The sequence below is a fragment of the Procambarus clarkii genome, chromosome 3 (assembly GCF_040958095.1).
Source record: "Procambarus clarkii isolate CNS0578487 chromosome 3, FALCON_Pclarkii_2.0, whole genome shotgun sequence".
Classification (NCBI taxonomy): domain Eukaryota; kingdom Metazoa; phylum Arthropoda; class Malacostraca; order Decapoda; family Cambaridae; genus Procambarus; species Procambarus clarkii.
The window spans coordinates 15,732,487-16,020,844 of record NC_091152.1 but is presented as its reverse complement, the minus strand read 5'-3'; the positions used below and the strand labels follow the sequence as shown (position 1 = coordinate 16,020,844).

General features: G+C 43.4%; 6 protein-coding genes and 1 non-coding gene across 15 annotated transcripts in view; 2 read left to right on the top strand and 5 right to left on the bottom strand.

Moving 5' to 3' along the window:
• The window catches only part of LOC123760898 (dipeptidase 1), a 181,091-nt gene extending 112,843 nt beyond the window's left edge, over positions 1-68,248 (bottom strand). For 4 of the 6 annotated variants that reach the window (XR_011229383.1, XM_045746714.2, XM_069329387.1 and 1 more), the window contains exon 1: positions 27,497-27,876. The gene's annotated coding sequence lies outside the window, so the exon portion shown is untranslated. Of the gene's footprint in view, positions 1-27,496; positions 27,877-40,075; positions 40,492-60,906; positions 61,079-68,057 lie in introns of those variants that run through there. The other 2 variants (XM_045746715.2, XM_045746716.2) reach the window with 2 other exon arrangements.
• LOC123760951 (uncharacterized) lies at positions 20,828-22,144 on the bottom strand. The gene has a single exon (XM_045746775.1). The coding sequence runs from the start codon at positions 22,142-22,144 to the stop codon at positions 20,828-20,830; it is 1,317 nt and encodes a 438-aa protein (XP_045602731.1).
• Positions 68,249-78,001: 9,753 nt separating the features above from the next.
• l(3)80Fj (lethal (3) 80Fj) lies at positions 78,002-128,895 on the bottom strand. Its single transcript, XM_045746717.2, has 44 exons — positions 128,787-128,895; positions 128,576-128,678; positions 127,580-127,775; positions 126,233-126,467; positions 125,564-125,719; positions 123,609-123,810; positions 122,475-122,653; positions 121,950-122,147; positions 121,475-121,630; positions 120,562-120,727; positions 119,528-119,766; positions 118,551-118,716; positions 116,465-116,601; positions 115,354-115,520; positions 113,843-114,040; positions 111,321-111,529; positions 109,038-109,173; positions 107,464-107,708; positions 106,681-106,847; positions 105,938-106,090; positions 105,415-105,579; positions 104,612-104,845; positions 104,039-104,233; positions 103,185-103,403; positions 102,033-102,297; positions 101,343-101,522; positions 98,526-98,689; positions 98,093-98,218; positions 97,078-97,227; positions 94,296-94,481; positions 93,252-93,400; positions 92,956-93,067; positions 91,206-91,421; positions 89,922-90,124; positions 87,758-87,977; positions 86,238-86,470; positions 85,725-85,905; positions 85,017-85,131; positions 84,320-84,549; positions 83,891-84,084; positions 82,869-83,080; positions 81,729-81,982; positions 81,140-81,370; positions 78,002-80,002 (listed from the first exon to the last, which is right to left on the bottom strand). Exons 1-44 carry the CDS (start codon positions 128,799-128,801, stop codon positions 79,877-79,879), a joined length of 7,983 nt encoding a protein of 2,660 aa, XP_045602673.1. The 5' UTR covers positions 128,802-128,895; the 3' UTR covers positions 78,002-79,876.
• Positions 108,745-108,816, bottom strand: TRNAT-UGU (transfer RNA threonine (anticodon UGU)). The gene has a single exon. It is a non-coding gene; the product is annotated as a tRNA-Thr (tRNA).
• Positions 128,896-129,429: 534 nt separating the features above from the next.
• Rpn11 (regulatory particle non-ATPase 11) lies at positions 129,430-140,616 on the top strand. 2 transcript variants are annotated; one of them, XM_045746722.2, is made up of 8 exons: positions 129,430-129,568; positions 130,602-130,712; positions 130,876-131,025; positions 133,358-133,574; positions 135,172-135,284; positions 137,470-137,534; positions 138,603-138,738; positions 140,321-140,616. In XM_045746722.2, the coding sequence occupies exons 2-8, from the start codon at positions 130,620-130,622 to the stop codon at positions 140,480-140,482; spliced, it is 936 nt and encodes a 311-aa protein (XP_045602678.1). In that variant the 5' UTR covers positions 129,430-129,568; positions 130,602-130,619; the 3' UTR covers positions 140,483-140,616. The 2 variants fall into 2 exon arrangements, with proteins under 2 accessions (XP_045602678.1, XP_045602680.1); XM_045746724.2 differs by having other exon boundaries at positions 129,454-129,568; positions 130,614-130,712.
• A 185-nt stretch (positions 140,617-140,801) lies between these two features.
• Positions 140,802-284,355, bottom strand: LOC123760900 (uncharacterized). 3 transcript variants are annotated; one of them, XM_045746719.2, is made up of 13 exons: positions 283,570-284,355; positions 242,806-242,882; positions 165,325-165,401; positions 164,789-164,864; positions 163,885-163,997; positions 160,896-162,031; positions 159,736-160,347; positions 156,830-156,925; positions 153,861-153,989; positions 152,201-152,282; positions 150,003-151,107; positions 148,818-148,997; positions 140,802-147,324 (listed from the first exon to the last, which is right to left on the bottom strand). In XM_045746719.2, exons 4-13 carry the CDS (start codon positions 164,831-164,833, stop codon positions 145,654-145,656), a joined length of 5,169 nt encoding a protein of 1,722 aa, XP_045602675.1. In that variant the 5' UTR covers positions 164,834-164,864; positions 165,325-165,401; positions 242,806-242,882; positions 283,570-284,355; the 3' UTR covers positions 140,802-145,653. The 3 variants fall into 3 exon arrangements, with proteins under 3 accessions (XP_045602675.1, XP_045602676.1, XP_045602674.1); XM_045746720.2 differs by lacking the exon at positions 242,806-242,882; XM_045746718.2 differs by lacking the exons at positions 242,806-242,882; positions 283,570-284,355 and adding an exon at positions 168,199-168,330.
• On the top strand, positions 211,447-262,123 carry LOC123760903 (uncharacterized). Its single transcript, XM_045746721.2, has 6 exons — positions 211,447-211,685; positions 253,995-254,122; positions 254,366-254,461; positions 255,051-255,131; positions 255,305-255,407; positions 261,093-262,123. The coding sequence occupies exons 1-6, from the start codon at positions 211,616-211,618 to the stop codon at positions 262,121-262,123; spliced, it is 1,509 nt and encodes a 502-aa protein (XP_045602677.1). The 5' UTR covers positions 211,447-211,615.
• Positions 284,356-288,358: the final 4,003 nt, after the last annotated feature.

The following is a 288,358-nucleotide window of genomic DNA, read 5'->3' as shown; positions in this document are numbered from 1 at the left end:
GAGGCTACAGCAGTCTTCGAGGGGTGTGGTGGAGGCTACAGCAGTCAGTCTTCGAGGGGTGTGGTGGAGGCTACAGCAGTCAGTCTTCGAGAGGTGTGGTGGAGGCTACAGCAGTCAGTCTTCGAGGGGTGTGGTGGGGGCTACAGCAGTCAGTCTTCGAGGGGTGTGGTGGAGGCTACAGCAGTCAGTCTTCGAGGGGTGTGGTGGAGGCTACAGCAGTCAGTCTTCGAGGGGTGTGGTGGAGGCTACAGCAGTCAGTCTTCGAGGGGTGTGGTGGAGGCTACAGCAGTCAGTCTTCGAGGGGTGTGGTCGAGGCTACAGCAGTCAGTCTTCGAGGGGTGTGGTGGAGGCTACAGCAGTCAGTCTTCGAGGGGTGTGGTGGAGGCTACAGCAGTCAGTCTTCGAGGGGTGTGGTGGAGGCTACAGCAGTCAGTCTTCGAGGGGTGTGGTGGAGGCTACAGCAGTCAGTCTTCGAGGGGTGTGGTGGAGGCTACAGCAGTCAGTCTTCGAGGGGTGTGGTGGAGGCTACAGCAGTCAGTCTTCGAGGGGTGTGGTGGAGGCTACAGCAGTCAGTCTTCGAGGGGTGTGGTGTATAGGCTACAGCAGCCTTCGAGGGGTGTGGTGTATAGGCTACAGCAGTCTTCGAGGGGTGTGGTGTATAGGCTACAGCAGTCTTCGAGGGGTGTGGTGTATAGGCTACAGCAGTCTTCGAGGGGTGTGGTGTATAGGCTACAGCAGTCTTCGAGGGGTGTGGTGTATAGGCTACAGCAGTCTTCGAGGGGTGTGGTGGAGGCTACAGCAGCCTTCGAGGGGTGTGGTGTATAGGCTACAGCAGCCTTCGAGGGGTGTGGTGTAGGCTACAGCAGCCTTCGAGGGGTGTGGTGTAGGCTACAGCAGCCTTCGAGGGGTGTGGTGTATAGGCTACAGCAGTCTTCGAAGATGAACTGCGTGCACGACAGTCTTACACGTCCTTCAACACGATAACTAGTTATCACTCAACCTTTTTAAAAGAGTTTTCGGGTCTCTGAAGACAACACACCAATTACACTACAACAATGTCTGGCATCCTTGATAATTTTTAGTGGTAAAATAATGAATAATTCACTTTATAAATATTTGAAGCCAGTTGGAACTGTCATATTTTCCTAACCCAAAAAAAGATATAAAACATTATCTACATTTTTATGTATAATATTCAGATTTATCAGGATGGCATCATAATAGAGCAGGGGAAAAATAATGTTGGAAATACTCAAGAGGTGTTGTGTAGAGCAGTGCTGAGTGCATCAGTCTGAACACTGATGAAAATACCACCACTACTGTTGTGGTGTTGCGCCTAAGGCCTACCAACCAAAGGAGGATTACAAAGGCAGCAATAGCTTGCAGTCCAACTAGCAAGTACACTTCATCCCTGAATATAATCCAGGCCTACACTAAGGTCTTATATGTGTACATTGTGAAGCTGACGACTCTGACTCTCTCTATCTCTCTCTGACTCACTCACTCTCTCTCTGACTCTCTCTCTGAATCACTCTCTCTCTCTCTCTCTGAATCACTCTCTCTCTCTCTCTGAATCACTCTCTCTCTCTCTCTCTCTGACTCACTCTCTCTCTCTCTGACTCACTCACTCTCTCTGACTCTCTCTCTCTCTCTGACTCTCTCTCTCTCTCTCTCTGGGGAAAGGGGTTTATGGAACAGGATGGGGGGGGGGGAGTGCAGAAAGAGAGGCTATTAAATGTGCAGGACCTGTGGTGTAATGTGAGGCAGCGAGGCGTGTGTGCCGTGTGAGGACGCGGGTGGGGGTGTGGTGACGAGTCTTCTAGTGGTGCCCACAGAGAGGGTGTTGAACACGTTTGGCACATTCTACCGTGTCACTCTTTTCTTTGATGCCAATCCAGACCCGCCCATGTTGGGCACGTACCAAACAGTAATTACTGGGGAAAATTGGGTACAGCAAGCCTCACGAGTTTGGCCTCCAGCCTCAGACATCTAGACTGCATTACCTGGCCGTCTCTGCCTGTCTCTGCCTGTCGCTGCCTGTCGCTGCCTGTCGCTGCCTGTCGCTGCCTGTCAACTCACTATCCTTTGTTTTCCTCATTCTTTTCTTCACTCGTTCCCTCTCTCTTCCCTACAGTATCAATAATAACAATAAAACATCTCACCCGGGGTCTACTTACAAACCACACTAATCAGTGAATAAAACGCAGGTTCGAATCCTCGTCACGGCCCTTGTGGATTTGTTCATTTGATGCATCACGTTAGTGTGATCTCTGTGTGTGTGTGTCACACTCACCAGTCATTATCACACAGTTTGTTCAAAGACAAAAACTAAATCAAGATAGTTTGTTTACAGTTTAAAAGGAAAGCATTATGACTGGTCTATATTTTGCTATGATTAGCACAAAAAGTTTACAATATAGCATAAAAATAATGATGATAATGGTACAGAGATATTTGTGACTGTGGTGACTGGCAGAGGGTCACGTGACACTCACATCTTTGATGATAGTGCCTGGCACCCACCCACGGTGGGGCTGGAACACGTACCAATTATTGTGATGGTCCCGAGCGTGCACCACAATCTCACCACACCCAGAGCACACACACCAGCAGCCCACCACACCCCCCTAGCACACACACCAGCAGCCCACCACACCCCCTAGCACACACACCAGCAGCCCACCACACCCTCCTAGCACACACACCAGCAGCCACCACACCCCCCCCTAGCACACACACCAGCAGCCCACCACACCCCCTAGCACACACACACCAGCAGCCCACCACACCCCCTAGCACACACACCAGCAGCCCACCACACCCCCTAGCACACACACCAGCAGCCCACCACACCCCCTAGCACACACACCAGCAGCCCACCACCCCCCCCTAGCACACACACCAGCAGCCCACCACACCCCCTAGCACACACCAGCAGCCCACCACACCCAGAGCACACACACCAGCAGCCCACCACACCCCCTAGCACACACACCATCAGCCCACCACACCCCCTAGCACACACACCAGCAGCCCACCACACCCCCTAGCACACACACCAGCAGCCCACCACACCCCCCTAGCACACACACCAGCAGCCCACCACACCCCCTAGCACACACCAGCAGCCCACCACACCCAGAGCACACACACCAGCAGCCCACCACACCCTCCTAGCACACACACCAGCAGCCCACCACACCCAGAGCACACACACCAGCAGCCCACCACACCCCCTAGCACACACACCAGCAGCCCACCACACCCCCTAGCACACACCAGCAGCCCACCACACCCAGAGCACACACACCAGCAGCCCACCACACCCCCTAGCACACACACCAGCAGCCCACCACACCCCCTAGCACACACCAGCAGCCCACCACACCCAGAGCACACACACCAGCAGCCCACCACACCCAGAGCACACACACCAGCAGCCCACCACACCCTCCTAGCACACACACCAGCAGCCCACCACACCCAGAGCACACACACCAGCAGCCCACCACACCCTCCTAGCACACACACCAGCACCCCTTGTTACCATTCACTCACTGTAAGGCTCGTGGACCTCCTGAGCCGCTCTCCAACCAACATGGTGAGGCGCCTCTACACAATGTCGCCTACTTATCGTATGCTAAGAGCAACATAGTCCTCAATAAACTATGACAAGCAGTCAAAACACGTTTCAAATGAGTACTAAATTCATTAAATATTAATAGAAACCATATGCTTATATAATAACACGTCCTACCGAAAGCGTTATAAGTTAATTCAATATATTTAAGAACATAAGTGTATTACTTGAATAGTTAAGAATCAGGTTAATTCCTGGGTTATAACAGCCCACCACGCCCCGAGTGAACATCAAGAGCTAATCACGCCCCAAGCGTAAAACACAAGCCAACCACTCCAAGACTCCTTGATTGCAAACCAGAAGCCCGCCACGCCCCGAGCAGACACTACAATCCCTCCATTCCACCACGCCCACTGGAAGCTCAACACGCCCACTGGAAGCCCCCCACGCCCACTGGAAGCTCGACACGCCCACTGGAAGCTCAACACGCCCACTGGAAGCCCACAACGCCCACTGGAAGCTCGACACGCCCACTGGAAGCTCGACACGCCCACTGGAAGCTCGACACGCCCACTGGAAGCCCACCACGCCCATTGGAAGCTCAACACGCCCACTGGAAGCTCAACACGCCCACTGGAAGCCCACCACGCCCACTGGAAGCCCACCAGGAACCCAACACACCCCGACCACACCACAAGTCCTCAACACTTCGTTCAAAAACCGAACACAATACCGGACATGTATACATCAACAAGTCTCGCGGGTCTAGGCAATCAGTACGCGAGGCGTCGTATCATCCTGGGGGCCAGATTCATGAAAGCACTTACGCAAGCACTTACGAACGTGTACACCTTTCCTCAATCTTTGACGGCTTTGGTTACATTTATTAAATAGTTTACAAGCATGAAAACTTGCCAATCAACTGTTGTTATTGTTATAAACAGCCTCCTGGTGCTTCGGAGCTCATTAACTGTTTAATAATTGTAAACAAAGCCGCCAAAGATTGAGAAAAAATGTGCAGGTTCGTAAGTGCTTTCGTGAATCTGGCCCCTGGGCCATGAATGAGGAATGGTCAAAATAGTGTTACGTTGTCCGTCGGTCTCCAGATGGAGCTATAGACGTTAAGGCAGTCAGGAAACGCCTCTACCTGCAACTGGCGCATGCGTATCAGTTAACTATTTAAGGAACACGAGTGACGCAAATCCGTTATTCAAATATCTTTTAACGCCATGTCAGCTGACTTTTTTCCCCGTTTTCTGTTTCTTTTAAGTTGTTCTTTGATTGGTCTGTCATGTGCTGTCATAAGCAGCTCTGAGATCAATAAAAGCCGTACAAAAGCTCACTTTCTTCGTGATGAAATACTCAGCACAGTATTAATACACTCTAAAGTACTGGGGCCACATTCACGAAAGCACTTACGCAAGCACTTACGAACCTGTGCATCTTTTCTCAATCTTTGGCGGCTTTGTTTCCAATTATTAAACAGTTAATGAGCTCCGAAGCACCAGGAGGCTGTCTATAACAATAACAACAGCTGAATGGAAAGTTTTCATGCTCGTAAACTGTTTAATAAATGTAACCAAAGCCGTCAAAGATTGAGGAAAGATGTACACGTTCGTAAGTGCTTGCGTAACTGCTTTTGTGAATCTGGCCGCTGATTTCTTCCACTATGGCAGAGATGACAGATAATGTAAAAATGAAAACTATTTATCAACTCTTGCATTCATTTGCTGGGATTCCTCAGAGGGAAATACGTCGCCAAAGAACTTCCACCTGAAGATGAAACTTAATATTCAGGAGGAGTGAATAGAACCGTCTGCTCCAAGTCCTTGGAGGTAAATTTATATTTCCTTCAACTTTTTGCCTGTCAAGCACAATCCTCTCAGCCTCGCGTGCTGCCTTCTCCTTCTGCCACTCACTGCAAATGTTTCACTTCTTTGAACCAACTGTGGCAGAGTTGAGTCCCGATAGTTAGGTGTAGGGTGGGTGGGTGGGTGTAGGGTGTGTGTGTGTGTGTGTGTGTGTGTGTGTGTGTGTGTGTGTGTGTGTGTGTGTGTGTGTGTGTGTGTGTGTGTGTGTGTGTGTGTGTGTGTGTTACTCACCTAGTTGTGTTTGCGGGGGTTGAGCTCTGGCTCTTTGGTCCCGCCTCTCAACCGTCAATCAACTGGTGTACAGATTCCTGAGCCTATTGGGCTCTATCATATCTACACTTGAAACTGTGTATGGAGTCAGCCTCCACCACATCACTTCCTAGTGCATTCCATTTGTCAACCAATGTGTGTGTGTGTGTGTGTGTGTGTGTGTGTGTGTGTACTCACCTAATTGTACTCACCTAATTGTACTCACCTAATTGTACTAACCTAATTGTACTAACCTAATTGTACTAACCTAATTGTACTCGCCTAATTGTACTCACCTAATTGTACTCACCTAATTGTACTCACCTAATTGTACTCACCTAATTGTACTAACCTAATTGTACTCGCCTAATTGTACTCACCTAATTGTGCTTGCGGGGGTTGAGCTCTGGCTCTTTGGTCCCGCCTCTCAACCGTCAATCAACTGGTGTACAGATTCCTGAGCCTATTGGGCTCTATCATATCTACATTTGAAACTGTGTATGGAGTCAGCCTCCACCACATCACTTCCTAATGCATTCCATTTACTAACTACTCTGTCACTGAAAAAGTTCTTTCTAACGTCTCTGTGGCTCATTTGGGTACTCAGCTTCCACCTGTGTCCCCTTGTTCGCGTCCCACCGCGTGTGTGCGCGTGTGTGCGCGTGTGTGTGCGCGTGTGTGTGCGCGTGTGTGTGCGCGTGTGTGTGCGCGTGTGTGTGCGCGTGTGTGTGCGCGTGTGTGTGCGCGCGTGCGCGCGTGTGCGCGTGTGCGTGCGCGTGCGTGTGCACATTACTAGTACAGGTTAAAGATGTGGCGGGACCACCATTGGAGTAAACAAACTTAAACACCTTAATATCGGTCCACAATAAGACAGTACACACCCTACTGCTTTACTGACAGGATAAAGGACAGCACTAGTCAGCCAGTCAACAGCACCCCCTTTACTGTCGCTGACTGACATTCTGGTGGCGATGTAATAAGTGACGTGAGGAACTATACGATAGCACTTGTGCTAATGGGGGTACAGTGAGACTGCCGATTCACTCGACTGTTCCTAACACACCATTCTTTCCCACTGCCACATCCTAATTTCACCTCTTCCACAATGTTATTTTTCCATTTCACCTCTTCCACAATGTTATTTTTCCCGCTCCCACACTGCGTTTTCTCTCGCATTTACAAGCATCGTTCCCTCACCCACATTGCCGTTTTCTCTAACCCACAAAACCTTCAAAATAACCTTTTTCCTTATCCGATATCGTCTTCCCTCCTCTCTTCCATATCCCTTATCTTCCCCCCTCTTACCTTCCCCCTGTCGCATCTGTTCTCCCGTCTGCAACATTCATCCTTGCTCGCCATGAATGTGTGCGGGATTACGGATATCGTCTTTTCAATTGAACAATCCATTCTCACTTTCAGTAAAGGACAGCGTGGATTTCCCGCGATAATTCTGCCATTTCTTAGTTTTCTTTCTCAATCCGAGTCGTATAACCAGCCGACCATGTGCCGGTGCAACCCGTCCTCTTAAAAATAACGTCACTTTTGGCTGGTATGCGCACTATGGCCAAATTTGGACGTAATTTGAAATGAAATCGACTCACAAAAGTGACGTTCTGTTCCGTTTTCTATTTGAGTCGTCCGGCGTACGCGCAGAGGTTATAAGAGTACACTTTAAATTAACGTTTTTCATAACGTTTTGAAACTTTATGAGAATTTCCTGCCCACCTAACCTATCAGAGGACCCTTAACTTACTGTTGAAAAAAAAAATCCCAAATTTATTTTCATTTTTTTTTCATTTTCAAATTACGTCCAAATTCGGCCATACGTGCAAACGGCCAAAAGCAACGTTCTTTTTAAGAGGACATGTTGCGCGGGTGTACGAGATCAGGCTCCAAGATGCACCTGTCGTCAGTTTTGCGGTTAGGCTTCCCTCTCCCCCTCCCTTGGAAATTTGTAATATGGAACTTTTGCGTCGTCCGACGCGATGTCCGCCGTCCATATATTGTGCAGCAATACCATTAGCAAGGATTGTTATCGTGATTTACGGCGAAGACTCGTCGTGGCGGTGGGAATTATTCGTCTCTCCAGCACGACTTAGGCAGCAGACACGGAAAATGGGGCCAGGAGATTGTGTGAGGCAGTAGATTGCGTCGCTGACTGGCACCCAGAGACCGTGGGCCAGATTCACGAAAGCATTTACGCAAACACTTACGAACCTGTACATCTTTTCTCAATCTTTGACGCCTGTGGTTACATTTATTAAACAGTTTACAAGCATGAAAACTTGCCAATCAACTGTTGTTATTGTTATAAACAGCCTCCTGGTGCTTCGGAGCTCATTAGCTGTTTAATAATTATAAACAAAGCCGCCAAACAGCTAATGAGCTCCGAAGCACCAGGCGGCTGTTTATATCAATAACAGTTGATTGGCAAGTTTTCATGCTTGTAAACTGTTTAATAAATGTAACCAAAGGCGTCAAAGATTGAGAAAAGATGTACAGGTTCGTAAGTGCTTGGGTAACTGCTTTCGTGAATCTGGCCCCGTGCTGGCTGGTGTCACAGCCATCAGTTAGCACCAATGACGGAACCTGGAGCCACAGAGACGTTCCTGCTCCACATTACCTTAAAGAATGGAATCAGGAGTGTGATACTACTCCTGTGCCCAAAAGGCTCTCAACTCTACTGCCATATTCAGTAGCCGCCCGTGTCTGATGCTCGTCTAGTTCCCTTTGTCTATATAACACCGACGTGATTGTACTGTTGCTAATTACCATTACAAAGGCCCCCCTCAATCACATGGTTGAGTGCTCAATAACCCACTGCTATCTGAAGGAGAATAGATCTCTAATCCCGTCAACCTAAGACAAACGAGAATGTAAGGTGATTACCATCGTCAAACTACCACAATCATCTGCTGTTAAGCGCTCACTACACTACATGTTGTTGACCAGACCACACACTAGAAGTTGAAGGGACGACGACGTTTCGGTCCGTCCTGGACCATTCTCAAGTCGATTGAGAATGGTCAAATCGATTTCGGAAAATCAAGTCGATTTACCGAAACGTCGTCGTCCCATCAACTTCTAGTGTGTGGTCTGGTCAACATACTTCAGCCACGTTATTGTGACTCATCGCCTGCACACTATATGTTCTCTAACAGATCTCTAACTCTGTCCAGTAAAGAGAGAACAAAAATGTATATATGCTGGTTACCATTATATAAATGTATGGCCACGTCTGTGGTTGGCCAAAAAAAAAAAAGCCTTGCTCGCCCGACACCATTTGGGCGTGAGGAGGAGGACGTTATCGCGGACTTACTGCAGAGTGGCCCATAACATGTTGGGCAATTGTCGCTCCGTCTGTTGATATTTTACCTCCTCCACATTCTCTTTCCCTTAAAACTAAGACTAGGGTTCATAAGGCCTGTCAAATGGCGTACATTGTGAAACTGCAAGCAAGAGCTGTTATCTGACTTCAGCTCATCTGAAGCCTGCTCCAAGAAACTCATTTCATGAGAATGTACTTTGAAATGATCACATAGTTCCCTATCATAAAAGGAACTTGGTGAAAGTGCAAGAAAGAGCTGTAATCCTTCCTCAGCTTAGTTGAAAGCTGCTCCTAGAGGCCCATTTATTTCCTGAGCCTGTTATATGCATCAGTTGGAGTAGCCTTTATTCATTAACAACATTAGGTAGCAATCATATAAGGAACAGGAAGAGCTCTGAGTGCCAGAGCCTTCATGTGATCAGATGACCTGATCTCCCGTGTGTCAACCTGTTGAGTGAACAAGTTCCAGATGCGAGTGAATGACCGCTGATGGAGTGATGTCCTTGAGAAAGACAAGAACATATAGTTCTTGCCTTTATATATACTTCATATCCTATAGTTGATATGAACATATCCTATATATAGGTTCATGTTCTATATCATATAGTTCACTCGTTTTCTTTACCTTGGTCTTTCCTAGTAACTTCGTAACTCTGGCACACTTCGGTACGTCTTCCACTCTGAAATATGTCTTCTTAGCGTCCTCAACTTACAAGTAGCATCTCATTAGTATCAAGAGCCTCGCTTCCCTACCTTTTCAACTCGTCTCCACTCCTGATTGTGTAGTGTAGTCTCTTGCTTCTAGCCTCGCTTCTCATTCTTTCTTCTCTACACTGCCTCTTTCTCTCTCTCACTCTGTGTCGGGGTTTACAAGGGCTTCATCTCTCTCCGTGTTGCGTGTCTCTGCTTCACGGGCCATTAGCATCATTACTGGGTCTCAGCTTCTCCGGTGTTTTCCTGTTTCTTTTGTCGCTCAGTTTTACAGTGTCCCTTTGTTGGTGAGTATGTGTGTACTGGCACCTCCCTGGTGTATGGTGTCTGGCACCCTCCCTGGTGTATGGTGTCTGGCACCCTCCCTGGTGTATGGTGTCTGGCACCCTCCCTGGTGTATGGTGTCTGGCACCCTCCCTGGTGTATGGTGTCTGGCACCCTCCCTGGTGTATGGTGTCTGGCACCCTCCCTGGTGTATGGTGTCTGGCACCCTCCCTGGTGTATGGTGTGCAGCTGGCACCCTCCCTGGTGTATGGTGTGCAGCTGGCACCCTCCCTGGTGTATGGTGTGCAGCTGGCACCCTCCCTGGTGTATGGTGTCTGGCACCCTCCCTGGTGTATGGTGTCTAGCACCCTCCCTGGTGTATGGTGTCTGGCACCCTCCCTGGTGTATGGTGTCTGGCACCCTCCCTGGTGTATGGTGTGCGGCTGGCACCCTCCCTGGTGTATGGTGTGCGGCTGGCACCCTCCCTGGTGTATGGTGGGTGTCTAGCACCCTCCCTGGTGTATGGTGTCTAGCACCCTCCCTGGTGTATGGTGTCTAGCACCCTCCCTGGTGTATGGTGTCTAGCACCCTCCCTGGTGTATGGTGTCTAGCACCCTCCCTGGTGTATGGTGTCTAGCACCCTCCCTGGTGTATGGTGTGCGGCTGGCACCCCCTCCCCCCTCCACAGTAGGGCTATTTTGCACTTCCTTCCATGTCTCCTGCTCTCATGAGGAGTTATTTCCTCATTTTCTAACCCTGGTAAAGTACATTTCTGGCTAAAAATGCGTAATGTTCGGTGTTGAAGCGCATCAGAACTTAGCGTGACAGCTCAGAGTTTCACCCGTATTAACGGGTGAAATAAAAGTCAATACAAGCGTCATTGTACTGTCAACAAATCATCATATAATTAAAGTCTGAGTCGTGACAATAATTGTAATTTATAATTTATCTCGGGAATAACACATATTTAGGTACACTTGATGAAAAGCGACAAATAACGATGCTTGGTGGGAGCTTCCTAAACCAAAATGCCAAATTTGGTTACTAGTGGTTACCGGGGATCGAACCCGGAACCTCAGGACTACGAATCCGAAGCGCTGTCAGGCCCCCTATGTTTCCACCAAAAGCCTAAACATTTTCAGTATATGGGGAACAAATAGCCTAATTTAAAATGATTAAAAATTGATTTAATATGTAAAATCATTGATATCTGTAGCGAAATCAAATCATTCTATCTGTAATTGTAAAGTGATATAATAATTAGCGTTTTATCAGGATAAGGTGGTAGTTTTTTGTTGGGAGTTAAGTCCTGTTATCTTCTCTGAAGGGATACATTCACTTAGTACCAGCGCTCAGCGCAAGCCTTTGTGTCTCAGCGCTCAGCACAGACTCATGTCTCACAAGACTGAGGACAAAGTCTTCGCCTAAAGTCTCCAATACAATTTTCCTCTTGATTTCACAACTTTTCCTCTACAATGAATATCTGAGAAGCAATAGTCAGCCAATAACCAACGAGACTCTAGATCAATATAGCGCTTGAAGCCTCTATATTAAAGTCTAACTGCGACAAATACTAACTCCCAATTGTATACAACATTCATTAAATCACGTCTAACTTGTGACAAAAATGCATAACTAGTAAGGAGAAGCTAGCATCTCAGAAGCTAGAAAATCATCTCGAGATAGCATCTCGAGAGCAGTAAATAGGTACCTGGGAGTTAGTCAGCTGTCACGGGCTGCTTCCTGGGGGTGGAGGCCTGGTCGAGGACCGGGCCGCGGGGACACAGCCCCGAAATCATATCAAGATAACCTCAAGATAACCTCAAGATAGCACCTTGTAGAGAATTAATAAATACTATTGGAAACCATTCAAGCAATGTATTGGATGTGTGGAGTGTATCTGGTGCTGTGGGAAGTGCCTCAGAGGACCAGAGTGTATCTGGTGCTGTGGGAAGTGCCTCAGAGGACCAGAGTGTATCTGGTGCTGTGGGAAGTGCCTCAGAGGACCAGAGTGTATCTGGTGCTGTGGGAAGTGCCTCAGAGGACCAGAGTGTATCTGGTGCTGTGGGAAGTGCCTCAGAGGACCAGAGTGTATCTGGTGCTGTGGGAAGTGCCTCAGAGGACCAGAGTGTATCTGGTGCTGTGGGAAGTGCCTCAGAGGACCAGAGTGTATCTGGTACAAGTCTGCCTGGTGTTCTCCATGCCAATGGTATTGGTAAATATTATTTTATGTGGCGAATCTCACTGCTGTGGGATTAATTGTGTGTCTCACTGCTGAGGGATTAATTGTGTGTCTCACTGCTGTGGGATTAATTGTGTGTCTCACTGCTGTGGGATTAATTTTGTGTCTCACTGCTGTGGGATTAATTGTGTGTCTCACTGTTGTCCATTCACTCAAGGCTTCCAGAAGCAACTCGTTGCTTCTGGAAGCTTTTCTTATTAAGACTACTCATAGCCCCGTCGATAACCGGGGTCCGCGGTTCGAGTCGCCTAGAGTCAAGGTGAATGGAGGGAGGGTAGTATATCAGGGGTAAGTGCCAAGCCACTACAACTATATAGCACTTGGAAGGGGTCAGGATAAGGCTTTGGGATGGGACGGGGGGGAAGGAATGGTGCCCAACTACTTGGATAGTCGGGGATTGAACGCCGACCTGCATGAAGCGGGTGTGGATGACAATTTAGGTGATGGATGTTAGCTTGCGACCAGCCTGTCATTGTTCTGCCCTTGTCAGAGTCTTTCACAAGACCTTCCTTCTTGATGTTATCTTGAGATGATTTCGGGGCTTTAGTGTCCCCGCGGCCCGGTCCTCGACCAGGCCTCCACCCCCAGGAAGCAGCCTGCGACAGCTGACTAACACCCAGGTACCTATTTTACTGCTAGGTAACAGGGGCATAGGGTGAAAGAAACTCTGCCCATTGTTTCTCGCCGGCGCCCAGGATCGAACCCGGAACCACAGGATCACAAATCCAGTGTGCTGTCCGCTCGGCCGACCGGCTCCGTTTTCGGCTCGACCTTTTCCTAAGGAGTAATTTTTAGAGCGTATTTACTTGAAGTAATTAGTGCTAGAGGGAACAGAAGAGGCACTCAGCGGCTCTCTTGCGTCACTTCCGTCATTATGAGAAAAGGAGTTATGCCGAGTTATGTCGTTAGGCCAATAAAAAGGAGGCCTGGTCGAGGACCGGGCCGCGGGACGCTAAGTCCCGAAATCTTATCAAGATTTCCAGCCCCCCCCCCCCCCCCATGTGACATCCCAAGACGATGTCACCTCCCTGGAAACACAAACCGTAACAGTCCCTATTTTCCGCTTGTTATAACTTGTAATAAAGTTGTTACATCTTGGTTTAACGTGTTTATGACGTATTAGAACGTTGTTACAACTTGCTATATTGGTTGTTATAACTGGTTAGGTGGTGTTAACCACCTAAACACACACTGAAACTACGACGTTGGTACAACGTTCGAACAAGTTTTAACACCACCTAACCAGTTATAACAATCAATATAGCAAGTTGTAACAACGTTCTAATACGTCATAAACACGTTAAACCAAGATGTAACAACTTTATTACAAGTTATAACAAGCGGAAAATAGGGACTGTTACGGTTTGTGTTTCCAGGGAAAACTTGTTCCAACGTTGTACCAACGTCGTAGTTTCGGTGTGTGTTTGGCGGGATGGGGGCGTTGTATATATGATTTGAGAACTAAATCATTTATGGTAAACTATTTGACGTAAAGAACTTAATAAGGTTGAGTGAAATACGTCTGAGTTTCAGGGACGTAAAGAACTTAAGGTAGAGTGAAATACGTCTGAGTTTCAGGGACGTAAAGAACTTAAGGTAGAGTGAAATACGTCTGAGTTTCAGGGACGTAAAGAACTTAAGGTAGAGTGTAATACGTCTGAGTTTCAGGGACGTAAAGAACTTAATAAGGTTGAGTGAAATACGTCTGAGTTTCAGGGACGTAAAGAACTTAAGGTAGAGTGAAATACGTCTGAGTTTCAGGAACGTATAGAACTTAAGGTAGAGTGAAATACGTCTGAGTTTCAGGGACGTAAAGAACTTAATAAGGTAGAGTGAAATACGTCTGAGTTTCAGGGACGTAAAGAACTTAAGGTAGAGTGAAATACGTCTGAGTTTCAGGACTACAAATATTTTGTATGTAAAAAAGAAGTGATTTCTGAAAATGTGATTTAAATATAATATTTGTGTTGGAATAACTATTCCCATTTGGCGCAAGTGTGTTTTTGATGTGTGTGTGTTGATGACCAGAGGGTCACAATATTGATGTGTATACCCCCATCAATAACCACTAGTGTCCCAGATTTAACAGTCACCCACTGATATACTCTTTATCCAGTGACATATTAGCTGTGTCTGAGAGTAGTGTACTGGTCTTACACACACATCAATGTTTACATAATCACTGCTTTCAATGTGTCCACTCACTGGACATTTAATGAAATCTCTCCTGATCTTTACGTGAAAACATTGCTAAATGTCTTCATCATATTATTTCACTGGATGGGGGGGGAGGCGGTGTAACCTATCCACCGCTGCCCACTGGATGGGGGGCGGTGTAACCTATCCACCGCTGCCCACTGGATGGGGGGCGGTGTAACCTATCCACCGCTGCCCACTGGATGGGGGGCGGTGTAACCTATCCACCGCTGCCCACTGGATGGGGGACGGTGTAACCTATCCACCGCTGCCCACTGGATGGGGGGCGGTGTAACCTATCCACCGCTGCCCACTGGATGGGGGAGGCGGTGTAACCTATCCACCGCTGCCCACTGGATGGGGGAGGCGGTGTAACCTATCCACCGCTGCCCACTGGATGGGGGGAGGTGTAACCTATCCACCGCCGCCCACGGGATGGGGGGTCGGTGTAACCTATCCACCGCTGCCCACTGGATGGGGGGAGGTGTAACCTTTCCACCGCTGCCCACTGGATGGGGGGCGGTGTGCAGGACAAACATATCAATTGTGACACTAGCTCTCCACATATGTCAGTTGCTTAATTTAGAAACTGTACTTGTGGTCGATCTCGAACCCATTGTTGATGTGACGACTTACATTGAATTTTGTAACTAGCTCATCAAGACTGTAACTTGCTTAGCTAAATTGTGTGGTTCAGTCCCTGAGCCCATTATGTGCCTCTGTAACCCTCCCACTACCGCCCACAGGGTGGGTATGGGGTGCATAATAAATGAACTAAACTATTTTGTTCTATTTTCCCAGTAGTCAGCCAGCTGCGCTTCCTTGTTTCTTGCTCAAGACGTGTACCTGTTTCCCAACAATTTTCCTCCCATGAATAAATATGGAGTGTGTGCGACGGAACTATCCTTCACCCCCGATCACGGCCGCCACAGGCACTAGATCCATCACCTTGTTGTGGTTTTCACTCTGCCTTCTCTCTATACTTTCATTTGCTTTCTGTTCAATCAATCTCACTCTCACACACACACACACACACACACACACACACACACACACACACACACACACACACACACACACACGGAATGCACTTAAGGAGCAGGTTGTGGAAGCAAACTCTATTCATACTTTTAAAGTTAGGTATGATTGGGAAATGGGACAGGAGTCATTGCTGTAAACAATCGATGGCTGGAAAGGCGGGATCCAAGAGCCAATGCTCGATCCTGCAAGCACAAATAGGCGAGTACCACACACACACACACGAGCTACGAGGAGAGACTACGGGATTTAAACCTCACGTCACTGGGAGACAGAAGAGTTAGAGGGGGACATGATCACCACATAAGATTCTCAGAGGAATTGATAGGGTAGATAAAGACAGTCTATTTAATACAAGGGGAACACGCACAAGGGGACACAGGTAGAAACTGAGTGCCCAAATGAGCCAGAGACGTTAGAATGAAAAATTCTTTTTGTATCAGAGTAGTAGACAAATGGAATGCATTAGGAAGTGATGTGGTGGAGGCTGACTCCATACACAGCTTTAAGTGTAGATATGATAGAGCCCAATAGGCTCAGGAATCTGTACACCTGTTGATTGTCATTTGAGAGGCGGAACCAAAGAGCCAGAGCTCAATCCTCGCAAGCACAACTAGGTAAGAACACACACACACACCAGTTGAGAGGCGGGACCAAAGAGCCAGAGCTCAACCCCCGCAAGCACAACTAGGTAAGAACACACACACACACCAGTTGAGAGGCGGGACCAAAGAGCAGAGCTCAACCCCCGCAAGCACGACTAGGTGAGTACACACGTACCATACCATAGATACAACCTCAAATATTATTGATAATTTATCTAGTAAGATAAGGGAATAAAGCAGACGATCAAATAATGTATCCCCCGAGACTCGCACAAGATATATCGTCTTCCGCGATACTTCAGACCAGGTCGAAGACGCTCCCCAGACAATGCTTTTATAACTTGAAAGGTTTCCAATAACATTTATTAAACTCTGCAAGATTCAATCGTCTCCCCTGGGAAAGAAAATGGAAATTTCATCCGCGCGATATTTTCTTTCATATGTAATTCTTATTCAATACAGTAACAGCTTTGCCTTAGAAGTTAAGACAAACGTATATGAGTGGAGTTAAGAGGTCCAGGAAGCACTCAGCACTACGTTAGAGACAAGACAAGACACGTCGACTGTCTTTGAACAACCTGTCCTCTTACAAAGAACGTCGCTTTTCACTCGTATGCGTTACATTAGGCCTAAAACTGTCGTACTAGAAAATGGAAGCGGCTGGCGAAAGTGACGTACTGTCTGTCCCGTTTTCTGTTTTGGGTCCTCTGGTAGGTTAGGGGAGACCACTTTAAATTGCCCGCTTTCTTAACGTTGGTAAAGCTTAGCAGGACGGGCTGCTTTGAGGGCTATAGTGAACCTACTTCCATCAAGGGCTGTAAGGCCAGTAGTCACTGTTGGTAAGGCCAGTAGTCACTGTTGGTAAGGCCAGCAGTCACTGCTGGTAAGTACTGGTAGGAGAGTACTCTCAAGGACTCGCCAGTACCGCGCTCATTTCCTTACACACTCCGGATATGTACACGAGCCATCCACCCACACATGGGCGAGCTGATGTACAGTAAAACTCTTTAAAACCTTCCAAGTATGTTGCCCGCAGATAAATTTGATCGCGAATTCTCCGAATAACAGAAAATCTTTTTAGTCTCTGGATAAGTCCGCAAAGCTTTTACAGTCTGTAAAAGATTCACTTGGTGCTGCTTACTAAATAACTAAGTAATGCTGCAAAGTTTCCATTTACTGACCTTTAGATTTCAGTTCTTTATTCCAACTTTTCCTTCTGTGTTCGTACACACACACACACACACACACGTACTGCGTGACGTACGTGTGTGTGTGTGTGTGTGTGTGTGTGTGTGTGTGTGTGTGTGTGTGTGTGTGTGTGTGTGTGTGTGTGTGTGTGTGTGAACGTGTGTAAACGTACACTGCTGCGGGAAATGCACCTTACGACACTGGAAGACAGAAGAGTAAGGGGAGACATGATCACTACCTACAAAATCCTAAGGGTACTCGACCGGGTAGACAACGATACACTATTCAACACTGGTGGTACGCGAACAAGGGGACACAGGTGGAGACCGAGTACCCACATGAGCCACAGAGACGTTAGAAAGCACTTTTTCAGTGTCAGAGTAGTTAACAGATTTAATGCATTAGGCAGTGATGTGGTGAAGGCTGACTCCATACACGGTTTCAAATGTAGATATGATAGAGCCCAGTAGGCTCAGGAATCTTTACACCAGTTGACAGTTGAGAGGCGGGACCAAAGAGCCAGAGCTCAACCCCCACAAGTACAAATAGGTGAGTACACACACACACACACACACACAGTGGAAATAACCCAGGCAGCCTTGGAAGGATTCGAAATTACCAGAGATAAGAGGTATCTGTTGGCTGTGTACACGAGATACCTCTTCAGTGTTACTGAGTACAGGGTGTAGCAAGACTGACCTGGAGTCTACAGTTTACCTACAGTACATGGACCAACAATGACAAGATCTGGCACCTTGTTTACAGAGAGTGTATCATCATAACGTTAAAGGGAAGCAAATATCCTAACCCACACACATGGAATTATATACAAGGGACGACTTTTGGTCCGTCCTGGTTGGTCCCGGTCCGTCCCGGTCCGTCCCGGTCCGTCCCGGTCCGTCCCGGTCACTCCCGGTCACTCCCGGTCACTCCCGGTCACTCCCGGTCCGTCCTGGTCACTCCCGGTCCGTCCAGGTCAGTCCTGGTCCATCCCGGTCCGTCCTGGTCCCTTATCAAGTCGTTAGTGTCCACGCCGGACTAAGCATCGCAGTTTATGAAGGTGTGAGCCATGACAGTTACAAAGGGAGAACTGATGCTATACTCGACACAAGTTTAACAACAGGCAGGTGAAGCCGAGCATGTATTCCTCCACTCTATTTTGTCAGCTGTAATTGAAAGCATTTCGTTATGTCTCACAGGTGTTTTTGATTAGTTAGTTTGTAGCAATTATTGTGCAGAGACATTTCAGATATATTTGAAGATATGAGATTGAGTGAAGCGTGCTGTGAGGACTTGTTAAGAACTGCAAGTGTCTTAAATGTTATGACTAATGTTAATTGTAAATTTATCGTGGTGATAAATGAATAGTGCAACAGCCTGGTGGACCAAACTCTCAAGTCGAGCCTGGCTTCGGGCCGGGCTTGGGGAGTAGAAGAACTCCCAGAACCCCATCAACCAGGTATATGTGGGCCTGCGGGCCGCTCCAAGCAACAGCCTGGTGGACCAAACTCTCACAAGTCGAGCCTGGCTTCGGGCCGGGCTTGGGGAGTAGAAGAACTCCCAGAACCCCATCAACCAGGTATATGTGGGCCTGCGGGCCGCTCCAAGCAACAGCCTGGTGGACCAAACTCTCACAGGTCGAGCCTGGCTTCGGGCCGGGCTTGGGGAGTAGAAGAACTCCCAGAACCCCATCAACCAGGTATATGTGGGCCTGCGGGCCGCTCCAAGCAACAGCCTGGTGGACCAAACTCTCACAAGTCGAGCCTGGCTTCGGGCCGGGCTTGGGGAGTAGAAGAACTCCCAGAACCCCATCAACCAGGTATATGTGGGCCGGCGGGCCGCTCCAAGCAACAGCCTGGTGGACCAAACTCTCACAAGTCGAGCCTGGCTTCGGGCCGGGCTTGGGGAGTAGAAGAACTCCCAGAACCCCATCAACCAGGTATATGTGGGCCTGCGGGCCGCTCCAAGCAACAGCCTGGTGGACCAAACTCTCACAAGTCGAGCCTGGCTTCGGGCTGGGCTTGGGCAGTAGAAGAACTCCCAGAACCCCATCAACCAGGTATCAACCAGGTACCTGACGCCACAACACGGGTCGAGATGTGTGATGACGTCCCGCTAGCCTCAGCTACACCACAGGTGGATAGGCTGAGACCGATGTCTCGGCTACACCACAAGTGGATAGACCGAGACCGATGTCTCCGCTACACCACAGGTGGATAGACTGAGATCCATGTCTCAGCTACACCACAGGTGGATAGACTGAGACCCATGTCTCAGCTACACCACAGGTGGATAGGCTGAGACCCATGTCTCAGCTACACCACAGGTGGATAGGCTGAGACCCATGTCTCAGCTACACCACAGGTGGATAGACCGAGACCCATGTCTCAGCTACACCACAGGTGGATAGACCGAGACCCATGTCTCGGCTACACCACAGGTGGATAGGCTGAGACCCATGTCTCAGCTACACCACAGGTGGATAGACTGAGACAGATGTCTCAGCTACACCACAGGTGGATAGGCTGAGACAGATGTCTCAGCTACACCACAGGTGGATAGGCTGAGACCCATGTCTCAGCTACACCACAGGTGGATAGACCGAGACCGATGTCTCGGCTACACCACCGGCGGATAGACTGAAACAGTTGCATAAATTATACTGTCATTAAGATTGTCTATAATATCATTTATCGTATAGGTTTTATGTTCACAATACATATGAGAACACCATTAATCAACACCTGGTACAGTCTCTTGAGACGTCCTGTCTGCCTCCTGACACATATAGCAAGGACATGTCTAACTATATATCCTTCATTAAATACATAATCAACACTATAGTCTATATCAGGACTATAGTGTTGGTGATGGTACAAGCACCAAGTTCATCGCGAGAGAGGTCGAAACCCCAAGTCTATTGGGTGACATAACCGGTCTATCGAAAAAAGGGGTCTCTTAGCTTAAAAAAAAAGCCTCTTATCCACTGTATAATGTTCATAGTGTCCATTCAAGAAAAGATTTTCAAAAAATTGTCAATAACAGGCAAACTGTGCTGAGCGCTGAAGTGGTTCAGGCAACCTCATTTTTTTTATATAGAGAGAAACCCTTTTTCATTTTTTAAAACGATTCAGATTGTGTTTAAAAGTTGAAAAGATAAAATTGAAATCATTGTATTTTTAAGGTAATGCTGATCATGGTTTTCAAAATATTTTGAAGTACCATGAAGGTACTTTTGAAGGTCGAAGTACAAACTCTATCGTGTGTAGGTGTGGGAGACACAGCGAGGCTGTGTATAGTGTGCTGGCTGACTAAAGCATTGAATCTATCGCGTGTGAGAGTGGTAAGACTCCATCCGGTCAGTCGTATAGACAGACGCTCGCAAAAACATAAAAGTCTATATTGAGACGTGAGACAAATTCATCCAGTCTTTCATGTGGGGTTCGGTAAGAGAATCGTGGCTATCGTGTAAGATGGCAGAATCCCTGAATCTATCGTTTGGGACTGCCAGAATCATAGGAGTCTATCGTTTGAGGGGATACTAGAGCACTGAATCTATCGTGTGGGCTGTGTAAAGATCATCCAGTCTGTCTTTAAGGTGGCAGAAGCATCTTGAAAGAGATCAATCTTGTGTTGGGAAGAAGGATCATACACTCCATGTGGGAGGTGACACGTGTAGGAGGTGACACGTGTGGGAGGTGACACGTGTGGGAGGTGACACGTGTAGGTGACACGTGTAGGAGGCGACACGTGTAGGAGGCGACACGTGTAGGAGGCGACACGTGTAGGAGGCGACACGTGTAGGAGGCGACACGTGTAGGAGGCGACACGTGTAGGAGGCGACACGTGTAGGAGGCGACACGTGTAGGAGGCGACACGTGTAGGAGGCGACACGTGTAGGAGGCGACACGTGTAGGAGGCGACGCGTGTAGGAGGCGACGCGTGTAGGAGGCGACGCGTGTAGGAGGCGACGCGTGTAGGAGGCGACGCGTGTAGGAGGCGACGCGTGTAGGAGGCGACGCGTGTAGGAGGCGACACGTGTAGGAGGCGACACGTGTAGGAGGCGACACGTGTAGGAGGCGACACGTGTAGGAGGCGACACGTGTAGGAGGCGACACGTGTAGGAGGCGACACATGTAGGAGGCGACACATGTAGGAGGCGACACATGTAGGAGGCGACACGTGTAGGAGGCGACACGTGTAGGAGGCGACACGTGTAGGAGGCGACACGTGTAGGAGGCGACACGTGTAGGAGGCGACACGTGTAGGAGGCGACACGTGTAGGAGGCGACACGTGTAGGAGGCGACACGTGTAGGAGGCGACACGTGTAGGAGGCGACACGTGTAGGAGGCGACACATGTAGGAGGCGACACATGTAGGAGGCGACACATGTAGGAGGCGACACATGTAGGAGGCGACACATGTAGGAGGCGACACATGTAGGAGGCGACACGTGTAGGAGGCGACACGTGTAGGAGGCGACACGTGTAGGAGGCGACACGTGTAGGAGGCGACACGTGTAGGAGGCGACACGTGTAGGAGGCGACACGTGTAGGAGGCGACACATGTAGGAGGCGACACATGTAGGAGGCGACACATATAGGAGGCGACACATGTAGGAGGCGACACATGTAGGAGGCGACACATGTAGGAGGCGACACATGTAGGAGGCGACACATGTAGGAGGCGACACATGTAGGAGGCGACACATGTAGGAGGCGACACATGTAGGAGGCGACACATGTAGGAGGCGACACATGTAGGAGGCGACACATGTAGGAGGCGACACATGTAGGAGGCGACACATGTAGGAGGCGACACATGTAGGAGGCGACACATGTAGGAGGCGACACATGTAGGAGGCGACACATGTAGGAGGCGACACATGTAGGGGGACAAGAGCCGGAACTTCATGTGATGCTGAAAACTGTTATTATTATTTTTATTATATTGTTCGTGTCATTAAAGTTCGTGTGATATTACTGTTTACTTGTCGGGATCGAGGAGCGACCAGCCACCAGCCAGTTACTTGGTCCTCGCGACTTTAACACTGTTTACCGGGACTTATTTTGTGTTTGTGTAAACAGCATGGCGGCTGATACTTGCTCGTCCCTTGTGTTGACTCGCTGGCCTTGTTCAGACACCGCTGGAAACAACACTCGTGGGTCGTGTTATCATCACTTTGATTTGTATATAAAAAAAATACATTTTTCATACAGATTTCCCCTCCTTCACGTTTCTATGTACATTTCGCTAATATTGTTCTTATATATATTTTTTATTCCCTCCTTCCTATCCCACATAGATTGCCTCTCCTTCTCCTTCCTATCCCACATAGATTGCCTCTCCTCCTCCTTCCTATCCCACATAGATTGCCTCCCCTTCTCTTTCCTATCCCACATAGATTGCCTCTCCTTCTCCTTCCTATCCCACACTGATTGCCTCTCCATCTCTCTCCCACAGATTCCTTCCCCCTTCTTGCAAGCAAAATTCTCCCTCCCTCACACCTTACTGCTTCCCTCCCCCCAGATATCACTTCCCTCACTCCCCCTCCCCCCCAGGTATCACCTCCCTCCCCCTCCCCCCAGGTGTCACCTCCCTCACTCCCCCCTCCCCCCAGGTGTCACCTCCCTCACTCCCCCCTCCCCCCAGGTATCACCTCCCTCACTCCCCCTCCCCCCAGGTATCACCTCCCTCACTCCCCCTCCCCCCAGGTATCACCTCCCTCACTCCCCCTCCCCCCAGATATCACCTCCTTCACTGCTTCCCTCCCCCCCAGATATCACCTCCTTCACTGCTTCCCTCCCCCCAGATATCACCTCCCTCACTCCCCCTCCCCCCAGGTATCACCTCCCTCACTCCCCCTCCCCCCAGATATCACCTCCCTCACTCCCCCTCCCCCCAGGTATCACTTCCCTCACTCCCCCCTCCCCCCAGGTATCACTTCCCTCACTCCCCCCTCCCCCCAGGTATCACTTCCCTCACTCCCCCCTCCCCCCAGGTATCACCTCCCTCACTCCCCCTCCCCCCAGATATCACCTCCCTCACTCCCCCCTCCCCCCAGATATCACCTCCCTCACTCCCCCTCCCCCCAGGTATCACCTCCCTCACTCCCCCTCCCCCCAGATATCACCTCCCTCACTCCCCCTCCCCCCAGGTATCACCTCCCTCACTCCCCCTCCCCCCAGGTATCACCTCCCTCACTCCCCCTCCCCCCAGGTATCACCTCCCTCACTCCCCCTCCCCCCAGGTATCACCTCCCTCACTCCCCCTCCCCCCCAGATATCACCTCCCCCCCCCATACTTAACGTGCAGCACAACAGGGCCTCGCAACACACTGTATTCTCAGCAAATATCCAGTTCCCAGTCAAATGTTCCAATGGTTCAGCTTCATGGCCTGATGGCCTGCGAACTTTTAGCATTAAGAGACGGCTCTTCCTGCCCGTTGCTTTTCCCCGTGATCCATATTATATATATATATATATATATATATATATATATATATATATGTGTGTGTGTGTGTGTGTGTGTGTGTGTGTGTGTGTGTGTGTGTGTGTGTGTGTGTGTGTGTGTACTCACCTAGTTGTGTTTACGGGGGTTGAGCTCTGGCTCTTTTCAGGTGTACAGATTCCTGAGCCTATTGGGCTCTATCATATCTACACTTGAAACTGTGTATGGAGTCAGCCTCCACCACATCACTTCCTAATGCATTCCATTTGTCAACCACTCTGACACTAAAAAAGTGTGTGTGTGTGTGTGTGTGTGTGTGTGTGTGTGTGTGTGTGTGTGTGTGTGTGTGTGTGTGTGTGTGTGTGTGTGTGTGTGTGTGTGTGTGAAAGGCTACATGAAAGCGCAGGCCATAGATCACTAAGAACTCGAAATGACCCGACCAGGATTCGAACCCATGACGTTCAGGCTCACCCCCTAAACGTACACCGTACCGTGACCACTGCACCATTGATTTTCTATGAAGATCAATGGTATGAAAGATGTGCTAACAGGCAGAACGATTTCCGTTCTTTTCAAATATTTCTAAATTCGATCTTTTCTAACAATAATAATATATTAGGAACATGATATTAATATATTAGGAACATGATATAATATTAGGCTATGTAGGTTAGGATAGATTAAGATTGATTAGGTTTGGTCAAATTTCTATGTTATTTTTATCTCAAATTACAATTTCAATCATATATAATACAATGAAAACATTTCATTGTATTATATATTTATATTATATATTTATATCATTTCATAATTTTTTTTTAAATTAAATATTTTACGAAAATTCGGCTTGTTAGGCATCTTTCGCTGTCAGGCACTGTATGTGCAACATTGATGATATATTGCCGGTAGTATGCAGAATATCCTCAGTGAAAAATGAAAGGTAAAAAAAACTTAGCGCTTTCAACTCATTCGAGCCTTGCTGGCCTGCAGGGGATAGTAAGCAGAGCACTGTAGCAGAGCACTGTAGCAGAGCACTGTAGCAGAGCACTGTAGCAGAGCACTGTAGCAGAGCACTGTAAGCTTGGCAGTGTAGGATTGGAACCTTCCACCACCAAACATCACAATCACTCCAAACATCTAGCATTTACGATTCATTACGGTACATATTCCCGACTGTCCAAGTGGTTGGGCACCATTCATCCCTTCCCCCCCCCGGTTCCATCCCAAATCCTTATCCTGACCCCTTCCAAGTGCTACAAGTCGTAATGGCTTGGCGCTTTCCCGCTGACAATTAAAATTACGGGCTATTCATGCCCGTGCCACATCTTGGGTGGCTTAATCTTCATCAGCCACCAATCAGGTGGAAGCTGCGAGGTACCCGGCCTTCAAAAAGAGACCGCCGGCGTCACATCTTACACGGGGAGACATCTCCCGTCACGCAGGGGGCAGTCACACCTCCACAGATCTCCAGTATCAGCTCTTGATACTGGTAATGGCTCAAATGGGCCACCACTTACGGGCTATTCATGCCCGTGCCACCTTTTGGGTGGCTTAATCTTCATCAATCAATCACATATTTTTGGCTCAACCCGATCCACATATGTAGGGATATTATCATGGGTAAAGTGCCAAGCCGTTACGACTATATAGCCCTTGGAAGGGGATAAGGATATGGGATGGGACGGGCGGAAGGAATGGTACCCAACCACTTGGACGGTCAGGGACTGAACGCCGACCTGCATGAAGTGATCTGGCACCACTCCCTCCCAACGCCCTATCCAAAAATCCGTATCCTAGCCTCTCCCAAGTACTATTTATAGTCGTTATGGCTTGGCGATTTCTCCTCATAATTCCTTTCCCTTCCGTACTCTGAAGGACTTGCCAAACTTTCACCGCTTTAGAAGACTTACTATTAATTTGGCGTTCAAAAACAACAATGGGATTAAGTCCATTATTTTCAAGAACTCGCTTGAGTCTGCTACAGGTTGTGTGCTTTAAATAGTTTTGATAGAATACTTTGGTAGGACTACTTTTGATAGAATTTACCTACTTAAAATTATCTGTTAGATTAAGGACCTGCCCGAAACGCTGCGCGTACTAGTGGCTTTACAAGAGTGCAATTACTGTACCATGCTATGTATTCTCACAAACCCAATGTACCTTCTTGTATATAAATAAATAAATAAATAAATGTGTGTACTCGATCCCATGAAAAGACAGTTCAAACACATCGGCCAGAATGGTAAATTATTGGAATCGCGTTTATCCAAACACCGTTTCTCAGTTCGAACTACACAACAGTCCACTGCATTATATTTACATGTCAGGCTTTGTGACCATACCATTAACTGGGACTCAAAATGTGTTGCTAGTTCGAGGGTCGTGGTTGAACGAAATGTGATTGAATCGGCCGTAATTAATCACTGTCTCAATACCATTAACGTTAGCCCTGGCCTATATAAACTTGATTCATTTTTCGTCCTCAATATTGCACAAATCCTAACAAAAAATAACTGGAGTTGCACCCCTCGAACACATGGTGTCTTAGTTTATTGTTGATGAACATTAATCATTTAATCCCCGTGGTGCAGTGGTAAGACACTCGCCTGGCGTTCCGCGAGCGCTTTGTCATGGGTTCGTATCCAGGCCGGGGAGGATTTACTGGGCGCAAATCCTTAACTGTAGCCTCTGTTTAACTCAACAGTAAAATGTGTACTTGGTTGTAACAACGATTCTTCGCGGCGGGGATCGTATTCCAGGGACCTGCCCGAAACGCTACGCGTACAAATTATGGATAGCTTCGTCTAGATCCCTATACAAGCCGAACTGCCATTCAGATACCTGTACCCAAGTCTTATTCGAGCTGTGACAACGTCTGTTAGTCGTGGTTCAATGTCTTGACGATTGTGATGGTGCTGTGGTACAGAGTGCGGGGGTAGAGCTCTGGCTCTTTGGTCCCGCCTCTCAACTGTCAATCAACTGATGTACAGGTTCCTGAGCCTATTGGGCTCTATCATATCTACACTTGAAACTGTGTATGGAGTCAGCCTCCACCACCTCACTTCCTAATGCATTCCATTTGTCAACTACTCTGACGCTAAAGAAGTTGTTTCTAATATCTCTGTGGCTCATTTGGGCACTCAGTTTCCACCTGTGTCCCCTGTGCGTGTGCCCCTTGTGTTAAATTTTTAGCCTGTCTTTATCTACCCTATCAATTCCCTTCAGAATCTTGAATGTGGTGATCATGTCCCCCCTAACTCTTCTGTCTTCCAACGAAGTGAGGTTTAATTCCCGTAGTCTCTCCTCGTAGCTCATACCTCTCAGCTCGGGTACTAGTCTGGTGGCAAACCTTTGAACCTTTTCCAGTTTAGTCTTATGCTTGACTAGATATGGACTCCATGCTGGAGCCGCATACTCCAGGATTGGTCTGACATATGTGGTATATAATGTTCTGAAAGATTCTCCAGTGTGTGTGTGTGTGTGTGTAATTACCTAAGTGTAGTTACAGGATGAGAGCTACGCTCGTGGTGTCCCGTCTTCCCAGCACTGTCATATAACGCTTTGAAACTACTGACGGTCTTGGCCTCCACCACCTTCTCACCTAACTTGTTCCAACCGTCTACCACTCTGTTTGCGAAAGCAAATTTTCTTACATTTCTTCGGCATCTGTGTTTAGCTAGTTTAAATCTATGACCTCTTGTTCTTAAAGTTCCAGGTCTCAGGAAATCTTCCTGTCTGTGTGTGTGTGTACGCACCTGCATGACAGCACTCACCTGTGTATGGTGTGATGGACAATCCATAAACATCAATAACTGTGACAATAACGGTGAGGTTCAACAAGTGTCACCGGTCATCGTGGCTGGCAGCTGGCTGGACACATCAGTCTCGCTTCCTCCACTAATCACAGGCAAAAACAAATCCTCAATTAAATTTAGGCCAGCTAAGGACTTTGCTATTTCTCTTTTGTTCAAGTGTTTTCTAGCATATAGATAAGTCAACAGCGCCGGGTAACGTGATAAGAGTGTTCCATATAGACAACGCAGGGGGGTTTAAGGGGGGCTTCAGGCACTTTATGAAGGCGGGCATGGCCAGGGTAGGGAAGCCGCGATGCTTGGCGTCCTCCTCCCACAACAGCTGAAGCGCTACTGAACGTTCTCGCCTACCACCACCCTCCACCTGCTGCTTGGACAAAGGGTGTCACTGTTCCTATCCCCAAAACTACACTTGGATAATTATAGGCCCATATCTCTATCATCGTGTGTTTGTAAAGTGCTTGAACGCATTGTCCTATATTAACCGACTCATGTATCGTATACAAGGGCACCTCTCTGGAAACACAAACCGAAACTGTCTCTATTTTCCGCTTATTACAACTTATAATAAAGTTGTTACATCTTGGCTTAACGTGTTTATGACGTATTAGAACGTTGTTACAACTTGCTATATTGGTTGTTATAACTGGTTAGGTGGTGTTAAAACTTGTTCGAATGTTGTACCAACGTCGTAGTTTCGGTGTGTGTTTGGCGGGCTGTTACTCATCTGTTTGGTTCTATGCCCGGGTACAGTACACAACACTGTTTTGCTGGATACTTCGATCATATTAAAGCTATCCCCTCAAACAGTCTTCATCGACCTAGCATCAGCTTTTTATACAACAAACAGGGAAATCATACTACAGCAACTTGCTGAGCTGGGAATACAATGAAAATTACTGAAATTTACAGTCTCCGTGGTGTAGTGGTAAGACACTCGCCTGGCGTTCCGCGAGCACTATGTCATGGGTTCGTATCCTGGCCGGGGAGGATTTACTGGGCGCAATTCCTTAACTGTAGCCTCTGTTTAACGCAACAGTAAAATGTGTACTTGGATGAAAAAACGATTCTTCGCGGCAGGGGATCGTATTCCAGGGACCTGCCCGAAACGCTACGCGTACTAGTGGCTGTACAAGAATGTAACAACTCTTGTATAAAAAAAAATGGATAAAGGGTTATTTGTCTAATCGAACAGCATATGTTTTGTTTAATGGTGTTAAAAGCACAGAGAGCAAACACTTTGAACTGGGAGCTCCACAAGGAGGGGTCCTCAGCCCCTTGTTGTTCAACGTTCTGATGCATAAACTTATAAAAGATCTTCAAACAAATAATAAAAACACTTATTTGTTATGCTGATATATGTTTACAGGTTGTTTCAGAGCCTAGAATGCAAGTTCAAGTTCAAGTATGTTTATTGAGACAAGAAAGAAATACATCTCAAAGGGATAGAGTAGCTTAGGCTATTTCTACCCCCCCCCCCCCCACCCCGAATGCAAGTTCTGTTCGATGCTTTTGCTACTATAACTGAGGAATGTGGCCTCCTTATCTCTGTACAGAAAACTCGAGCCCTCATTCCGTGCGGTATTCCACCACCCAATTATCATATAGATGGGCGAACACTTGAAAATTGCGAGTCTTACAGATACCTTGGTGTTCCCATTAACGACCCTGGGTACCTTTCATCTCTCAAGAGGAGACTGTGGGAGAGATTAAATCCTTGTGGGTCCTTGTTGGTGTCAATCATGGAATTAACGTGAGACTTGCTAGAATGTTTTATGTATCATTTATACGCTCTGTGATTGACTACAATGCTCTACGTCTCACACTGTATACAAAAAGCTAAAATTTCTTGAAACCTTGCAAAATTAAGCTGTGTGTCTCATCCTTGGGGCTCCAAAGTCCACGAGAATAGTTAATATGAGAGCAGAGTTAAAATTACCTATTATAAGCGAGTGAATTTTGTCTATTGGCACAGTTTTCGACGTGAAGGCATTGAATAGATCTCGGCAATACATGAAATGTCAAGCTGAACTTTCTAATATGCTACACTCACCTGATGTCTGTAAATCTGATTCAAAGAGCAAAATCTGATTATGCATTTTGGTTTTACGAGGTAGCCTACTCCATCAAAATATTAAGTATGTACCCAACTCAACTGCTGATTAATCAATTAATCCATGGGATAACTGGAATCTATCAGTTGATTTTATAATTGCACCCAAGAAAGGTAGTGTACACGCTACATTAAGTCCACTACGGGCTCACCATAGCCCGTGCTGCTTGGAACTTTTTGGTCCGAGTAGCGAATCTTAAACAACACCACCACCAATATTAAAACAATTAACACTGAAAAGCATCACTGAAAGTATCCAGGGTATTAGGGAGCCGGTCGGCCGAGCGGACAGCACCCAGGACTTGTGATCCTGTGGTCCCGGGTTCGATCCCGGGCGCCGGCGAGAAACAATGGGCAGAGTTTCTTTCACCCTATGCCCCTGTTACCTAGCAGTAAAATAGGTACCTGGGTGTTAGTCAGCTGTCACGGGCTGCTTCCTGGGGGTGGAGGCCTGGTCGAGGACCGGGCCGCGGGGACACTAAAAAGCACTGAAATCATCTCAAGATAACCTCAAGATATGGGTAACGATGTTGCCACTGAATTTTTAAAAGATAAAAGCAGACTCGCAGAGTGCACTCCTGGCATTGAACGCACATAATAGTAACACCCAGAAAATAGTCATTGATAAACGAATGAATGTTTTAGCTGCTAAAGAAAACATATTTGAAAATAAATTCCTTTGGATACCATCACATGTTGGTATCTCAAGGCATGACTCTCTAGATATGCTTGCAAAGACAGCCTGTAGAAAACCAGTAGTAGAAATTGATGTGGGTGTTTCATTAGCAGTGACAAAGAGAATACTTAAATATCTAATAAAAATCTTACCGACCTAACAAATTCACAAAGGCCTAAAATTTGTAGCATTAAACATTATAAATATCATGGAGATATTTATATATGGAACTAATATAGCAAGAACTCGGCAATGTGATGTTATAGTGGCCAGAATACGCCTGGGATATAGACGTATCTGGCAGCGTTCTCAAAACCCAAATGTCGAATACTCCTTGTGTCAACTTTGTGAAAGAGAAATCATGCACTCCCTTGAACATTATATAGTAGAATGTCCCATATTAACTGACTTACGCCCTCCTGGGCTGAGGTATGCTGAACTCTGTACATACTATATGAATACTGTAACACTTGATATATTGAATTTGTACCCAGATTGACTATGTAATGCATGTCATACAATGTATTACATCTATACAGTATGTAATACATCTGTTATACAATGTCTAACTATATCCTGAGCTTGTAAAAGCATCTTAATTGCCTTCAGTGTTTAAGTGTTTGATATCACACTAGTTTTTATAGAAACTATCTTATCCTGTCAAAGTAGGAGACACATAGGTGTATGTGTATATATGTGGAAGTGTGTAGATATATGTGTATTTGTATATATGTGGAAGTGTGTAGATATATGTGTATTTATATACATGTGGAAGTGTGTAGATATATGTGTATTTGTATACATGTGGAAGTGTGTAGATATATGTGTATTTGTATACAGGGTATGTGGAAGCTGTAAACACACATTAATGACGCTATGTAAAAAAAAAGACCTCAAACATTGTTTATGTAGGACAGACGTAAATCGGTGCATTTATGTTTGGAGGTTAGATTAGCATTTTAAAAGCATACAATCACCATCTGTGATCGATTGTTCAATAAATCACTGAACTATATGTTTAACAGATCTCTAACCCTGTCCATGGAGGGACAGAAGAAAACGGTCAGCACTGTAAATGCTATGCCGGTTAGCACTGTAAATGTGTGGCCACGTTTGTGGTAGAAAAAAAAAACACGGTCTAGCGTACTCCATTGCTCTAGTCCCTCCGCTGCTTGCATGTAATGCTGCTGCACTTCAGAATAATATTTTTTAAATGCTCGTCAGAATTAATGTTTTTAAATGCTCGTCAGAATTAATGTTTTTAAATGGTCTTCCGGCAGTTGTTCATTTTGATGCTTTTTGGTGATATAAATTTTGCTGCTGCAGGTTCATTTGTAGCTTTTGTTTCATTCGTGACGTTGTAGCACCTATTGTAGACTGACCTGCACCTGTTGATACTTTTCTTGTTGTAGTGCTACTATGCTTTTGCCAGCTTTTGTTGTCAATCTTACTACTTTTGTCATTATTGTTTTGCTATTACTTATAATGTCTTATCTCATGACAACCACTATTGTTACTAGTACGAAGTTTGGGTAAGTCGTCTCACCAGTCAATACCAATAAAACAGAATGCCTATGCAGGCGATGAGTCACAATAACGTGGCTAAAGTATGATGACCAGACCACACACTAGAATGTGGAGGGACGACGACGTTTCGATCCGTCCAGGACCATTCTCAAGTCGATTGTGAGAATCGACTTGAGAATGGTCCAAGACGGACCGAAACGTCGTCGTCCCTTCACCTTCTAGTGTGTGGTCTGGTCATCAGAATGCCTATCTGCCTGTTATTCTGCTTGTTGAGGTTTGATGGTTAACCACTTCAGGCTTCAATGAGCCAACTTTTCACTGTGATTGTTGAGGTGTAAGTGCTTAACATGGGCGGGATTTAAATGAACAAATCCACAAGGGCCGTGACGAGGATTCGAACTCGACGAGGATTCGGGATTTGTGTCAGCCTCATTGATCCATAAAGCAGGAGATCGAGTTCCACTGCCATACCCCCTTCTAAATCAGAGGAAGGTGGCTAGCTGAGTATTAGAATTTCTTAAATAGTGATCAGTTAGTTGGTGTTGTCCTCCGTGTACGGCTCTTGAGTACTAGGGTGACATGGGCATTTGGTCGACAAGGACACCGAGCCGACATGGGCCACAGGCCGAACAGGAGCAGTTTCTGTCACTGGAGGAATTCCGGGTACCTCATCCAGAGTATCCATTATTAAATACAGTACAATTACTATTGAATGTTTCTATGCTTTGAACCAGTTATACAGTCTCTAGCTTGCTCTCTCGGGCTGTCGCAAGTCTCATTTTTATCCTACAGCCTCATCACATAACGAGGACTAGAGAGAGGTTCTACAAATAGTCAGTAGTAGTAAACACAAGTCCGGGAAAGAAGCCAAGAGGTCATTTCATTGTGTGGCAGAAGCTAAAGACAGCTATATACAGTTATAAAACAATGTTACGAAGCTGTATTAGGAGAACGGCAGTAAAATACCGCTTTGTCAACCTTAGGATACGGGTTATTTACTTAGAAAACAGCAAGACGGTTTTTGTGAAACCCAGCGAGACATTTCATGAGTTCATCACAAAGAAATGATGCAAGTGTTGCGGGAAAAAAACGTTGTCAAAAATAATACTGGACGAGTCGCAGTAAACGCGGCGACTATATAGCCTAGCAGAACTATTCGCCAAACTGTCAATAGGATATTAGATTTCATACAAATGTGGCGCACAGAATACTTCAAAGGTACTTTGTATTTAACTAATACATCTACTTTGTATTTTGTTAACTAATAAGGGTTTCTTTAGAGACAAGTAAGTAATTATCAAAAGAAGGCACCAAACCGGGAAGGCTATGTAGCACCATCAAAGTGCGGAATAATCAGAGGGCGCTAAATATCACCAAGGATGCCAATACGAGAACAAAAACGCATAAGGGGAACGATATCAAAAGTATCCGAGCCACCAAGAATTCCATTGAGGGACAGGTGACCGCGAGGGGCAGTCGGAAAGGAAGACGTACGCTCGTCCTGGAAGTCAGGGGCCAGATTCACGAAAGCACTTACACAAGCACTTACGAACGTGTACATCTTTCCTCAATCTTTGCCGGCTTTGGTTACATTAAGTACACAGTTTACAAGCATGAAAACTTCCCAATCAATTGTTGTTATTGTAATAAACAGCCTCCTGGTGCTACGGAGCTCATTAACTGTTTAAAAGTTGTAAACAAAGCCGCCAAAGATTGAGAAAAGATGTAAAGGTTCGTAAGTGCTGGCGTAACTGCTTCGTGAATCTGGCCCCTGGACATTCAAGAAGGACATGCAGGACCGTAAGAGGGACAATGCAACTAGGACAATAAGGAGCAGGGCGGCGTCTTTAGAGACAAGAGATCCCTAATTTCACAATACTCTGGAAAACGGCCAATGTAGTTCCAACATTCTAAATCAAGAGACAGACAGACGGCACAAAATATTCGCCAAGTGTGTGACAAGTATTCTTTGTACAGCCCATCCTCCTGTTTAGTTAATACTTATAGTAACGATCAGGACCTTCGTACACATATGACGTAATCGACAATTAGAAAGTAGAAATAGTTACTATTGAATTTGGACAAAATGGAAAAGGTTTCGTACTTATGTTGCAAAAACAACCTAAACTAACCTAACCTTCCTAGGCCTAATACATGCTATCTGAGGCCTAATATAGTACATATATGTGCTATACCCGGCCTAGGAATAACTTTTTTTAGTTTTTTGTCGGACACTCTAACATGAATAGTATCAAATTCTTCTATCTATCCATTATGTCTACATATGTACTATATGTACATAGTTACAAAATGTACTATCTGAACACAAGGATGGATTGTCTGTAAAGGCTTGGAAAGTGATCAGATTCAGAATAAGGACACAGCTGAAGATCATAATCTTTTAATATCAAATTCGATTTCTAAACTTTATTAATTACGAGGGAGGAGAAGAACCTGCCGACGCCCGGGCCTCTCTTCTCCCTTCCTCTCTCTCCCAGTCTCCTTATCTCTTTACCTCACTACCCATCTTCCGCGTCTCTCTCTCTCTCTCCCCCTCTTCTCTCCCTTTCTCGTTAGTCTCGTCTCTCAACCCTCTCCTTCCCTATCCACCCTTGTTAAAGAATTTTAATAAGATGTTTGTTATGTCAATGATTCTCCTATGTATTATGAAACTAAGATTCCCGAAGGGTATATATATATATATATATATATATATATATATATATATATATATATATATATATATATATATATATATATATATATATATATATATATATATATGGTTCGGTTACAATAGACTATTATAATAATAAGTATGGTCATTTAAAAGAAACAAAAATCAAATTAATAACATATGATTGATAATGGTAAGAGGTGAATTTAAAACGGGTTCATTTAAAGCTGAATATAAACCAGATTAACTAATACAATTTTGTCAACATTCATGAATTCATTAAAAGAGTCAGGATACATAGCTGACAGCTTAATATAAACTCATCTCTTACTCTGGAGAATATACAGTTAATTCTGGAGTTTTGCTTAGGACATAAATTAAATCATATTGGAACAGTTAGGGAGGTTACTGAGATTAGAGAAGTATATTGACAAAGAAAAACAATCTACATATAATTTCAAATATAACCCCAATAAACAATATATAACATGAATTTCAAGCAATTTCCTTGAAGGTGAAAAAGTTATGCTAGACCAACTTCACTTAATGAGTTGTCAAAATACGAATGAAAAAAATTGGCTGGAAATTGTCTTCCTAAATTATCAGAATGCATTTGATATTGTTGTTCATTAAGACTGGTGTACAAGATAGAGAAGCAAGCTTGGATCAGAGGGACAACACTGAACTGTTCATAGATGATGTCAGGATAAAACAGATAGTGTCAAGGAATATAGAACTTGCACAGCCTTCTCCGTTTTGTCTTATATTTGTGGTCATGTCAAAAAGTTTAGTGGGGTTTGCAGAGCAAGAATTGACATCCCTGATCCCATCCTAGAGATAGTTTATACTCCTCTCTCCGTTATACATAATACGTAGAACTATTATGTTCTACAGGTCTTGTAGCCTACGTAAGCAGCAGACTGGACTGTAGCCTAGTGACTTTATGTGTGCCCAATTAAGTATACTAGCACAATAGTGTGTGTTGAGGTGGTGTGTCTTTAGAAATGTTCGAGTGTATGAAACTGTGGGCTTTTATCTAACAGTGTTTATGTTATCTATTTCAGCTCCGTGACCAGGGTTGCCTATAGATGCTATGTAATAAGAAAGATAAAATAGGAAGTAAAAAACAAAGGACATTGCTGAGGGCCATCCCTATTCTGAAACATATATCCAACTAACTTTTCAATCTAAATCACAACTAGGTCAAACAAGGTGCTGTTTTTAGTACAATTCTGTTTCCTATAGTCTTGATCCATTGTTAAAAGGGGTCAAGATCCTATGGAGCTGGCATCATCATACATAGACGTAATGGACAATTAGATAGTAGAATTTTGTACTACTAGAATTTTTAGACACTTTATAGTCCGATAAAAAATAAAGCTGAAAACCAAACTTAAATATTCTAGGCTTAGTATAGCACATATATGTATTATGTTAGTTATAGCGTATATTAGGCCTAAGAAGGTTAGATTACGGTTAGGTTAAGTTTTCTTTGCAACACCAATACCAAAATTATTCCGGTTTGCCCAAATTCAAGTGTCGATTTTTACTTTCCAATTGCCTTTTACATCATTATGTGCGATGGTCGTCATCGTTACTAGTATTACCGAAACAGGAGGATGGGCCGAGTATTGATGGCACCTTCACCTCATCTTCGGCTGTCTATCCTGCAGCACAAAATCTTTTAACCGTTTCGTAAGGGCTATTCTTGCCCGTGCCACCGCTTGGGTAGGCTAGTCATCAATCAATCATCGTGATACTTGTTTCTGTTTTACTTGGCCGGAGTACGAGTATTTATGATTCGGATGGTCGCTTTAGTAAGATTTTGCCATGTGTTTAACAACTTCTTCTACTCTGTTGAATCTAAGTTGAAATCTTAATGGTGTTGTAACTGTGCACTGTGTTAGATAATGTTCCAGTGGTCTGTCAGGCATTTCTCCAGAGTGCTGATATTTCCTCTCATCTTCCGGAACCTGTAAGCCTATTTCCCATGCACATGGGTATCCAAGCCTGATGCGATGTAAGTGTACGTCTGTTTCTCTACTGCTCCCTTTCATCAAACTAGGTGGTTCGTAGTTGGTTGAATTCTTGTACCAACCCGCAGATTCTGATGTTGCAACTGCTGCGTTGTGGTCACTGTTCATCTTTTACATTGCTCTGTTTCTAATTACTTTCTTAATCTGTGATTGACTCTGTGGTATGTAAATGTCTACATTTCTTCTCTTAGTTGCAAGTTTTGCAGCTTCGTTTGCAACGTCATTTCCTATTATTCCCACATGACTTGGCACCCAGTTGATAGGTACGCATCGGTCTTGTCGTTTGAGTGTTTGCATTAATGATATGACATTTGTGATCAGATCCACCATCCCCTTTTTCTTCCCACTATGCCCCACTCCCCTTTCCCTTTGTCCTCCCCACCATTCTCCATTCCGCCATCCCCTCGTCCCCACCATCCCAAACTCCTCCGTCCCCTCGTCCTTCCCTACCATTACTCTTCCCTTGTCCCCTCGTCATCACTACCATTCCCCACTCCCTCGTCCGATGCCATCCCAAATGGTCTGATGTTCCCATCAGAAAATTGGGAACATCAAGTGATCTGATGTTCCCCATTAATGATATATAAGAAAAAGTTAAAAAATTACAAGAAATATGAAAAAAAATAAAAAAAATATACTCACGAAATGAACGGTATGTTAAACAACACAGCTCAATTCCAACAATTCACACAAAATAATTAAATCAAAATGAACATAAATAAAAATCAATGAAAATTCAATTTATCAATGCAATCAAACTCTGAAATGGAATTGTAATGTATTTAGTATAGCATGTGTGTTGCTCTTACATGCAACAGATGGCGCTGTTTGTCAAGAAAAGCATAGTTTTATCTGTCACAGGTGTGGCCTCTATACTTATATTTACGAAATGAACGGTATGGGAAACAACACAGCTCAGTTATAACAATGTCACACAAAATAATTCAATAAAAAATAAAATAAATCAAAATCTATGAAAATAAAATTTATCAATGCAATAGAAACATTGAAATGAAATTCGTGACATTTAGTATAGCGTGAATATTGCTATTATAGGGGCCTCGTAGCCTGGTGGATAGCGCGCAGGACTCGTAATTGTGTGGCGCGGGTTCGATTCCCGCATGAGGCAGAAACAAATGGGCAGAGTTTCTTTCACCCTGAATGCCCCTGTTACCTAGCAGTAAATAGGTACCTGGGAGTTAGTCAGCTGTCACGGGCTGCTTCCTGGGGGTGGAGGCCTGGTCGAGGACCGGGCCGCGGGGACACTAAAGCCCGGAAATCATCTCAAGATAACCTCAAGATGTGCAACAGATGGCGGTGTTTTTCAAAAACACATGTTTTTACCTGTCACAGGGGGTGACATCTATATAGTGGGTATATTAAAAGAAGCGCCTATTCGAATGCAACGCTGTGTCAAAATTTCAAAGTAATCGGTAAAGAGGTTTCGAAGATTTCCCTCACATGAAAAACACAGTTTTTCAGAAAAAGCATGTTTTTACCGTCACAGACGTGACATCTATATATGTACATAAAAACCTGGCCGGATGCGAATGGAACGTTGTGTGAAAATTTCAACGCAATCGGTGAAGAACTTTCGGAGATTAGCGGTTTTGAACAAACGAACATTTCCATTTTTATTTATATAGATTAAAAAAAAATTAACTATACACACGAAATGAACGGTATGGTAAACAACACAGCTCAATTCCAACACAATGTCACAAAATATTTCAATAATAAAATAAAATAAATCGAAATCTATGAAAATAAAATTTATCAAGGCAATCGGAAACATTGAAATGGAATTCATGACATATTTAGTATAGCGAGCATGTTGCCATTATGTGCAACAGATGGCGCTGTTTTTCAAAACCGCATGTTTTTACCTGTCACAGGTGAGGCATATATATATATATATATATGCCTCACCTGTGACAGGTAAAAACATGCGGTTTTGAAAAACAGCGCCATCTGTTGCACATAATGGCAACATGCTCGCTATACTAAATATGTCATGAATTCCATTTCAATGTTTCCGATTGCCTTGATAAATTTTATTTTCATAGATTTCGATTTATTTTATTTTATTATTGAAATATTTTGTGACATTGTGTTGGAATTGAGCTGTGTTGTTTACCATACCGTTCATTTCGTGTGTATAGTTAATTTTTTTTTAATCTATATAAATAAAAATGGAAATGTTCGTTTGTTCAAAACCGCTAATCTCCGAAAGTTCTTCACCGATTGCGTTGAAATTTTCACACAACGTTCCATTCGCATCCGGCCAGGTTTTTATGTACATATATAGATGTCACGTCTGTGACGGTAAAAACATGCTTTTTCTGAAAAACTGTGTTTTTCATGTGAGGGAAATCTTCGAAACCTCTTTACCGATTGCTTTGAAATTTTGGCACCACGTAGCATTCTAATAGGCGCGTATTGTTATATATCTACTATATATATATATATATATATATATATATATATATATATATATATATATATATATATATATATATATATATATATATAATATATATATATAATATATATATATATATATATATAATATATATAATATATATAATATATATATATATATATATTATATATATATATATATAATATATATAATATATATAATATATATAATATATATAATATATATAATATAATATATATAATATAATATATATATATATATATATATATATATATATATATATATATATATATATATTATATTATATATATTATATATTATATATATTATATATATTATATATATATATATATAATATATATATATATATATATATATATATATATATATAATATATATTATATATATTATATATATTATATATATTATATATATTATATATATTATATATATATATATATATATATATATATATATATATATATATATATATATATATATATATATATATATATAGTAGATATATAACAATACGCGCCTATTAGAATGCTACGTGGTGCCAAAATTTCAAAGCAATCGGTAAAGAGGTTTCGAAGATTTCCCTCACATGAAAAACACAGTTTTTCAGAAAAAGCATGTTTTTACAGTCACAGACGTGACATCTATATAATATGTATATAAAAACCTGGCCGGATGCGAATGGAACGTTGTGTGAAAATTTCAAAGCAATCGGTGAAGAACTTTCGGAGATTAGCGGTTTTGAACAAACGAACATTTCCATTTTTATTTATATAGATTGAATAATTATATATTGAATAATTATATTATATATATTGAAAACTATATATAGTGTGAATTTGTGAGAATATGGAATTTTGTGAGTATGTATGTATGCAGTTTTGTGTGGGTGTGGGTATGTACTTACGCGACAGCACTAATTTAATTTTAATTATCAGGGGAAAGCTCCAAGCCATTAGGACTTTATAGCACTGGGAAAGGGGTCAGGATAAGGCTTTAGGGTGGGACGGGGGAAAGGAATGGTGCCCCAACCACTTGGACGGCACTAACCTGTGAATGGAGTGTGTTGATCAAAGTCAATCCATAAACCTCAACAGATGTTATAATGTGGATCAACTAGTGTCACTGGTCATGGCCATTGATATCCGGGGAATGATAACCGAGCACCATTGCAAGTTTAACACGTTCTCGCCTTGTCCACCAATCCCATTACACACAAATTAATTGGCGATTTCATTCAGGTCAGCTAGGGACTCCGTGGCTATTTCCTTTCACATGACTAATCGTTTATTCATTTGCTTATTCACTCTAAATAACATCACATAACACAGCCGGGAAACTTAATCAGAGATATACACAACATTGAGCTTCGTGCACCTAGGGAAAGCGAGAAAGTCAAGAGTCTGGGGAGCGGCGACGCCTAACACCCTCCTCCTATAACAGCTGCACCGCTACTGAGTCTTCTCACCTCTCTCCACCGTCAATAAACCTCCACCAGCCCGCAGCACCCTGCCTCCGCCCCCCCTCTATATTGCTGCTCTTCACAATCATGTTATTAAATGCTCCTACGACACATGTTCACTATAATGAGTTGTGGTAATATATTTTGCCGCTGCAGGCTAATTATTATAAATGGCGTTGTTGTTGTGTTGATTTAGGGGCGACGACGATCGTGGGATCGGATGCGCCCCGGCTGCCCGATACCGGGAAATAGCGAAGGGATGGGGCCCCTATAGTCTCTTCAGGCCATAGACCCTACAATCTCCTCAGGCGACAAATTTTACAGTCTCTTCAGGCCGCGGACATGACGGATGAAGCGGAAGGTATGGCGAAGGATGTCATGACGGACGTCTTCGTCTCTCGCACCTGCCCCGTCAAGGAGAACGGGAACTGTGAGGCGGGGAATATTCAGTCTACGAACGGAACTCTGTAGTCTGACGCGAGCGCTATGAAATCGAGGGCAGTGAAGTAGAAGGTGCTCCACTGTATCCTCCTGGGTCGGACACCACTGGCAATATGGGGAATCTACCAGCCGTAGACGATGGAGATGTGCGGCCAGGCAAGTGTGCCCAATCCGGAGACGAGTGATGGCAGTGTCGAGGAGTCGAGAATGATGACGAGTCCATGGACGCGGGGAGGAATCCTCCCGTAGACCCGCCAAAGAGGAGGACCTGAGTGCTGGCTCCATCATTGCCTCCCAACTCACGAGGCAAGCCGCCCGGAGTTGCGGGAGAATTTCGGAAAGGTCTAGAGGCACATTTGTAGAGTCATGGAGAGCATGCGCCATCCCTGCTGCTGCGTCGGCTACCTCATTGCCTTTAATACCGACATGTGACGGAACCCATTGGAGATAGATGGACCAACCTGGAGTAACAGAGTATGACAGCAGTTCTCCACGGATCTGTGACACAGTATGACGATGGACTCGTGGACGCCGAGATGATATCAGATGTAGGGCTGTGATTGAGTCCACGTAGAAAACCACTGCAGAGGGCCCTGAAACTTGTCGAAGGAGTCGTAAGGCTAGTAAGATTGCAAACAATTCCCCGGCCAGGCACGAATGAGCAGGGGAGAGTTTCCACGTCTGACAGAAAGAAAAAGGAGCAAAGTATGCTGCCGCAGATGTAGATGGTGGCTGATCTTTGCGGGACCCATCCGTGTAAACCTCTAAGTATCCAGAGTATAAGGAGGCTCGTAGGTCTGCAAAAATTAAAGGGGCCAAACCCTCTAAATCTCTCTTCCGACGAGGAGGCTTGGAAAAGTCGACAGAAACTCGAATGATCTCTTCTGCCCACGGAGGCACCGGTGAGATGATCGGGCCGGGGGTGAGTATAGGGACGGGAAGGGAAAACTGTGAATATGCATCCAAGGCCCGGACGACGAAAGGCAATTGACGGCGTCTGGAGTGTCCAGCCGGCACATTCCACCAGTTAGCCTCGAGCTGGAGGCGAGTAAGTGGATGGGTAGCAGGGAGACGCACTATCCGTTGAAGTTGGCGGCAGTGGGCGAGAAGACGTTGAAAGCTCAGGGGCCATAGCCCCGACTCAGCATGAAGAGAAAGAACTGGCGAGGAGGGCATAGCTCCTAACGCTGAGCGAAGGGCACCATTTTGAATGGGATCCAGCCTTGCCAAGACAGATGCTGCTGCTGAGCCATAGACTTCACTCGCATACATGATCTTGCTACGAATGAAGGCCTTGTAGAGAGCTAGGAGCGACTCCCGTGAAGCCCCCCAAGCCGCACCAGAGACCCGTTTCATGATGTTCACGCGACGAAGGCATGAGGCCCGAAGGTAGTCGACATGGTGCCTCCACGTCAGCCGAGGGCCATCTAGAACGACCCCCAGCCACCTGTGTTCGGTAGCGATCGGGAGACGACAGCCCCCGAGGGTCACCACTGGCTGGTCTGGTAGGCGGGTCCAGGTGAAGCTCATGACGCAACTTTTCACAGGGTTAATGGAGAGCCCCTTCCCCAGCACAATTGCTGAGAACACAGTCACGGCATTTTGCAGGGAGCCTTGTGCCTCTAGGAGAGTGTCACCATCCGCTACGAGGGTTACGTCATCGGCATAGGCTAAAACCTGGACCCCCCGGAATACAGGGAGATCAGACAGAAGAATAGAGAATAGTAGTGGGCTCAGAATCGCTCCCTGAGGGACACCACGCGAGACAGGGCGGGACGTAGAGACGACTCCACCAACCGCCACTTTGAATGAGCGGCCCTGTAGATAGTTTTGGAACCACCTTAACGCCGGACCCGAGAGACCTAGTCGAGCCAGACTCTGAAGGACAGCAGAATGAGAAGCAGAGTCAAATGCACTCTTGATATCGAAGAATGCTGCAAGGAGCACTCTTCTCCGTCGATAAGTGTCCATTATTCGATGTTCCAAGGAGAGGAGGCAGTCCATCGTGCTTCTTCCCGGCCGAAATCCACTGATACCCTCAGGTAGGAGACCTGAGGTTTCCACCACCCATTGTAGCCGGGTGTGAACAAGACGTTCCATCAGTTTCCCGAGACATGGAAGCAAACTTATGGGCCGATATGAAGTCGGGACAGACGGATCCTTCCCTGACTTGGCCAATGGTAGAAGAATGGCGTGTTTCCAAGGGGCAGGGAAGACACCAGAGGACCAGCAGGCGTTGTAGAAGTAAAGGAGGTGGGACTGAAAGCTCTTGGGTGCCCTCCGAACAAATTCATATGGGACGTTGTCTATCCCTGGCATAGTGCCCGACTTAGAGAGTGACAGAGCGTCCTTCAGCTCAACAGATGTAAATGGGCGATCCAGGTCCTGAGCTAGTCCTATACCCTGTCGGGAGCCCCAACCTATGGAACTCACAGAGAGGAGCGGGGAACGGTAAACATCTTCAAAGTGGTCAGCCAAGAGTTCGGCTATTTGTACTTCCCCTAGGCCCCCATTACCACTGGGGTCTCTGAGTGGGATGGTAGGCCGGGAGTACCTACCTGTCATCTTACGAACAAAGGCCCAGGCTCCCGCAGAGGAGGAGTCGAATCGGAGAGAGGCACAGTAATTAGCCCAGGCCTTGCGTTTGGCAAGGAGGACTGTTTGTCTACACCTGGCGTCCGCCCTGCGGAAGGTCTGCCGCTGCAGTGGAGTAGGGTGGCGCCGCCACGAATTCCACGCACGTCGCCGGTCCAGTACTGCCTGCCGACATTCAGGAGTCCACCACGGTGCCCCACGGCGGGAAGGATTGGTTGTCTGGCCACTAGTCCTCCTGAAATGCCGAGAGCCTACACTGAAGAGGGACTCGGAGAGAGCATCTGCTGACCCATGGAGATCTGCAGTAACTGGGGGAAGGGTCAACCAGTCATCCGCCTCATAGCCATGCCACCCCTCTTCCGAGAAGATCCATTTGGATCTACGGGAGGTCAGAGCAGGACGAACAGTGCCCCCGAAGGAGATGACGATGGGCAGGTGATCACTACTCAGGTACGGCCCGGTCCATATCTGCGCCATCGTGAAGGGGCCTCTTCCAATGCAAAGATCGAGTGTTGAAGTATGGCCATTTAGCGGGTCTATCCGAGTTCCCAAACCTGGCGGCGTCAGTAAGGAGAGGTCTGGGGAGTCAAGGAGAAACTGAAATAGGGCTCGGCCAGCCATGTTGTGGTGGCGACCCGATAGCATGGGTTGCCATGATGAGTGCCGAGCGTTAAAGTCACCCATGACGAGGCAGGTGTCTGTGATCTGACCAAAATAGTGTTCTAGTTCCTTCTTCGTTACCGGTAGACAGGGGTTATACAGAACTCCAAAGGTGCCCCACCCATGGGAGAGGGCGACCTTCACTGCCAAGAATTCTAAATGTCCACCCGGGAAGGAGTGAATCCGGAGCAAGGAGCTGGGAACTGAGTCCCTGACCAAGAGGGCAAGTCCCCCTCCACCCCGTACTGGCCGATCTTGTCTATAGACAGAATACCCCGGCACTGTGAAGGAAAGATCGTCTGTAAGCCAAGTCTCACAGAGTCCCACGATCAACGGTGGTGCGCTGGCGATAAAATTGCGTAAAAATTGCGTCTTCTTAAAAAGGGAGCGGGCATTCCAAAACACCACAGTATTCTCAGGATGGGGCGCCATTATCCCTGAAATACAACAGCTAACTTTTTGACCACCAGTGCACAGACGTCTCCAAAGGGGGAACCACTAGAAAAAGCCATAAAACCTTCATACAAAGTAAGTAAAATATGTGGTATCAATGACTTCCAGTCAAGAGGATGTTGATCTATGTTTCTCTCTGCCTGACGGAAGCGGTGGTCGGCTCGCGAACTCTCTTGACGGCGTCTGCGACTGGTGGGAGCCTCACTCTGGGCCTCATGTTCCCCCGGTGTCACAATCCCTTCGGAAAGTGCCTGGGGGACCAGAGGATCATCAGGGCTGTCTGTTGGAGCAGTACCTCCTGATCGATGGGTGTGTCGACGACGCCGGTGTTGGCTTCTTTGAGGAAAGGCAGGAGGGTGACGAGTGCTAGGCTCCGGCCGAGACTGAGCGTCCATGTCTGTATCCGTGGATGAGTTTCCGTCAGTGTCAAGGCTACCCAGGAGGGAAAATCGATTAGCAACCTGGGCGTATGTGGCATGTGACTGGGACAGGCAAGAGCGTCTGCTAGTTCCTACTTGTGAAGAGGCCCGACCAGGGGGAACCTGGAGGCGAGAAGAAGCGATAGGCTGATTGAGGGTACGCAACTTCTGGAACAGCTCATGTCGAGGTGTCCCCGCTGTTTTGTGATCGATGTCCAACTGGAGGGCCTCAAGATATACAGGGCAACTCTTAGACGTAACCTTATGATGGCCATGGCATAAAAAGCAGCGGGGTGCAGCAGAGCACCCACCGTCATCTCTGTCTGAATGGCCAGTTTTGCCGCAGTTTGCACACCGTGCTGTATTACGGCAGGTCAGGCGACTGTGGCCCAATAGATGACAAGCGTAACATCGTAAAACAGGGAAATTGTAGGGCTGAACCTGATACGAGGTCCTGTGTAGTGCCACTCGGTCAGGGAGGTGCCCATCGAACTTTACACGGACCATGGATGTCGGCCCTGCTGCTCCGCGAATCCTGGTAACTTCCAATAATCTCACTGATGCACCCCCTAATACCTGCAGAGCGGCCTGGATGTCATCCACATCTACACTCTGGTCAATTGGGCCAATCTTCCCATACCGGGCCCGAGACTCCTCCTCCTGCGACAATACCTGTCGGCACCTGACAGGCCAGTCCCCCAACTTATTAATGTCGGATACACAGATGTGTGATAGAGCCTCCTTTCTGATATGTAGCTTGAGTGCTGCACCCCTACCCAGGGTACGTATGGTCTCAGGCAGGCAATGTGGCCACAATACGGAAGCCTCGATTGCTGCACCTAAGGTACGAGGATTTGCAAAGACGCACTGACCTGATTCTGACTGGATTAGGACTACCACAAACGAGGAACGGGGTACCACAAGACTAAGGTCTTCTGAAGGGGAGGATATCCTCTTAGCATCTCGCTCTGGGGCAGCATCAGCCGACTCATCTTCTAGCAGACGTTTTCCTCTCTGGGACTTGCTGTCAACATCCATGGCGCCCCCGCTCGGGGAGGCGTCCATTTGGGAGGCTCCGGCCTCCCCCGGTCCTGTGAGCCCCTGGGTAGCTGCAGTGAGCACACACTGGCCCAAAGAAGCCAGCTGAATTAAAGATGAGTTCCAGGTAAGGTGTGGAAAGAAAGTCCAGCCAGGAGCGTTCAATCCGCGCGCCAAGATGGCCGACCTTCCCGCCCAACCCCTCTAAATGGCGTTGCTGTCGTGTCGTCTGTGATGTTGCTGGTCGCGTTGTTCTTGTTGACAATTGTCTTGCTGTTGAGCTCATTAGCCCTTTAACCTTATGGTCCTAATGGTCTTACTATAATTTATAATTACAGCTTGACCTTTTTCGTGAGTTGATGGTGTTCACCTTCCACGAGATTATAGGGCCATGTTGCTGTCAAACTAATCAACACATTTTAAGTATTACCAGAGAATAATGAGAGGCTACTAAATTTAAATTGATTTGTTTATATTCCCAATTTAGGGAAGTGTTTAACTGTTCAATTATAAAATTAAACAAAAATAATTGTACTGCACAAATTATCTGCCAAGTCTGCACAAATTATCATTTATCAAAATAGTAGTTAGTGTCAACCCATAAGGATGAGATTATATACGACTGACTTAGGCTTCTACAACCTAGCCATCCATTTATAACATTTGAGCAGACCCGTAAAGGGCGGGACTCCTATATGAACACATTTACAGTTGAACATTTCTAGTATATTAACTGAATATATTAAATTCAACTTTATATTACTATTATTTATACACATATGTTACACTTTGAGTGATAAACGCTGAAACCTGCCCGAAACGCTGCGCGTACTAGTGGCTTTACAAGAATGTAATTACTATGCTATGTATCCTCACAATCCCAATGTACCTTCTTGTATATATATAAATAAAGGGTGCTGCTGTTCCTACTGAAGACGATTAAGAAGAGGAAGCTAGACATGATCCACCACCAGTAACTGATTATCACTCAAAATAAAACACACACATAATTAAACACCTTGAAAAACAGTTGACCTTAGTACGACAGACAAAATGTCTGCACCAAGTATATTGTACTCAGCCCGTCCTCCTAAGGTTTCTGAACGTCAAGAAAATGGTCATTTTAATATGTCCTGTCCTAACCTACCAGAGGACCCAAAACAGAAAACGGGACAGTACGTCACTTTCGCGAGCCGCTTTCATTTTTTAGTACGATAATTTTTGACCTTATGTAATGCATACGATGGAAATGCGACGCTCTTTGTAAGAGGACAGGTTATCGTACTACAGGGGCCAGATTCACATAAGAACATAAGAACATAAGAACAAAGGTAACTGCAGAAGGCCTATTGGCCCACACGAGGCAGCTCCTATTCTATAACCACCCAATCCCACTCATATACTTGTCCAACCCGTGCTTGAAACAATCGAGGGACCCCACCTCCACAATGTTACGCGGCAATTGGTTCCACAAATCAACAACCCTGTTACTGAACCAGTATTTACCCAAGTCTTTCCTAAATCTAAACTTATCCAATTTATATCCATTGTTTCGTGTTCTGTCCTGTGTTGATACTTTTAATACCCTATTAATATCCCCCCGGTTATGTCCATTCATCCACTTGTAAACCTCTATCATGTCACCCCTAACTCTTCGCCTTTCCAGTGAATGCAACTTAAGCTTTGTTAATCTTTCTTCATATGAAAGATTTCTAATTTGGGGAATTAACTTAGTCATCCTACGCTGGACACGTTCAAGTGAATTTATATCCATTCTATAATATGGCGACCAAAACTGAACTGCATAATCTAAATGGGGCCTAACTAGAGCAAGATATAGCTTGAGAACCACACCAGGTGTCTTGTTACTAACGCTGCGATTAATAAATCCAAGTGTCCGATTTGCCTTATTACGAACATTTATGCATTGATCCTTTTGTTTTAAATTCTTACTAATCATAACTCCCAGATCCCTTTCGCAATCCGACTTCGCAATCACAACACCATCTAGCTCGTATCTTGTAACTATCATCATTACCTAACCTCAGAACTTTACATTTATCAGCATTAAACTGCATCTGCCAATCCTTTGACCATTTCAAAACCCTATCTAGATCAACTTGAAGTGATAGTGAGTCCTCCTCCGAATTAATTTCCCTACCGATTTTCGTATCATCGGCAAATTTGCAAATGTTGCTACTCAAACCTGAATCTAAATCATTTATATATATTATAAACAACAGAGGTCCCAGGACAGAGCCTTGAGGCACTCCACTTACAACATTTTCCCACTCTGACTTGATTCCATTTATACTAACTCTCTGTTTCCTTTGGTATAGCCATGCCCTAATCCAGCTTAATATAGCACCCCCAATACCATGAGACTCTATTTTTTTAATCAGTCTTTCATGTGGCACTGTATCAAAAGCTTTGCTAAAGTCAAGGTATACAACATCGCAATCCTTACCACTATCAACTGCCTCAACAATGCTAGAATAAAAAGATAACAAATTTGTTAAACATGAACGGCCATTTATAAAACCATGTTGCGACTCAATTATTAATTTATGTTTTTCAAGATGAAGACGAATTTTATTTGCTATTATAGATTCGAGTAACTTTCCCACAATAGACGTTAGGCTAATTGGTCATCTCTTCATCACTATCTGTTATTTGACCTGTCTCAGTTTTTAATGGACCTATCCTTTCCCTAGTCTTAGTACGATATAATTGAAAAAACCCTTTAGGATTTGTCTTTGCTTGCCCTGCTATGCGAACTTCATAGTTTCTTTTTGCTTTCCTTATCTCTTTTTTAACATTTCTAACCAGTTGTACGAATTCCTGTTCTAAAGTGACCTCCCCATTTTTAATCCTTTTGTACCAAGCTCTCTTTTTACCTATAAGGTTCTTCAAATTCTTTGTTATCCACTTTGGGTCATTAGTATACGATCTATTCAATTTGTATGGTATACTACGTTCCTGTGCTTTGTTTAGAATATTCTTAAATAAGTTATATATTGAATCCACATCGAAATCCCCATTTAAGTCACCTATCGCTGGGTTCATGTCTCGCTCCAAGACCGGCCCACACCCCATACCCAAGCCTTTCCAATCAATTTGACCCAAAAAATTTCTTAGGCTATTAAAATCAGCTTTTCGAAAATCTGGCACTTTAACAGAATTTTCTCCTACTGGTCTATTCCATTCTATGCTAAATCTGATTTCTTTGTGATCACTGCTCCCTAGCTCACTCCCTATTTCGATGTCATTAATTTGCGTTTCCCTGTTAGTTAACACTAAATCTAAAATATTATTTTCCCGTGTTGGTTCCTTAATGTGTTGCGTAAGAAAGCAATCGTCAATTAATTCTAGAAAATCTTCTGCTTCACTATTCCCTGTTTTGTTCAACCAGTTTATTCCACTAAAATTAAAGTCACCCATGACATAAATACTGTTAGATCTAGATGCTCTAGATATTTCATCCCATAGATGCTTTGCTTCCATTCTGTCTAAATTTGGTGGCCTATATATTACTCCTATTATAATATTATTAGCTTTTTCGTTTAATTCAATCCAAATAGTTTCTGTGTGTGGCTCTGTTTTGATTCCCTCTTTGAGACTACATTTCAAATTATCCCTAACATATATGGCTACTCCACCTCCTCGTCTAATATATCTATCTGTGTGAAATAGTTTAAATCCATATATTTGATATTCAGCTAATAGTTCTCTATTTTCTACATTCATCCACGTTTCGGTAAGTGCAATAATATCTATTTTTTCTGTGCAGACAAGAGCATTTAATTCGTTAATTTTATTTCTTAGACTTCTACTGTTAGTGTAATATACCCTAAGTGAATTGTTATTTTGCGGACCTTCTCTTTCCCTGATCGTTTTGCCAATTCCTTTCTCCCACAAACACATACTTTTATTACCTCCTTCCTCCAAATCAATTCCCATACCTCTATCTACTAACAGTTTAAACCCAAACAAACACCTCTAACCACTTCTTCTAGCGAGTTCGCAACAGCAACAACCCCAGCTCTCGATAGATGCACCCCATCACGAGCATACATTTCATTTCTTCCATAGAAAGCACTTACGTATGCACTTACGAACCTGTACATCTTTTCTCAATCTTTGGCGGTTTTGTTTACAATTATCAAACAGTTAATGAGCTCCGAAGCACCAGGAGGCTGTTTATAACAATAACAACAGTTAAATAGGAAGTTTTCATGCTTGTAAACTGTTTAATAAATGTAACCAAAGCCGTCAAAGATTGAGGAAAGATGTACACGTTCGTAAGTGCTGGCGTAAGTGCTTTCGTGAATCTGGCAACATGTCTGTAGTGAGTCACAAAAGTCGTGCGACCAGACAACAGAACAAATGTGAACAGTTAGCACGATCAATAACTGAGACTCCTAAACTACTTGATAACTCAACATCTACGGGCTCACCATAGCCCGTGCTACTTGGGACTTTTTGTTCCAGGTAGCGAATCTTTAACAACAACTTGATAACTACATAGAAGGGCCAAAACCAAGACTACAAAGTTAATGAAGCAGGAGAAACGCAGAAGGCCTCTAAGAGGAGGAAATACACGGACCAGACAACTTCCTAGCCAAACCGGCAAAATATGAATGAGAGAGATATTTATTTAGATATATACAAGTATATATACAATATATATACAAGGGAGCCGATCGGCCGAGCTGACAGCACACTGGACTTGTGATCCTGGGTTCGATCCCAGGCGCCGGCGAGAAACAATGGGCAGAGTTTCTTTCACCCTATGCTCCTGTTACCTAGCAGTAAAATAGGTACCTGGGTGTTAGTAAGCTGTCACGGGCTGCTTCCTAGGGGTAGAGGCCTGGTCGAGGACCGGGCCGCGGGGACACTAAAGCCCCGAAATCATCTCAAGATAACCTCAAGAAGTTGTTACATTCTTGTAGAGCCACTAGTACGCGTAGGGTTTCGGGCAGGTCCCTGGAATACGATCCCCGCCGCGAAGAATCGTTGTTACAACCAAGTACACATTTTACTGTTGAGTTAAACAGAGGCTACAGTTAAGGATTTGCGCCCAGTAAATCCTCCCCGGCCAGGATACGAACCCATGACAAAGCGCTCGCGGAACGCCAGGCTTACCACTACACCACGGAGACTGGTATATATGATTGTCCAGATTTTGGAGCTTAAAATGATGTTTGGGAATAATCGAATGGACAAGTAATTGGCAAGTGTTGTAAATACCTTCACACAAACATGTGCGCGGTCAAGAACGGCAATCTTGGGCATATCTTATTGTGCTGAATAGTTGCACCAGCGTCAACAACATCCACCAGGCTCACTGGCCTGTCTTCACAACCAAGAAAATGTGAGTTTCAATTAATGTATACAATGACTGGAATACTTAACATCCACACCAGACATTGATACGCGCGCTTCGTCTTAGCCGTCGATGAATGGGAGTCGTTTCTCTCAGAATGTGTCTAAAGTTAATGTAGCTTAGGGAGTGATGGGACTCAGGAGCTCTGGGTTGAGATCCATGTCTTAAGGCTTTAGTTGCTATACTAGGAATGACGAGATGGAGCTCAAAGTGAGATGGCTGAACTCATGCCTCGAATCTCGTTATGGCGAGGCTTTCCACACAGCACACCAATCAGAATGCAGTTTCTACTATACACACATCTCATTGGGTGAGCTATCGGTTCCTCTGATATCACTGGGAGTGGTGGAGGAAGGGTTATCAAAATTATTGGCGAAGTCAGGACAGCCAATTCAATTTCAATTCAATTTCTTGTTTTATTATGCATCCCATACCCATCCCATGGGCGGTGGTGGGAAGGGATACAGAAGCATATAATGGGTTCAGCAACTGAACCCCATAGTTCGCTTAGCTAAGCAAGTGACAATCTTTTAAACCTAGTTACACAATTGTTAATGTTATATGTGCAAACTAACATTAATAACGGTAATAGGCCCAAGAGAAACAAGCGAGAAGGGTTATTAAATAAATTCAATTTTAATAATAAAAGGATAGACAGAGAATATAAACAGGGTACTTACAAACATTCAATAGGAAAATGTTCTAAGAAATAAAAATCCTACACAAGGAATAGAAAAACTGACTTCTGAAGCATATGAAGTCTGTCTGAAACATGTTCCTTTGAGGAAAGCCAGAAAGAGGTCCAATGTAGAAAGAGAACGCAGTCGACATTACAAAAGAAGGAAGAAATTAACGGAAATGCTTAAGCAGACACGACTCTCCATACAAAGAAGAAATAATTTAAACAGGGAGATTGAAGAAATCGAACAGAGACTGAAGCATTCCTATCAGACTGAAGAAAGGCAACTAGAACAGAAAGCAATTTAAGAAATAAAGAAAAACCCAAAATATTTCTTCACATATGCTAAATCAAAAGCGAAAACCACTGCCAGTATTGGGCCTATTTGTACTAGTGAAGGTTCATACACCGAGGCTGACAAAGAAATTAGTGAAATCCTAAAAAAACAGTATGAGGACATGTTTAGCACTCCGATACACAGCATGAAAGTGGAAGATTTGGACAATTTCTTTATGACTGTTATCCAAACCCCTGTAAATATAACTAATATCAAACGTGGCAGATTTTGAAAGAGAAATTGATAATATGCCCATGCACTCAGCCCCGGGTCCAGACTCATGGAACTCAATATTTATAAAGAAATGCAAAGTGCCAGTAGCACAGGCACTCAGTATAGTGTGGAGGAAGAGCTTGGACACGGGGGAGATACCAGATGCGCTTAAAGCAGCAGACATTGCCCCTCTACACAAGGGAGGTAGCAAAGCATTGGCAAAGAATTAGAGACCAGTTGCACTAACGTCACACATTATAAAAGTATTTGAGAGAGTAATCTGGAGTCAGGTCACTAGATTCATGGAGACCAATGACCTCCACAATCCGTGCCAACATGGATTTAGAGCGGGAAGATCATGCCTCTCACAGCTACTTGACCACTATGACAAAATCACTGAGGCATTAGAGGAAAAACGTAATGCAGATGTCGTATACACAGATTTTGCAAAGGCATTCGACAAATGTGACCATGGGGTGATAGCTCTCAAAATGAGGTCAATGGGAATAACTGGTAAAGTAGGACGCTGGATACTCAATTTCCTGTCGAACAGAACACAAAGAGTAACAGTCAATCAAGTAAAATCGAGCCCGAGCGCAGTTAAAAGCTCTGTACCTCAAGGTACAGTCCTTGCACCACTACTGTTCCTTATTCTCATATCAGATATAGACAAAAATACAAGTCACAGCTTCGTGTCATCCTTTGCAGATGATACAAAAATCACCATGAAAATTACCTCTGCTGAAGACATTGTTAAACTACAAACAGATATTAACAAAGTTTTCGATTGAGCAGCAGAAAATAACATGATGTTTAACGGTGATAAATTCTAGATACTCAGATACGGCAAAAATGAGGATCTGAAACATAATACAGGGTACAAAACACAATTGAATCTGCCCATAGTAGGAAAACAGCATGTCAAGGATTTGGGAATAATGATGTCTGACGACCTAACGTTTTGGGAACATAACCAAGTATTGCGTCAGCCAGAAAAATGATAGGATAGATTACGAGAACCTTCAAGTCCAGAGATCCCATCACAATGGTTATACTCTTCAAATCACTTGTGTTGTCCCGTCTTGAGTACTGCTCGGTACTCACTTCCTCCTTCAGAGCAGGAGAGATTGCTGAAATAGAGGGAATACAGAGAACATATACGGCACGCATAGACGAGATAAAGCACCTAAATTATTGGGATCGTCTCAAAGCTCTCCAAATGTACTCACTTGAAAGGAGACGAGAGAGATACCAAATAATATACACATGGAAAATACTGGAGGGACAGGTCCCAAATCTGCACAGTAAAATAACAACGTACTGGAGTGAACTATATGGAAGAAAATGCAGAATAGAACCTGTGAAGAGAAGAGGTGCCATGGGCACAATCAGAAAACACTGTAGGAACATCAGAGGTCCACGGTTGTTCAACGTCCTACCAGGGAGCATCAGAAATATTGCCGGAATAACCGTGGACAAGAGAAAACTAGATTTTCTTCAAGGAGTGCCGGACCAACCGGGCTGTGGTGGGTGTGTGGGCCTGAGGGCCGCTCCAAGCAACAGCCTGGTGGACCAAACTCTCACAAGTCAAGTCTGGCCTCGGGCCGGGCTTGGGGAGTAGAAGAACTCCCAGAACCCCATCAACCAGGTATATATATACATGTGTGTGTATATATATATACCTGGTATATATATATACCTGGTATATATATACAAAAGATCGATAATCTTTTGTATCACAAGTAATTCAACAAGAGGCTCACAACAGTCACTATACAAGTCACTACATCTATGTTGAGTCTCACAGTTACAAGTCTAGCTCCACGACCACCCAACTGGGCGGCAGCTTAACAGTCATGTGCTGGCTGCACCTACAGTAAGCAAATTTTGGATTTGCTTACGGCTCAGGACAGCCGTGACCTTTCCAGCAACATGGTACTCTCTTGCTGCGTCTAAAATGGCAACAGGACCCACCCATGATTATATAGACGAGACTTATAAACTGTCATCTGCTAGTACAACCAGACACCGCATGTCACCATACACCCGACATCTAATCTGCCAATGTGATCATTGATCCGTAGTAGGCATCCATCAGTCTCAGGAGACTATGGAGTTGCGCTCTGGTGTCGGCCTGGTCTGGAGTGGCCTCACCAGGGCGCAAAGCCAGGGTAGGATGATTCGTGGGAGATGCCAAGAAGCTGATCCGTACACGCCGCACAAGGTAATTATGTCGTAGAGTAAGAGGGCCAACCAATGCTCAGTGCATATCACTGCAGCCAATGGGGACAAGTCCGAGAGATCACCATTCTCTCACACCAGCCCACTGACAACTTAGAGTTTACTAAGAACATCCCCAGTACACTGATAGAGGTTTATTAAGAACATCCCCTAAACCACCTTTATTTAACCATCCCCTTCTTGAGGTTATCTTGAGATGATTTCGGGGCTTTAGTGTCCCCGCGGCCCGGTCCTCGACCAGGCCTCCACCCCCAGGAAGCAGCCCGTGACAGCTACTAACACCTAGGTACCTATTTTACTGCTAGGTAACAGGGGCATAGGGTGAAAGAAACTCTGCCCATTGTTTCTCGCCGGCGCCTGGGATAGAACCCAGGACCACAAGATCACAAGTCCAGCGGGCTGTCCGACCGACCGACCCACCGGCTCCCTGATGGTTAAATAAACTCGTCTCCAACACACAGACAATTGAGGATTTGCAATTAACATCGCCAATACATTTTCAAATGAGAATTTGTTGAGACCAAAGCCAACACTGACAACTGAGGGTTTATCGTGGTCATTGTCAACACACTGACAAGTGAGAGCTTTTTTAAGACCAATGCCAACACCCTCAATGACAAGGAACATGATTGGGGGAAGTTATAACAAAGGAGTTGCGTGTTGCGGACCTCGACTTGGTGTCAGATGATGTCTTATTTTTCACAGTCTCGCGAAACTTTGCTGTTTTTACACTCTCCAAAAACATAAACAAGAGACAATAGTGTTATCAGCTGGATGGTGAGGATGATCACTCACAGCCTGCGTGGTGAGGACCATGAGTCACTCGCTGCGTGGTGAGGACCATGAGTCACTCGCTGCGTGGTGAGGACCATGAGTCAATCGCTGCGTGGTGAGGGCCATGAGTCACTCGCTGCGTGGTGAGGACCATGAGTCACTCGCTGCGTGGTGAGGGCCATGAGTCACTCGCTGTGTGGTGAGGGCCATGAGTCACTCGCTGCGTGGTGAGGGCCATGAGTCACTCGCTGCGTGGTGAGGGCCATGAGTCACTCGCTGCGTGGTGAGGGCCATGAGTCACTCGCTGCGTGGTGAGGGCCATGAGTCACTCGCTGCGTGGTGAGGGCCATGAGTCACTCGCTGCGTGGTGAGGGCCATGAGTCACTCGCTGCGTGGTGAGGGCCATGAGTCACTCGCTGCGTGGTGAGGGCCATGAGTCACTCGCTGCGTGGTGAGGGCCATGAGTCACTCGCTGCGTGGTGAGGACCATGAGTTACTCGCTGCGTGGTGAGGGCCACGAGTCACTAGCTGCCTGGTGAGGGCCATGAGTCACTCACTGCGTGGTGAGGGCCACGAGTCACTCGCTGCCTGGTGAGGGCCACGAGTCACTCGCTGCCTGGTGAGGACCATGAGTCACTCGCTGCGTGGTGAGGACCATGAGTCACTCGCTGCGTGGTGAGGACCATGAGTTACTCGCTGCGTGGTGAGGGCCATGAATCACAAGCCTCAAGTTCGGCTTCAAGGTTTAAGAGAGTAGTTTGATTAATGGTAACCAGCGAGAGGTATTTTGTTCTGATCAAGACTTCAGAGTTTAAAATGAATTACGAACGTAATTTAGGTAATTGATGTTGAGATAATTTAATGTGGCTTGGTTTATCTAAATATTATGAAATTCTCATGCCGTTAATATTAATGGTTTGTGGTCGTGTCCAGAAATGTTTAAAAAAATTTCATGAATGTGTATTGAATAAACTATATTCTGGAAGAACATCACAGAAGTTATACTTTATTACGCGAATATTTCGTGTGTTAATCTTACGAATGTCAAATTGGGATCTGTGTTCTTATTTATTCTTTGTAGTGTATTTTGGTTAAATTTTTATAAAATACTAGCAGAACCCGGCCACACGTTGCTGTGGCTCAGCAACCTTCCCTGTCCCCCAGTCCTCCCCACCATTCCCCCCTCACCCGTCTCCTCGGCCTCCCAACCATTCCCCACTCCACTGTCCTCTCTTCCTTCCCAGCATGCCCCCTCTCCTGCCCCTATGTCCTCCCCACCATTCTCTATTCCGCCATCCCCTCGTCCCCACCATCCCAAACTCCCTACGTCCCTTCGTCCTTCCCCACCATTACCCCCTCCAGCTGTCCCCTCGTCCTCCCCACCATTCCTCACTCCCTCGTCCGATGCCTTCCCAAATGGTCTGATGTTCCTATCAGAAAATTGGGAATATCAAGTGATCCGATGTTCCCATCACTGAAATATAAGAAAAACAGTTAAAAAACTGAAATGAAAATATGAAAAAAAAAAAAACTATTCTCACGAAACGAACGGTCTGGTAAACAACACAGCTCAATTCCAACGCAATTCACTCAAAATAATTAAATCAAAATTAAAATAAATCAAAATCTATGAAAATTCAACTTATCAATGCAATCAGAAACATTGAAATGGAATTTTAACATATTTAGTATAGCATGTGTGTTGCTTTTACACACAACAGATGGCGCTGTTTTTCAAGTAAAGCATAGTTTTACCTGTCACAGGTGTGGCATCTATACTCACAAAATGAACGGTATGGTAAACAACACAGCTCAATTCCAACACAATGTCACAAAATAATTCACTAAAAAATAAAATATATCGAAATCTATGAAAATATAATTTATCAATACAATCGGAAAGTTTGAAATGGAATTCGTGACATATTTAGTATAGCGCGCATGTTGCTATTATGTGCAACAGATGGCACTGTTTTTCAAAACCGCATGTTTTTTTCCTGTCACAGGTGAGGCATGTATATTGTAGATATATATAAAAAGACGCGCCTATTCGAATGCAACGTTGTGTCAAAATTTCAAAGCAATCGGTAAAGAGGTTTCGAAGATTTCCCTCACATGAAAAACTCATTAAAAACACAGTTTTCAGAAAAAATGTTTTTTTACCGTCACAGACGTGACATCTATATAGTATGTATATAAAAACTTGCTCGGATGTGAATGGAACGTTGTGTGAAATTTTCAAAGCAATCGGTGAAGTACTTTCAGAAATTAGCGATTTTGAACAAACGAACATTTCCATTTTTATTTATATAAATGGCAGTTATGTTTTTAGTGAAGACCTAGTTTGATAGGACTAATGATGATAGCCCCCAGAACATAACTGTTTACCAATAGCAGACAGATCCGCAAGGAATAAGGGACACTGTCTTCCAAGTGTTCCTTCTAAGGTGTCGAAAGTTGTAGAATTTTCGGTGGGAAGCATCAAGAAATCAGGACAAATGAGTGCCAAGCGGACTTGCCACTCCGCTTGTAATAGTAATTACAAGCGGCAGATGGCAATTCATCTCCGCTTGTGAGTGCCAATCACACGACCTTTGCGGTGGCAGACGCTAATGTCTCAGGGATTTGCCAGAGCACTTCAACCCAACTTCGTGAAGTCTGAAGTCTCAGTCCTCTTGCTGGAACACCTTAGAAGTTGAATAGGTTCATCAAACTATGCGTGTGTGGAGGGCGCAGACACCAGTTATTGATTGCTCGTCCTTCCAGGCCCGTGTTTGTGGTGTTCAGCAACTATCGCAACACCACTCGACACCACTCGACAAAAATTATTTACAAGTTGGAGAGTAATTTGCATTTTGGACTGTAATTTAGGCCATAAAGATTGCTCGGCTTTATTTACATGGAGAACGAAAAGACTAACGGGTCGGAGTAATGTCACATTTGCAAAAATAAAGAGGATTTAATCGTCTCAACATATAGCGATTCAGAAAAAAATATTGATTTTTTAAAACAATATTTTTGTTAAATAAATAGTTAAATAATTCTTAAATAACGAGAAAGAATTTTGAGCAATAATTTCAATGTAAATATTTGCTTTGAGCGTTAGAAAATTAGATTAAAGTGTTTTGAACGAGAGCAAAAAAATTAAAACTGTAAAGAAGTCCTCACTTCTGGTGTTGGGAGACTGGGTAATGTTGAGTCCTTATATGATGTACTCCCCTAATTATGCTTGCGGGGGTTGAGCTTTGGCTCTTTGGTCCCGCCTCTCGACTGTCAATCAACTGGTATGTGTGACCTCACAGGACACACCTCACACACATTATTTATATATATAATATATATATTAACACCTTGTACTGAACGGGGTGAGAATAGCTTGAACTACCTCATCCCTCTGTGTGTATTTATGACTCAATAAACTTACTCCAATTTCAACACGCATGCACTCACACGCAGCTTCAAGAACAATTACAATAGAGCAGGCCTACTGGAACCATGGAATAATAAGTACAAATCAGATACACTAACTATGAAGCAACAGGGCTCTAGAACCGTATCTCGATCCTAGTAGCGATAGTACGACATGCGGAGCCAGATAAGCACACACGCACATCTACAAGATACAAACACAATCATCTACATTTTCAGTCCTGAATAATGGCGTCCAGATAAGCTAAAACAACAGGTTGGCTCCACCATAGGCTGCCCAACCACTTGGAGTGGACGGTAGAGCGACAGTCTCGCTTCCTGCAGGTCGGTGTTCAATCCCCGACCGTCTAAGTGATTCAAGTTCAAATATGTTTATTGAAATAAGCAATAAATACATCTCAAAGGTATAGAGTAGCTTAGGCTATTTCTACCCCCCTTCTAAGTGGTTGGGCACCATTCCTTTCCACCCGTCCTATCCCAAATCCTTATCCTGACCCCTTCCCAGTGCTCTATAGTCGTAATGGCTGGTGCTTTCCCCCTGATAATTCCTTCCCTCCCTCCACCACAGCCTAGCCAGCGCGTCGGGTAGTGACTGAGAACAGAGGAAGGCGCGCTATAAGCTTTTGTTTAATTAACAGAGTAAGTTATGGTGGTGTCGTCAGGTCTGACACGACCACAAGTTGTAACTGGCTCCATACTGCCCTCGGCACTCAACCTGGGCGGGTAGATTTATCGTCTGTAATGCTGCTAGTCTTTCTACTACTGCTCTGGGGCCAGATTCACGAAAGCACTTACGCAAGCACTTACGAACGTGTACATCTTTCCTCAATCTTTGACGGTTTTGGTTACATTTATTAAACAGTTTACAACCATGAAAACTTGCCAATCAACTGTTGTTATTGTTATAAACAGCCTCCTGGTGCTTCGGAGCTCATTAACTGTTTAAGAATTGGAAACAAAGCCGCCAAAGACTGAGAAAAGATGTACACGTTCGTAAGTGTTTGCGTAAGGGCTTTCGTGAATCTGGCCCCTGCTTTCTTATTGCATGCATGCTTATCTCGGCTGCTTCTCTTATCCCCCCCGAAGCCTAATAGGTTAGGTTAGATAAAGGGTTTTCAGGATGTGGTACAGAGTAGGTTATCAGGCACACTACACTACACTCAGTCGATTAAAGCAGCGTCTGGGATGCTCTCGGACGCAGGTTCGAATCCTCGTCACGGCCCTTGTGGATTTGTTCATAGGTTATCAGCGTTTGATACTGGGATTATCAGGGATACTGACATTAGCGTATCCGGGTGTGTTATTTGGTAGTAGGTCACCAGGATGTAGTTTAGGGTAAAAAATAAGGTTTGGCAAAGTGGCTTCGAGTTGTGTCGCATCCCCACGTCTACTCTTCACAAACGCCGTCTTGATAAGTCGGCTTGAGTCGGCTACGATACCCAACATGAACCTTAGTCCTGGCTAAGTTGCTGTTGACTTTTCCCTTTCACTGTACATACTCAAAAGTTGCAATATTCTTAAACGTGATCTGACCTAAGCTTTGCCCGTCTCTTATTCCTGCCCTTTTCTTATACTTATCTTTCATCTTATTTTTACCTGCCTCTTATTCTTACATTCATCCTATTCTAAACCTTATTCTTACATTCATCCTATTCTAACCTTATTCTTACATTCATCCTATTCTAACATTCTTACATTCATCCTATTATTACCTCTTTCCTACGTGGTCCTCACTACTGGTCTCACACTCTTACCTTACATATATGCCTGTAGCTTCCTCTTGAAGGTAAAGGCAAACACCTTCAGGACTCTTCTGTTACAGGACTTGATAATGGTCCAGGAAGGACCGAAACGTCGTGGTTTCTTCACTATCTGACGCGTGGTGTGATCGTCATGTCTTCAGGCCATGTTACTGTGACTCGTCGTCTGAAATGTAACGATTTGGAATTAAGTTGTGTTTTGGAGGTTCATGTTTTATCTTATATTTCATGTTATAAGAGATGAAAGTACCCAGTTGTGACTTGGGGGGGGGTCTCTCTCTCACTTCTCTCTCTCACTTCTCTCTCTCACCTCTCTCTCTCTCTCTCTCTCTCTCTCTCTCTCTCTCTCTCTCTCTCTCTCTCTCTCTCTCTCTCTCTCTCTCTCTCTCTCTCTCTCCTATCACCTATATTCTCTCTCTTATCTCTCTCCCTGACTATTCGTCCCCTTCTCTCTCTCCACCTTTCCCACCCTCTCTCCTAACCAGGATAAGTCTACGTTCATTGTTTTCGACTAATGATAGTTTTATCATGGTTTAGTCGAATGATAAACTTTTTCTCTTTTTAAAAGAAAAAAGTTTATTTTCTTATTAACACATTAGGTATATATCTGCATTTGTGCAGCTGTCCTAGACTATATGAAGGGAGTACAGTGTGTCAAAAAGCTAGCTACGTGATGCTAAAAAAATCCCCATCACATAGGATGGTTAGTTATACAGAGGCATGTGATAAGTAGTCTGCACTGGCAGACTCCGGGTGCATTATGAGGATATCATCAACACAAGAGTGAATAAGGTACCAGGGATACTGAAAGTCGTGATAAGTAATCTAAAGGAGCATTCAAAGTCTACGGACAACACGTGGCTGATTTCATTTTAACCGTACCAATGGCCTGGGGCATGGCACTTGGGCCGAGCCCAACTGGCCTGCGACCCCTCGCATGCCCCACATGTTGCACGTGTAAACGTTTGAGTGGGGAAGAGTTGCACGCATCTGGCCTACTTCGTCCAGATAGACTGACAGAGACAGGCATCCTATTTAAAAGATATAGATAGCTAACATGTTTCCCCTCTGCGAGACCTCGCTCTCGCCTGTGGCCTCGCCCTCGCCCGTGGCCTTTGCTCTCGCCCGTGGCCTCGCCCGTGGCCTTTGCTCTCGCCCGTGGCCTCGCCCGTGGCCTTTGCTCTCGCCCGTCGCCTCGCCCGTGGCCTTTGCTCTCGCCCGTCGCCTCGCCCGTGGCCTTTGCTCTCGCCCGTCGCCTCGCCCGTGGCCTTTGCTCTCGCCCGTCGCCTCGCCCGTGGCCTTTGCTCTCACCCGTGGCCTCGCCCGTGGCCTTTGCCTTGAAGGGTTCACCCGGGGAGCAAGACGCACCACACCAGAATATGCAACATGGCCCACCAATTAATCAACATGAAGGGCAGACCTGCGTGACCCAGGCTGAGAGTGGCCCCCTGTAAGGAGGGTTCCCACACCTCGTCAACTACACACCCAGTCCTCTCTCCGGTTATTTAACCCCCCTTTCCACCCCCCACACCCCCACACACACCGGTTAATGGATCTCTTTAAGACCACCACCGTCCTCCTGACTTTAGTGGGTTCACTCTGTCATGGTCTTGTTTATTCCTGTAAGTTACTGATCCTTGCATATGATCTCTTGCGTCGTCGACTTACACTGTACATCACTTTCTTAGATGAGGGACTCTGGTTACTGATTAATGGCAACCCCTTATTCATAAGTTAATGTTATTAATGGCCTCCTTCAGGCCACTAACTCTCTTGTTGATAGATCCTTGCAGCAGGTAATTTATTATCTCAAATTGGTCGTGTGCTATAGATCATCCACTTGCAATGCGACCTCTTAATTAATGTTGTTGTCTGGGAACTGTGGCCGTTGTTGTAACATATGACCGGCTTGATCTCTGGGGAGACTGAGTTACGGCTTCCACGGTGACAGGCAACACCAGCTGTTGGTGGCCTTAAGGCCAATCACCCACTGAAGCCTTATTAAGGCCAACACAATACCTTCATAGCCATCCATACGTCTGGAACTATACTCAGTGTATGTATGTATAGTCTCAGAGGAAAAGGATATATAGTTGGGTGTATATATCCCATGGTCTGGTGAATGAGCTATGGTGATCAGGCAAAGTTGTTCACTGAACACTTTGAACACTAATCATGAGGAGTTTATTGTTAGGATGCTGATATTGGCCGGCTGGGGGCAGGTCGCTGGAGTATTTAATTGAAGACCATTAGGAGCCAGGTAATAGAAGTGAGGTACTGATGAATGGTTGGAGCCAGGTAGGAGAAGTGAGGTACTGATGAATGGTTGGAGCCAGGTAGGAGAAGTGAGGTACTGATGAATGGTTGGAGCCAGGTAGGAGAAGTGAGGTACTGATGAATGGTTGGAGCCAAGTAGCTGGTGTCCATCCTCCCTCTCATTGCAATCTCTGATGTCCACGCCTTCACTTGAAGAAATAACTCACAAAAGTCTGAAAGGAGTCACCCCCATCCAACAAAATCAATTCTTTTCCCAGGCCCTCACGTGTGCCTGTAATAAGACTGCCACTCCAACTTTTCCAGAAAAGTGAACTTAATTATCAGGAAAAACAACTTAAGATTGAGTGATGAATATAGTTTTAGTGTATATGCAAAGATTACTTAAACATAAGCATTAAGGAAACCATAGAAGTCCCATTCACAGTAACAACTCTTACATATATTCTCCTAAACTCAAATTTATAAGAAAGTCCTGCACATAAGAACATAAATAAACAGCAGGAAGCCTAGTGGTCCATAGATGCTTGTAACTATTTATTAATCTAATGCCTTCAAATGTATAGAAATATATATCCATCTTATATTTTAATTATGATACTTGTATAACTTAAATACAAATGCAGACGGCCATTTTGCCCATAAAGAATATCTTATTTATTACCATCATATATAAATTAAAGAAAACTGTAAAAGGCCTTTTGGCCCATAAAACATCTCCAATTAATTTCCATCCTATGTGAATTAAGGACCCTAAGTGCGCACGCAGACCTTTTGGCATCTGCTATTCATATCTGCTCTAATCTCATTCATTTGTGCCATTCAGTAAAAGCAGATAACAGAGATTGGCCCAGCAAGTACATTAGTCACATGGCATTAAAATCTTCAAGCTAGCAGATTGGTCCATCAAGAACTTAACTCATGCAGCATTGAAATCTCCAAGCTAACGGTAAATATACATTTTATTTATACCTATATCTGTATAGCTATATATATATATATATATATATATATGTCGTACCTAGTAGCCAGAACGCACTTCTCAGCCTACTATGCAAGGCCTGATTTGCCTAATAAACCAAGTTTTCCTGAATTAATATATTTTCTCTAATTTTTTTCTTATGAAATGATAAAGCTACCCATTTCAATATGTATGAGGTCAATCTTTTGTTATTGGAATTAAAATTAACGTAGATATATGACCGAACCTAACCAACCCTACCTAACCTAACCTAACCTATCTCTATAGGTTAGGTTCGGTTAGGTAGCCGAAAAAGTTAGGTTAGGTTAGGTTAGGTAGGTTAGGTAGTCGAAAAACAATTATTTCATGAAAACTTGGCTTATTAGGCAAATCGGGCCTTGCATAGTAGGCTGAGAAGTGTGTTCTGGCTACTAGGTACGACATATATATATATATATATATATATATATATATATATCTATCTATCTCAAGATATAGTTGAAGAATAACACCAGATATTGTATTGCTAACGGTTGCAGAAATAAATCTATAGGACTTATTTGTCTTTGTTCGAACATTTATGGATTGATTTTTTTTGCTTTAAATTCATACTAATTATGACACCTGCTATTGTATACGTATATGTATATGTATATGTGTGTATATATATATATATATATATATATATATATATATATATATATATGTCGTACCTAGTAGCCAGAACGCACTTCTCGGCCTACTATGCAAGGCCCGATTTGCCTAATAAGCCACGTTTTCCTGAAATAATTGTTTTTCGACTACCTAACCTACCTAACCTAACCTAACCTAACCTAACTTTTTCGGCTACCTAACCTAACCTAACCTATAAAGATAGGTTAGGTAGGGTTGGTTAGGTTCGGTCATATATCTACGTTAATTTTAACTCCAATAACAAAAAATTGACCTCATACATAATGAAATGGGTAGCTTTATCATTTCATAAGAAAAAAAATTGAGAAAATATATTAATTCAGGAAAACTTGGCTTATTAGGCAAATCGGGCCTTGAATAGTAGGCAGAGAAGTGAGTTCTGGCTACTAGGTACGACATATATATATATATATATATATATATATATATATATATATATATATATATATATATTATATATATATATATATATATATTATATATATATATATATATTATATATATATATATATATATATATATATATATATATATATATATATATATATATATATAATCCTTCCCAATAGACATTGTTAATGTATAATTCTGTGTAAATAATATTACGAAATTTGCGGTTGATAGCAAGCATTACTTATATTTCACTTATAATTAGCTTGAGTTTTATATTATAATAATCGTTCGGGTAAATATTTAATGTATATTAGACAAAAAGCAAAGTTCTTACAATTTGTAAGAAATTGTCATTAATTCAATATATGATCGAACTCTCTTATAGGGGATAACTATATAGGCTATAATAGATGCTTTTGATAAAGAAAATAAACACTCTTTGCGGAGATTTTTTTTTCCTGTCAAGAGGCAAAGTATAGCCTCCGAGCTCAACCCGTCCTCTTAAAAATAACGTCACTTTTGGCTGGTATGCTCACTATGGCCAAATTTGCACGTAATTTGAAATGAAATCAACTCACAAAAGTGACGTACTGTTCCGTTTTCTGTTTGAGTCGTCCGGCTTACGCGGACAGGTTTGGAGAGGAAACTTTCAATTAACGTTTTTCATAACGTTTTGAAACTTTATGAGAATTTTCTGCCCACCTAACCTATCAGAGGACCCTTAACTTACTGTTGTTGAAAAAAAAAATCCCAAATTTATTTTCATTTTTTTTGTCATTTTCAAATTACGTCCACTTTCGGTCATACGGGCAAACGGTCAAAAGCAATATTTTTAAGAGGACAGGTTGTGCTATGATTTCCCCGACAGACGGGAGGGAAATACGGCCCCTTTGCTGTACTTGCCCTCAACCCATCCATCACATCTGGGTCGGCATGCATGATACTTCCTCGAACGTTTTCATTAATTCAACAACTTTAGGCTATTTTTTTTTTACAGCGTTGGGTGATTTAGTCCAGGAATATGCTAAGAAGTTCGTCAGTATTCTGGTGGCCTTATAATCAGCCCCGAGGGCGATACAGGCGAGCGTCATTGTGCTCCACAGATTGGGTGGCAAGTGTACTTAGCTAACGGCCCGAGTACCTCTGTGGTGGCTGGCTAGTTTATCACTCAGCCAGAGCAGCCACTCCGCCCATCGTAACCCAACATTACACCACTCTGCTCCAAACACCGCCACTACACACCACCACTACTCTACACCATAGGGCAAAAGCAACTACCGGATTCGGAAAGAGATGTGGCAGGGTATATACAGCTCCAACACCGGAGGTACACACACAAACAGGATAATAATGACAGCGTATAGAATGGTGGCAAATATAAGAACATCACTTAAAACCCCGAATCAGGATTCCTTCAAGGCAATCTACACATTTATTATCCTAATACTGGAATATGCAGCACTGGCATGAATACTGCACTTTGTGAAATAGAGCCAAAATTTTGAAAACAAATGTTCAACTGTTTGCACCTATACTGGTGGTAGGAGAGTAGAGCTACGAGAATAGGCTAGCGGAAGCAGCTCTCATAACCCTAGGAACAGATGGCATATGGCCACAACATTCCCTATAATTAGAATATTACAACATGAAGACAAGGACAGCCTCCTGAAATGGAAAATGGGACAAAAGAACAGAGTTGGTAACTGGAAACGCAAATGGAATTTTGAATATTTCCGAAGGAATGTAAGGAAATACTCGTATGCTGTACAGGTGGTCAACAACTGAAATGCTCTGAAAGAAGATGTAGAAGCCATCTCCATCTGCAACTTTAGGGATTTGACAAATAAATTTAATTTCGAAAGAGTTCAAGTGTAATGCAAGGTGGACAAGAAGGGTTAGTAGGGCGGGGCATAAAGTGCTAGAGCTCACTCCCTGGTAGACACTGAGAGGTGAGCTCTATAAGGTAAACCCCACCATTATAGCCACTAGCGCCAGGCACCGTCACGTTGCCAGCTTCCGAGTGCTCATAAGTGTATCATTAATCTCTAACATTGTTGTGGTAGCATGTGTGTGCACCGTGTGTGGATTGTGTGGTGGCCTATGTTTGTACTAACCTAGCTGTGCTGGCGGGGGTTGAGCTCTGGCTCTTTGGTCCCTGTCATGACCTCATGCTCCATAGTATCACTAGAATCCATAGCCTGGTCAAAATCAATAATTGTCTAGGGTTTAGTAAAAGGCTAGCAAAAATACTCCAGTTTACCGGGGCATATAACATAGGTCACCGTAAAATAAGAAAACTACAGTTCTCTCCAACTCTCACTCACATTATCCAGCTTCTTAAAGCACTTCGAAATCAACAACAAGCCTAAGCCTTAAACTGCGCACCCTCGGAACTAGCTGACACCAGGCTCGATCCTGGCGCAGTGGTACACTATCTTCTTGAGGTTATCTTGAGATGATTTCGGGGCTTTAGTGTCCCCGCGGCCCGGTCCTCGACCAGGCCTCCACCCCCAGGAAGCAGCCCGTGACAGCTGACTAACACCAAGGTACCTATTTTACTGCTAGGTAACAGGGGTATAGAGTGAAAGAAACTCTGCCCATTGTTTCTCGCCGGCGCCTGGGATCGATCCCGGGACCACAGGATCATAAGTCCAGCGTGCTATCCGCTCGGTCGACCGGCTCTCTAGCACCCAGTATGCTAATAACACAATTACAGGATGGTGGTGTCACACTCGGAATCAATATCATAAGTACAAGATCCTCCACACCACTTAAGATCCCCAGGTACCCCACCTCAATATGTATACATAAAAGCACTTCCCACCTGGCATAAATGATGTACTTCGGTAGAAATGATCCAAGACAAATACGACAGCATAATCTTATATATACTAGTAGTCAATACACACACAAAAGGCCACTTATTATATATATACTAGTAGTCAATACACACACAAAAGGCCACTTAAGCAAGAGCTTGTCGTCAACACGTCCGCGCGTCTGAGAAATCAAAGATCAAAAGACCACTCAAGACTGACGAGCCAATTGACACAATATTTCCAACTCAGCAAGTCAGCCGACGCTTATCCTTCAAATCTCACAAGCTTATATCAAACCAATTTATCAATCAACAGCTCCTAAATCATAACAGTACTGAATAAACAACCTTACATGAGAACACAATCACTGAATCAATACATAAGAGATACGAAAGAGACTACAACATGATGTATAAAATTAATCAACAGAGAATTCATATCTGCAGGACATGGTAACATTGGCGGAGACGGTAAGCCATTGGGGGGAGGGGGTTAATTAAGGGAGAATTTCAAAGACGTTACCAATCAACCGTTAATACATAAGTATACATGAATAAAAGTAATGCATCATATACCAACATAAGTACCAAAGACTGTGGTATTAATCTCACACTACCAGAATATAAATTACTAACATGACAAGAGCTAATGCATTGAACAGTAATTTTTATTTTATTTTATTTATTTTTTTTTAAACAGAGCAAGTACAGCGTATAGTAACCATATAAACAGGAAAGCACAGAATAACGAAGAACATAGAATAACAACAACACAGATAACAAGTAACACTGACCAACACAGATCAACACAAAAGTGTAAACAAAAAATAACAGAAAACACATAAGAACACACACACACACACACACAAAAGCAGCACCACCCAGATGGGGCGTGCCAAAAGCGTCAGTAATTACAAAAGCGCACAAGGAGCACAATAAACCAAGGGTAAAGTATAAACAGGAATACACATACAAAGAAACACATACAAAAATAACACAAACACAAAACACACGCACCATGCGCCACACCACACAACAGCAGACAACACACGCACCATGCGCCACACCACACAACAGCAGACAACACACGCACCATGCGCCACACCACACAACAGCAGACAACACACGCACCATGCGCCACACCACACAACAGCAGACAACACACCATAACAAACATGTCAATAAACACAATAACAAACATGTCAATATAACACTGTAAATACAACACAGTAAGTAAATTCAGGAAAATAACAATGGAATACAACAAAGCAAAACACAGCACAGTACATAAAATAAAGGAAACAGAACACATTAGCATTACATAGTAAAATAACATAGCAAAAAATAAAGGAATCGTTATAGTACAAACCGACATTGGAACATATAACACAGTAAAACGACACAGAGAACAGAACAAAGTGTAAAAAAAAACATAAACACACAAACAACCACACATGCCACCCATACGGGGCGTGCCAACAGGAACCATAATGAAAAGCACATAACACATGGCAGCAAGACAAAATGACAATAAACACAAGCATACAAAAAACACACAACAATGGAACACATACGAAACAAACACAGCCACCCAGCACACAACCCCGACCCCCGCAGACAGAGGACGGCCAGCCACCAAGCAGAAAGAAAACACACCCACGCACCAGACACATCAGGAGAGAGACAGACACGCCACACAACACCACAACACACCCATACCCACCCACACACAAACAAATTCCTGCCACACAAGGTAACCAAGCAAACCCCAGTACACACAAAACCCCAAAGACAAACAAACATAGACCCCCCAAACCCCCACCCACCAGAGGGAACCGAACCAAAGGAACACGCACAGACACACACAACCACACCCACAGGAACCCACCACCTACACCAACGCAGCACCCCGGACATACTCGACCGTGAACCAAGCATCAAAAACCCTAGGAAAGGAGCGACGCAACCACCACATAGTGTAAGACAGACGGCCTTTCAAAAAGCCCAAAATCCTCCCCACCCCATACCCCTCCATCCTACCAACCCATAAACAAAAAATATAGTCCGCTAACAACACCCCGAGCGTGTTACGCACCCGCCTGGAGCCCCGAGGGAACGAAAAAAACAAAAACCGCAATAGGTCGACCTGCACCCCTGGACCACAAAAGGCTGCAATGACATCCCGCAACCACCCAACCAAACCCTGAACCCGCGCACAAAAATAAAAGACGTGCAACTGAGTCTCACGTCTCCCACAATGAACACAACCATCAGAGGCGACCAAACCCAACATAAAGAGCCTTGCATTCGTAGCCAAAGACTCATGCAAATATCGAAAAACCAACTCACGCGTCCGTGGCGCAATACACGGCCCACTCAACGCCTCCCACACATTCCCCCAGTCGAAACAAGGGTACAAACTTTCGACCCTGGGAGGCACCTGAGAGGCAAGTGCCCCATACACCTCCCGACAACCAAAAGAGACAAACCCAGGAAATCGACAAAGCGCCCGAAGGATCAAAACCGCCCACGAATACACTGGAGGCGTATACATGGCCACCTCCTGGCAACGATCCAGATCAAGCAAAAAACTAAACCTCATAGAGCAGTAAAACAACCCCAAGGAGTTTAACCCACCCCCTAACACCAAACTCCTCCGAACCGACCCCCAAAACAAAGCCAACTTGAACAGTAATGGAATTGATACATCACAGTATACATGCTAGTCATACATTTGGTATCTTATTTGTTTATTTATGTATATATATACAAGAAGATACATTGGGATTGTGAGGATACATAGCATAGTAATTACATTCTTGTAAAGCCACTAGTACGCGCAGCGTTTCGGGCAGATCTTTAATCTAAGAAAATTTTAAGTAGGTAAATACTAGCAAAATTTATAAAAATGATAACATATTACATAGCAAGAAAAAAAATGATGAGAGAAAATTGTAGGTATATTAAAGCACATAGGTATCTCAGATTGATTGCAATGACAGCTTGAATGGTAGTTTAACAAAAATTAGTAGGCACAATACAGCATATGGCTAGCACATAGAAGACAGCAATGAACACAATGATAAAGTTGTTTGGATTAAGTACATATTGATTGGTTAAGTACATATATATATCTAAATGTATATATTCTACATCGTAATACACATAGCATGTCATGTACAACACTACATAGAATTTCATACTAGAAACATAATGGTATTTTGCCAGATACAGAATATTAGGCTTCTGCTATTTACTCATACTTCCAATATCTCCACAAATACATGGTACATACTTTTGGTAATGATACATAATATGTATAGGTATATTAAACATACAATGTCAATACGTAATATATGCTAAAGTATTGTCAAAAAGAGATTATATAGATATAAAAAAATTTATGATACTAGGCTAATCGGCCGGGAAATCATTATACAGTATGAACTCATCATACACCAGCCACAGTATGATCATATTGGTGTATGTGTGGTCATAACATCCCCGCCTCTCAACTGGTGTACAAATTCCTGAGCCTATTGGGCTCTATCATATCTACACTGGAAACTGTGTATGGAGTCAGCCTCCACCACATCACTGCCTAATGCATTCCATCTGTTAACTTACTCTGACACTGAAAAAAGTTATTTTTAACGTGGAAAGTGGAAAGCAGTTCTTACTGGACGAAGGGGAATAGCAGCTCTTGCAAGATGAAAGGGGACATCAAATCTTACAGGATGAAGTGAACACTAACTCTTACGGTGTGTAGTGAACAGCAGCGATCATAAAAAAATAAAGTGGGGAACCTCACCTTCAGAATGAAGTGAGCAGCAACAGTTTTATAATGCAGTGGGCACTAGTTCTTTCAGAATGAAGTGGACATCAGGTCTTACATAATTAAATGGACCTTACCTCATACGCAATAATATTACAGCATTTGATTTTTTTGAGAACAAAATGGAAAGCGATCTGTAAGCTGCACCAGGCCTCCACCCGGCGATAATTCCACGACACGGGGCTCTATATTTTTAGTTCCAGAAGTTACAAGCGGTGTTATTCCAGCTCTGGTGTCATTGTCCCAGATTACCCCCATAAACATCAGGGGAAATACGAGCTTGTCTTAACGATATCACCACCTAAGACAGTGTTTTATTTCGCCCCGAGGGAGTTGAAGCCTGATTCCCCAGCCTATTCCTAGCGAGGTTATATATATACAATATATATATTATATATATATTTTACGGTGCGTTACATCTTACTAATGGTTGCAATTTTTTTACTGATTAGTTTGAAATCGTTAAAATGTTGTCTAGTAGATACTAGATAACATCTAGTTATCGAGTCGCAGGTATCCACCGTCTGTATGGCTACGTGTCAGTGGTGATCTCCACGACTTAAAGTGCGGGTAACAGGGTACTAGGGGGGAGTAGTTGATCAGGTGTATCAAATTATTGGTAGAGTACTTCCTCGCGTGAACCAGAGAACCAGGAGTGTACTTGTTCAGTTGTGCCCGATAACCGGAGAAGTACTTGCTTCGGAGTACCAGAGCATTTTCATATGTGTATCAAGAGTACCTGAGGCGATCTAGATCAAGTGTAGCACAGTGCTGGTAAACTACTTGTTCAGATGTACCAGAATAGTACTCTTCAGGTATATACCTGAAGAGTACTTTCTCAGGTACACATAAGTTTTCTCTGCCTGGACCAGAAGGGTCACACCTGGCCAAGCTTCTAACACGGATTTACTTCAACATGGGTACAGTCAGTCAGGTGTAAGAGGTGATCTTAACACTTCACCAGCGGTTAATTCAAGTTCAAGTATGTTTATTGAGATAAGAAAGAAATGCATCTCAAAGGGATAGAGTAGCTTAGGCTATTTCTACCCCCCTCCAGCGGTTAATAGGCCCAAAGGCCAACACCGGCCAAAGTGTCTTAAGCCGGTCACTCTACGACGAAAAACTATATATTTCCCTGTGATCTATGGCGATAGGTTTGAAAGTCGTCGTATGAATGAGAGTCGTTGAAGAGGTATGTTTGACGGCATTATCGCGACCCAATGGCCGCCATTGAGGTAGATCAAAGGAACGGCTCGTTCTTGAGTAGGTATTGATTAGTAATTTACGCAACAGAACGAGGAAAAGTGTGGGGCTAAACACTGTACCATTCACTTCTTTGAAGAGGACCAAAGCAGATCTATTTCTCGTGTATTCTCTTTTCCATGTTATCAGTCTCCTCTTGATTCCAAAATATATTAGTTTTTTATAAGACAGGTTCCCTATTAGCTTTGTAAAAGTGCAAGTAAATGAAAGCTACTCGAGTGACTTTTCTCTGCCTGGTAAAGTTTTCAACATGGGTATATTAAAATGAAAATGCAGTTTTTTAGTCAAAAACAGCGTCGTCAGAGACTGAATAATATTCACAAAAATTGACACAATTTCTCTGCTCTTGTATTTATTTGATGTGATTCCTGAAACGGGGAATAGTCGCCAGAGAATTGCCACTTGCAAATGCAACTTAGTATTCAACAGCTGTGAATAGAGCCGACCGCTCAGTGTTAAATTTGAATTTCCTTCAAATTTGTACTTGTCGAGCACAATCCTCTCAGTCTCGTAAGCCTGGTTCTTGTCCCTACTCCAACTGTCACTCACCGGAAAGTTATATTTCTCTAAACCGAGCACCGGCGGTTCTGGGTGTGTATTTACTATTTGTGTTCGTGTGTGTAGTCGCCTAGTTGTGATTGCGGGGGGGGGGTTGAGCTCTGGCTCATTGGTCCCGCCTCTCAACTATCAATCAACTGATTGTGTATGTGTGTGAGAGAGAGAGAGAGAAGGTACGTCTGTTAAGTGACAAGGACTCTCCCAGGGTGTGAGAGAGTAACGAGCACACTCCCAGGGTGTGTAAGAGTAACGAGCACACTCCCAGGCTGTGGGAGGGGGACGAGCACACTCCCAGGGTGTGTAAGAGTAACGAGCACACTCCCAGGGTGTGTAAGAGTAACGAGCACACTCCCAGGGTGTGGGAGAGTAACGAGCACACTCCCAGGGTGTGTAAGAGTATCGAGCACACTCCCAGGGTGTGTAAGAGTAACGAGCACACTCCCAGGGTGTGTAAGAGTAACGAGCACACTCCCAGGGTGTGTAAGAGTATCGAGCACACTCCCAGGGTGTGTAAGAGTAACGAGCACACTCCCAGGGTGTGTAAGAGTATCGAGCACACTCCCAGGGTGTGTAAGAGTAACGAGCACACTCCCAGGGTGTGTAAGAGTAACGAGCACACTCCCAGGGTGTGTAAGAGTAACGAGCACACTCCCAGGGTGTGGGAGAGGGACGAGCACACTCCCAGGGTGTGTAAGAGTGACGAGCACACCCCCAGGGTGGGGGGTTCCCTACTAGCTGATAATAACAAAGGCGTTATAACTTTTCATGAGAGCAGTTTCGTCTTGTAAATTTCTCGCTTGATTAAAAAGGAATTTAAAATTTAGCAGTTTTTCCTGTTAAATGAAGAAGACTAACTCGAATCTACAGACAATTTCAGCTGAGAGAGTTTGCTCAAGGGTCCTCGCTTCCATATTGACTTTACACAAAAACTCTGAAATCGGCGAACTTTAGCATCAACTCTTACGCTTGGAACTCGAAACTTTGGAGAAAGGGACTTAAGGAACGAGTATCCTTACTGCTGGTGAGTGTTCAGTGCCTGGTGGCGCAGGGGTAATGTCACTTGTTGAACCAGTCAGGGCAAGTTGGCATGGTCTTACGCCTGACTTGGCCCCATAGACAGCGAGGACCACTTACTGTCTTTATTCGTCATTTATTTATAAGCGAACTGTTCGTCAGTTTGCACACGACTGGTACTGACAGATATACGGGTGAACAGTACTACTGACGAGTCATTTGACAGGCAATCCAACCCCCGTCTGGTACAGTGATAATGACGGTGGAGCAACAAAACAGACAGAAGCCGTAATATTAGTGAATCATTTCACAGTCCCCACAAGGTATTGTTTACAAACTCTACTCACATAGTGGTACAAGTTATACAGTTCAGGCGGTCTACATCAACTCATCCTCCTGTTTAAATACTCAGTTATCACCTCTGTCACAGCATTAACCTTTCCTCAGAAATGCAATTTTTTATTTCTATCACACTGCATCTTTCCCTAACCCACACTAACTCTTCCCTCAGCATAAAGGGAGCCGGTCGGCCGAGCGGACAGCACACTGGACTTATGATCCTGTGGCCCCGGGTTCGATCCAAGGCGCCGGCGAGAAACAATGGGCAGAGTTTCTTTCCCCTATGCCCCTGTTACCTAGCAGTAAAATAGGTATCTGGGTGTTAGTCAGCTGTCACGGACTGCTTCCTTGGGGTGGAGGCCTGGTCGAGGACCGGGCCGCGGGGACACTAAAAAAAAAGTCCCGAAATCATCTCAAGATAACCTCAAGATATACCTTTCCTCACCTACATCACATAAGTCCCTTCTCCCACACCTTTTCCTCCATCCCAGCTAACGTTTTCCATTTCAAAATTTCATTTTCTTCATTCGATATGAACTTCCTGTCTTCTATATCAGTTATTCCCATGACCGTCCATCTGTCCCGTCGCTTCTCCTGTCTCCAACATTTATCCTTGGACGCTATGAATTTATGAGAGATTATCGATATCGTCTTTTCAATTGAACAATCCATTTCCACTCGCAGTAAGAGACGCCACGAATTTCCCTCGATAAGTCCGCCATTTCTTACCTCTTCCTCAAGCTCAGTCGAATAACTTGGCGGTCAAGTGGTATATACGAGACCGGGGGCTGGAGGACGACCTCTCGTAAACCTTCACGGCGCCTTCTCTCTCCGTGCCACCTGTCTACCGACCCCCTGCTGTTCTGTATTGTGCTGTACAGTACTGTAGTGTTGTACTGTACTGGTCAGTGCTGTATTGTAGTGTTGTACTGTACTGATCAGTGCTGTATTGTAGTGTTGTACTGTACTGGTCAGTGCTGTATTGTAGTGTTGTACTGTACAATGCCGAACTGTACTGTACAGTGCTGAACAGGACTGTACAATGCTGTAGTGTTGTATAGTGCTGTGCTGTACTGTACAGTGCTGTATTGTACAGTTCTGTCCTGTAGTGCTGTATTGTACATTTCTCTACAGTGCTGTACTGTACAGTGATGTACTGAACAATACTTGTAATATCTCGACCGCGCACCCCGCTACTACCACTGAAATAACCGTGCAATCTCTGCTCCTTCTATGGTAATAACGGATGCTCTACCGATCATGTAAGATGTTAACACTCGGGCCGTCATACGAGGACGTAAACCAGTAAACAAAGGAAAGGAGGGGGAGAGGGGGAGGGGGGAGGGGGGAGGGGGGAGGGGGGGGGGGAGGGGGAGGGAGGTAGGGAGGGAGAGAGTGAGAGTGTGTACTCACCTAGTTGTGTTTGCGGGGGTTGAGCTCTGGCTCTTTGTGTGGGAGAGAGTGTGAGTGTGTGAGAACGAGGGAGTGAGATAGAAAGATAGAAATATTCGTAGTCACAGCCTTCGTATGAGTTACCAAGTAACGCTGCCACCACCGTGAGTTACCAGACAGGGGACCGGAGTGAGATTCGTAGGCCTTGCAGATGATATAAACCTACCAGGACAGGTGTAGGGTACAATTGAATGGTACAGGATCCTGACCACTTGGGAACTATAAAGTACACAAGAATAAGGCAGGACACCCAATACTATAACACCTCAACAAGGGACGGACGGGAGAGGAGTACTGGATAATTACGGACACTAGGGCAAAGGGAACGGTAGGCCCAATATCACCAAGACAAGGAACCATTAATACACATTTAATAACACTTGACAATATATGACTATTTGAAATAATTAGACACTTCCCTATTTTCCCTACCAGAGGCAAAGAGCACTGAATGAGGCGCTTTAGTTCAAGAGAGCCGTACTTACTCGTATGGTGTTCCAAAGTTCTCTTAGAGATGATGGTCCCTCCTAGAGTCCACTCACACCATCCGACTGGGCTTCACCCACTATACTGTTCCTCTTCCATGATCTCCTGCTCCCCAGCTGAACATGAGGGTTTGCACTTGATGTGGAGTAGTTAATCCCTGTAGAATATCATGACGGCATCAACTCTGACCTCGTGACTGTGACCGTTGACCTGCCCCCCCCCCCCATGGTTAACTTGTACAGAGGTGTAACTTTTCCAGTCTGCCGCCGCGCCTGTGGGTTGTTCATGTTGTACTACTCTCTTGTTACATACTGTACAGTGATTTACAGTACTGTATTGTACAGTTCTGTACTGAAGTGCTATACTGCACAGTACTATACTGTAGTGCTGTTTTGTAGTTCTGTACATTGTACTGAACAATACTGTACAGCTCTGTATTGTCCCGTCACCCATTGTATAATGAGTGCCGATCTACCCTCTGCTGTGTGGCCATCTTGTCATTATGTGTGTAAGCCTGTTGTCTGCCGGGTAAGGTGGGCAAGATCTTGGTGCCACATCCCCAGTCCCTGGGTGGGCGGGCAATCTTGAGATGATTTCGGGGCTTTAGTGTCCCCGCGGCCCGGTCCTCGACCAGGCCTTCACACCCAGGAAGCAGCCCGTGACAGCTGACTAAACCCAGGTACCTATTTTACTCCTAGGTAACATGGGCATAGGGTGAAAAACTCTGCCCATTGTTTCTCGCCGGTGCCTGGGATCGAACCCAGGACCACAGGATCACAAGTCCAGCGTGCTGTCCGCTCGGCCCCCGGCAAGACCATAGTCTCGTTTATTCATCATTATTTACCAGCTTCAACTTCTCCAGTTTGTTGTCTTTCATTCCGTTGCATCTCAAGATCTAGCTGGTACCTCTCAAAGCTTCTGATCCTCCCCCTTAGTAATTAGCAAATGCTGTAGTTAATGGTTTAAACACATATTGCATTATGTAGGACAGTAAAAAAAAGTGTAAATAGATAATTTTATTTATCTAAGAAACCTCTTTTGTCTTGTTATAAAAAAAGGAAATGTTTTTTTTATCTTCACCTTGCTAGTAAGAGATCCTTGCTATTTGATTGTATTATACCTAAAATATTACAATGTGGTATAAGCAAAAATATGTTGAAATTTGGCAGTTTAAATAAAAGCCCTTACATATATTTAGGAAAACAAAAAGAAACAAAAGTGTTTCCCAGAGAAAAAAATTACTTTCAATACTGCCATCGTGATAATTGTTTTCCCTTGAACATGTCATTTGCTGTGGAAAAAAAACTATTTATCAATGTGAATAAATATGTATGTCGAATAAAAACTGTGTGAACAAATGAAGAAGTGAGCAGGCATGCATGCACTTTACACACACATCTCAATGCCAGTTGGCTAACTCAAAACTTTTTCAAGTTATCAAAAGATTTTGTAAATAATATTACAATTTAGTGAAAGATGCAAATATCCTATAAGAAGTAAAACAAAATTGTTAACTTGATCAAACCTATCTATACCAATCAATCTTGACTACCTAACATAGCAAAGCTATGCAAAGTTAATAAATAATTTTTTCAATGTACAGTACTAAGCAAATAAAATAAGAGACACCTTAACAGTATTTAAAAATAGGTAGAGCAAATTTTTTATGTTAGGCTCGTCGTTGCTTATTAGCCCCTTGGAGGGGCTAATAGTTTGGAGGTTTGGCTATTATGTGCATTATGCGTACAAGGTTACATAACATACAAGCCAGAACTGCACTATTTGGGCTAGTAAGCAAGGCCCAGTTTGGTTAACAGGCAGTGATTTTGCATCAGTTTCTTGCAAAGTTATTTTACCCCCTAACATAAGTACTGTAATAGATATTATAAATGTGAAAGATTTAATTACAGAAGTATAGGTTAGAATAGAATGTGTTGGTGTGTGCATATGAGAATGTGTGCAAGTACACACAAACAATAAACATTATTTTGGTTTAAGTAGCCCTCACAATACTAAAGATGAGTGAACAGGTGTTTATCTCGAGTGATGCCTTCATTAATTATTATGTTCAGTGTTGTCACAGCAAAATAAACACTAATGGCAAGTATAAGGACTATCATGTAGTACAAAAATTACTCTGGCAATATATCGTAATACTTTAAACAATATTTTAATTATTATTATTTGATGGTTGATGTATGCATTCTCAAAATTGTAATGTGTGTGCAAACATGAATTGAATAGTAATAGAACCGGTTTATAAATACTCCTGGGAAATACATACCCACATACACAGACAAATAAAGAAGGGGTAACAAATCAAGGCAATGCATGTGGGATGTCAACACCATAATGACCGAAATGAGGGCAGAATGAACATATTACTAGAGTGGACAGCATAATATGGCTGCAACTACAGTTGTCATCATACTTTATGTGCATGCACACAAAAAATTTATACCAGATCACATTTCCGGTAGTGTCCTTCAAAGGTAACGAAAATATTCTTTTTCAATATTAATAAACGTATGTAAATAGAATAAAAAATCCTAATTTAGAAAGTTGGTCAAAACACAACAGAACTGATGATCACAAAAAATTGTGACAAATATAAAATAATCAAATGCCTAGTGATAAATTAATGTATTTATTTATATAACTGGGTTACACCCTTTTAGAAAGTAACACTGAAAATGGACGAAGGGAACAAGTGTGGTGTGGAACACACAAATCCAAAACCAATGTTGAGAGCACCAATAAGAATAAGTGCATTCAGAGTTGACGAGCATGAATGCCTCTTCTAATTACAAGTGTTTTTCTTCAATGAACATGTAATAATCACTAGCAGAAGCTTCTCTTTTATTACAAAACTGACGAATCAGGTGAGAAGAGTCAAGTCAATTTCAGCAGGCGTCACAGGTATGTATGTTGAGCGGCGCAGAGATTTGTTGATAACTTCATTAAGAGAATCTCTCCCACCACCTTCCAATGCAGCCACCATTACCTACAAATCAATAAATTGAAAAATAATGAAGTACATAATCTGAAAATTGCAAAATATATTAAACCCATACTTGGCCACCTGCACGTAGAGCTAATTTAGCTCCAACATCTTACTATACATCACGAGAGAACGGTACACTAGTAACCCTCGCATATCATATTCCAGTCATCCATACATTGTCGTGTGTTGTATATGATGGCAAGTTCATTGTATGAATACGAGGCTAAATTCAACACAACCGATGATATTTATAAGATGCGAAACTGCCAGCCCCATTTCAACCTACACAACACTATATCTAAAAGGATAATTTATATTAAAAATATTTGTTAAATTTCTAAAGCTGAAGAAAATATTTAAACTGCAATAAATAATATAAATTCATCATATAAAGTAGAGAAAGTACAAATATTATGCTCCCCTTTGTTACCACTGCTTAATTGTATGCTTTACCATTGAAATGTGTTTGACTTGCATAATTTTAATATAAACATTAGTCTTGTGCTTACCTATCAGTGAACAAGGGAGGTGAAATCTAACTAGCTCTTTATGTCTTGATTATCTTGAGGTTATCTTGAGATGATTTCGGGGCTTAGCGTCCCCGCGGCCCGGTCCTCGACCAGGCCTCCTTTTTGTTACACACCCCATAGAAGCTGTCTAACTCCCTAGGTACCAATTTACTGCTAGGTGAACAGGGCCATCAGGGTGACAAACATTTTGCCGATTTGTCTCCGCCTCCACTGGGAATTGAACCTGGAACCTCAGGACTACGAATCCGAAGCACTGTCCACTCGCCTGTCAGGCGCCCTTAGCCCACACACTAGCTGTTTATACATGGCACACTAATTGTCTCTTTCAATATCAATGTTTTCATCATGTGGATGGAACTGACTTGAACAATCTCGTCCTTTAATGCATTCCACTTGCTGACCACTTGTGCAGTGAACAAGAACTACCTAGCATCTCTACATCTCAACTACATGCACAGGTTCCACTCATGCCTAAGGCATACCTGGAGGGGGTTTTGGGAGGTCTTCTACTCCCCGAGCCCTTGAATTGGTTGGAATAGGGAACTCATGTTTCCTTGTCATCAATTATACAAACACTTATCAAGTAGCCTAAACAATATTACTATACCTGCATTCCTTGGTCCCCTTCCTTTAGCTGAAGCAACGCAATCAGAGCCATTTCTGCATTTGACCGCACCACTTGATTCTTTTCCTTAGTTCCATTCACCAACATCGGTATAAGAGGGCGAGCTATTTCAATGGGCAAAAGTGAGCCATTTGAAATTGCTAATGACTCTGCAGCATACTGACAAGCTCGGCACATGCTTTGTTTCACTTCATTACTACTGTGGTTGATAAGCTGTTGAAATAAGTGAAAGGTGCATTATGTTTTTATGCTAGAGTAAGAGCATACATATAGTATTTAATATAGTTTACCTTTATTTTGTCTTTCCTAGTTTCTTATTGATGGATGATTAAGAATATAAAATAAACAGTATGAGGTTTGCACGCAAAACCGCATGTTTAATAACATTTTTACCAACAGACAAAAACCTCAATTGTACTAAAAATGATACATAATTTTCGATAACTTCAAGCAATTACACAAAGGCAATTTCTAGATATTGCACAGGCACTGAAATATGAATCCAATGAAAACCATAAGATATCCCTACCAACAATATTTAATTGTTATATGAAAAAGTGTATCAACTCACCTTAGCAAAGGTTTGAATAAGAGGTATAGGCACAGAACCACCATTGAGAAGTTGATAACTAATGAAGAAAGAAACACCAGACATGGCATTCTCCACCAAGGCCAAACGATCAGAGGACAGGTAAGACAGAAGTGTTGAAGATATCTGATCTGGTGTAGCCACCTCTAGAACCTTGGAAGGTGCAGATTTCAAAGCCGAGAACAATGCTGCCGATCTTCCGTGGCGAAGAGTCCAATCTGAATTAGAATTATCCTCTGAAAAATAAATATTTTACATTAATATTAAAATAAAGATTTTATTAATATTAACCTCAATGAAAAGTTCATGAATAAGCCACAACTAATCAATCACATGAAGGAATCGCCAACCCCTCTAACAGTACAGAATCGTCTATCATTGATCTATGAAAGGCGGGAATTTTGCTCAGTATGAGTTTACTCTGTGGTTTACCAGAAATGCAACGTCAAGCAGGTAGTAAAAATCAATTATGTTTGAGAAAAAAAATTCACCTTTTCACACTTAAATAAAATACCTGTTCTCCATGTATAATAAATTACTGTTCATATTTTAAATAAAGTTCAGGATGCTTCCGAGATAAAATGATGCAGGAATACAATCGAAAAGTGAACAAAATACTACAAAATATTCGTGAGGAATGAATGGGCCGAGAGGCTGCAATAATAATTCTCTTAATGTGATCCCTCGAACAAGCGTGTTTGAAAAAGCACAAGAATGAAAAAAGCTGCAGATCTTTTGGCCTAAAGAAAGTAGCTCGTACAGGGTGCAAATAATATTCCACCATTTCACCAGGAAAGCATCCAGAAAGTTCCATGAACCCAAGAGGCCTAGGGTTCCTGGAACTAAATGAAGAGCAGTGTTGGGGCCTAGTGGTGGTTGAAGCAGCTGGCCAGGCAACAAACTGATAGTTCCCAATAGAACTGATAGTTCCTTGACTGAAATGAGTATTCCACAGATTCCCAACCACCTATAAAGACCCTGCAGGACCACTTGAAAGAATGTCATTTAGAATGAATAATGTTAGAATGTCATTTTCCCTTACTGTGCATATTTTTCTTCACCCCTAGCACATCTTCTCACAGAAAGCAGTCAAATATGATAGTTTAAAAAGCTCTTTCTCACCTAAAACATGTTGAGTGAGAACTGAGCGCAACTCATCTGCAGGTAACCATGGCAATAGCACTCCCAAGGCTCCGGCGGCACAGAGGCGGGTAGAATCATCATCGTGTGTGAGAAGACCCACAAGTGTCGTAACCAAACCGCGTCGAACACTGTCACTCATCTTATTTCCAGCTGGTTCTACTACACATCTCAAGGCTTGGATCATTGTGTCCCTAGGGAAGAGAGAGATTTAATATAGAAAACTAAGTATCAGTATCTTTTACATGTAGTATGCCTACAATGAAGTTTAGCAAAAAGCTATCTTAAAACTCCTTAACAACAGATAAAAAAGGGCCAGTGTTGAATGTAATGAAATGACCTTTTCTGGGGAGGGGGGTAGCCCCGGAGGCTTCCTGAAGCTGATGAACTGATGTGTGCTTTATTAGTTTGGGATCACTGGAGTTCTGAGCCTACCGGGGACCACAAGCCAGAACCTGGTCCCCTCAATTCTGATAAACCTGTGAGGCACAATTTACCATCCATGAACCCATACTGGTGGTGTTACAAAGCTTCTCAGTAGATGTTCTACGAGCTTCATCCTCATGATCACAAAGTTGTGTGGCTCCAGGGAGGTAGCACACACCATAATGTCATGTACCTGGCACATACTTCTCTCCACAATCTTACACCCGTAAGACTATAATTTTTGTTTATCATAAGTACGGAATGGAATGGAATTATCAGGAGAAAGCGCCAAGCCATTATGACTATATAGCACTTGGAAGGGGATCAGAATAAGGATTTGGGATTTTGGGCGGGGAAGGGAAGGTGCCCAACCACTTGGACGGTCGGGGATTGAACGCCGACCTGCATGAAGCGAGACCGTCGCTCTACCGTCCAGCCCAAGTGGTTGGATCATAAGTACGGACCACCTCGAACAGAGGGGATGCATACTTATGAGTACTGTACATGTCCAGAGAATCGAGATAACATACTGTACATTAAACAACAGATAGTAGACACAATTTATACTAAGAAATTACCTGATGGATGTATCATCTGCAACCTTCACAGCATTATGAAGTTCAGTAAAAAGTGGATCTGGTTTAGTGTGAATTGTGATGAGATGAGCCAAAGCTGCGCCGGCTCTCAACCTTACGCCTCGGTGAGGGTCGTGCACGGCTTTCACAAAGGTTGTCTGCAGTTGTGGCAGGAATGGTTTCAGCATAACACCAGTCTAATAGAGATGGGAAGAAAGGAGAAAAATTCTTCACTAAAAACAATTGTAATGTTACAAAAGATGGGGAAACTCAAGGGGAAATAACACGAACTTTCTGCATGTCTAGCCTAATGTGTGATAATGTTTTGTACCTTTTGCTGTCTCAGGCAGCATTAAGGGGGAACATGATTTATAAATCTTTCTCTCCCATTATATTTTTTAAATCTACAAGATATTAACTCCACTCACTCACCTTGGCTAACAGGAGTGCCAAAGTATCGAGAACAGCCACTTTGACATTCCAAGCAAATCTATCACCCAAGATACGAATAAGTGGTCCCGTGACATGTACAACGGAAGGTTTAAGAGCTTCAGAACTGGTGAGACGGATAACTTCAGTAAGGCCATTGGAAGCAGCCTCCTTTAACTCGGGTTCGCCATTCAATACAGCTTCACGGAAAATGGGTAAAATGGGCTGGATACCTGTAAATTAAATTCAAACTATAATACTGTACAGCAGAATTAATCAAATTCAAACAGTGTTAAAAAAAAAGTCATACTATATAATAGTGTTATTAATCACCACCACCTTCATTTATAATATAAAGAGAGATTATAAATTCTTTTAATTACTAGGAAAGCACGTTGCTCACTATGACCTCAGTGCAAGTGCTGGATCTGCTTTTCGAGTCAGCCTATTTAAGGGCATGGGTTCATCACAACACACTACAATAGAAAAGTATAATTCCCTCATATGAGTTGACTTTAGGAGGACAAGCCAGTAGAAGCTGAACTTTAGCTAAACTCCTGAAGCTACCATCAACCAAATTTGAAATGACACTGCCTCTGCTGGAACTGAATTAGAAGTCTTGGGATTATTAGGTTAATACAATAACCACTATGACATAAGCTAAGAGTAATTAACAAATAGAGAAAGCGTAATTTATTACCTTTTGGAAGACAGAAGCCAGGCATCAAATCATCTCCTTTTAAGTCAGACGCAGCAAACTTTACTGCTTGGCGAACATCAGCCACTAGTGATCGTTGATCTGCAGCATCTAAGCTCTGTAAAACATTCAAAGCTAAATTTAAGCACAATTCAAAATATTCAAAACTGGTACTGTATTTCCATAACTTGTAATTGCAATTTAGCAAAGGAAAGTGAGAAAGGTGGAGAGAGTGAGGGAGGTGAAAGGTGAAGCGATGGGAGAGGAAAGATATTGGGAGAGCAAGGAAGAGTAGAGAAGAGGGAGAAAGGAGGGATGTTGGAGGAGAAAGATATGAGAGGGGAAGACAGAGAGAGGGGAGGAGAGGGGGAAGAATACAGCTTAGTACTCCTTCCTCTCCAGTAAGCTTTAAAAGTACAAACATCATGTAATGTTCTTGCCGAGAGATGACAATGCCCTGAAATATATGTCTTACATTTGTGCAAGCAAGGTATTTATCAGTGTCTTCCTAGCACCAGTATGACATCAACAATAACAAGTTAGACAAATTCCTTGCTGCAGAATACCAAGCAGCCCTTACTGCAGTAGATCTTCTCCTAAACAGAGTAGGAGCTTGCCTAAATGGCTTAAGGAGTGACTGAGTGGGAGACCCCAGAAAAATATATATATAAAACCCTAAAATTGAGTACATGTACTATATTTTTAACATACCTTAGTAACAGCATTTAATGCAAGCCACGAGGTCTTGAGTATTTCTTCATCCTTGTGAGTGAAAAGGTGGATCAGGCCCCGTAACAACTGGGGTACATAGTCACTGTAGTCAGCCCGGGTGTTAGAGCAAAAGGCTAACAACAAAGCTACAGCTGCTTGAGCTACTCCTAGATTACTGCCCCTAAAATGTAAACAGAAACCATACTTTTAAACATAAAACATTGCATAGTCATGGGAAACCGTAATATCTACATGAAGAATGTTTACATACAAACCATTGAAAAGCAAATAGAACATTCCTTAAATCTGGCAACATCTATTAAGAAAAAATACAGTAACAGGATCAAACATAGTAAGTAATATAGTGTGAAATATTTCAATGAAAATTAAAGGATTTTTCACACCACACAACAAGTACCTGACATGCTTTCATTTGTTCTTTAAAAAAACAAAAAAAAAAACAGGCTTTATCTAAAGTGTATACTTTACAGAATTGCTAAGAAGAAAACCTACTTGGAATGCTGAAGGAGTTCATCAACGATTGTTGTTACTCCGGCCTCGTCGGTAACAGCAAGAACAACACCCTGGCAATGGCTGAGAGCTTCATCGTGTTCTGGAGTGCCGGCTGTATCACTCAAGGCTCCCAGCAAGGCAACTAGAATTTTGCTGAGGTGTCGCGTTAGGGTGTCACCAGCCACTGATGCAAGGATGCACAGGGCTTGGGTGTTTACTGGTGGCGTGGTCAACTGTCAAGTACCACACATTTTATATAAATTATTAGGCACAATAATAACTACCTATATATACTATAGCCTGTTTTGCCATGAAGTGCTTAACAAATGTTGGCTTAATCAAACAAAAATGCCACTTGAATACTTCTGTAAGTTACTAACAAACACATTTTTCTAATACACAAAGCAGATCAAATTGATTTTCATGCTTGTCAGCTATTTTTGTTTGTCACAGATACAGTAAGTGCATATTTGTGCAACCCCTGGTGAAAGCATTATGGCACTTTAAAACCTAAACCTACCACAATCTCTTGCATGGTAGTTTTAGCAGTGGGACTTTTAAAGTTTAAACGGCACTCCTAATATTGAAGGGTCTCGGTCACCTTCTCACTTTCCTAGATGTTGCAAGTTTGTTTTGTAATGTTCATCGAGCACCACGTCATTAAACATAATTATTACGAGAGTCTTTACATGCTCTTTCCATTTTATAAGAGCCGATTGTTTTGTATCCTGCATGCATTTTACGTTCTTAATTTTCTCTGTATTTAAGCAAAGTTCTGTAGCTAGAATGTTACTTTTGATATTGTGTTATTAGCTTCCAACTATGGCTTTGTTGGCATCCGTTTACAGTTACACAGCGTTCATTGCCAAAACAATTTTTAATGCCGATTTTGCAGTCACCTGGAGTGTGTTTCTGGAGTTCTTCTACTCCCAGAGCCCGGCCTGAGGTCAGGCTTGACTTGCCTGCAAAAGGGGACACAAAGCTGTGGTTTGCTCTTGGCTGTGTCTGATGTGAAGATGAAAAACAGCATGAAGGCGTGAACAGTGCACTGCAGTACCAAGTACGTAACTATGTTTGGATGATTTTGTGTGCATTGTTTATTACTGTTACTCTTTGTGATCAGTTTGTAAGGAATTGTAATATCCTTCAGACTACTGTGCATTATGAGAAAATCAGTGAAGCCATGAGGAGGATTCGAATCTGCTCACTTGGTACTCACAAGCAAGCACCATAGATTTGTACTGTTCTTTCAAGACTTCATTTTTTTCCAATCTCTATGAATGAACCATGTCTTGTATGAAATCTAATAAACTGGATAGAAAGGTAGAGAGAATGAATATTGATGTTATAAATGTGATGAAAAAGCTTGGAGAGAAAACCTCCAAAAATAATAATGTTAAAAAATTATGATAAAAAATGACATTTCAAGCAAATTGCAAGAGAAATATATTTGTGCATAATAATAAAAAAGAAATAACCTAGTGCAATGCTGTATATTATAAAGATGTAAGCTATGGTACCTGAGGAACAAGGTAGGGTAAGACAACTCTACTTTTGATGGCCATGACTTGCTTCAGTCCATCCAAAGCAAATTCTCGTGTTTCATCTTCATTTTCTAGCTCAGCCAAAAGGGGTGGCAAGATATCCTCCAGGGCTCGAAATCCAACAGTGCCATGTAAGGAATCAAAAGTCTGAGCAGCAGCTTGGCGAACAGATGACAGAGGATCACAGAGAGCCCGTCTGTATGGGGAAAAATATAAATCTTTATAAAAATCTTTACTTCAAGCCTTTTACACACAAACTTCAAAACTTACACCTTTACACACTTGCACACATTTGTACAAAAACGCGGGCACTTGCAGTACATATATAAAATTTTACACACACACACACACACATAAATGAACAAAATCCACAAGGTCCGTGACGAGGATTCGAACCTGCGTCTAGAGTTAGTGTGATCTCTGTGTGTAATAGTGTGTAATCATACATAAATGTTTCTCCATATACGTTCACACCCCCTTTACATAAACATGACATTACTCAAAATTTCTAACATGCACTTTTATGTACTCACTAATGCATTACTAATACATTTATTTATTGATACGTTGTTTCAGTATTTTGCATACAAAGTAGTTGTAAAGCCTTGATAAATAACTTGCTCATTAAGCTCGGTAATCTAAAGTCCAAAATCATGACAGTTATAAAAGGACATTATAACTGTCGTGATGTTGGTCAAATTACCCGGAGAACCAAGGTAGTGAGGAGAAAATTTATGATCAATCAGTGTATTAAGATCTAATCCACTAGCCAATTCATTGTGCTCTACCAAGTGTTCAATTCAAGTGGTATCTGTACTTCAAGAACAAATAAACTGAAGTAGATGGATTTGCAACAATGCCTGAAATAAGGTCTAGGTCATAAGAAGGCAGATTAAAGGAATTAAAGCTAATAACACAAGAGAAAGTTCAGTATGAATATTCTCATTACATATAAAATATTGAGGGGGAAAAATACACAAGGTGCACAGCCACTTTCAACAGAGAATTGGGACAAGACAACGTAAGTGGAAAATAGAAACATAAATAACCCTGAAATTGAAGCAATTACTGTACTTGTACACTGTACGAGAGGTAGAGAAGCAGAGTGCATCGAAAAAATTGAAACAAGATACCCCTAGAGCGGCGCGTTTTCTACAGCCTCTGCTCCACTAGTATTCCCACTCTTCCTGGATGGCTGGTAGGCTTTCAAATGAATGAAATAAGTCATGGTATCCAGTCATAAGTCATGGTATCTAGGAGTTATTTGAATATAATCAATGCTGGCAAATCACTGTTGCACACCCAGAGTAAATGTTCATCTCTCAGGATCCTGGTACTACTCACCTCTGTGCAAGACAAGTGGAATCTACTCTTACATGTATAACACACGACTCTGTTGTCTTGGATTTAAGTATTTATTGATGAATGCAAGTTTGTTTGTTTACAGTCGCATTGTTTACTGTTGTTTGTCTCGTATGTTTGTGGGAAAGGTAATGAACACTATAGTGCCCCCCCCCCCCCCCAAGGACTAGGAGGGTTGAGGGATGTATGGAGCTGTGTGGCTCTGGGGCTTCCCTGGTGATGGTATTTGATACAAGCAAGCTTCAGGAAGCCACAAGCAACTCTCCCGGACAATCATAATTTGTACACATCATACAAAATTTGGGTAACTGATGGTGGTTGGTCAACCCCATATGATTCAAACTAGTGAGCAAAATCTGTACTTAGTATTTAAATTATTTCTACACCTAACATTCAGCAATAATCTTGTGTAATGAAAATGTATTATAATATTCTTATATCTTATCCTACTGTCTATTATACAAAAACTAAAGGGGGCACCATCCACAAATATAATAAGTGACATTTATATCCACTATGCATTTCAGAATTCAGCTATCAGTATAAGTTCCCAGTTTATCATTACATCAAATTTAAGAAAAGATTTGTTGTTGTCTAAGGATAGTATTGTTGAAATATGAATTCCATACAAATACCGAGGAAAGATTCCTAAATTTTCACTGCATACCTCTCCACTTAATTTTCCAACTATTCTATAACATTATCCCCCACTACGGCATTCACATCATTTATATCACCATTCATCACAATGAAAACAAAATATTATTCTACAACTTACCTTACAGTAGGAACAAGGTTGTCAGCAAAGCAAAGAACCATATCCTTGCTAGTAGATGCCATAATCTCTGAAAGACCAATACATACACCCTGGCGTTGGTCAGCCTCGGGTGATCCTAAACCAGCTTCTAAGATCGGAATAATTTCGGGTAATACGCGTTCGCCCAGCTTACGGACCAGGTCTCCAAGCGTACGTGCTGCCACCTTAAAGATAAAGTGTACAACAATGGTTAAAATACATAAAAGAATGAATAAACTATGGTATGTATGTGGCCAGTTTTACAAGCTACTGTGCTCTTGCAGCCTAGAATAATGCCAGACTTATCCAGGCGACTGACTAATTGGCCAAACAACTGCTATTTGCAATCTGCATCCCCACATAAACATGTGTTATAAGTAAAGCATGATTAAGAAATGAATGGGATGATTCATAATAATAGTTAAGTCAAAGAGCACCAAATAATTGTTTGATTGAGAGAACTCCATGGGACTTGAACTCTACATACATTTGCCTCTCACATAATTACAGATTTAGAGGTTATAAAATTAATAACCTGCCAGTTACTAGAGAGCAAAGAAGTGGGTCTGGATAACTACCAAATTATTTAATGATTTGCCAAATTTGTATTTTTTGCTTGGAACAGGTGGAAAAATGCTACACAAGTTTTCAACTAGCTAATAACTTGTTATAACCAACATAGGCAACATGCTCAAAATCATAACAATTGTGATCCCTTGAGAACAATTTGAAAACAAGTTATAGTTGTGTTCTACACCCAGACTTAAGTAAGGTCTAGGCTACAAAGATAGGGTAGTAAAACTAAATCTCTCAACCCTACACAACAGAAGGAACAGAGGGGATATGATTTTAACTTCCAAGATGCTGAAGGGAATAGATAAAGTAAATACTGAAGACTGACTTTTCAGAATAAAATTTTGATTGTTACACATTAAATACTTTATTTATGCATTAAATAATCCTTTTAATATTTTGACTTGCATTTTGTAAGAACTGTCAAAATACAAATCATTAATTTTTGGACGAGTTATAATGAAAAAAATATATACACTAAAACTGCCATTAGCAGCCATCGTTTATAAAAACTAATCAATATTATTTATAAGTAACTAACACATAGCCTCAATACAGAATATGAGAACTTTCTGATGTTTAATTACCTAGAGGATGGAGTGTCTTGGTTAAATGCTGGCTAGCATTAGTAATGAAATAAAAATGAGATTATTAAAAATTTAACTTACAATATTGTGTGGACATTCACTGTACCTGTCTCTTGTCATAACTGGTAGATGCCAAGTGGCCCAGAAGGAGAGAGAAGAGTGTTGGCAGGATCTCTCTCAATGTCTTGGGAGTGTTGGTGACCACAACCTTCCATACATGTAGTGCAGCTTGTCTCACCAACACTGCAACATCTGAACGTCCCATATAAAGTCCGGCCAACACACGGTTACGCCGTTCTTCACCCAGGATGTCAATAATAGCCTGAGGATTATCAAGAATTTTTGTATTATTATTAATTCCAAACCTGTATTAGGAAACACATTCATTTCACATTTAAAATAGTTTGTTTCATAGTTACAATGTAATAAAATTACATTGTAATCTGCAGTTCCTACTACTAGCCCCTCTACTACACCTTACTTTGCTCCTCATCTCTTGTGCCTATTTATTGCCTGTCTCTACTTCCTCATCACAATCGACTTGAGAATGGTCCAGGACGGACCGGAACGTCGTCGTCCCTTCACATTCTAGTGTGTGGTCTGGTCATCATAATAAAATTAATTTCCTGAACTGTATGGAAATTTACATTTTTTATTCTACACATACAGGAATGAGAGAACATAATGGAAAGAGTATTCGAGTATGATTTCTAAGTACAGTATGCTCTTGCTTTAAACAGTGTTCACATACTGCTGAACAACTATCAAGAGGTATCAGAAGGCAGCTAACAGTGCCTGCCAAACACACACACCGAAACTACAATGTTAGTACAACGTTCGAACAAGTTTTAACACCTAACCAGTTATAACAACCAATATAGCAAGTTGTACCAACGTTCTAATTCATTATAAACACGTTAAGCCAAGATATAACAGCTTTATTACAAGTTGTAACAAGCGGAAAATAAAGAAAGTTTCGGTTTGTGTTTCCAGGGTATAAAGCCAGATTACCATACTCGCTAAGACGGGAATAATCTCTCACAAAATGACAAGGTTTGTGATGAGCTTAACCAGAAATATTTAATAGTTTACAGAAAGGTGCTGGTAGAAATATCAAACAGAGGAGCTGAGAACAAGGCATGGTGGTAGCAGAGGAGAAAAAGAAACGCCTGAAAACCTAGATGTAGAAACGATGATTGCAAAGATACCGAGTACACCACAGACAAATAAGTAATTGCAATTTAGAGACAGGTGAACTAGCTCACTCTCAACAAAAATGTTGAGAGGATTGTAATGCTGCTTTCTGACAGACACCTCAGATGCACAGTCTATCCAGACAGTCCTCACATGCTGAGACCTTTCCAATTTTGAGCCCAATCATGACTAGGAACTTTGCAAATGGTCTTGCTCTGTACTTTACTGGCAAGAAGGCATTGGAGAGTAAACCTCAACTTGGCACCAAGACACCGCTAAATACAACACTAGAGCTGAGCAAGCTTCTCAACATATCCATTAAGTAATAATTGGAAAAATAGTGAGATCTTACTTGAACAAACCTTGCCTATCAAAATACTTCATCTGACATTTTTCACGTTCAATTTAAATTATAAATGTAAATTGTCATCCACACTTCCGTGGAAATAAACAATCCATTCACCTGGACTGTATGGGTTTCTAACCGTGGACCCCACACGTGCGATGCGAGGCCATAGGTCTATTAACTCGAGGAAACCGAATTCTACCATGAGATCTAGTAATAATTAAATTTTTTTAAATAACCGCATACAAAATACAGATTTTTATAAAGCATCCTGTACATAATTGTGATGTGATGAGGAATAGTAAATGGTGCTTACCCTTTGGGAATGTTCTGTGCCAAAGTTGTCATCCTCATGAGCGGTATCAGTAGTCATCTTACCAGACACACCCGACACCTTAAACAGCAGATCCCCTAGTAGCTGTACAGAACTGCAAAAGCATCAATGCAAATTAGGATTGCAATACCATAAATTTCACAGAAGTGTGTGTTTATATTGTCCAATATTTCACCACAACAGGATACAGATAAAAAGTACATACTGTGTTATGATGATGTCACACCAACTTGAACACAATGTTACGAGATACTTCTCCAATTATATCATTTTCTTACCTGTATCTAATTCTCCAGTTATCATGGAACAGACCAGCTTCCAATTCTGGTAAGAGTAAAGTAATGGCTGACTCCGCATATGTATTCACTATTCTCTGGCCAGCTTTCAGTGCAGTCTCTCTCACAAATTCATTTTCATCAGCAAGAGCCTGAAAACAAATTATGTACATAGACGAGCTTTGTCATATATGAACCTCTTCAAAACTGACAGTGAATATTGTACTGGTAATCATTAAAAATGTGAGTATGTCATGACTTGAGTAATCAGGATGCTTTCCACTTTGTACCAAGATTTTATCAAAGCACTTCATTTATCACTAGTAATGTCATCATTTAAGTGGAATATGGCAATAGTACAGTAGCTATTTAGAAAAGTAAAGGAATGTCATTGTAATTGATTCATAAAAGGTGGTTACATTGCACAATTAAACAAAATTTGCAGTTTTACAATACTGTGTGAAAGTGATTAAATTTGATTCAACATTTTTTTTTTTTTTACAAAATATAAAGAAACAATTGGTTATCAATTATTATAATATGCATGTGATCGGGGATGGGAAATGTTGCTGCACGTTATACATGGCAACTTTTACCAATTACACCAAGGTACTATATTTCAAAATGAAAGCACCCTCGAGTCTTCTAGTAAATACAAAGTATAGTATAAAACTAATTGAATATTTGCCTCTCCTTTGTTTTACATCATGAAACACAATGCTTAACATACACATTAAAGTAACTTATGATTTACCTAACAATTTGATGTCTTGGTTAGAGTTATGAATGTATCTATTACCCCATATTTCAACCCATCAGAGCATACCCAACTATTAAGATTTTGGGTTATAACTATAAATTTGGTGTCAAAATTTTCACCAATAAATTTGCTCGAGTACTGTAGTAATTGAACCAAAGCCCAAAATAAAGGTGATGGACCCAAGAGCTAACCTTTCCTAACTTAAAAGGAAAATAGAAATAAAAATACGGTACATATTTAATCCTCTATTACATTAAACAGCAGAATTATTGGAAATATTGACTGACCTTAAGTATGGGAGGTATAATTTGTCCAATATAAGGTGTGAATTCATCTTGAAATACTGTGGGAAGGAAGATGAACATCATGATGTAGCCATCCTTCACATGGGGTGCGATGTCTGAGCGCTCTGCTGTAGCGATGATATCTGGCATGAGACGGTGAAGCTTCTCGGGACCGAGACCACCTACAACCTGCAAAGAAATGGTCATCTTAGCACTAGAGAATATAACAAATCTTTATGCCTAAATTAACAACTATGTGAGCACTAGTACACTGCCTCCTCTACACTACCACCACTAGTACACTACTGCCTCATCACTACCACTAGTACACTGCCTCCTCTACACTACCACCACTAGTACACTACTGCCTCATCACTACCACTAGTACACTGCCTCCTCCACACAGTTTATGATGTACCTGGTTGATGGGGTTCTGGGAGTTCTTCTACTTCCCAAGCCCGGCCTCAGGCCAGGCTTGACTTGTGAGAGTTTGGTCCACCAGGCTGTTGCTTGGAGTGGCCCGCAGGCCCACATACCCACCACAGCCCGGCTGATCCGGAACGTCTCTTGGACAACCGTCCAGTTTTCTCTTGAAGATGTGTGTTAGAATATATATGAACCCCCATAAATTTCCTTCTGGTACTTTACCAGGTGCAGTTTTGGTGTTAGCTGCATTGATGTATTGTGGTCATCATAGAAGTAGTTATGGGTTGAGGTAGAGGGTGTCTTAGAAATATCTTTGGTACCTGGATGAGATTCTGAGAGTTTTTACTCCACAGGCTTAACTTGTGAGAGCTTGGTCCAACAGGCTGTTGCTTGGAGCAGCCTGCAGGCCCACATATCCACTACAGCCCAGTTGGGCTGGCACTTCTGCAAGAAAAACTATACAGTTTTCTGCAAGACTTCTACTTTTGTTCTGGTTGATACCTGATTGATGGGGTTCTGGGAGTTCTTCTACTCCCCAAGCCCGGCCCGAGGCCAGGCTCGACTTGTGAGAGTCTGGTCCACCAGGCTGTTGCTTGGAGCGGCCCGCAGGCCCACATACCCACCACAGCCCGGCTGGTCCGGCACTCCTTGGAGGAATAAATCTAGTTTCCTCTTGAAAATGTCCACGGTTGTTCCGGCAATATTTCTTATGCTTGCTGGGAGGACGTTGAACAACCGCGGACCTCTGATGTTCTGTCAATACTTCTTATACTTTCTGGGAGGATACTGAACAACCATGGACCTCTGATGTTCATACAGTGTTCTCTGATTGTGCCAGAGAACAAACACTCTTCACTGGCTCTATTCTGCATTTCCTTTCATGTCGTTCACTTCAGTATGTTGTTAATTTACACACACAACATATATGGGCGAGTGCTACTGTAGAGGTGGAGGTTGCTCTAGCTTTGCACGCATTTCATTTCCTCTGGGCTTCTGCAGTCCATCTATTCTCTGCCACACGAGCCCCTGTGGTGACTGCTTTTTCAAGTTGGATGGTCCTGCGCAACTCCCAAGTATTGGGGTTGATGTCAAGGTCTTCGAGAGTCACCTTGAGGCAGTCCTTGAATCGTTTCTTCTATCCCCTAACAGAACGCGTGCCCTGGCATAATTCTCCATATAGCAGCTGTTTAGGCAGTCAGCCATCAGGCATTCTGACAAAGTGTCCTGCCCATCTGGCCCGAGTTTTCTGTAGGAGGATGTAGATGCTGGGAATAACGGCCCCTTCCAGGACCTCCATGTCCAGGATTTTGTCCTGCCACTTGATGTGGAGGAGTCTACAGAGACAGTTCAAGTGAAAGTGTTTTAGCTGTCTGGTGTGTCTGCTGTAGACAGTCCAACTCTCACTGGTGTAGAGAAGGGTGGCGAGTACCATTGTACAGTAGACCTTCAGTTTGGTGGTAAAGCTGAGGCTCCTTCACTCCCAATCACACTTGTGGAATCTTCCAAAGGCAGTGCCGGCCTTGGTGATCCTGTTGTTGACATCTGCATCTACGTTCACCGCTCTTGAGACTATTGTGCCAAAGATAGGTGAAGTTGTCAACTGCCCGCAGGTTCTCCCCCTCCCTTGACAGCGATGTACGGTTCCTGGTAGGGTATTCCGGGTGCGGGTTGATACCTTCAGTCCTCGGTGGTGGTGACGAGACCGAAGTTGTCGCAGACTTGTGAGAAGCAGTCCGTTTCCTGCTGCATCATTTGCTCTGTGCTGGTGTTGAGGGTGCAGTACCTTCCATGTATATATAATTTGATACCACTCATTTCATTTCCAGAGTATATTTCAAGAACTTTTAGATTATCCCAATAATTTAGGTGCTTTATCATGATGTATGTTCTATGTATTAATGGTGTTGGCAGTACAGTACTGCGATAGTGGCCATCACTGCAGTGGTGGTTATGGTAGGCGGCTTAAATATGGTCTTTGGTGGTGGCTGCTGTTGTGTTTAAGTTTGTAGTGACTTATTAATAGCAGTTGTAGTTGTAGGTCATAGTGGTGGTTGTACTCAATTATCTAATTATGCTTGCAGGGGTTGAGCTTCGGCTCTTTGGCCCCAATGTTCAACAGTCAATCAACTGATATACTGATTCCTGAGACAATTGGGTGCTATCATATCTACATTTGAAACTGTGAATGGAGTTTGCCTCCACCACATCACTGCCTAGTTGTATTATGGTAACAGTGTTTGATCCTTTTAAAGTTTAGAACCAATACATAAAGGCATTCTCTAGATAATGCCGACAACAAAATTAATTGCAAATATCTTAAGTAATATCATCCAATAATGGGATGACAAACCAAACTGACCTCGGCAAGACCCTGAGCCGCACCAGAGCGATCAACACTAGACGACTCTGAGGTTAGTGTCTGCATGAGCCATGGCAGCAGATCATCGAAGCTGGACTCTCCCATGCCCTTTACCATGGCCCCCAAAGCTCTCGATGATACAGAGCGAACCTGAAAATGATCAAATATAAATATGTAAAGTTTCATAAAATAATTTGTGCACCTGGATGAGAACACCTTAAATAATTAAAATTTAAATAAATTTGTATACATCAGGTACTTCACGGACAATTAAAACAAATTTCCATTTTGTGTAAACATCCTGCTGAAGCTTCAAAAGGTTATATAACAAGAGATTATAAGGAAGATGGGACACAAGTCCCAATTAGTTTGCTTGAGCAAGGTGCCACTTTACTATGCAGCACTTTATGTTCACTATAAAGCACTATTAGTTGAACTACACCACACGTCGTAGTAAATAAATATATTCCACGCCACTAGTGTAATGAACAATGTAACTGTTGTAGGGCGTATCCAGCCACAAAGATGCACTTTGAATCTGAAAATATTAATGCAAAGCCTATGATCTTGAGCATTCTGACTAAGTGGTATCTAACTGTATTCTATTTTATTCTGTATTTTTCATCAATGTACCTCCTACCTATCTTAAGAAGTTCTATTTTATAAATGTTATAACATTTCCAAAAGGTACTGAAATGATAAAATGTTTGTCTTGAATCTCCAAATATTAACATTTAAAGAACAGGACTTGTAGCAAATATTGGTACAGTATTCAATACCCGATACTGTGGGTACACGACTACATAACCTCTTCTCCAAGCTCCCTTCACTTACATTTATACAGTGTGGCTGGAAAGTATCTAAAAATACATGTACCTGTACTGAACATTAATTCAGTGCATGCTATAAAATCTTGAAAAACCAGTCTAGAGATCAGAGACTGCAACATGGTTCAAGACAACATTAGCAGCATTATAAATATAAATGTTCAAACCGCATATATGTTTGCACATACCTTTGGTACAGGATCCAGTAGAGAAGCCTTAAGACCCGGGATGATACCTGGCAGGTAGGGTTGGAGATCTTTCTGATCCGTCAACGAGTACATGTTGCCAATGATCTGTGCTGCCATTTTTCGTACCTACAAGACATACAACCTATGTTATATCTCCGAACTGTAAGTATTTACTACAGGCACAATTTTCCTGCAATATTTAACAGTATTTAACAAATATATATATACACAATTTTGCTAGCTTACCTCTGTTGACCAGACCACACACTAACAGTTGAAGGGACGACGACGTTTCGGTCCATCCTGGACCATTCTCAAGTCGATTGCGAGAATGGTCCAGGACGGACTGAAACGTCGTCGTCCCTTCAACTTCTAGTGTGTGGTCTGGTCAACATACTTCAGCCACGTTATTGTGACTCATCGCTTAGCTTACCTCTGTTGAACGATCCTGGAATGCTCTTTGTACTACAGGCATAATAAGGGCCAGGGATGGGGCATCAATAAAATGCACAAATTTGGTCTCCAATAATGTTTGCAAGCACATTGATGTGTTTTTGGTTGGGTCCTGAAGAGCTGCTAACAATACTGGTACAATTGCTGAAATCAGAGAAAGATGCAACAAATTATTAATGATTGTCTTGTCAAACTTCAATATATGAGAAGTTTGATACTGTACATTACTGACTAGTGGATGGTTATAATAAATCCCTTATATATATATATAAAAAAAAAAAAAAGTGTTGAATGTAATGAAATGCCAATTTCTGGGTGAACCTTGAAGTTCTTATGCCTACCAGGGACCACAAGCCAGAACCTGGTCCCATCAGAGAAGTGCAGGGAGCAATGCCCTACGAGCACTTTACATTTAAATTACAGCTTGTCATAACACTTTCGCGCTTAGGATTATCCATGAGTCGTCACCGTATTTTATGCGTCACCGCATAACAGACGACGCCTGTAGTCCATCGAAAAAATATTTGTATAAAATCCATTTATTATCCGATCCACTTGGGAATAGTATACAAATGTTTGCCATGAAATTTACGTTTTCTCTAATAGCCGAACAGCTTATAAAAGAAAACGGTGTGGCAGTGAATCATCGTGGTAAAACAATTGTATTATTGACACGACGAGTGTAATCGACGTAGTTTTTATATATGTTGCCGGTCGAACGCATCCTTATGTGACCTTTAATACTTATGTTCTTATAGAACATTCTATTGCGAGCACATTGGTACAAAAATGAAATACATACATCAACAAATAATGTCAGGACAGTGAATTGAATATACACTTTTCAAAGCGAGTTTCGCCGATATGCTGCCGCGGGTAACACTTCGGCCACTTCCCACATTGTTTTGGGTAGGCTACGACATTAAATCTACATTTATATGCATATGTCCGTGTAGAGAATTTTATTGCGATTCCAATGATACCACAATTAGCGATGTAGGACAACTGTAGGCTTCGCAACCATTAAGAGAGTGGAAACATTTTGTTGCTGTTTGGCGCTCTCGGCGAGTGATCTGAATAGTTTTTTATTTGGTGTTGATAGTCCTTATGCTTGGGCGGCATTTTATAGGTATGCTCTTATAGACAATTTCATTGCGAACACAGTGATACCAAATTTAAATACGTGCGCCTTCAATTATTGTCAGGACAGTAAAAAGAGTGTACACTTTTTCGGTCTTACCGCATAGGCGCGCGGAGCGCCGAAAGCATCTAGGGTATTTTTTTTTGAGCGCCGAGAGTGCGAAAGTGATAATTGCCACTGACTGGGGAAAGGACCCAGAAAGGCAGGTGAATCAAAACAGACCATTGTCTGGTTAACCTGTGTTAACTAGCTGCAACTAGCACTCCCACTCATTAGTAACCCCCCAACCTATGGGGGAAGGAAGGGGGGTTATCTTGAGATGATTTCGGGGCTTTTTTTAGTGTCCCCGCGGCCCGGTCCTCGACCAGGCCTCCACCCCAGGGAAGCAGCCCGTGACAGCTGACTAACATCCAGGTACCTATTTTACTGCTAGGTAACAGGGGCATAGGGTGAAAGAAACTCTGCCCATTGTTGTTTCTCGCCAGCAGCCCACCACTACAGTTCTTTAACGGTGAAAACGGTCGACCAGAGGAAGGGAGGGTGTCAAGGAGCCTCCGGGGCCCCACCCAGAAAACGGAGTTTCATTACATTCAATGCATGTTTTCTGTGGGGAGCCCTGTCGGCTCACTGAAGCTAACTGTAGATTACCAAAGATAAGTAAAAGGAGGGAATTACCCGCGAGACATCAGTATTGCAGGTCTAAAGACGAGGAAGAGGCAGATGGCCGCAACAGGTGCCCCAAAGCCACACACACCCTGGAAGGAACCGAAATGTTCACTAGATACCTGGCGGCCAGGACCCTGTTCGATCTCCAAAACTCCCGCGCTTGAATGTCTACCCAAGACATGTTGCTATATAAGCAATAAGACATGAATATCACCTTTCCCCTGTAAGACTCCAACAGTGCCAGAACCCAAAGCAAAACCCAGACCAGGAAAAAAAAAAAAAAAAAAAAGTAAATTCACCCTTACCAGTCCAGCCAAAAGGCAACTACCTTGAGATCTCAGAGTCTTGGAATGTCCCTACACAAGAAGGCAGATGCCGAGACCACACCAAAGCGTAGAGATCGATGTCCAGATGCCCGGCAAAGCCACAGGAAGCAGTGAAAATAGTCCATTCCGCGAAATGGGAAGGAACCGGAACAGACGGCTAGCCTGGATGTTAAACACTCCCTGAATGTGAACAGCACCAGTATGACTCGGCAATGTACAGTATTAAAAGCTCCATACTACACAGCTGTGCTGACTGCATGAGAGCATAACCAGGAGACAGTAGGATCAGATAATTTTAGAAAATATGAATATAGTGTTCATGAATGACCCGGAAAGTTCATAAATTTGTACTAGATCAAGTATACTTAGCAATTCAGACTGAAAGCAATGTGAGCAGGAGAGATCTGAATTACATGTAACTGGATGTCTCATAACCGAGTAATGTGGGATAAAGTGAGCAGTTACGGATAGGCTTTTACTTGGGAGGAATAATATGTAATTGTGATAAAGGAGATAAATGAGTGGATGGAGAAGGCTGTATTTATGATTTTAATTGTACTGAAACATACAATGATGGAATATCCAACTAGAGGCTGAGAAAGCACATGAAATCTCTAAATAATTTATATATTTTTTGGAGACAATATGATACGAGTATAATTACCTTGAATCTCAGGATTTCTGATAACAGAGCCAATCAATCTGAGTGCTTGACCACCTGCTCTCTGCACTTTCATGTGAGAATCACTTAGAACTTCAATCAACCGAGGCACAATGGAAGGAAGGCACGACGAGAGCTGCTTAGGGGCGCAGAACGCCATATTCCCCAACAACTCCACTGATCCTGAAACATAATAAAAAGACCATAAAAATACAGTGCTTAAAGATTATTAAAATATCATCTCTCAACTCCCAAAAGACATAATTATTCATAACATTTTTAATGCTGCATTTAATGTGTTTCAGTCTCTGACAAGATTCCTGAAGTGAAAAGTTGCCTACTTAAATGATTAGTAACCAAATTAAAAATAAATCATAGTTATTTTATATAGGTGTTCAGTCTTGGAGTTTTGGGGCAAGATGCCTTACATTCTCACCATGCTGAGGGAAGGGAGGGAATTATCAGGGCAAATTGCCAAGCCACATGACTATATAGCACATGGAAACTGTAGATCTGAAAGCAACAAAACATTTTCTTTATGATTAATATTTCTGTTAAGTTTATCTGAATTAAGGGGTTTGTTTACCCAAGAAGCTACATATTATAAATGATACAAATATCATAATTAGTAGTATCAAAACATTTTCTACCTTAGTACAAGATAAATAGTGAGTTTCATACAGAAACAATTACCTGTCTTAGTTCTCCATGAATCCTCTTCAAGAGCAGCCAGTAGAGAGGGAAGAACCAGCTTAACACCGTGAGCAGAGAGCTTGCTCATTACCGCCTTCGCTGTGTCATCAGTGGCCTCGCGCACATACTGGTTTGTATCACCAAAACACAGAAGCAGGTGTGGCAGAATATGCACAATGTACGGTTCAAACAATTTCCCCAGCATGTTGCACAGTTGTTCCAAGGCAAACAGTGCCCCTTCACGGTATCTGTAGTTCTTCTTGTCCTGCAAGTGAAAACCAAATACGATGTAGTAGAGTAATACATTTTGAAACTATCAGTTAAACATATGATATTTCTCTAATCTTGTAACATATCCTATTCTAAAAAATTATCAACTTTAGTGGAAAATTAGTACTGTACAACAAAATTAATGTTTCGATAAAAACCAAATCAGGTTACACTATCAATTATTCCAAAATTTCTTTTAACCCTTAGGCAGCAGTCGTCGTCAATTGTTGATTCATGGGGAAATGCCGATATCATCATATGACAATTTAAACATTTATTGTCTGGGTTTTACATGTATGATGCAAATATGGATATAATAGTTCTATGTGGATGTAATGGAAAGTACCACGTACCATCCACTTTCCCTTTCTCTGTTTGCTGTGGGCATACCACCCACAGCAAACAGAGAAAGTGACAGCGCATTACCCACGTGAGCGCTCATCCAGAGCAATAAAGTGTGTATACTCTTTTTAACTTTGTTACCTCAATTCTCGACCTAGATCTTTCAATTTGGTATCAATGTATTCGCAAGGAAATTCCCTACAGGAGTACATGCATATAATGTCCAAAACTGCGGTGGGCCCCTCCTGCAGCCAAGTGCAAAAGCAGGACAATTTTTTTAATTTTTGAAGCCACACTGCGTCGTTAACAAGCATTCGTCTACTACATTTTTGATGCCATACTGCGTTGTTAACGCGCATTCGTCTACTAAATTTTCGACGCCATATTGCATCATTAACGGGTGAAAGTGTTAATTAGGGGTAATAGCTTCAGGAAGCCTCTGGGACTTCCAACAGAAAACATTAAATATGTATAATAAAACACATCTTTCTGATAAAGCATTGGTGATTTTTTGTTACTTTTATCCATTATGCTTCTTACCTGTATAGCATTTGTTAGCTGATTCATAATATCCAGTTGCTTCAGAGCCAGGATACCCATACCCTTGACTAAAGAGGCCAAGCCGTAAGCTGCACCCTTGCGTTCTCCATAGTTCTCAGACTCTAGCAGCACAGTCATGAGCTTTGAGACGAGCTTTGGGCACTCGTCACGAATTGCTGGCACCAGGGGATGGAGGCAGTTGGCCACTGCTTCTTGAACCTAGTAATGGTGGTGTCATTTTGTGTTAATAATTATTACATTTCTGAGGTATAATTAATCTTCTTGATACCAACAGAATATATTTATAATTAAACTTATGGTATTATCCTGACTACATAAACATAATATACATTATCAACCATCAAAGCAGTGAAAATTTCATTTTTTTTATATATACAGGCCTCGATGAAATTTTGTTTAAAATAATTGACTTTTAAAAGTAAAAGTAGTAATAGAAATGAACTAATGAAATATATTGATTATAAAGAGTCTCCTTAAAAGGAAGTGGACAAACTAACAAGAAAAATCAAGAAACTCTTACAAAAATATATATGTTTGGACTTGTTTAAGATGCATGTTGTGTTCATGCAGGTGTGAGCATACAGAGCACACAATCTAGTAACTGACAATCACCATATAACTTGTCTCAAATAATACATGAAACTTTTGTAAGAAAAACATTGATAAGTGCCAACAATAATTCTGCATGCTTAACTGTTCACTGAATTAAACCAATACAAATTTAGAAATTTATCGACAATGGATGTCACAAATGTTTACGCTTTGAATCATTTGACAATGACAAATGAAAAAGATATATACTGCTTGGAACAAGAAGGAATACTGCAAGATACCTGTTGTGAGGGTGTATGAAGGGCTTCAACCAGTTTGGCAACAATGGGTTTAATTTTGGGGTCACTATGCTCCAGATGCTTTGCCAAAGAACCCATGAGAATGATGACACTTTGCCTAACAGCATCGTAGCTTGCATGATTTGGTGCCGTGTTAAGGAACTTTTCAAAAACTGGTAGAAGGCTGTTCACCGTTTCCTACAAATAAAGTCAATATTAATTATTAAATATTTTTAAGAGTACAGTACTGTATTTAAAGACTCCAGAACATTTGTACGATTTGTTATGAAACTTTACAAACCTTTCTCCCACTTATTATTATGATCTCCCTCACCAAGGAAACATCCAGAAAGTAATACAGTATAAGCAAAACAGAAGACTGAAAGGTTCACAGAGAAATGAAACAAAACAGCAAATGACCCTACCCAATAGTTGATTTGAATGCCCCAAATTACAGCTGACCATGTGACTAATGTTGCAACCCATTTTGTATCATAAAATATTAAATAAAATAAAACAAATATTATATATAATATATATAGTATATATATAGAAATGCAGTTTCTTCACTCTCACCTTTCCGTGTGAATTAACAACAGCCATGGCAGCTTCAAGCATCTTGTTTCGGACTTCAGTATTGCGATCACCAAGGGCATCGGGCACAAAGAAGTTAGCTAGTGTGACAACAGTGTCGGCTTGTAATAGTGGTGCTAGTTGTTTTAAAGCCATTGCCACCCCAGCACGACCTTCCCACAGGTCAATGGCATCTACCACAATGCGGTCATACTTGTCTCGCACGGCTGCAGTCATCTACATATATAGTACAAAATTCACGAGGACCTCTTTAGTATTTTCTTAAAAACACAATTTTATAAAATGTTATGAATTAAAATTAAATTATATGACAATTTTATGCAATCCAACAAACAAAATATATTTATATATATGTAGTTAAATTTCTTGAGATTTGTGTTATAACAATTACTATGTTAGGCATTGTTATTCTCTTCTCTCCATCTTGCAAAATATGCCCTATTAAGTCAAAGTTTAAAAAAATACTTTATCATAAAGTTGTCCTCATCTAACAAAAGTATAATAAAAAAAATTAAAGTTTTACAAACATCTGAGTGATCCAAGAGTGTTTCCCCATAGTTTAATTACCTTGTCTTGGTAATGATACTATACACTGCACAATATGCAAAAATACTTAGCTCACTGTACTGAATAGAAAAAAAAAAAAAGGACATAGGGTTCATGATCATGATGTACAAAATACTTGGAAATCTACTAGGTAGAAACGCATAACATCTACAAACATCTAACTTGAATCTCAAAGCTAGACAACAGTCAGACACTCATTAACCTGAATAATGCTTTACCTCAGTCTTGTCCTTAAAAATTTCAATGAGCTGGAGAGTGATAGGAGCCACAAGGTCTAGGTTATCCTCTGCCAAAGCAGCAAGAGCAGCTGCACCAGCGGCTCGTACAGCACCGACTGGGTGTACCACGTCCCCTAATACACCTTCACTCAAAGCTCCATCTGCCTGAAATATTAACGTTATTTTCAACAACGAATTACTTATTTTAGCTTAAATTACAAATGAACAAAATTTAAATTCACTAATCAAATATTAACTTGGTTTTCTCTGCAAATGTCACTAAATCCATTATTAAATTATTATCCATGAACACCTTTCTCTACAGTGCACTAAACTCATTAACAACTCATCCTTATACAGTATACAAAATAAAATAAAGAAAACTGTGCCATTTAATTAAATTTTTTATCATTATCCACTGGAAAAGATATCAATGAGAATTTATAACAGTATGAATTTATTTGTAATTGATAAGACAATAGCTCAAACTACTGAACGAGTCGATACTGATTAACTACAGTACCTCCATATTGGCTGTGGTCCACAGCTCTGATGCTAGACTGGCAACATCTTCAGCAACGTCATATTTGGCCACCCAAAGTCTATGGGCCACAAGTAACCAGCTGTCTATGTCAGTCTCAATCTTGGGAAGTGATTTCACCAGAACAGACAATCCCTGTTGATACAAGATTGATGACTAATATATACAAAGAATATAAACATTTTTCTAATTATGTCAAGTTTTGATATGATTGTATCCAATACAGTATTTTCCATTCCCTAACACTAACTTCTTAACATCCGTTCCACATGCTAAGGCCAACTTTGGGTTATTCCATGGATAGTGGAGAAAGGTAGTGAAAGAGGGAGGGAGGGATGGAGAGAGGCAGTGAGGGAGGGAGGGATGGAGAGAGGCAGTGAGGGAGGGATAGAGGGAGGCAGTGAGGGAAGAAGGGAGAGGGAGAGGTAGTGAGGAAGGGAGAGTGGTACTGAAGGAGGGAAAAGAGGCAGAGAAGGGGGAAAGGGAGATTTCAACGAGGAAAATTTTAAAGTCCATTCATATAACAGAATGAAACAAACACTTTATCCTATGATATGATGGAAAATCTTTCCACATGGGAAAAGGGACAGGGTTCTTTCCACATGTTGGGACAGGGGTTCACAGTCTGTGAACCCGTCCCAACATCCTCAGTAAATCCGCACATCCCCTGTTTCAGCGAATCAGAGTTCGTCGAATTGGGTGAATAAATGTGCATTCAATCTTACCCTTAAAGCAGCATCCCTAACAGACTGTGCTGGAGCCTGAAGTGTGTCCAGCAGGACAGATATTTCTTCTTGTGTGGCAGTATCGCAGCCAATATCACCAGACCCACAGCGACAAACTTCCTGAAGCACAGCACATGCATTCTGTTGTGTACGCCCAGAGCTATTGCCTAAAGAAAATTTGAGGCTCAGTTAAACAAAAAGCTTGTGAGTAGTGTAGTTTCAGATACATTGAAAAAGCTACACTTTTACATTATATTATTTACCAATTTTCAAAAATATATAAACGGGCTGCCTTTCAATTTTCACTGGTAAAAAATAGTGATTTTTTTTTTTTTTAAAGAACCATACTTATGAACTATTGCAGTGTACCTCACAAAGAATCAATGACATTGGAAAATCGATAATGTTTATATCTGCGGAGTTCTATATTTTCCACTATCAAATATCAATATACTGAACCTCGTATCCTATTAAATTATTGATCGACTTAATAATCACTTGTTACCGATATTCAACCATTAATAAAATATGGGAGACCTCAATGAAAATTTAGTATTGTCTACATGACTAATTGAAAGCAGTTTCCATAAGGCATTTTAATAAATTTGTATATCAAGTGTGCGCTGCTAAAAATCATTTTTCAAACTCAATTGAGTTTAGAAATGATCAGGCAGCTGGGAATTTTGATGGGCAACAGGTCACGTTGCTATTAATTCACACAAAATACAATAAAGAACATTTACATACTTCGCACATGCACATTACAGCATAACAATAACTTACTAATAACATCTATGATAAGAGAAAGAAGTCTTTTGCGAGGCAAGAACCGTGGATGGTAGAGATCATTTTCATCTGCTCCTCTCATGGCCATATGCTCACTTATCACCTGCAGTGCCTGGTTAGCCACAGTATCAAACTTCTCTTCACCTCCCGGCCTCTTTGTCAACACCCACTCCAAGAACGGGAAGCAGTAAACAAAGCCTGGCGCACAGTAGTATTTTTCCTCGTCGTCATCTTGAGTCGATCTAAAATTGGGTACAACAAGAATCAATGTATTTGTAATTTCTCGGAGCAGCAACTACAAAAGTCAGAGAAAATTTTTTTTGTTACTATGACTTCTTACCTAGTATTCAGATATCATAATCTTAAAATGAGTATCTGTGGTAATTTGTCTACTGGACATTAAATAATATAGCTATACAATCTGGCACCTAACCCATATCATGGCAATAGGTTACCCGCTTGATGGGGGGTTCTAGGAGTTGTTCTACTCCCCAAGCCTGGCCTGAGGCCAAGCTTGACTGAGTCAAGCAAGCCTCAAGCATAATTGCATGGGCCCATGCAATTATGACTAAATTATGCCTAAACAATTCAGTGCAAAAGGCAAGAATACTCTTGCAATTATGTTAATTTTGTTAACTGTGGTTCCATTAAGATAGTAAGCTATGAATGGTGTTTATCTTGAGATGATTTCTTCAGTTTAATTCTAGCCGAGTTGAGTTTAATTCTACTCGAGTTTAATTTTACTACTTGTGCCTCAAGTTTGCTAACTACACAATAGCATCTTTTCCAACTTCCACCTGTTCAACTTCCTTCCACTTTTCCCCGATTATTTTATAATTTATAACAATACCACATCTGTCCCTTCTCTTTTCCTTTGTTAAATTGCACTCTCCTAGATCATCTCTTGTATCTCTGATACTTAGCTTGTTACCCAACTTTGGACTAACATTACTTGTGTGTTTTGCAAAGTGTGGGTTCCATACTTTAATGTTGCATATTCTACAACTGATCTATTTATGCCGTCTTGAGGTTATCTTGAGATGATTTCGGGGCTTTAGTGTCCCCGCGGCCCGGTCCTCGACAAAGCCTCCACCCCCAGGAAGCAGCCCGTGACAGCTGACTAACACCCAGGTACCTATTTTACTGCTAGGTAACAGGGGCATAGGGTGAAAGAAACTCTGCCCATTGTTTCTCGCCGGCGCCCGGGATCAAACCCGGGACCACAGGATCACAAGTCCAGTGTGCTGTCTGCTCGGCCGACCGGCTCCCAAACAACTCTACCCCCTGAGAGATTTGAACTCTCGACCCCTGGTTTACAAGACCAGTGCTCTGCCCCTGAGCTAAGGAGGTGGCTGTGTATGTTTGGCAATTATTCACATGCTGCTGAGTATAGTCAGTTTATAACTAGTACAGACCTCAGGTTTTAAGGCTGGGTGTAATATCCAGGCCATTTTCCCTTTCTGATTCTCGCAATAAGGAGTTATCAAGATATCTGACAAAGAAAATGTTAACAAATTATTTAAGAAATCTATATAGCATCACAACTGAAATACTTGACAAACAATACCCACTTCTTGGGAACAGTAGCAACATGAATCATCTTTAATGTCCTCAGAGCGGCATCATCTAGTGGTTCTCCGAGCCAATCTTCAGGTAGTTTCATCACGGGTTCACATACTCGCACTGTAGTTCGGGCCAGTGTGTGCGCTGCAATAATAATAATAAACCCTTATACAAATTCTCAGAAGTTAATAAAAAAAAAACAATATATCCACTCATTATGTATAATTACAAAACACCGAGTAATTAAATACCAGTAATTAACAAGATAAAGAGCTAATTGAGTACAGAAGGACTATATAGCACTTTAGCAGACAGACATCATTATTGATGATGATATCCCTATGATAGCAAAATGATGTCTTCATTAAAACCTCACAATATTCTGTTTCTCTACATCACTATTGGTATGTTGCAATTCATTCAATTTTTTACTATAAAAACTCAAGTGCTGAATGTAATGAAATGTTTCTTTTTTTTGGTATGTGCCTCTGTAACCTTTTCCACCATTGCCCACGGGATGGGTATAGGGGCGATGAATAAAGAATCAATGAATCAATTTGGATGAGGCCCAGTAACACCCTGAAGTGACACATAAAATACTATCTATATCAATTACTGTATATCTACTATACACACACACACACATATATAATCAATAAATAAAACCACAGACTTAAGAATTCGCTAGTTTTCTGCTGGAGACATTGTCTTTGGACCACCAAACTAAAGTTTCTTGTCGTTCAAGTTCCCAGGTGCTGCCCACCACCTGCACCACAGTAACAGTTGGCTTTGTAATTCCAAGTTCTCTAGTGATAGCGGCGATTGACATGCCCCTCTCTCTCTCTCATAGCAACTATTGACCCTCGTTGACAGCCTGTCGTCCTTGGAGTTCATCCTTGATAAAGAGTTTGCGATCTGGAGTTGACTCGTGGATAGGTCTGGGAAGAGTGAACGGCCCACATTCTTTCACCCAAATGATGACACTTTCTGCTACAGTTTGATTAAGCAACCATTGTAGGGAACTGGCTTGTTTTATGAAGCACTACTTTGTAGAATAACATACATCACGTAGTCCACGTTGAGTACAAGATATTCATCACATGACAACGAATTAGACACATGATTGGACATTTCACATGTTTGCCATATTTGTAACTTAAGACTGTGCATGTGTACCAGTACTCACATAGTTGTGCTTGAAGGGGTTGAACTTTGGCTAGCCAGCCAGCCTTGCATCAGGGGACAGGTCTGGCATGATATCAACCTCCAGATCTTTCTTCTCGATTTCTGAAAGGATTTCATCTCCCAACTGATACCTTGTGTTTGGCTTCCTGCTTCCTACACCTATCTTCTTCACTTTACACTTGCTTCAATTAAACTCTAGTAATCATTGGTTGGACCATCCCTTCATTCTGTCCCGGTCATCTTGTAGTCTCTAGCTGTCCTCCTCCACCTTAACCTCTCTCAATTTTAGCATCAACAGCAAACATTAAAAGGAATGAGTCTATATCCTATATAAGATCATTTATATACAGTATGTAAGAAACAGGAGCGGTTCAAGTACAGAACCCAGTGGGACTCCGCTGGTGACATCACGCCATTCTGATGTCTCACCCCCCCCCCTCCCCTCACGGTAACTCTCTGCTTCCAGTTGTTTGGGTACTCACTTATCCATTGGAGCACCTTACCAGTTACCCCAGCTTGTTTCTCCAACTTGGGCAACAGCCTCTTATGGGGACTGTATCAAAAACTTTGTCATTCCAAGAAAATGCAGTCTTCGCACCCTTCTCTTTCTCTTGCTTAATGCTTGGTCACAGAATTCATTAACCCTGTGAGGCATGATTTGCCATCCCTGAACCCATGCTGGTGGCATTTCACAAAGTCTTTTCTCTCCAGATGTAATACAAGCTTTTTTCTCACTATCTTTTCCATCACCTTGCGATCGAGTACTGCCATTGCTCCCTGTCTCTCGGCGAGAGGACCAGGTTCTGGCTCTTGGTCCCGATAGGTCATATAGAACTACGGGACTGATGTGAAATAGCAGTCAACACACTATCAGTGATAGTTGCTTCAGGGAGCCATCGAGGCTCACCCAGAAATTGGCGTTTCATTACATTCAAAGCTTTTTTGTTTTATGCTTTTTATTTTTATTTATTTTGTTTATAGAAAATATGCCAAACATGGTTCTAAAAACCAAGATAAAACCTATTATGTGACTAATACTTTCAACACAGACCACAAGATTTGGTATGAGGTCTATAACAAACAAATGAAACTATGGACAATTTTACCGTAAACATCATCTTCCGTTTCAAAGACTGCAGAACGCAGGCTAATAAATATATTGCACATCTGAGTGGATATGAGGGTAGAGCGAAGTGCCCAGGTAAGAAGTGGAACCAGGGTAGTGAAGTGTGGCGACAGGTCCTCAACATTGCCAACTACAGCTGCCTCAAGGAGTGAAACTGAACTTGATACACTCTCCAACAAATCTTTCACTCTGAAATTGAAAGATTGATTTAACATTAAAATCTGAGGATCATTTCCACGCCAAAACTAACTTTTCATTAAATATAGTTTTCTAGACCATTTTCCAAGATAAGAGAAAATTTCATTAAACAGCAAGTAGGGTTTATTGAAGATGATTCACTTTCATGGATTTTGGACGTGTGAGTGTGTGGTCAAAACTAGAAATGACCAACAAGAAGCTGACACTAGACAGTTGGGAAAGAACTGGTTACTAACAGTTAATTAATACAAAAACTGCAGGCAGAAGTCTATAATAATTTTTGGGTGTGTAGAAAAGAAAATATCATCTAGGATAGAAAGAGCAGCAGAAGAGGAAAAAATCATTGAGAAAATAAAAGGTTTAGAAGGCCTCACAGCAAAGGAAAAAAATCAGTGATTTTAGGATAGGCAAAAATGAAAATGACAAGAATCACCCCTTAGGGGTGACATTTAATGGAGTGATCAAATGACAAAATTGTAGAATGATGAGGATGGGAAACTTTGGTCATTAAGACAAGACCTCTCTAAGGAAGACAGGGAAAAGCTAAAACGAAACCTCAATGAAGTGAAACATCCAAATGGAAATAGAAAAGAAGAAAAAAAATTTGTTTGTCTACAAGTTGATAGGGACTGGAAAGCTATGAAATGGTACATTAAAACAAATCTAAAAATCTAAGCTCATTAGAGGGTCATGTGCAGCTGCATCCTCAAGTTTCCCGTCTGTAAGTTGCCTTGGTTGCGGAAGACCTTCATACCTCGTTGCACTTTGCTTCCATCGTGCATTTCCCGAGCCTCTTTGGGCTTTATTCCGTTTTCTATTCGGAGGATGTGGGGGCGCTCGACAAGGTTCATCTTGCAGGGATTTGGTGTCTGCCACTTCAGCTGCATGCTCCTCCCCCCTCCAGGAGGCAGTCTCTGTTTTTCCCACTTCCTGTCTCGTGTGTCAGCAGGCTGTGCCGATTCTTTTTTTTTTATTTGGCCCATGCCAAATTCAAAGAATGAACCAGCCTGAGCATCAAGGAGCCAAAATAATGACTTTTCCCTGCAAGACTCCAGCCACGCCAACACCTAGATTAACAGCCGGACTGGGGGAAAGAGGAAGTGCACCCCCATCTTGACCAGTTCAGCCGAAAGGCATCTACTGCAAGGGCCTCGCAGTAGAGTTCTCGAGAGTTCTACTCCATGAGCCCGGCTGGAGGCCAGGCTCAACTTGTGATAACTTGGTCCAACTGGCTGTTGCTTGGAGCAGCCCACAGACCCACATAGGGCCTCGTAGGGCCTCGTAGCCTGGTGGATAGCGCGCAGGACTCGTAATTCTGTGGCGCGGGTTCGATTCCCGCACGAGGCAGAAACAAATGGGCAAAGTTTCTTTCACCCTAAATGCCCCTGTTACCTAGCAGTAAATAGGTACCTGGGAGTTAGTCAGCTGTCACAGGCTGCTTCCTGGGGGTGGAGGCCTGGTCGAGGACCGGGCCGCGGGGACACTAAAGCCCCGAAATCATCTCAAGATAATCTCAAGATAACATATCTACTACAGCCTGCTTGGTCTGGCACCTCTTAAGAACTTGTTTAAGAGCCTCTTACATACATGCACCTTTTTTCCAGCACCACAGAGGACCCACCTCGACTAAATGCAGGCGAAGCCCTGGCCCTACCCCTCCAGGAAAGCCGAGACTGACCCCCTGGACACACAAACAGAACGGCAATTCACCAAGGCAGCCGACAAGAACTAATCAATAATCACCCTAGACAGACACAAACAAGGTCAGATTGACAGCTGTCAAGGAGGAAATGAAAGAAAAACATTGAAGATAGGGGAAACCTTCCAATCCATGCCTGAGAATAAGAATAGAAAGTCTTCTCCAAACAAATCAAAGGAGTGTGTGCTAGCCAAAAGAAAAGTCATGACAATACTTCTTCCTGGTTTTTGTATTAAGTCAAAACTCAAGCAATGTCTATTTCAGATGCAAGGTAAGACTCAAAGCAGGAACATCAGGAATTCCTGTTGAGGGAACACCAAGAAATTGTTATTCTTGAATTGGGATGGTAGATACAAACTTTTCTGCACCCACAGAGAGAGGCCCTCTGCCCAGGAGATATTCAAGAAACCTCAGCTCAGGAAATGCAATTTGGGTTTAAAATGCTAGGGCTGAAAAGTTTAAACAAACTTTATGCCGACTAATTACTACCCTGCTGCTATAATATCAAGACTCAAACCATATGAAATACATGAAAACACAAAACTTATAATGATTAAACATGTAGACTTGCAATTAATGGTAAAATATACTTTAAATATTCTTACCTATTTCTTACAGCATTTTCCTTTTCTGTCTGAGCTTTCAACACTTCTTTCTGCTTGGGTGTCAACTCTAATTTACCTTCCTTACGTTTTCTCTCTAGTTCCTTCTTCCGTTCCTCAAGCATCATTATCTGCTCTTTATGACTGTACACTTTATTTGATTTCTTGACATTTTTAATATTCAAATGATCTTCAAATGCTCTGGAACAACAGAAAATTATAAATTTATATGGTGAACAGCTATGATAAAGGTAACATTTGAAGTCCTCATCTTTCCATTTTCATAAAGTGGGGGGAAGCAATGAACACAAAGACAGACAATTAAAATGAAAAACATCACTTGTCTGTCGTTATATAATTCACCCTAAAAAATATATCAGTAGTGCTATAATACACTAGGGTCCATACTTTAAAATCGATTACAAAAATTATGGATATACCGACTATACAGTCAAGCATATATCTGGTATTAACATAACTGACAGAAAACTGTAATTGACAAAAATAAACAAAACTACAGGTGCTTAGTGTGATTTTTTACCTGGGCACAATAGATACAAGACTGCAAAGATGTGAATGCATTTTCCAAGATTTAAATAGGTTTGTTTAGAAGTTATGTCAAGATTTCTTAATTTTTTCATTAGCTTTTGAACAGCAATATAGATGCTTATTTGTATACTAATTGCCATTAAGGATGCAAAATGGAAGATTACAACTATATATGCATGTGATTTACTAGACTCAAAAGCCAAACACTGCACAAAACAGTTTATAATCAAGTGATTACACCTACTGATATACTCACAGTAGGTGTAATACTATAAATTACACTGTAAATTAAGACTACAAATGGGTGATAAAGTGAAGTCAGCGAGCAGCGACTCCACTCGGGTAAACGCCACCACACCAAAACTTCTCACTTCACAACATACAATGCATAAAATATGTCAAGTTCACGTCATTAGTGATCCCAGAGCCTTATGGCTCTGGGATCACTCATGATCTGAGACTAGGCACCGTCCTTCAAACCATCCAAGGGAAAGAATTATTGAGGCAACTTTGTATTTTCACTGGATCCATTCTTTACTGATTGTACCATTAATTATTCCTGTTTTTCAATGAAGATCACTATGAAATAAACTTTAAAGCCCAAAATCCATTAATATCTTTTTTAATATAGTTTGATTATCATAGTACTGTACTTAAGATTCTGGCCCGAATATTAAATAACAGAATTAAACAGTCTTCACTGAATTTTTTTTAAGTCTTAGCAATAGTTATCAAGATTTCATAAGTTAACATCTTATTACAGTTATTACTGAATAACATTAACCTAAGAATAGGTTAATTTAATAACCAACTAATAATATCATATAATTAACCCTGTCAGTATAAGATTGTACCCCTTACTACAAGAATAAAAACACAATGGAGACTCCCCCAAAAGGATCAAGTCATCCAAGATGAAAACAGAAAACCTTTAATTCACAAAAATGAATACATATTTTACTCACTTTTCAACAACTGATTGGTTGTATAATGTTCCTTCTGGAGTTAAGTATATGGCATAATCTTCATCCGTCACCTGCACCAGCTTTGGATTATTTAATCGACTATAAATAAAGTCCATAACAGGGGGCAATACGACTCGACCAGCAATACGACAGAGGCCCGAAAATATCTGCAAGAGTAAATGGCTAAAGTATTATCAAGGTTACCGACTCTTCATCCTCATCCTCCAAGATTTTCAACCCTCAATCCTTCTTCCTCCCTGGGCTCTTATGACAGAATTCCTAATTCTGAAATTTCTCTGATGGTCATTTCTATGCCGAATTCATTTCTATTACAGCAACTATTTCAGTACAGTATTAATCAGTAGGGATACCTAAGATTTCCCAATAATGACATGCTATATGACAACCTGGATGAGTGCTCAATTTATATGCAACGACTATTTAATCTTATTCGAGAAAACCAAGTATAAAAGCTAAAAAAATTACAGGACAAAGTGGTTCACAAATTATTACAGATAATGCAAATTAATGCTTCTCACAGTCTATCAATTATAAAATAGGTGATTATGTCCTGGGTTAATACTTACATTATATCAAGCACTATCTTTAGTACAGCAAGAATCAAAATTTCTTTCAAGACTTCATTTATACACAACAATTTTTATAATTTAATCCAGTCAATTGGTGTTGTATATTTCATGTCAACAGAACTAGCTTTTCTAATATTGTACAAAAATTAAAAACGAATATTTGTTATTGATTATATTACACAATTTTAACCAAAGTCATGTTCTTGGGATTAAGTTTTGGAATTTTATGTTTCATATCAATACAATGAGACATTCTCTAAATACTGACTAGTGACTTTAAGAAAAGAATCATAACAAAACCCATAAGGAATCCCAACAAGGTAAACCTAATTAGCAAGTAAAAACTGTGACACTGCTAGGGACACTTAATATGTATATTCAGGCTATGCCACTATCAACTACTCATTATCACAGCATCATACAAGACAATAAATTATGCTTCTCACCAAATTATTGCATTAGATAAAAATCATCACTGCTTAATTACTTCAAAGCAAAAAATATACTTAGATTATAAATACCTGCTCATTAACCGGTGATGGAGTATATTCAGTGGTAAATTGTTGAACAACCTTATCTTTTTGGCTGGATACTACATCATATGCTTTTAAGCCCTGTGAACGACACACTTGCTCCCACACATCTGGGTTCTCACGGACTGTTTGGGGAGGAAGAAATGTAAAGTTATACAGGGAAGATAAATAAAGTTACAAGTCAGTTGACTAGTGCTTTGAAATTTACCTCTTGCCACCACGTCTGGACACTTGAGAAGATACTGCAACTCTACTAACAAGATCATTTTCAAGCAAAAGATTCTCTCTCCAAAATGCAGGCGATGAGTCACAATAACGTGGCTGAAGTATGTTGACCAGACCACACACTAGAAGTTGAAGGGACGACCCTTGTCGTCCCTTCAACTTCTAGTGTGTGGTCTGGTCAACTCTCTCCAAAATATTTAGGTCTTGGCTGTTACCCCCTTAGACAGCAGTTATTGTCAATTGTTGATTCACAGGGTAATGTGGTTATCATTATATTAAGATTTACAAAATATTGTCTGGGTTTTACATGCATGATGCAAATATGGATACATTAGGTCTATGTGGATGTGAAGGAGTTTACCTCAACCCATGAAAAAAAGTCCTACCAATTCACTGTACAAATGTTATCGACATTAATGTTTCTAGGGAATGAGGTTATCGTCATATGATAATTTAAACAATTATTGTCTGGGTTGTACATGTATGATGCAAATATGGATATACAAGCTCTATGTGGATGTAAATAAAGAAAAACAAGTAATAAAACAATCATTGAAACATCGGAGGATTAAACAGGAAGTGTCAGTGTCGAAAGAGCACCAGGTGTTGACAAGTGCCAGATGCAGCCTTGGAGAGCACCTCCACCCAGTGAAACAATAAATATTCACTTAGTTTCACGTTTTTCTTACATTCTGCATACAAATTAATAATTCTATAATGAAAAATTATGTTGGATTTTTTTTTATTTTTATACATAACATGAATGATTGTATCTCCATAGTCTCTCTCTAATTGTTAAATAATCAAGCTAACTCCATTACTGTCAAAATCACATCACTTTCGCATTAGATGATGCTAAAATACACTACCTGTACTCCAACAGAAGATGTTTCGGTGATGCCGAAACCTACCATCTGATTATTATTCACAAACATTAGTACTGTACTGTATTTTCATCACTGGCACCCATAATCTACTACAAACACACTTTTGCATCTGTTCTGTAAATACATTTGTGAACATTTTAACACCAAATTTATAGTTACTGTACTGTATAAGCCAACAAATAATTCAGAAAACAAAATGATTGTAAACATTTTAAGCATCACTGACCAGGGGCCAGATTCACAAAAGCACTTATGAACCTGAACATCTTTTCTCAATCTTTGGCGGCTTTGTTTACAATTATTAAACAGTTAATGAGCTCCGAAGCACCAGGAGGCTGTTTATAACAATAACAACAGTTGATTGGCAAGTTTTCATGCTTGTAATCTGTTTACTAAATGTAACCAAAGCCGTCAAAGATTGAGGAAAGATGTACACGTTTGTAAGTGTTTGCGTAAGTGCTTTAGTGAATCTGGCCCCAGGACTTTATGAGCCTGCTATAATTATGATCGCAAATGAGTGCAGAGAAGCAAAATCTGTTATAAATACACTTTTGTATCTATTCTATAAAGAATTCATTTGCCAACATTTTGACACCGAATTTATAGCCAACACTCCCAAACCTGAGGCAAGACAAAGCCCAAGCCCACAGGCTTAACCCCAAGGTGCGAGAACCACCCCTAGCGGCAGTGTTTCCCCAATCGCCCCAGGGTAAGCAGACCCTGATCGCACAAGAGTAGAACTGTACTTACCGAGTTCACAGGGAAGATAACCCTAAGCACACGCGAAAAAACTTATTTTCCCTGTAGGTATTAATAACTTAAAACATTAACTAATAATAATTTTAGCATTGATCTATCACAGTGGTTTAATTTGGAAACCAAGACTTAGAAATGATATGGCAGCTTACCAAGAGATGGGTGGAAGGCTGTTGGTAGAGCTTAGAAATGATATGGCAGCTTACCAAGAGATGGGTGGAAGGCTGTTGGTAGAGCTAATAGGGCCAAGTGTTCTTTCTGGGCTTTGTCATGACTGCTGGGAGAACAAATGGTAGTGAGAGCTTGAGCCACCCCAGCTGGGCTCAGCTCTCCTCCTCCACTTCCACCCCCAGAATCTTGCTCTTCTGCTTTCTGTCACAAACATAATTCAAAGTTAAAAGGGAAAAGCACAAAGTTGATAAAATACTTATTCATAAGTAAATGTAAAAAATAGGCCATAAATAAGTTAACCTATTTTGTTTTCAGTCACAATGTAGAATGATAGCAATAATTACATGCAATTTTTCCCAGTTTGTTTAAATAAAATCAATAAAATAGAATAAACCAACTAATTTATTTAAATTTTTTAACATATGTTCAGTATAATATACAGAAAATATACGAACGCAAAGAATGCTGAAAATATAAAGTGTAAGTTAGGAAATGAACTAAGAAAGCTACTTGACACAGGAAGCGATATGAATGGGTGATACAAAATCTAAGCTCAAGAAGCCAGAGAACAAAAATGAAATATTCTGCAAATGTAAAGTAAAGGTATAACACATGGGGGAAGATCTGGGGAGGGCATAAATACAATAGAAAGAAAATATATAATTTTTTTTTTAATATATTAAATATGAATACCGGTATGTTTAATGGTCTGGTCTGGTAGTTTTTGGCTGTTTGTGGTACCAGAGGTACGACCAGTACCACCAGAGAACAACCGAGGGCTAGCCTAGAGGGCAATGTTTCGGAAATCTGGATTTCATGCAAACCCAGATTGCTTCCGGACCAGTACATCTGATTATTTTAAATATAAATTGTCAAGTTCTTTCATTTTATCTTTTCTCTCCGTTCCAGTACACAATTATCAATCAACAATAACATTTTTCCTAGCCATGCTTTAGAAGCATTACACTAAAATCAGAAGATAAGCCTAACATCTATTAGTTACAACAAATACCTGAATTTTGGAGTTAACAGTCATGGCTGAAAGAGTCTCGAGAAGATCTGCGGCCAATACTGCTCCTCCTAAAGAAGATACTAGCTTTTTAGTAGTGGCCTGAGCTGATATTCGAACTTTGGAGTGATGGCACACCAGACACCACACAAGTGCCTGATGAATGGCATGACTTTCATTACCAAGCCGTCCAGCGTGTTGTGATAAAAGCAACTCGCACCATGCTACCAACTGTAGTAAACCTGTGAAATAAAAAATTATGTAATGTATTGATTAACCAATGATATGAGAAAAAAACAGTTATATTTGCAAAAATTAAGTCAGATAAAATAGCCAACAACTATGACACAAACTGAGAAACTCTTACAAAAATACATAAACAGCTCACATACTGTATTTCAGTAAGCTTATGTTCTTGGCAAGTGCCTCCCCAAAGTTTAACAAGCACAAGCAGCTATTCATGTGGAAACAAATAATTTTGTCTGGCAATTTGTTGCACAAATGATTTTTGTTTATATCAAAATACTTGCAAATGATAGTCGTTTCATAGTGTATCATACTGAATTGGATAAAAGCTAACTAATACTTCTGCAATGTATAACAATGATACTAATGTAGGAAAAGTAAGACATATTTATTCTGATCAGTAGTCAGAAAATTGTTGTGGATTGCATCCTGGGAAAGGTGGATAGTTGGCCAAGAGGAACCTGGATTTTCCAAGTACAGGTTTTCTGTACCTGACAATAGTAAACCAAATCGTAAATAACACTAATACAAATATATTAGTAATCTAACAACCATGTACAGGCGATGAGTCACAATAACGTGGCTGAAGTATATTGACCAATCCACAGTAGAAAAGGAAGGGACAACGACGTTTCGATCTGTCCTGGACCATTCTCAAGTCGATTGTGAGAATGGTCGACTTTCTCACAATCTACTTGAGAAATGGTCCAGGACAGACCGAAACGTCGTCGTCCCTTCATTTTCTAGTGTGTGGATTGGTCAACAACAACCATGTACATATTGTTACTAACCATCTTCTGAAGACTGGGTGAAGAACTTTTCTCCAGTAAAGTAACCCTTTTGAAGATCAAGGGACGAGTTCCACACTGGAGCAACCCTCTCCTCTAAGGTAATATCAGCAGCACTCAACCTCAGCAGCAGTACTGATGAAGTTAACGCCTCAACAAGCATAGGAACCTGATGGGTAAATCAGATAATTTAAAACAAATTTATAAATATCTGTATTACTATTTAATATATTGTACAGTAGCTGTTTCTCTGACAAGCATGTAACATATTTCATTCCAGCAACTTAATGTAAGTAAATTTTATATTAGGTTTTGACTAGTTCATCATAATTTGAAGCTGGAGCCCTGACAGTAGTTGACTATTTGGATTATAAACTTGTAGGTACCTAGAACATTATAAAAATTTCACACAATGCTGAAGGAAGTTTGGTGCATTTTATGGATTGCTATAAACATATTTACAGTGGAGAAACTTCAGGACAGAAAACTGATCAAGAAAAAGAGGTAAGAAGTCAGGGCAGAGGAGACTCGGGTACAACAATTTAGATTGGAGGAACTTAAACGTCAATCATCCATAGGGTTAGGACTGAAAACAATTGTCGTAGCCAATGGATTAAAATGTATCTCTGCTTTTCTCCTTAATTTGGCTCTGCTTAGAGCCTTTCTTTTGACTTCTTTATTTGATAAATTTGGTTGTGATTATCCTTAAATGTTATTTTAGTGAATAATATATTGACAATGGTTGTTTGTCATTCTGATGTTTATCCACATCTGCAATGTTCACTTTTTTTACCAGACAAATGCCTCTACACCATATTTAATTGGGAAATGGGGTACCCGGGTACCTGGCCCAGAGCCAGGCTTGACTAGAGTAATGATAATGAAGAAAAATTTATTAAAACAATGCATATATTACCTGGGTACTTTGGCTAAGTGCTTTATCAATGCTGGCCAATAAATGGGGAATGATGCAAGCAGCTTTGCAGGCATTTGATGGTGTTACACAACTCAACATACACCGCACGTAGGCAGCTCGCACACTAGTTGTAGAAGTTTTCAGTGTCATCCCTTTCTGTTGGAAAAGAAGTCATTAAATACTTAACATTAAATATAAAACTTAAATTTTGTTGGTGAACGTATGGATCTCAATGAAGGACAGCAAAATATGAAGAACACACATGCAATCTTTGTACATAAGTTTTACTCCAGCATGTATATAATAATTGTAACAGTTACCAGCAACTGCAAGCTACATGTGTACATTCGAGAAGCCCATAATACCTGGCAAGTGTTTCAGAAGTAGTAACAGTATAACTTGCCATACACACCAGAAAATATATAGCAATTTGCACGTACAATAGTAAATCTCGGTAAATGAAAGAGGAACTTACTGGCAAGAATTCGAGGAGCTTCTGAGGAATATCCGAGGTAAACTTTACTGACCAAGCTGCAAGAGCCACAAGAGCCTGTATCAGAGTTCCTTCATGGCTCTCAGTCTCCAACACTTTGATCATCTTTTCCAACACATTCACTGATAAACCATAGGAGCTACTGCCTGTAACACTGTGTTCACTTACAGCTTCAACACCCTGCAAATATAATTGAAAATGTATATCCCATTTAATGTATCTCAAGTTGCTTAATGTGTGAATCTTCACCTTTAAAATATAGAACAGTATATGAAAAATAAACTTTCTGGAATTTATCAAAACACCTCTAATCTTTTTTCCACCTTCAATATTTAAAATTTGGGCAAAATATAATAGCAATCAATTACAAAATTCCTACACCATTATATTTAATTTGAGAATTAAAACCAAAACAGTGTTAAACGTAATGAAACACCTCTTTCTGGTAGAGCTTCATTGGCTCCCTGTAGCTATCTCAGAGTGACTTCTTAATACTGCACTACTAACCTGAAGTACCGACACTTTGTGTGTTGTAACAGTAAGCTTTCCATCAGAACCAAAAAAGATGTCAAACAATAGCTTCACAAAGGCTTCTACAGCAGTTACATCACTACACTGCTTTGCTAGTTGCCGACACACCTCGACGGTATCATCTCGAACTTGATCTTCCTTTGCATGGAGAGGGCCTACAGAAACATTTACAAATACATGTTAACAATTTTAATTCAATTTAACAAATTACCAATAGAAAAATTAACAAAATTCTATATATTTAAGTAATCATGGATTGCTTTCAGGTATTTCTTTATTATACTTCTTTTCCTATACTTTCATAATGATATATGTAGAAACAATAGGACTTATCCCACATTTTTGCATTTCAAACACTAGGTCAAACCCCCCTAGCACAGACAAAATCTGACACTATATGGGACACACACCATGTGTGTCTGATAATTGATTATCACATGAACAAATAAATTAAAAGTGCCCTTTGATGGAGAACAAGGTAGAACAGCTCTCAAGAAGGTGTTGCTGGCCTGGGGAAGCTCTGAGACCTCCCCTAGTCACTCGCCTATTGGGATTAAACCACACGTGTATCAGATACACGAAAAATAGCTCTTGCACTTTGCCTTAAAGTTGAAGATTTGCACTGAAGGTGAACCATAAGCAACTGTACTGGTGTACTGGATTTTAAACCAGCATATAAGGTTGGTGCCTTGTGTGATCTTAGTTCCAAAGCTCCTCCCACCCACCCCTTCTGTGCAATGAATGAACAATATGTGATTGGCTGTTCACCGTGAGTGATGCTGCAGGATAATCTGTAGCCCCTCTCCCCAGTGAGCAGTTTCATCAAATTGCTCACTGTGTATAGTATACTGTATATATATTATATACATAGCATATGTAGTCTATGTTTTCATTAAGTAGACTTACCATTAACACATCCTGACAGGCTGGCATAGTGGTGGTTTAGGAGATCAATCCTCACAAGTGGATACTTATACAATAAACAATTTGAACTGAACACTAATATGTTCAACAAATGCAGAAGTTCAATAGAGTGAGGTTCATTCGAGCGTATTACTAAAGTATAATATATGTGCACTTATATTTGTAATCAGTAATAAAGGAACTTACTTGCTAATGTCTTTGTCAAATCAGCCCCATATTTGCTCAGATCGAGATTGAGCCCAGAGCAGAGGTAGGCTACGGCTTGAAGAGTAACCTCAGGGTTGCGCAAGAGAGCTTTCTTAGCAGCTGGTAAAACTACACTTGAGAACTCCTGGTGAGTCAGTTGACGCAGCAGCGGTCGGGTGTGTTCCAGGATGAATGGCCAGGGCTATGAAAGAAGGTGTATTTTCTAAACAATTCATTGTCAAGTACTAAGGCTATATAGTAATTACATGATGTCTACAAGAAAAAGACAGCCCACATTTCTTTAAAAGGCAGCAAAAATGTATCCAAAATATTAAAATACCTTTATAACATTTTGAATATGATCATGGAAAGGATTAGCCTTTGACAGGGAATTCAATAAAAAAAATCCCATGCAAATTCAAATGTAGCAAATTCTGGATTAAATTCATCTCGCATTTCAGAAAGTCAGAAAGCATCGGACTTTATAGATGCTTTTCAGGCGTGGTGGCAAATTGCCAATTGCTCTGTGGCTCTGTGAGGGAGGACCAAGTTTTAGCTCAACTTAAAACTGGTCTGGTTTTAGCTCTGGTCACTGGTAAACCAAATAGAACTCCCACATTTAATGTGATCCACTTGCATAGAGCAATCTCAGGGAGTTAGCTTCAGGAAGGCACTGGGGCCCTTCAATGCCCCCTACGAAAGACCTGCAAGTTGATTAACATCGGCCTTAATAGCAGAGGAATCCATTACCAGAACATGGTAATAAATATTGCCGGAACAACCGTGGACATCAAGAGAAAACTAGATTGTCGTCAAGGAGTGCCAGACCAACCGGGCTGTGATGGGTATGTGGGCCTGCAGGCTGCTCCAAGCAACAGCCTGGTGGACCAAACTCTCACAAGTCAAGCCTGGCCTCGGGCTGGGCTTGGGGAGTAGAAGAACTCCCAGAACCCCATCAAGCTGGTATCAAGCAGGTAACATCTAGTGCATATGCAATAATAGAAACATAAGTATGATTTTCAAGAACTCTATTGAAGAATTCTAAAAAAAATTGTCTTATGTTAAGACCAGTCTCATAATACACAGTTCCAGCATGAAAGCATCTATTGGTAATGCAAAAGTAAATAATTGAGAAGGCCCTAAAATTTCCCAGAAGATAGGAAACAGAAATATGAAAAATTAGCTAAAACTAACGACATTGAAAGAGAAAGACACAAGACAAACTGATCACAGCCTACAAAATACTAATATGAATGGGAGCGAGCCTTCCCGGTGAGGGACAACAGAACGAGACACGGGCAGAAGTTAGAACCACCCGAGTTACAGAAATGTATGGAAGTTTTCCTATTGTGGAGTGTGACAAACAACTGGAATAAGCCAGAACCAGAGGTGGTTGAAGGCCCTATTATTCAGTTTCAAAAACAAGTATGAGAGTGTACTGGAAAGTTGAGAGGTACCCTCTTTTTATCTTTTTGGTGGGTGATGTTTCCCTCAATGTTTGGTGTCTTATCTTCCCTCTCATGAGAAAGCAGGATTTTAGCACCCCCCTTTTTTGTGGGAGGAGGAGGGGGAGTAAGGGAATGTTTTAGTAGTGAAGGGGAAGTTCAGAAATGGGAAATACAGTGAGAATTATGAAGGCATGCGGGCTGTCTGCCCTGCTAACACAATGTGCCCCTGCTACTGGCATACTGCAAGATCGTCTTAAGACACCTGGTGAGACGATATTAATCCAGGAGGTACCAATGTTTAAGAGCTCTGAAGAGCCAATAGGGATCTCGCCAGAAAGTGGTTTCATTATACACGATGCTCTATTTCTTACATAAATTATGACAGTAATATTTTAATTTGTACATGTCAATTCTTATAGATGATCACCATATTCTGAACTGTTAACATTAAAAAAAATTAATAACCCAACAGATGAAAAACAGATGTTAGATAAATAATTGTCTTACTTTATTCTTTGATTGAAGCACATTTTTGACATATGCTTCAATCAGCACCTGCTTGAAGTTATCAATAGGAGGAGTAAGTTTGGCCTCAACCATACTCTGCAGTAGATGGCCACCCAAGATGACTCGATGAATGGTAACATCACCGCTGATAATAGCCTATGGAACAAATAATGTACTGTAGTGAATTATGTTCAATTTAGTTACATTCCTTCCTATAAATATCAACTATATTATTTACCAGGTATGTACCATATTTACCTATGGGCATTTTACAAATTACAAGTCACACTATATAAATACATAGACAACTGTGATAGCACAATCTATTAAAACAAAAGTTAATGCGAGCTACACAAAATCCATAGTTTGCAGAAAATTATATATACCTTTGACACCCATCAAATATATACCTTTGACACCTATCATTTTTAGATTTGTCTTTATTTATACCAGCAAGCAAGACTTTATACCAGACTACCAGCAAGAATAAACTCACTTCTACTCAATTTGTAGAAAAATATTTTAAACCCCATTCCAGAAAAAAAACAGACATATGACATCTTTGGCTTTCTACAGACGGAGGCAACGCCAAATGAAAAGGCTCATGACTTTCTCAAATATGAGATAACTTCCAAAATATAAAAGTTAAAATGTAAGCGAGCTACATACTTGGCACACAGCCTTGAGAAGCGATTCATCCTTCAATAAGGAGCCAATTGCCTTATTGGCTCTTCGGGTGAAGATGACATGGTTAGCCGCAACAGTTATTGCAAAATGGACAGCTAAAGCCTCGGTTAATGCCGTCGCTTCTTTAGAGCCGAGGGAATGTTTGGCACCGGCTGCTATGCACCACACTCTGGCTGCCACCTCCATCGGAGATATATGGACACGAGCAAGGGCACGGCTGAAATAGTTCAGTAAAGATACATTAGTGCAATGCTAAAATAGTGCATATCTTGAGAGGTTATCTCGAGATGATTTCGGGGCTTTAGTGTCCCCGCGGCCCGGTCCTCAACCAGGCCTCCACCCCCAGGAAGCAGCCTGTGACAGTTGACTAACACCCAGGTACCAATTTTACTGCTAGGTAACAGGGGCATAGGGTGAAAGAAACTCTGCCCATTGTTTCTCGCCAGTGCCCGGGATCGAACCCGGGACCGCATTATCACAAGTCCAGCGTGCTGTCCGCTCGGCCGACCGGCTCCGGCTCTTGCATTAGTCAAGAAGGAAAATGTGTTATGCTACAATGAAGCAATCTATGCATGTTTTGATTGAAGCCAGTCATAAGTGGCATTCCATTCCCAATACTAAGCATATCTCAAGACAATACAGTACAGTATTATGAATACTTAGAACAGTTTACCAAATCATTATAAAAGGTCAGAGTCCATGGATTCACACTGGAAATCAAAGGAAACAAAAAATAAAAAATATAAATATTGCTGAGGTGCTAACAGCATCACTTAATTGGGGCTTTAATTCAGTACAGACATCCTTTGTTTACAAGTGAAATTATCAAATTAACTGTGATGGTTCGCGAGAGTTACGGCAAGTGGTGTACAACGAGTGCTAGGCAGGGTGTTTCACTTGTGTTTATTGTAATATTGTAATAATAATTTGAGGTATAAGTCTTAAGAGTCCTCTTTCCAAGTTTAACCTTGTTTATTTTTTAAGAGGGACACTGAATACATATTTTATATGCTTACACCTGACATTTGTTTGTGTCAGAGTAGTTAATAAATGGAATGCACTAGGCAGTGATGTGGTGGAGGCTGACTCCATACAGTCTCAAATGTAGATATGATAGAGCCTAGTAAGCTCAGGAATCTGTACACCAGTTGATTGACGGTTGAGAGGCAGGTCCAAAGAGACAAAGCTCAACCCCCGCAAGCACAATTAGGCAAGTACAATTAGGTACCTGTATTCTACATAGAGTTTTTTGTATTGAGACTATGAACACAGTTTTTATTTGTAAATACTTATTGTAAACAAATTTAATAATGACTACAAAACACTTACGAAGAATGAGGTGCATTTGCATGGTGCTGGGCCTGGTGGTGGAGTGACTGTGCCAGAACTGGGATGGATGCTGCATGCTTTTTAGCCAAGGTGTAAACCAACTCCTGTAATTTGCTTCGTAGTGGACCATCTGTGTAATTCTGCACCACCTGCACAGCCAGGCGGGATACCCCTTTCACAACAACTTCTGGTAATTCTGAAAAAGAAATATTCGTATGCCAACTGCACCAGGGAATGCTGCAAGATCCGGAGCGCCAGGGATTGCTGCAAATTTCACACATCCGTTTGTTCGCTCTCGATTAACAATCGAGAATTCCGGGTTCAAATCCTGGGTGGAACAGAAATGGTTGGGTGCATTTCCCTATTACCCCTGTCTACCTAGCAGTTAACATGTGCCCAGGTGACAGTTCATTCTGGAACCGACATAAGTGATTATAAGTGATTACATAATAGATTATTTTAATTGTAAGCACATGCTTGCTGCTATACAAGTGGCTAATTTTCATTTAAAATAAACTTTTTATTTATTTATATATACAAGAGTTCTTACATTCTGGTACAACCACTAGCACGCTTAGCGTTTCAGGCAAATCCTTAATCCTAATATTCCCCAGAATACGACATACTGACACATAGCAACGTACCAAAAGTACAGCAGTCGGGTACCACCATCTCCAGTGCCTGGCCCCCAGAGATTGTTACACAACCTCCAAGCTGGCCACTTTCCTCACTAAATGATAAGACCTGGGACCATAGTGGGACAAAAATGCCTATACTGTACTACAAATTTATGTTATTGTAAGATTCCAACCATTGTGTCAAGTGTGGTGCTACTATTCACACAAGATATCCAGGGATCCCACAACCGATGATTTTAACAATACAGCTACCAGCAATCACTTGAAATACACCTACATAGTATATACACCTAGAATAGTATACACCTACCTAGTATACACCTAGCTAGAATACACCTACGAGTGTATAAGCAAATACCTTGTCTATTGACAACCTCCAGAGCTGTGTTGATGCCGGCTGCTCTACTAGCTCTAGACGTCGACGCCAGCAGCTGCGGCACCCCTTTAAGCTTCTCTATCACCTGTAGAGCGAGGCACGCCGTTAATCTTCGTACTAATTTGCCAGTATCATTAAACCAGGCAAGATAAAGTATATAAATATATCAAGACATGTGTGTGTGCCAACCCACCTCGGTATCGCCCATGTTGTCAGTGTTGTGGAGCCACACTGATGGCTCACTTCCCCGCCACTCTCACACTCACACCACATGGCTCAACACCTCATACTATATAATACTCATTCACTCACTTGATTAGTCGTTAACTCATTCAGGTCAAAATATGCACCGTTAATTAGCTTTGTAGATATGATAGGCTAGCTAAATATTGGAAGTTTATGGACGTAGATGGATAACTTTTGACGGATTTTATTGGATTTATATAATGTTCAATTAGATATAATACAATTATAAACCATTGTAATCAAATAAAGACTACGGGGCTAAGTGGCTGTAACAAGGGGTTGTAAAGAGCACAGAGATGTGATAACTGCTGTTGTAAAGTTAACAAACTGTTTCGGATAGAATTTATACAAGCAACTTTAATATTTATGTATAAAAGCACAGGGCTAATGTCAGTTTCTCTAATAACATATAGTTATTATTCTTATTCGTTTTAAAAAATAAAGTGTATTAAACATTATAATATAAGCTATCTCTATAATTTATTAATATAAAGTCGACTTAATAAATTATTTATTACCTGAAAAGTAGTTATCGTAAAATATATCACCCTATTTTGCTAATTTATAATAAAATATAAAGCATACCTATGTTAAACAACTTCAAAAGAGGTGAACAGCTTAACTGCTTCATTAAGTCGAGTTTTGAGCAATGTTGACAAATTTGGACGGTAAGCGTCGAGGAGCAGCAACAGCAGCCCGGCACCTCTCTTCTCTCTCTCCTCTCTCAGTGTATTTATCTACCTCTACCTTATCTACCAGTCTAGTTGGGTTATTGTTGTTGTTGGTGTATTGTAACTGCATGCTGTGAAGTTCAGGTTCTTAGAGAAATACAGCATTTTATGTATTTCGTCAGCATTTTACGATGGATTAGTCAGACTAGAGTTTTTTTTTTGTACAAGTGACAGGATGAACAACCCAGCGGGTTTTCTTCCTATTGGGGAGTGTTGTACATGCTGCTATGGCGGTGTGTCCACCCACAGTAAAATCCTGTCCACTCACAGGATGAGTGGCGCTGCCCAATAAACTTGCCCCTCGGGGCAAAATTTAAAGGGTATTCATGGGTAATGGTCAAGTCATTTTCGACAAATTACATTTTTTTTAGTTGTTAAGACTGTTAGCTTAGGTTATATAGTCCTACTGGCTTAGTGCTTTCTCCTCATAATTACCTTACCTTAGGTAAGACTGTTAGGCCAGTGGTGGGACTCGTGTGGCCTTCCCTGGGTAATCCAAATTTTGCTTAAAAATCTATTTTTTTTTTTTTTTCAGTTCGTGTTTATATCTCCTTATATATTTTAATTTAAATTTTATAATTGGCAAAATACACAATTTGCCAGAAGGCCAGAAATTGGCATTTATTTTATTTTATATTTTATTTTTATTTATTTATATATAAGAAGGTACATTGGGTTTGTGAGAATACATAGCATAGTATTTACAATCTTGTAAAGCCACTAGTAGGCGCAGCGTTTCGGGCAGGTCCTTAATCTAACAGATAATTTTAATTAGGTAATTTTAAGTAATTTCATTACATTTCAACACTGTTTTTTTGAGCCTCAAACTTACAGCCAAAGGGTTTATGTGCACATGGCTTATTAATTCCCTCTGCACATTACTAAGATTATTTGTAACTGCACACTTAATGGTTGTATAGGTAATACCTGTGCTAAGATTGTAACTACATTCTTAATGGTTAAATGGGTAATACATAAATTGTTTCAGTCTGGTATCTTGTAAATGTGAATTAGTAAATATTTATGTACAGCATCTCGCGCAGTAAAACATGGATCGTCTACTGCGCCTTGGAGGTGGTCTACCAGCACTTGGTCAAGGACCCCCGCCCAATGATGCTCCAGTTCCCGATACTGCTGAACAGGTTTGCAAATGTTTTCTACCTTAGTGAAATTTTTTATTTTGTTTATGATTGGACCATTTGCTGTATATAATTCAGTTCTTCTGTCAGTTTATTTTTCTTACAAAACTAGTTTTAGATTTTAATAATTTCATCAATGTGAGGTTTAAAAATAATTTTTCCTCAGGTTTACATTTCATCTTTGGCACTACTGAAGATGCTAAAGCACGGTCGAGCTGGAGTGCCAATGGAAGTCATGGGTCTTATGCTGGGAGAGTTTGTTGATGACTACACTGTCAGAGTTATTGATGTCTTTGCCATGCCTCAAAGTGGAACTGTAAGTGTTTATTCTGTAACATAACCCCCAAATTGCCTTAGAAAAATTAATATTCTAGTTGCTTCATGTGAATAGCATGAAATTTCTTGTGGGACAGGAGAATGTGCTAATGTGCTTCAGTAATTACCCAAGTGTAGTTCCTATGCTCATGGTGTCCCATCTTTCCAGTAATCTTTTGTTGTATAACGCTTTGAAATTACTGATGGTTTTAGCCTCCCCCCACCTTCTCGCCTAACTTGTTCCAACCGTCTACCACTATTTGTGAATGTGAATTTTCTTATTTCTTCGGCAGCTTTGTATAGTCAATTTAAATCTACGACCTCTTGTTCTTGAAGTTCCAGGTCTCGGTAATTCTTCCCTATCAATTTTATTGATTCTTGTTATTATTTTGTACGTACCCTTCGTAACCAGGTTCTTTGATAAACTGTGATCCTACTCGAGTTCAGAGGACCCTAATCTTGGTGGAAATGTAGTGTAATGTTTAAAGGCTTGGGGAGCCGGTCGGCCGAGCGGACAGCACGCTGGACTTGTGATCCTGTGGTCCCGGGTTCGATCCCGGGCGCCGGCGAGAAACAATGGGCAGAGTTTCTTTCACCCTATGCCCCTGTTACCTAGCAGCAAAATAGGTACCTGGGTGTTAGTCAGCTGTCACGGGCTGCTTCCTAGGGGTGGAGGCCTGGTCGAGGACCGGGCCGCGGGGACACTAAAGCCCCGAAATCATCTCAAGATAACCTCAAGATAACCTCAAGAAAGGTAATATTAAAAGAAAGACACTTAAAATATCCCATTATTATTTCCCATCACCATTAGAATCCATATATATAATACATACAATGCTATGAGAGGTCAAAAGGATTGGCGTTGTTAGCCTGCTTCACGGTTGACAATCACAAAGTGCTTCTGCCGAGGTCTTCTTTGCGCACTCGCTGGTACGCCCAAGCAACAAAGCCTGCAACACACGACCAGCCCCACTGGCTAGTACCTTCCAGAACTGAAGTCTACAGCGCTCAACCACAGTGCTCTTCTAGCCCCACTGGCTAGCACCTCCAGGAGTAAAGTCCACAGCGCTCGACCAGCCCACTTGGCTAGTCCATCCAAGTCGACCTCTGTCGTCCACTGTCCTGACTTCACTGCCTTCCCTGGCCTGCCTCTGGTCCCTTGTCACCTTTCAGCCTGGCAGACTAAAAGATGGGAAGCTATGATTACTGGGAGGGTCGACTTGTATAGTTCGGCACCCAGATCATAGATGGCGCCGAAGTCCGTCACAGTGATCATATCGCCTCTTTTTCTATCTTCTAGTTTTGGAATATATATTGCCTCTAACCTCTCCTTCGTAGCTCTTGTCCTTCAGTACTGGGAGCCATTTAGTTGCATGTCTTTGCTCCTTTTCCAGTTTGTTGATGTGCTTCTTAAGATAATACCATACGGCCGCTGCATATTCCAGCTTTGGTTTAGCAAAAGTCGATTTCAGTTTCTTGAGTATTTTGCCATCTATGTATTTACATTATTTTGTCCAGGTCTTCTTGAAGGGCATGACAATCATCTAAGCTTCTTATCCTTCCTATTATCTTAGCATCGTCAGCAAATATGTTCATATAATTCTGTATTCCAACTGGTAGATCATTCATGTAGACAATGAACATCACCGGTGCAAGAACTGAACCCTGTGGTATTCCACTCGTGACATTTCTCCAGTCCGATACATTGCCTCTGATTACTGCCCTCATTTTTCTGTCAGTTAGAAAATTTTTCATCCATGTTAGAAGCATACCTGTCATTCCTCCAATATATTCCAGTTTCCAAAGCAACCATTTATGTGGAGCTCTGTCGGATACCTTTTTTTTAGGTCCAGATAGATGCAGTCAATCCAACCGTCTTCTTCCTGTAAAATCTCTGTGATCTTCCTGTTCGAAAACCATACTGTCTGTCTGTTATGTCATTACCCTCTAGGTGTTCAACCAATTTGGCTTTAACTATTTTTTCTAGTGTTTTGACTACCACGCTTGTTGATGACTCGTGTCTATAATTTAGAGGTTCCTTTCAACTGCCATTTGTGTTAGTGTATATATTTATGTATGCAATTGACGATCGCTAAACACTGATCATTTGTATGCGGAAAAACCACAAAAAAATGGGGAAGAGAGATGAACGTTTCGGTCTGTTAAAGCCGTTGTCAACACCAGTCTGGTGTTGACAACGGCTTTAACAGGCCGAAACGTTCATCTCTTCCCCATTTCTTTGTGGTTTTTCCGCATATGTATGTATATATACATACATATTCTAATATTTGATACTCTACATATTTTAATTAATTTGTATATCTTTTATTTAGGGAGTATCTGTTGAAGCTGTAGATCCTGTTTTCCAAGCCAAAATGCTGGACATGTTGAAGCAGGTTGGACGACCAGAGATGGTTGTTGGATGGTACCACTCTCACCCTGGCTTTGGCTGCTGGCTTTCAGGTGTTGATATAAACACACAGCAGAGTTTTGAGGCCCTCTCAGAACGTGCCGTTGCTGTTGTCGTTGATCCCATTCAGTCTGTAAAAGGTAATCCTGTTGAATGTTTGTTTATGCCAGAATGACTCTTCCACTGATTGTATAATATTTTGCTTGTTTCTAAAGTTTTGAAAGAGCAGTATAGCCTGCTTTATCAAATTATATTATAGAAGAGTGAAAAAATTCCCAGCACAGAATTGCTAAGATACTCAAATGATGATGAGACATTAGGAATCCAAGTATAAAACAAAAACCTAGTGAATATCCTCTTATAAAAACTTACAGATTCATCATCTAAAACATTCACTTGGAAAAACAAAATATTATGAACTCTCCAAAACAGTTTTACCATTCAACGCAAGGAATTGTGTTGAATGGTAACACTAATGGTGGTACTCTCAAAGTACTGGTGCTATCTCAAATGGAATATTGTTTGGTCCTAATATCCTTCTCCAAGGCAGGCAAGATTGCAGGGTTGGAAAACATAGCGATGTTTACTACCCCACATATAATCAGTGAACCAATTAAACTATAGGTATTGGGATTGCCTCAGAGCATTTAATTTGTACTTTATGGGATACAAATGAACGAGTTCCCATAATATTTATTTGGAAAATACTGGAAGGTCAGGTTCCAAACCTACACCATAAAATTACTACATACAGTACCTTAGTAAGATATGGAAGAAATGTAAAGTAAATCCAATGAGAAGTCTGAATGCTATGAACACACAAGACACAGCACAACAGCTCTTCAACCTCTTGCCAACAAATATAAGAAATGTCGAGACAAAGGTGGCAATTTTCAAGAGGGAACTTGACAAGCTGCTTCTTGAGTAACTTCTTCATTCTGGCTACGTGTGGCCGTGTGGGCCACGTAGAATGTAATGACCATAGAAGCTTAGCCCCAGTCCAGGCTGCGAGAGTAAATGAACTCTTAAAATTGTCCACAGGTATAAGCCATAGGTATGCCTTGACTACATACTCCTGTTCATGGGGAAAAGCAGGACTTACCCTAAGGAAGCAACAGCTCAATATTTGATCTGATTAACAGTCTTTGTAAATAAAATAAATTGGTTATACAATACTATAAAAGTAATAAAACTAGTTCTGTAAAAACTATGAATTCTAGTACAAACATAGTTTCCCAAGTGCTTTGAAATAATTAAATATTTCAGCCCTGTATATTGGAGAATAAATTGGGCAGATAATAAGGTATGGTTTCTGACATAGGTCTCAACTCTGAAATTGTTACTCGAGGTAAACTTTGTAAAGAAAAAGACTTGATATAAAAACTGCTTAAATATTTAACTAATGAGTATTTGGATGTGATCAGACAGAGTTATTGATTTAAGATTGTTTAATATTAAAAGTAATGCAGGCAATGAGTCACAATAACGTGGCTAAAGTATGTTGACCAGACCACACACTAGAAGGTGAAGGGACGACGACGTTTCGGTCCGTCCTGCACCATTCTCAATCGACTTGAGAATGGTTCAGGACGGACCGAAACGTCGGCGTCCCTTCACCTTCTAGTGTGTGGTCTGGTCAACATTAAAAGTAATGTTTTTCATTCCAATTGCAGCTACAGAGTTCCAATGAATGGGATTCAGTATTTATGTAATGATGCTTTATGCTCTCCTTAATAGGTAAAGTGGTGATTGATGCTTTCCGACTTATCAACCCAAACATGATGGTCCTGGGACAAGAGCCAAGACAGACCACTTCTAACCTTGGGCATTTACAGAAACCTTCTATCCAGGTACGAGAATGATATTGACTATGTTTAGTTCAACAATAATTTAATAGGTTGAGTCTCCAAAGTGAAAACCCGTATACTGTAGTGATTACCTCGGTGACCTGACCTGACCTGGCCTGGTCTAACCTTTGGGCTACCGGTTCTGTTTTGGTGGACTCGTTGTGGGATGATCCAGTTTCCCTGGTCCAGGGCTAGTATTTCTCAGGTTGTCTGCAGTGTTATTAAAGCTAGCCAGCCTGTGGTCTACCCTCATGCCCATGATGTCCGTAAGTATGCCACTCTGTTGGCCGTTTTTGGTAATACCTGTATGTCTAGGACTGATATTCGGGCATGGGGTTTGGAGGGCTAACGAGGTCTTGGCTGCCAGGTATCTACCTAATGTCCCCTAGTCCTCTGTGGTTATGTGTTGCATTGGGTAGTGTGTCGCAGAGATCGATCACTTTTTCAACTTGATACCTGCAGTGCTGCTGTCTCCCTGGTGAATGACTCTTTTTGTTCTTCTCTGTAGGTAGTTAGCTTCACAGAGCAGACAGCTCCCAACAGAAAACCAGCTTTGAATGTAATGAAATGGCAGTTTCTGGATAAGCCCCATAGGTTTCCTTAAACCTTTCGTGTCCCAGGTCATTGGCAAGGTTAATGATTATAGAACTGGAGTGCGAGAGGCCCGGCTGACTCAGGCCGGCTTCCTCCTTCCCTAAGGCATTGGGGGTGTGGGGGCAATTGGGGGGCGGGTTAGTTTCCCAAAATTTTGTTTTCATTGTGGGAGACTTTTTTTGGCAATATTGAGGCTTGTTTTAACCATGCAGTAGTCAGTTTTGATTTGACTATCTTTCTGGGTGCTTCCTTGGCTGATGGCAAAGATAACCAAATAAATAAATATAAAAAAAAATGTAAAGTGTTCATGGGCCATCGCTCCCTGGCCCCTCTGAGGAGGCCATGTTGTAGCTCGTGGTATGCCAATAGAACTCTGTGACTGATGACAGCTAGTAGTATGGCACTTAGACAGTGTGATAGCGTCAGGGAGCCTCTGGGGCTCGCCCAGAAACTGATATTTCATTACATTTTCCATGCAGCACCCTTCGGTCCTTTTCAGTTCTTACTCTCATTAACTTTGCATCATTTGCAAACATCAACATGTATGAGCTCACTCCCTCTGTGAGGTCATTTAAATAAATTAAAAATATGTTATGAGGTGCAGTAATGGGACCCTGTGGAACACCACTTTCCACTCCTCTCCTATCTGACAAACTACTGTATATGACTAATTACCGTCAGGAGGGAGCCGGTCGGCCGAGCGGACAGCATGCTGGACTTGTGATCTTATGGTCCCGGGTTCGATCCCGGGCGCCAGCGAGAAACAATGGGCAGAGTTTCTTTCACCCTATGCCCCTGTTACCTAGCAGTAAAATAGGTACCGGGGTGTTAGTCAGCTGTCACGGGCTGCTTCCTGGGGGTGGAGACCTGGTCGAGGACCGGGCCGCAGGGACACTAAAGCCCCGAAATCATCTCAAGATAACCTCAAGATTACCCACTCCAGTGCCTTTCCTGTTATCCCCACTTGTCTCTCCATCTTGTGTATTACTCTTATGTGAGGAACTGTATCAAAAGCTTTTTGGCAGTCAAGGATGCTGCAGCATACCTATTCAGTGAAGTTTGTTAAGAATGACTTTTATTCACTGAAGCTATGGTGTGCCTCATAACATTTACTCTAACTGTTCTAGAATCCTTTTCCTGGTGACTTTCTCTAGAACCTTGCATGGAATGCATGTTAATGACACTGGTCTATAGGTTAGTACTTCATATCTGTCCCCTTTCTTGAATATTTGAATTACATTTGCCTTTTTCCAGATTTCCTATAGCTCTCTGGTCTCTGATAGGCCAAACAGTATGCCTATGACTGATGTAACAAAGTAGTGGGGACCCATCTAAGGTGAGATAGCTTCAGGGAGTCGCTGAAAACGTTACTAGAAAGAGGCATTCATTGCAATCGATGCTGGTTTTGTTTTGCTTAAAATATTTCAATGAAATTTATCTCTTACTGCTACTGATAGCTAGCAAGCAGTTGCTTGCAGTTACTAACTGCTTGCAGACTAACTGCAAGCAGTTAGTCATTGCAGGTAGGTAAAGCACCTGCATATTTTTATACAAAATTTATATTAATTGACCGAGTTTTCTCTACCTCTTTCAGGCACTGATTCATGGACTTAATCGACACTACTATTCAATCCCAATAAAATATCGCATGAATGAAAGGTACGTTGGAAGCCGTGTTTGTATCGTTACATAAAAAAGTGCATTTTTTTCCACATTCAATTCTGGTTGTTGGGTTGGTGAGCTTCATGGTCTTCTTCCAGAAGTGGAGTATTTGTTCTTTAGGCTCTGTGGGTTTGTTATTTCAACTTTAGCCTTTGCCGTCCTTTCTCATGAAGACTGAGACTGCAGGTCTCCAGAGTGGTCATTTGTTGAGTGAGGCTTGGCTGCTTCAGTCAGGTAGCAGGGCACTACTCCCGGCATGCCACTCGAAGGTTTTTGTTTATTAATCTGGGGTCCCTGGTTCCTTGTTTGAGGAGGATTGCAGGGTGGTCATGTTTAGCCAACCTTATGTTTATCCACATGACATCTAGAAGTAAACAGTGCAGTCTGCTTTCTTTTCCAATATATCCTAGGCAGATATTCAGCTCAATGTTTTGCCATTTTCAGCATGTTTTTAGGGAGGTCTTTACTTGGTCATTGCATGCATGGCATTAGGACTGTTGACCCAAGGGCCAGTTTCCTCTGGGGTTACTGGTAACAACTTTTTCTCCTACAATGATACTTAATTGGTTTTTCTTTGTGGAGAGTTAGCTCCACAAAGCTTCCTTTGCTTCCTTTGATCTATCAAAGGAAGACCTCCCAGAAATTCAATGTTTAATGTAATGAGATGCCATTTTCCAAAGGGTCCCTGAGTGGCTTTCCATTCATGCCCTGCCCTCCTACTCTTGGTGTATGGGGATAGTATGGGCATGCATGGGGCCCTAAGGGGCCCAATGCTGCCATATTATTCATGACAACTCTTGGCTGAGTGGATAATCACTCTGCTTCTCGCTGGAAAGGCCTGAGAATCAAATCCCTCTTCAAATTATATTTATAATACAAATAATTTGTGTATAACTGTCTGGTGGTAATCCTGCACTTCAGCAGATGGACAAGGCCAATCACTTTGGTAGGGATTCTAATTCATATATGAAAGCATTTAAATATATAAAATAAAGGCTTTAGTTTATTCAGCTTGTATTTTTTATTTGCCATGTTAAATATTTACACGTTATTTCTATTCATCAGAGAACAACAAATGTTGTTAAATCTGCATAAGAAATCTTGGATGGAAGGCTTAACATTGCAGAATTATAATGAGCACAGCAGCCTTAATGAAGACACAGTTAAAGAGATCCTTAACCTTGCAACAGCATATAATAAGGTAGGTTACTGCTGCACGAAACAGTTTTCTTATTACAGTAGTTTGGTTGGCAGTGTTTCATAGTCAATCTTGGGGTCAGTGGGAGTGACTTCCCGCCACACACACACCGAAACTACGACGTTGATACAACGTTCGAACAAGTTTTAACACCTCCTAACCAGTTATAACAACCAATATAGCAAGTTGTAACAACGTTCTAATACGTCAAACACGTTAAGCCAAGATGTAACAACTTTATCACAAGTTGTAACAAGCGGAAAATAGGGACAGTTATGGTTTGTGTTTCCAGGGTTACTGGTTCTCCACCTCGCCTACCATCCCTGCAAGGAAAGAGCAGGATTTCTCCCTCCCAGTAGAAATAAGCAGTGGAAGGGCCTGTACAGTATACAGATGAGATCTAGAGTAGAGTGGGGAAGCTACAATAAAGGTTACCAGAGCTGCAGTCATGGGGACAAATTTCATCAGTTATCTTGAAATGATTTCGGGGCTTTAGTGTCCCCGCGGCCCGGTCCTTGACCAGGCCTCCACCCCCAGGAAGCAGCCCGTGACAGCTGACTAACACCCAGGTACCTATTTTACTGCTAGGTAATAGGGGCATAGGGTTAAAGAAACTCTGCCCATTGTTTCTTGCCAGCGGCCGGGATCGAACCCGGGACCACAGGATCACAAGTCCAGCGTGCTGTCCGCTCGGCCGACCGGCTCCCTTCAGGCTCCCTACAGTATGTTGTAGTTGGAGAGGCAATTTATCCAGGAGGCTACAAGATAATTAGGAACAATAGAGGCAATGAATGATCTCTCTCAGTAGGGATTGATCCCATTCTCACTTTTGTGCTATATTTGTGCATAGTATAAAAAAGGGTTACTGCTAAAAATATACCTGAATAAAGAAAAATCTAAGCCTAAGTCTTAACATATAAGTTAGGCGTGAATTGCATTAGTTTGGAGTTTTATTTTTGGGAGATTTATTTAGTCCACTAATCTTACTCTTTATACTTTTCATATTCCTTGTCTGGTAATATAACTGAGTTATATTGACTATGGTGTTACCAGTAGACAACCTAGTGATAGTGATAATTGTTTCCTGATGCGGACCCTACTTGCAGTAGTCGGGTTGCAAAACTAATCGCGTGCAGTGGTAGTTAGCCGTAATCTTAGCACTTGCTACTACAGATGTCATCTTTCAAGCACAACCAAATGCACATGTTCAGGTGGCAGAATCAAACATCACCCTCAGCAATAACACACACTATAAATTCTGCTTCCATGAAACTCCAATATTTATATGAAATAATGCTTTTCAGAATTAGCACAATTTTATAAATTTATTTTGTATTACAATTAAAGTAACTTAATCTGAAATGATGTACATTAACTGCAATTGTTGCACCCTTTTCTCCACAAAAGGTTGCATATTCTGTACTATACTATACATTATTTTCGCTAGTATAATGCTTAAATAGTCTACCTTGTATAAAATACAAATTATTTACAAAATGCAGTAGAATGGATGACCCGCATATTTTCTTGTAAGGTTGATGAAGTCAGTCTGTACATCTGGCAATAATTAAAACATTTTTCCCAGAGTTTGGAAGAGGAAGAGAAAATGACACCAGAACAACTGGCCATAAAGAATGTGGGAAAGTTGGACCCAAAACGGCACTTGGAAGACAAGGTGGAAGTTCTCATGACCTCAAATATTGTTCAGTGTCTTGGAGCTATGCTTGATACTGTTATTTTCAAATAAGTACAGCAGTAAAGTATTTTTGTTATGAGTGTTAAGCTTAATTCAGATGTATTGAGATTTGTCAGTAAGACATACCAAACTGAAATAAGAACGTTGTAAAAGCATCTTTACATTTCTTAAATCTAGAATCAATTGATATTTTGTATTTTTTTAGACAAATATTGTATTTTGGTTCCCAAGATGTTCAAAACATTAAGCCACAGGTATACCTTGAGGTGCTTCTGGGGCTTAGTGTCCCCGTGGCCCGGTTGTCGACCAGGCCTCAGGTATGTGTCCAAAGTGTTCAGAGCTTTTATAATTGGGGGGAAATGAAAGAAGATGATAAAGCTCTATTTAATGGGATCTGCAGTGTTGAAGTTTCTGATATTTAATACATACTATAGAAACTAAAAAGACCTCTTCTGAATTTAATAAAGTGTAACAATAAAAAATGGTTTTAATTTCATGTTATAATAACTATACATTTTACAATTAAATTTAACGTGCAGTAATGTTTGCAAGTGAAACTAGGCTAGTTTAATTGCTTGTTTCTTGTCGTACAAGCAACAACCTTATTTCATCTTGTGCTCTATTTCAAAATTGCAATCAATATCTGTGACTAAATACAGCCATGTTGTGTATGCCTTGGAATGTAAATTTGTAATCATACAAATTTTCTATGTATAGGAGATATTATACCGTTAGGGTATGCCAAACCAATGCTGAATATAAAACATCACTTCATATCAAAGTGTTCGACATCAAAGCAGAATTTTCTCGTGTGTGGGTGATACCTTTTGGCTTACCCTAAGGAGAACATTCACAAATTGTTGACCATAACATAGCTGTGTGTCAAATCTAGCAGGTGAATGATAGATTGTTAATTACTATAAATTTTTTTAACACGATTGAAAAATCTGGAAGCCCATATTGCAGCTCGGGCAAATAACCAGACAAGCCACAGAAAAAACTTATATTAAAACAAATGCATAAAATTTGGATTAGATAAATACAAAATATAAAAGGAAAATAGTGGCAGGCACTCTGCCTCAAGCCTATTAATTTTACTAGAATCTCAATCCAATGTTATACAAATTGTGATCTTTCAAGCCTTGTAATGCAATACCATTAGAGATCTATTATGTTATACTTCAAGTACCACAAGAACAGCATCAGGAATTTCATGGACAGCTTTAAATGTTTACAATTGTAAAAATATAAGTACCTATCAAAAGCAAATAAAGCATCTAGGAATGAATGATAATCTAACAAGATCTAGATATAAAATACAGTACAATGAAATGGAAAAAATTCAAATGAAAGAATAAACTTTACTAGTAAAGTTTATTCCAACAATTTACACATCCTGCTTTTAAAAGCAATAAGTAGTTTTTAAATACTTCTCATTTTATGTGCACCCATTTTTAAAGACAATTTATGGTGTTGGAATATACTAAGAAAAATTTCATGCAGCATCGAGCTAAACCCCAACATCAAAACCTACAGACTACAGACATCTGGAAGTTGGTGGCAGGGGAAGATGGGGAGGAAAAAGGGGTGAACACGTCCACCAGGAAAGGAAGAGGAAGCGTGGACTGAATCAAGGCTGAAGTGACCAATGCCCCCAAAGCAAAGTCCCAAAAACAGAAGCGGGGCAGCTCCAGGGCTTCTAAACTAGTACACAACCTGTCATGTTGCATTACAGAGACTGGAATGCGATTGCTGCCCAATCCCACAAGACTCTGGGTCGGAGGTGTTACTAGAAGCAGAATGGATGATCGATACCCAGAGGCAGGGGCGACTAGCAACTTACGAATTCGCACAAGGCGAGAGTAGGCTCGGAAGAGGTATCATTGTACAACAGAGCCTGCTGGGGTTTTCCAGGACCTGAAGGGTGAATGAACCCTACAGGAAGCCCAGGCACTGGGGCTAGCTAAGCCGGTAAACCCTGTCAATGCAGGCAATCCAACCGGAGAAAAGCCTCGAGTGCAACAGGAGGACCACACCCTAGGCAAAGCCTAATCAGGTGAAGAGCAGAACTCCCAAAAAATGCCGGGAAAAGCGAATCCACAGGTAAACCCCCAAAACTCCACAGCAGCAAACAAGCAGTCAGAGAAAAACATCGGCCTGCCATCAATATATGAAAAGCAGGCTGCATCAGCTGCAGTGTGACCCACCAACCAACGAACCCACTACCCAGGAAAAGGTGGAAAGCCTCAAGGCTGCCAACGCACCCCAAAGGCGAAGACAACCACAAGCAAGGAAATCTTTTAACGGGGTGTGATCCCCGAACGCCCCAAAGAAGAAAACCTTGAGACGCAAGGATAGTACTTACGGAGCACCTAGGGAAGATGGCCTTAAGCGCATGCTGCTCCAGTACTCAAAACTCCTGGCAACACGCACACATCCATTTTATAACACCGCTGCAAGGGTGAAAACACCAAAAGAAAACGGGAACACGGAGCCAAAGTGACAGCGACCACTTGGCACGACTACATCAAAGAACTGACTGGGGCGTCTTGACTTGCCCAGGCCGGCTCCCCCTCCCCCATATGTTTGTGAGGCTAATGAGCTGGGGGTTAGTTGGACGAAGTTTTGCTTGTTTGCTTTCTGGGCGAGTTCTTTTGCATTTGTGAGTACATAGGTCACACTTTTCAACCAGGCAGTAGTCTGTTTTGATTCTCCTATCTTTCAGGGTGCCTTCCATGGTCGATGGCAAGATTACATTTAAAGCATTGTACCATATGTCAAGCGTTCATGGGATATTGCTCCCTGCACCCAGGTTCTGGCTCGTGGTCCCTAGTAGGCTTACTAAGAACTCTGCGACTGATGACACTTGATCAGTAAGATCGCTTCAGGGAACCGACGGAGCTCCCCACAGAGTGCCAGAGAAAGCAGTGCCGAGCTGTACCTTAAATATACACTTTTCATTTATAGCCTCCTCTCTCATTGTAAGTATACCACGAAGGGTAATAGAATGCATGTGTCTTAAATATTATTCCTCCAAGTAGTGTCATAAGTCTTTTCCAGGTCAAAAAGAAGTTACATACAAGGCAGAAAGAATATAAACCTCCAGAGCCCCAGGACATCAATCATGCTAAAGCACTTGCATAAGCCAAACTGATAGGAAAAGAGGCAACAAGAATGTTTGGGGGCAAATATTGCCTCCCAAAAGTGATTATAAATATACATTAAAAATTGTAAGGTACACACAAAAAGATGGCAGAGCATCTCAAAGTGTAAACTGTATGAGCCAGCTTCTGTGGAATTGCAAGGAAAAAAGGCAAACTTGGTTTAAGAAAGGGAAGCTGAGGAGTACAAAAGTCCCTGGGGCTTATGAGTAAGGAAGTCAGGAAGGAAATGAGAACTGGAGCCATTGGCTAGAAAGTGCAAACCTAGCCCAATTGTAACTTAACATCACAGTGGCAATAGCAGATCTACAAGGACGAACAGCAGCCATTACAAATGTAAGCAAATTTACTCTCAATCTTATGAATCATCTTCTAGATATGAAGGAGAGGAGTGTTCACATCAAGAGCTGAGACTTAGGATCTCCCTTCTCCAACTGTCACATTTAGCAGTACAGATACTCCTAAGGGCTACAGCACTAGCCTTCCAAAACAAAATAAGATTGATGTCTGCTGGAGCCTGTGGTTTTCCAGACGGCATGCTTAAACAGAAGAGTACAGACACAGTTTGAATTCCACCAGAGAACACATTATTGTGCCACAGGACACTGTTTAATAGTTAAATATTTCAACTTGAAAAAGGATATAATATATTTTTATTGACAATTCAGAAGATTCTTCTAGTACAATGGTTTTGCACTAGCCTGTGATGTACTTTTATTTTATAAGTATTGAATGAAGTACTTTTACACATTTTACAGCTAATTTATTTTTTCTTTGAAATTCCCAACAACATAAGTTCAAGTCACTGGTACTTTTATCTTAAAATTACAGTAAAATATAAATAAAAAATGCATAAATAATATTAGTAAATGTGGTAGACATGCAAGGCTTCCACATAATACAATTATGGAGACTTCCTAATTTGATATTCAAACCAACAATATTTTTTAAAGCATCTTTTATCATCCTCTTTAATTTGGCAAGGATGAGGTACAAATTAAAACACATATATACATAAAGCAAGTCCTATACAGTAGTATAAAAATAATAAGATTTCAGAGGATACTGGAAGGTAATACTCGTTTCACATATTGCAAGCAATTTAAAACAAAATTAAATGAGAAATGTCCTTGAGGATGCAATTGAATCACTCCCATGAGTACTGTGAGAAAGAAGAGTTTTGCAAGTACAGTACAGTAATAGTGATACCGTTATGACACTTAAAACCTAAAAAAGTGCAATAAATTGAGTCTACACTTATAAATGTTAAGAAGCTTAGAGGTTAATACAAAGTGTTAGTAAAATGAAGCTTGTATGAACACATATATACTGTACTGTATGCATATATATATACCGTACGCGCATATACTTTACCATACACAAATATATACAGTATCGTACCGTACTCATGTATACTGTACTGTATACATGTATACTGAGAATGAGTATTGAGAAAGAGCACCATTATTACAGAGGCATGCATCAGGAAGATGCACCTTGGTGTTATGACAAATGTGGAATTAAATATTTATCTATATACAGAACAATATAGAAGTCAGTGCTAAAACTTCTCACACCAGTACTTAAGCTCAAGGAATAAGGCATCCAAGGAACACACATTGGTTCAAGATTCAAACAATTAAAGTCACGGCTCTTACTTTTGCCTAAAAATAAAAATTTATGCGGATAAAAATGGAAAAAGATATTCTTGAATGTACTGTACAAGTTCACAGGTGGACTGAAGCAAGTAGCCTGCTACTCACTGGGTACAAACATTTCCCATCATACATCCTAAGATGTTCAATAAAAGTAATTTACATTGGATAATAAAAGCCACACTACAATGGATGGAAAAAATGCATACGTTAACGAAAAGAAAATTAGCGTGTTTTGACTCGGTAATATTCCAGGATCAACAGAAACAATTTCCTCTTCATTATTGTGCAGTTTTTAGTATGCATGTTTGAGGCTACTTAAAAATTCTATGGAATAATTGAAAAAAATTTGTACTATAGCTCATTAATGCAATTAAACATATATGATAGCAAATAAGTTTATAAATCATTTTAAGGAAAAGTTTGCTGCTAACCTACTTCTAAATTTTCTCGATTTCTTCTGTAAGATACTGTTGGGTTCTATAGATGTTTTTCTTATATCAGCAGATGGTGCACTATCACTGGAAGTACAGTTGCCATAAGATTTTTGACTGTTTTGCTTAGGCTGTTGCTTTGATTCAATATAAGAAACACATGGAGTGTCATAACCTGATGTTTGATTCATCCAAGAGAAGGCCATGATAAGATCTGCTCTATTCTTGTCGCACGAGGTGGGGATGCCATAACTTGGTACGGCATTCAAGGTCTTACTGCCTTGTACACTAACAGTCGTTGTTACAATCTGCGTGTCCCCCTCCCTACACGGCACTACCTGTAAGTCCGACTCTTCTACCTTCGTAGGCTGCGACACAATCTGACCCCTCGATGTCCCTGTTCTTCTACCCTCTTTGTCGATGTTGCAATCTGTAGATATCTCTGGACTAGTTGCTTGAGGTGTCCTGGACATCTGAGAAAACAACTGAAGTCTCCTGTTTGTCTTGTCTTGGGAGCAGTGATCTCCATTTTCTGCATCATTGCACTGGTGGTGAACTAATTTATGGGCAAAGGTCACGTGTTTTGCTCTTAATGATGGACTACCAGGCACCTTCAGGCATGAACTTGGCCTGTTCTCAGATAATTTTTGATCTGCTACCAATTGCTGGTTATCAGTGGATGAGTATTCTTTGCCTGTACTTGAAATGGATCCTTTATTATTTAACTCACATTTTCCACCAGGAGGGATATTGCTTGGGATTAATTCTTTTTTTACTTTAGATTCCTTACTCATTTCATTTTTTTTCTGCATTTGAAAATGAGAAAGAATTATGGAATCTTTAAACATTTTTACATTTTCCCTCTCCGATGGATGCTTACATGAACTGTAATTACTAGTGTCTTTTAAAGGTGTTTCCATTAAATGGGATGCCTCATTAAAGTCAGCATTTACTCCTTTAACAATAATTGAACCTTTGTGCCTACAATAACCTTGACTAACAACAGATGTATTTGGACAAACATTTTCATCTTCTTTATACAAAACTTTGGGCAAGGCACTGTTCTGTTTGGCTTTATCACTTATGACATTTGATGTTTTATCTGAAATTTTATTGTGCGAGAAAATTGGAATGTTCGAAGTTTTCCTGCTTAAATAATGGGAATGATCATCATCTGGAACTCCTACAAATGATTGAGATATTTCATTACCAGAACCAGATTCATTATGAACTATATGATCATCAGTAACTGATTCAGAATCCACCACAGAAGAGAAATTAGTATATAAGTGAGAATCAAGATTGGGATTTGAAACTCTCCCAGTTTCCACGGAAGAGTGGTCCTGCATACACTGTCCAGCCTGGCTGTAATTTCTTCTGCGAGACCTTGGAGAAAGCTGTGAAAAAGCACTCGAGGATCTATCTAGAGATGCTATGGTAGGGATTCCCGTATCATTTCTTGAATAAAGATGTTGCGGTTCTGAATGTACTTCACTAGCATGTGTTGTATACTGTGGATAGGAATGTCTTGACTGGCAAGGGCTTGATGGTGGGTAATAACTTGTATGCTCTTGTAGGCTGACTGAAAACCAGTGGCTTGTTGGAGTTATGGTTTGAGGAGGCTCATGTGGAGTGAGTGAAACCTGCAAGGAAACAATAGTTTAATGCTGTCATCTAATACCTTAACCCATTACTGATGTAGGGTGATACACACACTTACCCAATTGCTGGAGCTTATGAGAGGTGTGAGGTGGCAGAGTCAGCAGCAACGTGACTTCAATTTGGATATAATTTCTGGGGGCTTGTGAGTGGCTTCCCAGATCTTATGCACTGGTACCCCTGGGCCAATCTATTAAAAACTATAAATGCTACTGGTATTTCATTATATATTAATTATATGTGCACGGAATGAACTAAAAACCAATAAAAATAAATAAATCTTTAAACAAAATTCAGACCCCCCCTCCGGATCCCCTCTCCCCATTCAACCCTCATACTGCCTTTACCCATCTACCTTTCTTCCTTCCTCTTTCACAGGCAACCTTTACTTGTACTGCAATCATCATTAACATCCTGCTTTACTCTTCCATCTCTATCCCAACACCCTTATTACAAAGGGTGTAAAAGTCACCCATTGTTGCTCCACACACTAGCTGCCACCACCACCAGTTGCCAACACCCATCCCACACAACCCTAACTTCAAAAACTCAACTTCTCTCACTCTATTCCAAGGTGCTCTCATGTTCAAGCCAATCTGCTCTTCTTCCACCAAACCAGCGTTATAATACTGTCCAAGCTCACCTATCCAGACTATATGGGAAGGACCCCCCCGCCGGATAAGCCAGACATCGAGAGCAAAATTTTTACCGGGGAAGTCCAAACGTGAACACGTTCGCAATTTTCTGTACTGCAACCAACAAAATTTGAATTTCCACATGCACTTTAATTAAACAAAATATCAAGTTCGTCTTCTTGATTGATGCTGCACATCTTCAAATCAATGATTCATGAAAATTTATGTAACCTAACTTAACACTAAAATTATTGTGCAGTACATGAGCTTGGCAAGGTCAGTTTTGACTGCCAGCTGCTGAAGCTTCACTCGTTGAATGCTCTTGGCTTTCCAGTGAGGATTCACTGGTTGAGGGTCCTTGGCTTGCTTGTCTGCCTAATGCAGACCTCCAAAGAATTTCAAATGTAGATATGATAAGAGACCAATAGACTCAGGAATCTGTACACCAGTTGATTGACATACATACATACATAATTATGGTATACAAATGATGTGGAAGCCCAAAATATAATTAACTATGTTATATATCTTATTTATTTGTATATACATATTTTATTATTGTTACTCTACCTAGATGTTTCAATGCTCCTTAGGGGAGTTTTTCTGGAAACTCACTAGCATGTTAAGATCTAGTATAAATCCCTAGGAAGACAAAGTGAAACCAACAGCAGGAGTGAAGTCCTAACTTCAGTGAAATGGCCAAGCACATGACAGAGTATTAAGGGTAAAGGCCATGATACATGCATAATATGAAATTCTGTAAACTCAAATCTCCAAGTGACTTGGATCAGGTTCATCTCCATATGATGTGAATTAGTGTGCTTATACTGTAATGTACCAACCTTCACGTGCCCCCTAACAGCACCACGGAGATCCAGCAAAGGATACCAGCCACATAGAGACACATGGCCACTCCATATGGAGGTGGCATCCACACAAACAAAGCCCAGGAGGAGATCTTCAACTGACGTTCTATGACACACTTGTGTGTGATGTACTTTCAGGATAAGACTTCCATCAGTCTGCCAAGTAAGAAAAAATATATAAGTGACTGATGCTTGGTTGGCTAGGCCAGGGATGTATCATTTGTTGTGTCCATTGGTGGTTCTTTGCTGTTGGCTGCTAGTGACCAGCTTTGCCTTGATGGACACCTTGATAGTTGGTCCTATTTCCACCTGTTCTGAGGCTCGCATTTCCCAGGTAGTCTGCAGTGAAACAATTAGTTACATAGGAATGATGTAATATCTTGTATTAAAAAGCTGGGCTTTGTTAAATTGTTGGATACGCGTGCGAGGGCCAGTTTTGGAGTGGGAGTGAATTTTGATCTGACTGGAGCAGGGTGTGGCCTCACCCTGGATTAGCTCTTATGTGATTAAACAGTGTACCAACTCGACTTGTGGTTTATTTAACATCTATCCAAGGATTACCCAGGCATAGAGTAGTTTTGAGATCTTTAGAGAAGGGTATATGATTGGATGAAGTTATTGTATAAAAATTAAAGTAAAGGGAGGCATCTTGATGATCACTGACCATTAGAGGGCATATATATTTGTTGTTTCACTTTAGTTTACATAATGTGTGGAATAATTTGATTTTCACATAATTAAAGAATTGAGAGTACAGGTACTGTAATGTATATAAGCCTACAACATAATATGTACACCTATATTGCATGTAACTCTGTTCCTGGTACAGCTCAACGGAACTATTTTACAACTCATTCTAATGCTGATAATATGTCTGGTAATGTCATCCAGACAGATTTATCTGTAAAAAATCCATGTGATAACTAAAATTAACGAGTGATGATAACTGCATTACCCCAAGGATCAACGTATGATGATAATTATACTTTAAGGGTTAATAGAACTAAATGTGGTTCAATTCAAGTATATTCTCTAGGAATGCATTCCTGTGTAAAATTTGATCCTACTGTACTATATATGCAAATGTTAATGGACACAAAAAATATGAGGCTTTCAAATAGTAAGAATACATTAGAGTACAGTAATTATATTTAGACTTACCTGAGTGAGCTGCGAATATGGGAGAAGTACGTCAGTAGCAAAACTCCATACTGGATTATCAGATTCCTGATAAACATTGGTGAGGATGTTATGAGATCCTATGGTTGTTCTTACGTAGGAGTTTGGTGGTCTTGGGGTGCCATCTGGCCCTTCTAGTAATGGCAGATTTCTTCCTTTAAGAATCTCCAAGTGTATTCTACAGGTTCCTCCTCGTTCCTCTCGTTTGAGCTCAATGGCAGGTTTCTGGCTCAAGGAGTCATAATTTATAAAATCAGCAGTGAATTCAGAGGCCGTTCTTATACATGGTGACTCGCCACCACTCTCTATGGGTTTGTTATTGGGATTTTCATATCCATTTATGCCAGTAAGAAATGAACCATGGTAACCTTGAAATGCTGTATCATTAGAGCCGAGAGTTTTGGACTCGAAGGAGTGCCCTAGAATACTATTAACAATTTCAACCTTACTTTGGCTTGCAGGATATTGCCAAATACCCCTAGAAACTTTCTCATTTGAGTTAATGTGTGTTGGGGCATATATGGAGTTAAAAGCTGACCCTTGTACCGAGTCATCAGGGATGGTTAGTCTTGGTTTCAGATGATGATTTGATTGTCTTTTATCTGTAATTGGGTGTCTGTCATTACCCAAGTTTAAGTAAGTTGGTGAATCAAGAAATCTGTGTGCAACATCTCTTTCAGATAATTTTTCTGAATTATAGATATCTTCTGATGATTTAGAAGCCAAATGCACACGTCTTGTTAGACAATCAGGAGAGGCTTCACTCGAATTTTCAAACTTTTCAAAAGCTTTTGAAGGTATATCCAAATTCTCTAATTTCCCATCGTTTTGACCTGCTGTGCGACCAAGAGCCAATCCTAATCGGGCAGTAAAGGTCAACTGTGCAAAAGACTCTTCTATACATTCTTCTCTTTTCTTTCCCTTTTTTCCTTGCCTTCTAGTAAGAGAATCTTGACCACTATGGACTTGTGTCCTAAAAAGTGGCACATTAACCTGTGATCCATTAAGCTGCCATAAATCCATAAGGCTGATACTGGCACTGCCAACTTCCTCACTGTCTCGCTCCCCCAACCGACGACAAACACACCTGAGATAAAATCATTGCATACATTTAGCTTCAAAAAAGTCAATTGCAATTACAAGCAAACACACATTTTATGGCAACAATCTCCAATTTACCACCACCTTGAAGTGAGAACCCACCTGATAGGAGGGAGGGAGTGCAGGGAATTATCAAGGGTAAAGCACCAAGCCATTATGACTATATAGCACTGGGAAAGGGTCAGGATAAGGATTTGGGATGGGACGGGGAGGAAGGAATGGAGCCTAACCACTTGGACGGTCGGGGATTGAACGCCGACCTGCATGAAGCGAAATCGTCGCTCTACCGTCCAGCCCAAGTGGCTGACAAACCTACCTGATAGGAAAGGATGGGACAAGCATTATAGTTAAAGAAGTTTAACCAGCCACCCCAGAAATACAAAATAAACGGCTTTTCTTTCAGATTTCTCGTTAGACCTACAAAATGTGATAGAAATGTAGTCTAAATATTTACTAGATTTACAATATTTGTTTATATAGTAAACATATTAGTAAAATACTGTTTACTTAAACTTGCTCACTTATATCTACACAGAATAGTTCCTCCTTTGTCTGGGACATCCCACTCACTTGTCCCAATTCTGCCTGTAAATTTACATCATTTACATTTTTAAAGCTAACTAAAATACCCTTTAAAACGTTAAAATTCACAGATAAATGAGGCAAGAAATATATCTCTACAACTGCACAACACAAACAGGCTTGCCAACAATACCTGCTTTTACACAAATATTTTAATGAAAGTTATCTGAAACATACTGGCACACTCAGTATGACCGGCTCCCATGGGAGTCGGTCGGCCGAGCGGACAGCACGTGGGACTTGTGTTCCTGTGGTCCTGGGTTCGATACCAGGCGCCAGCGAGAAACAATGGCAGAGTTTCTTTCACCCTATGCCCCTATTACCTAGCAGTAAAATAGGTACCTGGGTGTTAGTCAGCTGTGACAGCTGACAGCAGCTGTGGGCTGCTTCCTGGGGGTGGAGGCCTGGTCGAGGACCGGGCCGCGGGGACACTAAAAGCCCTGAAATCATCTCAAGATAACCCCTATTGTATTTGCAAGATAACATAAAATACTCACCTCACTATTAGATGACCTCTCAAAACTTCCAGTGCCGTTGCCGGTGGTAATCTTAACACTTCTCGTACATTGTAATTAATTTCTGAAAAATAAAATGCTTCATAAATATTTTGTAGTCTGGCAACTTTTATTCTTCTAAGAATATAATATGATGCAAACACATTAGTGCACAAATATATTTGAGCATACAATGTTCTACACATTTTATTACATAAATTTCTCAAATGACACAGTATTGAATAATATTAATGCAAAAATAAAATGTGAAAACTAATCAGTGATGTTGAACTAAATATATACAAATATCTGCGTGGCAACTGCTGCCCCCACGCCTGGCCCATGACGACCTCCACAGGGTGATTCCTCCATGAACGGGCGAGAATTGTGACATCTTGAGGTTATCTTGGAGGTGATTTCGGGGCTTAGCGTCCCCGCAGATCAGGACTGCGGCCCGGTCCTCGACCAGGCCTCCTTTTTGTTACACATCCCCAGGAAGCAGCCCGTAGCAGCAGTCTAACGCCCAGGTACCTATTTACTGCTAGGTAACAGGGGCATCAGGGTGAAAAACTTTTTGCCCATTTGTCTCTGCCTCCACCGGGGATCAAACCTGGAACCTCAGGACTATGAATCCGAAGCGCTGTCCACTCAGCTGTCAGGCCCCTGACATTATTATGAGATTTCCTCACCTTCCCATGGCTAAAGTAAGTCACAATTTTTTTTACTTTTCTGTGATGAGGGAACAATTTTAAACCCTTAGACAGTGGCCATGGAGAAATGGTCATACTGTATAATGGCTGGCTCCTCCTAATACAAGGACCATGAAATGGTAGCAGGATTTTTTTAAAGTTCATTACATCCACAGAGAGCTATTATATCCATATTTGCATCATACATGTAAAACCCAGACAGTAATTGTTTAAATCGTCATATGACGATAACCGTATTACTCCGTGAATCGACAAACGACAATAACTGCTGTCTAATGGTTAACAAAGTTAATAGGAAAATTTTATTTCATTTGTTTCCACACAACAGGGCATTGCCTTGTATAAACAGTAGCACAGCCCAGGGGGGGTTAATGCTAGGGTGTTACACTGGGGCTGGAGAGTATGAGTGAGCTCATTCCCGGACTGCCACAAGTGGCAGTCCGGGGCAAGTTTAGTAGTTATTACAAATTTAATTTGGTATTTTGGTAATTTCCAAAACAAATTCCTGAAGAGTTTGGGTGTCTTGTGTTGCTCACTCATTGCATTATGAGTGGACTGACACAGTACAGAGTTAATCTTTGATCCCAATGTTCCTGGCACTTTATAGTGCTCACAATATGAAAAATGTGAAAGCCTCTGTCCCCGGTAGACATTGAGTCTCACGGGTACCTACCTACCTTGAGGCTACCTTGAGGTGCTTCCGGGGCTTAGTGTCCCCGCGGCCCGGTCGTCGACCAGGCCTCCTGGTTGCTGGACTGATCAACCAGGCTGTTAGACGCGGCTGCTCGCAGCCTGACGTCTAACGGTACCCGGCATTTCCCTAACCCGGCATTTCCTAACCCGACTAGTAACAGCCAGTACATAAGCCCGGCGGAGCAACTAAGGAATACATCTTTGAGTACAGTACCTGTAAATATGATTTTTAACACAAAATTTTCAGGTAAATACCTTACCGTGATCAACAAGCTGCCTTGAAGCACACGTCTGAGCCATTTCCCATTCAGGAGGGATGTCTAATCCAGGTAGATTTACGTCTAAAGTTGTTAAATAACACACACGGCTACGGTGCATCACTCGAACACCTAAACAAAAAAAATTGTGGTAAAGATAAAACATTCTGATAAAGTAACACAAATTTAAATTTATATATAAAACTTAACAAATAATAATAATAAATACCACTATTATATTAATAAATCTAATACACTGATAAATCTAGTGGCACTGTATAAATGGTTTGATTACATAAGGTCAATCAAGAAATAGGCCACCTTGTGGAGACCTATTATAATACAACAATTATATGGTGTTAATAGGATTGGTTGTTTGTGTTTTAGAGTATAATTACCTAATTGTAATTACAGTGGAACCTCGATTAACGAATTTAATCCGTTCCGGCACCGAGCTCGTCATGTGAAAAGCTCGTCTTTCAAAACGAATTTCCCCATTTAAAATAATAGAAATAAAATTAATCCGTTCCACCAATGAAAAAATCAATATGATATTCAATTTTTTAAATAATGGGGCAGCCTACCTGACATACATTCAACGATTCTTTTTGACATTTGTTCTTTTTTCAAATTTTTTCGATTTTTTTTCTTCTAATTTTGTCTAAAAAACAAAAATCAATGCTTTGCAACATTACAGCAGTCACCCCCTTCACATCCCAGCATCATTAGCATCTTTAAAACAAAAAAACAGTTATTTGCATCGTCGGAGGTGTCTGAGAATTTGCGAGAACCAGGGGGAACGCTAGGAAGCACCCTGTGCTTTTTTTTTTTTTTTTTGAGATATATACAAGAGTTGTTACATTCTTGTACAGCCACTAGTACGCGTAGCGTTTCGGGCAGGTCCCTGGAATACGATCCCCTGCCGCGAAGAATCGTTTTTTCATCCAAGTACACATTTTACTGTTGCGTTAAACAGAGGCTACAGTTAAGGAATTGCGCCCAGTCAATCCTCCCCGGCCAGGATACGAACCCATGACATAGCGCTCGCGGAACGCCAGGCGAGTGTCTTACCACTACACCACGGAGACTGTTAGAGACTGTTTTCTCATTAATCAAACGAAAGCTCGTCAATTGAGACAAATTTTCACCAAGTGGCGAGCTCGTTATTCGAAATGCTCATAGATTGAGGCACTCGTCACTCGAAGTTCCACTGTATAGGATGAGAGCTATGCTCGTGGTACCCCGTCTTCCCTACAATCTTTGACATATGAAGTTCAACGTTTCCATTGGGTTTTGATATGTCGTGGTACCTCATTCGAATGAACTAATTGGGACCTAAATTGGAAACTAAATCCCTGAACTGAGGGCTCATAGTGAAGTGTTCATGGGTGGTTAGAGAAATTTAGGTGGAATTCAGAGTGTGTAGCATGGGGAGGCTTCTAACAAAGATGCTGCCAAGAAATTTGTCATCGAGTTTAGTGACTACAGTATGTAGAGGCCGAGAGTTTTATTCCCCCAACAAGGGCTCAACTGTGATGAGAGAGGATTGTTTAGGAAAATGATGCCGAAGAGGAACTATATCACTCAAGAGGATTGTCATTGCCAGGACACAAGCCAATGAAGAACAGACTTGACTCTTTTTGTTGTGTGGTAATGCAAGTGGGGATTTTAAACAAACTTTTTCCAATCAACCACTCGGAGAACCCGAGGGTGTTTAACACTTTGGTTTTGGGATAACGTTATCGCAGTTCTTAAATCAATACAGTACACGTAATTTGGCAGATGTTAATGCCATCTACAATTAAAATATTTGTAAAACTTTAGTACATTTGAGTATTCCACTAAATCATTCTTAAAACAATAAAATAGTGTTTTTACTGTTATTACATTATATACACACACATGTTATATACAGTATAACTATGTACATTTTTGTGCATGATTACAAACCACTAAGCATTTCTGGTGATTATAATAACCTTATTACTAGTAACCAGAGTTCAACCTCTTCCTGTATTGTTTACATGAAATTATAACAGCACAGATTGAATATATCTTATTTTCTTCATATTGCAAATGTTTTTACTATAGTTTTTCCAAGTACCGCTAGATACAGTAATTTTGCTGATACGGTATGCTGAGGGAGAACTATATCAACATCAAGGGCTCATGACTTTTCAACACACACTTCCGCTACACATAATGGGTATAACTGGCTGGCCTCACTGTGTTCAAGAGACAACTCAACAAACACCCCCAAAGAATACCTGATCAACCAGACTGTGATTCATCCATCAGGATGCGAGCAGCTGCATCCAATAGCTTGGTTGACCAGACAACCAACCGAGAGACCTGGTCGGAGACCGGGCCATGAAACCATTGATCCCCAGAACCTCTACAAGATAGCCACAAGGTGGGGGTAGGTACCCTGTATGGGAGCTCTGCAAGTTGAATGTATTAAAAGAAGAATTTGTCAGTCATTTCACTGTATAACTTGAAGAAAATATGCTACTTTAATCAATGATAGGTAAGCACTGGCATACACACACACACACATGCACACATTCTTAAAATTAAAAAAGTTCTTTTCTAATGTCTTTGTAGCTCATTTGGGTACTTGGTTTCCACCTCAAACTTTCACAGCAGTTTCTCTCCTCACTGTTGAGTATTTGTTTCTTGCTTGCATGTAGTGTTGGAGTGTTTGAAGGTTAAGCCTCTTCCTATATTGAGCCCATTTTCTCGCCTTTTCTTCTCGTGCAATTACTACTTAGGTAATCATCTCAAGGCAGACTCCATACACAGTTTCAAATGTAGATATGATAGAGCTCAATAAGCTCAGGAACCTGCACACAAGTAGATTGACAGTTGAGTGGCGGGATGAATGAGCCGAAGCTCAAAAAATTCAATGAATGAAGTGTAATAAAGTATTAATGTTGTCACATGTGACAAACTATTTAATTAAAAATACTTACCAGAAACCTTTTCTGCGTTATTCAAGGGCTTTGGAGGCAACAATGGCGGTGCCAGAATTAGTGTTCCTATGTCGACTATCAGCACCGATCCCTCGTCTGTATTGGGAAATGTATATTTACTAATAACAAACAAAGCCAGACAAAAGATATTATACAAGATGAAATAATACAAATAAAGAATTAAATGGGACATATTTAGTTGCAAAATACATGATTAGTGCTGGGATACAGATGCTAAACTTCTGCCAAGATATACATGTCAGATATTTATTAGTAATGTATACATTAAAAAATCTCAATCTATTAGGTGAACTGACCAAATATTATTTAACAGAAAAGGCAGTACCCAACTAATGAAAATGATGTGTTCTGAACAGGCATTTAGGTCTTCCGCTCATAATTCAGAGCCAGATTTCCATTAGGCTGCAAGCTATTAATAAGGTTACATTTCTGCTCCACAATAAAACCAGCATTCAGTGTAATGAAATGCCAGGTTTTGGGTGAGCCCCAGAGGCTCCCTGAAGCTAGCTTACTGCTTAAGTGCCATAATATTTAGAGTCATCAGTCACAGAGTTCTTGTTGCCTACCAGGGACCACAAGCCAGATCATGGCACCCTCAAACAGGCACAGAGAACAATGGCTCATGAACACTTTATATTTAACACACACAGAGATCACACTAACGTGATGCATCAAATGAACAAATCCACAAGGGCAAATCGTAGCTCAGTCGATTAAGGCAGTGTCTGGGATGCTCCCAGACGCAGGTTCGAATCCTCATCATGGCCCTTGTGGATTTGTTCACTTTATATTTAAATTTGATCTTGCCATTTAACAGGGAAGCACCCAGAAAGATAGGCGAATCAAAACAGACTACTGCATGGTCGAAAAATGAGACCAGCCCCCCTCACAATATCAGGAGAACTCCCCCTATAAGAAAACAAAGACGACTTCTAACCAACCCCCTGCTAGTTAGCTCCACTTCCCACTCGTTGGGGAATAGGGGAAGCTGGCCTGGGTGAGCTAGGCCACCACCAGCCAGTTCTTGAATGATAAAGAGTGGCCGACTGGAGGGAAGGAGTGTGTCAGGGAGCCTCCGGGGCTCGCCCAGAAACTGGTGTTTCATTACATTCAAAGCTGGTTTTATGTGGAGAACCTGTCTGCTCCATGAAGCTAACTACCCACAGAGAAAGTAAAAAACAGGGGACTTACCAGGGAGGCAGAAGCACTGCAGGCATCAACACAAACGAGAAACAGACAGCTGCGACAGACACCCCAAGGCAACACAAGGCTGCAGAGGGCCAGCTATGTTGACAAGATACCAGGCAGCCAAGACCCTATTTACAGAACTAAGGGTGAGGCACTCTACACAGTAGCCTGGCCCCTCAGGGAGGAACTCCTGAACTCACCAGAGAAATCACTTTGTCAGAGAAGGTCCAATGCTAAACAAGCCATTAGTAAAGAGTAGTCCTAAACACATGTAGCAACAAGCAAAGAATAGACAAAGTCCACACAACAAGTAAGGCTTGAAACACACATGCTCGTGAAGCAAATACTGATGCCTGAAGCAACAGCATCCAAAGGATGGCTCATACTTACTGTATCTAGAAAAGCCAGAGTCGCTACATTCTTTTTACTTATAATTAGTTATCAGAGGTGGTTTGTATTCATCAACATTAGTGACAGGATTGAGGCAAGATGGTACAGAATCCAGAAGCTTCCAGGGTGCAGCCACCTGTTACTGGCTAGTCGTAACTAGGGGAATTCGGGCTTGTTCCAGAGAACTGTATATTTTTTGTGAAATTATTTAGCTGTTTCAGTGCTTCATTTTCTATGAATCTTACAGTTAACTGTATTGCTTCATATACTTTCTGGATATTTTCTTGGCGAGGGTGATTATAATGATCCCTGCTTCCAGTGTCTCTGAGGGGGCCAGGTTCTGGCAATGGTCTGCAGTCGGCCATACTTGACTCCTATGGCTGATGTACCTCAGTAGGGCAGAACCATCCAAGTGGGATAGCTTCAGAGAGCCGCCAAGAGCCCTTCAAAAACAACCTTCCTGAAGCACAAAGCTCAAGAAGCCACACTAAATAAACTTTTTAATTTTGCACAACCTAGCAGGTGACAATGTTTAAATACTAGTACTTATCAAACACTAAAATATGTGTTGATTATACAATAAAATGAACTTGTTTACCCTTTCAGTGTGACTCTTCAAGTTTTGTACTTCAAAAAGACTATCCAGAATTTTTTTTTGAAATATGAAGTCTTTTGGCTTTGTTAATGTCTTAGAAATAACCGAATTAGTTATTATGTAGCTATGCAGTTAAAAGGACTGTACAGTACTGTACACTCAAAACAAAATCCTAAATATATACTATACAGTACTCAACAAAATTATATGGAACAGTATGTTCGACTCGAGCATCCTGCCATAAGTAGGCGGTGCAAACTTATGGTATAAAAAGAATGACAGTTGTGTTGGTGACACACTATGCGAGACAGAAGTTAGCACTGGGTACATGATGTCACGGGGGTTCTCCGGCTCCCTGGAGGCCATAACACCAACACCACCGTTAACTGCGATAACAGAACACAAGGTGCCAGAGCAAGACGCACAACGCAATCACTCACTATGAATGCCCAGGGCTAAATGAGCCTACCAGCTGTGTGCTTCCGGGAAGTCGGGTATGTGACATCTCCCCTGATGTTATGTACTCGGCACTAACTTCTGTCTCATATTTCACATACAATATACACATACAACTATCATTCCTATTTATGCCATAAGTACGCTCCGCCCTGAACAGGGTTGCCCATACCTTTGTCGAGTAGGGTATCTGGCAATTTCATGCTCCAAGAAACATGTGTTAGCATTTGTAAAAATGAAAGTAAGATAAACAAACCTTCTGATCCATATTTACTTGGAGCTATCTTTTCACAATTAACGCTTTCTTTAATGTCCTTTGAATCCATAATTAAGTCCTTGACTGGGAAAGGTGGTTTCTCGTCTGTCACTGTATGTGATATGAGTGTTCGACAAGCTTTTACAGGAGTTCTGTTAACCTGTGACGTAGGAATTTTTGTTCGTGCATTCATGCCTTGCTGAACTCTTCGCGGTGATCCAAATTTTGAGTTATCGCGTGAAATGATCTTGTCCATCGCTGATTTGGGAGCCAAAATTTTACTTTTTTCTGAAGCATTTTTGCCTTCTTCCAATGGCCATATTCCAGAGGTCATGGATACCCCTGAGAAATTAACATTATCATTTTGAGCACTCTTAAATACACTGTACATTGGGCTCCTGGCCTTTCCTGTATGGTTTTCTGTTCCAGATTCCTGAATGTGAGATGTTTTTCTCCCAGAAGAATCAGCACTAATAGAGCTAGTGGAGAGATCAAGGCCATCAAGGAGCTTTTGGGTCTCAGGATCCAGATTGGAAATTTCAAGGTTGGGTGACCGGCCTCTTAAAACTTGCAAAAGGATAGGAAGGTCCTCAGCCTTGACTGCACCTGAATCTAATGAAAGAATAAGAAAGAAACTCATTAGTCTCAGTTGTTTTGAATGTAATATCAGTTGTTTTGAAGTTAATGTTCATTACGTTCTCATTCTGAAGGTTTTTCTAATACTATATACAACAAAACTGAAAGCTATAGATCACCAAGAACTGCCTTTTATCATGTACTCTAAGGCCATGACAGAGTTTAAAGCTTTTGATCCATCCATTAGTGTATGAACACCGCTTAAGTAGCGCTGTGTACAGTATCTGGGCAAACTAGTTCCATCTTTATTGCACATTTTTAATCAGCCTGCTTGCTCCACCAGTTATTCAAACTAACTCAAATCAGATAACAGGCATTTTTGGAAAAAAGGCATTCATAAAGCACTTGGCTGACTGTAATACATAATTAATATAAAGAAAGACAGTATCTCTTACAGATATAAATAAAAAGACAGATTATGAAATAGATTGCTTTAGTTCTCATTTTAAGAACTAAATACATAATTAATTTAAAGGGAAAGTTACTAAACTAAAAGAACTAAGCAATTGCAATTAAGAACATACCAACTAAAGAATGTGGATCAGCTCCATCTAACAGAGGATACAGACCCCAACTTGCTGGCCGTTCCCTGGCAAAAATACCATCTTGAGATTTTCTCTCTCTGCGCACAACTTGTGGGCTGTCCTGTTGTGTCACCTGTGAATTCTTCCTCGGTGTTACCTGAGGTATCACGTGACGTACCCCGTGAGGGCTTCCATGTGACATCCCGTGTGCATTTCCTTCACGTCCAACTTGTTTCATTACTTGTGAAGTTTCTTCCCATCCCACTAGTGGGAGCCCTGGAACACACGCTTGTTGCCCTAAAGGTGAATTATCTGTCTCTTTAACATGTGGATTAACTTGATTTTCAGCTTGTAAATTACTATGTTTCCAAACTTGAAGTTTATCTTGCTGTAAAGTATCTTCTCTTCCCACTTTTGTGAAACTGCCAGCTTTTGTTCTATGTGGTGCCTGGTTTTCTTTCTCCTGAGTTCCTAAATCAAGAGCATTTTCTTCATGTTTCTTAGGAGATCTTAATTTATCACACTTTTGTCTGAGTGAATCTCTGAAGCTGCCACTTCGACTTCTTGGTCTGTAACCTTCTGTTCGCGTTTTCAAAGACTTGCTACCATGTGACCCCAAAATTGGAATTCCCGATGCACGCGGTTTAGACTTGGCATCATCCGTCTTTCCTTGCGTATTGTTTTCATGGAGATAAGATTGTTCTTCATTCTGGATCTTTATTTGTTGGAAATCTTCAAGAGTACCTTCCATAAAGACCATGGTGACAACAACTGTACCAATTATGTCAGCACAAGAATCTATAATTCGACCTTCATAGACATAGTCCCCTCGTGAATTCAACTTTAAATCTGGAAGTATAAAGATCCCTATAACATCACCATCCTGCCATCCTTTTTTAAGTCTTAGCTGACGCCTGAGTAACTTTTGTCTTGGTGTGTCGCATTCAGCTTTTCTTGGGCTTTGCATTTGCTTCCCAGAAGATATTCTGCCATCTTCCACTGCTTCCGTATTGTCTCCTCCACCTATCTTGAGATTCACATGTAAGCTTTTGCTGTCACAGAGATACTGACGAAATGACTGAGGACCGCATGTGACATAGTATGTGATTCTTGCTTCACTTTTCTCTGGAGGAAGTCTGTGGAAACAAAAAAAATAGCATTAGCAATTTAACATACATAATGACAAAGTAAAATAAAGGTATCAAGAATCCCTTCAAAATTGTAATGTCTTTTGAAATAAGATGACCGCTGCAATACCTTATTATAAAACATGGGTCTATTTAATTATCAAAACTTTGTGATGTTAAATAAAATGATTAAATAATGATTATGCATTTTTATCAGCTTATCACATTAACAATCATCCTTTCATTTGTTATTACTTCTTACATATTAATTCCTAAACTGCTCCCATCATTCTCTAACGATAGACCAACAATACTTCTATCATTTGTGAATGATTTAATGTGCCGTATTGTTCAAAATTCCTAAAGATGCCATGTGGACGTCATTCTACATGCTTGATACCTACTTCATGGGGTTCTGGGAGTTGTTCTACTCCCCAACCCCGGCCTGAGGCCAGGCCTGACTACACTAGAGACCTCTGATAATCTTTTGTCATATTGGGGAAAAATCCTGAAAGCCTTCATTACCTTCTAGGGCATTATTAACCCCTGGGGCTCTGCACCTGTTAATACCTGACAACCTCTCAATGCACAAGAAAATATTCAAACTTTGTTTTTGTTTGAATCTAACATTTCATATTAGTGATACAATTGTTATATTCTTAGAACAATAAATCAAGTGTTTTTGCTGTTATAACATAGCATATACACTATTTATATAATTATCTACACTTTCATGCACCATTATGTTTCTGGCAAATGTAATGACCTTACAACTGGTTATCAGGGTTCAGCCTAGTCACGCATATTTTGCACTAAATTATATTAGCATGCATTGAATTTATATTTTCTTTGTATAGTATTTTGAATGATTTACCATGGATTTTTCAAGTGCAATGTTTTATTGGGCTGTCAATAATATTATTTGTATCATAGAAAGTATAGTATATTGGTACACATAGATATACAGTATTCGTATCACTAATATTATTTAAATATTATATTCTTTGAACAATAAAATATACTGTTTTTGCTGCTTTTACACTATATACAAATGCTATATATATAACTATCTATATTTTTGCACACCATAACAAACCACTTGGCTGGTCTTGTGAGTCCAAACAGCATTGCGACACCACACGCTAATCAGCCGATGACGCTACCAAACTCTGCAAAATTTCTCCTCCCAACATACCACACATCAATAATTCTAGGCACAAAATCCAGAAAATTAATAATTTTCCACACGTTTACTTTGCATAGGAACACGAGCTGTCACTTCAAGATGCGTAGAAGGACCAAACAATGGCAGAGTGCCATGAATGCCTGCCTCGTGCTGTGATCATCAAAAACAACATTGTGTTCACTGATATCTGAATAGTGTACATAGTCTTTATCACAGTCAGGCTCTGCTTTGATACTATCATAAAATAATAACAGTTACATATATATTTCGTCACTTTTAAACGATGCTGTGGTCACAAGCTGAACAGCGGTGCTGTGGTCACAAGCTGAACAGCGGTGCTGTGGTCACAAGCTGAACAGCGGTGCTGTGGTCACAAGCTGAACAGCGGTGCTGTGGTCACAAGCTGAACAGCGGTGCTGTGGTCACAAGCTGAACAGCGGTGCTGTGGTCACAAGCTGCATGCACCAGCCTTGGTTGGTCACTCAATACTGAGGCTTTCACACCTAGCAATGGTGCCCATGACTTTTTTGTTTTTCCAAAATGGCATCTGTTTAAGGGAGGCCTGTGAAAGCTTATGTGATTTTTGTGTACTCTCTGAACCTTTAAATATTTCAAAAGTCAAAATTATAATATACAATACAAATGAAAATGCCGTACAGCACTGTATGTACATTACCGTAAAATACAGGGTCTTGTATCACCCCACCACCGGAATGTGAAGATATATGACTGTGTAGGTTTTGCAGGTGGGAATATTGCAGGACGCCCAAAAATGAGATCAAGGCGACCCTGTAACAGAAGCATTATAAAATGTGAATAACCACATAAAACTTACATATTCATTTTCAAAACTAGAACAGTAGGGACCTAGCAATTCCAGATTTTAAACTGGCATTGTAAAAAATACAATTTGCCTAACCTCTGAGCAAGATATGTAAATCTTGGCTCAACTTCCCACCAGGATCAAACTAGAGAAGAACAAAGGCATGTGGCTCAACAGGATTAACAGGTTTATCCCTAGTGCATGTAATATTTTATTTGGTCTCCTATTCTTCGGCTGGAAAATAGACTTGACAAACAACTTGACTGCCCGTCTGGCCATCAGAGCATAAAGTCTTCCCCATGTAAAGGCAGTGCTCCAAGAAGGGAAGAGTAGATTTACCTGAATTTGACTGTAGGCCACTATCTCTCTAGTCACCTCGACAATGGCAGGAAGCCGGAGGCTTGTCAAATGTACCCTAGTTTACCAGCATCCAAATTTAACATAATGCACAACTCAACCAAAGTAATTCTAACAATCCAATATGTTTTTTGTGGTAATGCAATGCAGAAAATCATGTAAAGTGATCACGAATAAAGTATGAAAACATTATTTACCTTCTAAGGCAAGGTATTAATTAAATTTTGGAATGGCTATCTGGATCACAGATAAACGGCAGTCAAATGGCCAGGTTCTGGCTCTGGAAGATAAGTTCTATAAGCCAAACAGAACCTCCGTGACTTGATATGATCATTTAGTATTGAACAACATAGTTTTGGAGAGCCACCAAGGTGTCTCCCACCAGAAAAATGATACTAACCTGTGGATGCCCGTCCACTTGAGGAGGCAGACTTCGGTCTCCCATGGTCAATCAGCTTTTGTTACCGCTATGAAATCTGTTGGCGAGGTACATAATTATTTACACCTGGGATATATTAGAGGGACTGGTTACAAATATGCATATGGAAATAGCTCCTCATGAGACCAGGTGGCCACCTTATCTAGGTTAAACTCAAAATACCGCATTCAAGCAATATTTGTTTTTGCTAATACATGTACTGCTGCTGCTGTTGGTTACACGACTGATGCCCTAACCTACTTTTTAGATGTTACTACAGTACATACACTGTCAATAGGGTCATCAAAATACCCAGGGGCATCAGTAAAGGCAAAGGGTAAATCAAGAGAAAAAAGAATGGGAATAGGAACAATCTAGTGGTTTACTAACAAAAAAAAAAATCATCTACTATACATTCAAAGACTTAATTCCAAGGTTAGTTGCTTCCATGAGCAAGAATTCTTAAGGCTAAACATGTCTCAAAAGCGCAACATGGAAAGGAGAACAGTAATAATTACCCGAGTCGCAAAGTTTTGTCTGAAGAGGGAGAAGAGGATGCTGGTACACCAGAGCCCCGGGAGTCCAAGTGTTGTACCTAACAGACAGGGACACAAATGAATGTGATACCTAGAAGAGTGATCATGAAACACTACGACTTCATAAAATAGCCAGTCATCAACCTAGCACCACCATAAAAATATATTGTATATATATATAAAGGGTAGAATGCACATAGGTCATTTCCATGTCAAATTATTACAGTACCGAACTTGACCATCTCAGACTTGCAAGAAATTTGGTAGGATGTTAGAATACATGAAGTAGCATACATACATATACAAAATTTTAGCCCCCAAACAATTCATAATATTCATACAGCAGGGTTGTAAATGAGATAAACAAAAATAAAACTTTTTGCTTACAAGCTCATCAGAATTCATAACTTTACTTCTAACTGAGGTATAACTTGTCTGTTAAATACAGTCTACAGTCAGACTGTATAACAGTCTCTCAACGATAAATAGAAATGATGCATTTATGTGCATTCAGGGGGTGTTTGAAAGCCCTGATTGGGCTCCCAACCGAAAGCCCAGTCAGGGGTGTCTGTGGTTCTAGGAGTGCCACATTCCCTGCCTCCTCTCTAACATTTGATCGAGTTGATGGTAGAGTCTGGGCATTTCTTGCTATTCTTTTCCTCTTTCTCTTAATAAAAATCTCCCTGGTATATATCGAGAGTTACTGTATTCATAATTGCATTCTTTTGATTTTATTCATTTGGTTCCTTTGATATGAAATGCTGGGCATTTACTGTTATAACATACCTTCTTGTTTAGTGAATTTTTACATAGTTTTGGGTGGTAAAATTAGCAGTTTTTAAAGCGACACATTCCCTCTTTTTTTTTTTTGAGATATATACAAGAGTTGTTACATTCTTGTACAGCCACTAGTATGCGTAGCATTTCGGGCAGGTCCCTGGAATACGATCCCCGCCGCGAAGAATCTTTTTTTTCATCCAAGTACACATTTTACTGTTGCGTTAAACAGAGGCTACAGTTAAGGATTTGCGCCCAGTAAATCCTCCCCGGCCAGGATACGAACCCATGACAAAGCGCTCGCGGAACACCAGGCGAGTGTTACCACTACACCACGGAGACTGTCGCATGGCCTATGTGCATGTCGAGACCTCTGTTCAGGATATTTCTGCAGTTTCTCAGGTGTCTATATTTGCACATTCCATTAGCTCTTCCTGATATTCCATATGTGCATACATCCCATACAAATACAAAATACAAATATTTATTCAGGTAAAGTACATACATACAAGGTGAAATACAAAAGTTGAAGGATTCATAGATAAGAGCTAGTACATACAATGCCTAAAGCCACTATTACGCAAAGCGTTTCGGGCAGGAAAAACAGTAGATAGTGTTGGCAGATTCCCGGTTCATGCTGCATTGGGTTGTGTTGGTTTAACCACAAGACACTTTGTGTTAACTCTTTGCTGGAAGATGTAGGATGAGGTCTGTCCAGTAGTGCAGTATTCCATTTAGTTGTATCAAACATATGCATTATCCTTAAGTTAGCATCCATAAGGCCATATCCAAAATATTCATTATCCACAAGTTAGGTCAGCATCCATGAGACTATCCAATGTATTCATTATACTATAGTTAAGTAACTTGTTCTATAACGCTGTATTCAACATATCCATTATCCAGAAATTAAGTAAGTAATCATTATTCAGTTTGTTCTTGAAATACCCGAGTGGTTCATGCTTTCTATATGATCTATTCCCCGAGGACACACACACTTGTTTCTTTTACAGTACACTGTATTTTTAAGTTTGCCCCGAGGGGCGAGTTTATTGGGCAGCGCCACTCATCCTGTGAGTGGACACACTGCCAGTGACAGTATTGGGCAGCGCCACTCATCCTGTGAGTGGACACACCGCCATAGTGACAGTATAGGGCAGCGCCACTCATCTTGTGAGTGGACACACCACCATAGTGACAGTATTGGGCAGCGCCACTCATCCTGTGTGTGGGCACACCGCCATAGTGACAGTATTGGGCAGTGCCACTCATCCTGTGAGTGGACACACCGCCATAGTGACAGTATTGGGCAGCGCCACTCATCTTGTGAGTGGACACACCGCCATAGTGACAGTATTGGGCAGCGCCACTCATCCTGTGAGTGGACACACCGCCATAGTGACAGTATTGGGCAACGCCACTCATCTTGTGAGTGGACACACCGCCATAGTGACAGTATTGGGCAGCGCCACTCATCCTGTGAGTGGACACACCGCCATAATGACAGTATTGGGCAGCGCCACTCATCCTGTGAGTGGACACACCGCCATAGCAGCATGTACAACACTCCCCAATAGGAAGAAAACCCGCTGGGTTGTTCATCCTGTCACTTGTACCCAGACACAGCTGGGACTTGCTTAACTGTCTCAAGTCAACAGCTTATCAAACAAGAAGATTAACATTTGTCAACCCTTAATAACTTACATTATCTTGCGGGTGCAAAATGGGGGAAATCTTTTGAGATTCCCCACATACCATACCACCATAACAACATACACCAACAACATAGCAACATAACACTGCTTCCACTACCTGCATCTCTTCCAAGACATCTTTCTAAAACATACATCTACCAAAAAAAATCATGGTTTTTTCAAAATAAAATAAAATCCCCTTGTCCTTAAAAAATTTGATTATGATTGATTATATGAAGGTTTCTGCACTATTAACAAGGCCACACCCGTAGGAGGCCAACAGACCCACGCCACGCCACACGCCTCCCTCCCAGCCATTACTAACTGCCCCTGACCTCGTCTAACCCTTGACTAGATAACACCAAGGCCAGGCCCAAGTACTCACGAGGTAGTTATGAGGAGGACAGCCTGGGAGTGGTGACTGACGGGACATTGTGCGTTGCGTTCAAAGGCTGCGCGGGTGTGACCTGTTTACTTGTGTAGTACGCTCACCCGCCGCCAGGTGGCTCCACTCTTTGAACGAAAAGCGGATTCAAGTCGTATCGCACACAAGATCATTCCTCGATGGATTTTGAAACCGACCAAACTTAGCCTAGCCTAATCTAATCTAGCCTAATCTAACCTAACCTAACCTGATCTAGTCTAACCTAACCAAGCCTAACCTAACCTGATCTAGCCTAGCCTAACCTAACCTAGTATAACTTAACCTAGCCTAACCCAACCTAACCTAGCCTAACCCAACCTTGCCTAACCCAACCTTGCCTAACCTAACCTAGCCTAACCTAACCTTGCCTAACCTAACCTTGCCTAACCTAACCTAGCCTAACCCAACCTTGCCTAACCTAACCCAACCGTGTGAAATACCGCCTAACCTAAGCTAATACATCCTAGCATAGCAATAGACACGGTTTTAACAAACAGAAAACGAGCTTCGTCAGATCATTTTCGTGTATGAAAATACTATCCCCCCCCCCAAAAAAAAAACCCACCGACCTCCCAACCTAAACCCATTTTTTTTTATTATCGGTAAGTGCCAAGCCATTACGAGTTTATGGCACTTGGATGTAGCCTGAACACAGAGCAGACAGCCAGACTCCAGCCGCATCTAGTTGGACTAGATGCTCTCGTCCCGTACTCGGCTCTTCGAATCAGCCCGCATTCAGAGCACCACACACTGAATTTATTTCCAAATTATCATATTTGCTCATTATATTAGTAGAGTCCTTTCACGCAAGTTAACTGCCAAAGTCGTGCTAAAGTATGTTCAAAACGACTCTATATGTGGAAATGACAGACAAATTGTACTAGACCATTGGAGGGAAATGTGTGACATTGATAATAAACTAAGAAATGTTCCTAGACTTATATCGTAGTGCAATAGATAATATAGAAATATAGATAATATATATTAAGTGAACTAATAATATCAATATATAATGCTGACTTTAAATGCACAAATAACTAAGTTATCCGTCCTTAGCTGGAACATTGCATCCCTCAAAAAAAGGTTCTCAGATTTACATCACAAAGTAACAACTGAACACATCGATATTGTATGTCTCCAGGAGTGCAGAGTTCCCGCAAGATCCTCACCCCCGAAATTGTCCTCATTTGTTCCTTACAACCTCAGATCCAGTAACTCTTGCATTCTATACATCAAACAATCCCTACCCCATCAACTTCTGCCAGAAAAACAAACTGCCGGTCAACAGTATCATGGAGTGAGGATCTATGTGGGTAACTCTGTTCTCAATGTATTTAATCTATATGCTCCAGCAGGAAAGTTAAATTATACTGATCTTCCGGTCTGCGCTGAAGCAGAGCCAACCATCATTCTTGGTGACTACAATGCTAGACACAAGGACATTGGTGGCTCTCGCTTCAGTAACGGTAACGGGAATCAACTGCTGTCGCTACTAAATAGTCACCAAGATGTGCAGATTGTGGGTGACCTTGAACCCACGCCTATTTGTGGAGGCATTCTAGACCTCTGTGTTGGTTTCAACGTCTCTCACGTCTGGTGCACATCATCTACTGTAACAGATTTGTTGTCAGATCATCACCCTAGATTGACTACTCTATGTATAGGAAATACCATCCTGCCCGGTGGAACTTTCAAACGCAAACGGCTCAGTGTTCCTCCTGCTCGACGTGAAGACTTTGTTGCTCATGTGTCAGAGTGGTACAGCACTTATGATCCCTCCACAGTCCAGACATTTAACGACGGTCTAGTACAGAGCATTCAGATGTTTGCTGACCCTTTAGGTCGGCCCCCTGCACCATCCAATAGTCGGGACGATATGAAAGGTAATAAACACCATGCCTATTACAATGACCCCAAACTGCGTACTTTGAAACGCACTGCCAGACGAGTTGGGCTTGCATATAGGGAAACACGTACGCCAGCAATGCTCAAGCTCTTTCAGAAAGCCCTAGCCAAGGCGAGGGAGCGCATGACAGAGCTCAGGCAAGATAACTGGGAAACTTTTGTTAACAGTCTCAACTCTCACAACCCCCTCAGCCAGGCATGGAAGGATATTAATTTATTAAAAGAATTAAAGGCGATAAGATTGGCCAAGTAGCACACCCTCACCCTCTACACAACTCAACTCAGAATATATCAGGTTCATGATTTGTACCAAGAGAAACAACAACGGCACTTTCCTGCACCGTGGGAGGTTACACCCTTTCCAGTTTTAATCCCTCCCTTTCCACCCAAGAAGCAAATTAGAGATCAGCCCAAGCTTCGTCTTGAGGCAAAGCTCAACGCCTTAAGCCATACTGATGCACTGTCCACAGAGCATTCTCTCTCTCAAATCATATACACTGATGGTTCCCTACATCGCACCACGGGTGCAGCTGGAAGTGCAGTTGTCCTGACAATGGGCGATGGCTTGTACTTTGAGTGGGGAGTCCGTATAAACAACTGGGCCTCTACCCTTCAGACTGAACTATTTGCCTTGCTCCTTGCACTGAAATGTGTACAAGTCTCCAAACTTGATACATTAATTTTAAGTGACTCCTTATCCTTAAATGCTCTCAACTCTTTAAGACATAATTGTAACATGCTCGTGTCCGAAGCTAGACACAAATACAACAAAATTATTAAGGATGGTAACAGAGTCCATTTCATGTGGTCTCCATCTCATGTTGGCCTCCGAATGCATGATAGAGCTGATAAGTTAGCCAAAGAATCTGCCTTTAAAGGAGCCGTTGAGTGTAACCTTGGATTGTCAATGAGCAATCTGAGAGCAGCAGTACACCGAGAACTTCAACAAGATTTTGTAGATCTGAGGCAAAGTAAAATTGACACCAGTAATTCCATCTATCATCATACTATCATGCAAGAGGAGCCACACATCTATGGTTCATCCAATAAAATCAGCAGACTTCTAGATGTTACTACTGCTCAGCTTAGACTCGGTTACAAGTATCTCTGGGAATTGTCATTACCTGCTGATGTAGACCTGACCAAATGTAAACTGTGTCAACAAAATTATTCGCACACTCTGTCACTATGTGATGGAGTGCGAAAAGATACGTGAATTTAGAGACAATTCTATAACCAATGTTCCAGCGATGTGTAAATATTTCATTCAAAATGATCTGCTACCAGAAATTTTAGCCAAATATCCCCATTTTACTAACTGTAGGTAGTAACTAACTGATTGTAACCTGTCCACCGCTGCCCACTGGATGGGGGGCGGTGTGCAGGACAAACATATCAATTGTGACACTAGCTCTCCACGTGTCAGTTGCTTAATTTAGAACCTGTACTTGTGGTCGATCTCTAACCCATTGTTGATGTGACGACTTATACTGAATTTTGTAACTAGCTCATCAAGATTGTAACTTGCTTAGCTAAATGAATTGTGGGGTTCAGTCCCTGAGCCCATTATGTGCCTCTGTAACCCTTTCCACTACCGCCCACAAGATGGGTATGGGGTGCATAATAAATGAACTAAACTGCCCCAAACATCCGTGTGGGTATTAACACGTTTTAAAATATTTGTAGTGAAAATTGATGTAAAGTATTCAAAGTGATATAACTAACGACTGAAAGGTAGCTAACTTGGTTCGTCTTATCTTCTGAAGATCCTAGTACGGTACCTTTTGATACTGAATTGAAACTGAAATAAGTTTATTGAGGTAAAATACACACAAAGGGATGAGGTAGCTCAAGCTATTCTCACCCCGTTCAGTACATCGTGTTAATACATACATAGACACACACATCACAAACAATAAACATATTACCGAACATTCTGAGAGATAAACATACATTTCCTCCTTTTGATATGGGATCTTGATTTATGTTTTGGGGCTCATTTTTCTTGACTAATCCGATTTTCTGGAAAACTGAATCTATTGCCTTTATTAATGTATCTTATTCTATGTAATTCTTTGTGGAATGATACTTCTTCCAGAATTTGCTTCGAGTTGTAGAAGCTCTTATTATTGCCTGTCATCCATCTTCTTCTATTTCGCTTCTCGCCTTGGTGGTTGTTTTGTGGAACCCATTACCGCGTAACGTGGTGGAGGTGGGGTCCCTCGATTGTTTCAAGCGTGGGTTGGACATGTATATGAGTGGGACTGGGTGGTTATAAATAGGAGCTGCCTCGTATGGGCCAATAGGACTTCTGCAGTTGCCTTTGTTCTTATGTTCTTATGATGTATTTTTGTACAAGGTCAGTGATGACCTTTGACATTATCCAATGTTGCTTCTCTGTTTTTATTTACAATCAACTCCCTCAAGGAAATATGTTGCAATTCCTTTCATTGTTTGCTAGGCCCCCAGAAGGTTGTAAAAGACCCCATCTTCCTGGACTTTTATATGGGCTTGTGGAATTGTGCTCCGTCTCAGGACATGAAATTGAAATAAGTTTATTGAGGTAAAATACACACAAAGGGATGATGTAGCTCAAGCTATTCTCACCCCGTTCTTAGGACATTTGGAAGTTCTTAGGACCTTTGTTGACCAGACCACACACTAGAAGGTGAAGGGACGACGACGTTTCGGTCCGTCCTGGACCATTCAATCGACTTGAGAATGGTCCAGGACGGACCGAAACGTCGTCGTCCCTTCACCTTCTAGTGTGTGGTCTGGTCAACATACTTTAGCCACGTTATTGTGACTCATCGCTTGCATAGTTTTAATTCTCTAGTGGCCTGGACGGGGACACGAGTATGCTCGATCATACTCTCCTCTGTACGTCTGTTAGCTGGAGTATGTTCACTCACAGAGTGAGTGATGGTGCTCAGTAAATTCGCCCTTCAAGACAAAACAGTCTCCGTCTCAGTCAACAGTCTCCGTCTCAGTCAACAGTCTCCGTGGTGTAGTGGTAAGACACTCGCCTGGCGTTCCGCGAGCGCTATGTCATGGGTTCGTATCCTGGCCGGGGAGGATTTACTGGACGCAATTCCTTAACTGTAGCCTCTGTTTAACTCAACAGTAAAATGTGTACTTGGTTGTAACAACGATTCTTCGCGGCAGGGGATCGTATTCCAGGGACCTGCCCGAAACGCTACGCGTACTAGTGGCTCTACAACCATGTAACAACTCTTGTATATATCTCAAAAAAAAGAAAAAAAACAAAACAATAATACCCATGGTGTTGGCGGGCAGGGAAAGGTTAGTCATATCAGAGGTTCACCAACCTGATCCCTGATCCCATTAAGGTAAGCAGTTTACCTATGTGACGAACGAGTTACAAGGGGAGAGATTTAATTACAGTAATGTAGTTAAAGTACATTGTCACGAGATCAAATGTGCAGGTAATGATTTTTATTAAATTTTCAATTTACAGTTACAACAATATATATCAGGCAAACTATATCTACTAGGATTTTGGATATTAATTTTTGCTTACCTTGTTGACGTGAACCTCATCTTGTACATAAGTGAGTAGCCAGAGGTATTATAGACGGCTGACACAGTAGCCAGGATGAGTGGCGGGAGTTACTGGAAGTAGTGGCAGGAGTATAGAGTAGTGGAGGCCTGGTCGATGACCGGGCCGCGGGGACACTAAGCCCCGGAAGCACCTCAAGGTAGGTAGTGACCAGTCCTGCCTGCACCAACCACCCCCCCCTCCCCACAAGCTCCTCCATTACCCAACATAATTTTTTTTGATAAAATAAATGAAAACCAAAGTTTGATGATCTCGGGTAACGAGCCAACTAGAACTATGAAGGTGAAATTGGGGTTATCCGTCACGATTAAACTTATAATCACCCAATCATTGAGCCAATCACTTGCACCAAGGAAGGATAGAACGATATATCATCTTAATATATACCAACATATTAGAAGGAGCGATAGCTATAGCTTATTCGTAATTAACAGGCTCAGGAACACCTCACAAGTTACACGAAACATGAAGTTAGAAGTTAGCTACATAATGTGTGAGGTGTGAAGCCAGCTACATAATGTGTGAGGTGTGAAGCCAGCTACATAATGTGTGAGGTGTGAAGCCAGCTACATAATGTGTGAAGTTAGAAGCCAGCTACATAATGTGTGAGGTGTGAAGCCAGCTACATAATGTGTGAGGTGTGAAGCCAGCTACATAATGTGTGAAGTTAGAAGCCAGCTACATAATGTGTGAAGTTAGAAGCCAGCTACATAATGTGTGAAGTTAGAAGCCAGCTACATAATGTGTGAAGTTAGAAGTTAGCTACATAATGTGTGAAGTTAGAAGCCAGCTACATAATGTGTGAGGTGTGAAGCCAGCTACATAATGTGTGAGGTGTGAAGCCAGCTACATAATGTGTGAGGTGTGAAGCCAGCTACATGTGTGAAGTTAGAAGCCAGCTACATAATGTGTGAGGTGTGAAGCCAGCTACATAATGTGTGAGGTGTGAAGCCAGCTACATAATGTGTGAGGTGTGAAGCCAGCTACATGTGTGAAGTTAGAAGCCAGCTACATAATGTGTGAGGTGTGAAGCCAGCTACATAATGTGTGAGGTGTGAAGCCAGCTACATAATGTGTGAGGTGTGAAGCCAGCTACATAATGTGTGAAGTTAGAAGCCAGCTACATAATGTGTGAGGTGTGAAGCCAGCTACATAATGTGTGAGGTGTGAAGCCAGCTACATAATGTGTGAAGTTAGAAGCCAGCTACATAATGTGTGAAGTTAGAAGCCAGCTACATAATGTGTGAAGTTAGAAGCCAGCTACATAATGTGTGAAGTTAGAAGTTAGCTACATAATGTGTGAAGTTAGAAGCCAGCTACATAATGTGTGAAGTTAGAAGCCAGCTACATAATGTGTGAAGTTAGAAGTTAGCTACATAATGTGTGAAGTTAGAAGCCAGCTACATAATGTGTGAAGTTAGAAGCCAGCTACATAATGTGTGAAGTTAGAAGCCAGCTACATAATGTGTGAAGTTAGAAGCCAGCTACATAATGTGTGAAGTTAGAAGCCAGCTACATAATGTGTGAAGTTAGAAGCCAGCTACATAATGTGTGAAGTTAGAAGCCAGCTACATAATGTGTGAAGTTAGAAGCCAGCTACATAATGTGTGAAGTTAGAAGCCAGCTACATAATGTGTGAAGTTAGAAGCCAGCTACATAATGTGTGAAGTTAGAAGCCAGCTACATAATGTGTGAAGTTAGAAGCCAGCTACATAATGTGTGAAGTTAGAAGCCAGCTACATAATGTGTGAAGTTAGAAGCCAGCTACATAATGTGTGAAGTTAGAAGCCAGCTACATAATGTGTGAAGTTAGAAGCCAGCTACATAATGTGTGAAGTTAGAAGCCAGCTACATAATGTGTGAAGTTAGAAGCCAGCTACATAATGTGTGAAGTTAGAAGCCAGCTACATAATGTGTGAAGTTAGAAGCCAGCTACATAATGTGTGAAGTTAGAAGCCAGCTACATAATGTGTGAAGTTAGAAGCCAGCTACATAATGTGTGAAGTTAGAAGCCAGCTACATAACTTATAGTGTGAAGTTATTAATGTTTACCCAACATCAGACGGAGGGCTGAAAGCAGAGGACCCACACTCACCAACCAATCCCATCCACTAGAATGTTTTATCCCACACTGACGGATTACTTGATTACACCACAGACGAGGTCATTAGAATGTTAACGAGCATACATATCATTTTGTCTGTCTTCGTGCGAGATAACTTGCTACACTACAACGTCTTAGTTCGAAATATAATTACAAGTTGTAATTAACATAGATAAATACATTTTCTTCTCTGCTTACTGAACCGTTACACTTGCTTTAACAGTTACATTATATGAGTATTGTATGAGGTATGAGTGAGGGTGGAGGGCCCTGGTTTTTGAGCCGAATTCTGACTCTCTGCACCTATTTTCATTTTCTAATTACGACTTTTTTATACCGAACATATGCTAATTACAGAAAACAGCGATTGGTCAAATTCCCCCCCCCCCCTTTCCCTGCAGTTTTCAAAATATCGAAAATATCAGAAATCTGATATCTAATCTATTTTAATTTTAGGGCACTGAAAGCTATGACCTGGAATGGACATGGGGCCTCTATTGCCGTGCTTAAAATGATGTACACAGCCTATGTGCGCTCCGTCATAGACTATGCCGCACCAGTTCTGTGCACCTACTCCCAAAGCGATATGAAAAAGCTTGAAAGCATTCAGAATGACGCCATGACAATCATTCTTGGAGTTCCAAGAACTGCCAAAACGTCTAATCTACAAGACGAGTTGTCCCTTCCCAGTGTTAAAAGCAGAATTAAGGAGCTGAATGCTAAGCTTGCAATTAGGATAGCGAGAGATCCCCATTACAATTATATTGTTAAGAAAAAACTGAGCTCTGTGCTACTTTCAGGAGGAAACATGAGAAGCAAAAAATGGCATCACAGATCAGTCTGCTACCTAGAAGAGCTTCACCTGCTTGAGCAAGCCCGTGAGCTCCTGCCTGTAGAGAGGTTACCCCCCTGGGAGGATGACTCTTTAAGGATTATCATCAATGAAATGGCAACGAAAAAATCAAACATGATAGCACAAGAAATGAGGCACAAGTATCTCGAGGAAATTTATAAAGAAGCCGGAGATGAACTAGATCAAATCTACACTGACGGGTCATCTAATCCTGCCAATGGCAGGGCTGGTGCAGCATACACGGCAATCAAGGATAATACTTTCCAACGCAGAAAAGAAGAAAAAGCGCGGATTGATAACTATGCCTCTTCAACGCAAGCAGAGCTAACTGCCATTGCTATTGCGTTAATGTTTCTTGAACGGAACACTAATGGTGCAGTGATTTGCACCGATTCAAAAGCAGCACTGCAAAGCTTGGGTAAAAATCGGGCAGAAAATCTTGCAATAGTCGCTGAAATTAAGAGCTGTGGGAGTACTTACCAATCAGGGAAGAGTCATCAAGTTTCTGTGGATCCCCTCCCATGTTGGAATATGTGGGAATGAACGAGCAGATGTGCTGGCTGCTGAAGGCGCTGAAGGAGACCATATTGAATACTTCATACCCAAGACTCTACTACAAATTAGAGGTATTGTCAGGCAACATCACCGTGACAAGGTAACTGAGGAAAGGAGGATAGAAGCACAAACCAGTGAATCTGTTCGATGGTACAACATGGTTGCAGCTGGCAATCCCAATCATTATGGCCGAAGAGGAGGAGGACGAGGGAGAGAATCAGTAATAGCGAGAATCCGTCTTTGATACAAATATCCAATGAGATATGGAATGGAAACAACAGTTGATCAGCGAAGTTGCAGAATTTGTGGTGAGAGTGACGGACACCGCCTTGACCACTGTCTACGTGAATGTGAACACCTGAGAGACATTAGAAATGTGTGTAGAATAATAAACCCCACATTGTTTGAGTTAGGAAAACACTATTTGTCAAATATTGATACTGTTCTTAAAAGATTCCCACATTTTGCACTCGCAAGATAACGTAAGCTTTTAAGGGTTGATAGATGTTAATCTTCTTGTTTGAGGAGCTGTTCACTTGAGACAGTTAAGCAAGTCCCAGCTGTGTCTGGGTACAAGTGACAGGATGAACAACCCAGCGGGTTTTCTTCCTATTGGGGAGTGTTGTACATGCTGTTATGGCGGTGTGTCCACTCACAGGATGAGTGGCACTGCCCAATACTGTCACTATGGCGGTGTGTCCACTCACAAGATGAGTGGCGCTGCCCAATACTGTCACTATGGCGGTGTGTCCACTCACAAGATGAGTGGCGCTGCCCAATAAACTCGCCCCTTGGGGCAAAATTTAAAAAAAAAAATAATCAGAAATCTGACTCATGAGCGTTATTTTGGAGCCGAATTCTGGCTCAGTGCACATATTTGCAGTTTGAAATTACGATTTTTTAAACCGAAAATATGCCAATTGCTGAAAACGGCGATGGGCAAAATTTTACCCCCCCCCCCCCCCCCCCCGCCCGCAGTTTTAAAACTATCTGAAATACACACAATTATATATATATATTATATATATATATATATATATATATATATATATATATATATATATATATATATATATATATATATATATATATATATATATATTTTTTTTTTTTTTTTTTTATTTTTTTATTTTTTTTTTTTTTAAATAGGGAAGGGAGTACCACCTCTGGCTGGAAGAAGGGGGACCCATATATATATGGGAGAAGGGGGGCTGGAAGAAGGGGGACCCACATATATATATATATATATATAAATATAAGAGAGAGAGAGAGAGAGAGAGAGAGAGAGAGAGAGAGAGAGAGAGAGAGAGAGAGAGAGAGAGAGAGAGAGAGAGAGAGAGAGAGAGAGAGAGAGAGAGAGAGAGAGAGAGAGAGAGAGAGAGAGAGAGAGAGAGAGAGAGAGAGAGAGAGAGAGAGAGAGAGAGAGAGAGAGAGAGAGAGAGAGAGAGAGAGAGAGAGAGAGAGAGAGAGAGAGAGAGAGAGAGAGAGAGAGAGAGAGAGAGAGAGAGAGAGAGAGAGAGAGAGAGAGAGAGAGAGAGAGAGAGAGAGAGAGAGAGAGAGAGAGAGAGAGAGAGAGAGAGAGAGAGAGAGAGAGAGAGAGAGAGAGAGAGAGAGAGAGAGAGAGAGAGAGAGAGAGAGAGAGAGAGAGAGAGAGAGAGAGAGAGAGAGAGAGAGAGAGAGAGAGAGAGAGAGAGAGAGAGAGAGAGAGAGAGAGAGAGAGAGAGAGAGAGAGAGAGAGAGAGAGAGAGAGAGAGAGAGAGAGAGAGAGAGAGAGAGAGAGAGAGAGAGAGAGAGAGAGAGAGAGGAGAGAGAGAGAGAGAGAGAGAGAGAGAGAGAGAGAGAGAGAGAGAGAGAGAGAGAGAGAGAGAGAGAGAGAGAGAGAGAGAGAGAGAGAGAGAGAGAGAGAGAGAGAGAGAGAGAGACACACACACACACACACACACACACACACACACACACACACACACACACACACACACACACACACACACACACACACACACACAGTGTGTGTGTGTGTGTGGGGTGGGGGGCAGGCAGCACGCATCACGCACCTCGTCGTGCTGGTGTTGAACTATGGTGCTTGGTGGTGTGTGTTTGGGATAGTGCGTGCATTAGCTAGCTCCAGCGACTGCTTAGTGACAAGGCTGTCTTCTCATCCCTTTCTCACAAGTGTTTACTGTTTGAAGGCCTGTCTGAGGACCCCACCAACCACCGCACGGAATCTACTAGTTGTAATAATTTTCTAAACCCTTCTAGCTTGTGTGTTACGTGTTAGACAGGACAGGATCTCCCGACTAGTGTTTACAGGCGGAGAGTTATCCATGCTAAGGCTCATCTTAAACCACGTCTTAGATGACTGCTTAAACGCGGAACACAATTCTTTAACAGTTTTACAACCTCTGGAGGCCAAGATGGCAGAGGAACAATGTTATGCATTAAGGTTGTTGGGCAGTACGGACACAACAGTTGGTGAGAGTTAAATAGTGTTGTATATTGTTATCGCGAGGTGACTTACTTCAAAATGTTCATTTTGGGCCAGATTATGTTACTTGCTTAACTCTATTGATGAAATTCACTGCAGGTTCAAGAGACACTGTACATTTTCACAGTTCTAAAGCAAGCACCATAGAGGGTATTGGGACACACACACACACACACACGGGGGTCCGCAAACATAGGGTTATCTTGAGATGATTTCGGGGCTTTAGTGTCCTCGCGGCCCGGTCCTCGACCAGGCCTCTACCCCCAGAAAGCAGCCCGTGACAGCTGACTAACACCCAGGTACCTATTTTACTGCTAGGTAACAGGGGCATAGGATGAAAGAAACTCTGCCCATTGTTTCTCGCCGGCGCCTGGGATCGAACCTAGGACCACAGGATCACAAGTCCAGTTTGCTGTCCGCTCGGCCTATCGGCTCCCCCGGGTCCAGTAACGTGGGGTCCGCTTTACAGATAGCAACAACCGTAAGCAATATGGACCTACTACACAACTAAAGGATAACAAAATACGCGAATCGGCCTCAGTGTATCCGGCCATAATCACACATTCTCTTTCTGTCAAATAATTCACAGATCGCAGCTGATAAGGGAGTGTTGAGGGCGGGGAGTCGCGCCCGGAGCTCGCTAATGGAATCAGCTTTCTTCGTGTCCGGGGAAGCAGCTGGGATGAAAGGTCGTAAGCTGTGTAGGTGTTAGTATATTAATACTGTAGTAGGGGTGACGGGTGCTGCAGCTGCCTCACCCTTGTAGCGTGTGGCTCGCTGTGGGTGATGTGGTGGACCGGGGCGACGGATGGGGACGGGTGACAGGTGATGGGGGAGGTGGAGAGTAAGGATAGGAAGGGTGGGCAAGAAGTTGAAGAAAAAGAATAGGGAAAGAAGGATGAGAAAGAGGGAAGTGCTACACTAATTTAGGAGAGGTAGTCAACCAAGTGTATAAAGATTTTACCGATCTACCACACTGGCTACAAATGTATTAAAACACATCTACAAGATGACACCGTGTTTCCAAGGGGTCATAGATGAGGAATGTGGCAAGTGAGGTTCCCCCATTGCCACTTAGGAGCCGGTCGGCCGAGCGGACAACACGCTGGACTTGTGATTCTGTAACAAACTAGGCTGTTGTAAGAATTATCCAGAGTGGTTTATCGACAAAAGAGGATGGGAAGCTGAGTATGGTATGGGGTATGGGGTCACAGGTCAGCAGGGTTGACAGGTCTACTATTTCTCAAAGTTTTAATAACCATTTTTGTGATCGGGAACAGCTCTGCCGTTAGAGGCTTGTGTAATTTAATTTCAGTAAAATAATTCAACCAGTCTGGATCAATTAAGTACAACAGAGGTTAAGTGTTATAACTTAAACCTTGCTAGTAACTTGGTGAAACTTTGACTAGGCGGAAGGTTACAATGTTCTTGTCTGGGGTAGACCAGACAAGGAAGAGATCAGTGTGAATACGGGAGCAGCTGGGAGAGGTCAAACATCTTACCTCTCCCCGAGACCAGCCCAACATCTTTAGCTGGTAAAACATAGAGGTATAGTTGCTATGGTTACTTATAGAGGTAGTCTCATTGCCACTCAGGTCAAGTAGGGAGTGTTAAAGTGATAGGGAGTGAACATATTTAGATTTTGTTTTAGTTTTCTTTTAATAAATTAAATTTGTTAATATTTTGCATTTCATTATTTCCATGTGTTTTATGTGTAAACTTGTCCTGGTCACGTGGTCCACACGAGGTAAAGTTGTATTGGGCGCCGATTCTAACATCGAATCGGAATTATCATTACCGTGTAATTTATTCCACACTCAAGGTCATCGTATATAGTGGGGATCAAGCCCCTAGGTTGATTAATTAGCGTGATCGATCCAGACCTCGATCATTGCTCTTGTGTTACTGGTCTGGTGGTGGCAGCGTAGAGGCGACTCTGGGGTTTTGATCAAAGCCTAAGTCACGTCATACTGGGTGTAGAATCCTAAGTCGGTCAATCGTCTTAGGACCACGTGGCGTGGAGTTGGCTTTGGTAAAAGTTTTGGAGTCCCTTGGTAGAGAATAAAAAGTAAGAATACGGGTAGAGGGCAAAGAAGGAAGTGAAGTAGAGAGAGGAACTCAAACCCGTGTTACAATTCTGTGGTCCTGGGTTCGATCCCAGGCGCCGGCGAGAAACAATGGGCACAGTTTCTTTCACCCTATGCCCCTGTTACCTAGCAGTAAAATAGGTACCTGGGTGTTAGTCAGCTGTCACGGGCTGCTTCCTGGGGGTGGAGGCCTGGTCGAGGACCGGGCCGCGAGGACACTAAAAAGCCCCGAAATCATCTCAAGATAACCTCAAGATAACCCCGTGGATGACCTAACCGAGGGAGTGAACTCGCACACGTCGTAGACGATGCAATGCTAATGAGAAATGATAAAACAGAACTGCAGAAAGTTATAGGAAGACTGACAAACTCTAGGACTTTACAAGCAAATGGTTGCTAGATCTCAAGCCCAACAAGTGTAAGGTAATGACGACGGAGAAGGAAGAAGGGACACCAGTTGGAACGTACAACACATGAGGAAAGGTAACTACAGTAATGAGAAAGTGAGAAAGATTTTGGATTGGACATAATTCCAACACTAAAACCAGAGGCATATAAAAAGGATGTTGACCAGACCACACACTAGAAGTTGAAGGGACGACGACGTTTCGGTCCGTCCTGGACCATTCTCGACTTGAGAATGGTCCAGGACGGACCGAAACGTCGTCGTCCCTTCAACTTCTAGTGTGTGGTCTGGTCAACATACTTCAGCCACGTTATTGTGACTCATCGCCTGCATACTAAAAGGATAATATCAGCAGTGTCAGGGACACTGGCAAACATTAGAACCTTTTTTTTACAAACCTAAATGAAGACTCAAAGACATCTACACATCGTTTGGCAAGACCAACACTGAAATATGCAGCACCGGCCTGGAGTCCGCACGTCTAGCACCGGCCTGGAGTCCGCACGTCTAGCACCGGCCTGGAGTCCGCACGTCTAGCACCGGCCTGGAGTCCGCACGTCTAGCACCGGCCTGGAGTCCGCACGTCTAGCACCGGCCTGGAGTCCGCACGTCTAGCACCGGCCTGGAGTCCGCACGTCTAGCACCGGCCTGGAGTCCGCACGTCTAGCACCGGCCTGGAGTCCGCACCTCGTGAACCATAAATTTAAAAACTACAATGATTACCAACAATATTGGTGCCAGAGCTAAGGTTAAGCCACGAGAATAGGTTGAGGGAACTAGAGCACACAACTGTAGAGGGCAGAGTAAATAGATGGGATGTGATCACAACATACAAGATACTGTGAACACAGACAAGGTGGACAAGAACAGTATCCTTAATTTGAAAGTGACAGTACTCCCTCTGGCACTCTGACAGAGCACTGCCACCCCCTGGCACTCAGCAACACCACCATTTACCCTTTTACAATGAATAGGATTAGTGTCAGTTTTGAGTTTGGTCCTCAATATACTGGTGTCATTATAGAAGTTATCTACCCCCATAATACCCTTGGCGAGGGCTGAACAACCCTCCATTGTTGGCCAGGGGCCAGATTCACGAAGCAGTTACGCAAGCACTTACGAACTTGTACATCTTTTCTCAATCTTTGGCGGCTTTGTTTACAATTATTAAACAGTTAATGAGCTCCGAAGCACCAGGAGGCTGTTTATAACAATAACAACAGTTGATTGGCAAGTTTTCATGCTTGTAAACTGTTTAATAAATGTAACCAAAGCCGTCAAAGATTGAGGAAAGATGTACACGTTCGTAAGTACTTAATTGCGTAAGTGCTTCGTGAATCTGGCCCCTGAAGCCTGGCTGGCTGCCTCGCCACGTCTCTCCGCCTCGCTCTCTCAAGAATTATTGTGAGAGAGAGCTCTTTCAAGCATTATATATTCATATCTGGTCCTGAGAGACCCTCGGGGGGTAATGCCTTTCATTTGTATAAAATTCCGACGGTGGTCACAATGTGCGCCCCACAAGAACTGTTCACTTTGTTCATCACGGCTGTCACACCCGCTCTCCTCTCACCGTAACCGTTCTCTCACCTAATACGTCGCATTTCTTACGGAATCAACAAATCTGTTAAAAATATGATGCATTAGTAAATGATAAAGAGTAGTGTTAGTGTCGTTTCCTGTGCATCGACCTGGACGGGTTAGGTGGGTTGTGTGGGTTGGAGAGGTGTGGTCACGCCACACCCCCGCCACACCATGACGGGTGAGGCAAGATAACCTAAGTCGAGCCCAAACGATGCAGTTACAGTATTACTCACCTAATTGTGCTTGCGGGGGGTTGAGCTCTGGCTCTTTGGGCCCGCCTCTCAATTGTCAATCAATTACCCGATCCCCCCCCCTCTACACACACACACACACACACACACACACACACACACACACACACACACCCCTAGGAAGCAGCCCGTAGCAGCTGTCTAACTCCCAGGTACCAATTTACTGCTAGGAGAACAGAGACATCAGGGTGAAAGAAACTCTGGCCATTTGTTTCCGCCTCTGCCGATGATCAATCCCCGAACCCTACGAATCCCGAGTGCTGTCCATTCAGCCGTCAGGGCCCCTAGAGTTAGGTTAACTTTCAGTGCCAGGGAAGTGGAGAGGCGGGTGGGCTTGTGCAGGCAGACTCCACACACGGAGACTACGTCACATACGATAGCACCAAAGTGTCCAGGGAAAAGGTTCACAAGTTAACTGAGGATTGAAAGCAGGAGGCAGGAGCTAAAGTTGATATCACACAAGAATAAATGAGTATACTCACGTACGACTACATAAGTGTTTATACACGTGCACTTCCACACCTACACCTGTCCACACCTACACACACCCAGAGGGTGGTGTTCCCTGCACCTCAGGACACTGCAGATTCAACAACAAGTATAAATAGATGGGATGTGATCACAACATACAAGTTCTCACATTGGGCGAGGACTAATGCTCGCTGGGAAGGGGAAAACTACCAAACAGCTGGACAGCTACTGATGTCATGCCTATAAACAAGAATAACTAGAAGGCGCTAATTACGAGGAAACTAACATAACACCTAGAGAGGCAGAATTGTATGGCAGCTTCAGAATAGCTTCACAAAACTGACGTCTTCTCAAGAATTCAATGACAAGATGTCGATGAGCTCAAGAAAAAAAGAGGGCTGACAGCACCTTCCTGGGCTGACAGGAACATTTTGAGCACTGTTGCATATATAACGCTCCTAAACGAACTTGAGAAACAAGTTGGAGTAACTAGAAGCTTGGTGAACTGGGTAAGTTGATACATACTGAGAGAGTGGAGAGATGAGAATGGATAACAAGCAAGGTATCTCAGGGAACATTATTATAACCTAGACTTGTTATGGTAAAAATAACGATAGTTACGTAAAGCACCCACTACCCCAGGTGGTGGTTGGGTGGTGGGGGGGGTGTACCCTCCCCCAGCACCCACTACCCCAGGTGGTGGTTGGGTGGTGGGGGGGGTGTGTACCCTCCCCCAGCACCCACTACCCCAGGTGGTGGGTGGTTGGGTGGTGGGGGGGTGTACCTTCCCCCAGCACCCACTACCCCAGGGGGTGGGTGGGTGGTGGGGGGGTGTACCCTCCCCCAGCACCCACTATCCCAGGTGGTGGTTGGGTGGTGGGGGGGGTGTACCCTCCCCCAGCACCCACTACCCCAGGGGGTGGGTGGGGTGGGTGGGGGGTAGGGGAGGGGGGTGTACCGCAGGGTGCTGGAGTTATTGCGGCTCCACCGACCATTCCTTGACAGTATACAGATCAATGGATCTTCCCCTGACAAATGTGGCCCCTGTTATTGTTCCCCCTCCCCCTATTGTCCCCCCATCTTCCCCTCCTCCCCCCTATTGTCCCCCTCTCCCCCCACCTTATTGTCTCCCCTCCCCTCCCTATTGTCTCCCTATTCACTGAACCCATAGTCTCTCCCTCCCCACCATCTAGACTACCCCTCTCCCCACCTTGTAGGCTTCCCCCCTCCCCACCCACTAACCTCCCCCTCCCCACCCATTAACCTGGGGCCAACCTACGTCCAGTGATCATCCCGGACGTAGGTTCGAATCCTCATCACGGCCCTTGTGGATTTGTTTATTAATAGGGGTATTAAAAGTGTCAACAAGACAGAACACGATACAATGGGTATAAATTGGATAAGTTTAGATTTCGGAAAGTCCTGGGTAAATACTGGTTCGGTAACAGGGTTGTTGATTTGTGGAACCAATTACCGCGTAACGTGGTGGAGGTGGGGTCCCTCGATTGTTTCAAACGTGAGTTGGACATGTATATTAGTGGGATTGGGTGGTTATATATAGGAGCTGCCTCGTATGGGCCAATAAGCCTTCTGCAGTTACCTTTATTCTTATGTTCTGAACACAGCACCCCAGCACATAACACAGCACCCCAGCACCTAACACAGCACCCCAACACCTAACACAGCACCCCAACATCTAACACTGCCCCTAACACAGCACCCCAACACCTAACACAGCACCCCAACACCTAACACAGCACCCCAGCACATAACACAGCACCCCAGCACCTAACACAGCACCCAACACAGCACCCCAACACCCAACACAGCCCCTAACACAGCACCGCAACATCTAACACAGCCCCTAACACAGCACCCCAACACCTAACACAGCACCCCAACACCCAACACAGCACCCCAACACCCAACACAGCACCCAACACAGCACCCCAACACCCAACACAGCACCCCCAACACCCAACACAGCACCCCCAACACCCAACACAGCACCCCAACACCCAACACAGCACCCCCAACACCCAACACAGCACCCCAACACCCAACACAGCACCCCCAACACCCAACACAGCACCCCAACACCCAACACAGCACCCCCAACACCCAACGCAGCACCCCAACACCCAACACAGCACCCCCAACACCCAACACAGCACCCCAACACCCAACACAGCACCCCCAACACCCAACGCAGCACCCCAACACCCAACACAGCACCCCCAACACCCAACACAGCACCCCAGCACATAACACTGCACCCCAACACCCAACACAGCCCCCAACACAGCACCGCCAACACCCAACACAGCACCCCAACACCCAACACAGCCCCCAACACAGCACCGCCAACACCCAACACAGCACCCCAACACCCAACACAGCACCCCAACACCCAACACAGCACCCCCAACACCCAACACAGCACCGCCAACACCCAACACAGCACCCCAACACCCAACACAGCCCCCAACACAGCACCGCCAACACCCAACACAGCACCGCCAACACCCAACACAGCACCCCAACACCCAACACAGCACCCCCAACACCCAACACAGCACCCCAACACCCAACACAGCCCCCAACACAGCACCGCCAACACCCAACACAGCACCCCAACACCCAACACAGCACCGCCAACACTCAACACAGCACCCCAACACCCAACACAGCCCCCAACACCGCACCCCAACACCCAACACAGCACCCCCAACACCCAACACAGCACCGCCAACACCCAACACAGCACCCCAACACCCAACACAGCACCCCAACACCCAACACAGCACCCCAGCACATAACACAGCACCCCAACACCCAACACAGCACCCAACACAGCACCCCAACACCCAACACAGCACCCCAACACCCAACACAGCACCCCAGCACATAACACAGCACCCCAACACCCAACACAGCACCGCCAACACCCAACACAGCACCGCCAACACCCAACACAGCACCCCAACACCCAACACAGCACCCCAACACCCAACACAGCACCCCAGCACATAAGACAGCACCCCAACACAGCACCCCAACACCCAACACAGCACCGCCAACACCCAACACAGCACCCCAACACCCAACACAGCACCGCCAACACCCAACACAGCACCCCAACACCCAACACAGCCCCCAACACAGCACCGCCAACACCTATCATCCATCACCCAATAAGCAGTACCCGCGTGTCCGTGTGTATAGTCAACGGAGAGTTCCAGCCACAGTTCACTATCTGTGAGCGAGGTGATAGCCGGAGCAAGTCTCAAGTGAGGGAAGATCTTTGTATAATGGGAGAAAAGAGAACAAGATGTTAATAGGACTACGGTGGCAGTACAGGGTGTTGACAGGACTACGGTGGCAGTACAGGGTGTTGACAGAACAAACCTAGCTGTACAGGGTGCTGTCAAAACAAGCCTGGCAGTACAGGGTGTTGACAGGACAAACCTAGCAATACAGGGTATTGACAGAACAAACCTAGCAGTACAGGGTATTGACAGAACAAACCTTGCAGTACAGGGTATTGACAGAACAAACCTAGCAGTACAGGGTGCTGACAGAACAAACCTAGCAGTACAGGGTGTTGACAGAACAAACCTAGCAGTACAGGGTGCTGACAGAACAAACCTAGCAGTACAGGGTGTTGACAGAACAAACCTAGCAGTACAGGGTGCTGACAGAACAAACCTAGCAGTACAGGGTGTTGACAGAACAAACCTAGCAGTACAGGGTGCTGACAGAACAAACCTAGCAGTACAGGGTGCTGACAGAACAAACCTAGCAGTACAGGGTGCTGACAGAACAAACCTAGCAGTACAGGGTGCTGACAGAACAAACCTAGCAGTACAGGGTGCTGACAGAACAAACCTAGCAGTACAGGGTGCTGACAGAACAAACCTAGCAGTACAGGGTGCTGACAGAACAAACCTAGCAGTACAGGGTGTTGACAGAACAAACCTAGCAGTACAGGGTGTTGACAGAACAAACCTAGCAGTACAGTGTGTTGACAGAACAAACCTAGCAGTACAGGGTGCTGTTATAATTAGAGAATCAGTCTACGATGCTGCTAGGTTGCAGTTGCAATAGGATATCACTGTTACTAGGCAAGCATTACAAGCAGTGACCAGGGCTGGCCTAGTAGTATAGGTTGTCACTAGCAACAGGCTGCCAGCGGGGGGTAGCTAGTACAAGGGTGGCAAGGTAGGGCGTTCATATATATTAGAAGGTGGTGCTAGGACTTGGCTAGTGAGGAACAATGTGTAGATTGATCTAGGATAATACTACAGGTTGCTACTAGTACTATGGTGACTATTGTTATATGGTGTATTACTGTATTCATGTATTATTGTATGTATTATTGTATGCATTATTTTATGTTAGTGTGTAATGTATATATTATTGTATGGCGTATGTATTATATATATTATTTAATGATGTATGTATTGTGTATTATCGTATGATGTATTATTATCTGTATATATATATATATATATTATATATATATATTATATATATATATTATATATATATTATATATATATTATATATATATATATATATATATATTATATATATATATATATATTATATATATATATATATATATATATATATATATATATATATATATATATATATATATATATATATATATATATATATAATGCCTCTTGACACATTAATGTAAAATATATTCGCGATTACGTATATTTTTAAATAATGTCAGCATCAATCATCAATGAAATTATTTGATTATACAATGTATCATCAATGTATTCATCTGTTTGCATATTTAATGACTGCAAATAGTTTAAAGAACCCTTCGATTCCTATGAAAAATACTTTCTCACAGGACGCTTCATTATATGAGGATGAGAGAATTTTATCTTCACCCTGCCAAGCGATATTCTTATGACGACGTCAGTAGACCTAACACCAAAACATATAAATTTGTAATATATATAATATACATTATTTTTCTATAACACTACACCTCATGTACGTCCCATGTATAGATGTATGATGCGCTTTATATAGTTGCTATACATAGATGTAATACATTAAAAAAATGTATTAAGATCATCAAAGATAATTTACAGAAACAAACGCTGCCAAATAGACAAGTTTCAATGTGTCGTTACACTGTTCTCAGCGTCCTCCTTGACTCAGTAACTGAAATCAAAGTCTAGCCAATACAAGGACTAGACAGACACGGTGAACTATGCCATTACTGGTCGGGCATCACTTGGGCTGTGCTTGCTAAAATGACCCTTACGCTGATTCTCTAAGTTCTAAGTCACGTTAGAACTTCAGTCGTGTAATTATATAAAAAATAACTTAAAAGACTAAATGATAAAATATATTAAAAATATTGGCACTTGCTTGCAAGTTCCTGATAAAGACATGAACTCTATGTAAGGAAACATTTGATTTATTTCTGTTTATTTTTATTTTCTATTTATTTTTATTATTTCTGCATTTTACCTTCAAGCAAAATATGACGATAAGCAGGCGATGAGTCACAATAACGTGGCTGAAGTACGTTGACCAGACCACACACTAGAAATTGAAGGGACGACGACGTTTCGGTCCGTCCTGGACCATTCTCAAGTCGATTGTGATGAGGACAGGTAGGGACAGGCATTAAATAGGCAAGAGAGAGCCGAGGAGGAAAGTCAGGTGTAGGGGATAGTAGTAATGAGAACTGCAGCAGGCCTATTGGCCCATACGAGGCAGCTCCTATTATAACCACCGAAGGAGATAGTAATAGGAATAAGAAGAGGATAGCAAGGGAGCGTAGAAGACAATGAACAGAAAAAGGGAGAAGAGAGATAGAAAGGGAAAGAGAAAGAAAGAAATGGAAGGGGGAAAGCTTATGTTAAGTCACGTTTGTTAGAAAGATTAGAGCATTTGAGTATATACTGTGAAAGGGAAGAGTCCACAGCAACAAAGCCAGGACTCAAGTTCATGTTGGGTACATTGTTAATAAGAGCCGATTCTACAAGACGGCGTCTGTGTAGAGTAGAGGCAGGAAAGATTATTTTGGAGGAAGACCAATCAATGGGATGATTAGAATCCCTCACATGGCAGAAGAGAGCATTGTTAGTGTCTGCAGACTTAACACTTCTCTTGTGTTCTTTAAGTCTGTCATTCAGTGTACGGCCAGTTTCGCCAAAGTATTGGAGAGGACAAGACGAACAGGAAATAGAAATGTCGAAAGAAATAGAAACGAAACGTCGTCGTCCCTTCAATTTCTAGTGTGTGGTCTGGTCAAAAATGACGATAAATGTTTATATATTGATAGAATGTAACAAAATGCTGTGTGATGAAACACATTCTTGGACTGGTTATAAGCGGCTCTTTTTCTAAATATTTTATAAAACACTTTGTACTTTATGTCTGAGTGTAGCCACGTGTTTGCTGTTTGTAAAACACTGTCTAGTTTATGTCTGGGCGTAGCCAGTGTACTTAACCACGACCCGAATACTGAGAAATGTCTGCCTCTCAAGTACACTTCATGGCGAACTGCATCATTAACTCTAATTGCAATAGAAGATAAATCAAAATCTCACTAGGGACAGTTCTGGCAAGCACTCCTTACTACTGTCAACTGATAAGAGCTAACAGTAATCGACTTTTGGAAACTAAACGTGATAAGGAAAATATGGTGGATATTGACCAGACCACACACTAGAAGGTGAAGGGACGACGACGTTTCGGTCCGTCCTGGACCATTCTCAAGTCGATTCTCAAGTCACAATCGACTTGAGAATGGTCCAGGACGGACCGAAACGTCGTCGTCCCTTCAATTTCTAGTGTGTGGTCTGGTCAACATACTTCAGCCACGTTATTGTGACTCATCGCTTGTATCAGTACACTTATTCACTGAACTGTGTAAGAGAAGTGTGTAGGTTTATAAGGTTGGTGACAGATCTTCACACTCAATGTTCACTAGTGTCTTGGCCGCTCGGTAACGCTACAAGTTACTTGGTTACTTGTACGAGTTACTTGTTGCAAAAGCATTCACATACACACTGAAGATCTTTAATTCTCCACTGAAGAAGTAAACTACGAACTACGTCTCCTCTGGCATCATTATTCGATATTCCTCGACAAAAATATCACATCCACGGTGTTTAAAGTCACTAAATCACAGTAATTGCTGCGTGCTGGTTAAAATATATCGAAATTTCAGAAGTTAATGTTAATGATTAACGACACAAAACAAAGTACTTACAAAAAGCCGCATTACTGGTTCACCGGAACAAGAATTTTTCATGTTACCTCAATGAGGTAACATTTATGAAAAATTCTCAGTTTTCAATGTACTCAATTTCACTGGGAGATGAGGTGAGATGATCATGAAAATGGTGACTTAAGAAAAAATCTAATTAACAATTTTGTCACTTATAAACCGATTCATTTCCTTGGGAACCTTTTCTTAACACACTGTAGATTCCTTGATGAAAATCCTGGTGTGATTTACTGGTTTGCGCAGATAAATGCTTCTGCAACGCTGAAGATTTAGCTCGATGAACATATAGCTATGGCTGGGGCAGCTGTTTGACAACCAGTGGCTTAGGCCAGTTCTCATGGTGATGAGAATGAGACTGCTGTTCCCATCCCACCGCTGCCACCAGTATTATCCGAGCTTGTTGGTTCCATCAATGTTGATAATGACAGAGAGAGAACCTGGATTTTGGCTGTAGTTTACTGAGTAAATACGTAATGGTAACACTGAACAGAGGCTTTGAACCGAGGCCTCGCCATTTAGCTACATCTTGCCTTACTGCCATAGGACCTTTGGTTGGCAAATACCAGTTTCTTAAAATACCCATTAAAATACAGCAGACAACTGCAATTGCTCCGAAAGTGATATGATATTGACCCACAACTAATATACCGTATATTTGGGAAATGGATGTGTTTGTTGTCGCAGCATCACATTAAATTACAGACACCTACCCCATCAAAATAAACAAATTGACTACTAGGGGCAACACTTCTCAACATTGGTGAAAATCTATATTTTACGAATATACACAAGTGTCGCGAGCTTGAAATCAATACAACAAAGAACTTTAATGATAACTTCAATCTATTTACATCGGACTTTAAAAAAAATACAAGTATAAATATCCTTGTGGGAGGCGTTGAGAGATGGGAAAGTGAATCCAAGACTGAACCTCCCATCGTACAGAACATTGACATAATTACTCTTGCCCAAGTCCGCTTAGGCCTCGACAGCCAATCACCAGCAAGCTCCGACTTCAGAAAAGCCTATTGAAATCCTCGGGATCAATAGACTGCTGCGAAGACCACTGCCCTAGAGACTCTTACCACAGTAATCACACCACAGCAACTACCACAGTTCTCACTCCCACAGTAACCACTATCACAGTAGTCACTACAACAGTAACCACTATCACAGTAATTACACCGTCTAGAACCATACGATCGACCCAATTATCGATCAGGGCCTGATCGATATCATATATATCTTTCAATACATGTATTTCTTAATTCAATACATACATTTCATTTCTTAAAAATGCCTCCTTGTTGTTTTTTCAGATTTAGCTACTCAGAACGAAATGTTCATGTAGCACAGGCTATAGTGAGCCCGTAATACAATGCCTCATTAAGCTTAAACTTTACAGAGTCTGGTGGGAGTGAGGTGAAACGTTATCCATTGTCGTGATGGTACATGCTGAGGTCTTCCGGCGACGATAACCTTGTGTCAAGGGGACGGTATCGACTCCAAAGTTCACACGCTACCCATACAATTCATCCAGTCCCTTGAACACCCAGCTAAGAGTCAAGCATCCGCCAGCCGTCCACTGACAGCTCTCGGGGGCCTTGCGACAATGTTTACAGCGACCCTCACTCAGGGCCAAGCAACAGGATCCCATCAAAATCGTCGTCTTAATTCTTGCCATGTCTCCCCTTCACATTCCGCTCAAGCTCGGGAGGACGTCTCAGGCATAGCAGTCGCTTGCTTATCTCTCCCTTCTCTGGGAGGGTGTGAGTGAGGGAGAGACAGAGAGAGAGACAGAGAGAGAGAGAGAGAGAGAGAGAGACAGAGAGAGAGAGAGAGAGAGAGAGAGAGAGAGAGAGAGAGAGAGAGAGAGAGAGAGAGAGAGAGAGAGAGAGAGAGAGAGACAGAGAGAGAGACAGAGAGAGAGACAGAGAGAGAGACAGAGAGAGAGACAGAGAGAGAGAGAGAGACAGAGAGAGAGACAGAGAGAGAGACAGAGAGAGAGACAGAGAGAGAGACAGAGAGAGAGACAGAGAGAGAGACAGAGACAGACAGAGACAGAGAGAGACAGAGAGAGACAGAGAGAGACAGAGACAGAGAGAGACAGAGAGAGAGAGAGAGAGAGAGAGACAGAGAGAGACAGAGAGAGACAGAGAGAGACAGAGAGAGACAGAGAGAGACAGAGAGAGACAGAGAGAGACAGAGAGAGACAGAGAGAGACAGAGAGAGACAGAGAGAGACAGAGAGAGACAGAGAGAGACAGAGAGAGACAGAGAGAGACAGAGAGAGACAGAGAGAGACAGAGAGAGACAGAGAGAGACAGAGAGAATTCAATAATTTGCAGAAAGCTATTTGACTAACATTTTAGAGATATAGACAGAAACGAGGGAAAAAACAGTGACAGAGGGAGACAGAACAGTCAAAACAGACAGACATAGAACAGGGAGAGAGACAGAGTAGAGGGGGAGACACTACAAGGGGAAGACAGACAGGAACACGATGGAAATGAAAGACAAATATATAAAGATGGCATAAAGAACGGAAAAGTAGTAGAGACACAGGAAGACACGGGAGGAAAACGGTTAAAAAAAGGCAAAGGTTTATCAGTAGTCCGAGCCTCGCCATTCTCCTACGAGTGCTGTATATTCTCTGCTCCCATGCTAACGGAGCAGAGCCAGAGCTGGGGCCTGATTCACGAACGCACTTACGCAAGCACTTACGAACGTGTACATCTTTCCTCAATCTTTGGCGGCTTTGGTTACATTTATTAAACAGTTTACAAGCATGAAAACTTCCCATTCAACTGTTGTTATTGTTATAAACAGCCTCCTGGTGCTTCCGAGCTCATTAACTGTTTAACAATTGTAAACAAAGCCGCCAAAGATTGAGAAAAGAGGTAAACGTTCGTAAGTGCTTTCGTGAATCTGGCCCCTGGTACTTTTCTATTCTATATTGCCTTTCAACTAAATATTCACACAAAAAACTTATCCCCACGTTGTAAAGATTAAGTTTTGAGGCTGTTTTGCTCTAGAATTAATCTATACTATAAGAGAGCATGTCTATTTATTAACTTTATTTCTTCAAAGTTAGAGACCAAGGGGCCAGATTCACGAAGCAGTTACGCAAGTACTTACGAACGTGTATATCTTTCCTCAATCTTTGACGGCTTTGGTTACAATTATTTAACAGTTAATGAGCTCCGAAGCACCAGGAGGCTGTTTATAACAATAACAACAGTTGATTGACAAGTTTTCATGCTTGTAAACTGTTTAACAAATGTAACCAACCCGTCAAAGATTGAGGAAAGATGTACACGTTCGTAAGTACTTGCGTAACTGCTTCGTGAATCTGGCCCCAGAGGCTTTGGGCTAGCCTCATCCAAATTTGCAGGGGAAATTGACTGGGGTACGGTACGGACATTGGCTCGTCTGAGTGACCTAGGTTAAATGCTTTGAAATTAGCAAACATCTCCAAGCCATTTTCAAGGACATGGTGTGAAATATGGCATGTCATTTCCGAGGAGTTTGTAGTATCATATAATATAATTTCTAATATGAAGGCCAATTCCTTTTATTCTCAATAAAGAGCGCAACAATATAGGGCTTTACGGAGTGCCTTCCTCTCCCACCGGCCTTAAGAGGGTAGAAGATGAGAGGACCATCTCACAAGGGCAATCAAGTAGCTGCTCCTGCCCAGAGACATTAGGATAGCTTGCTAAGCTATCCTTTACCAGCGTCGTCGTCTGTTTCTTATTACGTGAAATATTTCCATCCTGACTCTTTCGTTCACATATCTCTTGGTTTTCCAGGGAATTTTATTTCAGTTTTTTTCAGCATAGTGCATATTTAAAGATAAAAACTTATTATATTATTCGTTCTTGCCCTGTAAGGCACTGCAAGCATATCTTTACTTTAACTTCTAACTTCATTTATAACTATTATGTTTTATCTTTATTACATTACCGGCCGCTACTTGAGAAAAATATGATGTTAACTGATGCTAAATAAAACAATACGATGTTGACTGATGTTAACAAGAAACTTTTATGTTGACTGATGTGTGACCATGCCCTGGCCCAGTCTGGCGTGCACGACCAGGGGGGTGTGACCCCGTGCACGGTCCTTCAAGCCACAGTCTGGCGTGCACGACCAGGGGGGGGGTGTGACCCCGTGCACGGTCCTTCAAGCCACAGTCTGGCGTGCACGACCAAGGGGGGGGGGGGGGGGGTGTGACCCCTTGCACGGACCTTCAAGCCACAGTCTGGCGTGCACGACCAGGGGGGTGTGACCCCGTGCACGGTCCTTCAAGCCACAGTCTGGCATGCACGACCAGGGGGGGTGTGACCCCGTGCACGGTCCTTCAAGCCACAGTCTGGCGTGCACGACCAGGGGGGGGTGTGACCCCGTGCACGGTCCTCCAAGCCACAGTCTGGCGTGCACGACCAGGGGGGGTGTGACCCCGTGCACGGTCCTTCAAGCCACAGTCTGGCGTGCACGACCAGGGGGGTGTGACCCCGTGCACGGTCCTTCAAGCCACAGTCTGGCGTGCACGACCAGGGGGAAGGGGTGTGACCCCGTGCACGGACCTTCAAGCCACAGTCTGGCGTGCACGACCAGGGGGGTGTGACCCCTTGCACGGACCTTCAAGCCACAGTCTGGCGTGCACGACCAGGGGGGTGTGACCCCGTGCACGGTCCTTCAAGCCACAGTCTGGCATGCACGACCAGGGGGGGTGTGACCCCGTGCACGGTCCTTCAAGCCACAGTCTGGCGTGCACGACCAGGGGGGGGTGTGACCCCGTGCACGGTCCTCCAAGCCACAGTCTGGCGTGCACGACCAGGGGGGGTGTGACCCCGTGCACGGTCCTTCAAGCCACAGTCTGGCGTGCACGACCAGGGGGGTGTGACCCCGTGCACGGTCCTTCAAGCCACAGTCTGGCGTGCACGACCAGGGGGAAGGGGTGTGACCCCGTGCACGGACCTTCAAGCCACAGTCTGGCGTGCACGACCAGGGGGGTGTGACCCCGTGCACGGTCCTTCAAGCCACAGTCTGGCGTGCACGACCAGGGGGGGGTGACCCCGTGCACGGTCCTTCAAGCCACAGTCTGGCGTGCACGACCAGGGGGTGTGTGACCCCGTGCACGGTTCTTCAAGCCACAGTCTGGCGTGCACGACCAGGGGGGTGTGACCCCGTGCACGGTCCTTCAAGCCACAGTCTGGCGTGCACGACCAAGGGGGGGGGGGTGACCCCTTGCACGGACCTTCAAGCCACAGTCTGGCGTGCACGACCAGGGGGTGTGACCCCGTGCACGGTCCTTCAAGCCACAGTCTGGCGTGCACGACCAGGGGGGGGTGACCCCGTGCACGGACCTTCAAGCCACAGTCTGGCGTGCACGACCAGGGGGGGGGGGGTGTGACCCCGTACACGGACCTTCAAGCCACAGTCTGGCGTGCACAACCAGGGGGGGTGTGACCCCGTGCACGGACCTTCAAGCCACAGTCTGGCGTGCACGACCAGGGGGGGGTGTGACCCCGTGCACGGACCTTCAAGCCACAGTCTGGCGTGCACAACCAGGGGGGTGTGACCCCGTGCACGGACCTTCAAGCCACAGTCTGGCGAGCACGACCAGGGGGGGGGGTGTGACCCCGTGCACGGTCCTTCAAGCCACAGTCTGGCGAGCACGACCAGGGAGGGGGGGTGTGACCCCGTGCACGGACCTTCAAGCCACAGTCTAGCGTGCACGACCAGCGGGGGTGTGACCCCGTGCACGGTCCTTCAAGCCACAGTCTGGCGTGCACGACCAGGGGGGGGTGTGACCCCGTGCACGGTCCTTCAAGCCACAGTCTGGCGTGCACGACCAGGGGGGTGTGACCCCGTGCACGGTCCTTCAAGCCACAGTCTGGCGTGCACAACCAGGGGGGGTGTGACCCCGTGCACGGACCTTCAAGCCACAGTCTGGCGTGCACGACCAGGGGGGTGTGACCCCGTGCACGGTCCTTCAAGCCACAGTCTGGCGTGCACGACCAGGGGGGTGTGACCCCGTGCACGGTCCTTCAAGCCACAGTCTGGCGTGCACGACCAGGGGGGTGTGACCCCGTGCACGGTCCTTCAAGCCACAGTCTGGCGTGCACGTCCAGTGGGGGTGTGACCCCGTGTACGGACCTTCAAGCCACAGTCTGGCGTGCACGACCAGGGGGGGTGTGACCCCGTGCACGGACCTTCAAGCCACAGTCTGGCGTGCACGACCAGGGGGGGGTGTGACCCCGTGCACGGTCCTTCAAGCCACAGTCTGGCGTGCACGACCAGGGGGGGTGTGACCCCGTGCACGGTCCTTCAAGCCACAGTCTGGCGTGCACGACCAGGGGGGGGGGTGTGACCCCGTGCACGGACCTTCAAGCCACAGTCTGGCGTGCACGACCAGGGGGGGAGGTGTGTGACTCCGTGCCCTCTACCTATTTACCAGATTAAAGCCACAGGGTGCCTGGAGTGGGTGCCGGCGTCTCAAAGCCTACACGGCTCGAATGAACTTGCTATCGGAAACGTTCGCTAAAATCTATTCACTCACTCGCTAAACTCACAAGTGCCGGAGAGCGACGAACACCACTACCTCGCCTCTCGCTTTTAATGGTCAAGGTGTCACAGGGGGGTGTCACAGGGGGGGGGTGTCACAGGGGGGTGTCACAGGGGGGTGTCACAGGGGGGGGGTGTCACAGGGGGGGGTGTGTCACAGGGGGGGGTGTCACAGGGGGGGGGTGTCACAGGGGGGGGGTGTCACAGGGGGGGGGGTGTCACAGGGGGGGTGTCACAGGGGGGGGTGTCACAGGGGGGGGGTGTCACAGGGGGGGGTGTCACAGGGGGGGTGTCACAGGGGGGGGTGTCACAGGGGGGGGGGGTGTCACAGGGGGGGGGTGTCACAGGGGGGGGGGTGTCACAGGGGGGGGGTGTCACAGGGGGGGGGGGGGTGTCACAGGGGGGGGGTGTCACAGGGGGGGGGTGTCACAGGGGGGGGTGTCACAGGGGGGGGGTGTCACAGGGGGGTGTCACAGGGGGGGTGTCACAGGGGGGGTGTCACAGGGGGGGGTGTCACAGGGGGGGTGTCACAGGGGGGGGTGTCACAGGGGGGGGGGGTGTCACAGGGGGGGGGTGTCACAGGGGGGGGGTGTCACAGGGGGGGGGGGTGTCACAGGGGGGGGGGTGTCACAGGGGGGGGGGTGTCACAGGGGGGGGGTGTCACAGGGGGGGGGTGTCACAGGGGGGGGGTGTCACAGGGGGGGGTGTCACAGGGGGGTGTCACAGGGGGGGTGTCACAGGGGGGGGTGTCACAGGGGGGTGTCACAGGGGGGGTGTCACGGGGGGGGTGTCACGGGGGGGGGGGTGTCACGGGGGGGGGTGTCACGGGGGGGGGTGTCACGGGGGGGGTGTCACGGGGGGGGGTGTCACGGGGGGGGTGTCACGGGGGGGGTGTCACAGGGGGGGGTGTCACAGGGGGGGGGGGGTGTCACAGGGGGGGGGGGTGTCACAGGGGGGGGGTGTCACAGGGGGGGGTGTCACAGGGGGGGGGTGTCACAGGGGGGGGGGGTGTCACAGGGGGGGGGGTGTCACAGGGGGGGGTTGTCACAGGGGGGGGGGTGTCACAGGGGGGGGGGTGTCACAGGGGGGGGGTGTCACAGGGGGGGTGTCACAGGGGGGGGGTGTCACAGGGGGGGGTGTCACAGGGGGGGGGTGTCACAGGGGGGGGGTGTCACAGGGGGGGGGTGTCACAGGGGGGGGGTGTCACAGGGGGGGTGTCACAGGGGGGGTGTCACGGGGGGGGTGTCACGGGGGGGGGTGTCACAGGGGGGGTGTCACAGGGGGGGGTGTCACAGGGGGGGGGTGTCACAGGGGGGGTGTCACAGGGGGGGGGGGGTGTCACAGGGGGGGGGGGTGTCACAGGGGGGGGTGTCACAGGGGGGGGGTGTCACAGGGGGGGGTGTCACAGGGGGGGGTGTCACAGGGGGGGGTGTCACAGGGGGGGGTGTCACAGGGGGGGGTGTCACAGGGGGGGGTGTCACAGGGGGGGGGTGTCACAGGGGGGGGGTGTCACAGGGGGGGGTGTCACAGGGGGGGGGTGTCACAGGGGGGGGGGGTGTCACAGGGGGGGGGGGTGTCACAGGGGGGTGTCACGAAGGTGTCACGATTTGGCGTAAAGCAAAAACAAAAGACGGAAACTTGTCTATTGAAACCAAAACACTGCTGCCTACCTTCACCTCGGCGGCCGGCCCTCTTGTATGGAAAATCTTTATTATATAAAATAATAATAATAATGTTAATGCTTTATTATATTTCTATGTCAAAATATATCAAAAAATATATTTTGAGTGACAAGCACAAAAAGGTATTTATAGAAATATGTATTTCAGAAAAAAAGGTTTGCTGTTTCTTTAAATAAAAGAGTACATAAATATATCTAAAACATAACAAAAGAAAATATAGAACTCACAGGCAAATACAGGTAAAAGATTCATTGTAAAGTCTAAATTTAATAATCAAACATTTCACAAGTTAGTGAAAGTCGACGTATTGACAATAACATTTTCGTTAGCATATAAACTATTTACTGGCCGAGGCGACAGTTCCCGCCCAGTGCCCCACCCGCCGCCGTCGTGCGAGCACGCTGGTAGATTGGTAATTATCAGGAGAAATAACCTACCAACCTGCTACATAGTATTAGTAGGCATCCATCAGTCTCGGGAGACTATGGAGTTGCGCTCTGGTGTCGGCCTGGTCTGGAGTGGCCTCACCAGGGCGCAAAGCCAGGGTAGGTTGATTCGGGGGAGAAGCTGTTACCCATGCAGCAGGTCCCCCCTCTCCTCGGCACTGAGTCTCCAATGGAAAGGCATACGCCAATACGATTGGTTCCAATACCGCTACATGTAGGCCTGTCTTAAAGCTGTCAACAGGAAGACATTCAGAGTCGATCTAGGCATTAGGCTTCCACTTTAAGAACATAGAAAAATGGAGGGGCGCTCCTCTGTATTGCCAACAACCACCACTCCTAATTTAGTTCACTGTTCAGATAACGACGAATGTATATATTCGTTAATGAGACATACGGTTAATGAGGTAAATTATCTCAAACTATGTCACAATTGCCCAAGCATACCTGGGTCACAGTTACAAGCACTACTGTCTAAGCCACACTTTACCCCCAAGGCAGCTATAGAGACTCGCAGACGAATATACAATATCAAATCCAGAAGGCCAACCCACCCATGAGGCGACAACAATGCGCGCCAGGACTCCGGACCGGTCAAGGCTCAAGAAACAAGTCGTGGTCCTCAGGAAGGACTCGTCCTACAATCAACCCGCAAACATCGCCACGACCAAATACCTTTACAACAGTAAAACCTAAACGTCATGGCTCCCGAGGCGCAAACTCCACGACTTCGTGAGATGCATTTCCCTGATTAGCAGCGGGACGGTGGCTCTCTTGACCAGCTAAGGGAATTATGGCTCCTCTTTGTCCAGCACCGCGGCGGTGGCTCCGTGTTCCCAGTTCCGGGGCACGTAGGGTGGCACCTCTTAATTATTAGTCTTCATTCCCTTTGTTAATCCTCCCCTGTACCGAGGGCCCCGTCAGTGACAACACTGACCCCTGCGCTTCCTGTCCCACGTGAACTCCGACCTTCTGCCAGTCACTCAATCCTTCCCCACCTCTGACATATTCTGCTGGTTGTTAAACACTGGCTTGGCTTGTCCAGGTTTATCTACCACCCCCACACCTCTACCAGCTCCAGGTCTACCACCCCCACACCTCTACCAGCTCCAGGTCTACCACCCCCACACCTCTACCAGCTCCAGGTCTACCACCCCCACACCTCTACCAGCTCCAGGTCTACCACCCCACTGTGCTCTCCACAGTCACCAGATCATAATCGCATCCGCCATGTTTTTTGGTTTCACTATTTTCAACAGTATTTTAGAATTGTTCAGTGCTTATAAATCCATGAGGAGTGCAAAGGCTTATCTTGCCTCCATATATTATACAGTGAGGACACACCCCTCACACAGTACACAGTGAGGACACACCCCCACACAGTACACAGTGAGGACACACCCCTCACACAGTACACAGTGAGGACACACCCCCACACAGTACACAGTGAGGACACACCCCTCACACAGTACACAGTGAGGACACACCCCCACACAGTACACAGTGAGGACACACCCCTCACACAGTATACAGTGAGGACACACCCCCACACAGTACACAGTGAGGACACCCCCACACAGTACACAGTGAGGACACACCCCTCACACAGTATACAGTGAGGACACACCCCCACACAGTACACAGTGAGGACACACCCCCACACAGTACACAGTCAGGACACACCCCTCACACAGTACACAGTGAGGACACACCCCTCACACAGTACACAGTAAGGACACACCCTCACACAGTACACAGTAAGGACACACCCTCACACAGTACACAGTAAGGACACACCCTCACACAGTATGTATAAATTACTGTGAATTTATAATATCTTAATGTTACACCAGTATAGTGCAGATAAATCATTCTCTAGTACAGGTAACTTTATTTAAAGAAGTAAATCCCCAGAGGCCGGCCCGTCTCTGATCCTCACAGAGAAGGATTTCCAGTACTCGCCTAGTTGTACTCACCTAGTTGTACTTGTGGGAAGGGGGTTCAGCTCTGGCTCTTTGGTCCCGCCTCTAAACTTTCAATCAACTGGTGTACAAGTCCAGTTTACAGTGAATCCAGTGTACAAGTTTCCGTCCTGTGTTCAACTCTTAATGCTGCCCCCGGTGTAACAGTTCTCTAAAGAATATGTTTTATAACTTTTGACTACCCATAACACCATGTAAAGTGACGGAGAAGAATGTGGGGAAAACTAGCAGGGTTCTACGAGTTGAGGGATGGCAAATCTTGCCTCACAGGTTTAACAGAATTCTATGGCCTGGCAACAAAAATTAGACAGAGAATGGTGGGCAGACTGCATCATTTTGGATGGCCAGAGAGTCATTGACACTGTACCCTGTAAAAGACTGGTACATAAGTTGGAGATACAGGCAGGAATAACAGGGAAGGAACTCCAGTGAATAAGGGAATACCTAAGCAACAGAAGACAGTGGGTCACTGTGAGGGATGGGATCTCTGAGTGGCAAGATGTCACTAGTGGAGTCCCACAGGGTTCAGCTCTTGGAGCTATCCTGTTTCTGGTATGTGTAAACTATCTTCCCGAGTGAAGTTCCTTTCTTCCTTTCCATGTTTGCTGATCCTGCTATTTTTTTGTTAATTACGAAGAAGATTAAGACAGAGGAAGCCAGCAGGAAACTACAAGACGACCTTGACGAACTGAAAGAATGATCCAACAATAGGCTACCAGAGTTTAACTCATGTAAATGTAAAGTAATGAAATTAGGTGGAGGGAGCAGGAAGTCCAGACACAAGTGCGAGGCGAAATCGTTCATGAAACGGAGAGAGAGAAAGGGATCTAGGGAAGACGGCGAATTATCAAGGGAAAGCGCCAAGCCATTACGAATATATAGCACTTGCAAGGGGTCAGGATAAGGATTTTGGATGGGGGAGGGGGAGAAATGATGCCCAACCACTTTGACGGTCGGGGGTTGAACGCCGAATCTGCATGAAGCGAGACCGTCGCTATACGGTCCAGTCCAAGTGGTATCAAATGGGAGGCAAAATCGTTCATGAAACGGAGAAGGGGACTTTATATCACACCGAACCTTTATCCACAAGCCCACATAAAATCATCATCAGCGGCGTATGCGAGGCTGGCTAATATCAGAACTGCTTTTAGAAATTTGTGTAAGGAATCATTTAGAACCTTGTTTACTACGTATGTCAGATTAATCCTGGAGTATGCGGCTCTTGCATCAAGTCCACACAAAGTCAAGCATAAGAAGTTGGAGAAAGTTCAAAGGTATGCCACTAGACTTGTTCCAGAGTTACGAGGTATGAGTTACAAGGAAAGGCTGCGTGAATTGCACCTCATGTCGCTGGAAGACGGAAGAGTTAGGAGAGACATGATTACCACATGCAAAATTCTCAGGGGAATTGACAGAGTGCATAGAGATTATTTAACTCTGGTGGTACTCGCACAAGGAGAGACAGGTCAAAACTGAATACTCAAATGAGCCACAGAGGCATTAGAACGATTTTCTTCGGTGTCAGAGTAGTTATAATAATTGCATTAGGAAGTGATGTAGTGGAGATAGACTTCATACACACTTTCAAATATAGAGTCCAATAGGCTCAGAAACCAGTTGATTGAACACTTTCAAATATAGAGTCCAATAGGCTCAGAAACCAGTTGATTGAACACTTTAAAATATAGAGCCCAATAGGCTCAGAAACCAGTTGATTGAACACTTTAAAATATAGAGCCCAATAGGCTCAGAAACCAGTTGATTGAACACTTTCAAATATAAAGTCCAATAGGCTCAGAAACCAGTTGATTGAACACTTTAAAATATAGAGCCCAATAGGCTCAGAAACCAGTTGATTGAACACTTTAAAATATAGAGCCCAATAGGCTCAGAAACCAGTTGATTGAACACTTTAAAATATAGAGCCCAATAGGCTCAGAAACCAGTTGATTGAACACTTTAAAATATAGAGCCCAATAGGCTCAGAAACCAGTTGATTGAACACTTTAAAATATAGAGCCCAATAGGCTTAGAAACCAGTTGATTGATGGTTGAGAGGCGGGACCAAAGAGTCGAAGCTAAACCTCCGCAAGCACAATTAAGTAAATTGGATGAATATATATACACACACAAACATATTAGCAGATTAAAAATCAATAAAATATTAACATCAAATTTTAAAGATGTAATTTACAAAAATACAACAATAATTAAATTGCATTTACAAAGTCTTCTAGAAACACAGAAACAGAACAAATATTATTATTGTTGGAGATGAAACTAAAGAAGATAATATGACATAAAGAGACTCAGAGTTAGCCTGGATCAGCCTGACTTTTTTAACACTGTTCATGTATAAGTCATCTCACTTCAAAAGGATTTTCATCGCTTGCCAACAAGTCTCTTCTATGTGACAATAATTCCTTAATAATCTCATGTATACGCCTAGATGAATCTCTGCTCTAACTGCTGATTAGTTATAATTGTATTAAATACACCTGCTACACCTCTGTACCCATCAGTTATTCTTGCCGTGTTATTCTTATGACCGAGAGTTAATGTTTCGAGTAAGGTTTGAGTGAGAGAATCAGCGAATGTCTGAACACTGTGTTGATGCTGTCTGCTGGTCCAGCTGTCTGCCGGCCCAGCTGCCTGCTGGCCCAGCTGTCTGCTGGCCCAGCGGCGTTCCTCACACAAAATATCATTCGTTTATCAATTGTTTTCTCCATGTGGACACGAGGCCAATCAACAATTATGGACACGAGGCCAAACAACAATTATGGTCACGAGGCCAATCAACAATTATGGTCACGAGGCCAATCAACAATTATGGTCACGAGGCCAATCAACAATTATGGTCACGAGGCCAATCAACAATTATGGTCACGAGGCCAATCAACAATTCACAAAGAATGTGAGAATCGATACCTAAACGTATCTGGAACATTTCCTCAACGCCCAGCTAAGGTCACCATGGATGGCGCTCACCATCCCCCTATACTTCACAATCATACACATCGAGACACCTAAATTACTGCACCATCCACCAGGTGTAATGCTGATAAAAATTCACTCATATTGACATGAGTTTTAATTTCCAAGTCTTTGAGTGCATCAGAAAAAACTAGTAAGCAAGCCGTCTGATGATTTAATATGGTTCGGGGAGCTCTTCAGAATATTGTACTTAAATACCTCTGTCTAGTAGTTTAAGATCGGGATACAACTTTTACCAGATGATAATTAATTAGTATAGTAAATTATTTACACCGAGGCAGGTAGTAAAGGAGAGTGAAAGGTGAAAATGGCCTTTATGGACTTGTAGAAGCACTCGGCAAGATAAAAGAGAGAAAAGCTCGGCTGAGTGATAAAGATGTGTACAAATACTTTTAAATGCTCTGGGGATCTTTTATGTAGGAATTCGAGCACGTGAAAACGTTGAGTAAAGTATGTTTGGTTGGGCAACGATGTAGTTTTGTATTAATACATTTAGGTACAGGTGTATTTGTGCAGCTGCCCTAGACTATATGAAGGGGTGTACAGAGTGTCAACAAACTAGCTATGTGATGCTAAATATCCCCATCACAGAGGTTGGTTAGTTATTCAAAGTGATCAGTAGTCTGCACTGGTAAACTCTGGGTGCATTATGAGGATATCATCATCAACACGAGAGTGAATAAAGTAATTGCAATGCTCCAGGTACCTTGAGGTTATCTTGAGATCATTTCGGGGCTTTAGTGTCCCCGTGGCCCGGTCCTCGACCAGGCCTCCACCCCCCAGGAAGCAAGCAGCCAGTGACAGCTGACTAACACCCAGGTACCTATTTTAGTGCTAGGTAACAGGGGCATAGGGTCAAAGAAACTCTGTCCATTGTTTCTCTCCGGCGCCCGGGATCGAACCCGGGACCACAGGATCACAAGTACAGTGTGCTGTCCACTCGGCCATCCGGCTCCCTCATGTCAGCGGGTGTGGATGGTCTAATAGGTTACCCCGAGAAGTGTGTGGTGTCAGCATGGTTCTTGAACACGCGGACTATGATGGTTGGTCCTGAAGGAGGTCCGGGTGAGAATACAGCCGGGCCTCCTCACTGGCCACAAAGGACCAAAACGGGTAGTAAAATGCGCAGACCATCTTGAGGTTATCTTGAGATGATTTCGGGGCTTTTAGTGTCCCCGCGGCCCGGTCCTCGACCAGGCCTCCACCCCCAGGAAGCAGCCCGTGACAGCTGACTAACACCCAGGTACCTATTTTACTGCTAGGTAACAGGGGCATAGGGTGAAAGAAACTTGGCCCATTTGTTTCTGCCTCGTGCGGGAATCGAACCCGCGCCGCAGAATTACGAGTCCTGCGCGCTATCCACCAGGTTACGAGGCCCCATGGGCTCAATCAGAGAACACTGTATGAACATCAGAGGTCTACGGTTGTTCAACGTCCTACCAGCGAGTATCAGAAATATTGCAGGAACAATCGTGGACATCTTAAAGAGGACACTAGATTGTTTCCTCCAAGGAGTGCCGGACCAACCGGGCTGTGGTGGGTATGTTGGCCTGCGGGCCGCTCCAAGCAACAGCCTGGTGGACCAAACTCTCACAAGTCAAGTCTGGCCTCAGGCCGGGCTTGGGGAGTAGAAGAACTCCCAGAACCCCATCAACCAGGTATATGTGGGCCTGCGGGCCGCGCCAAGCAACAGCCTGGTGGACCAAACTCTCACAAGTCAAGTCTGGCCTCAGGCCGGGCTTGGGGAGTAGAAGAACTCCCAGAACCCCATCAACCAGGTATATGTGGGCCTGCGGGCCGCTCCAAGCAACAGCCTGGTGGACCAAACTCTCACAAGTCGAGCCTGGCCTCGGGCCGGGCTTGGGGAGTAGAAGAACTCCCAGAACCCCATCAACCAGGTATCAACCAGCACTGTCCAGCCAGCCCTCAGAGGCTGAAATCCATCATGAAGACCCCATCCATCCACAGATCTCCAGTATCAGCTACTGATACAGATAATGGCTCCAAAGAGCTCCACTTATGGGTTCACCATAGTCTGTGCTGCTTGGAACGTTTTGCTCCGAGTAGCTGAATCTAAAACAATAATCACAGGAACCTAACTGACCACGCACAGAAAGCCTGGCTGTTTTGATCTTGGAGATATTGCCACCATCATAAGATGTATTTGAGAGGACAGTTTGAAAAATATGAGATCAGAGCGGGAGTAGATTTAATGACATGCAAATAGTGTACATATAGAAAGTTCTGACATTGAGAGATTTAAGCTGATCAGTTGAAAGTGTGATATATATGTAGGAGACTTTTTTTTAAATGAAGAGAGTAAAGTGATAACAGTGAAGTGTGAAGTGCTGGACTAGTATGAACACGCGGGATGTAACAGTCACCACATCATGGACTGAGGGACAAGAGGAATGCAAGTGAAACCAGATTACAAAAAAATGTTTTTTTTTCACAAAAATGTGTTTCGTGATAAAAATTAATTAAAGGGAAACGAGCACAAAAAACAATGCAAAATTAAACAACTTCGAATACTGTTCTGTAAATCAAATCAACATTAGCTGTATTTTCCTCGTTAGATACAGGTTTCCAGTAATTAACCAATCGGGGAAAAGGAATTTAGCTGAGGGCCACTGTATCACACTAGTGGCCTCGACGAGAACAGGAAGCCGGAGGCTTGTCAAAGGTCACACACACCCCCATCTGTCCTGATAATTTTATGAAAACTCGATCTTGAAATTTAACAGTGTTGTGGCATATAAGTATTCGGCGGGTAGGCGGTTCCAAGGGTTTATTACTGTGGGGGGAAAAAAGTCTCTCCAATTTTCAGTCCTACACTGTGCCTTGTCGAGCTTGAAACCGCTGATTCTTGTTTGTGTTACAGGTGATCTTGTGAAGCAGTTGTCTGGGTCAACAGCCTCCAAATTGTTCAGTATTTTAAGAGTTTCGGTGAGAGCCGCCGTGTCATGCCAGGAGTGTAGTGTTATAAATAAATAAATGTTTATTTAGGTAAGGTACATACATACAAGAGATTTTACAAAGAATGATGGATTTATAGATAGGGCTAGTACATACAATGCCTAAAGCCACTATTACGCAAAGCGTTTCGGGCATGAAAAACTTAAATGACTAGAGCTTAATACTAATTGAGCATAAAGAATAAAATGTGTTAAGAACAAATAAAAATAGAGATAAAATGGGGGGAACATGGCTGAAAAAGCAGCACAAATACAATTAGGTCGACAAACAGCGTCGTTTAAAAAAAACAGACATGGGTTGACAATTGAGGGGTAAGGTAGGTTACAGGGAATTTATTAGGTGTAGCTTCGTTTTTATCTTAAACTGTTGTTAGTTCTGTGGCCCTCAACCGTTCCTGGTGTGAGAGTCGACTTAGTTCTGGAATGATTTTTATTGTCCGGTGTTGCACTATCTCCAAAGTTGCTGTCTTTCTGTAGATGGTCTTCACGCCTTGCTATAATTATCCAAGTGGGGCCGCATCTGAGATTTATACAGTTGCACAACCACCACCTTTTCCTTCAAGTCAAAGGTTTACACACAGATCACACTAACGTGATGCATCAAATGAACAAATCCACAAGGGCCGTGACGAGGATTCGAACCTGCGTCCGGGAGCATCCCAGACACTGCCGTAATCGACTGAGCTACGACAGGGTAAAAGGGTTGAAACCGAAGGCTTTAAGTCAAAGGTTTGTTCGACTTCCTAGAGTTTGGTTAGTTATTTTTTTGCTTTACTGCCGCTCCTGCTTGTTGTGCAACCTTTAGTGATTGATGAATTCTGACCAATCACCTTCTCTTCACGAATCTGCAGCAAGGTAATGCTACTGATCTAGGAGTTGTGAAGTACACTATTAGTCCCCACATGTAGGGAACCGGTCGGCCGAGCCGAGAGCACGCTGGACTTGTGGTCCTGGGTTCGATCCCAGGCGCCGGCGAGAAACAATGGGCAGAGTTTCTTTCACCCTATGCCCCTGTTACCTAGCAGTAAAATAGGTACCTTGGTGTTAGTCAGCTGTCACGGGCTGCTTCCTGGGGGGTGGAGGCCTGGTCGAGGACCGGGCCGCGGGGACACTAAAAAGCCCCGAAATCATCTCAAGATAACCTCAAGAAGATGTAAGGTCTTGCATTTTACAATATTAAAAAGCGTGTACCAGCCTTCCGACCATTTGTGGAGATCATGTAGCGTAGATCCCGTTGTAAGGCTACAATAACGTTGTCACTTTCTACTTCACTGTAGATGTTAGTCTTAATATTTTGATGTATGTCATTGATGCAGGCGATGAGTCACAATAACGTGGCTGAAGTATGTTGACCAGACCACACACTAGAAATTGAAGGGACGACGACGTTTCGGTCCGTCCTGGACCATTCTCAAGTCGATTGTCTAGAGAATGGTCCAGGACGGACCGAAACGTCGTCGTCCCTTCAATTTCTAGTGTGTACTCACCTAGTTGTACTCACCTAGTTGTGTTTGCGGGGGTTGAGCTCTGGCTCTTTGGTCCCGCCTCTCAACCGTCAATCAACAGGTGTATAGATTCATGAGCCTATCGGGCTCTGTCATATCTACACTTGAAACTGTGTATGGAGTCAGCCTCCACCACATCACTTCCTAATGCATTCCATTTGTCAACCACTCTGACACTAAAAAAGTTCTTTCTAATATCTCTGTGGCTCATTTGGGCACTCAGTTTCCACCTGTGTGGTCTGGTCAATATGTCATTGATGTATATAACTAAAAGGGTTGGCCCCAAAATGTCCCCTTGTGGCACCCTGCTCCTCACACCTCACCCCTTGTGGCACCCTGCTCCTCACACCTCACCCCTTGTGGCACCCTGCTCCTCACACCTCACCAGTCACATTCACTTACATTAACTCCATCTTTTGTTTTGTTTTAACTACAGTTTTATCCATTCCCATATTCTATCATTTATACCATGTTGAACCTTTTCCAGTTTGGTCTTATGCTTGACTAGATATGGACTCCATGCTGGGGCTGCATACTCCAGGATTGTCGTGACATCTTGAGGTTATCTTGAGATGATTTCGGGGCTTTTAGTGTCCCCGCGGCCCGGTCCTCGACCAGGCCTCCACCCCCAGGAAGCAGCCCGTGACAGCTGACTAACACCCAGGTACCTATTTACTGCTAGGTAACAGGGGCATTCAGAGTGAAAGAAACTTTGCCCATTTGTTTCTGCCTCGTGCGGGAATCGAACCCGCGCCACAGAATTACGAGTCCTGCGCGCTATCCACCAGGCTACGAGACATGTGATATACAAAGTTCTGAATGATTCCTTACACAAGTTTCTAAATGCCGTTTTATGTTGGCCAGCCTGGCATATGCCGCTGATGTTATCCTCCTGATATGGGCTGCAGGAGACAGGTCTGGCGTGATATCAACCCCCAAGTCTTTTTCTTTCTCTGACTCTTGAAGAATTTCATCTCCCAGATGATACTTTGTATCTGGCCTCCTGCTCCCTACACCTATCTTCATTACATTAGATTTGTTTGGGTTAAACTCTAACAACCATTTGTCTGACTATTCCTTCAGATTGTCTAGGTCTTCTTGAAGCCTCAAACAGTCCTCCTCTGTCTTAATCCTTCTCATAATTTTGGCATCGTACGCAAACATTGACAGAAATGAATCTATATCACCGGGAGATCATTTACATATATCAGAAACAATATATGTAGTCATGTCAAAATATATATATATATATATATATATATATATACACAAAAGATGAAACATATATGTAATATGTGTGAGCAGGTGTTGAGAGCTGTGTAGTGTGTGTCACACACACACTGTCATCCCTCCATCCCTGCCTCCCTCCGTCCCTCATGCCACCGCTGCCCCTCACCTGTCACATAAGGGAGCTGAAGGACATGCGTGGAGCAGGAGCAGCAGCAGCAGCAGCAGGAGCCCGGGTCAGTGCGGAGGCGTCGAGTCGTGTTTATAAGGCGGGCAGCAGGCGTGGAAGATACACTGGTCTTGTGGCCTCTCTCGCCTCCCGTGCCCCCTACCACGCTCTTCCCCTCTCCCGGGACGCCCATTGGCCGCAGTCACTTGCTGCCTTCCAATCGGGACGTGTGATTGGGTGGTGCATACCGGTCGACGATTGGTGGACCGCTAGGCATGCACGCACTGACGTGGCCACTCATCTTCGCCTGCTTTACTTGTGCTAGATGTACAGCCCAATCCCCCGGTGAGTACGTCACGACAAAGGATAGTACATTTGACAGCTGCTCAAGTGGCACTCCAAGTGAATTACGTCGTCCCTTCTGTGGCTAGTACGCTAATACCAGGTTAACACACACACACACACACACACACACACACACACACACACACACACACACACACGGGAATTAAACCTCACTTCGTTGGAAGACAGAAGAGTTAAGGGGGACATCATGATCACATTCAAGATTCTTAAGGGAATCGACAGGGTTGATAAAGACAGGCTATTTAACACAAGGGGCACACACACTAGGGGACACAGGTGGAAATTGAGCGCCCAAACGAGCCACAGAGATATTAGAAAGAATTTTTTTAGTGTCAGAGTGGTTGACAAATGGAATGCACTAGGAAGTAATGTGGTGGAGGCTGACTCCATACACAGTTTCAAGTGTAGATATGATAGAGCCCAGTAGGCTCAGGAATCTGTACACCAGTTGATTGACAGTTTAGAGGCGGGACCAAAGAGCCAGAGCTCAACCCCCGCAAGCACAATTAGGACAGTACACACACACACACACACACACACACACACACGTTTCATAGCCTCTTCTTGGGCAATAGTTGAAATCATAAATTAAATATTTACTCCAAGGAACATAAAATAGGACAAAAGCTTTAGTATCTTAAAGTTCAGCTTTTTAATCATAATCTAATCAGCATCTTAAAACTTAAAAAAGCTCTATCTTAAACAACGTTTTCAAATTCCTTCCCCACACACGACAACTACAGTCTCACTTTAGTAAACGCCCCCAATCACTTGAGCTGGACGGTAGAGCTTATTGCAGGTCGGCGTCCAATCCCCGAGTGGTTGGGCACCATTCCTTCCCTCCTCTCTATCCTAAATCCTTATCCTCATATCCCTTCCATATGATATATAGACGTATGGGTGAATCCACATCCAGTACTATTGGTACGTACCTTGCTAATCTCACCAATCACCATCCCCCTTCACCACTACCAATTCCTCATCCCTAAGCAGAAGCTAATCCTTCAGTAATCAATCGACAGTCCAATCTGTTGCCGATTCCGAAAAAGTCGCCAATCCCAAAGTGATTCCTCGATAATACCAAATCCCCTAGTGAGCCTTCGACACTCCCCAATCTCCTAGTGAGCCTTCGACACTCCCCAATCTCCTAGTGAGCCTTCGACACTCCCCAATCTCCTAGTGAGCCTTCGACACTCCCCAATCTCCTAGTGAGCCTTCGACACTCCCCAATCTCCTAGTGAGCCTTCGACACTCCCCAATCTCCTAGTGAGCCTTCAACACTCCCCAATCCCCTAGTGAGCCTTCGACACTCCCCAATCTCCTAGTGAGCCTTCAACACTCCCCAATCTCCTAGTGAGCCTTCGACACTCCCCAATCCCCTAGTGAGCCTTCGACACTCCCCAATCCCCTAGTGAGCCTTCGACACTCCCCAATCTCCTAGTGAGCCTTCAACACTCCCCAATCTCCTAGTGAGCCTTCAACACTCCCCAATCTCCTAGTGAGCCTTCGACACTCCCCAATCCCCTAGTGAGCCTTCAACACTCCCCAATCCCCTAGTGAGCCTTCGACACTCCCCAATCTCCTAGTGAGCCTTCGACACTCCCCAATCCCCTAGTGAGCCTTCGACACTCCCCAATCTCCTAGTGAGCCTTCGACACTCCCCAATCCCCTAGTGAGCCTTCGACACTCCCCAATCTCCTAGTGAGCCTTCGACACTCCCCAATCCCCTAGTGAGCCTTCAACACTCCCCAATCCCCTAGTGAGCCTTCGACACTCCCCAATCCCCTAGTGAGCCTTCAACACTCCCCAATCCCCTAGTGAGCCTTCGACACTCCCCAATCCCCTAGTGAGCCTTCGACACTCCCCAATCCCCTAGTGAGCCTTCGACACTCCCCAATCCCCTAGTGAGCCTTCGACACTCCCCAATCCCCTAGTGAGCCTTCGACACTCCCCAATCACTAGGTGACCCCTTGACAGCACCCAGTCCCTCAGTGACCCATCTTCAGAAGGATCCTTCTGAAGATGTCTTATTAAATACGAAAGTACTTAAGGAAATTCCTGTTTCAATTCTTCCTCCGTGGTCTGACACTCACATTTTTTCACGTGTTAATTTTCGGGATTTACACACACATATTAAGAACATAAGAACATAAGAACAAAGGTAACTGCAGAAGGCCTATTGGCCCATACGAGGCAGCTCCTATTCTATAACCACCCAATCCCACTCATATACTTGTCCAACCCGCGCTTGAAACAATCGAGGGACCCCACCTCCACCACGTTACGCGGCAATTGGTTCCACAAATCTACAACCCTGTTACTGAACCAGTATTTACCCAAGTCTTTCCTAAATCTAAACTTATCCAATTTATACCCATTGTTTCGTGTTCTGTCCTGTGTTGATACTTTTAATACCCTATTAATATCCCCCTTGTTATGTCCGTTCACCCACTTGTAAACCTCTATCATGTCGCCCCTAACTCTTCGCCTTTCCAGTGAATGCAACTTAAGCTTTGTTAATCTTTCTTCATATGAAAGATTTCTAATTTGGGGAATTAACTTAGTCATCCTACGCTGGACACGTTCAAGTGAATTTATATCCATTCTATAATATGGCGACCAAAACTGAACTGCATAATCTAAATGGGGCCTAACTAGAGCAAGATATAGCTTGAGAACCACACCAGGTGTCTTGTTACTAACGCTGTGATTAATAAATCCAAGTGTCCGATTTGCCTTATTACGAACATTTATGCATTGATCCTTTTGTTTTAAATTCTTACTAATCATAACTCCCAGATCCCTTTCGCAATCCGACTTCGCAATCACAACACCATCTAGCTCGTATCTTGTAACTCATAAGAACATAAGAACAAAGGTAACTGCAGAAGGCCTATTGGCCCATACGAGGCAGCTCCTATTCTATAACCACCCAATCCCACTCATATACTTGTCCAACCCGTGCTTGAAACAATCGAGGGACCCCACCTCCACAATGTTACGCGGCAATTGGTTCCACAAATCAACAACCCTGTTACTGAACCAGTATTTACCCAAGTCTTTCCTAAATCTAAACTTATCCAATTTATATCCATTGTTTCGTGTTCTGTCCTGTGTTGATACTTTTAATACCCTATTAATATCCCCCCGGTTATGTCCATTCATCCACTTGTAAACCTCTATCATGTCACCCCTAACTCTTCGCCTTTCCAGTGAATGCAACTTAAGCTTTGTTAATCTTTCTTCATATGAAAGATTTCTAATTTGGGGAATTAACTTAGTCATCCTACGCTGGACACGTTCAAGTGAATTTATATCCATTCTATAATATGGCGACCAAAACTGAACTGCATAATCTAAATGGGGCCTAACTAGAGCAAGATATAGCTTGAGAACCACACCAGGTGTCTTGTTACTAACGCTGCGATTAATAAATCCAAGTGTCCGATTTGCCTTATTACGAACATTTATGCATTGATCCTTTTGTTTTAAATTCTTACTAATCATAACTCCCAGATCCCTTTCGCAATCCGACTTCGCAATCACAACACCATCTAGCTCGTATCTTGTAACTCTATCATCATTACCTAACCTCAGAACTTTACATTTATCAGCATTAAACTGCATCTGCCAATCCTTTGACCATTTCAAAACCCTATCTAGATCAACTTGAAGTGATAGTGAGTCCTCCTCCGAATTAATTTCCCTACCGATTTTCGTATCATCGGCAAATTTGCAAATGTTGCTACTCAAACCTGAATCTAAATCATTTATATATATTATAAACAACAGAGGTCCCAGGACAGAGCCTTGAGGCACTCCACTTACAACATTTTCCCACTCTGACTTGATTCCATTTATACTAACTCTCTGTTTCCTTTGGTATAGCCATGCCCTAATCCAGCTTAATACAGCACCCCCAATACCATGAGACTCTATTTTTTTAATCAGTCTTTCATGTGGCACTGTATCAAAAGCTTTGCTAAAGTCAAGGTATACAACATCGCAATCCTTACCACTATCAACTGCCTCAACAATGCTAGAATAAAAAGATAACAAATTTGTTAAACATGAACGGCCATTTATAAAACCATGTTGCGACTCAATTATTAATTTATGTTTTTCAAGATGAAGACGAATTTTATTTGCTATTATAGATTCGAGTAACTTTCCCACAATAGACGTTAGGCTAATTGGTCGATAGTTAGACGCAAGTGATCTATCTCCTTTCTTAAAAACTGGTATCACATTAGCAACTTTCCAAAACTCTGGCACTCTGCCTGACTCTATTGATTTATTAAATATGGTTGACAGTGGGTCACAAAGCTCCTCTTTGCATTCTTTAAGCACCCTAGCAAACACTTCATCCGGCCCTGGGGATTTGTTTGGTTTGAGTTTTACTATTTGTTTAAGAACATCCTCCCTGGTAACTGCTAAACTCGTCAACCTGTCCTCGTCCCCACCCACATAGACTTGTTCGGCTGAAGGCATATTGTTAAGTTCCTCTTTAGTAAATACAGATACAAAATATTTATTAAAAATACTACTCATCTCTTCATCACTATCTCTATCATCATTACCTAACCTCAGAACTTTACATTTATCAGCATTAAACTGCATCTGCCAATCCTTTGACCATTTCAAAACCCTATCTAGATCAACTTGAAGTGATAGTGAGTCCTCCTCCGAATTAATTTCCCTACCGATTTTCGTATCATCGGCAAATTTGCAAATGTTGCTACTCAGACCTGAATCTAAATCATTTATATATATTATAAACAACAGAGGTCCCAGGACAGAGCCTTGAGGCACTCCACTTACAATATTTTCCCACTCTGACTTGATTCCATTTATACTAACTCTCTGTTTCCTTTGGTATAGCCATGCCCTAATCCAGCTTAATATAGCACCCCCAATACCATGAGACTATTTTTTTAATCAGTCTTTCATGTGGCACTGTATCAAAAGCTTTGCTAAAGTCAAGGTATACAACATCGCAATCCTTACCACTATCAACTGCCTCAACAATGCTAGAATAAAAAGATAACAAATTTGTTAAACATGAACGGCCATTTATAAAACCATGTTGCGACTCAATTATTAATTTATGTTTTTCAAGATGAAGACGAATTTTATTTGCTATTATAGATTCGAGTAACTTTCCCACAATAGACGTTAGGCTAATTGGTCGATAGTTAGACGCAAGTGATCTATCTCCTTTCTTAAAAACTGGTATCACATTAGCAACTTTCCAAAACTCTGGCACTCTGCCTGACTCTATTGATTTATTAAATATGGTTGACAGTGGGTCACAAAGCTCCTCTTTGCATTCTTTAAGCACCCTAGCAAACACTTCATCCGGCCCTGGGGATTTGTTTGGTTTGAGTTTTACTATTTGTTTAAGAACATCCTCCCTGGTAACTGCTAAACTCGTCAACCTGTCCTCGTCCCCACCCACATAGACTTGTTCGGCTGAAGGCATATTGTTAAGTTCCTCTTTAGTAAATACAGATACAAAATATTTATTAAAAATACTACTCATCTCTTCATCACTATCTGTTATTTGACCTGTCTCAGTTTTTAATGGACCTATCCTTTCCCTAGTCTTAGTACGATATAACTGAAAAAACCCTTTAGGATTTGTCTTTGCTTGCCCTGCTATGCGAACTTCATAGTTTCTTTTTGCTTTCCTTATCTCTTTTTTAACATTTCTAACCAGTTGTACGAATTCCTGTTCTAAAGTGACCTCCCCATTTTTAATTTTATTACACACATATTACATAATTATATTACATAGGCTACAAATATACATACAAATTAATCCACTGAGGTTTACATTCATCGTGCAAGGATCTTGTGTGCCCAGAATATCATCAGTGTTTCCAGCTTATCTTGAGGTTATCTTGAGATGATTTCGGGGCTTTTTAGTGTCCCCGCGGCCCGGTCCTCGACCAGGCCTCCACCCCCAGGAAGCAGCCCGTGACAGCTGACTAACACCCAGGTACCTATTTTACTGCTAGGTAACAGGGGCATAGGGTCAAAGAAACTCTGCCCATTGTTTCTCGCCGGCGCCTGGGATCGAACCCAGGATCACAAGTCCAGCGTGCTGTCCGCTCGGCCGACCGGCTCCCTACAGTGTCACACATCTAGTCCAGGGGCCAGATTCACGAAAGCACTTACGCAAACACTTACGAACCTGTACATCTTTTCTCAATCTTTGGCGGCTTTGTTTCCAATTATTAAACAGTTAATGAGCTCCGAAGCACCAGGAGGCTGTTTATAACAATAACAACAGCTGAATGGCAAGTTTTCATGGTTGTAAACTGTTTAATAAATGTAACTAAAGCCGTCAAAGATTGAGGAAAGAGGTACACCTTCGTAAGTGCTTGCGTAAGTGCTTTCGTGAATCTGGCCCCAGTTGTTCAGGAACAGTCCTCGTCCCAGTTTCTATATACAACATTCAACGGGCACTAAGAAACACACAGGATGAGAGACCTTAACATGACGCATAATTTACACTTATTTACATTAACACCTGTACGATATTCCCAATAATATTTGTGCCCAAGCCTGAGCCGCGTGTGCTCAACCCGTTCTCGCACTTGCTTATAGTCAATATTGGCTTATTTAATAAGTGCATATGTGACATACTAATTGATTGTACATATTTTAGTTTACCTTGAAAAGCTTCACAGAAAACACCGACTTTACCTAACCTTCTTAGTATGTTAAAATAAGCACCTTAATGCTTCTTAATTACAATTATTACTTAACCTATACCGTTGATAGGTTAAGTAATAATTGTAAATATGAAGCAAGTCACTCCAAGCATTTTCCAATGGGGATGGTCACTCACACGCAGTGCTAAATGTTATCGTTTTAGATTCATCTTCTCTGAACAAAATTTCCATGTAGCATGGGGTATAGTGAGCCCGTAAACAGTGTTGTGGGGTTTGACTTCTCTCATATATTGTACCTCACTTCGTTTCTTCTGCCTGTATCTGCATATTTCTTATTTGACTTATTATTTGTTTCATGATTAACACGTTAAAAATCACACTTTATGGTCTTGTCGGCCATTTGGGCAGAGTGGAAAATATTAGAGGGACAGGTTCCAAATCTGAGCACGGAGATTACATCACATGAGACCAGTAGGCATGGCAGGATGTGCGAAATAGCCCCACTGAAAAGCAGAAGTGCAATAGGTAAGCTGAGGGAGAATTTTATCAACATAAAGGTTATCTTCTTGAGGTTATCTTGAGATGGTTTCGGGGCTTTAGTGTCCCCGCGGCCCGGTCCTCGACCAAGCCTCCACCCTCAGGAAGCAGCCCGTGACAGCTGACTAACACCCAGGTACCTATTTTACTGCTAGGTAACAGGAGCATAGGGTGAAAGAAACTCTGCCCATTGTTTCTCGCCGGCGCCCGGGATCGAACCCAGGACCACAGGATCACAAGTCCAGTGTGCTGTCCGCTCGGCCGACCGGCTCCCACCCAAGGACCCAAGACTTATCAACACACTCCCGCTACACATAAGGGTCATAACTGGCCGGCCTCTCAAGAGAGAGAACTCGACAAACACCTCCACATTTCTAAAGAATACATAATCAACCAGGCTGTGATTTATACGTCAAGCTGCGAGCAGCAGCGTCCAACAGCCCGGTTGACCAGTCTACCAACCGGAAAGCCTGGTCGGAGACAGGGCCGCGGGGCCGTTTATCCTAGGAACCTCGATAATGTAGTCACAAGATATGGTAGGCACCAGTCACCTGGTGGAGCACTTCCAAACACCAGATGGAATCCACATAAATTTCACTGTGTCCTTTTAGCTTCATCTCGTTTAAACTTGTTTACACTCCTCGACTATGGACATGTACAGGGATTTCAACAGTTTAATGAATCAAGTGCTCCTCGGCTCTCAAAACATACGAAAATATCTATTTCATCTTGAACCATTTGATCTAAACTAGCCAGAATGGTCTGCAATTCACTTGCGTGGGTGAGCTATAATTACTCGCTAGAAGGTAAATTTGTCCGATTCATCTACAATGATTAATATGTAATCAGTGCATTCTATTATGAGGTCGCCACACCCTGCCCTGTCACCGACACAGTATACATGTATACTACTGTCTCTTGGTAACTGAGCACTCATGAGTCCAAACATACACCTTAGATGACCAGACCACACACTAGAAGTCCGAGTCTAGTGTGTGTATTACTCTGTATTACTCCTCGGTATTACTCTGCCGATTATAATAGGAGCTGCCTCGTATGGGCCAATGGGCCCTCTGCAATTCTTATTCCTACTGCTATCTCCTCTACTACACTTTGTTCCTCACCTCTCTCTAGCCTATTTATTGCCTGCATCTACTTCCTCTTCACTTACGGGCTATTCATGCCCGTGCCACATCTTGGGTGGCTTAATCTTCATCAATCAATTCCTCTTCACCACGGGAGACATCTCCCGTCACGCAGGGTGCAGTCGCACCTCCACAGATCTCCAGTATCATCTATTGATACTGGTAATGGTTCAAAAGGGCCACCACTTACGGGCTATTCATGCCCGTGCCACCTCTCGGGTGGCTTAATCTTCATCAATCAATCAATCTTCCTCTTCACAATCGACTTGAGAATGGTCCAGGATGGACCGAAACGTCGTCGTCCCTTCATCTTCTAGTGTGTGGTCTGATGAACTTACTTTAGCCACGTTATTGTGACTCATCGTCCGCATACACCTTAGTTGTCTCAGATCATGCAAAGGCTTTTTCATTTTGAGAGACACATTGTCTGCGTCAACTTTCTCTACCTTCTAGCGAGGAGTTTGACTACACTGTCGAGTGTGTTTGCAACATTCATCGTATTTCCAGAGGTCAATAGTCAATCCTCTAGTGTAACATTTTCCTCTAAGTTTTTGCGGCACTCAAACAAGTGTGAACGCTTTGAAAGAGCTTATTATCTCCTCTTGCTGAAGCTAATAGATACTTTAGTATCTAATTAAGTCAAGTACACTATCATACACACTGAAGTTATTAAAATGGAATTTAGTTTACAGTTATTGTACTCATGCAGGCGATGAGTCACAATAACGTGGCTAAAGTATGTTGACCAGATCACACACTAGAAGGTGAAGGGACGACGACGTTTCAGTCCGTCCTGGACCATTCTCAAGTCGATTGGGAATGGTCCAGGACGGACCGAAACGTCGTCGTCCCTTCACCTTCTAGTGTGTGGTCTGGTCAACAGTTATTGTACTGCTTTGACACACAAGAATAATGCTCATAGCCAGAGAGCGACAGAAGTCAATCATCACAATCCCGCCGGTCACACTGCACACAGCGTTCAGTCATCCCCCCCCCCCCCTCCCCAGTGCTCAACCACTTAGGCTGATAGTAGAGCGACGGTCTCGCTTCATGCAGGTCGGTGTTCAATCCCCGACTGTCCAAGTAGTTGGGCACCTCCTTCCCCCCCCCCCCTTCCCATCCCAAAATCCTTATCCTGATCTCTTCCCAGTGCTACATAGTCGTAATGGCTTGGCTTTTTCCCCTGATAATTCCCTCCCTCCCTCCCTCCCCCCCCCCCCCCTCGGTCATACTCTGCCGAGGTAACAAGTGACAACCCACCAGTGTAATGTTAACAAGTTAACTCAAGACAACTTTTAACTTAAACAAGTTCCATCGCATTACTAAATACGACACCCAGAGGCACGGTTAAGGTTCATTAAAATTATTATTTGTAATTATAGGAAACAGAAGTGTGTGTTTGAGGGTAACTGTAATGTTTGGTACAGCTACAGTTTAGTTGACTGACTGTCGAGTAGTTTTTGTGGAGGGGTGATGGTGATGCAAAAATTATGAGGATTAAGACAGAGGAAGATAGTATGAAGGTACAAGATGACCTAGATAAAGAGACTGAATGGTCCAACAAATGGCTACAAAAGTTCAACCCGAGTAAATGTAAAGAAATGAAACTAGGCAGTGAAAACAGGAGGCCAGATACAAGATACCGAATGGGAGATGAAGTCCTTCATAAAACGGACAGAGAGGATGATCTAGGAGTGGATATCACACCAAACTTATCTCCTGAAGCCCATATAAACAGAATATAATCTGCGGCGTGTGCAAGGCTGGCTAACATCAGAACTGCCTTCAGGAACCTGTGTAAGGAATCATTCAGAACCTTGTATACCACATATGTAAGACCAATCCTGGAGTATGCGGCCCCAGCATGGACCCGTACCTTGTCGAGCACAAGACGAAGCTGGATATAGTTCGGAGGTATGCCACTAGGCTAGTCCCAGAACTAAGAGGTATGAGTTACGAGGAAAGGCTGCATGAAATGCACTTCACGACGCTGGAAGACAGAAGAATAAGGAGTCATGATCACTACCTACAAAATTCTCAGAGGAATTGACAGGGTAGACAAGGATGGATTATTTAACACGGGTGGTACACGAACAAGGGGACACAGGTGAAAACTGAGTACCCAAATGAGCCACAGGGACGCAAAAAAGAGCTTTCAGTGTCAGAGTAGTTAACAGATGGAATGGATTAGGCAGTGATTTGGTGGAGGCTGACTCCATACACAGCTTCAAATATAGATATGATAGAGCCCAGTAGGCTCAGGAATCTGTACACCAGTTGATTGACAGTTGAGAGGCGGAACCAAAGAGCCAGAGCTCAACCCCCGCAAGCACAACTAGGTGAGAATACACATACACACACACACACACAGGAAGCAGCCGTAGCAGCTGTCTAAATCCCAGGTTTGTACTAGGAACTTTACTGCTTAATTAAATTTAATGCTAGGTGAACAGGAGCATCAGATGAAAAACTCTGCCCATTTGTTTCTGCCTCGACCGGGAATCGAACCCGGGTTCTTAAGACTACGACCACCCGAACAATGTCCGATCGGCTGCTAGAGAGAAGGAGAGAGGGAGGGAGGGAGGTAGAGAGAGGGAATGAAAGTGGGAGGGAGGTAGATGGGGGAGGGAGGTAGATGGGGGGGGGGAGAAAGTGTGAGGGGGAGGGGGAGAAAGTGTGAGGGGGAGGGGGAGAAAGTGTGAGGGGGGAGGGGGAGAAAGTGTGAGGGGGGAGGGGGAGAAAGTGTGAGGGGGGAGGGGGAGAAAGTGTGAGGGGGGGGGAAGAAAGTGAGAGTGTACCGACACTAAAATTGTGTAATTAACATCCATTGTTACGTGTTTGTTAATATATTTAAATCCTTATTATACCCCCTTTTGTTAAAGCTTTTCATCCATTAATATATTTCAATAATGTCACCTCTTAACATTCTTTAAAAAAGACGAAGAGTAATTAAGTCTTTTTTAATCTCTCTTAATCAGGAAGGTTTCAAATTCCTGGGATTAATTTTGTACTTTTTCTCTCTGTACAAGTTGAGGTGAAAATGATGTTCATTCTACATTACGAGACCAAAACTAATAAGTAACTTAACCCCAGCCTAACGAGAGTAAGATGACTCTGACTTACTTACAACTTACAACTCTGACTTACAGTCGCAAGTAATCATGACTTACACCTTTTTTACATTCATATTTTACAACATCAACATTATCCAGCTGATAGCTTATCATTATTGCAACCCGTTCTCACACTTTCGTATAGTCAATATTGGCTTATTAAATACGTGCATATGTGACATACTAAACATACTAGTTTACCTTGAAAAGCTTCATAGAAAACACCGACCTTACCTAACCTTCTTAGTATGTTAAGATAAGCATCTTATTGCTTCGTAATTACAATTATTACTTAACCTATTATAGGTATAGGTTAAGTAATAATTGTAATTACGAAGCAATGAGATGCTTAACATACTAAAAAGGTTAGGTATGGTCGGTGTTTTCTATGAAGCTTTTCAAGATAAACTAGTATATTTAGTATGTCACATATGCACGTATTTAATAAGTCAATATTGACTGTAAGAAAGTGCGAGAACGGGTTGTATTATTGTTATTTTAAAAAGCCCATTTGGATCGTTTTGTGATTTAGAGTCGTCTGCATTTATTTCCAACTTTATTTTTGTATCGTCTGCAAAGTTGCAAATTTTGCAATTTAATCTTTTGTCTAAATCGATTGTGCACACGGAACACAAGAGGTGCTCTGGAACACTCCATCTAACATGGAACACAAGAGAGGTGACAGGACAGAGATCTGGAACACAAGAGAGGTGACAGGACAGAGCTCTGGAACACTCCATCTAACACTGTTCCCACTCCGACTTTACTCCATTTTGGCTAATTTTGCTTTCTTTGAAATACCCAACCCGTAATCTAAATTAAAATAACCCCAATACAAATTGCTTTTCAATGAGTGGTGAGATACAGCATCAAACTCCTTGTTAGAGACAAGGTATAGACAGCACCCATCCGTTCCTCCTGTCAACTCCTTGAAATATACTGGAATAAGAGTAAAATTGTTAAATCCTGTTGTGATCCTGTATCAAGATATAAAGGAATGGCTTTTTCAATTATCAATTCAAGCAAAATTACAGTAGATGTTAAGATAATTGGACGATAGCTAAGTGATTTATCTCGCTTAAAAATCGGCACCGTCCACGACTCTGCTCGACTCTTTGATATACTAAATATACTAGACAAGAGTTCACTGAGCTCTCTGTTTACATTCTTTAAGTACCCTGGTAAATACTTCCTCTGGCCACGTGGATTTGTTGGGCTTTAATGTCTTTACTTATTTAATAAGTTCCTATCTGTTAACTACAAGTTAACTTGTCCTCTTCACCACCTTCTTGAGGTTATCTTGAGATGATTTCGGGGCTTTAATGTCCCCGCGGCCCGGTCCTCGACCAGGCCTCCACCCCCAGGAAGCAGCCCGTGACAGCTGACTAACACCAAGGTACCTACTTTACTGCTAGGTAACAGGGGCATAGGGTAAAAGAAACTCTGCCCATTGTTTCTCGCCGGCGCCCGGGATCGAGCCCGGGACCACAGGATCACAAGTCCAGCGTGCTGTCCGCTCGGCCGACCGGTTCGACCTGCGTCTAACTGTTTAGCTGCAGGCTAAACAACACATCTTGACTTAAGTCTTGACTTAACATCAAGTCATCTCAAGTATATACACAAACTACTTGTATAAAATTCCAAGCCATTTCTTTATTATCATTAACTACCTAATGAGCTTCAGTTTTCATTGTCTCAGTCTTCTTCCTGATCTTTGATATTTCTGGAGAATACTTATAGGATTTGGATTGTCTGCCCTGTTATACTTATTTTATAATTTCGTTTAGCTGTTCCCATTTAGTCTTAACATTTCTAATTAGTTTGACACTTGTAGTTTCTGAGAGACTAAGACTTTTCCCACTCTCAATTCGTTTAGAAACGGCCCTCTGCTTTCCGGTCAAGTTCTTTAATCCATGGTTATCCATTTTGGGTCATTGTCATATGACCTGATCAACTCATATGCTCCTGGATCCCACTATAATGTTTTATTATGAGTAATAATTTGAATCTCTATCATAATCCATTTTTTTTTTTTTCTACCACAGACGTGGCCAGACATTTACAATGCTAACCAGCATATATATACATTTTCTTCTGTCCTCCATGGACAGGGTTAGAGATGTGTTAAACATATAGTTCAAGGGTTTATTGAACAATCAACCACAGAAGGTGATTCGGTGCTTTTAAAATGCTAAGCTAACCTACATAATCCAGTGTTACGTCACCTCCCAACACCACCCATCTATCATAAGCTAGCACTGTTCAATAGTTTGACTGGGAATCGTTTGATACTGAAGTCAGGTATTGTGTTCTCACTACCAGAGCTGTACTTCTCAGCTTTCTGACCTGCCAAGTTACCACTAAGAAACCCGTTTGGAAAATAATGCTCCCTATGAACGCAGGATTTGTTTTTTGATTGTTGTCGCCGGAGGCGGCTAGTTTATTGTGCACCCCATACCCATCCTGTGAGCGGTAGCGCAAAAAAGCATTACAGAGGGCACAAAAGGTCTTTATCATACATCTTAGATTATTACATAAACAATTTCATCTATCCTTCACACCTTATAGTTACAATGTCAGCTAGTTACAGAGAAAGTGCTATTACAAGAGCTATATATTTACAGTAAGTCATTATATATTAATGGTGAAGGCAGGAGACGCGAGCAGTCCTTGGCAGAGCTCGAACAAACGGCATTATGCTAAACAGGTTGAGATTTTCTTTGGGTCATTAACCTCTTTTCAGGTAGAGACGAGTAATTTGCCAGCTTGTCCACCGTGAGAATGGTTACCTTGCTCGACTGTAGCCCCGCTGAGGCAAGTGTTGCCCAAGCGGTGGGAGGCGCACCTGATGACCGGGGGAACACCATAAGAACCACTGTTGGGACTGACTGACTGACTGATTCACTCACTCACTCTGCAGCCCGTCCTCCAAAGACCCAAAAGTGATTCCATGCACCCGCCAAACCCCCTGTTTATGAATGAAAAACTATTTACACAAGACTCACAACTGATTTCGTTCGAACACTTCCGGAACAAGTGCTTCACTCACGCCCTCTGTTCGAACCACAACGCTATAAATGCTTCACCCACGTACTACAAATACAAATAATCGCCAACAGAACCTAAACACCTAACCTAACCTATGCCTAATATATGCACAAAAGGCTAATATATTATAATATTAATTTATATTTGAGAAAATTCCCGTTTTGACTGAACATCATGTACAAATTTATGAATGCGTCTGTGGGATCGACCGCTGGATGGAATGGACTTGCGTCGAGGACGGGTTGTACTCTGCTGCAACATTCTCACCATGGACGCCTTCTTACTGTGCTGACGTGACCACCACGTAGGCCATTAGCACAACGACACTTTCCCAGACACAACCAATTCTCACTATTCCCCTCCACCCCCTCCCCCTTGCGACGGTCTAGCTTTATGCAGGTCGGCGTTCAATCCCCGACCGTCCAAGTGGTTGGGCACCATTCCTTTTCCCTGTCCCATCCCAAATTCTAATCCTGACCCCTTCCCAGTGCTATATAGTCGTAATGGCTTGGCGCTTTCCCCTGAAAACTCCCCTCCACCCCACCCCCCACACACACACAGAACCCTCGTGGCCGAACGATCAACATTCCTGATTCGCAGTTCACGAACCCGGGTTCGATTTCCGGCCAAGGCAGTAGCAAGTGGATTAGTTTCTTTCATCTGATGCCTCTGTTTACTTAAGAGTAAATAAGTTCCTGGGAGTTAGTAAGTTGTTCCGGCATGCATCCTGGGGATGTGTGTGAGGGGGGGGGGGGGGGAGAAAATATATATAGCGGATATAAACAGAGGAAAAAAAATAGGAACATTAGACAACTGACGGTTAGAAAGTCGGGGTCCAGGAGCTAGCAACATGATCTTTCAGGCATAAATAGTAAACACCCCCCCCCCCTTCCTCTACCCCCCCCCCCCCCCTTACCCCGTACCTCTCCCTCTCAACCACAATTGTTTTAGCGTAAGAAATATGAAGTGAATGTGAAAGAGCTGTGAAAGAACTGTGAAAGAGCTGTGAAAGAAGTGTGAAAGAGCTGTGAAAGAAGTGTGGGGGTGCAGCGGTGGCTTACACAGGACGGGTCTTTTCACTGGTGGCGGCCGATCGGAGCTTTGACGGGCGCCTGGCTGGGGGCTCTCTCTCTCTCTCTCCTGTATTAACGACTGGAAATAATCGCGGGAAAAATACTGCCGAGGCGGACAAATTACAGATTATCTATATCTTCTGTTTGTGTAGTTTTTGAAGGTGTAATATTGCGGAAAAAATTACCGTTGAAAATATCAGTTATGACAAGATAATCAACCACTTGGGCTGGACGGTAGAGCGACGGTCTCCCTTCATGCAGGTCAGCGTTCAATCCCCGACCATCCAAGTGGTTAGGCACCATTCCTTTCCCCCCCGTCCCATCCCAAATCCTTATCCTGACCCCCTTCCCAGTGCTATATAGTCGTAATGGCTTGGCGCTTTCCCCTGATAGTTCCGTTCCGTGTGACAAAATAAATTACCAAATTTAAAAATGAAAATATAAATTATGACAACATAAATTACCATTTCTAAAATATTGAACATGAAAACTGAAAAATATAAAATAGATTTAAATATTCCAAGAATTATCTTCCCAGAATTCTAACAGAGAAGTTGTGGCCAGTGAGTGTGGCGTAGTGGTGCTACACTCGTCTCCGAGCCCTACCACTGATTTTGTCTCGGTTCGAGCCCTATAGTCCTAAACTGGATATCAATCCTTATTACCCCCCTCTTCGCTAAGTAGTAATTAAGGGACCTAACTATAAACCGATTAGTTGGTCGTGTACTTAGGGAAACTATTAGTACAAGTGATCACTAACCACTAACAACGGTTCATGTGGGAAGACCTTCGTTATCACTGCCCACTAACAACGAAGACATACTTTTTTTTTGTTGTTGAGATATATACAAGAATTGTTACATTCTTGTAGAGCCACTAGTACGCGTAGCGTTTCGGGCAGGTCCCTGGAATACGATCCCCGCCGCGAAGAATCGTTGTTACAACCAAATACACATTTTACTGTTGAGTTAAACAGAGGCTACAGTTAAGGATTTGCGCCCAGTAAATCCTCCCCGGCCAGGATACGAACCCATGACATAGCGCTCGCGGAACGCCAGGCGAGTGTCTTACCACTGCACCACGGAGACTGGTTGACTTGTGTGAAGGCAGAGTGTACCAGAGGACCACTTTGTCAACACTGACTAAAGGCTCAGGCGCCACGGGAGTTCCTCTTCCCTCAATCACAGGCTTAACCTAAGGTAGTGAGACTTACCCACCACACCACTGATGCTCATTTCTTTCCCCTTGGGAGCTGTCTGGAGGGTAAGGGTCACCCACTGGTAGATCCCGCGCTGAGGTCGTGCTCCTCCCTAGGGAAGACCGTGCCTCCGTAGGGAGGGCCGTGCCGGGGGCGGCCTGCTGGGGGAAGGGGTGTCTGCTGGGGGAGGGTAAACAGCAAGAGAGTGCCTCCGTGGTCGAGCCAATCATGGTGGCGTTGTAAGGCAAGTGGCGGGCGTCGCTGGAGACACTAATCCTTAGACGCTCTCAGCCTGGCTCACTTGCTCGCCTCTGTCACCCTCTGCACTGTGGGATTGGGGGAGTGAGTGGGGGGAGAGGGGGAGTGAGTGGGGGGAGGAGAGGGGGAGAGGGGGAGTGAGTGGGGGGAGGAGAGGGGGGAGAGGGGGAGTGAGTGGGGGGAGGAGAGGGGTGAGTGGGGGAGAGGGGTGAGTGGTACTACACCTCCACGGTCCAGTACACCAGGGCTCACCCCTCCTAGAGTAGCACACACCCACAACTTACACGAGAGAACGTAATCTATATTTGACTAGGATCTCTATTATATTGTAATGAGGATGATGACTGGTGTTCCTGACATACAAGATGGTGCTGGGAAGAGCTCTGACCTCACGTCATCACCAGTTGTGACCAATGAGAGGTGACGAGTGACGTCATGGGTCGGCTTTCTCGCTTACCATTGGGCCGTGGACTTGGGACTACGTTAACTAACGCCAGAGTGAGCACGGTCGCTCCCAGTGTTCTGTGCTCAACCTGAGAACACCGTCTTTAGAGCCCCAGACATAGAGTCACAAACGGCAGTACACATTCATAGTGTCTCGCAGTACAGTTGGCTTTGTTCTTGACTCGCAACTGGGGATTCCGAGGGTGACAGTAGCTTACCTGTGGACCACGACCAGAGGTAAGCCACAACCGCCACACAGCTGGTCACAACCTCCACACAGCTGGTCACAACCTTCACACAGCTGGTCACAACCTCCACACAGCTGGTCACAACCTCCACACAGCTGGTCACAACCTCCACACAGCTGGTCACAACCTTCACACAGCTGGTCACAACCTCCACACAGCTGGTCACAACCTCCACACAGCTGGTCACAACCTCCACACAGCTGGTCACAACCTTCACATTAGACGATGAGAGGGAACGAGTGGGAGGCGTTGAGAATGTACCACGCGACGACGACCGCCTTTTCCGTCTGTGGTTGGTACATATACATGACTTCAGGTTTGCGTTCGGTATTATTTACATTATGGACAGGGGTTACGTGCGTATCTTCTGGTCAACGTTTACCACCAGTACTGAGAGCGAGTACTTCCATATGACTCTACGACCTCCATACTTTACACAAAATGACCGAGCCTTTCGGAACGCTTGTCCAGACTGGTACTGCGTGTTCTAGTACTGGTCTAACATAGCATGTGGAAGTCTGAATATCCTCCTTTAGATTCTTAAGCGCCGTTTTTAAAGAAGTTTTAAGTGTGTGAGATATGATTTACCCTTCTTGACCGGTGTTGCTCCTCCGGCAGGGGAGCCGGTCGGCCGAGCGGACAGCACGCTGGACTTGTGATCCTGCGGTCCCGGGTTCGATCCCAGGCGCCGGCGAGAAACAATGGGCAGAGTTTCTTTCACCCTATGCCCCTGTTACCTAGCAGTAAAATAGGTACCTGGGTGTTAGTCAGCTGTCACGGGCTGCTTCCTGGGGGTGGAGGCCTGGTCGAGGACCGGGCCGCGGGGACACTAAAGCCCTGGTTGATACCTGGTTGATGGGGTTCTGGGAGTTCTTCTACTCCCCAAGCCCGGCCCGAGGCCAGGCTCGACTTGTGAGCCCCGAAATCATCTCAAGATAACCTCAAGATAACCAGGGCCTCCGCTATTCTCTCTCTCTTATTACTTTCTACGCTATTTTTAGTCGAATGTGTATGTGTGACAATGTTGTTGTTCTTGAATATATGGATTACGTTTGACGACTCCAGATTTTCAGAATCTCCAATGTTTTACTGAATGTTCTATTTATCAGATTACAGACAACTTCTGTAGTCTCCTTCCGTGATACCTGGTCTGGCTCTACTGTTCTTCTGGAATTTGTGTTTTGTACACTGGAGGTGACTTCTGACTCGTATTGGGAAGTTTAGAATTATCTTTCAATATATCATATTAAGACTTATGCTACTAATTTTTCCTGGAACACGACCCGCCAATTATAATCTGGGGGCCAATTACTGCTGGCTGAACCTTTAAGGATCACTGAGCAGGCGTCCTTCCCTGCACAGGACGACGGCTCTCTCACACCACTCCTTTTATTGGTCCTGGTTTTTTATTTATTTATTTTATACACAGGTGGATACAGGAACAGACGACTTGTGACTCCTGTTAGCAGGCTGAGAGCTTGCCCTTCCCGTAGCTCATGGTAAGCCTTACCCTACTAGTTCTCCCTGGAATACGACCCGCTAATGGTTTAACAACCAGGGACCCCCATTACTGTTAGTTGAACAAAGGGGGGGGGGGGCGACCAGTTAAGGTTTGGCGCCGGGACACGAACCTAAACCAAATCGGTCGTGAGGCGCTTGGCGAGTTTGTTACCACCGAGTCTCCAATAGTGTGTTTGCCTCTTGTTGTGATTACTATACGACATAATGTTGCATCTACTGATTATTCTCTCACCCTTGGTCTCTTAATCAGCCATCGGGAGGATTCCTCCGTCTCGGCTCTACTTAATCACGTCGTCTTTAACCTGGGATGTTCCTTTGCTTTTCCTGCTGTACTGTTCTGTGTTGGTGTCTGTCTCTCACCTGTGTTGGCGTCTGTGCCTCTCACTGTGTTGGCGTCTGTGCCTCTCACTGTGTTGGCGTCTGTGTCTCTCACCTGTGTTGGCGTCTGTGTCTCTCACCTGTGTTGGCGTCCGTGTCTCTCACCTGTGTTGGCGTCTGTGTGTCTCACCTGTGTTGGCGTCTGTGTCTCACCTGTGTTGGCGTCTGTCTCTCTCACCTCACTATTGTGCACTTATGTCTGGCTCCCCTTGGATATTTACTATCGACCTCCACCAGGCGCTGATGATATTTGATCCAAGTATTGGTGGCTCTTGCTTGTTGCTTCTCACCGCTGTTCAACAACAGCAGATGTTGTTCTACTCGTCGGTTGTTCTTCTGAGTTAGATGAACATGGCTCGTGGCTTCTGCACAAGTTCTCACTTCATATTTTACTTCATTTACTATTTTCCCTCTAATGTATTTTTGGATTTTCCTTACTGAACATCCTGCAAACAGTTCTTTATCCTGCTGTAGTCTCCGTCTGTAGTTTCGCGCCCTTTTACGCTCTTGCTTTCATCTGGTCCCATCTGCTCGACGATATCTTCAAGCTAATGCAATGGTCGCTACCTCACAGTGTTAGTATAATTATGTTTTCCTGATATCCTCAGAGTAACAGATCCAGAGTCTGTTGACCAGACCACACACTAGAAGGTGAAGGGACGACGACGTTTCGGTCCGTCCTATCTTGAGGTTATCTTGAGATGATTTCGGGGCTTTACTGTCCCCGCGGCCCGGTCTTCGACCAGACCTCCACCCCCAGGAAGCAGCCCGTGACAGCTGACTAACTTCCAGGTACCTATTTACTGCTAGGTAACATTAGGATGAATGAAACTCTGCCCATTGTTTCTCGCCGGCGCCCGGGATCGAACCCGGGACCACAGGATCACGCGTCTAGTGTTCTGTCCGCTCAGCCACCGGCTCCCTGGACCATTCTCAAGTCGATTGTCTTGAGTCAAGTCTCGATTGTCTTGAGTCAAGTCGCAATCGACTTGAGAATGGTCCAGGACGGACCGAAACGTCGTCGTCCCTTCACCTTCTAGTGTGTGGTCTGGTCAACATACTTTAGCCACGTTATTGTGACTCATCGCCTGCATCCAGAGTCTGATATGGGGCGGATGGACGACTATATGGGGCGGATGGATGACTATATGGGGCGGATGGATGACTATATGGGGCAGATGGATGACTATATGGGGCGGATGGATGACTATATGGGGCGGATGGATGACTATATGGGGCGGATGGATGACTATATGGGGCAGATGGATGACTATATGGGGCGGATGGATGACTATATGGGGCGGATGGATGACTATATGGGGCGGATGGATGACTATATGGGGCGGATGGACGACTATATGGGGCGGATGGACGACTATATGGGGCGGATGGACGACTATATGGGGCGGATGGACGACTATATGGGGCGGATGGACGACTATATGGGGCGGATGGACGACTATATGGGGCGGATGGACGACTATATGGGGCGGATGGACGACTATATGGGGCGGATGGACGACTATATGGGGCGGATGGATGACTATATGGGGCGGATGGACGACTATATGGGGCGGATGGACGACTATATGGGGCGGATGGATGACTATATGGGGCGGATGGATGACTATATGGGGCGGATGGATGACTATATGGGGCGGATGGATGACTATATGGGGCGGATGGACGACTATATGGGGCGGATGGATGACTATATGGGGCGGATGGATGACTATATGGGGCGGATGGACGACTATATGGGGCGGATGGACGACTATATGGGGCGGAGGGACGACTATATGGGGCGGATGGACGACTATATGGGGCGGACCAGTCCACCCCCATATTCCTCTGCTTTGTCAGCAGTGTGGTTCCTGCATCCATCAACTTTGCTCTCCATGTTTACTCTCAACCATAATGGTACTTTGTTGCACAATACATTTATTTGCGAGTGATATATTAGGAGTTTATCCCTTGCTGCTCCTCACCAGGGAGCCGGTCGGCCGAGCGGACAGCGCGCTGGACTTGTGATCCTGTGGTCCCGGGGTCGATCCCGGGCGCCGGCGAGAAACAATGGGCAGAGTTTCTTTCACCCTATGCCCCTGTTACCTAGCAGTAAAATAGGTACCTGGGTGTTAGTCAGCTGTCACGGGCTGCTTCCCGGGGGTGGAGGCCTGGTCAATCATCTCAAGATAACTCAAGATGGTGACCCCGTAGTGGACTTACCTGGCACAGCAGCGGGGTTGTGTCATATATTTAGGTTTTGGAGAGTTAGCTAACGGGCGGCTGGAAATGCCGGGTGCAAGAGCTGCAGCCCGACTCTGTTAGCACAACTAGGCGAGGACAAACACGCGAGACAAATCATACTGGTATACATATACATAGTAACGGACAGGAAGTAAGTTAATTTATCTTGGCGGTTGAAATCGTGTAGTGGCAAGTCTCCGTGGTGTAGTGGTAAGACACTCGCCTGGCGTTCCGCGAGCGCTTTGTCATGGGTTCGTATCCTGGCCGGGGAGGATTTACTGGACGCAAATCCTTAACCGTAGCCTCTGTTTAACGCAACAGTAAAATGTGTACTTGGTTGTAACAACGATTCTTCGCGGCGGGGATCGTATTCCAGGGACCTGCCCGAAACGCTACGCGTACTAGTGGCTCTACAACCATGTAACAACTCTTGTATATATCTCAACAAAAAAGGGCAAAACGTTCTCGTACGGTCACCCACCCAGTTACTGACCTGACCCCACGATGCCCAATCCCATTGACCGAATCATTTTGTTTTCAGACGCAATTTCACATTGTTGTTTTATAATTAGCTACTCAGAACGAAGTATCCATGTAGCACGGGCTATAGTGAGCCCGTAACGCAAATTCACTTTTCTCTATTATATGCGAGACTGTGGATATGGTGAGAGGTTCAAGTATGTTTATTGAGACAAGAAAGAAATACATCTCAAAGGGATAGAGTAGCTTAGGCTATTTCTACCTCCAGGTGAGAGGTGTACTGGAGGAGTAGAGGGTCCCGGGGGAGGTGGTGCTAAGACGCTTCCAAGTCTCTCACGCTACAATGATCATCGCATATTTCCCGCTCTCATACCTCTAAACTCTCTCACGTCTAAAACTCTCTTACCTCTAAAGCTCTCACACACGTCTAAACTCTCACACACCTCTTAAACTCTCTCACACCTCTTAAACTCTCTCACACCTCTTAAACTCTCTCACACCTCTTAAACTCTCTCACACCTCTTAAACTCTCTCACACCTCTTAAACTCTCTCACACCTCTTAAACTCTCACACACCACTAAACTCTCACTCCTCTAAACCCGCCACTATCATCTCATTTTTCGTACGCCTTTTATATTATATATCTTAACAAGGCAGGACCAAAGAGCCAAAGCTCAACCCCCGCAAGCACTAGGTGAGCACACAGATGCGCAGTGAAGCACATGGAGTACACGTACGCGCGCACACAGGCGCGCGCGCACGCACTCAGACAACAGTAGCGTGATGGAACGTCAACACTCGACCTGACTTGTCTAACACTTTGTCACTTTTAATTATTCAATTAATTATACAATTACTTTATGTTGATGTGGAAAAGCAATGTTGTGAGGAGAAGCGAGGAATGAGGTAAGGTGAGGGGTGAGGTAAAGTGAGGTAAAGTGAGGGGTGAGGTAAAGTGAGGGGTGAGGAGAGGTGAGGGGTGAGGTAAAGTGAGGGGTGAGGAGAGGTGAGGGGTGAGGTGAGGTGAGGGGTGAGGTAAGGTGAGGGGTGAGGAGAGGTGAGGGGTGAGGAGAGGTGAGGGGTGAGGTAAGGTGAGGGGTGAGGAGAGGTGAGGGGTGAGGTAATGTGAGGTAAGGTGAGGGGTGAGGAGAGGTGAGTGATGCAACTTGGAGAGTGACTTCACGCTCCCCCCCCCCCCCCACTACCACCCCATCCCACCCAGTTCCCATTTGTCTAGCCCCCCCCCCCCCACCCCCTCTTCCCAACTTCACACCCATTCCACTTCCCTCTCTTCACTTATCCTGTCCCATCCCCCCTACACCTTTCCCTCTCCCAAACCATTCATCTTCCCCAAGTTTAAGCGCTTCCCTTCCCTGCCTCGTTACCTTAATCAAGCCCCCGAGGGTGGGGGGGGGCGGCGTGGCTAGGATTAGGGATACAGCTGATTGGTGTCCGTCCCCACCCAATCCTCGCCTCGTTAATCTATACCTATAATAGGTTAAGTAATAATTGTAATTACGAAGCAATAAGATGCTTATCTTAACATACTAAGAAGGTTAGGTAAGGTCGGTGTTTCTATGAAGCTTTTTAAGGTAAACTAAAATATTCACAATAAAGTAGTATGTCACATATGCACGTATTTAATAAGTCAATATTGACTATACGAAAGTGCGAGAACGGGTTGCAACCACGTACCATTTCCCACGGAGTTCACCAATCCGTAACAAATGCGACGTATTGGTAAAAATTAAACAACAGTCATATTAGCGATTATTATGCAGGAGTCTCGAAGGGTGTGGAGGGTTGTTTGGGTGTTCACGATTCTGCTTGGGTAAAACAGCTGCATTTTTTACGGAGTGGCTAGAGGGGGAAATAAAGTAGACATGACCACGACATGCAAGATTCTAAGGAGGATTGACAAAATAACAATATTCAAAATTGGGAAGAGCAAAAGGAGGAGGACACAGATAGTAATTAGACACACTAATGGTTCACAGAGCTGTGAGAGAGAGAGAGAGAGAGAGAGAGAGAGAGAGAGAGGAGAGAGAGATACTTCAGTGTTAGGGCTGTAGAACAGTGGTATACTCGAGATGAAGTCCTCTAGGATGATCTAATACACTGCACTCATCTACACAAAAATCAGGAGGCAGAGTTAGACTCTACCTTGCATCCACATCTAGATAAGTACATCTATATGAGTATATCTAGATGAGTACATCTAGATGTACTCATCTAAATGCTCAGTTCAATGAGGACATCGTGACTTCAGGCACCAGGAGGGAGCCGGTCGGCCGAGCGGACAGCACACTGGACTTGTGATCCTGTGGTCCCGGGTTCGATCCCGGGCGCCGGCGAGAAACAAAGGGTAGCGTTTCTTTCACTCTATGCCCCTGTTACCTAGCAGTAAAATAGGTACCTGGGTGTTAGTCAGCTGTCACGGGCTGCTTCCTGGGGGTGGAGGCCTGGTCGAGGACTGGGCCGCGGGGACACTAAAGCCCCGAAATCATCTCAAGATAACCTCAAGATAACCACCCACCTACACCTGTCTGCAGTACTTAAAGGAACAGCTTGGAACTCCTAGGGCAACTCAACCTCTCAACTAATACGTCGCGTTTTATACGTTATGATAATCAACTCAAAGTATCGACTCACTTCGTTTTCTATGCACCAGGCTCGACAGGTTAGGTGGGTTGATTGGGTTTCTACTTTTCTAGTTATGTTAGGAGGTTGGATTTTTTTTCGGAGTGGTAAATCAGGTGACCGGATACCACATGCAGGTCTCGTCACGGGCGGGTAGTAACCCACTAGTCACGGGCGGGTATTAACCCCACTAGTCACGGGCGGGTATATTAACCCACTCGTCACGGGCGGGTAGTAACCCACTAGTCACGGGCGGGTAGTAACCCCACTAGTCACGGGCGGGTATATTAACCCACTAGTCACGGGCGGGTAGTAACCCCACTAGTCACAGGCGGGTACATTAACCCACTCGTCACGGGCGGGTACATTAACCCACTGTCACGGGCGGGTACATTAACCCACTCGTCACGGGCGGGTATATTAACCCACACGTCACGGGCGGGTATATTAACCCACACGTCACGGGCGGGTATTCCCGTCACACGATACCAGTGACAATTTCCTCTCACTGTGATAATTAATAACAAAATAAGTGTTCAACACTGGTGATAACGTAACACAAGAACAAGCAGCTTTGTCTCATAAAAAAAGTGGAAAAGAGCGATTATCTGACTCGCAAAACAGCTTTTGAATAACAGATAATAAACTTTACGACCTTTTTTTGTTTCTTTAAAAAAAAGCGCTGTTGGTAATGACGTTCATATCTTTTTTAGAATATGTTTTACCGTTACCTACCACACTTGCGCACATTTATAACGAAAAAATAACGTTAAAAAAAGGTCAATGATCAGAAACTTTTATGAAGTGCAAACGTCGCAAAATATTACTGGAGTAATGAAACATGATTTTGGGAAGTTGGTCTTCCCCTGCCACCACGGGGGAGACATCTCCCGTCACGCAGGGTGCAGTCGCACCTCCACTGATCTCCCGTATCAGCTCTTGATACTGGTAATGGCTCAAAAGGGCCACCACCACTTACGGGCTATTCATGCCCGTGCCACCTTTTGGGTGGCTTAATTTCCATCAATCAATCATCCCAGCCACCACCACAACACCTCGTGAAGTGGACCTGGTCATTCCCGCCTCCCTACACAGGTGTCATAACCATATGTATGTATATATGTATACGTATATATGTACATGTATGTATGAGAATGTGTACATGTATATATAACATTAATAATTTTGTAACTAGCGTGAAAATTTTTTATTTGCTTAGCTAAACGAACTAGAGGGTTCAGTTCCTGAATCGATTATGTGTCTCTGTAATCCTTTACACCACCGCCCACGGGATGGGTATGGGGTGCATAATAAAGAAATTGAATTGTCATAACCGGGAACTATTTTAGCTCCAGTGTTTCTCCTTTCTTCGAAGGCCAAAAGTGACAAAATTTGATAGTGTAAACCCGTAAAGATGATACCATCGCTTTATTTTAAGACGCTTTATATGTCTGGCTCCACGTGCAGGAAAGGAAATGTTTCCTTTACATATTATTCCACGCGTCATTACGTGTTCCCCACGTACCGAGTTTCTTGATCAGGGACGTGTTCATCAAGGTGTATCCCGCTTCTCAGTGTAAATACACTTTTTTTTTTTTATAAAGCAAATACATGACAAGGAAAGCATGACAACATTAAGGCACCGAAGCGCCAAAAGAAAACCCTTACACCAGCACACACCACCCAACAACACACACCAAGTGACCTGCAAGCAACAAAGAACAAATACAATACAGATGATACACCAAAGCTGAACAAACGTGAACACAATAAAAACACAGTGGACAATTTTCAGTGCAAAACGTAAATGAGAACCCATGAAACAAGCAAAATTCACACAACCGACGGTACACCCGACACACACAGTACAGAAACACGCGATCGTTCGACCGGAACACACAGGAACCACAACCCAGACACACATGAAAAATACCGGAACACGCAGAACCCGGCAAAAAAAAAAAAAAAACACAAACACACAGAACACCATTAGAAACACAACACAGAAGATAACAGTTTAACGCACACGGAAAACACATTACAGTATGAACAAAACAAAACAATGTACACAAAGGCCTAAACTAGGCAAACAAAACAACAACATTGCAGACAATACAATAAGTTATAATCGTTCCGTGAGCACGTAACGCAAGCACAAAACTACGCATATTTAACGGGAAACTCCCTCTTCGGAAACCGCAAACAGTACGCCTCCCAAACGAGCTTGACAACATCAGCCAGCGGTCTACCAGGCGACACAAGACTGAGGCATCAGCTCCGGCACCCCATAAACAAAACACTGCACCCTCAGCACCCAGATAGTATAGGGGCACCACGGCGCCCGATACACCCGACAATACACAGTAAGTTCCAAAGTCTGCGACGCATCGAGCCGGACTCCATTGGCCGATACCACAGGGAAGGGTACAGCACGAGGGGACGGACAAGGGTAGCCACAGAGGTCCGTACTGATAGTCACATGGTTCTTCACTCCAGGGGGAACCACAGGGAATGCACATTTGCCAGGGCCCCTACTACCGGACACAGGATCAGAGGCCTCCCGGCGCACAGTTTTCGTGAGGACCACCACGAGGTCACGACCACTAGGGGGCAACCTCCCTGGGAGGGGAGGCACTAGCAGCAGGCGTCGTAGGCGCCACAGGCCCCTCCATCACATCGTCCTCCACAACTTCACACTCTGCAGCCCACCCACGAGGGGGCGACACACTCCTAGTTCTCCGGGAACGCTTGGACAAAGGCCGCTGATCATCCGAACTGTCGGCCCTAGCAGGAGGCATCCCAATAGAGTCTATGGCCGGCCGCAAGTCACCGAGCAACACACGCTCCGGAAAAACATCAGCCTCATCCACAGGGGGTACAGGCCCACACCCTTCAGGCGACACAGGAGCTGGAGACGGGGCCGGCGGAGGTGAGGAAGCCGATGGCGGGGGCGCGTCCGCACCCCCCACCACCCCGACACCCACACCACCAACCGCACTAACTGAAGGGGCACCCATCACCGCGGCTGTCTTCTCACAAGGTATCATCCACAACCGAGACATCCTCACGCTAGGTCAAGGGAGCACAAAGGTACCACTTGGTCTGGACGGTAGAGCGACAATCTCGCTTCATGCAGGTTTGCGTTCAATCCCCGACCGTCTAAGTGGTTGGGCACCATTCCTTTCCCCTGTCCCATCCCCAAAAATCCTTATCCTGACCCCTTCCAAGTGCTATATAGTCTAAATGACTTAGTGCTTTATCCTGAAAATTCCCTTCCCTTCGGTCAAGGGAGGAAAATCCGCTTCATGAAACACATTTACCCGATCATACACCCGAGTGTCGCAGGCAGCAGCCAACTGTCCAACGTGGCCACATTTAAAACACGTCCGAGTCTGCCCACAGTAGGAGAAGCAGACCGTAAAGCCAGCAAGAGCGAGAGAAGAAGGTACATTCCCATGAAGAACCATCTTAGCCGTTCTGTAACCATTACCGAGCCCCTTGACGTCCCCGGTTGTGTATCTACAGGCACGAATAGAGTCCACACATACCTGGCAAGAGCCCGACGGAGAAGATCCTCAGACATTTCAAACGGCGCATTCTTAATAAACACGTATGTGTACTCCACACTCAAATTCGTCACAGACACAGAGCCAAGACCGTTGCTAAGCCCCACCACCTTGTCCTCATACTGGTCGAGAAACCTCCAGAACAAGCCACTCGCGGCGAACTTCACAACTACTCTGTCGTCACGAACCACCTGTAGACCGACGAGATCTTCCACTGTCACACCCATAACTGCAAACAGTGTTGCTGACGACGCCAATATCCACCCGACAGGTAAATGTCAGCCCAGCCGAGTCCTTCCTCCTTAGTGGCGGCACGCAAGTCTCCCATACTGAGACTGGAAAACAGTCACCCTGCAGTGACAAACAACCACCCGACAAGGCAACCAACAATCGCCCAATCCGTGTAAATACACCGACAGTTTACGACAGTCCTAAACTATGTTCAAGCCTAGAGTATACTTGTTGGTGAGTATACTTGATGCTTGGTCAGTATAATATTGTGGAGGCATTATTAACCTTCCAGAGACTGACATGTCTAAGGTCCAACACCAAATCAAGTCACTACAGAAAAAAAAAAAAACAGAAAATGCTGAACCCAACTGTAACGTCACTCTCCATAACTATGCACCATTCCTGCCCCCTCGTTCCGCCCCAAATCCTTATCCTGACTCCTTCCAAGTGCTATGAAGTCGTAATGGCTTGACGCCTTCCCCTGATAATTATAAAAAATTATCCAATCACTATCTCAATATTACTTTGCTCTACAGACACTGCTGATGATTACCGTAAAAAAAAGTATTAAATATAGATATCGTGCCATTAATATTAGTAAAAAAGTGATACATGTTTTATGTATTTAGCAAATAATCCTTATATAAAAATATTAATTGGCTAATGGACGAGGCTGACATTTAATTACCCGATTGTTTTAAGTTTTCAAATACCACAAATTTTTAATGGTAATTTTGTAACGTCTTGCTTGTGGCTGAAACTGGAGGAGAGAGTGAATTTTTTTTTTATAAATACATTAGGTACATCTGCATTAGTGCAGTTACCCTAGACTATAGGAAGGGGAGTACAGTGTGTCAAAAAAGCTAACTAGGTGATGCTATAAAATACCCATCACACAGGATGGTTAGTCATACAGAGGCATGTGATAAGCAGTCTGCACTGGCAGACTCCGGAAGCATTTTGAGGATATCATCAACACAAGAGTGAATAAGATAGCAAAGAGAGAGAGAAAGTGAAGTAGATGAACACAACACCACCCCCGTACTGGGCCTGCCCGCGACCCTCCCGCCTGGCGCGCACCCGTCACCAGGTGGCATTACTCGGCAGCGCGCCTTCCATTCCCAGTAGCTGATGATGAGTGTATATGGTAGGATAAACCCTCCGACTGTAGTCCCAAGCACAAGCTCCTGTACCTATTAATGCTGGTATACAATTACGCTTGACTCTAAATTAATGCCCACTTGACACACTCAAACGTCTCCGGTCCTAGAGCAATTAGCTCACTGCACGAGAACCATTAACATATCCGGCCGTAAGTGCCTACAATACAATATTTACAATGTTACATTGTAAATTTACATTATTTACATTTACATTATTTACAATCCTCTTAAAAACGAAATTTACCTTTAGTTCAGACACGAGTGACCTGCTCACGTCATAGACCTATCTCATTCACTCAGGCAATTATTAAATCACTTATGAAACTGGTAAGTGGTTTCCCAAGTGATCAACTATGATTTTCAACCAAATTAAATAAAGGTTTCTATTGTTCACTGACAAACACTACAGGTGTCGATTCGTGAGAGATGGTGTTACAAAAAATAATAATAGGGTGAAAAAGCAAATTTAGGAATGATTCATAGTATGTCTTCCAATATACCAAATTCAATGAAATGATTACATAGTTGATTGTGCAGAAGACCAGGTTTTAAAAACTGTTAAAAGATCACTTAAACATTATGTTATTGAATGGGAAGCCAGGTAAGTTCACAACGGGCTCACCATAGCCTGTGCTACTTGCAACTTTTGTTCCCAGTAGCTGAATCTAAAACAACGAACAACAATTGCTCAGCTGGGGTCATGGAGTCGGGACAGCGGCGCCCTCGCTTCTGGCAGCAAGGCCTTCAACTTGCCATGGTGCAAATTGTTGGGCACAGTTCATTCACTCCTGCCTCACATCCCCGTTCCTCGTCCTCACATCCCCGTTCCTGGTCCTCACATCCCCGTTCCTGGTCCTCACATCCCCGTTCCTGGTCCTCACATCCTTTCTAAATGATATACTAGCTTACCGCTTTCTCCTGAGGGTCAACTTTACCTTCAAATGGCGATGACACTGAATACATTTCTTGAAGTCACAGGTTTCAGGAATGACTAACGGACTAATACGTTCGTTCACAAATTTTCTCCAAACTCGGTTACATTGTATCACATGTCCAGCGTTTTCGAGAACGGTGAGAACTCTAACAAAACTGTTTTCCTAAAGAGTCAAAAAACATTTGATACTGTACCTCAGAAAAGACTGGTGCACAAGATGGAGAAGCCGACTGGATAACTGGGAAGACACTGAACTGGGTAAGAGGATTACCTGGAAAGAAAACAGTCACAGTCAGATATTATTAACATCTTTATTGACAAAATTCATTACAATTTTGCCTAATCTGAGGATTTCAATTAAGCCTTATTAAAGTGAGGATAATGCTAGTATTCAGTGCCACGCAGGACAGAGGGTCATACACACACACACAAGAAGTTTCGAGCTGGAGAAATGTAACAAGTGGAGTCCCTCAAGGCAGAATTCCCTCTAGAATCCAATTGCTCTTAATTTATGTAAATGACTTAACTGAGGGAGTGAACTCGTACATGATAATGTATGCAGACAAGTTCAAGTATGTTTATCGAGACAAGAAAAAATACATCTCAAAGGGATAGAGTAGCTTAGGCTATTTCTACCCCCCCTAAGTATGCAGACGACGGAACCTAATGAGCAAAGTGATCACCAAGGACACTGATGAAAATCACGTAAGCACCTGGACAAACTACAAGAGAAAATAAATAGTTGCTAGAATTCATTCCCAACAAGTGTCAGGTAATGACGACGGGAAAGAGATGAAGAAGAACACGAGGTATATACACAATAAGGGAAAGATAAGAACAGGAATCTCAAAGAGAGGGAGATTAGGGAATGGATACAGTTGACCAGACCACACACTAGAAGTTGAAGGGACGACGACGTTTCGGTCCGTCTCCATTCTCCATTCTCTCCGTCTCTTTCTGTCCATTCTCAAGTCGATTTACTTGAGAATGGTCCATTCTATCGACTTGAGAATGGTCCAGGACGGACCGAAACGTCGTCGTCCCTTCAACTTCTAGTGTGTGGTCTGGTCAACATACTTCAGCCACGTTATTGTGACTCATCGCCTGCAAATGGATACAGTTCCATTATCTGCCACCAGAGGCAGCATATGGGACTATGGCAAACATTAGAACATTGTTGCAAAAACTAAATTTTTGCTCTTTCAGACCAATCTACACAGCCTTAGCTTGAGTAACATTGGAATATGCAGCACTGGCCTGGAATCCGGACCTTCTGAGGTTTAAAACCAAAAATGGAAAAAGAACAGATGTTTGTAACAAGATTAGTGTTGGAGCTAATAAGAAGGTTAAGCTATAAGGTTAGATTAAGGGAAGAAGCTCCCACCACTCACGAGGACAGAAGAAACACAGCTACAACATATTGTGGGGAACTTATAAGGCGGACAACGACAGCTTCAGAGATAAACCGGGACGAGAGGTTATCTTGAGATGATTTCGGGGCTTTTCAGTGTCCCCGCGGCCCGGTCCTCGACCAGGCCTCCACCCCCAGGAAGCAGTCCGTGACAGCTGACTAACACCCAGGTACCTATTTTACTGCTAGGTAACAGGGGCATAGGGTGAAAGAAACCCTGCCCATTGTTTCTCGCCGGCGCCTGGGATCGAACCCAGGACCACAGGATCACAAGTCCAGCGTGCTGTCCGCTCGGCCGACCGGCTCCCGTGTCCATTTGTGTCCCGAGAGGACACAAATGGAATCTAGATACGCAAGTGAGCCGAAAACGTAATAAGAGTGTTCAACAGGTGGAAGGTACTGAAAGAATCTGTTGCACCTTCTTCCACAACTTTAAGGCCAGATTCGACAAAGATTTTGAACGTCAGAATAGATAAATCTACAGTAATAGATACAACAAGGCCAGCAAGGCGGGGCATCTGTGGGGAGCCGGTCGGCCGAGCGGACAGCACGCTGGACTTGTGATCCTGTGGTCCTGGGTTCGATCCCAGGCGCCGGCGAGAAACAATGGGCAGAGTTTCTTTCACCCTATGCCCCTGTTACCTAGCAGTAAAATAGGTACCTGGGTGTTAGTCAGCTGTCACGGGCTGCTTCCTGGGGGGTGGAGGCCTGGTCGAGGACCGGGCCGCGGGGACACTAAAGCCCCGAAATCATCTCAAGATAACCATCTAGACCTCACTTCCCCGTCGGCCACGACAGGTAAGTACAAAGGCACCCAACGCACATCTCTCCTCTCCACTCAATATTTAAAAGAAAGGACTCGCTGACAAAAGACTATTCCTTTGATAACGGAGAATGTTCAATATTTTAGCCATAATCTCAGATGCAATTGCAATATTATGAATAACTGTAATACTTTAAAATATCACAAAAGCTAAATCTTCAGGTAAAGCTGTTACTGAACCTCAGCGCGTGTTACAGTATATTCTTTGTAACAGGGAACACTTCGGCGGCTCCTCGCAGCCCATGCCGTGAGAACAACCACCGAACACTACGTGAAATTAATCAAATTCTCACTCATTCTCTCTCACACTTTCCCCCGACACGCAGATCCACCCCTCCCCCCCTTGCCACAAACATATCCACCCATCTACACAAACACACACGACTCACTACAGATACATAACGCCTCCCCCTCACACATACACAGCCACCCACATATACATAACCCCTCCCCACACACACAGCCACCCACATATACATAACCCCTCCCCACACACATACACAGCCACCTGCACATACATAACCCCTCCCCCCACACATACACAGCCACCTGCACATACATAGCCCCCCCCCCACACATACACATTGAACTTGTTCAATAAACCCCTGAACTATATGTTTAACAGATCTCTCACCCTGTCCATGGAGGTCAGAAGAAAAATGTATATGTGCTGCTTAGCATTGTAAATGTGTGCCCATGTCTGTGGTAGAAAATAATAATAATAAAAACCACATACACCCCCCCCCCCCACATGCCCTTATATATTACAAAGAAGTCAGAAAAGAGCGGAGGTAAGCGACTGGTGACAAGACATTAACCTGAAGGAACACCAGGACACGTTCACTTGCTTTATAAACACAAGAGGACCTCCGTGGCAAGGTTATCATGTATAACCAAACTCAATTACGGGCTCACCATAGCCCGTGCTACATGGACACGTCGTCCTGAGTAGCTAAATCTGAAACCATTGAAATCTCACACTGATTCTGTCCTGGACGCGTCTGTCCTTAGAACTGTCCTCGATCCGTCTGACCGTCGAGCACCTGTCCATCTCCCGTCTGCCTAGAAGCAAAGATCTCCCAAAAAACTGATCCCAAACCGTATGCACTGAGACAAGAGGGCCCCCGTGACACAAGAGGGCCCCCGTGACACAAGAGGGCCCCCGTGACACAAGAGGGCCCCCGTGACACAAGAGGGCCCCCGTGACACAAGAGGGCCCCCGTGACACAAGAGGGCCCCCGTGACACAAGAGGCCCCCCGTGACACAAGAGGCCCCCCGTGACACAAGAGGGCTCCCGTGACACAAGAGGCCCCCCGTGACACAAGAGGGCTCCCGTGACACAAGAGGCCCCCCGTGACACAAGAGGCCCCCCGTGACACAAGAGGGCCCCCCGTGACACAAGAGGCCCCCCGTGACACAAGAGGCCCCCCGTGACACAAGAGGCCCCCCGTGACACAAGAGGCCCCCCGTGACACAAGAGGCCCCCCGTGACACAAGAGGCCCCCCGTGACACAAGAGGCCCCCCGTGACACAAGAGGACCCCGTGACACAAGAGGGGCCCCCGTGACATAAGAGGGCCCCCGTGACACAAGAGGGCCCCTGAGCCACAGAACTGAACAAATAACATTCTTCATGACCTGCCACTCCGTAAAAAATCCAGCCTCCTAACCTAACCAGAAACGTGTGAACCCAAGTAACCCACCAAACCTCTCGCGCCTGATGCATAGAAAACGTACATGTTTGTGAGCCGTTACTTTTATAGTAGGCTACATTTATAACGTTCGTTACCATAACATGAAAAACGGGAGGCATGTAGGCCTACCAAACAGAAAGCAAATATTTTTATTCACTGTCCAGCAGTGTAGGTAACAAGGAGCATCAGAGTGAAGACATCACCCTGACACTCTTGTTGCTTTGAAGACATCAAAGCAACAAGCAAGGAGAGAGTCTTAAGACATCGCGTGCAACATAAGAAGTAGTCACTCAAGATGACTGGTATTGCTATAATAAAGTAGTGAAGAACAACAAGAGTACAACCAGCCACCCACAACCCACCACAACACCCACACAACACCGATAAAAACAACACAAGGCAACACTACACTACAGATACCATCTGACAATACTTCAAACACCACCACAACACATCAGACAATACATCAAACACCATCACAACACACCATACAACACATCAACCACCACCACAACACACCAGACACAACACACCAACCACCACCACAACACACCAACCACCACCACCACCACAACAGCACATCACGCATCACCTGAAGGCAGCGCTCAGACCCCCCGCCGCAGGTAAACAAGAGTGGCGAGTCCTTATTCTAGATTTATTGTTTATTAAACACCTTGGCTCGGAGCGCTGTAATCTCCCGTTGTTAGACACGAGTGGTGTCCGCCACGCACAAACACACACGAGTGCATGCGCACACTCACCAACACACAATGCATGCGCACAATCACTAACACACACAGAAACGGAAAAATACGAATTGCACGAGATATTGAGATGTATTTGAGCAGGAATGGCAGAACACGAGGTGGATATCAGCCGCCGGGTTGGACCTTACAATTGTACCAAGAATAGACCTGTTCTGGTGCAATTCTCCAATGAGGAGGCTGTGGAGTACATAATGAGGAACAAGCATTTACTCAGAGGAAGTGAAACCCATTACAATGTGTTTATAGAGAGGTTTATGACGAAAGATGAGCAAATAGCCCACAAGAATAGATGGCAACAACGACACCGAACTAGCCTCTCAGGTAGTCTCACCTCCCAGGTCACATCCCAGGTCACCTCCCAGGTCGCATCCTCCCCAACTCAGCCCTCCTATACCTCCCCCCTGCCTCAGCCCCCCAAAACCCCCCTGTCCCTTCCACATTTGCACCTCCCCAACGATTCCCCTGCCCCTGCTACATCACACCTGTCAACGACCCCAGTGGGTCAAGCCATGCCCTCCCCAAACCCAGCTTCCCATCCCCCCTCCCCAACTACCCCTTCCTACTCCCCTGCCCCTTCTACCCCATTGACTTCAATTCCATCTACTCCATCCCAGCTTCCACTGCACTCCTCTTCCACTCACCCCCAAACCCCACCCAACCCTCACCCCTCCTATGCACCTCCAGCCCACATTTAACCCCCTCACCTTGTGACCCCCTAACACCTTCCCCCATCTCCCTCTTCCCCTCTTCTACCCCAAAACCCCCACCTACCCCCGATTCCCCCCTAACTAATACACCCTCTCTTCCACTCCCAGCACCCATGCTCCATTCTCATCTCAGCCCTCTGCCCTCAGTATCCCTCTCCCCCCCCAACCTCTCAACCTCTATCTGACTCTCAGTCTCACTATTTCTCAACCCCCCTATGCTATTCAGACCCCTAACTTTCAGACCCATTATGCCCTTCCTACCCCCCTAGATGCCCAGACCCCATTCGCCTACCAGGCACTCCCAAGCACCCCCCTAGCACCCCCCCACTGCCCCCACTTGCCCCCCAGACACCCCCCAGTTCCCCCCAGACCCCTGGTGAAAGGGGGAACTCTGACACCCAAGTTTCCAAGAAGAGTCTCAAGGTTTGGTACACCAATGCTGATGGGGTAGCCAATAAAGCAGAAGAGATAAAAGAAAGAGTTAGTGAGGCAGACCCAGACATAGTGGCAATAGTGGAAACTAAAATAAATGGCATGATCTCTGATGCAATCTTTCCAGAGGGGTACCAGGTGATAAGAAAAGAAAGGACACAGAGACAGGGAGGAGGAGTGGCACTACTAATAAAGCGGAAATGGAAGTTCGATGAGCTGGAAAATCCGGGTACCAATGAAAGCACGAGCTTCATACATGGAACTCTGACAGTGGATGGGAAGAAGATTGTAATCCTGATACTCTACAATCCCCCACCAAACAGTAGAAGGCCCAGGCAGGAGTACGAGGACAGCAACAAGACATGTATAGATGAACTGCAGAGGGCAGCAACTTTAGCGCATAGAATGAGAGCGAAGCTGCTGGTCATGGGGGACCTAAATCACGGAGAGATAGATTGGGAAACGAGGAATCCCCATGGCGGGGAGGAGACCTGGGGAGCGAAGCTGGTAGACGTTATTGACAGGAATTTCCTAACACAGCATGTGAAAGAAGATACTAGGGAAAGAGGAGAGGATACGCCCAGCCTATTAGATCTCATTTTCACCCAGAATGTAGAAGACATCGAGCAGTTGGAACATGAAATACCACTAGGAGCTAGTGACCATTGTGTCCTAGTCTTTGACTACATGATGGAGCTTAAAATTGTGATCAAAGGACAAGAGGTCCGGGAAAGGAGACTTGATTACAGAAAAGGGGACTACAGAAGGATAAGGGACTACCTGGGAGAAGTGCAGTGGGAGGAAGAACTTAGAGGAAAAACAGTGCAAGGTATGATGAACCAAGTCATATTGAAATGCAAGGAGGCTGAAGAGAGATTTATTCCAACACTAAAGGAAAAAAGCAGGAGGGAATATAATAACCCATGGTTTAATAGACAGTGTCAGGAAGCAAAGGTGAGAAGCAGGAGGGAGTGGAGGAAGTACAGAAGACAAAGGACAGAGGACAACAGGATTAGATGTAACAGAGCTAGGAATGATTACATTAACATAAGACGAGTGTCGGAAAGAAATTATGAGAATGATATTGCAGTCAAAGCGAAAAAGCAACCTAAATTACTACATAGCCATATAAGAAGGAAAATGTCGGTAAATGACCAAGTGACAAGACTGAGGAAAACAGAAGGGGCATATACAGAAAGCGACAAGGAAATCTGCGAGGTACTGAATGCAAAATTCCATGGAGTGTTCACAACCGAGCCTGAGCAGCTCCCATTGTTAGAAGAGATTACCCAAGATGAAAGACTATCAGATATAGAGGTGACAGCAGAGGATGTAATGAAACAGTTGACAACACTGGATGCAAATAAAGCTGTTGGACCAGACAAAGTATCACCGTGGATACTTAAAGAGGCAGCGCAGGCTCTCAGCGTGCCTCTGGCAATGATCTTTAATGAGTCACTTATGTCGGGAGAATTGCCCAGTTGCTGGAAGGAGGCAAATGTCGTACCGATTTTCAAAAAAGGTGATAGGGAGGAGGCACTTAACTACAGACCCGTATCACTGACAAGCATCCCCTGCAAAATACTTGAAAGAATAATTAGGCTATGACTTGTTGAGCACCTGGAGAGCATTGGGTTTGTAAACAAGCACCAACATGGGTTCTGGACAGGGAAATCATGCCTAACAAACCTTTTAGAATTCCATGATAAAGTAACAAGGATAAGGCAGGACAGAGAAGGCTGGGCAGACTGCATATTTCTTGACTGCCAAAAGGCCTTTGATACAGTACCGCACATGAGACTGCTATACAAACTTGAGAGGCAGGCAGGAGTAAGCGGAAAGGCCCTAGTATGGGTGAAGAACTACCTAACAGGAAGGAGCCAGAGGGTAATGGTAAGGGGCGAGAAGTCGGACTGGCGAACAGTAACAAGTGGAGTACCTCAAGGATCGGTGCTGGGACCAATCCTCTTTCTAATTTACGTAAATGATATGTTTACAGGAGTGGAATCATACATGTCAATGTTTGCGGATGACGCAAAATTAATGAGAAGAGTTGTGACAGACGAGGATTGTAGGATCCTCCAAGAGGACTTAAACAGGCTGCAGAGATGGTCAGGGAAATGGCTACTGGAGTTTAACACCAGTAAATGTAAAGTTATGGAAATGGGATCAGGTGACAGGAGACCAAAGGGACAGTACACAATGAAGGGGAACAGCCTACCTGTAACGATTCGAGAAAGAGACCTGGGAGTGGATGTGACACCTAATCTAACTCCTGAGGCACATATAAATAGGATAACGACAGCAGCGTACTCTACACTGGCGAAAATTAGAACTTCATTCAGAAACCTAAATGAGGAGGCTTTTAGGGCGCTTTACACTGCCTACGTGAGACCCGTCTTAGAGTATGCCGCGCCATCATGGAGCCCCCACCTGAAGAAACACAAAGAAACTGGAGAAGGTTCAGACGTTTGCGACGAGGCTTGTCCCAGAGTTACGAGGGATGGGATATGAAGAGCGTCTGAAGGAACTGAATCTTACGACACTAGAGAAAAGAAGGGAGAGAGGAGATATGATAGGGGCATATAAAATACTCAGGGGAATTGACAAAGTGGAAATAGATGAAATGTTCACACGTAATAATAACAGAACGAGGGGACATGGGTGGAAACTGGAAACTCAGATGAGTCACAGAGATGTTAGGAAGTTTTCTTTTAGCGTGAGAGTAGTGGAAAAATGGAATGCACTTGGGGAACAGGTTGTGGAAGCAAATACTATTCATACTTTTAAAACTAGGTATGATAGGGAAATGGGACAGGAGTCATTGCTGTAAACAACCGATGGCTGGAAAGGCGGGATCCAAGAGTCAATGCTCGATCCTGCAAGCACAAATAGGTGAGTACAAATAGGCGAGTACACAATGCATGCACACTCACCAACACACACGAATGCATGCGCACACTCACCAACACACACGAATGCATGCGCACACTCACCAACACACACGAATGCATGCGCACACTCACCAACACACACGAATGCATGCGCACAATCTACACATACAGGTGACATACGGCAGACCCTGACGGCTAAGTGGACACCGCTCGGGGTTCGTAGTCCTAGAGTCCGGGGATCGATTCCCAGCGGTGACGGAAACAAATAGGCAGAGCTTATTACATCTCGATGAGTCTGTTCACCAAGCATTATGTAGGTACCTGGGAGTTAGACAGCTTCTACGGGCTACTTCTTGGGGATGCGTGTGTGTGTGTGTGTGTGTGTGTGTGTGTGTGTGTGTGTGTGTGTGTGTGTGCGCGCATGTGCATGTGTAAGAAATGTATGTAGTTAAATGAACAAATCCGGACTAAGGAGCTTCTGGGAACATCCCGTACGTAGGTTCGAACCCTCATTACGGCCCTTCTGGATTTGTTCATTTGATATATGACGCTATTGTGATTTGTGTGTGTATATATGTAGTTGATATAATAGAGAAATAATAGATTAGTTAGACAGGCGGGGTCCAAGAGCTAATAGGTCGATTCTGCAGAAACAAACATAATAAATACACAGACACAGACACACAGACACACACACAGAGGAAGGTCACTGGAAGACAGAAGAGTTAGGGGGGACATGATCACCACATACAAGATTTACAAAGGAATTGATAGGGTAGACAAAGACAGTTTAACACAAGGAGCACACGCAGTAGGGGACACAGGTGAAAACTAAGTGCCCAAATGAGCCATAAAAACACGAGGAAGAATTTAGTTTCGTGTAATAAATGGAATGTATTAGGAAGTGATGTGGTGGAGGCAGACTCCATACACAGTTTCAAGTGTGGATATGATAGAGCCCAATAGGCTTCAGAATCTGTCCACCAGCTGATTGACAGTCGAGAGGCGGGACCAAAGAACCAAAGCTCATCCCCCGCAAGCACAACTAGGTGAGTCCATCTAGACATCCATCTGTTACTACGCTACGGACGTTTACAGAACGCTATATCTATAAGAGAAAATGTACATTTGTTCGAGGTTGAGGGCTATATATGCTTGGGGCTAGCCTCATGCAACTTTGTTGGGTGGTTGGTCTGGGGTACGGGAAGGACATAGGCTCGTTGTGGTTGTCGGAGGGAACAGCGTGCCACGGTTACATTCACAATCTGTACGACTAACCATCTTATCTAGAGATGATTTCGGGGCTTTAGTGTCTCCGCGGCCCGGTCCTCGACCAGGCCTCCACCCCCAGGAAGCAGCCCGTGACAGCTGACTAACACCCAGGAACTATTTTACTGCTAGGTAACAGGGGCTAAAACTGAAAGAAACTCTGCCCATTGTTTCTCGCCGGCGCCCGGGATCGAACCCAGGACCACAGGATCACAAGTCCAGCGTGCTGTCCGCTCGGCCGACCGGCTCCCTAGGTAATTTGACAAATTGTGTAGCCCCTTCATATAATATACGGCAGCTGCATAAATGTAACCCTTCATACAGTCTAGGACAGCTGTATAAATGTAACCCTTCATACAGTCTAGGACAGCTGTATAAATGTAACCCTTCATACAGTCTAGGACAGCTGTATAAACGTAACCCTTCATACAGTCTAGGACAGCTGTATAAACGTAACCCTTCATACAGTCTAGGACAGCTGTATAAATGTAACCCTTCATACAGTCTAGGACAGCTGTATAAATGTAACCCTTCATACAGTCTAGGACAGCTGTATAAATGTAACCCTTCATACAGTCTAGGACAGCTGTATAAATGTAACCCTTCATACAGTCTAGGACAGCTGTATAAATGTAACCCTTCATACAGTCTAGGACAGCTGTATAAATGTAACCCTTCATACAGTCTAGGACAGCTGTATAAATGTAACCCTTCATACAGTCTAGGACAGCTGTATAAATGTAACCCTTCATACAGTCTAGGACAGCTGTATAAATGTAACCCTTCATACAGTCTAGGACAGCTGTATAAATGTAACCCTTCATACAGTCTAGGACAGCTGTATAAATGTAACCCTTCATACAGTCTAGGACAGCTGTATAAATGTAACCCTTCATACAGTCTAGGACAGCTGTATAAATGTAACCCTTCATACAGTCTAGGACAGCTGTATAAATGTAACCCTTCATACAGTCTAGGACAGCTGTATAAATGTAACCCTTCATACAGTCTAGGACAGCTGTATAAATGTAACCCTTCATACAGTCTAGGACAGCTGTATAAATGTAACCCTTCATACAGTCTAGGACAGCTGTATAAATGTAACCCTTCATACAGTCTAGGACAGCTGTATAAATGTAACCCTTCATACAGTCTAGGACAGCTGTATAAATGTAACCCTTCATACAGTCTAGGACAGCTGTATAAATGTAACCCTTCATACAGTCTAGGACAGCTGTATAAATGTAACCCTTCATACAGTCTAGGACAGCTGTATAAATGTAACCCTTCATACAGTCTAGGACAGCTGTATAAACGTAGATGAACACGAAGATGTTTATCATAATAATACTAAGCAGCTGACGGAGTTGTTTTTGTCTTGGTCAGCGTGGGAGGGAGGATGGTCCAGGCCGCCCCCGGAGCCCCGCCACCTGCCGCCCAGCCTCGACGACACCACCCACCACCTCCTCAGCCTACTCCACAACGTCTACCCTCTCTACACCTCCGCGGAAATGGTAATGCTTTCCCACAAGCCTAGTTCACCTCATTTTATTCGGCCATGTTATTAAGTGAATAACTTTTGATTTGAAAGCTTCAAACATCACAATAAATGAAGATTGATGTACTATCAACTACAGCCAACAGTTAAAACGTTCTAGCGGTCTAGTGGCCCTCCGCCTGCCGGAAGTCATAGCTAGTTTGATCTATTACTTCTCAAGTCAAAATTGCTTCCTGATCTCTTGATTTCGTTCCGGCAGATCCCTTCAGAGAGAGAAGAGAGCGTGATTAAGAGCACAGGAGCACCCAAAATGCTCTTCTACCCCTCTCAACTGGGCATGAAAACTACAAGCGAGGTGAGAAACCTGAACAAATCCACAAGGGCAGTGACGAGGATTCGAACCTGCGTCTGGGAGCATCCCAGACACTGCCTTAATCGACTGAGCTACGACAGGGTAAAACGACAGGGACAGGGTTCTCAGTCGATTAAGGCAGTGTCTGGGATGCTCCCAGACGCAGGTTCGAATCCTCGTCACTGCCCTTGTGGATTTGTTCATTTGATGCATCACGTTAGTGTGATCTCTGTGCGAGAGAAACCTGTTAGCCAGCTGGCAAGCTCATTGGTTTGTTGGTGAGGGGCTAGATTAGGGCCAAAGATTAGGTGAGAGCCAGAAGCCAGGTGAGGGGGAGACAGACCCGGGCACATCCTGGTACCCCTCCTCCCCCAGTATGATGTAAACAAGAGGTGAGTGTGTGTGAGTGTTAGAAGCACCGTTTTATAAAATACTGTCAACAATTTACGAGTGTAAACATCCTACTAGCCCTCAAGTCATACATATTACTTAACAGGTTTGACTGGATTAACATGATTCATTTGATTCGTAGTTCAGAGACGAACGTGAATAATTAACTATCATAAGGTGAAGTAATCTTGCTACCCATCAGGGGACGGAGGAAGCCAGCCAGACACACAAGGAAGAGGAAGGCAAGAGGAGGAGGAAGAGAAGTGTGGATAGCTCGGAAGAGGTGAGTGACTAAGATCCTCTTCAGAGGGAAGTAGAAAGACTCACATGTGTTACAAAGAACTTTAACAAGATGTAAACACAAACATTGATGACTCATCTCTCCTCTTTATTCCATTTGCAACACTTTTTATGCAGTAGAGTGCCGATAATGGGGCTCTGGTTACCATGTTGCAGGAGCGAGAGGGCGTGGACACCAGCCAGGCTGCCGGCCACCACGACCACCCTAGCCAGGACGACATCACTCTCAACGACACCAGCGCCTGGTGGTGGCCCTTCGGTTAGTCGTCCCCACCTCATCCGAACACTCCCCAACACCACCTCATCCGAACACTCCCCACCACCACCTCATCCGAACACTCCCCACCACCACCTCTTCTGACCCCCCCCCCCCCAACACCACCTCATCTAAAGCCAAATAACACATCTTACCTGAACCTTCACTGCGGGTTCCTTCTGTAGGCCCGGTCCACCCATGGTCCACCCACCCTGCATGGCCTGCTGACCAAAGGCGTGTGTAACAGGTTCAGCTTCGTTAGCCTCATTAACCTCCAGTGCTTTGATCCACGCCGCCGTCGCCCTCTTATGATCCAAATACATTTTCCCTCTCAGACGTTTATACCTGACGGGACGCAAGAAAATAGTGTGGTGGAGCTTGGCCCGCCCGTGGTGGGTGTGCCAGCTCGGCCCTTACCTAGTAAAGTTTGTTGAAATGTTGCAGCACCACAGCCCCGCTCCTGTGCCAGGCAAGTCCACTACGGGCTCACCATAGCCCGTGCTACTTTGAAACTTGTGTTCTAAGTAGCTGAATCTAAAACAACATTGCAGCACTGCAAGTGAAGTGTTCGGATGAGCCATTAGCATCACTACCGTCAGGTGTAAGTGTTCCCGGAGTACTAAAATCATGGATGTTCTTCAACGCGTTTAGGCGACTCGAATTTCAAACAATTTATTTGTGCAGTTCCTTCACAAATTCCCAAGAAACTCCTCCTACCCCTCGCCAGCATTCTTAACACGGTGAACCACCTCGTACTGACTCTCCTGTACGAACACCCACTTGTATCCCTTCTATCTTTATGCTCTACTTCTCTATCATTATATTTTCCAGTGGTAGAATGTTAAGTGCCTGTTTAATGCTGTATTTAGAAGTCATCATTGTCAACCCCCCCCCCCCCCCCCCACACACACACACACACACAATTCGCATTCAGTAAATACCGTAATGCAACAGATGCTTTTGTAGAATTAAAATTCATGATCAAAATTATTTCCGTGTTGTCAATTACGGTACGGGTGCATTTTGATGTTAAGAAAGCATACGACACTACTTTATCGCACAATACTTGACCCACTGTGTTCTTTGGGCATCGTAGGAACTTGCCCTCATTATACTAGAACATAAATATCCACTAGATTTGTTAAAATCCGAAATGGGTCCTGTTACCCATCCTCCCACCGACTTCATCAAGGTCCACAAGACAGTTCTGAAAAGCACTTTGTTCATTGCTGCTATTAATGGCATCGTTCTTTCCCTTCCTGCTGTTCCTCTTCCACGCTATATACTGACACGTTAACTGTGTTGTCAAGGAGCAACCCGTTCTCCTGAACTGTACGTCGCATTTTGACGAGAAAAGTAGGTGGTCGTGCAGTCTCTAGGCACATGGAATGCCAATCACATAAAATAATAAAAAAAAGGAAAAAACAGTTAAACTACAAGTTGTCTTCATAGTGATGTAAACTGTAGGATAAAGCAGAGGGAAAAAACATTTAAAGATACTTTACTTTGATAGAAAAAGGAAATTAAACAAATTACAAAACAAAATATTCAGGCCTGGCTTTAATACAAAGTGTGCAAAACGAAAATAAACAGACAATCAAATTTACGTTACGTTAATGTGCAAAATAAAATATTGTGCAAGAATACTGTGAGTCAAACCGAATAGCTCTGTTACCATACCGGGGTATGTCAACAGGTCTACTCATCAGAGCACTCAGAAGTAATCTGAAATGTAGTGGGCTAGGCAGCCCTATAGATACACGATGCTGGCCGGGCAGATGGTGCTGGAGACTTCTTTAACTATTAACCGGCTCTAAAACTGCTTGTTTGAGATGGCGTGAGCTCCCAGCGACCCAGGTGCGAGGTGGGGTGACAGGCAGTGGGGTAGGTAGACTGGTGGTATTGTCTAGACGCCTGGATAGTAGTAGTTGTTGTGGCTGCAGTTCTTTACTATATAGACGTGATAGGGGTAGCATAGGTGATGATGGAGCAGGCCGAATCTCTTCCTAGAGATTTTACCATGACAGCTCTCCCCTGAAGCCTGCTCCTATTGCCAATTCAACTGCAGCCGAGTGTAGAATAGTAAGAGTGGACGAGTCCACCCTGTGGATTCGTTAAAGTGTGTCGGCGACAATGTTGTCCGAGCGTTGGATGAAGTAAATGGTGATGTTGAAGTTCTGGAGGTACAGGGCCCAATGAAGCAGATGTATTCACCTAGTTGTGTTTGCAGGGGTTGAGCTTTGCTCTTTCAGCTCATCTCTCAACTGTCAATCAACTGTTTACTAACTACTATTTTTTTTTTCTCCACACCACACACCCCCCCAGGAAGCAGCCCGTGACAGCTGACTAACTCCAAGGTACCTATAAACTGCTAGGTAACAGGGGCATTCAGGGTGAAAGAAACTTTGCCCATATGTTTCTGCCTGGTGCGGGAATCGAACCCGCGCCACAGAATTACGAGTTCTGCGCGCTGTCTGCTCTGCTATTAAACCTCTGGTAGCCGAGACAGATGTTGGTTGGTGAACTGGGTCTGCTGCAGAAGCTGGAGAGGATGGTGGTTGATGATGTTGAGGAAGCACTGCAGGACTGTCAAGTGTGAATTTGCTGTAGAATCGAGCCTGCTGAATAGATCGACGAGAATGGTGATCCAGGAGAGGGCGAGATTGTTCCTCTGATGCAAGGCCCAGCGTAGTAAGCGCTGTTTGGAGAACTGGGCTAGCAGTAGGAACCGAAGGAGATTGTGACATATGATGTTCACATGGTGATGCAGGATTCAGCGAAGTTTGGAGAACCGATCCTGATGTAGGGACCGAAGAATGTTGAAGTCCGAGGAGAGGTTGAAGTTGTAACCTAGCAGATTGGACGATTCGTTGTGTTGCACGTCGGGTAGGATGTTGAGTGGCTCCTCTCTGATGACTGTAGCTATAGTTCATGATCCCATCTCGCGGCGGTGTGATGGTGTTCCTATCGCCAGGGTGGAAGTCTGGAGGTTTTCTAATACCTGGCAGGGCGAGAATGGAGTTAGTACCAGACAAGGATTTATGCCTTTCAAATGCAATGGAAGCCAAGTTTGTCTTACAATATTTTAGCTGAGGGCTGGTAAAATTGTCTGGAGGAGCACATTTAATTGGATTTGGTTCATAGAGAGAAGGATCTTTCCTGGTGTTGGAATCAATCGAGAATTTAGAACCATTGTAGTCAGGCCAAGTACAACGAGAAGGATTAGACAATACCTTAGTGATGGTTGTCTTGCTCAGGTCGTTGGAGGAGATGGTATCACACTTGTTCTGACCTTCCTGGCGGTGTCTGTACTGCGGGGCATTGCTTCCTGAGGTGTTTCACAACGTTAGCAGCCGTACTGTTCTGGACGGAAACTGCTGTAGAATACCTATTGGTAGAACATAGAGGAACATTACCTGAGCTTATCTGGGACTGAGGCTGGTCATAGTTGATGGTATGGGTGAACGGCTCAGAAGACACTGGTACCTGTATCAGGGGTGCCTTTAATAGAAGAGTGTTCGGCTTACCCGTCATCCGAGACATGTGAATTTTTTTTACAAAGCTTTTGATATCTCTAATCATACCTGGCCAGTAGTAGTTCTGTTTCCTTGTAGGTCTTCTAGAAGCCGTCGTGTGAGTGAGATCCCCGGACCAGACGCAAGATATCTGATCGTAGGCTGTTGGGAACTATCTGTTGTTTGATGTTGGCCCGATCGCCATTCTCCAATTTCCTGGTTCTATAATGCCGGTACAACACTTAATTTTCTACAAAAAAAAACAGGGATAGAGTTAGGTTGTGTCTCAGCCTGTAAGAATAAAGATGTTAAGGAGGGATCCTCTCTCTGCAATTTACGGAACTCCAGCACTGTGAGATTCGGTGGGAGGCTCAGAGGATCTTGAGGAACAGCTGCAGCAGCTGGTTTCGGGCGAGCAACTGTGGCCAGCTTTGTCACCATAACAGGAGGGAAGACGTTGTCAGAATCTGTTGCTTGGACCTCTTCAACCAACTGCAAAACAGGATTTTCCACTGCCGAGTCACATACCTGGGGATCTTCCTTGATTACATTCGCAGGTTGTTGATCTTCTGCCAAGTCATTGCCCAGGAGAAGTTGAGCTCCTGACATGGGAAAAGGCTTTTCCTAGATGGCAACTTTGACTTTACCTTGCATAAACGGACAATCCAGGAAGACTCTGGCAAGTGGATATGGAGTAGTGGCAGTTAGGTCCGTGATGAGGACAGTTTCTCCGGTGTAGGTGACGTTAGGTACAGCTGATTTCATTAGAATAGATTGTAGAGCAGCTGTGTCCCTCAAGATCTTCACTTTGAACCTTTCCTCCGAATCTCTAAGGTTGGCAGAGACTGTTCCGGAGTACAAGTGTGTATTGAAGAGAGTGTTCAGTGGAAGAAACAAAAATATTCATTACAGGCTTAGGACTTATGAATTTTAGGAGGTGATGATTTGGGCTTATTCTCACTGCTGACCTTACAGTGAGGATTGGTACACTTTTCTATGGTATGCCCATAGTCTTTGCAATACTTGCAATACAACGAGGAGTTCACATTACTGGTACTCACTTTTTCAGGACTAAACCAGGAGGTCTTACTAGATGGTGTGTCAGATGGTACTCTATGAATAAGACTGTAGGAGTCAGCCAATTGAGCACATCTGGTAAGATCGCTTTCTTCCTTGCCGGCTAGGTAGAGTCGTATGAAATTAGGTACACGTCTGTAGAATTCTTCCACCACGATGAGATTGACGAGATCTGTAAAGGTGGAGACTTGTGCGGCTTCCAGCCACTTCATAAAATATAGCTTTTTGTTATTAGCAAACTCTACGCAAGTGGTAGCACTTATTTTAAGGTAATTCCTGAACTTACGTCTGTAAGTCTCGGTGGAGAGGAGGTAAGCATCGAGCACTGCTTGCTTCAGTACCTTGTAGTCGGTTTCAGACGCTATAGTACTAAATCACTGCAGTTCTACCTGCTAAATGAGACCCGAGAAGCACAGACCACTGATCCTGAGGCCAGCCGAGTTGGTTAGCCAGAGCCTCAAATGAAGTAAAGAAGACATCTACTTCTGCCTCAACAAAAGATGGCATTAACTTAATTGCAAGTGAAAGGTTAAAACGTACCGGAAGGTTAGCTTCTGCTTGCTAGCGCAGAGTGTGGTGTGTAGTTTCTAAGTCGAGTTCTTTCTTACGGTTGTCTAGAGTACTGGCGGCTTGTTTCTTATGTTCACGTTGTATCTCCAGCTCGCGTTCTTTTAACTCTAGCTGTTCCTGTTCCCGCTCACGTTGTAGGGCAACCTGTTCTTTCTGGAGCTGAAGAGTTTCCCTCTCACACTCAGCTTATTTTTCAATGAGCTTAAGTTGAAGTTCAGCTTCCCGTTCCTTCCTCTGGAGAGCTTCCTTTTCACACCCTACGTTCTAGGGCAGCTTGTTCTTTCTGGAGCTGAAGAACTTTTCTCTGAAGATCTTCACATGTGCGGGTTGGGTGTCCATTTTCACCACAGTTATTGTTGACTTACTATCTGCATTACCTTATGACCTGTTCTCTTATGAATGCTAACTACATTCAGCTGGGCATCGATGTGCTATACAGTCATACAGGCTTAGCACTTTCCCGTCATAATTACTCTCTTTTTATACACAATTCCTTCTATAACTTACTAACAGTGCCTATTTTCAGTTTCAGTTCGCCGGTCACCGTTTTCGCCTCAACTGGGCAAACTCACGAATATTATTCCCGAAGACTTCGATTACGATGACGAATCTGCTTCCCCGGAGTATCTGGAAGACGACTTGGAGGACTACCTTCAGGGCGAGGTGGAGGCGATGGTGTGGTCGCCGCAGGAGACCCAGAACGTAGAGGGACCCTCGACGCAGGACGCCAACACTTGGTTCTCGAACCAGAGACTCGACAAGAGGGCAGCAGCCTCACCAGACTTTACCTTCTCCCCAAGGCTTGGAAAGAAAGGCGACTTCGCCTTCTCACCTAGGTTGGGGAAAAAGTTAGATTTTGCCTTTGTTCCTAGGCTTGGTAAAAAGGCTGACTTTCAATTCAGCCCAAGGCTTGGTAAAAAGGCAGACTTCGCCTTTAGTCCAAGACTAGGTAAAAAGGCAGACTTCGCCTTTAGCCCAAGATTAGGTAAAAAGGCAGACTTCGCCTTTAGCCCAAGACTAGGTAAAAAAGCAGATTTCGCCTTTAGCCCAAGACTAGGCAAAAAGGCAGACTTCGCCTTTAGCCCAAGACTAGGCAAAAAGGCAGACTTCGCCTTTAGCCCAAGACTAGGCAAAAAGGCAGACTTCGCCTTTAGCCCAAGACTAGGCAAAAAGGAAGACTTCGCCTTTAGCCCAAGATTAGGTAAAAAGGCAGACTTCGCCTTTAGCCCAAGACTAGGTAAAAAGGCAGACTTCGCCTTTAGCCCAAGACTAGGTAAAAAGGCAGACTTCGCTTTTAGCCCAAGACTAGGCAAAAAGGCAGACTTCGCCTTTAGCCCAAGACTAGGCAAAAAATCAGACTTCCAATTCAGCCCAAGACTTGGCAAAAAGGCAGACTTTCAATTTAGTCCTAGACTTGGAAAGAAGGCAGACTTCGCCTTCAGCCCAAGACTGGGAAAGAGAGATGGAGAGGAGACGAGTGATGATGCGAGGGGCTCCATAACACCCATGTACGTGCCTCGGCCGGGCCGCCCATACTTCTCGCCCAGGCTAGGCTAGACCGGCTACTCTACTCCCACCACCACCACCCCTGTACCTTGTTATACCTTTCTTACACCCAGAGTTACTCATGAGACTGACCGAAGAGCCGAGTACCATGATGTGGTGCGAGGCTGCAACTGGAGATCACTAGTGCTGTGTGGAGCTCGAGGCTGGCTTTGTGATGAAGAACAACTGCTAATACCAGTACAACAGTCAGCATCTTCATGCTGCATGTCCGTGTCACGACTCCACCGTCTTCCACGGAACGCAGAGCATCAAAACATTAACATGATAAATAAATCAATAAATACTATCTTTATATACTGTTGATTACCTGAACCACATTAGAAAAAGACAATAATAATCTGAGGTCCAAACATATTGAAATGTTAACACTGTGTTGCGGCCACTAACTAAACTCCGTCCCTTCCCACACACACACTGCCTACTAGCCACTAATATTACCGACAGCAACACACATTCGATACAAAATAATTACAGACATACCAACATACAAAACTGCTTTTACAGAACACGTGGTAACACTGAATATAGGCGGGCGGGGCAGAAATAATTAGGCGTGTTTTGTATCACCAAATGTCCTGTTCACCTAGCAGTAAATAGGTACCCTGTTCACCTAGCAGTAAATAGGTACCCTGTTCACCTAGCAGTAAACAGGTACCCAGGAGTTAGCTTGTTGTGGAGTTGTATCCTGGGGAGGCCCAGTAATTCGACTCTGAGGGAGAGAACCTAAATATAAGCCTAACACGTATATTATAGTGTTAGGCTTTAGCAAATTAGTGCTTGTATGCATATATATATATATATATGCATACATACATACACTAGTTTGTTGACCAGACCACACACTAGAAATTGAAGGGACGACGACGTGGTCTGGTGTGTGGTCTGGTCAACATACTTCAGCCACGTTATTGTGACTCATCGCCTGCATACACTAGTTTGTCAAATAGGCGATTTATTAATATCTCCAAATAGTTTACAAAATACACCAGTGGGTGAAACAACTCATATTTAAAGACCAGGATTCATCAAGCAGTTACCCATCTACTTTGGAACCTGTTCATCTTTCCTCAATGTTTGGTGGCTTTGTTTACATACATTAAACACTTCATGAGCTGCGGGGCACCACGAGGCTCTTTACAACAACATTTGACTGGCAACTTTACATGCTCGTAAACTCACTAATGTAAATAAAGCCGCCAATGATTGAGAAAAGATGTACATGTTTCTAAGTAGATGCGTAAATGCTTGTTGAATCTTGTCCCTGTACAACACTCAAAACTAGGAAACGACCAATACGTAATTAAAAATCTTTTCTTTATGGAAGAATTATCAGTAAATACATTTCAAGATCACCCCCCCCCCCAAAAAAAAAAAGGTTACGTCTGCGCTGTCAACTACCGGAAGTACAGGTGACGTCCACAGTCACCCTGGTCCAGGTTCATTGTGTACGTTTTTGGCCGAGGAGCATTTTGTCGCAAGATTTTGTTAACACTTACATTGCTGGGCAGATGTTTGCAGAGATAAAATAATGGGAAAGAAACGAAGTAAAAAAACACTTTAAACCACATAATAATGATCCAAATATTCGAGTTATAACGGACCTAAATTAGGGAAAAATACGGAGCAAAATTAGAGGAAAGATCGGAATTAAACTGAAGAGATGATCGAAACATAAGAAAGAGACAATCGACTTGAGAATGGTCCAGGACGGACCGAAACGTCGTCGTCCCTTCACCTTCTAGTGTGTGGTCTGGTCAACATACTTTTGCCACGTTATTGTGACTCATCGCCTGCATAAAGGAAAAAGAATTTAAAAAAAAAAAACTGATTTGACGATCAGGGTAAACCGAGTCCATTAATACTGAAACATACATCGTTCAAAAGGGGAGGAGAAATGTTCTTAAATCTGGGAAACAACAGCGCCTACATAATGGTTAACAGTGGTGCTTAAATAAGGTAAAGCGCCGTGCTTAAATACGAGAAACAACAGCACTTGAAAATAAGCTGGACAAGGAAAAGCGGGATGCTGGAATAGACAAGAAAACCTTTCACCCGCACACGAACTATTATTTCCGGCAAGACGCATCGCTACGCGCAGTTCTTTCCAAAATTCAAACAATATTTTCTCATGAATTTATTGGTTTAAAAATGGTGATTTCAGGAAAATTTGTTAAAAAAGTTAGATGCCATACTTTGGCCGAGGCGAGATCAAAAGTGAATTTCACCATGACACTAAAATATAAATACAATATTTTTTGCTTATTTATTGCAAGCTTTTAGTAAACCATATGCAATTAAAAATTATGTAAACACGCTAGTTTACATAATTTTCCTGTAGGGATATAATATCGGGGCGGTAGAACAACCCGCCCAATCCCCAAAAGACAAAAACAAATAATATTCTAACAATTTCTTTTTTCTAAAATATATTAAAGTTGAGGCTTAGATGAAAATAACAAATAAGTCAGGCGTGGGCGAGTCCAGCTGCGCCACCCACACTAACACGTGTGGGTGGCACTTCCACTACACTTTACTTTAACTTCCACTACAGCGACAGTGGAAGTTAAAACTGTCTTGTGTTGGCAAAGGCAACAATCTGAACGACTATTCAGCATTCCTATATATAATTAGCTATTTTGTGACACAGACTGTGTTAAACAGTTACCAGCCTTGGTGCCTTCTTTTGGTAATTACTTATGTGAGTGTACAGACTGAAGGCATTGAGTCGTTCCCAGAAAGGCCTGCTTGACAGCATAGGCGCCATGGAACTGTGGCACTAACAGTTGTCGAATTAAGAAATGTTGCGAATATTGGGCATCACAATAATGGAGCCCCAGTATTACAGAACATCTTAAGTGAGAGCTGTGTTAACTCCGCTGCCTCCAACATTCCCATACGAAATGCTTCCAACCCTTTCTTACCAAAGGATATCGTGGCTTTAAAAAAAAAAGGGAATCAATGATGCGATAATATAACTTTGCAATTATTAGGGCTAATATTGATATAATTAAGTATATACTAGCTTTCATCTGAAACATTTGACTGTCACAAGGAAAATTCTCCGACTTCTGTAAGAATGAAAAGCCTATTAGAATGAAGACACAGTTCATGAAGTATTATTGATCTGCTTGTATTCTCCCAGCAATCTGCAAATTATTTTCGAAAACTCTGTGGCTTGTTGATCATCGAAATTTGACCAATGGGGCTCGCGAAAGAGAGAGCAACACAAACCACAATAATGAATTTTCGCAATGAAGTTCTGAATGATTTTGACCACAACAAAACCATAAGCGATGCCCTTCCATATCCTAGTAAATCATTTGACTGTGCAACAAGGACTACACCTACGTAACCTCAATACATAAATGATTAAAAACGGCATTTTAAACTGATTTCAGGGCTACTTAAAGTAAAGAAGGCACTTTAATCCTCGAGTAATGTGATCTCGCTCACGTGGCCGTAATAACGGGTTCCTCTAGGGATCAGTTCTAATTCTTATATTCTTCTTACTAGACATAAATTATATTTACAAACTTGACAGTAGCAAAAATCGTACTTAGCTGGACATAACCTTATATTTCACTGGCAAAGGCTATGATATCCTTAAGAAAACGTTAAATGCAACAAACTTTTCTTTAATATTGGAAAGACTTAATATATTATGGTGGCGAGACGCGGGAGCAGGTTCCCGGGAAAGCCTTAATAATTGGGAGAGCCGCAGCCGTCCTCACACTCGTCCCTCGGTGTGCTCACTCACAAGCAACCGTTAATTAACGAGTTACTGACAAACAACCGTTATTTAACGAGTTATTAACGAACAACCGCTAATTAACGAGTTATTAACGAACCGAGCTGGGAGCCTTGCTTGACAATCTTGCCGGCAAAAATAGCAAGAAATGTGAGCGGTGCTTTACTAAATAACACAATAATTAATAATAATAAGAGGCTTTGATTACAGTGTATAATGTGATATTTTTTTATATGGCGCTATTAGTCTTGTTATTCTCAATTCCTATCCTGGAAGAATCACAGCATATACACAGAGACGTAACTCGCTTCTAGGAGCATATAATTTACTTTAGTCCTGGACAATGCTCAGAACTAGCGTATACTTGCTGGTAGGTCACTAGGCTCTAGTCGTGGGAGCCTAGTGACTTAAGAATATTAGACATATTTATCCTGACTTTAGAATATTAGATATATTTATTTTTGATGTTTGCTAATCCATTGCTAATTTAATAAGGTTGATACTGGTAATAAGTATTATAATAAACATTGTTATTTATATCACACAATATGCATTACTAGACGTTCCAGTGGTTAATTAGTAGGTACATAAATGCCGTAACATTATCATTACAAATGATGGAAAGTTCCTTGGCCTATACGCAGACAAGAGACTAGGCTTCAGCACCCACACACACACACACACAACACAGCCAAAAATGTCTCAAAAACTGTTAGTATACTCTCAAAAATCAAATATTATGTTCCCCACTCCGCTCTCCTTTCACTAGACTTTACCTAAGCACTGTTTACAACAGTGTTTTATGGCAAGTTAACTAAAGTATCTGAATCTGGAAGAACATGTTCATAAGGCTATCATAGGATAGGTGCAGAAGTCTTTGAACCTAATTCAATGCAAATTTTGGAATGTAAATAAAAGCGTGAAAAATTATACATTACGTTAATCTTAAAAAACATTAATCCATTAAAAAAACGGAGGCGTACAGTCCCCGTGGCGTAGTAGTAAGACACTCGCCTGGCGTTCCGCGCAACCCGTCCTCTTAAAAAGAACGTCACTTTTGGCTGGTATGCGCGATATGGCTAAATTTGGACGTAATTTGAAATGAAATCGACTCACAAAAGTGACGTTCTGTTCCGTTTTCTATTTGAGTCGTCCGCCTTACGCGCAGAGGTTATAAGAGGACACTTTAAATTAACGTTTTTCATAACGTTTTGAAACTTTATGAGAATTTCCTGCCCACCTAACCTATCAGAGGACCCTTAACTTACTGTTGTTGAAAAAAGAAATCCCAAATTTATTTTAATTTTTTTTTCATTTTCAAATTACGTCCAAATTCGGCCATACGGGCAAACGGCCAAAAGCGACGTTCTTTTTAAGAGGACAGGTTGTTCCGCGAGCGCTTTGTCATGGGTTGGCATCCTGGCCGGGGAGGATTTACTGGGCGCAAATCCTTAACGGTAGCCTCTATCTCAACAGTAAAATGGGTACTTGGTGGTATCAACGCATTCCAGGGAACATAGGATTAAGTCGTATTCCAGGGAACATAGGATTAAGGACTTGCGAGAAACGCTACGCGTACTAGTGGCTGTACAAGAATGTAACAACTCTTTAATATAACTAAAAACAAATAAAAATCTAAGAATGTTTGGAAGGCGCGGAAGAAATTGGACCCTGCAAGCACATCTAGGCGAGTACACCCTCCCTGCCTGCACGCGCGCGCGCACACTCGCCATCTTCACCATACCATTCCCCCCCCCCTCCCCCCATTACTTCAGCCACTTTCAATATACACTGTAACCAAGTGATTGCACCTAGAATGCAAATTGTTATCAGGGTCTACATCCTTAAGGGTCCCGGTAGTACAGTCGGGTTCATTCTCGACTCACAATTGAGAATTCCGGGCGAGACATATGGCTGTGGGCGTTTTCCATCACCTCATGCCTCTGTCCACCTAGCAGTAAAGAGGTAACCCAGGAGTTAATCGGCTTATTGTGGAGTTGCATCCTGGGGAGGGTCATTAATTCGACCTGGGGGAAGGGGGGGATGTACTATTTATATTCACAAGAGTTCTTACATTCTTATATGTTAATTGAATTAATATCCGATTTTTTTTTTTTTTTTTTATTAAGATATGAGGTACATCTGCATTAGTGCAGCTACCCCAGACTATATGAAGTGGAGTACAGTGTGTCAAAAAAGCTAACTAGGTGATGCTAAAAAATCCCCATCACACAGGATGGTTAGTCATACAGAGGCATGTGATAAGCGGTCTGCACTGGCAGACTCCGGATGCATTTTGAGGATATCAACAACACAAGATTGAATAAGGTAGCAGTGGTAATACAAGTCCCCATCTCGCAGGATGGTTAGTCATACAGAGCCATGTGTTTAATAGCCTGCACTGGCAAATTTTGGGTATACTGTGAGGATATCTTCAAGAATACGAGAGTGAATAAAGTAATTGCAAAGCTCCAGGTACCTCATGCCAACTGGTCTGAAAGGTCTAATAACTGGGCATTCAGTGATGTAGTGCGGGAGATCATGCCGTAGTTCCTGCTCACAGAGTTTGCAACTGGAGTGCTCAGGATTGGGAGACCCGTCACCTGCAGCCACCTGCCACAGGTAACGGTAACCCAACCTGATCCTTGCAACCACTGTGTCGCACAGTCTAGTGGACGTTTTGTGCTGTCCATAGATGTAGGTTTCAGATCTGAACAAATCATAGCTTTTTATACTAGTACTTTCAGGTCGTTGGGAGTCAGTAAGTTCTTTCCTATCAGACCTGAATGTTTGGACCAATACAGTTTTGACAGCAGAGATGGGGATACCTAGATCTAATTCAACTTCAAACTTGTTACACGCTAATTTGGCTGCAATGTCTGTCTCATTATGATGGGTTATATTTATGTGTGAAGGTATCCATACAAAGGAGATTCGAGACCCTTTACTCTGTGCATCAATTAGGTCATTTATAATTGGGAGTATTAGGTTCTTGCTGTCGATCTTCCTAGAGAAGTTTTTGATTGCTTGAAGAGCAGACTTTGAATCGCAGAATATTATTCCTCCTCCAATATTTTTTAATGTGCTGGTTGCTAAATGTAATGCTGCTAGTTCTGCTTGTGTGGAGGTCAGTCAGTTGTTTAACCTGACACTGACAGACTTTGTGCAGATATTATTTCTATAAAACCTACATGCCGCTGCAGTCCGTCCAGTAGAAGACTGGACTGAGCCGTCGGTGTAGACACAGTGCTCGTGAGATCTTAGACTCTCGATGGAGGAGGCAATTGTTTCAAGAGTGACAGCTTTGAGTAGAGCAAGATTCTCATTATCTTTCTTGGTGACAGGTGTGTATGATACTTGAATGGTGGGGTACAGATAAAGAGGAATATCAGAGACTGGTAGATTGCACTTAAAAGGAATGTTAAGTTTAATGAGATTGTAAGCATTGTTTCTCAGCCAATTATCATAAAAGGAGTGAGTTGGTATGTCGGCACCAGTCAAAAGGGTGTTAACAGCACTAAATAATTTGTCTCTGAGCAATGCAGGAGATGTAGGATCTCTCATGACTTTAAGACAGAAGGTAGTGTTAACTTGCATTATTCTCTCTAGTATGGTTGGAAACTTCAGTTCTTCCCTCATGTTGATGATTCTTGTGCATCTTGGGGCACCAAGAATTATCCTCATGGCCTCGTTCTGTATTACTTCAAGTTTGTCCAACACAGAGGAGGGGAAATTAATTAAGTGCAGAGCATTATAATCAACGAGAGATCTAACAAACATCATATAGAATAGTCTAGCATATTTAATATTGATACCAATATTCTTACCAGTAAGTGTTCTCAATGGTTTTAGTCTTTCTTTTAACTTACGGTGTAGATCATTTACAATGTCACTGTTAATACCAACTCCAAGGTATTTGTGCTGCCCACACGTTTCAATGTTCTGGCTGTTGACCTTGAAAGCTATAGGGACATGAGTTTTCTCTTTGGGATGGAGAACTCTGGATTTAGTTATAGAGATAACAAGACCACATTCAATGCTTTTAGCAGCGAATGAATCAAGTAGAGCTTGCAGTCTAGTTTGGGAATTTGCAACAATGCATATATCATCGGCATAACAAATGACGGCTTCGTCAGGTAGTGTAGGAATATCAATTGTTAATTTATGCATCAGAACATTGAACAGTGTGGGACTTAGCACTCCACCCTGGGGTGTACCCAACTCAAAGGGTGCACAGAGTTTACTTTTGACCCCCTTGAAAAGGACTGAGGCGGTTCTGTTACTCAGGTACCCCCTGAGCCATGTCAACAGTCTTCCCTTAACTCCAAAAGAGGCTAGCTGTTCTAGGATTATTTCTTTGTTTGCTGTATCAAAAGCAGTTTGGAGATCAATAAATGCCGCCTGAGAGTTTGGTCCCCCTCTGATAAAATACTCGGCAAAGCAAGTTTGTGTGCTTCTTCCAGGAAGGAAACCATACAGGTTAGGGGCAAGGTGGGGCTTGATTTGAAACATTAGTCTGTCGAGAATAATTCTCTCAAGAACTTTGCACATGCACGACGTTAGAGAAATGGGTCTAAATTTTTGTGAATTAGGCTTGGGTATGGGTATTATGAGTCCCTGTGTCCAGCGGTCAGGTAAAACACCCTGCCTTAGACTTTGATTAAACAATTCTAGCAAAGGGCTATTTGGCAGCTCAGCAAGTACTCTCATGGTGTTGTATGTGATGCCATCCTCTCCAGGAGAGGTAGCCTTACCTTTCTTGAGTGCATTTTTAATTTCAAAGGGGGTTATGCCATAGTTATCATCAGGCCCTATTTCACTACAGGCAATTTCAATATTGAAGTTACGATTTATTTTAGTACTAGCCAGATAGTTTTGCACATCTAGGGGCAGGCTGCTTATACTAGCAGTGCTTGCATATTGCTGAAGCAGCATGTCGGCATAGTCTACAGGTGAATGGTGATCAAGTTGACGACTGCTAGGACGAGAAATCTTTTTAATTTTATTCCACATTTGGGATGAGGATGTTGCATGATTGATGCCTTGCAGAAACTGTTCCCAGTGCTGGTTATACACCTGTTCCTTTAGCTCTCTAAACTCTCGGCTGGCTTTAAGAAATATGTTGAGGGTGTCAGCTGTTTTATGTGTTTTATACTGCTCAGCTAGGAATAGAACTCTGTCATGCAGGGGCATAAGGCGTGAGTCAGTGAACCACCTCTGTCCCTTCCTCACTGGTTTGGGTCTTGTGGATTTTACAACATTGTCATAAAAAGCGGTTACTTCAGTGACCAGGTCCTCATATAATGCGTTGACGGTAGTAAAGCAGTAAGTGTTATACCATTCAGAAATGCGGAATTTGAAGAGCATGTGTAAATTTTCAGGGATATTAATTATTTTTTTTCCAAAGCTTAGGGGTTTGACATTATTGATAGTGTATGAACTGAATATGGCAAAATGATCACTAACTAATTCATGAACAATTGATCCTCCGACAGCATTATCAATGAGGCCGTGACCAATGACATAATCAAGCCTGCCACCCCTGAGGTGTGTGACGTTAGAGGAGTCAAAGTTGAATACGGACATGTTATTATCTCTTAAGTATTTTACAAAGACTCTGCCATTCCCGTTTGTTTTGGTGTCACCCAGGCTAGTGTGTCTAGCATTAAGATCACCCATTACAATGGTTTGAGAGCTGCTGGTAATTTTTGGGAGAGAAGCTTCCACCATTTGATCGCACCTTACATATACATTAACTAAGTTAAGAAACCCGGTCGCTGTAGCAATCTGAAACTGCTGATAATATGAGTCGTCACTTTTGTGGTTTTTAACATGTTTACACACTAGGTTACTTTTAACATACGTCAAGATACCGACATCATGGGAACCAACATTTGAGAAAGCTACATAACCTGGGAGTTTGGGTGGCGTTTTATTTTTTGTGTTTGCAGTGTATGGTTCCTGCAGGCACAGTACATCAATGTTGTTGGCACCAGCGTACATCATTAGATCAAACAGCCTCCTTCGCACGCTTCTCACATTCCACGTGAGAAATTTAAGAGTGAGTTGGTCGTGGGTAATGGTGTTCATAAACCTGACGAAGAGAAGTGTTTATAAGATTCACAAGTTGTAGACTATTGCTTACAAATGCCAATTGTCCACCGTCATTAATGGCAAAGAGTTCTTTCACCTGTTTCAAGCTCAGCTGGCTGCCTGTATTTTTCCTATCATTTACAATCATTTCATGTTCGTTAGTAATCGTAGACACACAAGCGGTATTGTTTTGAATGAGTCCTTGAGTGAATTTGTTAAATACATCTAAGATACACGGGTTTTCATATGTTTCACTCGACACAACGGTACTTACAGCACTGGAGGAGGCGTCAAGACTTGCTCGAGACGTGTCAACACTTACAGCACTGGAGAGGGGGTCAATACTTGCTGGAGACGGGTCAACACTTATAGCACTGGAAGGCATTTCACTAGAGACTCGGACGTTCGCTTCACTCCTCGGGCTGGCGAGATGATCGCTTGAACACTGACTCGGGTTGTCCATGGTGATCTTAGCACAAATGCTGTTGAGACCATTTTCAATCTTCGTGAGTGTTTCTTGGAGCTTATTGACGGTAATTTCTATTTTGTTCATGCGAGCTGGAAGTTCTAACACCTCCCTCTGCAGGCTGGCGTCAGGCTTCCCAGGTAGGCCAGGGAAGGTTGTCAGGCTGTTGGTGTCATGAACGGTGGTGGGGTCATTCCGGGTGTGGGGGCGGGTAGGTGTAGTGGTGGGGCCACCCCGGGTGGGGGGGCTGACTGGGGTGGTGGAGGGTTGCCCCACTGCGCTGTACGGGGGAGACCGCCTGTCACAGTCCTTGTGCCAGGCGGTCACGCCCTCCCGCAAGCACCTGGAACACTTGAGCTTGGTGGCTGAGGATGAGGTCTCATCGGTCCCAGGGGCGTGGTCTTTATTGGGGCAGTCTTTAGTGAGATGATTGTCTGCACAGAAGGCACAGGTGCCTGAAGATTGACAGTGTTTGGCTACGTGACCAAAGTGTTGACATTTAAAACACATGACAGCTGAGGACTCCCAGGGTGTTATGGGGCAGGCTGGCCGGTAGGGGCCTAGGAACGTGTGATGACTGGGGGGCGGTGTCTCATGTTTCCAGACGATGACAATCCTGTTGAGTGGCTTGCTTCCAGACATGATGCGTCTTGCACTGTACACACCTGGTAGTTCTTTCGCATGGGAGATGTCAAGGTCATGAGGGTAGGATGTGACAAGGTACTCTCTGTACCTCCTGGACCTCTCAGGAGAGTCTGCTTTACTGAATGTGATGCCACCCACTTGACCTTGGAGTAGGGCCGAGATGGTGACTTCATCGGACCTGGCTACATAGATGTAGGGCGAGGCGTGTCTAGGGATTATGAGGTCAATGGGGTCAGGAAAATAGCTAGGAAGGTCCCGTCTCATCCAGACGTACCTCTGGTCACTGGTAACTTGAGATGGAAATGCCAGCCTGGCATATTTATTACGGGGTGCTAGGGTGGGTCGTGGTGCCCCTCCCGTTGTGGGGGTGACATTGGTCGTCTTGACAGAATTATTACCTCCCCTTAACTTCATTATTTCAACTAATGCTAGTCTATGGACTTAGGGCATAACATTTCACATCCACAGACTGAAGCAGGGGTACTGGGGCCGTACTTTCCCTCAAGGAGGGGGGGGGGTACTGCGGCCGTACTCCCCCTCTGGGGGGTACTGGGGCCATACTCCCCCCCTCAGGGGGGGTTACTGAGCCCACCCCAACTCGCCTATAGCACTGAAATCACGACTAAACCATCAACGTTTAACGAGGCAAGCATCTGGCCTCAAACCTCAAACAGATAAATGATTGAACATCATTCGATTATGAATCTATTATAACATTTATCACTATTGATACATTTGCTGAACTTAAAATAAAAATCTTAAAATGATTATTATATGTAAATGTATACTAAATTACCGACATACTTACCCGTTTCAATTAGACTGCTAACGGATGTGATCATTACTATTTAATAATACAAAAGAGATGAATAATGGGATTTGATTTTATACTACACTCGTATGTGATTTTTTTATATGTACCAGGTATGCGTTTTTGCTTAACTGAAAAAAAAAATAAATGTATTTTTCAATTCAAACCAAAAAACACTATTCGCCCGAGGTGAGACAAAATACTTCAGTAATAAATGTCGGTCAATAGCAGCATGTGGGCGAGATACAATAGAGTGAAGGTCTCGTCAAAGTTAGTAATGAAGATGACAGCTTCCAACATGAGTGACTCGTGGCTCCACCTCCCGAGAAAGCTGTAATGACAGGAGCCTAATCTGAAGGCATTAGTCAGCTGTGACAGAGCCGTTCCACATGAATAAACTACCGCTCACAGGATGAGTATGAGGCGCATAAACTACCGCTCACAGGATGAGTATGAGGCGCATAAACTACTGCTCTCAGGATGAGTATGAGGAGCATAATCTACCACTCACAGGATGAGAATGGGGCGCATAAACTACTGCTCTCAGGATGAGTATGAGGAGCATAATCTACCACTCACAGGATGAGAATGGGGCGCATAAACTACTGCTCTCAGGATGAGTATGAGGAGCATAATCTACCACTCACAGGATGAGAATGGGGCGCATAAACTACTGCTCACAGGATGAGAATGAGGCGTACAATAAACTAATCGCCTTCGGAAAACAAAGAATCCCTTCACTAATCAACCTCTCCCTCCAGGAACAATGACAATATAATGTAGCCTTCAAAAATTACAAAGCAGGAATGTGGACGAGTATATATTAAACATTTTACCTTAACCTATTCGGTAACACCCTCCCACCCATACTCCTATTTCAGAGGTATTTCCCAAAGTTATCAGCAGTTGGTACTACAAAAAAATCGATAAACTACAACTTGTACAAATATAAAAAAATTGCCGGAAGCAACTAACAAGCATAGCTGATGAAATCGCGTGAAAAATGTCATTGTGATTTTCGCGTTTCAGTACGAGGTATGACCACGATACGACAATTTCTCCAGAAAGAACACTTTTTAAAACAGCAACTTTGCTTCCTTGTTCTAAGAATCTACCTTGGTCTCGTTGAAGTAATTATCCCAAGAACTCGCCAAGCCATCGTCTCGAAGCATATACAAATTTCACACACATTAAGCAATGAGGTTAGCATTTTCCACTATCCTTAAAAAAACGCGAATGAGAGCAATTATTACAGCAAATATTATAGTGCTCGGTTTTTACGTGTGATGGAAAGTGTGTGATGGTCGAGGTGCAGAGCCCCTGCCTGCTGGGCTTGAGTCCACACCACGCCCCCGTCTGCTGGGATTGTATTCATACCCCGCCCCTGTCTGCTGGGATTGTATTCATACCCCGCCCCCGTCTGCTGGGATTGTATTCATACCCCGCCCCCGTCTGCTGGGATTGTATTCATACCCCGCCCCCGTCTGCTGGGATTGTATTCATACCCCGCCCCCGTCTGCTGGGATTGTATTCATACCCCGCCCCCGTCTGCTGGGATTGTATTCATACCCCGCCCCCGTCTGCTGGGATTGTATTCACACCACGCCCCCGTCTGCTGGGCTTCTGTCCACACCACGCCCCTGCCTGCACGTACAGCCTCTGACCTGCCAGGTCCACTTCCCGTCTGCCCAACTGAATTCGCCGTAGACCTCACCCCTGACAGTCTTACAACCTGTGAGGCGAGGCGAGGGTGGCAGACAGCTGTTACCTGGTGACGCCAACTATTGTTTACTCCGCGTCCTGGAGGGGGCCTCGACTTGCGCTTATTACTGCATTAATTTGTTATTTATATACTCGATTGTAATTTAGTGACAGATCTTATAACAATAAATTGTGATGTATTTGGCAGTGCACTCATTGCTCAAATATAACTTTGTCATCCTTTGCTTATTGTATAATATTAGCGGTAGCAGAACAACGTCTCGGGTGATAGCCGAACTTGGGAAGGATAACACACTGAATGCAATAATTCGAGATTTATATTTAATAATATATTTAATTTAAGAATGAAAGTTGTATGCGATGGATAATAATGCCGCAAGGGATTACTCAAATACATGATTAATGTAACGTAGGGCATTGTCAGCCCGTCCTCCTAAGGTTTCCCAATATCATGAAACTGTCGTATTAAAAGTCCTCTCTCCTAACCAACCAGAGGACCCACGAACTGAAAACAGAACAATACGTCAATTTCGCGAGCCGCTGCCATTTTCTAGTACGACGATTTTTGGTCTTAAGTAAAGTATACCTCAAAATACGCTGTTCTGTTAGGAGGCCGAGTTGTGTCACCACGTCATAAACGCAGGAGAGAACAGCCTACCTCGTGCTTGTCCCCCCCGCCTGACGGGCATTAACAACATGTGTTGAAGTAGGCTATAAAAGTTACGCGTGATTGGAGTTTCCGAAAAAACACGTCTAGAATTTTCTTGAAGTTGGGATGCTGGAGATTTGCATATAAGGCGTCGGAGATATCGTGACCTCTATCATTCCATGTTTCACAAAAGCTTAAATCAAAACGCTTTGGATGCCGATAAAATATAATGGATGTGTCCTATTATACGGATAAGATTTCGGTAGCTTTTAATATATTTTTTGGGAATTTTAGCACCACAGGCTGTGTAGCCTAGCCGAGAGACCTTCCTCACATGTATACCTTAATGCTTCACTTATACGTACACACTCTGACTGAACTTGCTGGGGCTTTAAAAATTGTCAATAATTCCTTTTAACAAATAAATGAAAGTTATAGCATGTAGAAGTAATAAAAAAATAATCTGATAATACAGTATAATAAAAAGATGCTTATAAAAAAGCCTACTGTAATCTGTGGTACGAGGAAAGGTGTTACTATTGCACAGCAACAGGTGCAACAAGGCTGGGCATAAGAAGTTAGACTTCACTCTCCCGTAGTCACTGATGTGCAAATATACACGAGACATCACACACAAGGCACAGTACACATAATAGTTTCATTGATATGCATGCCCTGTCAAAGGATGTGAGAAACTATATACTGTATACATGATTAAGGACAATGCCCAAAAACTATACAGTAGGAAAATAATAGTAAAACCTTCAAAAAGACTAACAAAATGAGCAAATAGAACCAGAAATATACTATGGAAGTTAATGTTGACAATTGCTTCGTAATGGAAATGAAGTGAAAATGGTGACAGTAAATTTATTGTAAATTTTATTGTTAACCAAGCGAGTTTGATGTTTAAAGATTGGATAAAGAAAATTTTTTAGGAATAATTATAACTGATAAACTTTCACTAGAAAATGGCATATAATTGTGAGAAAAAGCTATACACTTAAGAATGGACCTACTAAGGCTACATACCGTCCACCGACAAATAATTATATTTCTTAGCCTAGTGCTTCAAGTATCAGTTTAGTGACTGTAGACAGCACTGTGGTTCTGCGACGATGGAAGACACAGCTTTAGGGGCGAGCCTGGCTCAAATAAAAAAAAAATATAGTCTATGTATGAAGAATATATAACCTAAACTATACTAAGTTTCCCCAGACAAGAGGTGCCCCCCCCTCACATCCAATATACTTTTCCAGCCAGTGACCACTCTTCCACATTATGCCATCCAGTGCAAAGTATCCAGTATAGTGGACATCTGCACAATCTTATTAAAAACGTGGGAGATCAAAATCACGAAAATAGAAAATTGCAACATCTTGGGTTGACAAGTCCGGCCTTTCAGTATCGGTCGGATCCTTGCCATAAACACTAATAAGTTCTCGGATGCGATATGAACGATTCGTCTTAAACTGTCTCTTGCAAATGTTGACTGACGCCCATAGTTAATCATAGTGACCACTTCAAACCTCATCACCTTCTTCAAATACTGAAATTATACACGAGAATCTTGGAGAAGAAGATATCAGCAGTGGTGTACCTGGTGACACCACCTCTTTGGGTGTACGGGGTGTAGTGTACTGGGGGCACAACCTCTTCAGGTGTACAGGGCACACAAAGTACAGGGATCCACCTCTTGTGTTGTACAGGGTACCGGGAGCCACCACCACCAGGGTTGTACAGGGTACCGGGACCCACCACACTTGGGGTATACATGATGTATCTTTCTTTTACAGGGAAATTCGGGCATGAGGCTGTGTTGGAGCCCTTGTCATTCAGTGGTTTTATCTGCTATGAGATTATAAAAGGTTTAATTTCTTGATGGCTCTTAGATAAAACAATTGCCAATGTATAAAACAATAATTTTCTAGTATTTATTTGTTTTTTATTTTGTAAGTCTTGTCTCCTCTATTCTTGACCATATCTTCCACCGTACGTTAATGTATGTTTTTAATAGAGAAAATCATTTGAGGCAATGAGGTGACTTGAACCAACGTACTAGTGAATCCCAGGCGCTTGTCTTAACCCACTCGCCAACGATAGGATAAAAAACTAATCAACCGAATTCTACTGAATTCACCGGGAAGGTCTAGTGGCCTAACTGGTGCTACAATCTAGATTTTACAAATGATCGACCTACACTGTGGTCTGTGGGTAATTGTGTTCTCAGCCTTACGTCTTTCCTTCAAAACACAAGACCCCATAAAGTTAAGAGCACCATTACCCCCAGGCCAGGGAGTGTAGGTGGGCCATTCGTAAAATCCTGGTTGTGGCACCAGTCGGGGCCTCTAGACCTTCCCAGTGAATTTAGCACAGTTTCGTGTTTATTTTGTTTTATCTTATCGTGGCTGAGTGGATTATGGCTAACGTCTGGAAGTTACCAGAACGCTGGCTCAAGTCACTCATTGACTCAAATGATTTTCTCATTGATATATCACGCCATTGTGATTTCTTTGTGATCCGTTTTATTGTTAGATGTTCTGATGTTCGTTCTAGACGTCTGTGAGAACGTCTGTTTATGAACGATCCAAGGCTGTTCGACAAGTATTTGCGAACACAAAGCTGTTCAATAAGAATATGAGAATGGCCTAATGCTGATGTATAAGCATTTGATCATGGCTCAAGGCTGTTCGACAAGCATATGTAAACGATCCAAGGCTGTTCAACAAGCATATGTAAACGACCCCTGCAAGACTATTGAAACGCCTGTAAACGATATGAGAGCGGCTGCAAATCTTGTGCTAATGACTTTGGGTTGTAGATTCGAGAAGGGATCTGATATGGACATATGTCAGAGACGTGATAAAAGGATTTACTCATAGGATAACCTAGAGAGAAGGAACAAGCAGAGGTTTTATCAGGATTAAGAGACATTCAGTTTCATAAGATTATAGACACAACAACTGAGCCACACACTGTAAGGAGTTTTTTGCGGCGGATTGAGGGAACAGACAGAATTGTTTAGAATGGATCTCAATTTAATTTGAATAGAGCTGGGGGGGACCATTATTTTTCGAAGTTTTGGCGCAAAACATAGTACTAAGTAGAACTATTCTTTCGTAAATGGAAGGTAATTTTAGTTCCTTTCTCATGTTAACAATTCTGACAGTTCTAGGACAACTCCAAGCTGGGAAAGGTTTAAATTCAGAACAGAAATATGAAAACTAGTTTAGAATAGATAGACGATGTGATGAATAGATGGGTGATGTGATGAACAAAATCAATAAAGTTTTAAAAGACTGAAAATGTCAAAAAATAATAATGTGTGGAAATTCTTTATATTTTACTACGACTAAGAAATGACCAAAAGAAAATGGGAACGAAAAAGAAAACATGGACAAGGGAAGACTACTGTAATTTTGAAGGCGATACAGAACTTCAGTAGTAGAACAGGAAGAACAGACTGGAAGATTGAATAGAGGAACAGAAAGAATAGAATCAGGAAACTTGAAGAGCGAAACAGGGAGAATAGAGACAGCTAGAGCTGTGAAACAGAGACAGCTAGAACAATGGAACAGGAAGAACAGAGACCGCTAAAGCTGTGGAACAGAAAGGCTAGAGACAGCTAAAGCAAAAGAACAGAACGCTAGAGCAGTGAAACACGAACACAGGCAGAGCTAGAGTAATGGATCAGGGAAAACGAAAAACAGCGATAGATAATGGAAGAGGATTGAAGAATGATAAAAAAGAGAAATGAACTCAAACTAATTAACCGAGATGAAAAACAGGTTGACAGATTGAGATAGCTATAAATTAAGACAATAATAAAGAACGGCTGCTGGTGGAAGAAAATTAATAATAAGGAAGGGAAACCAAGACAATTTCAGATGAGGAAAGAAGAAACAGATCGCTGAAAGAGAAAAGATGGGAATAAGCGGGCGAGGGAGGAAGAGAGTGAGGCAGGAGGCGGATGGTCAACAGAAGGGCTCCAGGACACTGGTAGTCCGCCTGATGAATAGTCAAGAGAGAGACGCTAGCACTGCAAGATCTCTGCGAACCACCAGCAGCAGGGGGCCAGGTCTCTGAACCACCACCAGCAGGGGGCCAGGTCTCTCTGAACCACCACCAGCAGGGGGCCAGGTCTCTCTGAACCACCACCAGCAGGGGGCCAGGTCTCTCTGAATCACCACCAGCAGGGGGCCAGGTCTCTCTGAACCACCACCAGCAGGGGCCAGATCTCTGTGAACCACCACCAGCAGGGGCCAGATCTCTCTGAACCACCACCAGCAGGGGGCCAGGTCTCTCTGAACCACCACCAGCAGGGGGCCAAGTCTCTCTGAACCACCACCACCAGGGGGCCAGGTCTCTCTGAACCACCACCAGCAGGGGCCAGGTCTCTCTGAACCACCACCAGCAGGGGACCAGATCTCTGAACCACCACCAGCAGGGGCCAGGTCTCTCTGAACCACCACCAGCAGGGGCCAAGTCTCTCTGAACCACCACCAGCAGGGGCCAGGTCTCTCTGAACCACCACCAGCAGGGGCCAGATCTCTCTGAACCACCACCAGCAGGGGGCAGGTTTCTCTGAACCACCACCAGCAGGGGCCAGGTCTCTCTGAACCAAAATACCGACCTGCTAGAAAATTAAAGGCCGTCCAGGCCAAGTGGCCGGGTCACCTACTCTATCACCAACATTTACTCATTTCTGTCTACACTTTACCCACCTCCTTCACTGTTGGACTTGCGCGCCCCAGGGATATATCGGATCTCAAACGATCTTGCACCTGCCTCACTACTAATTTATCATGCTCTCAACTTTCAGTAGGCCTTAAACTTTGGTTACAGTCCTCCTGCAGCTCTGAGTCTTGCGGTTTGTGCTCTAGTTCTCTCACGGAGAATGGTGGAGTAAAGGGAGACTGGGCGATAGACGGTGCGACCCACCCTTGAGGGCACTCATATACAGAGTCGGATAAGCGTACTCCGGATATCCCTGATAGTTTAAATCTCATTCACGCTAATACAAGCTTAGTTTACAGGACACGAAGGGTAAATAAAGAGCAGAGGAAGGGTAGACAAAGAGGAGAGGGAGTAGTGGAAGGGAAGAGCGGGTAGAGGAAGGGCAGACATGACAGGAAGCGCTGCCCACCATGCGGCCGGATGGACCAAGGCTGAAGGTCGACAACCAGATGTGACGCATTCACTCTCAGGAATGACGTCAGTGCCTCCGTCACTGTCTCGGGGAGTGACGCCAGGGCCTCCGTCACTGTCTCGGGGAGTGACGCCAGGGCCTCCTGCGTCACTGTCTCGGGGAGTGACGCCAGGGCCTCCTGCGTCACTGTCTCGGGGGAGTGACGCCAGGGCCTCCTGCGTCACTGTCTCGGGGGAGTGACGCCAGGGCCTCCTGCGTCACTGTCTCGGGGGAGTGACGCCAGGGCCTCCTGCGTCACTGTCTCGGGGGAGTGACGCCAGGGCCTCCTGCGTCACTGTCTCGGGGGAGTGACGCCAGGGCCTGCGTCACTGTCTCGGGGGAGTGACGCCAGGGCCTGCGTCACTGTCTCGGGGGAGTGACGCCAGGGCCTGCGTCACTGTCTCGGGGGAGTGACGCCAGGGCCTGCGTCACTGTCTCGGGGGAGTGACGCCAGGGCCTGCGTCACTGTCTCGGGGGAGTGACGCCAGGGCCTGCGTCACTGTCTCGGGGGAGTGACGCCAGGGCCTGCGTCACTGTCTCGGGGGAGTGACGCCAGGGCCTGCGTCACTGTCTCGGGGGAGTGACGCCAGGGCCTGCGTCACTGTCTCGGGGGAGTGACGCCAGGGCCTGCGTCACTGTCTCGGGGGAGTGACGCCAGGGCCTGCGTCACTGTCTCGGGGGAGTGTGAAATGGTAAAGTTATTCATTTCATTATGTACGAGTTCCTTTTTTATAATCGAGTTAAAACTAACAGATATATGACCAAACCTACCCAGCCTAAGGCGTCTGATAGCTGAGTGGACAGCCCTTCGGATTCGAAGTCCTGGGGTTCCGGGTTCAATCCCCGGTGGAGGCAGAGACAAATGGGCAAAATGTTTTTTTCACCCTGATGTCCCTGTTACCTAACAGTAAATTGGTACCTGGGAGTTAGACAGCTGCTACGGGCTGCTTCCTGGGGTGTGTGTAGCGTCCCCCGCAGCCCGGTCGGCTGCGTCCCCGCAGCCGACCGGGCTGCGGGGACGCTAAGCCCCAAAATCACCTCAAGATAACCTAGATAATCCTGCCTAACCTATCTTAACCTAACCTAAACTAACATAACTAAGTCAATAATTTATGTTCTTAATATAATAATATTTAAAATAACCCAATTGGAAAAAAATTAAAATAAAGAGAATCACTCGGCCTATTAGGCAAGTCAAGCCTTGCATAAAAGGCCGAGAAGTGCGTTTTGTCTACTAGGTACGACATTAATACGCCAGAACGCACTTCTCGGCCTACTATGCAAGGCCCGATTTGCCTAATAGGCCGAGTGATTTTCATTATTTAAAAAAAAATCCAATTCTTTTTTTAATTATTGTTATTTTATATTAAAAACATAAGTTATTGACTTAGTTATATTCGTTTATGTTTGGTTAATATAGGTTAGGTAGGGTAGGGTAGGTTCGGTCATATATCTACGTTAGTTTTAACTCAATCTTAAACACAATAATTAAAGGATCTTAAGGATCTTGGTTCCAGGCTCATTGACACCACAAGATACCCTAGAGCGGCAAGTTTTCTCTTCCAGCACCTCAGTGTCCCGATCCAGAGGGGGTATGCCCGCTGAATCCTCGGTTCCTGCCCGGCGTCGGAGGAGTTCGAAGAAGTCTACAGCCCCTAAGAAACAAACTTCCTCTTATGTCTTCTTAATGTTAATTTTTTGTAATCTGTAAAATATATGTAACTGTATAATCTTGTATAATTAAGTGTACAGCATAAAAAAGGGGGGTGGTAGGAGAAGTGAACACTCATACGTATTCAGAGTTCAATGGCACGTTTTTTATCTGAATGCTCTGTATCCCCTTCTTTGAGGCTATGGGTCCCTACATTTGCACCAGAGGCGATACCCCTTTTATGCATTATATAGCTGCTGTTCTGGTGACAATCTTGTATAGTCACTGCTGCATTCTATTCTGTTTCAGGCGTTTGTAATATCGTGTCTCCCAGCCTGAGTTCCCCATGGAGGTCTACTCTCACCCTTTCCCCAGCTCAAGGACGACACACTTCCCAGAAATGAATCCAAAGCACCACCTTTTATGCAACAATTTCTACATTTCTAGATAATTTGTTCAGTTACCTTGGCATCCTCAGCAAACATGCTCATATAGTATAACATTCGTTGAGTGAACACTAAACACATCTTTCAAGGATTTCCTGTAGCAGACAACCACCATCCGGCAGGCCGGGAGCGGACCGTGTGCTGCGATGACTCAACCGTCCTCACACTAGGCTGTTTAACACAGTGGCCGTCCTCCCCTGACACGTTCATAAATTTTAACATGCTGTGTATTAAAAATTGGTTTCTTCTCATATATAAATAAATATTATTATACATACAAATTCTATGTATAGTTAGGCACAGGTTAGGTTAGGTGTTTAAGTTTTGTTGGCGATTATTTGTATTTGAAGTACGTGAGTGAAGCATTTATAGAACTGTGGTTTGAACCGAGGACGTGAGTGAAGCACTTGTTCCGGAAGTGTTCGGACGTCATCAGTTGTGATTCGTGTTTAAACCGTTTTTCATGCATAAACAAGGGGTTTGGCGGCTGGATTAACGAGCTTGGATCTTTGTATGCGAGGACGGGCTGGATGACTTAAACATCTGATACCATTGGCTGAATGGAACACTTCCGAGCCGAGTCTCTGGTGCTAATGCCTTTCGCTGTTTCACAGTCCGTTCTCGCCAACAAGGGCTAAATGCTCGTTAATTCAACCGCCAAATTCTGTTTATAAATGAAACGGTTTAGACACGATTCACAACTGATGACGTTCGAACATTTATCGAACAGTACCTCGCTTACGACCTCTGTTCGAATCACAACTGTAAATGCTTGTAATACAAATTATCGCCAACAGAGGCTAATCTCTCGGTCTGTGTGGGTGGGGATGAGGGAGGGGGGGGGGTGAAAGGGGCATTATGAGGGGGTGTGACGGTGGTGTGTGGTACAGTAGTTCTTATCCAATAGTAATGCTGCTACTGCGTACTCAAGCACTGGTTGAATTATATATAGGGTTCTAAAAACATCTTTGTCTAGATTAAATGACATATGTTGCTGATATAATTATTTTTGTATGTTTCCCCGGAGATAGTTTCAATGTTTTTTCCTGCTCCCAGATCCTTTTCTCTCACTGATCCTGGTAAGCTGATGTCACATTATTTTTATTTCATTTTTCCTTTTTGCTCCTATCTCCAACCTCATGATATTGCACTTATCATGGTTAAAGTCCAGTAACCATTTGTTTGATCATTCCTGCAACTTTTCCAAGACTTCCCCCTAACCTCTTGCACTCCCGAAGAGTTCTGAAGCACCTCACCAACATTGTAACAGCATAAAATAGTGATACGAAAGATTATAGCCCATTAGCAATATTGTTTATGTATACTAAGAATAGCATAACCATTCCCACTGACCTTGTGGGACTCCGATAATGGCATTCCCTATTAAGATTTTTGTCTGGTATAAAAATACACTGGAAATATTAATATTGCATTTAATATTATTAATACTATAAATACTAAGGTGTTTACTATATACAATACTTTATTATTAAATATGACCGAAAAAGTAAGATTAATAATTCTAACACGAATTTTCTCAATGTTTCTTATATTTCTTTTCACTGTTGATGGTAACTGAAAAATCAATTCTCAATTCTTTGGAGAATTGATTTTTCAGTTACCATCAACAGTGAAAAGAAATATAAGAAACATTGAGAAAATTCGTGTTAGAATTATTAATCTTACTTTTTCAGTCACATTTAATAATATATGTCTACAGGAAAGACTACTACCAAAATATACTTATATACAATACTGTATATTTACATATAAATAACCACTGATAATCTAGAGGTGGTCTTTGACACTGGGGGGGGGGGTTAGAGGTCCCCAGTAAAGCTGTGCTCCCTCGTAGCCTACTAACACTTGAGAGGGACAAATACAGTTGAAATAGTTGTTATTCTTAGTTCAAAATCAAATGAAAGAATACGCCCCGATCATTATGACATAATGACCATGTTTTAAGTTTGTTCAAAAACGACCAATTACATTTTTTTTACGTATGATCAACGTGACACAGGCCTATAAGCCTTAGTCGAACTTTATATTATTGTTAATACTTCTGCTTACACATAATATCACAATTTCGTTAAAAAAAAACATAATTTACTTTCAATTTAATGTAAAAAAAATAAAAATTAAATACAAATAATTTTCTTTAAAATCTATGTTTAGTTCAGTCACAATTTAGAGAGGTGCACAATATAGTCCGATGTGCACAATATTGAGCGAAGTACACAATGCAGACTAATATGCACAATGCAGATTGATGTGTGTACAATGCAGAATAATGTGCACAATACAGACTGCTGTGAACAATACTAACTGATGTAAACAATATAATCACAATACAGACTGAGATGCATTAAATGAGTGAGTCAGGCTGAACAACCCTAGTTTTGCACTGTCTTCCTCAATTGTTCCTCATCTTGTCTTCCTCACCTGCCCCTCACCTTGTCTTTCTCACCTGCCACCTCTCCACCTTACGTATCGCGACCCTGACCTCTCCACCTTACGTATCGCGACCCTGACTTAAGATTTTTAGTTCAAAATATAATTTCTTTTAAGATTAAGTCTGTTAAAGTTTCTTTTAAAATTAAGTCTGTTTTATATTATTTGCTAATGAAGTTTCTAAGGCTCGGCTGACACTGTGCATGACTGGGGATGCAGGGGACACTTATCCCAGCACAGAGTCAACAGGTACAAAGAGTAAGTCACAATGGGGCTGAAAATTAATATCTATTCTACATATGGAAAGAAAGACAGGAAAGTGGCTACGTGTCTGTCCGTCTCGAGCATGAGTTGATAAGGGGGTCCAGAACGTATCGAAGCGTCGTAATTTTCCTCTTTTTCTTTTAATATGTGTGGGTTAAGTGAGTACTGATATAGTCAATATGTTGGGAAACCCCAGAAATGCACAGTATGTCACTCGCAGGAAGAATACATGACTCACGGGGGTATTACGAAGCCTAGTACCCTGGCACAGTTAATTGACCTGTTTTACCACCACAGTTTAAAACCTTAAACATAAATGACGTTTTCACTCATAAAGAAGAACTCAAAACATCTTTGAGTCCTTGGTGGCTATTCATGTTGTAAATTTCACACTGATCACTGAACTGATTGACACTCGTCTCTTGGTATGGAATACAAGTACCTTTGTTGAGGCTACAGTGCTTTCGCTCCTTGTCGGACATTGACACATGGTCCTGGAGTGGGTTCTGGAATTTCTACTCCCGAAGCCCGTGATATCTTGGAGCTGTCCGTAGGCGAGGTCGTTTTAACAGCATTGTAGACAAAGCAGGCAAAACATTGCACTAGGCCCTCTACCCATATGATAGGTACTGGGGCCCCCTACCCAGATGATTGGCCCCGCCTGTCTGCTAAAGTGCAGGATTACTGACAGATAGCTATGTACAAACTATTTATATTATATATATAATTTGAAACGGGATTTAAATCCCAGACCTTTCCAGCGAGAAGTAGAGCAATTATCCATTCTTCCAAGGGATTTCACATGAACATTTCACATTGCCAGCATGGGATTTCACATTGTTCCAGCATGGAACAATGTTCCAAGATTTCACATTGCCAGTATGGGCACACTGGGCCCAGTGTGCCCATGTGTTAAGACGGCACTGCTCGCAGGCCCACATATCCACTACAGCGCGGTTGGTCCGGAACTTTATTCAGAAGAGGAACATGCGGATGAACACACACACACACTTCTCTCTCATTGTATTAAAATATCATTTAATACGTGCTGATGGTTTCGGTGGTCTTGGCGGAGCTGCTGTAGCCCCGACAGGTGCTGGATCACGAGCCTGGGTGTCACTGACGACCGATTGACCGACTGTGCTCTGCTTATGTGGTGGATAGTCATAGATGGACGAATCCTGTGGCATGTTTACATTTTGTCGTGGACAGTCATAGGGGGATGAATCTTGTTTACTGATTTGATTTTGTCGTGGATAATCGTAGATGTTGGAATCCTGCGCCACTTTCAGATTTTGTTGTGGATAGTCATAAATAGATGAATCCCGCACCACATTAGTATTTTGTTGTGGATAGTCATAAATAGATGAATCCCGCACCACATTAGTATTTTGTTGTGGATAGTCGTAAATAGATGAATCCCGTACCACATTAGTATTTTGTTGTGGATAGTCATAAATAGAAGGATCTTGTGCAGTGTTTTGTTTCTGTCGGGGATAGTCGTAGATGGATTGCTCCGTCAATCCTATATTGCGTGCTGGCGTTGGATTTTGTGGTGGATAATCATAGACGGACTGGTCGGGCGTTGTAGCATTTTGTAGATACTCGTAGTCGTCTTGAGTGTCCGCGACGTACTGGGCCGCTAGGTCCCTGGTGTTGACGTAGATATCATCGTCATGGTGTTGTCTGCTGGTACTCCCGACGCTATTGTTTTGGATCTCTTCATTATAGGCGGAGTTGTGTCCACCGTGACCCAAGGTGTTACTTAATTTGTGGTTGCCACTGTCGACAGAGATATCCCTGTGGTATTGGCTGTTCCCGACAGCTGATGGCGCGTGGCGAGAGTCCTCCTGGCTTCGCAAGTGTCCATCTTTGTTGAGCGTCCAGTGAGGCGAGCCGAGCGATGCGTCGTCATGGGTGATGAAGGCGCTGGTGTCCGGCACACTCCTGATGGTTCCTGCTGGGCTCATCGCCCTGGGGTCCAGCACCATGGCTGCCTGGCCCACCCGGCCGCCTGACTTGATGAAAGTAACGATCAAGTAAATTACGGCGACGACGACCACCAGGCCCACGGAGGCGACGCCCACCAGGA

Excerpts from the sequence above, each read along its gene's own strand:
- LOC123760951 (XM_045746775.1), bottom strand. The coding sequence starts at position 22,144 with ATGTGTCGCCTCCTACATGTGTCGCCTCCTACATGTGTCGCCTCCTAC.
- Rpn11 (XM_045746722.2), top strand. The coding sequence starts at position 130,620 with ATGGATCGTCTACTGCGCCTTGGAGGTGGTCTACCAGCACTTGGTCAA. Across the intron at positions 130,713-130,875 it reads TTCCCGATACTGCTGAACAG|GTTTACATTTCATCTTTGGC; the intron begins GTTTGCAAATGT and ends ATTTTTCCTCAG. Across the intron at positions 135,285-137,469 it reads TACAGAAACCTTCTATCCAG|GCACTGATTCATGGACTTAA; the intron begins GTACGAGAATGA and ends TACCTCTTTCAG.
- LOC123760900 (XM_045746719.2), bottom strand. The coding sequence starts at position 164,833 with ATGGGAGACCGAAGTCTGCCTCCTCAAGTGGACGGGCATCCACAG. Across the intron at positions 162,032-163,884 it reads ACAAGACCCTGTATTTTACG|ACTTCCTCCAGAGAAAAGTG; the intron begins GTAATGTACATA and ends TTGTTTCCACAG. Across the intron at positions 147,325-148,817 it reads CTGTTAGGGGGCACGTGAAG|GTTTCACTCACTCCACATGA; the intron begins GTTGGTACATTA and ends GTTTCCTTGCAG.
- LOC123760903 (XM_045746721.2), top strand. The coding sequence starts at position 211,616 with ATGCACGCACTGACGTGGCCACTCATCTTCGCCTGCTTTACTTGTGCT. Across the intron at positions 254,123-254,365 it reads TCTACACCTCCGCGGAAATG|ATCCCTTCAGAGAGAGAAGA; the intron begins GTAATGCTTTCC and ends TCGTTCCGGCAG. Across the intron at positions 254,462-255,050 it reads GCATGAAAACTACAAGCGAG|GGGACGGAGGAAGCCAGCCA; the intron begins GTGAGAAACCTG and ends GCTACCCATCAG.